Source organism: Cheilinus undulatus, linkage group 19 (genome assembly GCF_018320785.1).
Source record: "Cheilinus undulatus linkage group 19, ASM1832078v1, whole genome shotgun sequence".
Taxonomy (NCBI): Eukaryota; Metazoa; Chordata; class Actinopteri; order Labriformes; family Labridae; genus Cheilinus; species Cheilinus undulatus.
Genome location: NC_054883.1, coordinates 26,413,687 through 26,702,044, shown reverse-complemented (window position 1 = coordinate 26,702,044; position 288,358 = coordinate 26,413,687). Strand labels below are relative to the sequence as shown.

At 39.8% G+C, this 288,358-nt stretch overlaps 12 protein-coding genes across 26 annotated transcripts; 6 read left to right on the top strand and 6 right to left on the bottom strand.

Moving 5' to 3' along the window:
- Nucleotides 1-20,443: 20,443 nt before the first annotated feature.
- Nucleotides 20,444-37,247, top strand: LOC121527697 (cyclic nucleotide-gated cation channel beta-3-like). The gene is made up of 17 exons (XM_041814723.1): nucleotides 20,444-20,557; nucleotides 21,345-21,396; nucleotides 22,551-22,650; nucleotides 24,604-24,761; nucleotides 27,387-27,913; nucleotides 27,990-28,040; nucleotides 29,259-29,345; nucleotides 29,426-29,490; nucleotides 30,126-30,248; nucleotides 32,010-32,151; nucleotides 33,118-33,277; nucleotides 33,365-33,462; nucleotides 34,108-34,191; nucleotides 34,284-34,402; nucleotides 35,025-35,177; nucleotides 36,261-36,411; nucleotides 37,227-37,247. Exons 1-17 carry the CDS (start codon nucleotides 20,444-20,446, stop codon nucleotides 37,245-37,247), a joined length of 2,205 nt encoding a protein of 734 aa, XP_041670657.1.
- Nucleotides 37,248-39,595: 2,348 nt separating this feature from the next.
- cngb3.1 (cyclic nucleotide gated channel subunit beta 3, tandem duplicate 1) lies at nucleotides 39,596-55,796 on the top strand. Its single transcript, XM_041814722.1, has 17 exons — nucleotides 39,596-39,691; nucleotides 40,769-40,880; nucleotides 43,271-43,388; nucleotides 45,102-45,253; nucleotides 45,931-46,230; nucleotides 46,482-46,690; nucleotides 49,191-49,241; nucleotides 49,474-49,560; nucleotides 49,967-50,031; nucleotides 50,699-50,821; nucleotides 51,621-51,762; nucleotides 52,877-53,036; nucleotides 53,124-53,221; nucleotides 53,864-53,947; nucleotides 54,043-54,161; nucleotides 54,693-54,845; nucleotides 55,551-55,796. Exons 1-17 carry the CDS (start codon nucleotides 39,596-39,598, stop codon nucleotides 55,768-55,770), a joined length of 2,289 nt encoding a protein of 762 aa, XP_041670656.1. The 3' UTR covers nucleotides 55,771-55,796.
- Nucleotides 55,797-57,264: 1,468 nt separating this feature from the next.
- On the bottom strand, nucleotides 57,265-79,362 carry nsmaf (neutral sphingomyelinase (N-SMase) activation associated factor). The gene is made up of 31 exons (XM_041814331.1): nucleotides 79,241-79,362; nucleotides 75,605-75,691; nucleotides 73,192-73,270; nucleotides 72,784-72,845; nucleotides 72,251-72,287; nucleotides 71,512-71,562; nucleotides 71,096-71,167; nucleotides 70,882-70,929; nucleotides 70,718-70,770; nucleotides 69,856-69,985; nucleotides 69,696-69,767; nucleotides 68,764-68,872; nucleotides 68,380-68,556; nucleotides 68,018-68,097; nucleotides 67,251-67,341; nucleotides 66,599-66,662; nucleotides 66,459-66,510; nucleotides 66,250-66,370; nucleotides 64,676-64,807; nucleotides 63,631-63,673; nucleotides 62,524-62,690; nucleotides 61,283-61,394; nucleotides 60,736-60,794; nucleotides 60,043-60,110; nucleotides 59,884-59,951; nucleotides 59,678-59,801; nucleotides 59,506-59,589; nucleotides 58,949-59,099; nucleotides 58,427-58,529; nucleotides 58,170-58,279; nucleotides 57,265-57,826 (listed from the first exon to the last, which is right to left on the bottom strand). The coding sequence occupies exons 1-31, from the start codon at nucleotides 79,276-79,278 to the stop codon at nucleotides 57,732-57,734; spliced, it is 2,739 nt and encodes a 912-aa protein (XP_041670265.1). The 5' UTR covers nucleotides 79,279-79,362; the 3' UTR covers nucleotides 57,265-57,731.
- A 2,446-nt stretch (nucleotides 79,363-81,808) lies between these two features.
- On the top strand, nucleotides 81,809-88,571 carry LOC121527413 (transmembrane protein 241-like). The gene is made up of 15 exons (XM_041814375.1): nucleotides 81,809-82,031; nucleotides 82,954-83,000; nucleotides 84,199-84,276; nucleotides 84,366-84,447; nucleotides 84,582-84,659; nucleotides 85,214-85,239; nucleotides 85,561-85,612; nucleotides 85,734-85,782; nucleotides 86,149-86,194; nucleotides 86,273-86,308; nucleotides 86,822-86,856; nucleotides 87,363-87,432; nucleotides 87,657-87,750; nucleotides 88,008-88,072; nucleotides 88,364-88,571. The coding sequence occupies exons 1-15, from the start codon at nucleotides 81,960-81,962 to the stop codon at nucleotides 88,425-88,427; spliced, it is 894 nt and encodes a 297-aa protein (XP_041670309.1). The 5' UTR covers nucleotides 81,809-81,959; the 3' UTR covers nucleotides 88,428-88,571.
- Nucleotides 88,572-91,655: 3,084 nt separating this feature from the next.
- Nucleotides 91,656-94,138, bottom strand: sec61g (SEC61 translocon subunit gamma). The gene is made up of 4 exons (XM_041814347.1): nucleotides 94,030-94,138; nucleotides 92,930-93,031; nucleotides 92,699-92,801; nucleotides 91,656-91,805 (listed from the first exon to the last, which is right to left on the bottom strand). Exons 2-4 carry the CDS (start codon nucleotides 93,021-93,023, stop codon nucleotides 91,796-91,798), a joined length of 207 nt encoding a protein of 68 aa, XP_041670281.1. The 5' UTR covers nucleotides 93,024-93,031; nucleotides 94,030-94,138; the 3' UTR covers nucleotides 91,656-91,795.
- Nucleotides 94,139-96,305: 2,167 nt separating this feature from the next.
- On the bottom strand, nucleotides 96,306-112,108 carry zgc:112332 (uncharacterized protein LOC553712 homolog). The gene is made up of 7 exons (XM_041814247.1): nucleotides 112,026-112,108; nucleotides 109,523-109,638; nucleotides 103,017-103,172; nucleotides 102,804-102,908; nucleotides 100,072-100,281; nucleotides 99,322-99,514; nucleotides 96,306-96,807 (listed from the first exon to the last, which is right to left on the bottom strand). Exons 1-7 carry the CDS (start codon nucleotides 112,034-112,036, stop codon nucleotides 96,705-96,707), a joined length of 894 nt encoding a protein of 297 aa, XP_041670181.1. The 5' UTR covers nucleotides 112,037-112,108; the 3' UTR covers nucleotides 96,306-96,704.
- A 2,339-nt stretch (nucleotides 112,109-114,447) lies between these two features.
- Nucleotides 114,448-119,466, bottom strand: si:dkey-73n8.3 (uncharacterized protein LOC100150965 homolog). Its single transcript, XM_041814452.1, has 7 exons — nucleotides 119,453-119,466; nucleotides 118,292-118,407; nucleotides 117,399-117,554; nucleotides 117,207-117,311; nucleotides 116,635-116,844; nucleotides 115,729-115,921; nucleotides 114,448-114,550 (listed from the first exon to the last, which is right to left on the bottom strand). Exons 1-7 carry the CDS (start codon nucleotides 119,464-119,466, stop codon nucleotides 114,448-114,450), a joined length of 897 nt encoding a protein of 298 aa, XP_041670386.1.
- A 4,990-nt stretch (nucleotides 119,467-124,456) lies between these two features.
- tnfrsf11a (tumor necrosis factor receptor superfamily, member 11a, NFKB activator) lies at nucleotides 124,457-149,287 on the bottom strand. 2 transcript variants are annotated; one of them, XM_041814307.1, is made up of 10 exons: nucleotides 149,027-149,287; nucleotides 139,942-140,020; nucleotides 139,503-139,628; nucleotides 138,800-138,946; nucleotides 138,625-138,715; nucleotides 137,522-137,598; nucleotides 136,414-136,521; nucleotides 135,896-135,945; nucleotides 133,763-134,687; nucleotides 124,457-127,560 (listed from the first exon to the last, which is right to left on the bottom strand). In XM_041814307.1, exons 1-10 carry the CDS (start codon nucleotides 149,099-149,101, stop codon nucleotides 127,277-127,279), a joined length of 1,962 nt encoding a protein of 653 aa, XP_041670241.1. In that variant the 5' UTR covers nucleotides 149,102-149,287; the 3' UTR covers nucleotides 124,457-127,276. The 2 variants fall into 2 exon arrangements, with proteins under 2 accessions (XP_041670241.1, XP_041670242.1); XM_041814308.1 differs by having other exon boundaries at nucleotides 136,414-136,518.
- Nucleotides 149,288-156,062: 6,775 nt separating this feature from the next.
- relch (RAB11 binding and LisH domain, coiled-coil and HEAT repeat containing) lies at nucleotides 156,063-219,535 on the bottom strand. Of its 11 annotated transcripts, none has more exons than XM_041813941.1 (31): nucleotides 218,971-219,535; nucleotides 208,263-208,352; nucleotides 203,494-203,565; nucleotides 203,316-203,371; nucleotides 203,087-203,200; nucleotides 201,956-202,150; nucleotides 201,764-201,858; nucleotides 200,037-200,166; nucleotides 199,693-199,844; nucleotides 195,405-195,480; nucleotides 194,888-194,983; nucleotides 191,443-191,466; nucleotides 184,881-184,993; nucleotides 184,679-184,769; nucleotides 182,748-182,819; nucleotides 181,764-181,904; nucleotides 181,505-181,669; nucleotides 181,210-181,357; nucleotides 180,976-181,132; nucleotides 180,733-180,856; nucleotides 179,268-179,316; nucleotides 178,642-178,721; nucleotides 177,641-177,747; nucleotides 174,579-174,678; nucleotides 170,876-170,958; nucleotides 166,148-166,211; nucleotides 165,838-165,976; nucleotides 165,560-165,676; nucleotides 161,796-161,884; nucleotides 161,307-161,377; nucleotides 156,063-158,307 (listed from the first exon to the last, which is right to left on the bottom strand). In XM_041813941.1, the coding sequence occupies exons 1-31, from the start codon at nucleotides 219,419-219,421 to the stop codon at nucleotides 158,187-158,189; spliced, it is 3,582 nt and encodes a 1,193-aa protein (XP_041669875.1). In that variant the 5' UTR covers nucleotides 219,422-219,535; the 3' UTR covers nucleotides 156,063-158,186. The 11 variants fall into 11 exon arrangements, 10 of the variants coding, with proteins under 10 accessions (XP_041669875.1, XP_041669876.1, XP_041669878.1 ...); XM_041813942.1 differs by lacking the exon at nucleotides 170,876-170,958 and adding an exon at nucleotides 170,229-170,311; XM_041813944.1 differs by having other exon boundaries at nucleotides 181,210-181,354.
- A 2,075-nt stretch (nucleotides 219,536-221,610) lies between these two features.
- On the top strand, nucleotides 221,611-242,388 carry pign (phosphatidylinositol glycan anchor biosynthesis, class N). The gene is made up of 29 exons (XM_041813672.1): nucleotides 221,611-221,872; nucleotides 223,491-223,785; nucleotides 223,890-224,011; nucleotides 224,098-224,196; nucleotides 225,182-225,288; nucleotides 225,530-225,654; nucleotides 225,771-225,901; nucleotides 225,983-226,102; nucleotides 226,533-226,573; nucleotides 227,219-227,278; nucleotides 227,777-227,869; nucleotides 228,878-228,933; nucleotides 229,175-229,253; nucleotides 230,849-231,031; nucleotides 231,137-231,276; nucleotides 231,756-231,855; nucleotides 232,699-232,791; nucleotides 233,906-233,997; nucleotides 235,567-235,672; nucleotides 235,751-235,859; nucleotides 236,076-236,178; nucleotides 236,313-236,415; nucleotides 236,606-236,692; nucleotides 236,883-236,938; nucleotides 238,862-238,937; nucleotides 239,165-239,238; nucleotides 239,746-239,788; nucleotides 240,030-240,082; nucleotides 240,186-242,388. Exons 2-29 carry the CDS (start codon nucleotides 223,559-223,561, stop codon nucleotides 240,304-240,306), a joined length of 2,799 nt encoding a protein of 932 aa, XP_041669606.1. The 5' UTR covers nucleotides 221,611-221,872; nucleotides 223,491-223,558; the 3' UTR covers nucleotides 240,307-242,388.
- Nucleotides 242,389-247,276: 4,888 nt separating this feature from the next.
- Nucleotides 247,277-253,293, top strand: LOC121527452 (probable G-protein coupled receptor 141). Of its 4 annotated transcripts, none has more exons than XM_041814413.1 (3): nucleotides 247,277-247,305; nucleotides 247,419-247,551; nucleotides 251,636-253,293. In XM_041814413.1, the coding sequence occupies exon 3, from the start codon at nucleotides 251,637-251,639 to the stop codon at nucleotides 252,564-252,566; it is 930 nt and encodes a 309-aa protein (XP_041670347.1). In that variant the 5' UTR covers nucleotides 247,277-247,305; nucleotides 247,419-247,551; nucleotide 251,636; the 3' UTR covers nucleotides 252,567-253,293. The 4 variants fall into 4 exon arrangements, with proteins under 4 accessions (XP_041670347.1, XP_041670349.1, XP_041670348.1 ...); XM_041814415.1 differs by lacking the exon at nucleotides 247,277-247,305 and adding an exon at nucleotides 247,657-247,722 and having other exon boundaries at nucleotides 247,374-247,551; XM_041814414.1 differs by lacking the exon at nucleotides 247,277-247,305 and adding an exon at nucleotides 247,657-247,726 and having other exon boundaries at nucleotides 247,374-247,551.
- A 2,427-nt stretch (nucleotides 253,294-255,720) lies between these two features.
- Nucleotides 255,721-279,386, top strand: hnf4g (hepatocyte nuclear factor 4, gamma). The gene is made up of 11 exons (XM_041814288.1): nucleotides 255,721-255,896; nucleotides 267,457-267,622; nucleotides 267,818-267,912; nucleotides 271,442-271,548; nucleotides 271,704-271,853; nucleotides 274,364-274,451; nucleotides 274,767-274,919; nucleotides 275,115-275,164; nucleotides 275,459-275,645; nucleotides 276,800-276,916; nucleotides 278,298-279,386. Exons 1-11 carry the CDS (start codon nucleotides 255,866-255,868, stop codon nucleotides 278,417-278,419), a joined length of 1,266 nt encoding a protein of 421 aa, XP_041670222.1. The 5' UTR covers nucleotides 255,721-255,865; the 3' UTR covers nucleotides 278,420-279,386.
- The last annotated feature ends 8,972 nt before the right edge of the window (nucleotides 279,387-288,358 follow it).

The following is a 288,358-nucleotide window of genomic DNA, read 5'->3' as shown; positions in this document are numbered from 1 at the left end:
TGAAGCATGTCAGAAACATGTAAGATTGTTAAAAACACACAGTCGATAGGAGGCTGGAGTGATGACTCCATCACTAGGTCAGTGGAGACTCTGAGAACAGGTTAACACACTGATTTAAATATCTGACACCTGTACCTGCAGAGATTTAAATATCCAACCACATGATGAACCCAAACAAGGTCACATCCTCCTCTCTGATAGGACAGCTTTACCCAGAAATCCCTCTGTATTAGTCTCACTGAGGAAAATATGGAGCCCGGAGAGGAGGAGATGAGAGGAACAGAGAAGAGGGACGAACGCCAACATCACTGCCTCTCCAGGAGGAAATGAGGTCATTCCCAGAGGGTGTATCATCTGACATCACAGACCGCTGTTAGCTCGGTGGGAACCCAAACACAACAGAACATCTGCTTTAACATCACAGTACGGCCAAAACCCTGAGATTTCCCACTCTATTACAGGACACCCACAGTCCCAGTTATACAGTGGCTTTCAGGGAGCCCCATTTTCCAGTGTGTAGTCACATGCACCGCACATCAGTTAACAGTTATTCTTCAGTGGGGAGTGAACACTATCAGTAACCTGAGACTACACTGAAAAACAACACAGCAAGTTTGATAGAAAAATCAGAGCAAAGAATCCATCACAAAACAGACAATCACAGGAAACATGTTTTTATAGCCACACAATCCTAGAGAAAAAAAAACAAAATAATAACCTACATGTTTACAGCTTTTTAGAGCTCTCCTAAACGTCTCATTTGCGGCTCTCAGGGGAGCCAAGCTCTTTTTAGCTCCCCAAACTATGAGGACATCCAACATGATGAAACACTGGAGACACACTGGGTCTGCTCAGTAGACAGCAGAGAACGTGGCCTGTTGATCAGGATGTTCAACAGGATCAGCATGTCAGTGATCAGGAGGTCAGCGTAGAACATTTCAAAGACTCTAACGAGGTTCCTAAAGGAGACCATCAGAGAACCTTCGAGAACTCAGCATCCAAACACAGACTGTGTTTGGGTGGATGTGAGTTTCCGGGTTTCTGTCTGTATTTTTAGTATCCTGGATTCTGGTGGTTCTTTTAGTATCCCGGTTTCTCTCAGTTCAGTTTTCTCCCTGGGAAGGAAAACTAAGCTACTGTTTTCTTACTAGTCCAGAACAGTTCCTCTGTGATGATGTGATCTACTCAAAGCTGCTCAGAGATCCATACTCACCACCAGAGTTTGAGGTCTCACCTTCAGTCAGAGTTCTGAACATCCAGATCTCAGATATGTATGGAGTCTGTGGAAATTAGAGGTTACAGGTAGATTTATAATAGTAATCATTAAAGTCTGAGATAATGTGCTCCTAAAACGCAATGGAACCTTTTACAAAATGTTCTAAGAGTGACATTTATAGTCAATCCACAGTTTGTAAAATTCTGCCACCAGGGGTCGCTCTTTCAAAATAAGAACATCCAGAGACTATCACTGTCAGCTTCACCTACCTCTGCTGTTTGCTCTTTCTTTAAGATAATTGACTCAGTCAGTTAGAAACATTTCTATATGGAGTAGAGGAAACCATGGTTTTGGTTTCATTGATGAATTTAACCTTAGAATGGAGAATGATCCTATCAGGACTGACAGTTGACCCTGAATGAAGCCGGTTTAGGGACCTAGACCATCTAAGGACACAGTGAGTCTGACAGATGAAATAACCCCACCAGATTGTGGACTGACTCGACCGTCTGGACATCAGACACAGTTTTCTGATAGTGTCTCCAGTCTTTGATATTCCATGGTGTTGTATTTCACAAATGTCTGGAGGCGTGGGAAAGAAATGCTCTGAGTCTGGCCAGGCTGGGCCGAGCCTGGACAGAGGGTCCTCAGGGTCAGTCCTGTGTTTGTGGCTACTGTGAGTGGATCAGATCAGAGTTAAACCTCCATCACAACCAGCTCTGATTCCAGTCTGTCAAAATTAGAATCATTTACAAAGCAACTACAATCCTTCATCTCTGACACTCCTAGAACACAGATGGACACAATCTTCTCTCTAATGTTGGCAACTTTTGGTAAAGTGGGTGCCAGTCACACCCTCTTTCCACTAACACTATGGCCTACTGTTTTATAAACATGGAGGGGAAAAGTCCCCAACATCCCCAGCTTCAAAAGCATTCCATCCTCTGCAGATGAATTCACCCTTTAAAGCTAAAAAAACATTCCTTCCACTGCCTTTGAAGATGTCATCCTTTTAAGTTTATAAAGCGTTTTCTCCTCTGCCTCTGAAGATGGTGTCATCCTTTACAGCTTTTAATATTCTATCCCCTGCCTCTGAAGATGGTTTCATCCTCTAAAGCTTATGAAACATTCCGTCCTCTGCCTTTGAAAATGATGTCATCCTCTAAAACTTATAAAACATTCCATCCTCTTCCTTTAAAAATGATGTCATCCTCTAAAGCTTATAAAACATTCCATCATCTGCCTTTGAAGATGTCATCCTTAAAAGTTTATAAAACATTCTGTCCTCTGCCTCTGAAGATGAAGTCATCCTTTAGAGCTTATAAAACATTCCGTCATCTGCCTCTGATGATGACGCCATCCTTTAAACTGTACAAAACATACTGTGCTCTGCCTTTGATGATGACATCATCCTTTAAAGCTTATAAAACATTCAATCCTCTGCCTGTTATGATGATGACGATATGATCCTTTAAAGCTTATAAAACATTCTGTTCTCTGCCTTTGAAGATGAAGTCATCTTTTAAGCTTATAAAACAGTCCTTCCTCTGCCTTTAAAGATGACATGATTCCTCGTAGGATCCTTTAATGTTTATAAACATTCTTTCCTTCAAACCAAGTGCTAGTTCTGTATTAAGATCTGACTCAACATGGATCCAGACTGGTTTAAGGAGTCAGAGACTCAGGATCATCCTCCCTGATTATTTTTTTAAGCAGTACAAAACTATCTGCCACAGTCTAAGAATTTTCACAGTATACACAAATTGAACTTATCTGACTGAGTCTGTAGGGCTGGAGTGTCAAACAGGGTTTTTTGATTATGGATAAAGATAATAATCCAAACTAACAGACTCTGTAAAGACCTTCACTCCATTATCAACAGGTTTCTCCTGGTGTCATTTTCTTCATTTTTCCTGTGATGATGACAGTAGTCTGGTTAAATCTGTCTGTGACACTGGAGACCTTAATCACAGCTCAGTCATCCCAACAGGAAGTAAACAACATGGCCAATGTCTACAAAATAAAAGAACTGTAATCCAGAATAGAAATATGATGATGTGTGATTATGGTCGTGATGTGGCAGCTTGCTCATACAAACACAGACTAGCTGTTTCTGTGATTTTAGGAACTTTATATTTCTTCAGACCAGAGAACAAAAAGGGAAATCACAAAAACCATCTTTATTTATAACCCTCTCTCCTTCTGTCTTTGTTAAACAGTAATAGTCAGTATTCTAGTCTCCCCTACTGAAAGAGACAGCAGAGAAACTCTAACTGTCTCTCCTCAGCTCCTCTGTCATTACAGTTTATTTTTACTCTATATTCCCTGTTAGTCTGATGGTTCAGTTTCAGCAGAGGACATCCAGCCCGGCCCAGTCTTTTAGGGTTCCAGGGTTAGATCTCAGTGAAAGAGTTTAGAGCATAGAGCAGCAGCCAATCAGAGAGCTCTGAGGAAGACGGCGGTCATCCATTACTGATCTCAGAATGCCATGGTCACCACAGAGAACATGAAGCAGATAAAAAAAAACATCCTCCTCTGTCCTTAAAGGACCGGCCTGTTTCAGTCCAGTTTACTGTGGGTGGGACCAGGACCAGGAGCCAAGACAGAGATCTGGTCCAGAAACCTCCCACACTCAAACAACAGGCTCCAGATCCAACGAGCAGACAACCAGACACAGCCAGGAGGAGCAGAGAGTCATTATTGTCATCATCATCATTATCATCACCATCATCATCATCATCGTCATTATCACCATCATCACCACCATCATCATTACCACCATCATCACCACCATCATCATCACCATCATTATCATCACCAAGGACAATCTTTCCCTCATGTTGGCAACTGTTGGTAAAGTTGGTGGCCGGTCCAACCCTCTTTTCCACAAAAACTATGGCCTAATGTTTTGTAAACACACAGGGAAAAAGCCCCCAACATCCCAGCTTCACGAACATTCCATCCTCTGAAAATGATATTATCATTTAGAGCTTACAAAACATTCCGTTCTCTACCTCTGAAGATGACGTCGTCCTTCAAAGCTTATGAAACATTCCGTGCACTGCCTTTGAAGAGGATGTCATCCCAGAAAGCTTTCTAACATTCCGTCCTCTGCCTTTGAAGATGACATCATCCTTGAAAGCTTTTCAAACATTCTGTCCACTACCTTTGCAGATGATGTCATCCTTCAAAGCTTATTAAACATTCACTGCCTCTGAAGATGACATTTGTCACCTCTTTCTGCTTACTGTCACTCTCAAACAGCACACTAACATCCTCTCTACTCTTTAGAGCCACCTTTTGATCCAAACAGGACTTATTCCAACAATGCGACTAGAACTGTTCTGTTACTAGTCCACCTATGCAACACGTCCACAGACTGTAAAGAGCATGTGCAGAAAGTTTCTGCCAGTCTAAATGCTGACTGTGCTGTTTTCAAACCTTCTCATTTTCTGCTGTGGAGTAAATAAACAGACAAGAATCACAGACAAAGTCGCTGTGGAGCAAACGTGGCCTTTCTTTAAAGTCTGGAATCCTCCAGCTGAGAGAAATAAATCGTCTGGAGGAGAAAAGTCAGACAAAGACGAGAGAAGACAGCTGAGTTTGGACGTCTCTGCGGGGTTTTCCTGATAGCAGCAGCTGTTAGAGAGAGTCAGAGCCATGAGAATGAGGAGAAATCCTCTCTGTGATCAGACTGGGGTATTCCAGCTGAATAAAACTCTGTAGAGACTCAGACGGAGGTTTTTCTCTGATCAGAGACAGATCGGAGTTTCTGTCTTAGTACCGATAACAGAGACTCTATATGAGAGATAAAACCAGCTCTGATTCATTAAAATCTCCACCAGAGGACTGATTAATCTTCTCCTTCAGCTTCAGATAGACATCAATAATCAGATCAATAAATGAAGACCTTGTTAATCAATCACAGAGCTGGTTTGAGCAGGTCCGTCCTCGTTATCAGATTTTTCTGGTCATTCTGTCAAACATACCGTCTCTACAGTCCATCCTTTATTACAATTAATAGGGTCATTTATCACTTAATCCTTCTATGTGGGACTTTTTCTAAGCTCAGATCCATTAAAAAACATAGAACAGCCGGATTTTTTTTTTTCTAGCCCTGAAGAGCGGGCCCCCAGAGGCCAAACTGTGATGAGCTGTTTTTAAATTCAGTGGAAATTAAATGGACTTTAGTTTTTGGCTCCATTAAGTCAGAGGAAAACAAAATGTTCACTTAAGTGATTGTAGAAGGAGTAGAGCTGACCCAACACTGTTATAATGGTCATTTTTATTTGATGAGGTGCACAGTTTCTGTTTTTCTCTCTTGTGCTGATATGGGCGAGGATCAAGGACGGAGAGATATCATCAGGAACCAGGAGAGTCTGACAGGAGGATTTTCTTCCTCATAGAGATTCTTAGCTTGTTTGACAGCACTGAGGTAGAGGAGGCTTCACAGTGACTGTGAATCAGTGGGTTGAATCAGTCATCTCTTAACCAGTAGGTCTAGGTTTTCTCACTCTCCTTCAGTCACCTGTCCTTAAAATAAACTCCAGTCTGCTCCCTCTGCTGTATGACTGGATTAGTTTTTTTTGTTTGTTTGTTTTGTTTTTTTAAGATTTATTTTTGGGCTTTTTCTTGCCCTTATTAGAGAGAGGACAGTGGATAGAGTCGGAAACAGGGAAGAGAGCTGGGAGAGACATGCAGGAAAAAGTGCCATGGGCCGGATTTGACACCAGGTCACCTGCATGCATGGTGTGCGCCCCAACCACTCGACTACCAGCGCGCCCCATGACTGGATTAGTTAATACTGAGGACCTCTCTCTTTAGAGCAGCTTTCATTATCGCTGTATAAAGTAGGACAGCTGTGTTCCTGATGAGCCTTTCACAATAAAAGCAACAGACGAAGTGGGGACTTTTATTGTGGAGAACTTAAATAAAGTATTTATAACTGAATTATCTAAGCTTCATCTCCACCAACCACACCAGGTGACAGAGTTCCAGTGTTTACAGCTACATCTCTGACCACCATCAGAGCTACAGCCCAACTCTTTGAATCATAAGTGACTTTTAAGAAGAAAGTCACAGACTTACACTCAACTTTATTAAATTGTTATAGCGCCATCTAGATGTTAACTGCATAACTGCAGCACTGGGCTCATCTACTGTAGCTCCTAGTTACGACATGAACGATGCTCTGCAAAGCTCTAATCAGAAACTGATGACCTGACTGATAGTGGTTCTGATGTTATTAGAGTTCTCTCAGCCTTTCCAGCAGGTAACACGCTGATGCTATAACATCTGTTATCATCAGAGAGAGCAGCGTGTTAAAATGAAGTAGCTCTCTAACCATGGAGGTGGTGGTGATGACAAGGACCCTGATTAAACAAGCTGGATCAAACTCTGGGAACTAAACCAGCTGTTAGACCAGCCCATCATGGACCGGTCCATGTTGGACCAGTCCATGTTAGACCATTCCATGTTGGACCAGTCCATGTTGGACCATTCCATGTTGGACCAGTCCATGTTTGGCCAGCCCATATTAAACCAGTCCACACTGGACCAGTACACATTGGACCAGTCCATGTTTGACCAATCCATGTAGGTCAGTCCATGTTGGACCAGTCCTGAGACCAGATGCTGAGGAATTTTTGTCTGTAGATATTTTTATATTTTCTTGTGCCCCAGCATCAAAAATGGTACAACGACCATACTGGACTTGTCCCCCATCTGGGGTCTGAGCATCCTCAGATGGCTCTGAGGCTGGAATGTTGGGTAGTCTTTGGCTAAGAAAAAAAGAATTTAGGCTTTTTATGTTGGTACTTTAGCAATAGAAATAGACATGGCTAAACTAAACCCTCTCTTTTTGACAGAGGTGCAGCAGGTTTTTGATCATGTGGGGCCCCTTGGGTTGTAGGTGCCCTAAGATATGAGTGGGTGGGGCTTCAAGGAAATAAAACTGGGAACCACAGCCTGATTGGATGGTCAATAGTGATGGTTAATTTATCATCAGGTGAAATCAAACAGACTTATAGTAGCTGTATTTCTAACAGTAACACTCTCAGGTAGGTCCCACCTGTATGAGATGCATAAAGGCCTCATCTCAGGTAGAGGTCCACACGGGCAGCATGGTTAGTCCCACCATGGAGCCCCTGGACAAACCCAAACATGGGAATCATATTTGTAGTCTGCATGAAGCTCTTAGTACACGCTGGCTGAACAGGGATTTGTTCCAGCTTGATTGTGTTCTGATGTTCTCCAAAGTCATCTCAGTTCAGCAGCAGAACGGTCAGAGGAACGCCGCTGTGCTCTGGATCAGCTCCTCCAAACAGTCCTGGAGAGAGAGCATCCTTAGAGGTGATCTGGTTCTCTGTCAGCTCTGAACTCTGAATGTTTAATCTGTGATCACTTTCATTTCCCTGTATTTACTGATGAATCAGTCCTGTTCCCAGCATGCATCATGATCAGAGCAACCCTGACTGTCTCTGTGGGTGGGATTAAACATCTGCAGGCTGCAGCCAGGATAGAAACCAGAACTCTGAAGAACAAAGACTATAGACCAGGACAGTTAAGGATGAGGATCTAACCGACCGAGATCCCTGATCAGGGATCATTTACTCACTATCAGGATGAGACAGCAGCTCACAGTCACTCGGACTTCTTTAAAATCATCCAACCATAAAACTGATACTAAGAACACACATTAAACATTGAGAGTTTTAGTTCTGGTGTCCTCAGTTTCTCTCTGGTTATAAAGATCTGTTAAGGACATGTAAACTCGTCTGAACCTGCTCTCATGTCTGCTGTCTCCCACGTTTTTAAACCATTTCACATCTGAACCTGGTCTGGTTCAGATCCATCCTGATGTGACCTCACAGACTCAGACAGACTCACATTTACCCTCTATGACTCCCTGTAGCTCTCTCTCGCTTCAGCTACTGTCTGTGTTTTTCCTTCGCCCCGGGCTCTCTCAGCATCTCTCTCTCTCTCTCTCTCTCTCTCTCTCTCTCTCTCTCTCTCATGTGCCCCCTTCTCACCCCATCCCCCATCGAGGTTCCCCTCAGCGGACTGCAGACCGAGGGTTCATCCTCGGTGCTGAACGCTGCTGTCACCTCCGTCGGCCTCGGAGCCGTCCTGGAATGACTTCCTGTCCTGGAAACGGAGCAGAGGCTGGAGTTCCTCTCTCTCTGACTGTAATCTCTGCAGGATTTTATGCACCTGAAAGATTGTACCTCAGCCGACCTGAGAGCGGAGGGGGGAGTCACTGAGCTCTGCAGGATGACTCACCCATCCTCCCCCTCCTGAACCACATCAGAGGGAACTTCCCTTCTTTCTTCTGCTCTGATTCCCGTCTCCTCTTGGCTCTCTGCAGGCCTGACGTCTGCAGACGGGCTGCAGACTGATGTTTATGTCCTCAGTCTTTTCCTGCAGGCTCTCTGTAATTGTAGGGCCGGGAAACCAGCAGCAGATATAAGAGGACAGTTTTTATTCTCAAAAACAATAAGACAATATATGGCATACACTGGAAACTGTCTGGCACCACAGCACCAAACAAAGAAGTTCTTAACACACAATAACGGGCAATTTATCATTCATATAAAGTGGATGGGCCCTTACAATATTTGTCCAGGTACTGAGGCTGACTAAATGTTTAATCCTCTTAAAAACCCTGGAGTTTAAAAATGATCAAACCTACACTGAGATCTCAGACCTGCAGCTCTTTCTTTTATAAAGGATGAATTTTCATTTGGTATTTTATATCAGAGCTGAGCTAAAACCTCCTATCACCATTTCTTTTATAGTTTTTAATTAATCAGTCTTATTGATCACATTTAAATCTGTCTGAGGGTTTTTACCAACAGAAACAATCAGAATGACGCTGACTATCACCGTTTAGACTTCAATTATTTAAACAATACAGAGTTTTTATTTCTCACCCTGAAGTAGTAAATCTGGGGATAGGAGGTAATGGCAGTGATTATTAATGATCCCAGGATCAATACATCAATACATTGATCAGAGATGCAATCAAATCAAAGAAAAGTCAAGCTACTGGTCCCTGCTGTCCTCTTTGAGATAGACCTTTGTTTTGAAATGTACTGCCTGTGAACTTTAAACCATTCCATAACATCAGCTTTAAATTCAGATTCATAGGATATCCATCTAAGATCCAAAGGTTTAATATATCTTTAAACTGACCTCTGTCTAAATATATTCATCTGATCTATTAAAGTATTTCTACAACACTTGACAGAAATCCTCCTGTCTTTCTTATTCTTATAAAAATGAGACTGAGGTCAGGAAGCTCTGTCGCTGTTTAAAAGTCTATAATCATGTTTCTAACAGTTATTCAATCTGAATTACTTATATCCAGATTAATAACAGATCTGTGAAAAAATCTGTGCTTACCGTTTCGTCTCCATGTGGACAGCCAACCACATCTTCTTTGAAACGATTATTTCACACATAGGTTACCCTGCGTTTGCATATTGAACCAAAACATGGCGGATTACTGGGTGTATTGGTGCTGCAGAGGCTATTGAGTGTATTATGGCTTTTACAGCAAAATCTGATGCTCCTTTACCACCACCGGGAACAGCAGACACCAGATGTTCTGAAATCCAGGAGAACAACCAGGAGGGCAAGAAGAAGAAAGTTTGTATCAGTTTCAAAAAGTAGTGTTTATGGCCTCCCAAAACCTTGTGGATGAAACTCCGATACGACAAAAAACTTTTGCGTTTACTCCTGAATTCATCTCTGTGTGGACGGGGCTTTAAACTGATCAGTAAATGACTGTGACTGGAGTAGATCAATAAAAATCTGTCATTCATTCATCATCTGATTTCATCCTGATATATCAGAACAGTTTAATCTCTAAATTTGTGTCGGTAATAAAGAAATAAGATATTATGATCAGATCATTTTCTCAATATTAAAAACGACCCCACCCCACCCCACGCACACACCCAGACATATGGACTCTGATGGGAGTTCATGGGAGATCATGTGACAGCAGGCCGCTGTGATCGATACAGCAGACCCCAGGGCGTCAGACTCATTGAAACCCTGACCTGAGAGACCAGGATGCTGACCTGGTTATGGTTCCAGTCAGGGTGTGTGTGTGTGCGTGTGTGCGTGTGTGTGTGTGTGTGTGTGTGTGTGTGCAAAAACTTCATCAGTCCACCTGGATCAGATCGAACCAGACAGGAAAAAGAATGTGTAAAACATCCAGTTTCCTTCAAAATAAAATTCAAGTCTCCTGATATTAGATCAGCATCAGTCTCATCCTGAGGAATAACCTAGAGGTGAGTCAGAGGGTCACAGAGAAACTACAGCACTGATGGAGATGAGTTCAATCTATTCACTGTTGGTATATTGTGTTTTGCAAATAATGTGTATTACACTATTATACTTGTATAGTGGTTTAATGTCCTCTTACTTTGACTCTCTGCTCTGGGATAAGGTTACCATGACATCCCCATAGGTCAACAGATGTTTACTGGACCAGTCAATAATTAATGTGACACAGTCAGAGAGATAAAATTGGGAAGTGTTTTGTTATATTCCAAGAAATGTTTTGGTAGTTAGTTACCAGGAACCATGTGATGAAAACATCCAGAAGTGTTTAGATGTGCATATGTGTATAAAAGTGTTTGGTTAGAGAGATTCGGGGTCTCACTCGTGCACCATTGTCCTGCTTGAAATAAACGTACATCAAGGCTGCATTCAACTCATTCTGACTCCTGACTCATCCTTTAATGTAGTATTTTTGGCTACAACATCGCCTGTAGGTACTGCCTCTTTGTCCTCTAATGAAGCTGATTGGGTGGTCATTCTCTGACCAGGAACAAGAGGATCAGCATGAAGCTTTCAGACATGGATCTGACATGAATGTTGACTTTCCTGGTCTCTCGGAGGATGATGAACTACATGAAACTATGATTAATACCTTCAGAAGCAGGTCTAATCCACCACTGGAAAACCTCACAGCGGTCTTGTTCCAGTGTTCAGGGTGGGGGTCTAGAGGAGCAGGTTTCTGTCCAAGGGCTGAAACAGCAGGAACAGATCTGGAAGTCCTGGTTTCCTCTGAGAGTTTGGAAAGAGGAAATGGAACTGGAACATGGGGGAGGGGGGTCTGCAGAACCATGACAGATGAAATCACAAAGACAAACAAAGGAAAAAGCAGACGGAGCACTTAGGAAAAAAGATTCTTCAAACGGGAGCACCATTCAGTCCTCCATGTTCACTACAGCAACACTATACAGGAGGGTATCAGGGAAATGTTCATTTTTACCTGTAATTAAATTAAAAAGAAAAAGTTAAACTTCCATTCTAAGTTCATCACACACAGAGTGAAATATTTCACTTTTTAATCCTGATGATTATGGCTACAATCCTTTCACCAACGACTTTCTGTGGCTTACTCTTCATGAATCTGCTTTGATACAGCCTCTTAGATCAGCCTGTCCATTCGGCAATGACCGTCTTTGTCTTACCCTCCAAGAATATGCTTTAAAATATCCTCTGAGAATAGCTTGCTCTTTCAGCAATGACTTTCTGAGGCTTACCATCCTCATGGAGGTGGTCAGCGATGTCCAGTCAGCAGTCTTCCCCATAACTGCACTCGACTGTCATGCTGGGAGGGGTGCTAGAGTGCATGTGCGTCCTGGGACTGCTTCCAGTGTGACGTGGAAGTGCGCTTTTAGTGTATTTCCTCCTCCATATGAGAAATCATCTAATTAAAACCAAACCTTAAGGTGGTCTGTTTTGTAAATATGTTTTATAAGGGGCCATTGTTTGTTGTACAGTCCTCAATTCAAAACTAGAAGCAGTGCTGAGAACGAGGCTGCAGAGCTGGTCTGAACTCTGAAAATGCTGAGTTTGGGATTTTCACTGTATCAGAGGTCAGCTTGGATGATTGGACTACCAACCTGTAGCCTCTATAAAAAAGACATGACCTAAAAATGAGTAATTTCTCTGACTTTAGTCAGAGAGACAGTAGTTGTCTGTTTGTAGATAACTGTGTATGTGACCCAGTGCTATAAAGAAATAAGGCTGAACTATAAAGACTAGACCAGGGTCACTCAGACCTCAGACACCACTATAATATTTAGTATTCACTATGGAGGTCACAGACACAGCCTGTCCCTCTGTTTCCCATGATGCCCTGGGGCTGGACACCTGTCCTCTCCTGTTCCAGAAAGACTTTGAGCTGTGGAGGTCCAGGTGCTCCATCACAGCAGGAGGACCAGAAGGAGACAATGTATGGGGTTATAGTTGGATCAGAGACAGGCGGCGACAGGAACAGGAAGTCAGTACTAATCCTGAAAATGTGTTGAAACAGCAGACTGAGGTAGAAAAACCCTGATGGACCAGGAGGTGATACCAGGTCAGCATTAATGTATATCTCTGACTCATTCACTGAGAACCAGGATTGTATCATTAAAACTGTTAAACTCTGAGGAGAAGAGCTCAGACTGAGAGCAGACTACTGAGGAACAGGGATCCTCTAAACCTCTGTGTAGATCTGATGTCCACTGGCTGGGGTCAGACTCTGGACCAGGTCCAAGTTCTGTTCCAGTCGAGTCACCAGTTTAACAATGAAAGAGCCGACCCTTTACTGAAATGAACCACAGAGGACTGTTTATCAGATTCAGTCTCAATAGTTTCAGAGCTTTAAAGTTAGAATAATAACTTTATCAGAATAAAAACACTAAAGGAGTCCTTAATGTGAGGTCACTTCCTGTCATTAGTCATCAACCCTCTGGCCTAAAGACCATTCTAACTCTGAACAGAGACCACAGACTGAGCTGTCCTCCGCTCTGATATCAGCTTGTTTATTAAACAGGAAGTGGAGGAGGTCACTGGAGGTCATCAGAGACGGGACACACCTTCATTAACCTTCACCTTCCTCCTCGTCTCAGCACGTCTCTACCGGCCAATCACAGCTGTTTATACTAACGATGGTCCCTGACCTGATCTAACACAACACAAGACCAGGGGTGTCAAAACCATGGCCCGTGAACAAACAGTGGCTTATGGTCCCTTTTGAATCGGCCCAAGGCAAAAATAAATAAATAAACAAAAAATACATAAATATGAATAAAAATGTATTTACTATAATAGAGGTCAGTGGGAAAAAAATAGTTTTTCACACAGTCAAAAAACAATAGATGTGAGTGTAACAAAAAAAAAAATCAATGAAAAATAGCTATCTCCTCTAAATATGAAAGTCAGAACCAAAATGATCTCAATAGTAAAACAGGAAAAACATAAAAAAGACAACTCTTACCAGCCCAGTAGGGTTACAGCTGCTGCTGTTACTACTGCCTTTAAAACACTTTTATTTTGTTAAATGGATCTGAGAATGTTCCTGCAGTTTCCTGCTCATTTTCTGTAATATACAACCTCAGTTCCAAAAAAGTTGGGGCACTGTGTATGAAGTAAATGAAAACAGAATGCAATGATTTGCAAATCTCTACTTTTTGAGGTGTGTTGCTGCCATCAAATTCAAAATGAGCTAATATTTTCATGAAAGGGTAAATGTCTCAGTTTCAACGTTTGACATGTTGTTTATATTCTATTGTGAAACAAATGTGGTTTTATGACATTTTATCATCATTGTATTTTGGGGGGGTTTATTAAGATTTTTGGGGGGGGGCATTTTTGTGCCTTTGTTTGATAGATGAGGACAGTGGATAGAGTCGGAAACAGGGACGAGAGCAGGGGAGAGACATGCAGTAAGGGCCTCAGGCCGGATTCAAACCCAGGCCGTCCGCGTACATGGGATTTTTTTTTATTTTTTTTATTTACATTCTACACAGTGTTCCAGCTTTTTCTGAATGTTATCAGCTTGTTGTAGCTCATAAATGCTGCCTGTTTTCTCCTCGTCTCCTTTCAGCTGGTTAGAGTTTGATGATGAAGTGAATGAGGACGTTTTGACCTGTAGGTGATGACATCATTGTCTCCAGGTGACCTCCATCCTCCCACCTGTGGCCAAGTGCTGACAGACTCACAGACTCACCTGGACACTGTGACTGGAGTCATCAGGTGTCACTACGACATAAAATAGGGCAGAAAAAGAAGAAGAAATCAGACTGGTAGTCAGTCAGTCTGCAGACAGAGACCAGACAGACAGTCTGATCATTCACTCTGTCCTTCCTGGTCTCCTCTTTCCTCCCTTCCTTCCTTCCTACTCTTCTCCTCTTTTCTCTCCAGTCTTCTTCTCTGCTCTCTAACAGCTCTCTGCTGTCTGAAGTCAAACATCGATGTTAATATCAGCTCAGATACTCATAGAAGGAGCATCACAGATTAGGATGTTCTGATTCTCATTAATCATATAAACTTGTTTACTGCTGTCCATGATCAATAATGATTCTGTAATTACTGATTAATCTGAGAATAACTGAATATATAAAATATCAGCTGTTAGAGACCCTGGTGAAGCTTGGTCTGGGGATTAGGATCAGGACCTGAGGATTAATAAAGTCTTCTATCAGGACAGCAACAGACAGCACGGTGGTTAGGTTGAATCCAGAATACGAATGTTGAAATCCTAATAATGAACATTTATTATTTGTTTTTGCATCATTATTACTGGATAGATTAGAATAAAACTTCAGTAAAATAGGAAAAATAGAATCTTAGTGTGAAAAACTCTTAGACACAGATGTCTGTCTGCAGTATGAAGACATCTATGTATTTCAACATTTATTTCTTTGTTTTGACCTTTAAAGTGAGTCCTCAGTCTTAAACATATGTCAGTGCTTAATGAGATGTAGCTGTGGATAAATATATATCTGTGAATACAGGTATATTTAGTTAAAGAGGTGATGTCTGTCTGTTGATGTCTGAGCTGAGGAAAAATCAGGTCATCCTTGTGTTTATATTGGAAATCTCCATCACTGGCAAACAGCAGTAACTCTCCCATTGTTTCAGTTTTTCCATCTCGTCTCCACAGAGATCTGTCCCCGTATACTCCTGATTCCTGAGGTTCTACTGTAGATCCACTGATACAGCAGAGGTTTGAAAAACATTTCTCCCAGTGTCTAACTTCAACAGTGGAAGGTTTTTCAAAAAATTTACCCTGAAACTACACCTCCTCGATCCCTGCCTCCTCCGTTATAGACTAAAGCTCACCTCCTCCCCCCTAGCCTCCTCCTTTATAGACTAAAACTTCACCACCTCCACCACAACTGCCTCCTCTATAGACTGCTTCATCTCCTAAACCCCAGCCTCTTCCTTTTTAGACTGCTTCACCTCCTCTCCCCCAGCTTCCCCTTTTAGACTACAGCTTCACCTCCTCCACCCCAGTCTCCTCCTTTATGGACAAAAACTTCTGCACCTCCACCCCAGCCTCCTCCTTTATAGACTACAGCTTTACTTCCTCCACCCAGCCTCCTTCTTTATAGACTAAACCTTCATCTCCTCCATCCTAGCCTCCTCTATAGGTTAAAGCCTCACCTCTGATACCCCAGCCTCCTCCATTATAGACAAAAGCTTTAGGAAACATGGACACTTAACAATCGATAAGAACACTTGCAATAAAAAAAGGGAACAAAGAAACAAGTAAGAAACACTAGGAGAGGAACAAAGAATCACAACAGATCAGGAAATGAATCAAAACACAAAAGAACACTGAATCAGGATCATGTTTAAAGACAGGAGATGGTTGGAGTTGACCGAACATCGCACTAGGACCTCATTATTTAGAACAATTGTGTTTATTTCTCCTGTGAATGGTTCATGAGTCCCCCTTCTCACATGTCTAATGAACCAGACCTCTGAGTACTTGCATCTGGGCTTGGGTCTGTACAGTAAAACCAGTCTTAAACAGGAAACTCGTCCCAAACGTGTGTTTAATTGGTGGTTTAAAAGGAGGCGTTTGGCGCCCCGAGGATCAACAATGACGGTCATTGCCCAGAGAATGTCAGCTCCAGAGGATGTTGGAGGTTTGAACTCTGTGCTGCTGCCTTTCTTTAAAGAGTCTGAATTAAATAAATCAGATAAAATTACATATCTTGGATGAATCTGAATCAGATAAAAAAAAAAAAAAAACTGATTAAAACAGATCTCTGACTTTTGTCATCGTCTTGGCTGAGATGTGTATCTGCAGCAGATGTTTGTGTCTTTAATTCTCCCATAATTCACTCCGTTCTCTGATCTTCCACTCTTTCAGAGCTCTGGTGGATTATTAAAAACACCCTGATGAGGTTTCCCCTCTCTCTCTGAAATAATAATAAAGTAAACTCTGCCCCCGTCAGGCTGCAGAGAGACCTGCAGGGCCCAGCATTGAAGACTGGGACCTTAGATAACTCCAGTTTAACTCACAGATTCTGTTTGAAGCTAACAAGCTGCACCAAAACTCCAACACCTCACAAATGAGAGTCTGTGATCAAACACGCTGAAAACTTTCTACAGATTAGAGAGAAGAAGAGGAGAGGAGGATTTCTGCAGAAACTCTTTGAAAAGCACAATTAAAGAGTTTAATACATCAGGTTATTAAAGGAGAAGTTTTAAGGCTTTGAACCCAGAGGATGCTTCCTTTATGAGGGTTTCATTACGTTCATCTTTAATAAAAATCTGCTGTAAAAAAAACAAATTAGAGTGCAGCAGAGAGCTGCAGTTCAGCATGAAGAACAAAAAGGCTGTGGAAAAAAGCAACACAGCAAAAAAGTCAAACTATAATTTCACTAACACTGCTCCTTTAGGATTGCAAAGACTGGATCTACGGTGGCCAGGAAGAACTATACGAAATGAGAAGGGTTAAACAGCTTTAACAAAATGTAGGAATAAATTTGATTGTGGAAACATTTTTATATTTTAAACACAAAAAAACTAACAAAGTTAGTTCATTTGCCTCTCAGCTGATTCTGTTCCTGTTTTTACTTTTAAGTCTATTTCATTTTTTAACATGTTTTTCATATTATACATTATATTTTTTTATATACATGAAAAAAATCATCAACAGAGTTATTGTTTTATTTATTATTAAACTTGAATGAAAACTAAAACTCTCAACACAACACACGAAACTGACGCAGACCTCTCTGTGAATGATGCTGCTCATGTTCTGACGTCCTGCTGAGTTAATCTCTGACTAATTAAAATGAAGATTCACACTCCTACTCCGTCTGATTAATCCTCTGTCATAATATAATGGAAAAAACTCACTGACTGACGATAGGTGGCCAGTCATAAAGAGACGAGCCTTTATCTGACTGAAAATCAAAAAATTAGCTCAGAATTATTTTTATGTCCTTGCTGGCAAACATCTCCAGCTTCAACAACATTCTCTTGTATGCCTTTGTTGCTGTTGCCCTTTAAAGCTTTAAAAACATTTTTGTCTCTGGCTTTGCTCAATTTATTCAGCTTCAATTTGCTTTACTGGCATGAACAGATCTGTAACTGCCAAAGCAGTGTCCAAAATAAAAATATAATTGCATTAAATATGTAAACATTATATAAATGTACAAATAAAATGACTCAACAATTAATCAAAGTATAATGAAAAAAGATTAATTAGATAAAACAATAAGACGATGCATTCTGTATGTTAATAGTCAATGAAAATAATAGATGTTATTTATTTTATCTGTCCTATATTGAACTATTTTATATCATACTATACCATTTATATTACTACATACTAATTACTATTACATTTATTTGTATACAATTTGTAAATAATATTCTTATGTTTTCCATTAAAGCATTTAAAACATTCCTTTCTCTACCTTTGTTGATGTCATCCTTTGAAGCTTTTAAAACATGCTGCTCTCTGCCTTTGTTGATGTCATCCTTTGAGCTTTTAAAACATTCCTTTCTCTACCTTTGTTGATGTCATCCTTTAAAGCATTTAAAACATTCCTTTCTCTACTTTTGTTGATGTCATCCTTTGAAGCTTTTAAAAAATTCTGCTCTCTGCCTTTGTTGATGTCATCCTTTGAGCTTTTAAAACATTCCTTTCTCTGCCTTTGTTGATGTCAGCCTTTGAAGCTTTTAAAGCATTCTTCTCTCTGCCTTCGTTGATGTCATCCTTTGAGCTTTTGAAACATTCCTTTCTCCGCCTTTGTTGATGTCATCCTTTGAAGCTTTTAAAACATTCCTTTCTCTGCCTTTGTTGATGTCATCCTTTGAAGCATTTAAAACATTCTGCTCTCTGCCTTTGTTGATGTCATCCTTTTGAGCTTTTAAAACATTCTGCTCTCTGCCTTTGTTGATGTCATCCTTTGAGCTTTTAAAACATTCCTTTCTCTGCCTTTGTTGATGTCATCCTTTAAAGCATTTAAAACATTCTGCTCTCTGCCTTTGTTGATGTCATCCTTTGAGCTTTTAAAACATTCCTTTCTCTGCCTTTGTTGATGTCATCCTTTAAAGCATTTAAAACATTCCTTTCTCTGCCTTTGTTGATGTCAACCTTTTGAGCTTTAAAACATTCTGTTCTCTGCCTTTGTTGATGTCATCCTTTGAGCATTTAAAACATTCCTTTCTCTGCCTTTGTTGATGTCAACCTTTTGAGCTTTTAAAACATTCTGCTCTCGGCCTTTGTTGATGTCATCCTTTGAGCTTTTAAAACATTCCTTTCTCTGCCTTTGTTGATGCCATTCTTTAAAGCTTTTAAAACATTCTGTTCTCTGCCTTTGTTGATGCCATCCTTTGAAGCATTTAAAACATTCCTTTCTCTGCCTTTGTTGATGTCATCCTTTAAAAAGAAAACATGTTTTTTCATTGTATGCATCCCCTCTTATTTTAACAACAGTGTTAATGTTTGGGAAGTGAGGAGACCAGTTGATGGAGATTTTGGAGAGGAATGTTGTCCCATTCTGTCTGTATAGGATTCCTGTTGCTCAACAGTCCTGGGACTTCTTTGCTGTATTTTTTCCTTTTACCATCATACATTTACTTATTAACTTTTTACACAGTACCCCAACTTTTTTGGAACCGATAGTTGTAATGCAGAAATGCTTTTGCATACATAATATTTCTTCATGGCATTTACTATTGTTATCAAATGTAATATTTTCATTTCCATATTGAAGTCATCATTTTGATCAAGGCTAATTAGGATGATTTTTTTTAAACCACCAATGCAGCACAGCAGTTAAACTTTATAATAACATTACAAATCCATTATTACTACTAAGCATATTTCATCTCTGGGTGATAAATCAACAGAAAATGAGCTTTGTATTATTGATGGAAAATACTCACCTCTCTGTCATGGATCAACAGAAGTACACCATGATTAAAGGATATTCTTTTTCTGTTTCAATCTACCCTGTTACTGAGGGATCATTCCTCCTTTATATGCTTGGTGAGTAAAAGGAGTCAGTTAAATCTTTATATTTCCTCTGCTCTTTCCTGTCAGGTTAATGAGATAACTGTTTTAGATGAAGACCTCCTCTCCTCTCCAGTTAGAGCACCTCCATCACTCTCTCTGATGAATTACAGGAAGCCCACGGCTGACTCACCCTGACTGCATCAGTGACATTTAGATGCTCATTTCCTGCTGTGATGATGAAGGGACTTTAGACTGAGGACTGGGCAGTGATGGTGGTGTTATTTAACTCCTAAAGACAGAGTCTGAATGCCTCTGAAATAAGACTGGGCCAGGAGAATATAGAGATAGATCATAACAATGGATTAACATGCAGAAACATCTACTAACAGGCTCCGATATGAAAACTGTAGACGATGAAATTAGTGAATTATTATGAGAATGATTCTCCTCCAAACACTGAATCACTGAAAACTTTCAGAACCTGTCAGCATGATGCTCCATCAGGCCTCACCCATCTCTGCTGTTTACATCTGTTTAAATGAAGAGTCTTTAAAAAGAATTATACTAGCTATACTGTACATGAGCAGCTGATACTAACTTTACTGATGGATATCTTTATTTTGAACTTGTGAATGACATCTTAAAACGGTAAATAGCAGTAAAATGGAATAAACAGGAACTTTCATCTGCAAATACTTAAAAATCTCATTTTACAGTTTTGTAGCTCCTGTACTGGCTGTTAGAGGTGGTTAATTATGTCTCTCACATGTATTCTCAGCCGTCTTTCCTGGTCTCCTCTAAGCCTCTTGTCTCTCCTATGGTGGTGATGGGCTTACACGAAGGCTGCTGGGGGGCTTTTAGTATTAGTGCAGCTAAAGCAGGAACATCTTCCCCGCTCCCTTCACTCTCTTCACAGACACGGACGCTGATGCATCTTTAACTCTATCACCATGTTTGGAAAGGTGAAGGGGCTCCTCAGCGGCCCCCAGCTGCCACAGGCTTCAGGGGCCCCCTCAGGGGCGGCCCCTAACCCAGCTCCAACATCAGCTCCGGCTCAAGCTAAGGTACCACTTCTCTACCTGTAGAAAACTATGCTACTTTTAGTTTATAATCGATTTTAATATAGCTAAAGCTCCACAATGACCTCCTGCTGTCTCCACATCCTGATCCTCTGGGGATGTTCCACGGAATCTTTAGAGCTCCCACAGCTGTCAGAGGGGTTAATTTTCTGGCTATTGAAACACTAATCTGGGAACTTTAATGTGATAGAAAACACAGGATGAGCAGGAGGTGAGTATACAATGAATGGTCACATTTCTGTGTTTTTCATCTTCTTGTTGAAAGTGTTCTGCTGTAGAACTCATGTTTGAGAGTGTGGTAGCAAAAGGAGGTTCTGCTGCTGTGGTCAACAGTGACTGGACAAAAAATAGTCAGTTGTTAATTTAGTTCCTAAGAAGTCTCAGGTAGTTTTTAATTCATTCATGATCCCCTTATATCGAGCCAGCAGCAGCAGCCGACAGTTGAAACCCCTCCAGCAGAAATAAAACAGTCCCGTCTCCTGTAGTTCACTGAGTAGAGTTGGACTGGTTCCTGCTGCCATCACAGCATGACTCTCTTATCGGCTCCTCCATCCATCCAGCTTCTCTGTTCTCCAGCCAATAAACAATCAGATAATTTTATTACCCTCAGCCCAGTAAAAGCTCTCGTTTCTCAGCAGGCTCTTTAGAATCTGTTCATCTCAGACTCAGCGTGTCATTAAAAAGTCCAGGGAGCCATTACTCAAATACACATCCACTAAATCTTTTTTAAAAACTAATAACGCTCCATTCTGAATGTTGATTTGTGTTTCAGGAGGAGAAAGCAGCTGAGAAGAATGAGGACAAGAAAAAAGACAAACCACAGGGTGAGTCCACGTTCATTTAGGGAATCAGCATCTCTATAGAGGCCTTCATCATCACTAAGTTGTCCTCTGAGGTAGGAATGGAATGTTTAATTACATTAAAGGACAACATTATCCTCAAAGCAGAGGACGGAATGCTTTATTAGGTAAAGGATAACATTATCCTCAGAGGCGGAGGACAGAATGTTTTATTAGATTAAAAAAAAATATCATTACTCTCAGAGGCAGGAATGGAATGTTTAATTAGATTAAAGAACAACATTGTCCTCAGAGGCAGAGGACGGAATGTTTTATATTATTAAAGGATAACATGATCCTCAGAGGCAGATGATGGAATGTTTTATATGATTAAAAGATAACATTATCCTTAGAGGCAGAGGATGGAATGTTGTATAAGACTGAGGATAACATGATCCTCTGAGGAGGAGGACGGAATGTTTTATATGATTAAAAGATAACATTATCCTTAGAAGCAGAGGATGGAATGTTATATAAGATTGAGGATAACCTCATTCCTCAGAGGCAGAGGACAGAATGTTTTTTATGACTAAAGGATAACATTATCCACAGAGGGAGAGGACGGAATGTTTTATATAAATAACTGATGACATCATCATCAAAGGCAGAGGATGGAATGTTGATGAAGCGGGTGCTAGGAGCATGTTCCAGTCTTTTAGCTCAATAGACCATAGTTGACACCTTTTGGAAAAGTGGGTGAAATTGGTGAGTTGCAAGTTTTCCCTTCCCTTTGCCAACAAAGACAGAGAATGTGAGTGAAAGACTTTTGGTTGATAAAGAGATGAATCAATCATTTCTACTCTTTATGCTGTATTAAGAATACTTAATGTATTTTCGTCAAACTTTGAACAAATTTTCATATTTTCAGTTTCAAACATTTCCTGTTGGGTTCTGTCTCTTTTCAGTCTTGCATTTTGTTTCAAACTCATTTATTTGTGAGATTGTCCTTTTCCGTTTTCCTGCATCACTTCTCACTATTGTGCATGTTTTCTTCATGTCAGTCATTTCAGCTGTTGCCTTTGCTTCTGGCCATCACTGTAGTTTTTGTTCTTCTGTTAAAGAACCATCTTCAGCACCAGCTCCAACATCTACAGCATCCTCTCCTCCATCAGCCCCTGCAGCATCCTCTCCTCCATCAGCCCCAGCTCCTGCAGCACCGGCTCCTGCAACACCGGCTCCTGCCTCAGCTCCTGCTCCAGCAGCTGCTCCAGTCAACCCAGATCAACCTGGACCTGAAGGGTAAAAACACTTTCATCATTACAGTTTTCCTCCTGTTCCGTTGTCAAATATCCATAATAAGTAAGCAGATACAATTGACCCTCTGTTAAACCCTGCTCTCATTGGATACTGTCAACAGTAGGGATGCCCAGCATTATCAGCAAAATATATACTGGCAAATACACTACATGGACAAAAGTATTCAGCCAACCGACATTTCCACCAACAGGGACTGTAATGATATATTCATATCCATGTACTTTAATGTGGAGTATCTAATTAATCATATATATAATTAATCAGATGTAGAATTAATCAGCTATTCAATCAATCAGTCAGATATCTAATTAATCAGATTTCTAATCAATCAGATATCTTATCAATAAGATATCTGATTAATCAGATATCTCATTAAGCTGATATCTCTTAATCAGACATGTTATTAATTAAACTCATCAATCAGTCTCTATTGAGCAGCAAGGTGGTAGAAACAGTCTGAGATGAGTCCAGTGAGTGGACATTGATGCTCTGCTGTACCATGATAGAGGAGCTGAAAGTGGATTAAAAGCTTTGCAGCTCTGCAGCTTAAAGTGGCTCTGTGATTGTGAAGATGACATGCTGATCCCAGCAGGTGTAAACACAGGTTACTTTTAAAAATGAGGAGACGTGATGGGCATTTTTAATGAGACCACAATGATAAGGACAGCAAAGCTCTGCAGGGAGAAAATAGACTTTACTGCTTTAAGCTTTATTTAGAAAGAGGAATAACTGTTCTGTGGACAGAGTGAGGAGCTAATGCTGACAATGCTAGCTCTACAGCATGGTGAGACTGGAGTTGGCTCAATATGAACATGATTTCAATGATCTCATAATAAGATCTTTAAAAATCTTTAAAACCTCTTTAGTTTTCCTAAAATTGCACTGTATAAAGTTTTTCCTGACTGTTTGAATGTGGATTTATGAAGCAGAAACAATTTGGTTAGTAAGAATGTAACCAGACTAGGCTACATGAGAAAGGCAAGGATGAAATGTTTTATAGCTTCACTGTCATCAACTTTAAAGACAAGTGTGGAATGTTCTACAAGCTTAAAAGACATCATCTTTAAAGGCAAGGGTGGAATGTTTTGTATGCTTTAATGACATCACCCTTAAAGACAAGGATGAAATATTTTAAAAGCTTAATGACATCATCTCTAAGACAAGTATGGAATGTTTTATAACCTTTAATGACATCCTTAAATACAAGAATGGAATGTTTAAAAAGCTTTAATGACATTGTCTTAAAATACAAGGATGAAATGTTTTAAAAGCGTTAAAGACATCATCTTGAAAGACAAGTGTGGAATGTTTAAAAAGTTTTAATGGCATCATCATTAAAGACAAGGATGGAATGTTTTAAAAGATTTAATGACATAATCTTTAAAGACAAGTAAGGAATGTTTATAAGGTTTACTGACATCATCCTTAAAGACAAGTACAGAATGTTTTTAAAGCTTTATTGACACCATTCTTAAAGACAAGCATGGAATGTTTTTAAAGCTTTATTGACACCATTTATAAAGACAAGTATGGAACGTTTAGAAGCTTATTTTACTAAAGCTCATTATTCTGCTATTGTTGGTAGCTTTTGGACAAGTAGGTGGAACTGGAGATTCCCTGGCTTCTAGCAAGTTCCACTTTCTATTCCAAAACCTACCAACAAATATAGTGTTTTTAATATTTCACAATATGTAATACACTATATGGACAAACGTATTTGTCCATCCCCGATAAATATTTACAGGTGTCTTAGTCAGGCCCTCAGGTGTCTAGCATCGTCACCTTGCCATGCAGTCTCCAACATCTGTGATCCTACATGGGTTGCTTTGAAGAGATTAGTGACAGCAGCGTGATACTGTCATGGATGCCATCATAAACATATCTCATAGAGTGTTCTAAAGATTTTCTGACATACCGTGATTTCCTCATCTTCAGAGGTGATGCTCCTGCTCCTCCTCCTCCCATCATCATCAACAAATATTCAGATGAACAGCTAAGACTGATCGTGAAGAAGATGAGGGAAAGGCTGGAGCTTTATAAGGAGAAGGTTCAGGATAAATATGCTTCATCTCCAGAGATCAGCCCTCCTGTCAGTAAGTACCAACACCACATCAGCCAGTCAGACATGCAGAAACGAGAAGCCAGGAGCCCAGAAATACTGGAGGTAGATTAATAAAGGAGGACTCCATTAATATCTGATCTACCCTCCGAAGATATCCTAATCTGGGCTCCTGTAGTTCATCTGTGAAGTCTCTCTGATTGGTGCTTTTAACTGAATGAATGACTGAGGTTCATGGTCAGGCCTTGGAAGGAGATAAAACCCCATCCTACCGTCCATCAGCCACTACATCCTACAGATGCTGCTCTGATAGATCTGAATATCTGGAACAGATCTGCTTGAAGGGTCACAGCCCTGGATGTGAACATGCATAAGGCCAGGGTGGGGCTAAGAGGGGGGCTAATTAGGATAGAGTTTAAGAGGGATGTTTAGAAATTTCCTTAACACATCTCATTTATAAGAACCTCTAAGAGTTCAGTCTGACAGTGCAAGACTGAGAGGTGTGTTTGATCCAGAAAGTGAGTTTTCAGGGATTATGAAGGTTCAAGTCGCTCTCCACCAGTGAGAACTTCTCTAACTCAGAGGGCAAGTTCACTCATGGTGCAATTGTATCTAATGCCCATAAGCATTCTGGGAAAATTCAGCAGGTTAAGTTAGCATCCAAGAAACCGTGGAAGGCTTCTGTTGAGCTCTGTTCTACGTTAAAGGAACAATTCTGATAAAAAACATTTCTTCATTTTAATTTAAAGTTGAAATAGTCCACAAAAGTGGACTACTGCCACTACAGCATAGACCTGGACTAGATTAACGTTAACTATGATTTAACTACAACTATCTGGACTAAATTCACATTAACTATGACTTTACTACAACGACCTGGACTAGATTCACGTTAACTATGATTTAACTACAACGACCTGGACTAGATTCATGTAAACTATGACTTTACAACTATCTGCACAAGATTCATTTTAACTATGACTTCACTACAATGACCTGGACTAGATTCATGTTAACTATGACTTAACTACAATGACATGGACTGGATTCATGCTAACTATGACTTTACTACAATGACCTGGACTAGATTCATGTTAACTATGACTTAACTACAATGACCTGGACTAGATTCATGTTAACTATGACTTAACTACAATGACCTGGACTAGATTCATGTTAACTATGACTTAACTACAATGACCTGGACTGGATTCATGTTAACTATGACTTTACAACAATGACCTGGACTAGATTCATGTTAACTATGACTTAACTACAATGACCTGGACTAGATTCATGTTAACTATGACTTAACTACAATGACCTGGACTAGATTCATGCTAACTATGACTTTACTACAATGACCTGGACTAGATTCATGCTAACTATGACTTTACTACAATGACCAGGACTAGATTCATGTTAACTATGACTTTACTACAATGACCTGGACTAGATTCATGTTAACTATGACTTCACTACAATGACCTGGACTAGATTCATGTTAACTATGACTTCACTACAATGACCTGGACTAGATTCATGTTAACATTGACTTTACTACAATGACCTGGACTGGATTCATGTTAACTATGACTTTACTACAATGACCTGGACTGGATTCATGTTAACTATGACTTCACTACAATGACCTGGACTGGATTCATGTTAACTATGACTTTACTACAATGACCTGGACTAGATTCACATCAACTATGACTTTACTACAACAACCTGGACAAGATTCATGTTAACTATGAATTCACAACAATGACCTGGACTAGATTCATGTTAACATTGACTTTACTACAATGACCTGGACTGGATTCATGTTAACTATGACTTTACTACAATGACCTGGACTGGAATCATGTTAACTATGACTTTACTGCAACGACCTGGACTAGATTTATGTTAACTATGACTTCACTACAATGACCTGGACTAGATTCATGTTAACTGTGACTTTACTACAATGACCTGGACTGGATTCATGTTAACTATGACTTTACTACAATGACCTGGACAAGATTCATTTTAACTATGTAATCACCGCAACGACCTGGACTAGAGTCATGTTAACTATGACTTTACTACAATGACCTGGACTAGATTCATGTTAACTATGACTTTACTACAACGACCTGGACTAGATTCATGTTAACTATGACTTTACTACAACGACCTGGACTAGATTCATGTTAACTATGACTTTACTACAACGACCTGGACTAGATTCATGTTAACTATCACTTTACTACAATGACCTGGACTAGATTCATGTTAACTATGACCTAACTACAATGACCTGGACTAGATTCATTTTAACTATGACATCACTGCAATGACCTGGACTAGATTTATGTTAACTATGACTTCACTACAACGACCAGGACTAGATTCATGTTAACTATGACTTTACTACAATGACCTGGACAAGATTCATTTTAACTATGACATCACTGCAACGACCTGGACTAGATTTATGTTAACTATGACTTCACTACAACGACCAGGACCAGATTCATGTTAACTATGACTTTACTGCAACGACTTGGACTAGATTCATGTTAACTATGACTTCACTACAACTTAAAGGACCACATGACTCAAACTTAGATTGTTCTGAGCATGCTCTGTCTCCGTTTCATCCTTCCAGCCCCTCTGCTTGGTAAGGTGCGCTACGCCCAGGTAATAGATGAGAGGAAGAGGCAGGCAGAAGAGGAGCGCATCAAGAAGGAGGAGGCAGAGAAGAAGAAGAAGGAGGAGCAGGAGAAGAAGAAGAAGGAGGACGAGCAGAAGAAGAAGGAGGAGGAGGAGAAGAAGAAGGCTGAGGCCAAAGAGGAGAAAAAAGAGGATAAGAAGGACCTGAAGACCCAGTTCCTAGAGACTGCCTGGTCCACTATCGACATGGTCCTGAAGCCTGTGGAGGACCAGATGGACTCGGTTCTGGGGTCGACCATAGACCCGTTTACAGACCGCCGCTACATCGCCTGGCTCAGCTTGGTCACTCTGGCGTTTAATTACAACACATGGTTTATCACAGCCCGCCTCTGCTTCCCCTACCACACCGAGACCGCCATCCCCATCTGGTTCGCTCTGGATCTGTTAGCAGACCTGATCTATCTGACTGATTCTATTGTGTTCCAGGCTAGGAAGCAGTTTGTCAAAGGAGGAGACATCATCGTAAGTCTGAACCAATCACAATTAGACGTTATGTCTGAGATTTACCCATGTGACCAGGTCTGTGCTGTTGTTTCAGAAAGACCGAGTCCTGACAAAGAAGAACTACCGGGAGTGTGAGAGATTCATGGTTGGTACCTGTTCAACAAAAATCTGGAGATTATATCCTTTGTTAAAATGTGAAATGAGTGAAAGTTGTAAAAATTTGACTAAAACTTGTTTATAGCTCACTTCCAGAAAATTTTAGAGGATGTCTTATACACATGCGTGCCAATTGTCATGGATGTAGCTCATACCCTGTCCACTGATGTTTGGGGCCCCTAGGGGCCATTATTTGACAGACTTATACGGAACACTATCAGATCAAAATTGCCACCTGGGCTGAATTCTATGCCAGGTTTGGTGAGTCATCAGAAAAATACAAATTATACAGTAATTACCTCCGTTTCTATGGGGTCATCGCTGTAAGGGCGATCCTGGGGTCCTAATAATAGAATATTCAAACACATACAAAAGCTCATTCTTATTAAGTCCCTTTCCTAAATAACTGTAGTAAAATTTCACTGGTCCTTAAAGGACCCCATGGTGACACGGGTCAGACTGTCCTTCAAGTAAACTTCCTTTTTAAAGAGATGGGATCAAACCTTGCTGTAAACACACAGTTTTATTTGAATAAACCTTTTATTATTAGACACCACAGTTCTGTAAACATGTATGTGATGAATTCAGAGAGGACACTCAGCATTATTTGACTTTTACTGCAGGAGTTTCACACTAAAACAGCGAGGCAACCAACACATCAGTCCCTGTATTAAACAGCTGCTGTGATCTCAGTCTGCCACCAGATGTCACTGTTTTTTTCCAGAGAATGAAACCCCACAGCCCCGAATCTCTGTCAACACAAATAGACAGAACACTATAAAATCTGCCTCACAGACATTTGACACATTTATGACCCAGTAAAACAGTCCACTTTCAGGTCCCAACCTGCCAGTTGAGAACCACTGGTCTGAATTATAGCTACAGCACTTCCATATGAAGATGTTAATGTGTAAATAAGACAGTATTTAGCAGTTGATATGTGAATCTTGATAATGAAAATAAAAAAACGACCCAGTGTTGGCCTCCTAGGATGGTTTTTGTTGCTGTGGTATTTAACAGGTATCTGCAGCACTCTATTTCAGCAAGAATCACGTCAAAGTTTACATATATAGGGATGTAGGGTAGTGGACATTTGGCATGTATATCAGTATATCCAACTCTTTCATTGATACCAGTATCATATTTATGATGTTGCCCATCATTTAAACCCAGTTTCATGTCATCAATAATGTCTCTGTTCTCACAGACAGACATGTGTTGCCTCATCCCCTTCGACCTTCTCTACTTCCAGTTTGGCTTTAAATCCATTTTCAGAGCCAACCGGCTGCTCAAGGTGAGTTAACTCACATGGAGGTCAATTTCTTTAGACTTCCTGTTGGAGCAGCGGCTGATTTCAACTTCTTATGTATTCAGGCGGACACGTTCTTTGAGTTCAGTGATCGTCTGGAGAGCATCATGGCTAAAGCTTACATCTGGAGGTGAGACTACTGATAGATAAAACATCTCCTTAGTTTCTACGGACCTTATTTCTGCTGTCTTTGACCCCAAACACACCACCACTGACTACATGATGATCATAGTGAAAGCAGACCATAAATATGGTAGAAACATGTTCAAGTAGAGAATAAATCAGCTGATAAATACTAACATTTATGAGCATTTTATAGAGGATCGACTATTCAGGTTAGCTCTGCCTGTTGTTTCTGTGCTGCTCTCATTTGATCTCACTAAGAGTCTCAACTTCTATCCCATACACACTGAGTAAAAGTCTGAGAGCCAAAAATTATCATCAAACTTTAACAGTAATTATAGAAAAACTGGCAAAGACAGCAAAACAGTGAATCTAGCATAAATAGCTGAATAATTTGTCAACCTTCTAAAGCCTAAATGAAGTCTGTAGGAGGAACTGAGGTGGATGTTTAGGACTTGGACTAAAATGATGTGTTCATCCTCTACCTGTTTCCTACTGGTTGGTCATCCTCTCCCTGTTTCCTATTGGTCTGTCCATCCTCTCTCTATTTCCTGTTGGTCAGTCCATCCTAGTCCTGTTTCTGATTGGTTGGTCCATCCTCTAATAATACTAATCATAATAATATTGGTCTGTTTGTCTCAGAGTGATTCGGACCATTGGATATCTTCTCTTCATGCTCCACATCAACGCCTGCTTCTACTACGTGGCGTCAGACTTTCAGGGCATCGGGAAGACCAAGTGGGTTTACTCTGGTCAGGGCAGCGCGTAAGTACTAAAACATTTCAGTCATTATTTAAGTGTAATCATAAGACAGCAGACCCATAGACTAGGGTCTTTAGTTCAAACAGAAGCCAGAGATAGCAGGGGGTTCAAACTTTCATCGAGGGCCACACACAGAAACATACCAGGCTGATGGGGCCCCTCTGACATCCCTCTGCTGTAGTGAATACATCATCTCCACATCCAGACATTGATGAAGGCTACTATGATGATACTGGCTGATTAAAAGTAAATTTGGTCTTTTTAAACCTCAGTCCTGTTTCAGAGATTTTGGTTCTAATTACTAATCCACATACAGTATAAAGGTCTCTCTTTTTAGGTAGAAGCTTCTGTTCTTAAAATGACATAAGTTATCCACATCAAATTAGTGTCAAGAAGGCATTAAGATGTTGGTGCAGCACTGCACAAAAATCTGTACATTTTGGAAAGAGGGCACGGCCGTTACAGGATGGCAAACAATGTGCTTGATAAGAGCTTGCACCCAAACACACTGGCAATTGTATTTTCCAAAAGAAATACAGTGCCACCTTGTGGTAAGAGAAAGTAAATTGCTTCTGGTTAATCAATTCCCATTTCGCTCTGGTCGAGCAAATCTCAGTCACACTCAGGCACATCCTTAGATCTGTACCTTCATTTTTGTAGAGAATCATAAGTGTACGTCTAACGATATTGCCATGACGACATTTTGTTCAGCAGAAAAAAGGAAGTTTTTTTTTTCATGGGCTTATCGTACTTGAAAAGACATGAAGCTTGGTATAAATAATGCCCACATGAATTTTGTTGGTAGCCATGGCTTAATGACTCAGTGGGGGCCCCTCCAGTATTAAATAAAACAGCCTGTGTAGCATACTATGCTGATCCAGTCAACTTCATCTTTGGTGTAACATAAGGTGAGGCCTGGTAGATTAAAAGTTAGCAACATGTTGTACCAAACTCAAAGGACATGGCCATGGCAGCTCATGAAATGTAGATGTCTTTCCATGTCAAAATAGTAGCTGTCCTTCACAAAAACACGTCGCATTTATTACAGGATCCAAATCCCAATGAAATTTGCTCATACAACTCCCAAGAAATTGACCTTACACTTATTTGAAGGTCAAAACACCATGGGGATTTTTTGTTCACCTTAAAATAGGAGGTAGATATTTTTATATGCTTTACATTCTTGTAAAGCTATTAAACTTGCCAGAAAAATTCCCTGTGAACCCTGGAAAGAATGATATGGCTTAAGATGGTTGGCGTTGCATATTGATTAGTGGCGCCCCCTAGAAAATTTTTAAAAATCAGCCCCTGCAACTGGTTTAACTAGCATTTTGAAATTTGGTATGCATATGAATCATGCTTACACAAACAAAAAAGCCTCATGGACTCATATTGTAAAATCTACAGGAAGTCCACCAGTTTGAATTTTTGTACAGATACAGATACAGAAACAAGAAGAGTCCTCCAGGATTAAAAGTTGTCAAAATGTTGTACAAAGCTCAAAGTGGCCACAGCAGCTCGTCAAAATCAAACGTTTCTCCATGTAATTAATAGGAAACCAAATTAAAAAACAATAATGACAAGTTTGGCTAAATCCTGCTGACATTATTCCAGGGATATCCCAAGGTGTTGACCTTACATATATTTGAAGGTCAAAACCTGCCACACCGGTTGTACATGCAGATCCATGAACCAACCATGACCAGGTAGACTTGTCTCTAAAGTCCCATTTAACCCAACTCTTTAATCCCGTCCTCTCTGCAGGTACCTGCGTAGTTACTACTTTGCTGTCCGCAGTCTGATCAACATCGGGGGTTTAAACGAACCTCACACTGTCTTTGAGATCGCTTTTCAGATGACTAACTTCTTCGTGGGTGTCTTTGTGTTCTCCAGTCTGATTGGACAGGTAATGAAGAGCTAATGACCCTCACTGAGTCCCTGCATGAGTAGACACTAGAATCACCAAGCTAGCATGTCCTATACACTAGCCCCCATCTGTTAACATCACTCATTTCCAGTGTTGGGGATAACGCGTTACAAAGTAATCTGTTAGAGTACTCAGATCACTTTTTTGTTGTAATGAGTAACGTTACACGTTAGTTGTACAAGTCAAGTAATCCCATTGTTAGTGACATTTTCATAAAAGTAATCCATTACTAAAAGAAAAATCCCAAATTTCCTCTCTCTTCCGTGGCTTCAAAAAGAGAGAAAGAAAAAAGAAAGCTCCTTGAGGTATCTACTCTGTTTGTCCTTCTTTCTTCCTGTAGTCATGTTGGCACGTAGTGCCGTGACAGCGGAAGGTAAACATGCTCTGTCATTACGCGCGCATTGTTAGCTTGTTGAACCAGTGAGATGACGGAGAGGACAGCAGGCCACTGTAGCATGATCCCCATTGTGTCAGATTTTTGGATAAAAGGGACAACAACTAACCTAACACCAGATGGATGTGTTTCACACATCCATCTGGAAAACCTTTGATGTACAGCTTTTGGGAAAAGGCAGACCTTTGAAAAAATACTTGGAGGGTGATTGGATGAACGTTAAGTCTGTCACATCTTTACGGGCCATTTAGAACAACAAAACATGTGACGTACTGCTACCGAGGTGCGCGTGCACAACTACGTCTCTACGTTAGCTACCATCTATATGGAAGCATCTCTCATCTCTATGTTAGCTCCCATCTATATGGAAGCATGTCTTATCTCTACTTTAGAGTCTGACCGTGGCGTAGTTTCACCATCCACATTGTTCCTTGTTGGTTCCCCTTTACGTCTTGAGTGTTGGAAAACTCATTTTTTGTTATTCACTCAGTATTTGAAAAGAAACTGCATCAACTAATGTGTTAATGTATTTTTCCATGGTCCCCCGTCAGATGAGGGATGTTATCGGAGCTGCCACGGCGGGTCAGACTTACTTCAGGTCATCTATGGATAACACCGTCTCCTACATGGTCAACAACAGAATCCCATCTCTGGTCCAGAACAGAGTCCGCACCTGGTACACCTACACCTGGGATGCGCAGGGCATGCTGGGTAATTAACACTGGATAATTCTTCCTCTTTCACTTTTAGACATCCATCCTGAAATAAAGTCATCTATTTTGTTCTGGTTGTTTCTAGACGAGTCTGAGCTTCTCGATAAGATGCCTCTGGTGATGAGGACGGCCATTGCTGTCGACATCAACCTCACCACATTCCAGAAGATCGATCTGTTCAAGGTATCTTACCCAAAACGACATGGTTACCCTCCAATGACACATACTCTGTCTGCCCAGTGAACATGAAGTACACCGAAGAGCAAATCTCCCTTTCTAGTCCATCGCTGTGGGTCCACAGAATGAGTTCTGGTCTGTCTCCAGCGCTTTTATAAGAGCCATTACACACTGCCTGGCTGAGAAACAGACTGAGACTGTTTTCAGCAGAGCTCGCCGTGAAACACATCAATCCACAAAGAGCAAATAGGAAATAGGAAATAAGAAATATGAAAGAGACAACAGAGTAACCATTCAATTTAGAAATACAGCTCTGTGCACAGACTCCTGATCTAATTTAAATATCATCATTACATCACATCATGTGGTTGACGCCACAGGTCGGTCATCAGCCATTTAATTTACTAATGTACTATAGAAAATAAACCTCAGAGAGGGAAAGGAACCTGCTATCTGCATGCTACTTTATGTGATTTTTGCAAATCCTGTTTGAACGCCTGCTGCACACATTTGGATAAATGAATAATAATGTCTTCAGTCAGACCATGACCCCTGATCTCAGGGGGGCAGATTGGACCTAAAGTGGTCTATGATCGCCAGACTTAAACAGACATCCTGTAGTAAATCAAACCTCCTGTTGTCCTCCTGCAGGGCTGTGACCAGCAGATGCTGGTGGACATGCTCCTGAGGCTCAAATCCATCATCTATCTACCTGGAGACTTTGTGGTCAAGAAGGTCAGTTATTTAATCGAGATCCATGGGGTAGGAGTAGAAGATAGAGATGGGACTGAGCCTGAGTTAGACCTGTTCTCCATGTTTACCTCCAGGGAGACATCGGTAAAGAGATGTACATCATAAAGAGCGGAGCAGTTCAGGTGGTAGGGGGACCTGATAACAGCATCGTGTTCGTCACTCTGAAGGCAGGCTGTGTGTTTGGAGAAATCAGGTGAGAGGTCGAGCTTTAAACTTTAGTTTCCGCAGATATGATCAGTTAATTTTACAGCTTATAAACTCAAAATTAATTCACCTCTTTTAAACACAGATGTTTTTGAGTTTTATCATAAATCAGTCATGTGGCGGTGGTGGATTAGTAGTTGTTAATGCCGTAGTCATTAATGGGATAATACTGATGGACAATTCTCTGTAGCAGCCTCTGCCGTGAGTGTGTAAATGTGTATGAAAAGGTGTGAATGTGTATGAATGTGTATGAACACAAGGTGCGACCTGTGATGCCAAAGCTCTCCAAGTTAGACGTTTATAAAAGAACGATTCTAGTTCAGGTCTATTTACCGTTTTTGTAGACTTCAAGGATTGACTTTACAACTCTACCTACTGCTGAGTACCTGGTACTTAGGCACAGTTGTGTTCGCCTCTCCCTCATTCTGTTCTTAAGTACACATGAATCTGGCTCAAGACGATCTTTGTGGTCGCACTGAAATAGACCTGGACTTTGGGATCAGGTGTACTCAGATGTAGTCCCAGGTTCTCGATGTGAAACCAGCCATAAACATTCCCATATAGAGGATCATCTACTAGAACTCTATCCATGGTCTGTTTCTGTTCCTCAGTCTGCTGCAGTCGTCCAAAGATGGCGGAAACAGGCGTACAGCTAACGTCAAAGCTTACGGCTTCGCTAACCTCTTCGTCCTGGAGAAGAAGGACCTGTTTGACATCCTGGTCCACTACCCTGAGTCTCAGAAAGTCCTGGCCAGGAAGGGACGGTGAGGGCTCTGATGATATGACTATTTCTGATCTGAGAGAATCCTTTTACTGAGGAAATATTTTTTATTTGAACTAAAAAGTGTTGTATAAGTGCAGATTTTCTAAATTCTGTTGAGTTTTACCCTCTATTTTTGTTGATTAACCCTTAAAATCCATCACAATCAGCAGATTCTTGTAGTTCTTAATGGTATTAGTCAGTTTTCTACATGGATTTAGCAGGTTTGTTTTAAATTTTAGGGTCTTTGAGATAAAAATTATGTTTATTTGGCTTAAAGAGACTGCTTTACATTTATAAAAACTATTTTAATAAAATCTCAAGATTTCGAGATAATAATAAGAATAATTGTAATTATTATATTGTCTGTTTATAAAGTTTCCTTTAAACCTCTCAGTGTTCAGGTAACTAATAATAATGATAATGATATCATTGATTAAAAAAAAAAGAATAATGATAATAATATTGTCTGTTTTTAAAACTGCCATGGTTATATCACTGCAGTACTGACATCTAGAGGATGATTATGAAAATATTATTTATACTGATTAAGACATTGATATTAAAATTAAACACATCTCTCTGATTCTGTCTGAAGATTGGTATCAATATTGGTACTGCCATTGATATTTATATTGATTTTTTTTATTGTATTTGAAATTGATACAGGTATTTAAAATTCGTACTAATATTGATATTCATATTTATATTGGTATTGATACAGATTTTGATATTTCTATTGATATTGGTATTGATATCAATTTCATATTTAAACTGACTGATATTGGTGTTGTTATTGGTATTGATTTTGGTATTACTGGTTTTGGTATTGACATTGGTGTTGTTATTGGTATTGATTTTGGTATTACTGGTTTTGGTATTGACATTGGTGTTGTTATTGGTATTGATTTTGGTATTACTGGTTTTGGTATTGATATTGGTGTTGTTATTGGTATTGATTTTGATATTACTGGTTTTGGTATTGATATTGGTGTTGTTATTGGTATTGATTTTGATATTACTGGTTTTGGTATTGATATTGGTGTTGTTATTGGTATTGATCCTCGTGTTCTAATCTTGTCTGTAGTAAACTGATGAAGTCGAAGGGTCCAGCAGCGGCTAAAGCTGAAGAAGATAAGAAGAAAGGCCTGGCTCTGTTTGGACCCAAACCTGCCACGCCTAAACTGCTGAGAGCTTTTGGAGGAAACATGAACAGAGCTGTTATAGAAAGGCTGAAGGTGAGAACGCTAACATTTACACTTATTCATACTTGTGTTTATCAGTTTTTACTCTAAAGGACTCTGTTCAACAAGGATGGCCCAAATTAACAGCATTAAAGTGAAATTACCTTAGAGGTTAATTCTAACAAGATTATTTGTTTTCATCAGGATTAACAGGATTTTAATGATTTATTATGGACATTTAAAAAAAATCCCTGTAGAATGTTTAAGTCTGTTTTTCTGGTCTGAGCATCACGGCTTGGTCTGTTTTATTTCTCTTATCAGGAGCATTTTATCTCTTCAGTCGACTTTTCATTATTTCTATTCATTAAATATTATCATTTAGAATTAAATTCTATATAAACTAAGACCAACTGGCTTCCTGTTTGGATCCAGACCTGCTTTTATTTTGAAAGGTAGATCATAGACCCTAACAGAAACTTGTTCTGGATCTTAAAGGAAATATGGAACAGTAAAAAGGTCTGATGATTCAAAGCTGTCAGAATTGGATTTATCATGATTTAAAATCATAACGTTCCTATTGTTATTCTTATTTATTAATTAAAGTTAGTGCTGACAGCCATGATAGCTGTGATAGTACCATCATAGTAAACTCCATCATCACCCAAAATAACATTGAGCATTCTGATTGGTTGATGTGTGCTCATTAAACTTCAGAAGAACATACCATAGTCCTAGAATGAAAACTGAACTTTGATCGCTGGTGTGAAAGTTTGACTGTCTATAGACTGAAACAAAGATCATAATGTTAAATTATGGATGAAGCCTTTATTGTGGTATCAAACTAAAACAGTTTCATTCTCCTTTTTCAGAGCGCTGCTGCTGGACAGTGAAGACACAAAGAAATTATTATTATTTTAACTCCATTCTGGGAGTGAATTTATTTTATATAAATAAATATTTTGTTATTCAAAGACTAAATCAGGAAGTTAGAGGTAAACTCGTGAAAACATGCTGAATGTCAGTAAATATAAGAGAGAAAGTAAAAGAAAAAGGTTTGATTTAAACCTTTAACCATCTAGGATGAGTCAACTTTTAATAATGGTGAAATAAACTTTAAAAAAATCCTTAAATGTTGTGTTCATTATTGTTTTACACATGCAGACAGACTGGATGGTGCTAAGGTGATCAGTCCGTCATACAGGCTCTAACTGTAGCATGAAAGCATGTAAACAGACTGAGAGGAGATGCTTCTTCATACTGAGTCTTTGTGCTGCCAATTTGTTCAAAGATCATCCATGATGGATGTTGGAGCTGAAAACACCCTGTATATTCTGCATTTATCTATCCTGCATCAATAATGTTTTTCTTGTTTCCTGTGGTTCTAAAGGCTTAGCGGAGATAATCATTAATATAAATAATACTCACATTATCATATTTGATTGATTTCAGCTGTTTGAATGCTTTAAATAAATAATTCCTGATAAAAACTAAAGTTTACTCGTTATCTTTTGTTGATTTGAGTCTTTTTCTGCTAATAGTGGTGCTAACTCTAATCCTGTTAGCCTCATGGAGTCACTGTACATTTGTGGAGTCTGCAGCTTTAAACAACGTCAGCAGGATTATTTACACCCTCAGTTACCTCGGTAACAGGCAGACAGTATCAGTTATACCAGTGTCACTGAAACTGAATCATGCAATGAGCTCTGTGTCAAAGAGAAACATATCTGAGCTACATTTTTGAGTTATTTAGAAATAAAGAAAGGATGTTTAATAAGGCTTTATCAAGTTTTTCATCTCTGACTGCTCTTTGCTCTAAAATGGACTCGTTTCTGATAGCTTTCTGTCATAGGTATTTTTACCAAGAGGCAAAGGTTAGGGGCCTAAAGATATAGGCTCAAACATGAGGTTTACAACTAAAATGACCTTTAATGATTCAAACATGTATTCATATAAAATGGATCAATAAATCCAAATGTCTGATTAGAGTCAGAAAAACTGATATGTCATTGAGAGCATTTATTTTTGTTTCTCTAACTTCACCTGGACAAGAGATCTGCTCAGATATCAGGATGGAAGGAGTGTGACTGAAGATGATCTTCTAGACTGACCTGCAGGAAGCAAGGCAAAGGATGACGCCATTTTCAAAGGCAGAGGACGGAATGTTTTCTAAGCTTTAATGGATGAAGTCATGATCAAAGACAGGGGATGGAATGTTTTATGAGCTGTAAAGGATGACATCATCTTCAGAGACAAAGGATGGAATGTTTTCTAAGCTTTAATGGATGAAGTCATGATCAAAGACAGGGGATGGAATGTTTTATGAGCTGTAAAGGATGACATCATCTTCAGAGACAAAGGATGGAATGTTTTCTAAGCTTTAATGGATGAAGTCATGATCAAAGACAGGGGATGGAATGTTTTATGAGCTGTAAAGGATGACATCATCTTCAGAGAAAAAGGATGGAATGTTTTATAAGCTTTAAAGGATGACGTCATCTTCAGAGAAAAAGGATGGAATGTTTTATAAGCTTTAAAGGATGACGTCATCTTCAGAGAAAAAGGATGGAATGTTTTATAAGCTTTAAAGGATGACATCATCTTCAAAGGCAGATGACGAAATGTTTTATAAGCTTAAAATGCTGACATCATCTTCAAAAACAGAGGAGGAATTTTTTATAAGCTTGAAAGGATGACGTCATCATCAAGGGCAGAGAACGGAATGTTTTACAAGCTTTAAAGGATGACATCATCATCAAAGATAGAGGAAAGAATGTTTTATAAGTCTTTAAGGGTGACATCATCTTCAAACGCAGAGGATGGAATGTTGGTGAAGCTGAATAGTAGACCAAAGTTGTCAACAAAGACAGTCAACATCATGGACAGATTGTTGGTGTATTCGTGTTCTCATAATGAGAGATGACGGAATTTTTTAAAAACTCATCCATATCAGTTCTAAGAAGGATAAAAGTTTTGCTATAATTAAGGTCCTCATACTTGTCTTTACCCAGGTCCTTTACATCACTAAACAGGGCCCCTCCTGTGGCCCTGCTTGGCTGTGATTGGGAGCTGATCTGGTCTTGGCTCCTACACAGAGGGGAGTGTCTGCAGGGCATTAATGAGTCTAAGACATTAATGATCCCAGACCAGAGTTTGAATCAGAGACTTTACTGGCTCTGAAGGGATCCACAGGAGGATTCATGGACGGCTGAACCCCCTCAGAGTCCCCTCTCAGCCCACCATGTTCAGCAGGTTAAAGAAGTTGATCGGGGCTCCTGAGCCTCCCTCTTCCCAGGCAGCCCCTTCTCCTCCTCCCAGCACAGCTGCACCTGCAAAGGTAAGGCTCTCCTCTTTATTAGATATCTGGGACCAAAGACCAGGACCGGGAGGGTTCTTTAAAAACAGATTTATTGTCATTTTAGTCATTTAACAAAACAAAAAAAGTAAAGGTCTGGCCATGGGTTGTTTAAGGTAACAGAGATCAGGTAAAGCCTCTGAAGCTGATTGGTTCTGATCTCTGCAGCCTGCACTCTTTTAAAACAACAGAACAAGAATCCACACATGTTTTATTCATTCTATCCATTTACTTTACAAATATACAGCCCATAAAAATCTGATAAAGTGTATGGTAAAGGCCAGCATTGAACCATACTGAGTAATGATCGTTTATAGTGAATCAGAGATAACTGTAGCTGAGAGGGATTAACTGGGAACTCAACTGGACCAAAGCATGAAGCCTTAGCTAGTTCAGGTTCAAAGATGAGAACAACAGAACAGAAAATGAGGATTTATCCCCTGTTTTTACCAGGAACAATCCAGGTGTTTTGAACCTGAAGATTCATGTTGACCATGGTTATATAGCTAGAATAAATAGGCTGCTACTCCTGAACGCTTCAACACACAAGCATCATCCTGGTCTTTATGGAAAGCCGACAGCCTGTCAGCAGGCCCTCAGTTTTTTTAAAGGTGTTTAAGTAATTGAAGTAATGATAGTAAACTATTTTTGTGATATGTTCAATTTCATTTTACAGTTTTGCACATTAACCTTTTAAATGCCTTTATAAAAAAGGATTAAAGTGCCAAAAAGTTTCAAGAAAGTGGCAAAAAATGTTTGAAAAGAAATGGGTTAAGAGTGGTGAAAGAAGGGACAATTACAGATGGAAAAAAGTGGTAAAAGTGGTTAAAAAGTACATCAGAACACAAAAATAGACACTTCAGATCCAAAATCAGGGAACTGTTAGTCGGGAAGCTAGCACCAATGCTTCTGATCCAACACACATACACTGACATCATAAATAAATCACAAATGGGAAGGGCCCAGAAAATTCTGTCATCTAAATCTAAAATATCTGTTTAATTAATACTAGTTCCTGTCTGTCTGCTAAGGGGTTCATTATGTGATGTTTGATGACAGGAGGAGAAAGCTCCTGAAAAAAAGGATGAGAAAGAACCTCCAAAGAAGGAGGAGGAGAAGAAAGAGGAGGTGAAGAAGGAGGAGGAGCCCAAAAAGGAGGAGCCAAAACCAGGTGAGAAGTCAGAACAATGAATTTAGCTTGGATGGGATCAGAGAAGGCCCTGGCGTTCCCATCAGACCCACCCTATTTTTTTTTTCAAACTAACACATTCACACAAAATTAAAAGTTTAAATATTTTTTAGTCTAGAGAAGCAAATCAATAAAATGTTTTTCTTGGATTAATTTCTTAAATAGAAGAGGGAATGTTTTGGATTTAAAAAATAGATTTAGTCAAAATAATTAGCCTTCATTATGCAGATAGATTTGTGGTTAAAGCCTCTTTGCCCTATACTGTTTAAAATCTGTTAATGGACTTTTATTTTGAAAGGTAACATGCTGTAACTCATTGTAGGCACGTCAGGTCTTACCAATGGTCTTTGTTCATCTCTGTCTTCTACTTTTAATCATTTTTAAGAGGAAATTAAGCAGATTTGTCTGTTTTCAACCTCTTCAAAAAAAAAAAAAAAACATTGTGTATTTAAAGTTTAAACTTTTTATATGAAAATTAAAAAGCTGTTATTCTTTCGTTTTTCAGAGTCTGTTTCAAATTTTTTGGCTGTGTCATTAACATTTGTAATTAAAAGTATGGCTGAGAAAAAGAGAATAATCAGCAGTCATTGGTGATTCTAAATTGCCAGTTAGTGTGAGTGTTTTATAACCTGACATGCCAGAAAGCTTCAATAGGAGACGTTTGAGAAAATGCAGAGGCTTTGAAAAATCCTCAGAGTATGATTGGGCGAACGTTCAGTCTGTCACATCTCTACGGGCCAATCAGAGCAACAAAGCACATGACGTAACCATTAGCAAGCTGCGCGTGCGCAGCTACTGAGGAATAACACAAAACATGGCGACTATAGACATGTAAGTACTCGAAAACAACTCACTGCTGTTCTTTGTTCTTCTTTTAACAAAGAAGTGTTGTCAAGGTCTGATGAAACAGGCGCTTTAGCAGCATCCACACTAATCTCTTCCTCCATAACTGCACCAGCTCTTGCTGCAGCTTGTGTTTGTCCCAACTCTGCCGTGCCTGAAAGTACTGCCCCTCGTCCTTGATTGGTCCTGTCACTTTCTAACCGGGCCCAAACGGTTCAGATGGGAGGTTTGCAAGATAGATTCGCCAGTGAAAAACAACGAAATGGGCGTATCCATCTGCTTTGCAAGGTTAAGTGTTTTATGTGTCAGTGCTGTGATTGACAGGTGCCAAGGCCAGGTGTAGCCCCGCCTCTCAAACAATGACAGCTACAATTGGCTCAATCTAGCACTTAAAAAAATGAACATTAAAAGGCCTGGTACAGTTCGCCATTGTTGTTTTGGCTGGACCCCACACATGCAGCTTAAGTGGGCTATGCTATGTGTGATGTAATCCTTTCAAGAAAGACGTGGTTGGCTGTCCACATGGAGACAAAACGGTAGCCATGCACAGATCTGTTCACTCTGGGACCTGTTTTGTAAAAGTAGCGTTTAAGACCTTCCAAAATGTTGTTATGAAAAAAAAAAAGTTTGCGTATACTCCTGAATTTGTCTCCATGTGGACGGAATCTCATTTGCCTGGGTCTTTTCACACCTGTGATAAGCCCAGAGATCTCTGGCGCTTTCTGGGCTCTCTGGACATCCACAGCATGACCAGGGTCTTGAGGCAACCCTACCTACCTGTCTAAACAGTAGACTGTACCTACTCTCCACATCCACCCCTAACTCCATCCTAAAGGTGTGTTATTTTGTTATTTTATCTTTGTTTGTTATTCTCCCCTGGTAAAATGCAAGGACATCCAGAGCATGTGAACAGCTGATCAGGTCCGGTTAGGATAAGGAGGAATGTTGGAAATGTAACAGACTTGGTCTAACCAGGAACTGAACTGCTGAGTCTCTAGTCTCCAAACCAAGCAACCCCCCTAAATACTGTCCAACTGAAAAGTGAGCTGGATAATGGACCAATAGAAGCTTAAACAATATACATATTTCTAGTAGCATGCCTGCATCACCTGAATATTTCTAAGAGTTTTGAACAAGAGAAATCCCTCAAATTTAGAGTTGTGACAGGTCGAGGTTTAGTTTCTGTGTTTTCACTTTAGTACCAATGCTGGACCTAAACCACGTCTATACTTAAACAGAGAGTAACACATATTTTGTCATGTTGTCCGACCTTTGTTGGCAACTTTTGGAAAAGTTGACGGAACTGGTGAGGAGTATCGGAACCCAGGCCAAGGGATTTCTTTTTAACTGAACATTTTAACCTGTGAGTGAACAGTGACGGGTCAGTCACAGTCCGTGGGGGGTTTCCTTTGACGGTCTGAGTACCTGTTAATTATCAGTAGCCTATTAATCTTAGTGGTGTTAAAGTACTGCTGTTTTTCTTCTAGCCCCAGCCTCAGCCCCAGCTCCGACTCCAGCCCCAGCCCCAGCCCCAGCTCCGGCTCCAGCCCCAGCTCCGACTCAAGCCCCGGCCCCAGCTCCGGCCCCGGCCCCAGCTCCTGCAGCTGCTCCTGGGGCAACTGCTCCTATTCCAGAGGGGGATGAAGGGTGAGAGAGTTTCTATTGATGATTCTATTTAAAGTCTCTGATGGTCCAGACTGCTGCTACAGCACACCTGAGGAAGTTCTCACTGTGACAGGGGTGTGTTTCAGAACCCAGACTGTGTCTGAAATCACACCAACTCACCGTACATAACCAGATATCCCATCATGCATTGCAGGTCAAAGCTTTAACCGGCAGAATGAGGCTGTGACAGTTCTGATACAGGTCATAGATGCAGAAATCTAAAACATAAAAAAATAACAGTATTACTTTCTACTTTAACTTGGATTATCCTCCACAACCAGATATTAATCCTTCAGTCTGGGGATAGTCTGGTTATTTTACTGTTTCTGATGTAGTCACATCAACAAGCACACAGGTACATCTAAAAACAATTAGAATTAGAATATAAAAGTTATTTTTTCCTGTGATTTATTTCAAAAAGTTAAACTTATATATATTCTAGATTCATCTTATACAAACTGAAGTATTTCCAGACATTTTTGTTTTAATCTGGGTGATTACAGTTTACAGCTCCTGAAAAAACAAAATCCACTATCTCTGAATATTAAATATTGTTGAAAAGTCCAGTTAGCAAAGGCTTCCTGAGCTCTCATTCTCTCACTCTGGTGTAGTAAACGCAATCACAACCATGGGGAAGACAGCTGACTGGACTGTTGTCCAGAAGACAATCACTGAGATCCTCTATGAGAGTGAGCTTCAGAAGGTCACTTTTGAAAGGACAGGCTGTTCTCAGAGGCTGTATCAAAGCATATTCAAGATTGAAACCAAAAAAAAATTGAATTATATCACTTTGAATGAGATGGGCATATATCCTCCTACTTATGTTTGGAATGCAGTTTAGTTTCATCCATTTATTTGGGGTAAGTAGGATCTGAATATTTTAAAACCTAAGCATTGTCTTTGAAGAGGAAGTAGATTTCACCAAATTGATGTCTGCATATGAGGACAACAGGCTTTTCTTACTGTGCAGCACAAAAAAATATAGATTTTTATTTTAGAATATTTAAATACATTTTGAGTGTGTGTTAGCCAGTTGTGGGGGCGTTCAGTCAGTCCGTCATTCAGAGACGTACAGTCCTTTTTCTGATGATGTGCCATAAGAACTTTTCCGGGATGAACTTAAGTTCCATTTAAAGTTCTGGAGATCCTGGAAAATTCCCTTTGATAAATAATGAGATTCCCAAAACATATAAATCCCCATAATCCAGAGAAATAACCAAAAACTTCAGTGAAAATTAAAAAATCCCTTTCAAAAAGACCCTCTGTCTATGATGATCAGCTCTGAGCTATGCCAGGCTGCAGCCTCCTAAAGAAGGAAAACGGATTAGGATTAGAGGGATTACAGACTGAGTGAGAGCAGAGATAGGGTTCACATGATCTACAGGGTTATTTTTACTCTGGTTTATATTTAGATTCTTTATAATAGGTACAATAAACAGAAGTGAAATTACCTGGTCTCTGATCAAAACAGCCCTATCAGCAGCCTGTGGAGGATTTTATAGACTTTATTAAGAACAGGAGCCAAACTGAAACCAGGACCATCAGCCTAATCCTGAGTTGGTAACTTTTGGAAAAGTGGGTGGAACTGGTGAGGAGCAAGGGTTGCAAACTACAGTCTACTATTCTGCAAAAATTGAGGAAAAATGCTCCAGCTTCACTGTGATTGGCTATTGAATGTGATGTTCTTCTTCTCAGTGAAGAACCTCCACCCCCACCTGTGGTCTACTTCAGAAATACAGATGACACCCTCAGAGGTCTGATCAATAAATTAAGAGAGAGAACAGAGTTACTAAGAGAGAAAGCCATCGACCCCTACGCCACCTCACCTGAGATCAGCCCACCTGTCAGTAAGTATGTCCACACCCCCTCCCTCCTTCCTACTGTCCCTCATCAGCCGCAACATCATTCAAGGTAGACTCAAGTTTCGCCTCCTCCACCTCAGCCTCCTCCTTTGTAGACTACAGCTTCATCTCCTCCACCCCAGCCTCCTCCTTTATATACCATAGCTTCACCTCCACCCCAGCCTCCTCCTTTGTAGACTACAGCTTCATCTCCTCCACCTCAGCCTCCTCTGTTATAGACAAAAGCTTTACCTCCTCCACCCCAGCCTCCTCCATTATAGACTAAAGCTTCACCTCCTCCACCCCAGCCTCCTCTGTTATAGACTACAGCTTCACCTCCACCCCAGCCTCCTCTGTTATAGACTACAGCTTCACCTCCACCCCAGCCTCCTCCTTTATATACCATAGCTTCACCTCCACCCCAGCCTCCTCCTTTATAGACTAAAGCTAACGAGGATTCACTTCCAAAAAGCTTCCAACTAAGTGATGAAGCTGGAGCCTAGATGATGAACATGTCCTGCTGCTGTCATGGATATTTAAACATTAGAAACATGCTGTCTGAGGTCTGATTGAACTCCTCTGTGATTGGCTCATAGCAGGCATCAGGCCCAGAGGAGCATGGAGCCCTCTGGTCATGGTCATTAAGATAACAGTGATGTCTAACCCACTGTGACTCTGTTCAGCTCCGATCCTGAAGAAGGAGGACTACATAAGGAAAAAGGAGGAGGAAAGGATAGCCAAAGAGGAGGCAGACAAAAAGAAGGCTGAAGAAGCAGCGAAGAAGGCGGAGGAGAAGAAGAAAAAAGATGAGGAGAAGAGGCTGGAGGCTGAGAAGAAGGCAGAGGAGGAGAGACTGGCTGAGGAGGCCAGGAGGAAGGCCAAGATACTCCCAGACATCAGCTGCTCCTGCTTCGACGTCCTCTTCCGTCCCATCGAGGAGAAGATGGACGGCGTGCTGGGAACCACCATCGACCCTTTCACAGGTAGGAGAAACATCACACAGAACGATCAGGACCAATCAAATCTGACCAGTCAGAGGAATGCTTTCATCTAAATGCAATGTTTGTTTTTACTTTTGAACACCTTAAATACTGATAAAGCATAAAAACTGTATTCAAAGCTGTACAATTATGTCAAAACCAGGCAGTGACTGACCTAGCAGAGCTGCTGTACCCCTGGTCAGTTTTATTATGATTGGGTTTTTTTTTGTTTATTTATTTTTTTGTCCCATCAGACCGGCGGTACATCGGCTGGCTGACGGTGGTGGCGTTGGCCTACAACTATAACATGTGGTTCTGTTCAGCTCGGCTCGCCTTCCCATACCACAGCGAATACACTAACCCCTACTGGGTTGTGTGTGACATCATCAGTGACATCGTCAACGTCATTGACATCATCGTTTGGCAGCCGAGGCTCCAGTTCGTCAAAGCGGGAGATATTATAGTAAGACAATTAACACTTTTATTTAGTTGATTAATATTAACACTTATCTTTAATTCAATAATATTAATACTTTATATAATTAAATATTATTAACACTTTTACATAATAATATAATATTAACACTTTTATATTATTAAATAAAAGTAACCCTTTCATTTCATTACATAATAATAACACTTTATATTATTATATAATATAAACACTTTTACATTGTTAGATAAAAGTAACCCTTTTATTTAATAAAATAATAGTAACACTTTTATATAATTATATAATATTTACAATTCTATATAACTAAATCATATAAGCACTTTTGAAACAATTGAAGAATTTTAACACTTTTAAATAACTAAAAAATATTAACACGTTTATCTATTTATGTAATATTAACACTTTTACATCATTAAATAAAAGGACTGATTTTATTTAATTGAGTGATGGTAACATTCAATAAAATAATTAGTGCTGTCAAACAATTAAAATTTTAAATCAGATTAATCACAGGGTTGCTGTGGATTAATTTCGATTAATCATGATTAAATATCATTCCTTTTTAATCTATATTAATCACATTTTATTTTGCATATGTAAACAGACTCAAGAAAGAAGGGAATATTTATGCCAAGGCTATTCAATTACAAATTCAACTGGGCCAAGTTTTTGTTCTGTCTTGTTTTTTTTGTACTCAAATTTCCCATCGAGAGGGCCAAAGTGCAGTTTAGTGTCTCCCATATCGAGTTGGTTGTTCAATGGCCCATTTGCTGTGCGCAGCGGCATGCTCGACCGTAAACTTACTTTGACAAACTGGCCGAAATGCGTTGCCAGAGACGTTTCAGAGATTTTGGGTCATTCTGCACTGTAGATGGGTTAATTGCATTAAATTTTTAAATCAGATTAATCATGATGATGGATTAATCCGCATTAACTCGTTAATTTTGACAGCCCTTAAAATAATATAAACACCTTTTTAAATCTATCTTCATCATCAGCAGGTATGAATGTCAGCCAGGACATTATTGTATCTGTATGCATAATTTTTCTGTCAGAAGAGTTGCTAATTTGGGGGCTTTAACATACTCAAAAACTCATCAAACATTGAGAACATTGTCCCCTAGTGGAAATTTTTCATATTTTGGTGAAATTTTGCAAGTCCATCAAGACACCAAACAAGAGATATGGGACTGGGTAAGAGCTACATGCATGAAAGTCAGTGCACATATGTATCATGACTGGGCAATTCACAAGTTTCTTAGGGCAATCCTCTAAAATGTACAGGGAGTATACCTCCAATACAAACAGCTAAAGCTCAGTTTTTGGCATTTTTGGGCAATTCACAAATTTCAGATTATAAAAAACTAGTCACAGGGATTTCATCTGATTGACTCCAAAATGTTTTTTCTCATACTAGACAACCTGGAGATCCAAAGTTGTGCAAACTGAGAGTTTTCACTGTAAACCAGGGCTGTGACTAGAGCTCAAACTACATTTTTTGTACATTTTTGCTGTGAAATACACCAATAATGCCTTATAACTTTTTAATGCTTATAAAAATCATCCCCAGACTTCACAAGGAAGATCACACATTGATCCTTCCGTTCTTATATCAATATCATTACTTTGTCACAGTGCCCCCTTTTGGCAATGGCAATGATTTCTGGTCTTCATATAGGTCATAATAAGACCTACAATAAAGCCTATTAGACCCATGCCCAGTTCCCAACAGGAAGTACATGAGCTTCATCTTAGTTTCAAAATAAGCCATTTTTGATGGTGCCAAATGACTTTAACCTTTTATAACTTTAGCAAACAAAATGCTGTGATCTTCTGCTCTTTCTTGCATGACAACAGTATCACATTGAACATGCTTACATGCAAACATCTCATCATAGCCCCCATATTGGTAACAGGAAGTGACACAAATGGGTAATGTCTTCATTGGTGAGCAGTTCATTATCACGCCATTTCAGAGGAAGTCTCTGTAACTCTTATATAAAACTTCTGATGTGCATCTAATCTTACATGATCAGGGTCTGCCCCTCTACATATTTAAATGTGTATCACATGTCTTTGCTAATACCTCACTTACTGTAAGAAAGCAGAAGCATTTCTAAAATATAATGTCCTGTTTTAAATAACAGTCCTAAGAAGATCAACATGCTTTCTGTGCTTGGCGGCAACTCACAGCACAGGCTGTTTACACCCGGTTATTCCCACAATCCCATTCTTCTCTCACTTCTGTGGGTCTTCTGTGATTTTAATGGTGATTTTAAAGAGATAATGGTGATTTTAGGAGGATAATGGTGATTTTAGGAGGATAATGGTGTAATGGGGATTTAAGGAGGATAATGGGAATTTTAGGAGGATAACGGTGATTTTAGGAAGATAGTTGTGATTTTATGAGGATAAGTGAATAAGTCCCAGTGTTCTTATTGACTGTTCTCAGCTTAGAGGGAAACTCTTCTGCTTTATGTTTCTTAAAATGTCCTCTTTCTCCCCACAGAAAGACAGAGCTATGGCCAAATCTCACTATCGAAAATCACAAAGATTTAAGGTAAGAAAGAAAACAACAGTAACAAGAGCTCTTAAATAGAGCAATCATGCTTTTGTTTTCTTACTTATGTTTCTGTTCTATAAATCTTGGTTGTGCTTGAAATTCTCCATCAGGTTTTTCATCAGGTTCACTTGTATGCAAATATTAAATATTTATTGAACCAGCTGTATAAAGATTAAGTAATCAGTGCTATAACATTTAATGTTTTTTTCTTATTATTGTTTCCTTATAGATCGATATTTTCAGCATCATCCCGTTTGATCTCCTCTGTCTCTACTTTCAATTCTCTTCCATCTACAGACTCAACCGCTTCATACGGGTATGAACCATAAAGGTCATTTACATGGAGCAAAGGGTTGTAAGTTGATGGAGTCACATTTCACGACTCCAGATGTGGGACAGGGAGTGATTTCTGCAAAGAGAAGAGCTATCAGGTTTAGTGCTCTTTATGGCTCAAACAAAAAATGATAATCAGCTGTTTTTGAGTCTTTGAAGAATGGACACATTCAGGCAAAAAAACAGAAAAAATACTTTCATAGTCTTATGGAGAATTGAGCAGGTACAGAAAAAGCCTCTGTCTGAAGTAGTGGAGTCAAGCAGCACTCACATATGGTCCACTTTCAAAAGTGGTCTCAGTAAACCCTGATCAGTCTGTTTCCACTGCTGATTTCTCTGATGTTGACTTCCACCTTTGTGAAGTATGTGTGGTTCTCTCTGTGTTTTAGATCCACTCTTTCTTTGAGTTCAGCGATCGTCTGGAGAGCATCATGGCCAAGGCCTACATATGGAGGTAAACACAACGGCAACAAAAGAAGGACCAAATTAATACTGGTTCATATCTATGAGGGTAAAAATGTGTCACTAGAGGGTGTTGATTTATTAGATATGGACGTAGTCTCAGTGACAGTGGATCAATTCAGCCATGGAATTGTTTTATCTCGTTGTATATTCTAAGCATGGATCAGTGTATGTGATTCTGTTGTTCATCTTATCTCTTCATGCATTTAATTTAATTTAATTTAATTTAATTTAATTTAATTTAATTTAATTTGATTTTATATTTATTTAATTTTATTCTGTTTTATTTCTTTAAACTAATTTAATTTTATTTCATTTTATCATAGTAATTTGATTGAACTTCATTTGATTTAATTTATTTATTTTCAGCTTATTTTTCACAGTTACCTGCCCTTGATAAGTTTGATTAAATTAAATTAACTTAAATTAAAATTAATTTAATTTATTTTAATTAGATTTTATCTTATTTTATTTTGCAGAGTTGCTCATATCACCGGTTACCTGCTTTTCCTGTGTTAAATGAAAGAAAAAAGAAAAGAAAAGAAAGAAAAGAAAAGAAAATGAAATGAAATGAAATGAAAGAAAAGAAAAGAAAAGAAAAGAAAAGAAAAGAAAATTAAATTAAATTAAATTAAACTTTATTTCGTTCAATTTTGCAGGGTTGCTCGTACCACTGGTTACCTGCTCTATATGCTACACCTGAACGCCTGTGCGTATTTTGTGGCCTCGGTGCATCAAGGTCTGAATACTACCACATGGGTTTATAGCGGAGACGGGACAGCGTACGTATCTTTTTATTTATATCAACATCAACATTTATTTAGTAATTCTGAAGATGGAACATTCTGGATCAGACAATCATAATAACTTTCTTTTAGGTCAGAGAATATGAGCTGATGATGCTGTAAACTAACAGTGCACACCAAAACAGCAGTATAATCATCCATCCATCCATCCATCCATCCATCCATCCATTATCCATATAATCATCCATCCATCCATGCATCCTTTTATCCATCCATCCACCCATCCATCCATCCATCCATCCATCCATCCAACCATTCATCCATCCATCCATCCATCATCCATCCATCCATCCATCCATCCATCCAGCCATCATCCATCCAACCATCATCATCCAACCATCCATCCACCCATCCATCCATCCATCCATCCATCCGTCCAACCATCAATCCATCCATCCATCCATCCAGCCAACCATCCATCCATCCATGCATCCTTTTATCCATCCATCCATCCATCCATCCATCCATCCATCCATCCATCCATTATCCATATAATCATCCATCCATCCATGCATCCTTTTATCCATCCATCCACCCATCCATCCATCCATCCATCCATCCATCCAACCATTCATCCATCCATCCATCCATCATCCATCCATCCATCCATCCATCCATCCATCCATCATCCATCCAACCATCCAGCCATCATCCATCCAACCATCATCATCCAACCATCCATCCACCCATCCACCCACCCATCCATCCAACCATCATCCATCCAACCATCATCTATCCAAACATCCCTTGCTGAACTCTGTTTCTCCTTCCTCAGGTATATTCGTTGTTACTACTTTGCAGTCCGTAGTCTGATCAACATCGGGGGTCTACCTGAGCCTATCACAACCTTTGAGATCACCTTTCAGATGTTAAACTTCTTCATTGGTGTTTTTGTCTTCTCAAGTCTCATTGGCCAGGTCTGTGGGGGGGGGTATTAAGATCCATTATGATTATTACACAGGGATGAAGACTTGATGAAGTTTGTATCAGCTCATTTTCCTCTCCACAGTCTCGGATGTTCATGTCCGTCAGTCTGTCAGATAATTAAACTAAGGAGATCTGGTCTCTAAACTTAAATTATTATTTTTTAATAAAGCCTTGTAATTTTTGATTTCCATTAACTAATGTGATTTTAATGTTTGTGTTTTTGTTATTTTAGTTAGTTTAACTTTAACAACTTGTTCAACTGGATGAATTATTTTCTTTTCTCTCTGATAGTTAATCTCATATTTGGCAACTTTAACATTCCCCAAATCTCTCCAAATTTGTGCACAATTAAAAAATGGTGGAAAATTTCATGTGATCTTGTTTTATTGCACATCTGTAAAAAAAACAGCTCCATAGTGCCCCCTAGGATTTTCCCCTTGGACAGGTTTAATGTCATCCATAAAATTAGTTGGACGAATTTCAAATCCAGACATAAAAAAGTCTCTTCGGGTCATGATGAAAAACGAAGTCTGCTCTTTTCAGTTTTTTAGCTTCATATTTGAAAAAAATGTCCCTTGGGTTTCATCTTAGGTGATCCAGTCAGTTCTCTGATTGTTAAGGACACCTCGAAGATTCAGATCTAGGCTAACAGTTTATGGCGGTTGAACCATGCGGTTGAGTGAACGGTCAAAGTGTGATTTTTTTGTTATGAAAATACCAAAAACAGAAATCATTTTAACTTTAACATTTATCAATAAATCTTCTTCATATTTTACATGTTTGATGACTGTTTCAGTCTGGACTCATCTGTGTAAGTAAGTCTGTAAAATACTCACAAGACTGACATCAGGAAGTTACTACTCCTCAATGATCCCTCATTTATCTCTCACTAAAGGTTACCTGCCTGTATGTTTGTTTTACTGATCACTGAGAAATAAGGGAGTCATTTAAAGTCATGTGTGATCAAAAATGAAGCTGCCGGATTATTTGACAACTTTACAAAATATGAAGAACACCTATAAGTATAAATGTAAACATGAATCTAAAGATAAACATAAATAAATATAAATATTTACCTCCATCCCTGTCTGTCTCTTCTCTCAGATGAGAGACGTCATCGGAGCGGCCACAGCAGGTCAGACTTATTTCCGGGCGTCAATGGACGGCTGTGTGAACTACATGAACACCTACACCATCCCAAAGTATGTCCAGAACAGAGTCCGTACCTGGTACAACTACACCTGGGATGCCCAGGGCATGCTGGGTAAGACTCCTGCAGAGTGATTCAGGATATATATGTTTCAGATTTTTTTAATAAAAAGTTCTGACGGCGTCTCTTTGTGGTCTCTAGATGAATCAGAGCTGCTCGATAAAATGCCTCTCGTGATGAAGACTGCCATCGCTGTGGACATCAACCTCGCCACTTTCCAGAAGATCGCCCTGTTTCAGGTCTGTCTCAGGACTGCTGTGGGGTGACCAGGGATAGAAAGTCTATGATGAGCTTTTATTTTGAAGGAATGTCCTCATCTCTTTGCTCCAGTACAGCTTTTATAACCATCTCAAGCCTAATCTTCCCATTTTTCAATGAAAATATTTGGATATGATTAAATTAAAGGATTTTGTGTCACATTTTGTCACTAAGTTGGTGAGTCCTGACACAGAACCAGTTATTAACCTCTGATTTAAATAAAGAGAGTATGGACATCATGATTATGTTGGTGATCATCAGGGTGACAAAAAAAACAACAAAAAAACAAGTAAACGGAGAGAAACCTGGAAAAGAAGACAGAGCCGATCTCAGATGCAAATCTCTGCACCAGCCACCATGGTTTACAGACTAAATGGGTTTAGAGTTGACCTTACAGCTGAACCTTATAGGCACATCCCTGTGTTCTGTACCAGAGTACCCATGAATCATGCCCAAGACCTCCTCTACTATGGACTTGGTTAAAGTACCCCAGTACTGTAGCTTGTGTTCACTCTAATCACATGAACCAGATTCTGGGGTCTAGTTTAGTTGGACTGGGAAGTGAGTCCCTAATGTGAAACCAGCCTGGGTCACCCATACCTGTCGACCTCTGTCTCCTGCAGGGCTGTGACCAGCAGATGTTGGTGGACATGCTGCTGAGGCTCAAATCCATCATCTATCTACCTGGAGACTTTGTGGTCAAGAAGGTCAGTTATTTAATCGAAATTTGCTGGGTAAGAGAAGATAGAGATGGGACTGAGGCTGAGTTAGACCTGTTCTCCATGTCTACCTGTGGCTTCAGGGAGACATCGGTAAAGAGATGTACATCATAAAAAGTGGAGCGGTTCAGGTGGTAGGAGGACCTGATAACAGCATCGTGTTCGTCACTCTGAAGGCCGGCTGTGTGTTTGGAGAAATCAGGTGAGTCTCCAGACTCAGACACCTCAAATCTAGATTCATTATTTATCATCCTTGGGGATCTCTGTGAACATCCTTTATTCACCCCCAGTCATCAGTACTGACACCAGCTTCACTGCGCACAGCATGCTAGGAAATGTAGTCAACAGGTCAAGACACCAGCTGAGCCTTTTTAACAGCGTTTCTCTCTGAAGCTCTGTTTGACCTGATATCAGAACTCTCTGTCCTTCCTCTGATTCTAACAACAGTCCATCCATCATCTCTGTGGCTCTCTGACTGTGGTTTGGTATATCTACATGCTGATAAGAATGAATGGAAGCCAATTAGCCACCAGTTAAGAGGCTACTGGTGCCTCTTTAACAGCAACTGGGGGTCGAGACTGACCTTCATGCAAAAGGCAAGAATGGAATGTTCATGAAGCAGGGGATGTTGGGAAGCCTCCCTCCTCCAGAGCTGTTAGTTTCGCCTGTATTCTAGATGGCCTGTTTTTCATATAAATATTTTCTGGTTTTTGAAAGTCTGTCTGTCTGTCAGTCTGCTGCAGTCAGCCAAAGATGGAGGAAACAGGCGTACGGCTAACGTGAAAGCACATGGCTTCGCTAACCTCTTCGTCCTGGAGAAGAAGGACCTGTTTGACATCCTGGTCCACTACCCCGAGTCTCAGAAAGTCCTGGCCAGGAAGGGACGGTGAGTCGACTCCACAAGTCTCTGCTGTAGAAAAACACCAACATCAGCTTGGATCAGTTTAACCCTCCTGAACATGACGACATCAGTGCAACTCTATGAGGAATCTAAACCCACAACATTCCCACTCCTGGCTCGAGCTTAAAGAGCCAGGAGTGAGTCCTAATTATGGCCTTAAATTTCAGCAGGTCAGTTTTTAAGGTTTTTTGACTGTGGCTGATGTTAAGCAGGAGTCAAGAGCTTCTACCTTCTGCCTCCCTTCAGTCCTGGCCCTCAAAACATGATAAATACTTAGATCTAAAGTCAGTTTCTTAGTAAAACTTTGATGTCATATAATAATAATAATAATAATAATAATAATAATAATAATAATAATAATAAAAGAAGAAGAAATACTTAGATCTAAAGTCGGTATCTCAGTAAAACTCTACTGTAATATAATAATAATAATAATAATAATAATAAAATAATAAATACTTGGATCTAAAGTCATCATCTCAGTAAAACTCTGCTGTAATATAATAATAATAATAATAATAATAATAATGATAATGATAAAATAATAAATACTTGGATCAAAGTCATCATCTCAGTAAAACTGCTTTAATATAATAATAATAATAATAATAATAATAATAATAATAATAATCAGATCTAAAGTCAGTACCTCAATAAAACTCTGCTGTGTTTTTGTGTTTTGTGTTTTAGGAAGCTGACCAAAGCTAAAGCTCCAGCTGGAGCTAAAGCGGAGGAGAAACCTAAAGGTCTGGCTCTGTTTGGACGAAAACCTCCAACACCGAAACTGCTCAAAGCGTTTGGAAACTTCCGGAAAGGATCAGTCATGGACAGACTGAAGGTAGAGGATCACTTTCTCAGGCAGAGGGGAACATTAAAGGTTTTTATTCTATTTAAACAAGATTATAATTAGTTTTTTTTTCTTCTGTTCACAACAGGCAGCAACTGACACCTGAGGAGACTCTGAGGGACAAGAGCAGGGGATAATGGGAAATATAGTTAAATGATGTTTTAATGTAAACTGAATAATGTTGAACTGTGAAACTATAGACTCAGCTTTGTTTAATCCTTAGACCTGTTTAAATATTTATAAAGTTTGTATTTTATCTACTCTGTCTCGTTTTTTATTTTAACTCAGATATTTTCTAAACATGAGCCATTTACTTATACAGCCATTAAGTACAATTACTAAGTGGAGCTCTTCTGTGGACCAGAGCCAGGCAGCTGTGGTGTGAACATAAGATCAACATAAGGTCAAGGGGCAGACTAATAGCTTGAGTGCTTTCCTCCATCCAGATTGTCGCATTTTTAAATTTGAGAGGATTGTATTTCTCCTGAGTGGGCTTGGCTTTGGCTCATTCAACAGACATGCTCCCATCTTCCTAGAGCAGATTTTATGGCCTCATTTTTCATGATTTTGAATCTTATAAATCTAGAGATGTTTTATTTGACTGAAATTTGACCTGGTGGTTCATAACACAGTGACCTGTCATAAAACCTAAATACAGACTTCTTTTCACTTTATAGGGTCTTTAAGGTGGAGCTGAGAGTTAAGGTGGGGCTGGGATATAAATAAAGGACACCTGTAATTTCTCAGAGTACTGCGAGGTAGAGCAGCAGTCTGACCTGGTGGAGGGTCAAAGCTCCCATCTTTGTGACTAAACCCTTTCCTATGCCACTGGAGACTGAAGTCTGGGAAAGGCTGGTCTAGTTTACTGGTTTTCAACCTGAGGTCTGGGACCTCTCAGGGGGGCCCAGACATCTCAGAGGGAGTGTGAGGGTCTGTCTGCTCTGAGGATGTCGGACTTAGATCAGGATATATTCACTAAAATCAGAATCAAACATGGAAAAAGATCAGAAACAGGTTTTACAGTGAGTGAACCATGTACACGGGTTTGTTTGGGATTTATCAGTGAAATTATTCAAACTGATGCTGAATGTTGACAGTAATGCATCTCTTTTATATCCAGGTGTGGGCCCCTGGGGGCCTCAGCTTTTCTTATAACAATGGAGGGCTCCAAGGAGAAAATGACTGGAACCTCTGGTCTAATGTTTGGATAAAGAGGATTATAATGTTAACGTAAGGACTACAGTACCTATAATGCATGTATGACACACTTCCTGCTGATCTGTCCCCAGGTCCGAGGTCCACCAGGGTTTAAGATCTGCTGGTCTAAGTAAGTTCTAAGGTAAACCTGCTGATTTTATTCTTATGTTTTTGAATTAGAGCCTCTAAGGTACAGCTGCTCTTAGGTTCAGTCATCTTCTTTCCATGCTGCAGCTCAGCCTGATGAACTTTTTCAGACATGTTCAAGTCATGTAAATAAAGATGAGGAGAAGGGTCAGAGTAGTTTAAATGTTATTGATAAGTGATAATATCTGACAGACTCCACAGGATAAAACACTCAAAGATTTAACATGATGGATCATTTTAAACAGAAGTAATCAATAACATATTAATACATGATCAATAACATGTTAATACATGATGAATCCACACAGAGCAGCTGCAGACAGACTGAATGTTTGAACAACAAGCATCTTCATCCCCTCTTCTTGTAACAGCGAACCCCATGACATCTGCCCCGAGCTGCAGACTCTAACGAACACAGACGGCTGATTGATCAGTCCTGAGAGAGCCTGAGGGATACACGGGAAATATGATCCAGTATAAACCCAGTTTAATCCAGTATAACTCAGTATAAACCCAGAATAACCCAGTAAGGTCCATGCTGATCCAGTAGAATCAAGTATGATCCAATATGTTCCGTCAGGTGTAACTGGGACTCCTTCTGTCCCAGTATAAACCCAGTATGACCCAGTACGTTCTGTCAGGTGTAACTGGGACTCTCTCCGTCCCAGTATAAAGTGTCTCTAGCTGCTGATCTTCCAGAACATGATCTGTCTGTCATCTCCTCCAGTGATCACTGAGCTGCAGAGCTCGTTCATCCACATGATCGTTACTGCTCCTGTTTAAACACAACACGAATTATATAATAATACAAATATTATTATCATTATTATTAGTAGTATTAGTACAACTAAAGAATATTTGAATCTAACGACTAAATCTAAAATAGCGGTATAAATTAGCCCTGACCTTTGAACTCCTAAATCTAATGGTCTGTAGTCAGAGAGAACATCAATGCAAAGTTTAAACAAAACCCCTCAAAGCCTTTAGGAGACATCATGTTCTCAGGCTATCACCAGTGTGAGGATACAGGAAAACAGAAACTCAGGAAGTGTGTGGAGTAGACTGACAGCTGTACCATCTACAGACAGCTTATACACTGAACACAGTGTGATGTGTACCTGAGTGGGCCTGTATCCTCTTGGTAACGGTGTTACTGATCAGATCCCATAGCAGCAGATCTCCAGACTGACCTCCAGCCAGGACCAAGCTACCGTCCCAACAAAAACACCTGCAGAGAACCAGGAACATCATCTTTAACCTTCTATCTATGACTTATCAGAGTATCTCTACTCATTACACAGACTGACCTCTGATCCTGCACATGCTCAGAACAGGAAAAACAAGCACTGAGATTGATCATGTGACCTAAACTGACCTCTGCTCCTCGTCAGCCTTTACCGAGGAGATGACCATCCCCGTCTGCACATCCATCACCTTCATGCAGCAGTCTGCTCCCACGCTCAGGACGTGTCTGCTGTCTGAGGAGGAAAGAACGCCATCAGTGATGTCACTTTATTGAAAGGTTTAATCTTCTGTAGTGGGTTTGATTCTTCAGAGCCAAAGACTGCTCCAGGATCAGATTAATCTAGGTTTCCTCTCTGTAGATGGTTTTATTTAATAAACTTGAATCAAATTAATCTCTTTTAAATACACTTTTAGAAACCTGCATTAGTCATTTTGAAGACCTAGTACAGGTGCAGAGGGCAAGTCATCAAAAACAGTTTGCCAGTTCCTTAGTAATGACTGTTTCATTTTCTAAGTTGTCCGACCAACCAGAACCAGGTCAGGTCCAAATCACCGACACTGGGACAGCAGAAATATATGTTAAAGAGGGCTGATAGATGCCCATAAATCCTGAGTAGGATGGTTGTGTTGACACCTCCTGTTAGCGGCTCACCTGGACTAAAGGCGATGTGGTGGATGTTTCCGGTGTGACAGTTGACCTGCTGCAGGGTGGAGTAGCTGCTGGTGTCCCAGATAGAGACGGTCCCATCTTTACCTCCAGAGACGAGTAGAGTCCCTGACGTGTTCAGAGAGATCGTGTTCACCTGGAAAACGGTGAGACATGGGGAGTGTTATAGAAGAGAAGCAGACCAATAAACATCATATTAATTATTTAAAAATCGAAGGGTTATGTTATAAAATAATGTATTTTTGCTGCTATAGCTGCATTCACGCTAATCTCTTCACCGTCTGCTGGTGTTTACAGGACTCTTCAATTAAAACACACCTGTAAGCTCCGCCTTTTTCTCATACACGATACTGTATTGGTCAAATAAGTCAGCTTTAACCGTTAAAAGATGGCTCCTCCTGATGATAGACATAAATCTGGTCTATCCATCAGCTCTGAAGTTGAACTTTAACAGAGCAGAACATCAGTCCTGTAGGTCTGATCTAACATATGTTCGTGATAATCCTAATTCAAAGTACCCTGAGTTATACTTTAAAACTGACCCCAGCGTCGTGCTCAAGTTCAGACAGCAGGTTCAAGTGAGCTCTCTTGTGATTGGCTGAGCTGTTAGCGGGACACTGCCACACCTGGGAACAATCACAAAACAACACAACACCTGTTAACACAAAACGGCCATCTAAACCTTTAAAACCAGTCACAGTGTGTCCTCCTCACCTTCACCGTGGAGTCCCAGGACGCCGTGTAGAGCCGATCATCAAACCAGCACAGCTGACTGACGGCGTCATCGTGACCCATCAGAGTGTCCTGTCTGCGACCGAATGGGACTGAGTAAAAATACCTTAGGATGAGAAAGATAGAGGTCAGAGGGAAAACGGATAGGAAAACTCTTCACCTTCTTTTTTATTTTTTTTAAAACTTACACATTATTATCCCAGGAGGAACAGACAACAGTTTTACCATCAGGAAGCATCAGACACGAGGACAGAGCCTGAAAAAGAGTTCAATATTTAATAAACAGCACAGAATCAGATCTGAATATTAAATATACTTAAAGTTGTGAAATAAAACCAGAGTCAGACCATGTTAGAGAAGGAAACACTCCTCTGGAAATCCTTCAGCTCTCTGGAAAACATCTTCAACGTCGAGTCTGGAAGAAAAAAAACACCAACGGGAGAGGTATTTACCGTATTTTTTTACCAATTTATGCTTTTTGACTTTAATTATTCTGTTTATGTATAAGGAGCAGTGAGCTCAAACTTCTCTACTTTATATGAAATCAGACAGCTGTTGTCAGATAATCTAAATGATAACTTTAAAATGAGTCTGATATTTATGAAGAAGAGATTTCTGCTTATAAAACTCTTACATCTCCAATAATCAGCTAACTGTACCCAGATCAGTCCTGTTATTTTTTATTTTTTTTTCTGTTGTTGACTTCTGTCAGCATCATCAATATTTTTCCAGAATCAAAAATGAGAGAGGGAGGTGAAATCTAATGAATAATATAAACTTAATATTAATACAATGAAAAATTTATATATATAATTATAAAAGCAGCACAGATGTCAAAGAAAGGATTCCTATTTGTTTTAAATCCTTTCTGCATTTACACAATAATCACCAAAGGTTTTAGAGTTACTTTGAACAATTTAAATTTTTTAATACTTAAAGACATAATTTAACATGCTTTAATGAATTAACAGAAAGACAACAAAACATAAAGATATTTATTATTTCAGCTTTTAGATTAAATTTCAAAAACGTTTTCAGACCTTGTGATGTGGAGAAAATGGCAGATCCATCTCGACTAACAGCAACACCTGTCAGAGCTCTGCAAAATAAAAATATATAAGGTAGACATTAAAAACACACTATTCTTCACTATACTCATTCTATGTCACATTCTGCTGACTCATTCTATGTAACATTGTGCTTACTTGTTCTTTGTTACATTGTGATGACTCATTCTGTTTGTTGTGCTGACTCATTTATATTATACATAGAGCCGACTCATTCTTTGTTACATTGTGCCGACTCATTCTTTGTTACACTGTACTGACTCATTCACTGTGTTACACTGTGCTGCCTCACTCTTTACATTCTTTTATGTTGTTCTGATTTATTTATATTATACATCATACTAACTCTTTGTTAAACTTTGCCTACTCATTCTTTGTTACATTGTGTTGACTCATTCTTTGTTACACTGTGCTGACTCATTCTCTGTTACACTGTGCTGACTCATTCTCTGTTACATTGTGCCGATTCATTTCTATTATACGTTGTGCTGCCTCACTCTGTTACATTGGGCTGACTCACTCTTTGTGGATCTTGTGGCTGCTGATCAGGTTCAGGTTTCCCATGTTGGTCCACACCAGTTTCCTGCTCTCCTCGGTCAGATCCTCGAAGGAGGACTCCTCGCTCTGAGACACTGAAACAGAAAAATGAACACTCAGACATGACAGTGAAATATGAAGATGTTCTGATCAGTAACATCAGCTCCCAAACTTTTATTGATCTTCAGTTATATTTTCAGTTTACTCAGTAGAATATTTTCTCTCCAAAACATTTGGATTTCATGTTTTTTTTATTTTATTATTTTACAGTGTTGTGACAAAGTAATTACCCCTAAACCTAATAACTGGTTGTTCAAGCTCATGATAACTGGCATTGTATCTTTCCTATCACTGTGGAGGAATGTTGTCTCACTCTCTGCAGCAGAACTGTTTTAATTCAGCAACATTGGAGGGTTTTCCAGCATGAACGCCTGTGTAAGGTCATGCTACAGCATCTCTATCAGATTTAAGTCCAGACTTTTACTAGAACACTCCAAAACCTTCATTTGATTTTCAGTCCATTCAGAGGTGGAATTGCTAGTGTGTCTGGGATTATTGTCCTGCTCCATAACCTAAGTGTGCTTGAGCTTGAGGTCATGAACTAATGGTCGGACATTCTCCTTCAAGATTTTCTGGTAGAGAGCAGAATTCATGGTTCCATCAATTACAGCAAATGTTCCAGGTCCTGGACCAGACCATCACACTACCACCACCATGTTTGACTGTTGGTCTAATGTTCTTTTGATGAAATGTTGTGTTAGTTTTACTCCAGATGGAACAGGCTGCATATGTTCCGAGGTAATCTTTTGTCTGATCAGTCCACAGAATATTTTCCCAGAAGTCTTGGGGATCCTTGGAAGGTTCACCACTGTTTACAGTTTTCTCCATTTGTGGATAATAGCTCTCAGCATGGTTGGCTGGAGTCTCAAAGCCTTAGAAATGTCTTCTTAACCCTTTCCAGACTGCTTGATGTCAGTGGCTTTGTTTCTCGTCTGTTCTTGAATTTCTTTAGATTGTTCCATGATGTGTTGGAGATCTTTAAGTCTACTTCATTTTGTAAGACAGGTTCTATTTCATGGATTTAAACATTCAACAGGTCTGGCAGTAATCAGGTCCAGGTGTGAATAGTCAAACTGAAACCCTAACCCTAACCTTTTTCATGACAAGATCAACAGGGCTCATTAAAACAGTGAACTCTGACATTATTTAAGAATATGTACGTACCTGGAGACATATCGCTGAGCGGCGAGCTGCTGCTCTGGCTGCGGGTCATGTTGCTGAGGCGGGCCGTGATCCTCTGGGGGTGGGGGGAGCTGAACAGCTGTTTGGGGGTCTGACCAAACTCCAGGATCTGAGTCAGCATGGCGATCCGCTGGTCAGGGTCCTTGATGCTAATCAGAGAGACAGGAAGTGTTGGCGTGTTTTCACTCCTGTAGTGACCAAAACCCTGTTTATTATTTGTATTAATGATATGATGCCGGTAAAAATCAGTTTTGTTTTCTCATATGCCAGCTGATGTCTCTTTAGTTTGTGCATCCAGGATGACCTGATATCAGAACTCTCTGTCCCTCCTCTGATTCCAACAACAGTCCATCCATCATCTCTGTGTCTCTCTGACTGTGGTTTGGTATCTCTACATGCTGATAAGAATGAATGAAAGCCAATTAGCCACCAGCTAAGAGGATAGAGGAGCCTCTTTAACAGCTTTTCTCCCTCATGATGTCATAAACATGCGTTTATAGGACACTGATATACTATTTAGGTACTAAATCTAGTGGGTACTAGTTAAACTGGTATGACAAATGGGGGTCCAGACTAACTAGGATGTAAGAAAAAGATGAGTTTTATAAGCTTTAATGGATGCCATCATTGTCAAAGGCAAGGATGGAATGTTTTCCTCTGACGGTGATGTCATCCTTTGAAAAAACATGAAAGGCTTCTTAGAAAGACATCAGCATCAAAAGCAGTAAATGGAATGTTCATGAAGCTGGAGATGTTGGGGCCTTTTTCCCCACATTTTCACCAAATATTAGAGCATACTTTGCAACTTTTGGAAAAGTGGGTGGGTGACAGTCGACATGAGAGAAAGAATGTTAGAACTGAATTTCAAGAGTGCATGTCACAATGGAGTCCTGATGTGATGTTTATTGATGAGCTGGTTCCAAGGGCTGGCTCCGATTTGAGAGACAGTTTCCTTTTTTCCATTCTTGTTGTTTTAAAGACATAAAAATCCAAGCTGGCACCAACTTTAGAACTGTATGAGAGCCTAAAGACTGGCTCTTCTTACTGAACTGAGCCAAATAAACAATGTTTGTGCTCGGGGTGTTAAACCTGTCACAGTCGATGCCTCCCTCGTAGGTCAACGGGTGAAACACTGAAACACCACAGAAGAAGAACAACATCAGGATCTGTTCCTGTCTATTTGAATCAGTCCATAGTAATGTCTCTGGACCTCAGTCACCAACTAATCTCAGGACAGACTAGGTCCTGAAGCTCTTCATATGCCATTTTCAAGACAATTCTGACAGTCACCAGAGATTTCTATTTTCTGATTAGCTCTAAGAACACTAGAAGGCACTCTGACCTACACCTGAGTGCTGATATGACTGTCTGATTATTAGTCTTTTATTAATTAGCACTCACATGTGCTTAACTAGGTTAAATACTTCACAATAACATCATTTTGAATGATATCTAAAACGCTTTTATACACTAAACTCTTTATAATATTAAATAATATGCACAATGATATGACTCAAATTAAACCCTGTAATGTTTAATCTGAACTGTAAAATATAAAATTATTCATATAAACTAAGCATGAGACTGGGAATATTTCATTAGACACTCATCTAAATCAATAAATACTGACCTTCACAAAGGGATTTAAATGATACTCCATCACTTTACAGCTTCAGATATTACAGCTATTTAACTACTATTGAATCCATCTATAATTCATACTTCTTTATTCTGGTGTGAATCAGTAATATTATCTGATTTATGTGTTTGTAGTTAACATATAACATCCTCTCCTGGTGCCAAGATAAATCAGTATACAGTCCTATTCGAGTTTGATTTGGATCAGCTCTATGTCCACTCTAGAACTATCTCAGTATATCTAATCTTTGGAGTCCAGTCTGTTATTATTTTAATTCTGCCCTGCAGTCTCATGCCCATATTTGGGTCTGAGTGGGTGTGTCTCTATGCTAATTAGGAAAAAAGTGCATGAGCTTCCATCTTACAAGGACCTGGCATTTATCAGTCTAAGATTGTATGATAGATCTGACAGAGACTTCTCTGAGAAACTTGTTGGTGATGTTGGTGAATGAGGCAGAGCGTTTCAGACTTCTGATCGGTTAAAACCATCATTCACCGTTATGAGCGGCCACAGCTTCACTCCCTCGCTGTCTGAAACCAAACACGAGATCAATCCACTCGTGAAGATGCTCAGACACAAACTGACTCTCCAGAGCAGTGCGGTGTTTCTGCAGGAAGTCAGCGCTGTCTGTGAACAAACACCAGAGAAGAAGAACCAGAGGAAGGATTATAAACATTTAAACTGTTTAACTCCTCTAACTGAAGCACCAACACCAGAGAAGAAGAGCCAGAGAAAGAGATTATAAAACGTTTAAAATTTTTATCTCCAATATTGAAGCTCCAACACCAGAGAAGAAGATTGAGAGGAAGGATTATAAACATTTAAATTGTTTAACTCCTCTAATTGAGGTACCAACACCAGAGAAGAGTCAGAGGAATTCAAAAATCTTTGAGCACCAGCACCAGAATTTACTAATTTAAACCCTTAAATAGAAGGTCATTCCTCCTTTAGAAAAGAATCAGACTAGAGAGTGGGAGGAGGGATGAGCCTACGTTTCTGGTTTAGGATTTAACATGTGGATCTGGATTGTACCATCCTCATTTTTAAAGACTGTAAACAGGAAGTTACCAGAGGCAGGTCTTAAGACTGTAAACAGGAAGTTACCAGAGGCAAGTCTAAAGACTGTAAACAGGAAGTTACCTGAGGCAGGTCTTAAGACTGTAAACAGGAAGTTACCAGAGGCAGGTCTAAAGACTGTAAACAGGAAGTTACTTGAGGCAGGTCTTAAGACTGTAAACAGGAAGTTACAAGAGGCAGGTCTTAAGACTGTAAACAGGAAGTTACCTGAGGCAGGTCTTAAGACTGTAAACAGGAAGTTACCAGAGGCAGGTCTTAAGACTGTAAACAGGAAGTTACCTGAGGCAGGTCTTAAGACTGTAAACAGGAAGTTACCAGAGGCTAGTCTAAAAACTGTAGGAAGATACCAGAGGCTGGTCTTTAAACTGTAAACAGGAAGCTACCTGAGGCAGGTCTTAAGACTGTAAACAGGAAGTTACCAGAGGCAGGTCTAAAGACTGTAAACAGGAAGTTACTTGAGGCAGGTCTTAAGACTGTAAACAGGAAGTTACCAGAGGCAGGTCTTAAGACTGTAAACAGGAAGTTACCAGAGGCTAGTCTAAAGACTGTAAACAGGAAGTTACCTGAGGCAGGTCTTAAGACTGTAAACAGGAAGTTACCAGAGGCAGGTCTAAAGACTGTAAACAGGAAGTTACTTGAGGCAGGTCTTAAGACTGTAAACAGGAAGTTACCAGAGGCAGGTCTTAAGACTGTAAACAGGAAGTTACCTGAGGCAGGTCTTAAGACTGTAAACAGGAAGTTACCAGAGGCAGGTCTTAAGACTGTAAACAGGAAGTTACCTGAGGCAGGTCTTAAGACTGTAAACAGGAAGTTACCAGAGGCTAGTCTAAAAACTGTAGGAAGATACCAGAGGCTGGTCTTTAAACTGTAAACAGGAAGTTACCTGTGGCAGGTCTTAAGACTGTAAACAGGATGTAACCTGAGTCTGGTCTAAAGACTGTAAACCCTGAAGTTATTTTAGGTTGGACTTAAGACTGTAAACAGGAAGTTACCAGAGGCCCACGGTGGGAGAACCACGTCATTGACCAAACTCCCGTTTTGTCTCCGACCCAGATCAAGACTCAGTTTGTTCTCCAGAAAGCTGGAGTCGTTGCCGTAGAACTCAGGAATCAGCTGTTAGGAGAAGCATGTATATAATCATAAGAAGAATAAAAAATCACTCCAAAATAATGTCATAAAGTGACATTTTATCATAGTTCACCTCTTTAAAGTCGGTGGCTCCCTCTAGACAGTTTTTCCAGGTCTCACCTACACTGTTAAATAAAAATCATTGTCAGTCAAAAACATGAAAATCCTTCCGAAAGACTAAACAAAATATTAATTACAGTATTGTGGGCGTACCTGTTGAACATGCGATCTGCGTGGTCATAGCGTCCGTTCTGCAGACACAGCATGTGTTCAGGAGCTGCAGACAGGACATAAAGAGTTAAACACCTCAACAGGACAAAATAGAAGACTGGGACTTTAGTCCACATGCTCTCAGCATCTCAGTCAGCGGATCGATGGATTACACCGCCAAGGTAAGGGAACTGATCTACACTATTCACAGACACAGATAAGATGGCAGCATCCAAGGTATCCATAAATACCTGGATCTTTGTTTTGGTCCAGGAGACACTCAGTTCCAACTCTTTAGCCTCCTGACTCAGATTAGATTGATTACCATCACTGAAGCCAAATTCAGACTAGGTCTTCTCTGATTTTATTTATTTAAATAAAGTCCGTGCTGTAGGAGGGTCCAACAGGACAAAAACAGACAGTTTACATGAATTTCTCTGTTCTTCTATGATGACAATGTGTCGTTTTAAAGAGATGGAAAATCAAAAACTCAGTAGTGGCCAATGGCAATCCTTCTATAGTCCTAAACTCTTTTTGCCTTCAAGGCCTCTCAGAGCTGTGAATACCCAGCTGAGGCATTTAACCACCAGGTCCTGGTCCAAATCCCCAACAGTCTTTCATAAACTCTAAATATGACCAGGTATGTGGGACGTACCGACTCTGACCAGGTAGAACAGGACATATCCTGGAGATGAGTAGTGACTGCCGTACATGAAGGCGGGGTCGGGCATGCCTCTGTACCGAGCCTGAGGACACAAACATGCCATGGTCAATAAATATTTAAATATCATTTATTGTGTATTTATTGTGGTGGGTTTCAGAAGACCAGTTCAGACCAAAAATTAGTAACAAGACCAGCTGGAACTCTAAGAGACCATGGCTCTGTCCAGATACAGCCCTGCAGTTCCTACTTAGCCCTATCACTACTCTACATTTACTACACTCCCCTCCAGGTGTGGTGGGTCCTACTTCTTGTAGGGTGAAGGTCTAGGACTATATGGACCTTCAAACTGAGATTTAATAGAGGAACACTCCAAATTGACTCTATTTGTCTTCATGAAAAATTATTACAATCAAATAGTATGTTCATTTAATGTTGTTTTAATGGATTAAGGTCCTTTTATTTTGAAAAAGCATTTTCATTAATCTCATAGAAATGTCTGGTATGGTCGTCTCATCCATTTCCATAAATGTTGTTTAAGAATACTGTTGATGCATCAGGAACTTGACAGGACTGCAGTTCAGTCCTCAGCGGTGGTACATGCCTACCACGTCACGTGTTGCTCTCACAAGCCCATTGGGCTTTTAAAGGTTCTGTCTAAACCCCTGGTCTATTGGTGCTACCCAGATGGTAGTGAAGTATCTACCCTACATAAACGCTCAGGTCTGAGCTAGTCTTTATTGAAATTAGGTTTCTCTAACCAGCAGTCTGTCCAGTCTCTCCTTGTTCAGAGCTCCCACTGGTTTACTCAGATCTCTGAAGGAGGCTGGGTTGGTCAGGTCTGAGAATCAGAGGGAAACATGATGGTTAATAATACAAAGGCAGAATGAACCAATCAGGACTGAGGAACACAATGAACCAATCAGGATGGAGGAACAGGAGTATCTCTGGTGTCTTATAAACCCATGAGGGAAGGGTTCTTTTTGTGCTTGACACATACATAAAGTAGAATCAGTTTAATGTGAACCCTGATTCCACGTTCACCAAGTTTCTGGTTCCTACAGCCTGAACTAGAGTGACCCCGGTATCCCGTCTGTAAATGCCTTCCTGTCCCCTGTCTCACCCAGCTGTTTGCTGCTGTAGTCGCTGAGAACCCAGGGGAAGACCGGGTACTGGGACAGGTCATTACAGCTGCGGTCGGCCAGGTTGTTGAGGTGTAGCAGGTACTCATAGTTACTGAGGTGACCACGCTGCCACTGCAGCATATAGCTCTCTGCTGTGTGCTCCGTCATGTGATTCTCTGAGGATAAAAACAGCAGAGAGGTCAGACAGGTTCTATAATGGGGAATACAAATGATCTGGATCAGAGCTGACAGCTGATCAGGGATGAGGACAGAAACTACAGAACATTCCCTGATCTGGAGGGATTATTACTGGCTTATATTCATTGTGGAGGGAGAGATTATTGATGAGCAATGGTCTCTAATGAGAATACGGTATATCTCACCAAGAAATGTGGCAATGTAGTAGTAGATCTCATCTCTGTCCTCTGTTTTGTAAAACTTCAGGTAGATGTCGGAGCAGAAATCATTCTCAGTGCAGAAAACTTCAAGACCCTGACGGAGAGAGACAGATGGAAATAAACTACAGCATGAGAACAGAAATAGGGGGAGATCATTTAGATTTAGATTAATCAGGAATATTATAAAATTCTCTTAAATAACTCCTTAGTCTCAGCATCAACTTTAGAGAAGCTAAGAGTCTGCTCTTTATTATGAAGGACAGGAACTGACTCCTGTTTGAGAGACAGTCTCCTGTCTTCCATTTTTCTTGTTATTCAATCCATATTTAAAAAGCTAACTGGTACCCCATGAAAGACTGGTTGGGATACAAAAGACTGGATATTATTAAATTGGCAAGGTTGGAATGTTTAATGAGCTTTAAAGTATAACATCATCTTCAATAGAAAAAAACTGAATGCTTTATAGACTTCAAAGAATGACATCATCTTCAAAGGCAGAGGATGGAATGTTGGTGAAGCTGGGGAAGTTGGGGATGCCAAACAGTAGGCCATAACCCTAACCCTAACCCTAGCTCCACCCACGTCTCCAAAAGTTGCCAACAAAGGACAGTCTACATAAGGAAAAGATTGTTGATATATCTGTTCTACTAATCCAAATTTAAAAATCCAAACTGGGACCACATGAAGAGCTGTTTGGGATCCCAAAGACCAGCCTTTATTCCCGAGTTCAGCCCAATGACTGACTGGTTATAAACAGCACACAGCTCTGGTGTTTTGAAAGCTCTTCTCCATCACCTCGTTTTCCCATGTCTGTGTCTGCTAACTCCCTCTGTGCTGTGATTAAAACACAGTGTTTGGGACTAAAACAGAGATCTATACCACATCCCTCAATATTCATCTGTCGGTTTCATTCTCACCAGAGGTCTGAGTCCATGCCGTCGTTTGTAGATCCGTCTCACTCTGTGCAGTCTGATCTGGATCACCTGCTCCTGAAAGAACAAGGACTAAAACCTCAGCTGGACGACAGAACTCTTCAAGTCATGATCAGACATTTAACAGCAGATCTGGGCGTCTCACCGGGTATCCATTGAGCGGTTGGAAGTAAAGGTTTTCATCAGTGATGCAGACGTGACCTGGGTTACACACCAGAGGAGTGACTCTTTCCACTGAACACTCCATGTGAGGGCGCTCTGCTACGCTCTGGAAACTTCAACAGAAAATAATTCATGAAGGAGCTACAACTGATTCCAACAACACGTAACTGACACATGGCCACTCTGGGCTAAAATGGTTACTGTGGTGTCTACATCTATAAAGTCTATACTAGTGACAGTAAGAGACATTCACCTGGTACACGAAACACTAAAGCAGAATCAGATCTGTCCTAAAGCTCAGAATCAGATCTGTCCTAAAGCTCAAACACTCAGATCTGTCCTAAAGCTCAGAATCAGATCTGTCCTAAAGCTCAGACAGAATCAGATCTGTCCAAAAGCTCAAACAAACAGATCTGTCCTAAATCTCAGAATCAGATCTGCCCTAAAGGTCAAACAGAATCAAATCTGTCCTAAAGCTCAAACAGAATCAGATCTGTCCTAAAGGTCAAACAGAATCAGATCTGTCCTAAAGGTCAAACAGAATCAGATCTGTCCTAAAGGTCAGAATCAGATCTGTCCTAAAGGTCAAACAGAATCATATCTGTCCTAAAGCTCAAAAAATCAGATCTGTCCTAAAGCTCAAACAATCAGATCTGTCCTAAAGCTCAAACAGAATCAGATCTGTCCTAAAGCTCAAACAATCAGATCTGTCCTAAAGGTCAAACAGTATCAGATCCACAATCAAATCTGTCCTAATGGTCAAACAGAATCAGATCTGTCCTGAAGGAAAGGTGTCAGAGAGAGAAATCAAACTAAAGTTTATCTATGTGATGTCAATAACATACCAGTTTTTATCAAAGGAGGACCTGGCCAGTCGGGACTGGAGATTAGCTTCAATCTAAAACACCCATAAAGGAAAGATTATAGGTCTGAATATACATGATTATACCTGATAAATCAGCAGGAATTTAACAGAGAGATTATTGTTAATAGACCCTGATGGACTGACCATGGCGGTCTGATCTCCCAGTTTGTCCAGACGAGACGCTCTGTGGAGCTGTGGAGTTATTACCAGAACAACACAGACAGAGCTGTTAATGAACGCAGAAATAACTCATTTTTATAGATTTTACTCAGAAAAATGATGGCACATCTCAGTTAATCCGTCATCTAATTCCCTGTGGGATAATTCAAATCAACCTGCTCTTTTCATGTTTTCATACCTGCAGCAACGTCTGAACCACATCCTCCGTTTTACTGCAAACCTCCAACTGAAAACAGATTTTCTGGTCCCCCTGAAAAAAAAGACAAAGATCTTCATCTAACTCGGATCATTAGATGGTTTTATCCTGAGGTAAAGTTGATTAAAAAAAAGTTTTTGACAGAGTTGGAGCCAAAACCACTACAACTGAGTTCCTGAATGAACTTTGAGACTGGATAACAGGGAAAATTATTATTTAATCTGACCCCAGGGCCTGGGGCCGACCCACAGATCCATGATTCTGAATCTCATCTGGGCTAACAGTAGAACATGGATGAGAATGTTTTATTTATTTATCCATGATTGTGAGGTATAGGATGGTCTCTGAAAATGGCTCCAAAAAGAAAAAAGGAAAAACCCTCTGCTGATCAGACTCACCCGTTCATTCCTGTATGGAGCGATCACATTACTCTCTTTAATGTAAATCAGCTGAAAACACAGAGGACACAAACTATCATTAATATCAGAGGGATATGTCATAGTTAAAGGATTAAAAGTTTAAAGTTACACAGCTAAGTTTAATTAACTGAGATCTAAGTTTAGTGAAATGAGTTGATTCAAGTTAGACAGCTATGTTTATAAATTTTAAAAGTTAATGTTAGTTACACTAAGTTAAACACTTTTAAAGTTAATTTTAGGTTAAGCTAAGCTTCAGTTAAACTGTAAAAATATCAGACAACAGCGGCACACAGACTCAAGAATAAAATCATTTAAATACATGAATTAAAAAGTAGTCCGTGCTGCAGCAGAGCGTTTGAATCTACAACACCAACATTTAACTCGGCAGAAATAAAATCCACCAGACGATTCTAGAAGATAAAAGTGTTAATAACCAGGAGGAGGTCAGAATAATAAAACTAGTATAGGCTTTAGACGGTGGTTCTTGGACTCAGGAGAGGAGGAGGCCCTTGTAACCCCAACAATAACTGCTTTTTTTTTTTCAGCCTGTTTCAAAGCTGATCTAGTTCTGGTCCAGGAGGAGATGATAATCAGGAGGCTAACGATAATGTTAATGATCCAAGCACTGGTATAATCCATGAGGACAGAGGAGGGCCTTTTAACTGGGGCCCGCTGAGGGGCCATGTAAAGTCCATGGGTGGGTCTGGTTTTGACTCACCTGTAGACAGGAGATAGAGATGGCAGAAGGCCGAGGGCTGGGGGAGGAACAGGAAAGGTCAAAGATCATTAAAAATCATTTGGTGGTTACCTAAGATAATTTAAGTTATTTAACATTAATCACAGAGATCTTTCTGACAGCATCAGAGCTACAGTAAAGCAGCCAAAGACATTGAAGGATATTTGACATTAAATAGGGCTAAATGTTAGTGAGGAGAAGGTTCTACTCTCTGACTCTCACAGAAAGAAGGACATGCTGCAGTTCCAGTAAGATGTTGATTGTTCAGCAATGATCCCCATGGAGGAGTAAACCGATCTCTACTCCATCGTCTGGATATATTCTGATCTGGTTTAGTCTGAGTTTAGTCAGGCTAGCATGTTAACAGGGATTATAAACATCCAGTTTTATTCTCACTATCAGCATGAGTTGCCGTTATCTGTGTCCCAGCGTGCTGCCTGTGCTGAATCATTTCTACACCAGTGTGACGTCCCAGAACCAGTTTGGCAGAATAAACATGAACTGCAGAGACTCACTCTGAGAATGGGTTGGTCTCTCCTTCCACAAACTTTATGAGCTGACAGTCTCTGAGAGGAATCTGAACCAACACAAAACACAGACAGGTGAATAGATCCATCACTGATCAGCTGTCTAAAACTCTTTATTCAAGACTGAGACATCTTCATCTGGATTGGACTGGCTCAGGCAGACATTAAAGACTGTCCTGTTAGCTGATGTAATCTGGACTAGTAAACTAGAATCATAGTTTTATTTCTATAGACTCTCAGAAGCAGGTAAACTTAGAGTTAATGTTTTGCCTTTAAATGATAGAGATATGTGCTATATTCATAAGACAGAATAAAATCATTTTTTTAACCAAAAAGCTGTGATCAGTCAGCACAGTTAAAATAAACCAATTTAAATAATAAAGGGTTAAATCAAACCTTGATGATGGGCTCGGCGTGATCATCAGGATCAAATATGATCGATTTAGAGCAAACTTTAAAGGAGCCGCGGACTTTTCTGGAAGGAAAAACACGACTCAGGTTAGAATGTTACAACTGTCTCTTTAAACATAAAAACATCAGGGACATTAAAAATCAGGATTTCTACCATGTTAAACCTTTTATAACCTGAACTAAGAAAATTTACACTTATAAGCATGACAAATGAAAGAAAGATAAGATTTCTCAGAGAATGAAACCAGAGTGGATTTGCACTACTTATAAAAATGCACTGTTTATAGTATTATTCTGTTAATGTTATATTATTCTGTTAATAATATTATTCTGTTAATGTAAAATTATTCTTTCTATAGTATTATTTTGTTAATTTAATATTGTTCTGTTTTAACATTATTCTATTAATGTAATATTATTCTGTTAATATTATTCTGCTCGAAATATTATTCTGTGAGTAATAATCTTCTGTTAATGTGATATTATTCTGTTGATAATATTATTCTGTTTATGTAATATTATTCTGTTTATAATATATTATTCTGTCTATAATAATATTCTATTAATGACACATTATTCTGTTCATAATATTCTGTTAATGTTATATTATTATGTTTATAATAGTATTCTTTTAACGTAACATTATTCTGTTAATAATATTCTGTTAATGTAATATTATTCTGTTTACATTATTATTTTGTTAATGTAATGTTTTCTGTTTATAATATCATTCTGTGAAGTTATGGTGTAGTTTAATGACTGTAGGTCTGCTCCTGGACTAAGACTCTGTATTTTCAATGACTACAGTTAAACTTCATCTAAAGACAGCGTCCCATGCGTTAAACAGGCTGTTTTTTACATGGATATGAACACAAGTTTATGAACTGACTGAGGTCCAGTTATTTATTTGTCCACTAAAATCTAAATATAAAGATTAATTTAGAGCCTCTATTCTATCATGATACCACGTCATCCCTACTGACTCCTGATTCTCTACAAAAATCAGAAACCCCCAAAACAAACCTTAAATATTAATAATTTTTATTCTCCATGTTGGCCCACATCTGTCTCCTTCATGACAGAAAACCATCTCAACGCCGTCCTTCTACATTGACCTTTACTCACCCCAAAGGCCAACAGGATCCAGTATTTGAACAGCTGATCCTTAAAGAACAGACAGACTTTTAAACCTTTCTCCAAACATCACCTGAGAACACCTGAAGGACTACAACTTCCTGTTTCTAGGCATCATAAAGAGAACACGTTAGTAAAATAAAATTGGCTCCTGACAGAGGAGGAACAGGATCACGAATGATGTTCAGGGGCTCTTCTACCCAGACTATGGTTTATGGGGTTCAGAGGCCAGACATTGTCAGCGGGGTCCTATGTGGTCTGGGTTCTTATAGGCTGGATTATTCAAATGCTGGATCAAGGGTAGGCTGGGTCCATTAAAGTCTGGGTTTATAGGCAGAACCAATGGAGGTGGGGTCCTTAGTAGACTGGGCCCCTAGTAGGCTGGGTCCTTAGCACACTGGGCCCTTAGCGGACTGGGTCATTGTAGACTGGGCCCTTAGTACACTGGGTCCTTAGAAGACTGGGTCTTTTTAGACTGGGCCCTAAGTAGGTTCTCTACCATACCTGCTCACTGCTCTTTAGACCTTTGTTATGGTCTCAGAGCTCAAGAAAGGTCTTCCACATGGTGGATCAGGAACTAGTCTAGGTCAGACTGAGGAGGGAGTATTTCAGAGGAGTTAAAGCTCCTAAAGCTCCCTGCCTTAGACCCTCTCCTCTGTCTCCGGTTCACCTCCTGACTCCTTGTTTCCTCCTCACTGCTTGGTTGTTCAGACTCATCAGCCTGATGGACCTTAACGATCACTCCTCAATCTCAGTCTGCCCTCCTATTGGCTGACTCTGAACCTCCACATGGAGCATCACTGATGAGGAGCACAAATCCATCTTAACTCCTTTATTGATCCATAATGATCATCAAAGTTAATTGACTGTGATTTATTGATCCATTATGATCATCAAAGTTAATCTACAGTGATTTATTGATCCATAATGATCATCAAAGTTAAGCTAGTGATTTATTGATCATAATGATCATCAAAGTTAATCTACTGTGATTTATTGATCCATAATTATCATAGAAAGTTTATCTACTGTAATTTATTAATCCATAATTATCATAGAAAGTTTATCTACTGTGATTTATTGATCATTATTCTTATACAGTGTGTCTTCTCTGTCGGATGTGTTTTTTCTCCCTCTATTGAATCTAAAGAAATGAACCTCATGTCAGAGCAGATCTGGGTGATTAGTTTATCGATCATCAATTCTGATCTGATGGTGATGTTAAACCCTGATATTTAAACTCGACAGCTCCAAATGAGATTACCTGTCCTCCTTGGAGGAGGTGGGGACGAGCTTCGCTGTGTGCTGCTCAAAATAATATTCCTCCAGGTCCAACAACAGCAGAGAAAACCTGAACCAGAACCACAGTGAAGGATGTTAGAGGATTTAGAACCACATGTCTGCTGCTTATTCAACATCAAACATTCAACAATAATCATAAAATAAAACTACAGACACGTTATTGAAGAGGCTATGATGTTTACCAGGAGGCTGCAGGAATCACAGACAGACCAGGTAGCATCACCTGCCCTCAATTTACCATTAATCTTAAATAAAGGCCAGGGAATGGTCGACCATGGTAACCCTGACTTTACCATGTCTAAAAATAAACTGTTCTAGTTTATTCACTGAACAACTTCATTAAAGTTAAGATTGTTTTTTATTTATTTATTCTTTTTAACATTTGATCATGTGATTGTTTCATACCATACCCAAGCTACCCCCCACCCTCAGTTGGTCTGTTTGGCACTATGAATGAGGTTTGTTTGAAGGATGGAATTTTTTATAAGCTGTAATGGATGATGTCATTTCAAAGGCAAGGATGGAACGTTTTCCAGGCTGTAAGGGACGACATTATCTTCAAAGGCAAGGATGGAAAGTTTTATAGGCTGTAAGAGATAACATAATCTTCAAAGGCAAGGATGGAACGTTTTCAAGGCTGTGAGGGACGACATTTTCTTCAAGGCTAGGATGGAATGTTTTATAAGCTGTAATGTATGATGTCATTTCAAAGGCAAAGGACAGAATGTTGGTGAAGCTGGGGATGTAGGCAACTTTTTCCTTCCATTTTCGTCAGCTAGCAGACTACAGTGTGTAACGGTTCAACAAGGATCTAGAACAGTGGTTCTCAAATTGTGTACAGTAGAACAAGTGTGCATCATTACTAAACTACAGAACGACTAAACAGACTACAACACGTTTTTAAGAGGCTGCTTTCTTATTTTGCTTGGACATGAACAGATGTGGCTTGAGATTTTGGTTCCATGTCGGATATGCCTTAAGCAAGAAAGTTTGAAAAACACTGATGTAGAGAGCAGTGAAGTAAATGAGAAACTTTCTCTCTTCAGGAAACAACAACAGATGGAATAAAACCATCTTTATCAGAGATACAGTATATCTGTTATCTGACGTGTTAATCCACCTCACAGCTGACACTGAAATATCTCCTCTTCTACTCTGCAGAGTGGACTGATCCTGAAATCTGAAACCACCCTGAGAATCCTCTAAAAGCTTTTAGAGAGGCTGCTGGGAAATTATGAACATTCATGATTCATTACATCCTTATTTAATAAGACTCTACTGTAGTTCACTATGGATGGTAAATATATAGACTCTGATATAACTAGGACAGCCACAATATCAGCATTTAAACTTCACTTTTATCTAATGATAATCCTGTTTGATAATATACTCACTACTCAGATCCTGCTCTGTGTTCTCCGCAGGCAGATTTTAAATATAAATAGAACTGAAGGACTGAAGAGTTTAAAGCTTATGGAGACATCAGAACAATAAACACATGAAACATTAACCCTGTCTGCACATAGAGTATGAGGACATCACTACAACACAGCAGTCATTTCTGATGCCAACATTTAGAGAGAATTATCCAAAACCAGTAAACTTTAGCTTCAATGAAATGTTGGGAGAATGTGCTGTTTGTGGCATTTATGTGTATGTGTTTTATTGGGAATGGGAGGGTAGGAGGGGGTCCTGGGATTTTCTAAATAGTTTTCATGGAAGTTTATGGGAATTTGGATTTGTTTGGACGTTCCTGTCATTTTCTTGGTATTTGGAGGAATAAATTCGCATATTTTGGGGAATTTGTGTAGAATTTTTTGGGGGGGAGGTTTGCTTGAGCATTTTCAGGAATTTATCTGGAATTTTTATAGTTTTTTACATTGGAATGTTTAGGCTTTAAAACATTTCACTGAACATTTGGGGACAACATAAAAAAAATGGTGGTACTTTTTATTGGAAAATTCTATAAAATAAATGTATGAAGTTTTACACAGAATAAAGCACATTTCTTTGAATTTTTAAGATCTTACTAACTTATCCCCAAGGAGGAGCTTAAGATGATATCAGGAACATATACTTAAATAATCAATGACCGTATACTTAAATAATCAATGACTGTATACCTAAATAATCAATAACGGTCAACTTTAATAATCAGTGACTAAATAATTTAATAATCAATGACTGGAAACTTGAACAATCAATGACTGTCGACTTTAATAATCAATGACTGAATAATTTCATAATCAGTGACTGTAAACTTTGATAATCAATGACTGTCAAATTTAATAATTAATGAATGTAAACTTTATTAATCAATTAATGTAAACTTTAATAATCAATGAATGTAAAATTTAATTACTAATGACTGTAAACGTTATTAATCAATGAATGTAAACTTTAATTATCAATAACTGTAAACTTTACTAATCAATGACTGTAATCTTTAATAATCAATGAATGGAAACTTTAATAATCAATGACTGTCAGCTTTAATAATAATGACTGTCAACTTTAATAATCAATGAATGGGAACTTCAATAATCCATGAGTGTCAAATTTAATAACTAATGACTGTAAACTTTATTAATCAATGAATGGAAACTTTAATAATCAATGACTGTCAACTTTAATACAATGAATGGAAACTTTAGTAATCAATGACTGTCAGCTCTAATAATAATGACTGTCAACTTTAATAATCAATGAATGGAAACTTTAATAATCCATGAGTGTCAAATTTAATAACTAATGACTGTAAACTTTATTAATCAATGAATGTAAACTTTAATAATCCATGAGTGTCAAATTTAATAACTAATGACTGTAAACTTTATTAATCAATGAATGGAAACTTTAATAATCCATGAGTGTCAAATTTAATAACTAATGACTGTAAACTTTATTAATCAATGAATGTAAACTTTAATAATCAGTTACTGTCATTGGTTTAATACCACAGCAGACCTAACAACCTTGTATCTGGTTATTGGTATTTTTATGATCAAAACCTACATACAAACTTCTGCACACTCTCTCAGCCTAATAAAACATCAGTAATGACTTAGTATTTAAATTATATACCAACCTCACCGCTGTTATTTACCCTATATCATGTAAATTTTAATAAGAAACAGCCCTAGGACCGAACCCAGGAGAACTCCTGTGATAACACACTGAGGTTAGACTTTTTTTTTTTTCAACTTTATTTTATCTATCTAATCAGCCTGCTAGAGTTTACTTTCAGTCTCTGATGGGTCCATGCCAAGTACTCTTTTTTCATGCGAAATAGATCTAGTTTTGGTACTTTAGGATCGCATCGATCATTAGATAACAGAGGCCTAATCGATTAAACCCGCTGTATTAAACCAGTTTGGTGACTTTAGATACGTTTAAAATAACAGTCCCTAACCGGACCACTACCACCCTGTCCCTCCCTGACTTTAATTAGAGTTGTTGTTGATCTGAGAGGACCATCGGCCCAGCGGACAGTCGCACCAAAACCATCAGCTCTGAGAGCCTCTCTGCTCGGCCTGACTCCTCGTGGTGACCCGTTAGGGTTCATGGTACCATTAGCAGCTCATGCATCGTCTCTTACCTATGTTTGGTTCTCTCTCTGCTCTTTAAAAAAGCCATGACCGATCACCATCCTCCTCATACAGCCAGCACTCACCGATGCATCCCTGTCAACACGGAAACCTGCGGGACACCACGTGACCACGATCCACCAGCTGAAGACCTGACGGAGGTCTCACTCCCACTCGATTTCAGGGAACTAACACGATGAAAGAAAATCCAACCTTTTTTTTAGTTTAGAATGCGTCTGTTTTGTTTTTTTAAGAGGAGTGAAAGATATTAATAATCAGGGGCATGGCTGATATGACTACAAAACAGCATGTATGCAAAGGCAAGGATGGAATGTTTCATAGAGCTAAAAGGATGACATGTTCAAAGGCTGAGGAGAGAATGTTAGTGAAGCCGGGATGTTGGGGGCTTCTACTTGTATTTTAGACTAATATTTGGCAATAGTTAGCAACTTCTTGTAAAAGTGGGTGGGACTGGCGAGGTATGAGAAGGACGGTCAACACAAGGGAAAGATTGTTGGTATATCTGTGTCGTAATTAAATAATTACAATGATAACTCAATAGAGGATGACAAGTTAATACACTGTGTTCCAAATTATTATGCAAATTGGATTTAAGTGTCATAAACATCCAATGTTTTGTTTTTCAATTAAAACTCATGGATGGTGTTGTGTCTCAGGGCTCTTGGGATCACTGAAATCAATCTCAGACACCTGTGATAATTAGTTTGCCAGCTGAGCCCAATTAAAGGAAAAATACTCAAGCGGGGCGTTCCACATTATTAAGCAGGCCACAGGTTTCAAGCAATATGGGAAAGAAAAGGATCTCTCTGCTGCCAAAAGTGTCAAATAGTGTAATGCCTTCGACAAGGCATGAAAACATTAGACTTTTTAGTATTTATTTCTGGCTGAGTCAGAGCACAGACGGGTTTGTGCAGATAAAGGTATAATGAGGAAGATTTCTGCTAGACAAACTTATCGGATTAACTTAGCAGCTGCTAAGTTACCATTACAAAGCAGCAAACAGGTATTTGAAGCTGCTGGTGCCTCTGAAGTCCCACAGACCTCAAGGTGTAGGATCCTCCAGAGGCTTGCAGTCATGCACAAACCTTTTAGGCCACCCTAACCAATGCTCACAAGCAGAAACACATGAGGACTCAGAAATACATGGAGACTCATTTTCAAACAGTCTTGTTTACAAATGTGTGCCGTGCAACCCTTGATGGTCCAGATGGATGGCGTAGTAGATGGTTGGTGGATGGCCACCATGTCCCAACAAGGCTGCGACGTCAGCAAGGAGGTGGCAGAGTCATGATTTGGGCCAGAATCATGGGGAGAGAGCTGGTAGGCCCCTTTAGGGTCCCTGAAGGTGTAAAAATGACCTCGGCAAAGTATATAGAGTTTTTGTTTTTTTCCATGGTACAAAAGGTACAAAAAGAAGAACCATGCTTTTATCTTCATGCATGACAATGCACCATCTCATGCTGCAAGGAACACCTCTGTGTCATTGGCTGCTATGGGAATAAAGGGAGAGAAACTCATGGTGTGGCCCCCATCCTACCCTGACCTCAACCCTGTTGAGAACCTTTGGAGCATCCTCAAGCTAAAGATCTATGAGGGTGGGAGGCAGTTCACATCAAAACAGCAGCTCTGGGAGGATATTCTGACATCCTGCAAAGAAATTCAAGCTAAAACTCCAAAAAAAACTCAAAAGTTCATTGGGTGCAAGAATTGTGAAGGTCATATCAAAGAAGGGCTCTTATGTTAACATGGAACTTGGCCTGTTAAAATGTTTTTGATTTAAATAGCTTTTGATTTCAGACCTCCTAATGCTGTAAATTCAACAAATGACCATTTTCACTTCTTTACAAACTAAAAACGTTTCTGAAACTGCATAATAATTTGGAACAGTGCATTTTGAGTTTTTTTATTTCTGAAAAAAAGTTATCATTGGGAGGTTTGTTTAAGAAAATCTGAATTATGCTAGAACAGTAATTGACTTCAACTGACTGTCATTTGCATTTAGGAAAATCAGTGTCTAAAAGCTGGCTCCTGTTTGAGAGACAGCCTTTTTTCAGTTTGATGAATTGTTTTCTGGGTGAGGTCATTTACATCAGACTGATCAATATTGGTTATTAGATAGGCTATCTCATCTGAACTGCTGAAATATTGTATTAGTACTAAAATACCTGTGCTTTTTTTTTTATTTTTACAAGCACATAGTCTCCCATTTTACCAGTCACACCTGTTAAAATGCGTGTTGTCAATTCTGTGTTTATTTTTTCGTTTTCAGTCTGTTTATTGTAGAAGATGAGTTAAAAGTTTGACTAAACCTTTAGTCTAGCTCCCTTCAGAAAACATGGTGAAATTCAGTTCAGCAACTTTATTAATCCCTCAAGGGGGACTTGGTTATGCTGACTTTCTGCGTCTGTAGTCTTTCATTTGTAACTGATAATAAAAGAAGCGTTTACAGGAGGTAGATTCTGCTGTTAGCAGAGGTAAAAATATCCTATTACAGGGCATGGTTCATAACAGTAGTGTTGACTCTTCGTTTTTGTAGACGATCTTTGTTAGCGAGCGTCTTGACGCGTCATCAGTGAGGGAAGTTTCCGATCTTTAAGGAGAGAGTAGTTTAAACCTTGAAACCCGGAAAAAGCCCGGATAAAACATGGTTTAACGTGGTTTTATTAAACTTTACCACCATGTTGGAGCTGTGGGAGGATTCAGCTCATCATGCAGTGGAGGAGACACTCGACAGGACTGGTTTTCAGCTTCTTCTTCGTCTTCTCCTATTTCACTAATAAGGTCAGTGAGGAGGGTTATAGTGGGCTATAAGTGTTATTGGGGTTAAAGGGGGTCTAAAATGTGTTTTAATCAGTGTTTTTAGGGTTAAAGAGGGTCTCAAATATGTTTAATCAGTGTTATTAGGGTAAAAGAGGGTCTCAAATATGTTTTAATCAGTGTTATAAGGGTTAAAGAGGGTCTCAAATATGTTTTAATCAGTGTTATTAGGATTATAGAGGAGGTTAGTGGATTAAAAAAGCGTATAGCATGGTTTTAATCAGTGTTATTTGGGTGAAAGAGGGTTAGGGGGTTAAAAAGAGTCTAAAACATGTTTTTAATTAGGGTTATAGAGGAGGTTAGTGGATTAAAAAGAGTATAGCATGTTTTTTAATCAGTGTTATTAGGGTTATAGAGGAGGTTAATGGATTAAAAAGAGTATAGCATGTTTTTTAATCAGTGTTATTAGGGTTATAGAGGAGGTTAGTGGATTAAAAAGAGTATAGCATGTTTTTTAATCAGTGTTATTAGGGTTATAGAGGAGGTCAAGGGGTTAAAACATTCTAAAACATGTTTTCAACCCACTTTAATCATCATTAAATACTCCTGTCTGCTGTATTGAGGCTATATTTGACGTGACTGATTCTCTGAAATGAGCAGAAAATCGATTTAACCCTCATCCCCATTCCTTATCATTATGTGAACACGGTTTGAACCGGATCAAATCGATCCGGGTTATTAGACGTGACAGCAGCTCCGATCTGAACTATGGAGTAACACATTTTCAACCTAGAATTTCAAAATGATTAAAACGTGTTTATTTTAATGATCAGTAAAGACTATCTATTAGTGACAGGATATCTTCTGCTTTTCAAAAAACTAGTTTTACATTGATAACTTCAATTTTCTGACTGTATTTATGTCTTTATTTCTCTGTTTTTTTCAGTTTGTCCTCTCTGTGTTAAAGTTTACATATCCAACTTTATTTCAAGGGTGAGTACTCAAACATACAGCCTTTGTGTCTAAATACACTAATGAAAGCTCAGATATTACAGTAAAATCACTGAATTTTAAAGTAAACAGAATAATAGACAGAAGTGTCTGTGGAGAAATGGTGCTAATTTTTTCAGGAGTTTGTCTGCATTTTCTGATCATGAGAAACCATAAAAACCATTCTGTAAAAATTACACCTGTCATTATAAGTGCTATTATCTGTAGGCATGTAGGATATCTGCCAGTCTTAAATGCTGATAAATGCTGATGGAAAACCAACAAACTTAGCTGCTGTTAAATCAGGAGGTTTGATTTAAATAAGAGGATGACTCTAGAACAGGACAGACTTGGGCCTCTTTACAGTTACAATCATGTTTAGATCTTTATCGACTAAAATTAGTTCAGAAATATTTCATGATTCTGATGATGGTGCATCCCTACTCATTGCTGAAATCATGACTCTGTTAGTGTGGTCATATCTCAGCTGAGATGACTCTTTGAAACTTTAAATCAGTGAGTGAAAATCAGATTATATGGGATTCTGTTTGACACCTCAGCATTATATTAGAGTTATTTTATGGTTTTAACTATTGCAGGAAAATTCCTCTCCTACACCCCTGTCTCATGAAGTAGTGGAGTTTTACTTTCTTTCTTTCTTTTCCAGAATTTTCCACACTTTTTCATTCTTAATATTTAGGGTGTTTTTACATGAGGGAGACGTCCAGATCTAAGGACTCTGACCCCAAAGTCCAGTTCTGTTTGGTCAGTGTGAAGCCTAGGTATATCTCAGATATAGAATAATAATCTAACCAGTGATTATAATAATACATCAGCAATATATTCTAACATTTATGGACCACATTTTCAGTCAGATATTTAAGGATATCTGCAGAGAAGAAATGTTTAAATATCTAATAATCATAATAATAGTCCAACAGTAAATGTAAAATTGTAAATCTGTTTTTCATGTAATCTAACTTGGTGGATGTTTCTGTATGGGTGTGAAAAGTTCAGACGGTGTGGAGGAGATTGTCTATAAATATTGAGGATTAAAAACTAGAAATAAGATGATACTAGCGGTCTAGGACTTGAAACTAAACTAGAACTCATTGCTGGATTACTGCTGTTATAACACGTTTGAATTTTCTGTTACCATGACAACGTCATACTCTGTTACAATCATCATCCATGTTTACAGATGGCAGACCTTTATCGGAGCTGTTCTTCTTCTGCTCTCTGGGAAACTGGGCTGGGTGGAGATGAGCCGGATCACCAGGTAAAATACATGATGAATTAAAATCTGTATTATTCAGTAGTTTAAATTAGCACATTCCTTACTATAATCTGGTTTATTAATGTTTTTAGATCAGCTGCTCTGTCCTGGCTCCCCGGTTCTCTCCTGTTTGTAGGAAATATTTATGCTGGCTCACGGGCCCTGTCACACCTGGTACGCCACAGAAACCTCCATCTTCATATTCACCTTTAAAACTGTCAGTGATGGACGGATAACAGAAATGTAACGGCTAAGGCTGGGCGTAGCTGTGTTGTGGTTTAGCTTCTTTCTCTCTTTTCTTCGTACAGGACATTCCTTTCTTCTTCACGCTACAGAACTCTTCCCATGTGGTCAGTTTCATCATTGGGAAGGTCGTCCACAGTGAGGTCTGTCTGTGTTTAAAGTCCACTATGATCCCCCATCATGTCCATCAGAGATTAATGACTGCGAGCTACAGAGAAACTCTGTGCTACAGAGAAACTCTGAGCTACAGAGAGCCTCAGCGCTACAGAGAGCGTCTTAGCTACAGAGAGTCTCTTAGCTACCAAACACCTCTGAGCTACAGAGAGCCTCAGAGCTGCAGAGAGAATTTGAGCTACAGAGAGTCTCTGCCATCTGCTCAAACAGTCATGTTATTTTAACTTATTAAACTATAGAGCTTGAAAGTAAATTTCCTGATTCAAACCCTATGCTGATATTTTATAAAATCCATATTGTAATATTTTTACTTCGTTAAACTAGTCCACCTGTGACCTGATCACTTGTCACTATTAAACATTCAGTGAAGACAGAGAGAGGATTTTAGTTAATCTACAGCAAAGGTTCTAATATCAAACAATCAGATCTACTCTGGAGAAACTGAAGATTTTTTTTAGTCTATGATCAGCTGTGTGATAAATCTCTCTTTACCACACTCTAATGTTCTCTTCCTCTTCAACAGAAAATACAGAGACTGAAACTGATCAGGTCAGTGATTTTATCTTTTTGCATCTATAATAATACTAATTATAATAATAACTTTATTTATATAGCACTCATGAAAATAATGGTTGACAAAGTGTTTGGATGTGATCTGGCAAATAAAAATCAACCACCAGCATCAAAAACAGGATCAATGATAGCCGGACCAAAACCAGAATCCTGACATTATAGGACCTTGTGTGTGTCTGTGAAAGTCAAAGAGTTTGTATTACTGGATTTACTAAAAATTAGCATTTGTAACAAAATAAAAAAACTCTGTTAAATATTTACAACTCCCGAGATCTTTAAACATCGTTCTTCTCTCAGCCTCTGCCTTGTTCTGCTGTCAGCCATCAACCTGCCTCACTACGATCCACAGGTAAAATTTTACCGCTAATATCTCTTTGCATTATCAGGTTACTGACTAAAAATGTTAAAAATAAAGTGTCTGAATGTTCATACCAAATTAAATCATTGTTTTGTTTCTTCCTCTTGTCCAGTTTGACTCCAGTGGTTACTTGTGGGCTGTTGCTCACCTGTCCTGTGTCGGTACGTCCCACTGTATTACGATGATACAGTCTTAACTGTAGTATAATGTATAACCATATAATATAACTATGATATAATGCATAATAATATAATATGATATATATAATAATACTATAAAATATTAGATAATAATAATTATTTATGATGACATAATGTTACTTTAATTTACTATATAATAATATAATATCATAGTGAAAAGATCAGAGGCTCCAGGACTAAACCCTGATGAGCACCACTGATAATTAAAATGAGATTAATATTAAATTTATTCATTCTGTTTGTTTTAACCCTGAGATTTAAATGTTTTTTAATTTTAGAAGTTTACATTTCAAGTCCATAAATCTAAGAGTGTTATTTATCCTCTAGGAGCCTACAGAGTATTTCAGACTCACCACAAACCTACTAATTTAAGGTAAGTCTAAACAAAATGTCACACCAATAATAAAAGATCGATAATCACAGGTAAAATGTATTTCTGTTTTTGTTGCAGTGATCTTGAACAGCAGTGCATCAATTACCTGTTCAGGTAACATCACATCTCTTTATTAATAGAACTCTGATAATTATGAAGCACGTGGGAGGTGAAGTAAAGGGTTATATTTATTTTACCATCAGTTAGAAAAAAAATATTTCCTATCATAAAGACATTAAGAAGGAGGAAAAGGATGAAGGCTCAATGACTGAGCCCTTAGGGACGCCCCTGAGAGTAACCCTCTCTCCCCTTCAGCTCCTTCCTCTTTACTGAGAGTGGTCAACATCTGAGTGAATTTTAGACCGTTCTCTCTGTTCTGGTTAAAAATATCACTTTGATTCTTGTTGGCTCTTCTTTACTTGGGTTTCACCTAATACCAGAACATTTTACGATCATTTTGTACATTTTGTTTTTAAAAATTTTGGTCTTTAAATCAACAAACTGTATAATTATTAAACATGGGATATTTAAAAGTTTTTTTTTTTTTTTTTATCATGACAGCCTTGATTTGTATTTTAGATATTCTGTCAAAGATTATTTTTTATTCTTTTTGCCTTTTAATATCAGCGTGCTGCTGCTCAGCGTGGCTGCTCATCCAACAGGTAAGTCAATGTCCATGTTTTTATTTATGAGTGATAATGAGGGTTAATATAGGCTTAATACATTGTTCATAAAGGGTTAATAAACGTTTAGTAAATGTTAGTAAGGGGTTAATAAATAGTTAATAAATGATTATTAAAGGGTTAATAAATGTTTAACAAATTTAGTAAAGGGTTAATAAAAGTTTATAAAGGGTTGATAAATGGTTAATAAATTGTTAGTAACGATTGAATAAATGTTAATAAATGGTTAATAAATGGTTAATAAATGGTTAAATGAACTAATTTCCAACAGTATTCCATCATCAGACCCTAGTCTGTTATGATAGGGTTCATAAAAGTTAATAAAAGGTTAATTAATGGTTAATAAAGGGCTGATTAAGGATTAATAAAGGGTTATTAAAGGGCTAAGATAATCTGATATCTAACAGTATTACTGTAATGTTAATATGACATAAATATTTAATATTAAATAAGGGTGTGTTTAAAACAGGTGTGTCTCTCTACAGGTGACCTGTCAGCAGCTCTCCAGTTTCCCTCTCTTCAGTCTCATTCCTTCCACTGTGGCTGCTGTGCCAGGTAAAAACCTTCTCTGTTATAGATGGAGGGTTATTATGAGTGTTCATCATTAGAAATAGGCCGTTAGGCTTAGCTAGCTCTGAGGTAGACAGCAGCTGTTTTGGTTGTTTATGACTGTATTTGGGGTTGGCCAGTCAGATTTAGAGTTGTGATCAGTAGAGCTGTTCATAATCAGGTCATAATCATGTAAATTCAGCTGTAAATCTCCTGGTTCCTGTCCACAGCGCTCTGCTGGGGTTTCTGCTACTGATGGCCACCATCAGACTGAAGACAGGATTATCACTGGAACATTTCTGGGTCTGGATTTTTATCTCCAAGGTGATTATTTGAACAGATTTAAATGTCCTTGATTAGAAATGAATAGTTTGTATGGTTAATTGGACCCATTATGAGGCTGTAGAAATATTGGAGGTTTAAACAGTGAGATTATCTGAGATGAAGTATGCTGATTTTTTAGTAACTCCTCTGTTTTTGGAACAAGAAGAATAAGAAAGACATCCACGATGACAGAATTAGTCTGTAAGCAAGTAAACAGCTGATTAACCTTCTTAAATCTGATTGGCCTTCCCTCTCAGGTCTCCACGATGTGCCTCTCTCCGTTCATCTTTGACATGGACCTCAACACTCCGTCTCTGATCTGGTCAGTTAATCCCCACTATGTTTAGATCCATCATAATCCCTGATCAATGATTACCATTGATATAAATAATAATAATCCCTGATCAATGACTATCATTGTTATAGATCCATCATAATCCCTGATCAATGATTACCGTTGATATAGATAATAATAATCCCTGATCAATGACTGTCATTGCTATAGATAATAATAATCCCTGATCAATGATTATCATTGTTTTAGATCATAATAATCACTGAATGAATAAATGAATCCCTCAATGATTGTCTTTTTTTATGTTTCTGTCCTCAGCGTGGTCCTCAGTCATGTTGGAGAAGCTCTGCTGGTTTATTCAGACAGAGAATCTCAGTCATGACCTCTGATCTGCCGCTGAGATTATTGATGAATTTGCACTTCACTCCCAAAGAGATTATTCTATCAAATCTTTATTTTTCCACTTTATTTTGACTGTTTTTCTATTTCCGATAATCTGCTGACCAAATAAATGTTCTCTACATCTCATGATTGTGAAGTTGTCTTTATTCTGCTGCTGTCAGTCAGACTGGCCCTCAGAGTGTGGAGGGTTTCTAGCCTAAGACCATGGAGGGTTTCTGGCCCTCAGACCGTGGTGGGACAGCTGCTGTCTGAGGTAAAAAAACAAATCACCTGCAGTCTTTATGAGAACTGAAAGTTCACAGAAATATTCACCAACAGGAGTTTTTCTATTCTAATCAAACTCAGTGTTCATTTTTAGAAAAGCAGAAGTAAAACTCCAGTGTGCTCTGAGTCGTCAAATACCACCGTTACAACAAAAAACACTGGTGATAAAGAAACCTACTGAAACGTCTTTAACTTCTCCACTTCAGCTCCATGTTTCTGTTTTTATCCTTCAGAAGATTCCTTAGACAACACTGATTATTCTGCTTCAAATGCTCACTGTTTTTAGGTTTATGGGTACTCTAGGTATCATCCTCTATTCCCTCCAAAGCTCTAACTCTTCACATCTTAGACTCTTTCATGTTTATTTAATATTATAAAACTGTTTCCCAAACTTTTCAGTTCCTGACCCCCAGTATGACACAAGAGCCTTTTAATTTTTTTTTTTTTTTTACATCCATACTAGTTTAAATCTATCATAATAACTACGACTGAATATTCATTATATATATGCATTTTACGTAATTGGTCAATTACACCACTTAAATCATTAAAAAAAAAATTCTCTGATTTTGGGAAAACATCCAGCGAGGGTATCCCTTGCTCCTCGTCAGCTCCGCCTACTTTTCCCAAGTTTCCAACAAAGGTCAGTCACCATAAAGGAAAAATTGTGGGTATATCTGTGTTATAATAGTGATAGACAGATGAAGTATACTGAATATTTTTAAATAATTTGTCTCTTAGGTTGTCTGCAGTTTCCTGAGCTTCCTGGTTTGTCCACTAGATGTCAGCATTGTCTTTTCAGCTCTTACGAGGTTGCTTCAATAAAACGTCTTCATCTGCATTTAATGTCGTGTTTCTCAACTGGTGGCTCAGGACCAAAAAGTGGGTCATGCATCTGTCTTCACTGGGTCAGGAGTGAGCATGGAGAAAAAAGTTTGAAAGAGAATAAAGTGTACAAAAGCTTGTCCTAAATCAGATGGTCTTAGTTCCTTGTGGTCTCTAATAGAAAGCCTCTGTGTCCTCTAGGTCTTCTGATTCTGATACTCCTCCATGGTGGCCCCTGACTGGTAGTCCTCCATGGTGGCCCGTGGTGGTTCAAAATCCTCATTGGTAGCCCTCAATATTGGCTCCTGAGGCCCCTGACTAGTAGTCCTCAATGTTGGCTCCTCACTGGTAGTCCTTAATATTGGCCCCTGACTGGTAGTCCTCAATATTCGCTCCTGAGGCCCCTGACTGGTAGTCCTCAATGTTGGCCCCTGACTGGTAGTCCTCCATGGTGGCCCGTGGTGGTTCAAAAGGATTTATCAGGACTCCTTTTAATGGGCTCTGAGTCCGGGTCATAATCCCGTCTGTGTGGTCTAACCCTGCTTGGCCTCAGACCTCTTTGTTAGCTCCACATTTCAGAAGTGAAGTCATGTGATCTCCTGGCTGTGGTCATTCAGGGACACCACATCCTGTCCAACAACAGCAGAAGAAAAGCTTTATTTAAAAGCAGACAGGGGTGGGAATTAGACTGGAGCCTAACTACTATGTTCTTAAGACTCTCAACAGTCTGATGATTGGATGGTTGATCTCACTGCTGCTATGAAACCGGGATTATTCTGCTCTAGCTATAAGATGTTAGGTTTTACATCAGTTCACAGTTTTCTCACATAAACTCAAAGCTCCTCTGGTTTTAGATCTGAACTCAGTCCTTTCATATAGAACTCTGAAACTAACTCAGTTTTATCAGTGTCCTTTACATGAGACTTTTATTTTATTCCAACATTTTCCCCTAAACTCCTGTTTCTGATTAATTATTAGACTTTTCATATTAAACCGAGAATCAAAAAACAGAAAACAACAGAACTTTTATTTCCTGTTTCTTGTTTTCTTAACATGTTTATAAAGATTAAAAATAGTTCATTTCCATCTTATTGTTTTTTGTTCTGATCAAAAAACAGAACAATAGAGTTGTAGCATTCTTTTTATCACAACACCTGCAGCAGGTCACACATGCAGGAAAAAGAATGTTACATCACCACTTTTCTGTTCTTTGATCAGAACAACAAAAACAAAGAAGATAAAACAATCCATTTTTCATTTCTTTGTTCGTTACAGAAAAAAAATAAATATATAAATAAAAACAGAAAATAAAATTTGATAATTTTATTTCCAATGAAATGAAAATAATCATTACTAATACTTAATTTACCTATAAAATAAAGGCAGAAATGAAGACTACAGAGACAGAGCCTTTCTGCAGTATTATTTAACTGCTGTTTAAATAAAGGTTGATAGATAACCATGTAATTAAACTAAAGGGTGAAACTAAGGACTAAGGTCTCAAAACTTTGGCATCTTTATTTTCTTGTAGAATTGATATAAAATATTATGATGCAAAAGAAAGACAGACTGTTAAACTAGGGATGATACTGACGATTAAAATAAGTTAGATGATTTATGTTTATATCACTTCTTTAGGTGTCAGACTCACTGTGCTATTTGCATTTAACCTTGTAAACAAATAAAGGTTTGTCTAACAGAGATTCTTAAGACTAATAACAATCTTCTACTGTGATATATAGGAGTGTTCTTCAGAACATCTACTGATATCTGTCTCTTTATCTGTAGAGGGCTGATCTCTGATGACAGAGATGTTAACGTGATGAATCAGTGAAATTATTCTGTAAGCCCAAAGAGCAGAAATCCTGGAAATTTCTGCCCAGCCCCCCTTTGGCAAATGAAAATATTTTCAGACCCCCCCCCAAAAAAACCCTTAGTATTACACATAAACATACTGTATCTATATACACACAGATACACAGAAAACCCTCTCTAACAGTCATCACTTCAGGGGCCACGGGCCTTCCTTTGGGAATCACTACATTATCTGAAAGTCACACGTTTTAACCAAACCCTTCTGAAGGTAGTACAGCTTAAATGTGAAGAAGAGCCAAGTCAGTGGGTTTCCATTAGTTTTATTTACACAGTCAAATAGAAATGTCGTGTACAGAATGTAAAAATGTCATCCCTTCAGTCCCAAAAAACCCAACACCATCGTCTGTAGGTCACCAACGCTGAGCAGTCTGAGAGCAGAGAGCTTTAACCACCACTGGAAGAAAAAACACACAGAAAGAGTAAGGGGAACATCATGAAAATGTACACAGAAAGACAATTTAACAACTTTGAAATTAGGTTTGATGACCAAACAAAAATTCAATGTAACCCTCCTTTGTATCTGCTGCTTTAGAGACGCTGGGTCTGGTTTCTGTAGATAGGACTATTGGTGTTGATAGATACAGGGTAGTGTAGTTTTAGTCAGGACCAACAGACCTACTTCAGCTCCAGTCTTTGTTCATCCTAAGACTTTAAACTGTTTTTAGTCTGAGGTTTTAGGAGAGAACTACATTTATACATCAGTATCAGCTATAGTGAATGAATAAATATTGGATACCAGCATACATCCAGTATCAAGCATCCTGGCAGCGTTTGTGTATTTAAGCTGCTGTAACACTGAATTATTTAGTATAGTTCTGTATTTTATTCCATCAGAGAGAGAATCCTGCTGCTGTACGGTCTTAGTATGACTGATGCTGTTTTCATAAACTTAGTCATAAATCACAGAGTCTGTCTGACCACAGTTTAAATTATGTACATCATCAGGTTTCTGTAGCATTCATTCATTTAGATCCTACTCCCCAACTATTATAGTGTAGGTGACCCTATGGGGGTTTTCACCTGTATGTTAGTCTAAACTCACATTTTTAAATGTAAAATCATCATTGTACTGAGATCAGGTTCAATGGTAATAATCTCAGTATCAATCAAAAAATAATCCTGATGAGGACTGTTGCCTTAATTCAGCTTTAATTCTGACATCTTTTTGGATGGATTAACAGTTAAATATCTGATCAATAGTCCCTAATTCTGCGTCTCTGCCTGATAAACTGTAGAGATCAATCAGAGACCGTTATCATATAGTTAACAGGTGTAACTTCTACTTACACGATGATGTTGTTGATGGGGATGTGAATGAGTTTGACGAAAAAACCGATGAAACCCATGATGGCAAACCCGATAGCTGTGGCCATGGCAATCTTCTGAAATTCTGACAGGAGACAAAAAAGAAAGAACAGGATTTATATTAAAAATATCAGCCTCTGTGATTTATAGAAGAGAGACAGAGATACTAGATATGATAAAGGTTCGATAATATCATCAGGACATAGAAAATACCTTTTCTGTCAGGTTTGGTACACCTTTTCACCAGTCTGATGGAGTCTTTGACAAACTGCCGACTGGGCTCAACAAACTGCATTACCTGATCCATGGTGACACCTGGAAGAGAAGGACTGGTAAATATATTTTATATGGTTTCATGTCATTACTGGACTATGGTGATGTTTTATGCCAGAGTTGTTATTCTCTAGAGCTCTGAGCTTCATCTCCTCTCTGTCTGCTGTATGAACAGCGGCCTCATAGTCTGGACTATTCTGATTTATAGGAATATTCTCTATTCCTGCTCTCATTAGACATTTTTAATAAAAAATGATAATGACATGGAGGCAGAGACGTCCTTCTGTACATGTTTTCATGACAGATTTTAGTTTATCTTAAGATTTGCCGTTGTAATTTAGAGAATGCGTGTGTTTTAGTTTTTATTAGTATGGCTGCTCATTGTCTGTCTCTTTATAATTGAATTTTTAATCCTGGTTAAATAAATAATAAAATTATGAATTAAAAAGGCCAAGTAATGAGTAAAAAGACTGAAAAGGGATTAATGTGGGTTAAAAGGCAGTAAAATGAATACATATCTATGATGTTGAGACTGTCAGCAGAATAAAGTCAGTATTATCTAGAGTCTTCATAATAAATAGAAACTAACATCGTTAAATCCTGCTCTATTCTAATGTTGACTTTAACGCCTTATTTCAGTATTATCTAAAGTCTTTATAATAATTATAAGCCCATACTGATGGTTTACATCCAAGACTCTGATCGCTGACGTTGGTTAACAGTTTGATCACCGATCAATAACCTGATATAGGTGAATAAACCGTGTTTCTACTGTAAAAACGTTTAATTGTCTATAACAATAAAAGCTGTCTGATGTATTAATCTAGGTTTTATCCTCTGAAACACTCATTTTAATGTCAGTGATTCCTCTGTTAGCTGTGTTTATCATCAGAAAGGTTTTAGTGTCGATGTAACCGGGTCAAATATGGAAAATTCAGAGTCAGTAACTCTAACCCTCGTTAGTTAATCTTCTATAATGATAAAATAAACTTATATTTTGTAGAATAAAGTGATATTTCGTAGAATAAAGTAGTTCTTACCTGTTTCTGGTCGGGTTGGTGATCAGACTGAAATTGAGGGCCACGTAGCTTTCACGGAGAATGTTGAAGAGAAGAGCTGACGTAGACTTACAACGCGCATGCGTATGGCATTCTAGTTCCTTTGAATTTTTGCTTCAAGTATTATCCACAGCGCCCCCTACTGGTGAGGAGGGTCCAAACTGATGCTCTCCATAGCCCTACTAAAACCAAAGTAGCTGAACAGATTCTGATTAAAAGGAAAGGTATATTTAAAACAAAAATCACAAATTAATTGATCTTTTCTTGATTTGAATCTTTGAATATCAAAGTTTGATATTAACACATTTATGCCCAAATTTTTCAGAATGTTTTCATGCACAACATCATAATATTACCTGAGTCCCATACCAACACACTATGCTGATGTTTTCTCTTTGTGGTTTTAGTAAAATGTGAGTTAGAGCCCAAAAATGGCCTCTTATAAACTATGACTGCTTTCACCTGCAGGCCTTAAAGCTCAGTTCTGATCTTTTCTCTGATCTGAAGTCCAAAAGATCAGCTCTGAATCTGATTAAGAACCACATATGAAAGTGATCTGAATCAGCTTTAGAACCACATATGAAAGTGATCTGAATCTGATGTAGAACCACATTTAAAAGTGATCTGAATCTGATTTAGAACCACATTTAAAAGTGATCTGGTTCCAATTTAGAACCGCATGTGAAAATGATCTGAATCAGATTAAGAACCACAAGTGAAAGTTATCTGAATCGGATTTAGAACCACATATGAAAGATATCTGAATCAGATTTAGAACCACATATGATTGTGATCTGAATCTGATATAAAGAGATCTGTGTTGTGCTGTTCACACTGTCAGAATAAAATCCGATCTGAGTCACATATGAGTGAAACTATCAGATTTGGGTTGGTTTTAACTGCAGTATGAATGTAGCCTTTTTTAACTAAAGAGCTGTGTTCATTAACAGTTAGCCTAAATAACACCGTAAATTAAAAGAAAAAGCAGTTTTAGCTTCTCAGACATGGCCTGGAGACTTTTATTTCTAGCTGTACAATTCTTTTACAAAAAAAAGAAAGAAAAATTGAAGAAGATTCATTGTTTTAAAATGATTTAAAATCAGTTTAAAATATGTTAACATTTATACTTAAATAAAATCTCTGAAAATAAAGTAACATAAAGTTTTTAAATGGTAATTATTTATTCAGTGTGAAATTAGGTGCTTTTATATTATCACCAAAAACACTGCTGTTTAAATGAGTGTTACTTTCCCAGATTGTGGTAAAACTGAACTGATTAAGATTAGAGATCATCTGTGTTAAACATGGGAAACACCTGAGCATACAGGTGTGACATACTGGAGTTTAACTGGGGGCTGGACTCAGGGGTGGTGGAGGCAAGAGGCCACAGCTCCCCCTGGTGTCCTTTGATAAAAGTGCCCTTTTTAGTGCTCTGAAATGGTCAAAATCAACAAATTTGACAAAGTGTCCTCACTTTGTTCATTTTGGTGTCCTCAGCATGGACAAAACTTGACAAATGTCCCTCTTTGGTTTCCTGTTTTAATAAAACTTGGATGTTTAAATGAGAATTATTTCACTCTTAAGTCCTTAAGAAAAATACGGTATTTGTCTGGTTCTTATAGAAACAGCTGTGTGGTGAAATATTTAGTTCTGTAATATTGATCTGAATCATAATCCTCATAGCTGGGTTTGTTGTACCTTGGCTCGTTTAGGTACTGATCTTTGCTCAGACCACATTCCTGTAGTCTTAAATTCTCCCTCATGTGATCTAGATTATCAAGAACTTTCTAAACACTTGGCTGTTCTCTGCCGTTGTTTTCAGAGTTAGAGGAGGTACAGGAGGAAAACTGCTGTTTACGACAGGACATGGTATTCTATATTATATTCTTATATTACATTATCACCCTGACATGAGAGGAGACTAAATCAGACAAAGAGACAGGGACTAAGGTTCAACAGAGTTCAGCTGCAGAGCAGCAGGACATAAATATTAACAACAGAGGGATGGGGCCACCTGAGGCCTCCTGGTTATGGCTGTAGGGGCCACTGTCCTATCAGGGTATTTTCAGATGTTTTAAATATGAAGGATTTAGGGGACAAGAGATCATTTCTGACCTAGAGACAGAAACCAAAGAGGGTAGACCTTTATTAAAGTACATTCTGCTTTAAGATCACTTAAAGACCATTTTCAGTAGGATCTCCATCCTCGACCAGAACTACTCACTAAGGGCTTAAGGGGACTTTGAGAGTCTTTATAAACCAGGTTCTTTTATTCAAGGCACAATAACTCCGGCTGATATTTACAAGGGTAACAAATATGTAAAAAAAACTCCAACTGACCAGAGAAAGAATATTCACATGAGAAAGTATAATAAAAATACAGCTGAAGGCTTCTCTGTCACACGTTAAGTCCTACAGTATTAAACAGACATGCTGTATAATTAAACACCGAGAAACAAGGATAGAACATCCTGAAATCCTGTTTGGACCAGATATGTTTACTACATCGTGGATTCACGTTAATATTTCAGAATACAATGAGCTTCTGTTGGTGATGCTCTGACTCTAAGGCTTTATTTGTACCTGTTGGAGTCATGAAAACATATATATAATCACGTAAATGTCCCTAAAATCATGTCCTTTATTTTGTTCCAGGTTTACTGCCATGTGATGCCCAGCAGGCCGCAGCTGATGTCCCAAAGTTTCTGGGCCAAGTCATCATCAGAGGCCATCCTTGAACATGGGGCAGGAGCGCAGTCACTGACAGTGGAGACAGAAGAAGACCACGGTTAGATTTAGTACAGAGACAGACGAAGACCACGGTTAGATTAAGTACAGAGACGGACAAAGACCACGGTTAGATTAAGCACAGAGATGGACAAAGACCACGGTTAGATTTAGTACAGAGACAGACGAAGACCACGGTTAGATTAAGTACAGAGACGGACAAAGACCACGGTTAGATTAAGCACAAAGATGGACAAAGACCATGGTTAGATTTAGTATGGAGATAGACGAAGACCACGGTTAGATTTAGTACAGAGATGGACAAAGACCACGGTTAGATTTAGTACAGAGACGGACGAAGACCACGGTTAGATTTAGTACAGAGACGGACGAAGACCACGGTTAGATTTAGTACAGAGACGGACGAAGACCACGGTTAGATTTAGTACAGAGACAGACGAAGACCACGGTTAGATTAAGCACAGAGACAGACGAAGACAACGGTTAGATTAAGCACAGAGACAGACGAAGACCACGGTTAGATTAAGCACAGAGATGGACAAAGACCACGGTTAGATTTAGTACAGAGACGGACAAAGACCACGGTTAGATTAAGCACAGAGATGGACAAAGACCACGGTTAGATTTAGTACAGAGACAGACGAAGACCACGGTTAGATTAAGTACAGAGACGGACAAAGACCACGGTTAGATTAAGCACAGAGATGAACAAAGACCACGGTTAGATTAAGTACAGAGACGGACAAAGACCACGGTTAGATTAAGCACAGAGATGGACAAAGACCACGGTTAGATTTAGTACAGAGACGGACGAAGACCACGGTTAGATTTAGTACAGAGACGGACGAAGACCACGGTTAGATTTAGTAAAGAGACAGATGAAGACCACGGTTAGATTTAGTACGGAGACAGATGAAGACCAAGGTTAGATTTAGTACGGAGACGGATGAAGACCACGGTTAGATTTAGTACGGAGACAGACGAAGACCACGGTTAAATTTAGTACGGAGACAGACGAAGACCACGGTTAGATTTAGCACAGAGACAGACGAAGACCATGGTTAGATTTAGTATGGAGATAGACGAAGACCACGGTTAGATTTAGTACAGAGACAGACGAAGACCACGGTTAGATTTAGCACAGAGACAGACGAAGACCATGGTTAGATTTAGTACGGAGGCAGACGAAGACCACGGTTAGATTAATTACAGGGACAGACAAAGACCACGGTTAGATTAATTACAGGGACAGACGAAGACCACGGTTAGATTAATTACAGGGACAGACGAAGACCACGGTTAGATTTAGTGTGGAGATGGACGGAATCTATGGTTAGATTTAGTACGGAGGCAGACGAAGACCACAGTTAGAGTTAGTAGATTTAATAGATGACATCATCAAAGACAAAATATTCTATAGGCTTTTAGTGAGTGATATCATCAGAGACAGAGGACGGATTGTTTGATAGGCTTTTAATGAATGACATCATAAGAGACAGATGAGAGAATATTTTATAGACTTTTTAGGGTGATCTCATTAGAGACAGAGGATGGAATGTTTTATAGGCTTGTAATGGATGATTTCATCAAAGGCAGAGGACAGAATCATTCATAGGCTTTAATGGATGACATCACCAGAGACAGAGGATGTTTTATGGGCTTTAAATGTATGATCTCATCATCGACAGAGGACGGAATGTTTTACAGGCTTATAATGGATGAAATCATCAGAGACAGAGGACAGAATGCTTTATAGCCTTTAAATGTATTGACTTATCAGTGACAGAGGGTGGAATGTTTTATAGGCTTTAAATGGATTATCTCATCAGTGGCAGAGGACGAAATGTTGGTAAAGCTGGGGATGCTGGGGCCTCTTTCCTTCACATTTTTGCCGTATAGTAGGCCAAAGTAGGCAGCTCTGAGGAAAGTGGGTGGAGCTGCAAGGAGTGAGGGTTTCCCTCGCTCCTTACCAGGAGCGAATTTGAGGGAGAGATTGTTGGTTTATTTGTGTTCTAATGAACCTAGACCGATACAGAACTTTGAGTTTTTCTTTAACTCATTGCAGTGCCTCTTTAACATCTTTTCTCCCACATGTTGTCATAAACATGCTGTTAAAGAACACACTGATATTTTCGTTAGATAATAAACATGGTGGGGTTAGGCTTAGACTGGAATGACACTTCAGTACAAGACTAAAAGCAAGGAAGGATGGATGAAATATTCCAGTTTCTGCTTACTGGTGGACTATCACAGATCGTGTCAGCTGATGGGGCATTCTTTGTGTGCCAGTATATGTAGCATCAACACAATCAGTCCAGTCCAGATGAAGACATCCCAGACCAGTTTTGTGTCAGTCTGAGCTATCAGAAGTTAAACTAGTATTAGGGGTGTGGTCACACAAAGCATTCAGGATTACCACTCAGAATCTAAACGCCATACAAGGGTGTTAATGAGAGGTGTAAACAGGGTCACAGAGCAGGTGTAAAGACCTTCTGTTTCCTGTTCTAGACTAAAGAGTGTTTCTACCTGAAGTATCCCCCGCTTAGGCTGTCCAGGCCCGGCTCCACGGCGCAGTAGATGGTGGTCTGTGCTCCTTCCACCGTCGTCTTGGTGAAGATCCTGAAGATCTTCACTGCCACCTGGATACACTGGTGCTGGTGCCTCCACAGGTCAGACTGGACCACCCCAGGGTGGAGAGAGAACACGCTCACCCCGGTACCTACGACAGGGATACAGGCACACACCAGATAGATACACATATGTTAATATATAACCAGTGCTGTTCACGTCAACATGTTAATGCCCATGATTAATCTGGAAACATTAACCCGTACAGACTGTACATATTATAACTGTTTCTTCTGTTTTCGGAGCAGAACTTTTGAAAGCTCTGTCCCAGTTTTGGAGACTCCATTTGACCACAGATTATCATATTAAAGTCTTACTTTTACTTCCATTCAAAAAAAAAAAAAAAAAAAAAAAAAAAAAGAAGAACAAGGGACTGATGCCACCACCATGTTTCCAGAGAAAATCTGGTATATAACTGACTGAAGTCTGTTGACAGATAAAAGAGGACAACATAAACACCTCTGCAGAAATCAATTAAAAAACAGTCTGATCTTCTGAGTCGTGTTTAACCACAAAGACTCTCTCTTCCCTCCATAAAACTTTCCTTATAAAAGAATTTCAATAAAAGCTCAAAGCCAAGACCTCAGTGCTTCACTAATATGACGTCTGTCTGTAGGTCTTCATTTAAAACACGCTGTATGAGCTCACCTTGTAACCGTTTGGCCAGTGAGCGTGCAAACAGGACATTAGCCAGCTTGCTCTGTCCATATGCCTTCATGGTGTCATAACTCCTCTCACTGTTGATGTCGTCCAGTCTTAACCCGGTCCACGTGTGGGCCACTGACGCAACCACAATAATACGGGCAGGGGTGGAGTTTTTGATGAGGTCCAGCAAGAGGTACGTCAACAAGAAGTGACCTGAGGAATTAAACAAAGAAAACAAGGTCATTATCTCAAACAAGCATTTAAACTTTCACCAATAGACAGAGGATGGACTAACCAATATGAAACAGGCAGAGGATGGACTAACCAATATGTTGGTTCATGAACAGATTCCAGAGAGATAAGAGAAAATGTTTCGTTTCTGGCGGTTAAATCTGAGCCCAAATTCATTAAGTCATTATCTCAAAACATAAATATGTGCTACTGAGTTTTGCAACAATAATGACTCCATAGAGTAGAGGTTTAAAACTGTTTTTATGCTGCATGATACGAACATGTGAAAACAGCATAATGCTGATTTAAACATGGACGATGTGATGTGACACCGTTATCAGCACCTCCCACTCAGAGCCTGCTCATGGACGTTCATGTATGTGCTAGAATATTTCTATCAGGATCTAATAATGTGAAGAGGAGGAACCTTCTATTAAAATAGGCTTTATCTATAGTTCATCTATAGGTGCTTTAATGATCCAGCTATCTTTAGTTCATCCTGTCCTAACTAAGCGTGCATATTTAAAAGATACTTTACTGTGCCTGAAGGAAATGTACAGTTTTTTATGCTGTGTATTTATCTTCTAAAATCTGACAGATCATGTGATTCAAACAGTTGACCACTATAAACTGTGCCTGTTAAACCTCGACTGTCTGCTAAAATCAGATTGTATAGGCTAAAGATCCTTATGACAGTCGGAGCAGTACTATGAGACACCATCTCAGTGGTGCCAACAGGATGAATCTGCTCTCCTTCCTCTGCTGCTGAGGTTCTCAGGTGTAAAAATAGTTCTGTCACTTCCTTGGTGGGTTTAGAGCTTCTGTTAGGACCGTGTGGGCCTGAATGGAAGGTTGTCATGAAGTTCCCTCTGTGTATGATGATAACTAACGCTGAAATGATGCTGATGTTTTGGCTTTTAGTTGATATAACTAAAGGACTAACAGGACTCAAACAGTTCTCTAAAGTCATCTTTAAGGTGATGAGGGAGATCTCTCAGGGATCTATCTTCTATCATCATTGTAAATGACATAAATAACACAGCAGAGATTTGTAGATTCTTCTTTATGCTGATGATTCAGATCTATATACTTATGTAGAGGGGCAGAAAGCCAAACACCCCAAATCTTTGTCAGTGACTTCAAACTGGCCGTAGTTCAACTTGACTTAAGAGGACGGTCAAAACACATGATGTGAAAATTATTCCATATTACACCCTAAAACAGCTGTTGGAGTTCACTTTATATTAAAGGTGTGACTTTACCTGAACAACCTTAGAGATCCATATTCTCTGGTTGCTCTAACACATTAAAGGAGAATCACATTTCACTGTTTAACCTGCAGGTATCAGAAGTACTGATCAGTAGTTCAGTTGAACTGTGAATAGCATTAGAGTTCAGATAGCAGGATGATAATAATAATATTCTTCATGTAGTTTAAGTTAAATAAACCTGTATGGTCTGTGTTCTTGTCAAATACAGAGGAGCTGCTCCTACATGAACATGTGAACTGTGTGAACTAAACATGTTCTCTCACTATTGTTCTCTTTTTCCTGTTCCTCTGTTGGCCTCACTAAAGGGTAGAACATGTAGCGGATGTTTTTCCATTTGCAGGAATGTAATCTCTGACTGTATGTTCACATGTTGGTGTGTGGTAAGCATGAGGGAGAGCAGCGTGTTTCTTCCTCTGTCAGCCTGCAGTAAAAACATTTCAGAGGAATGGAGATAACGGGGAACCTCATGGAGGTCTGAGAAAACACTAGATCCTTATCCCTCTCTTAGAGGACACAGGTTCTTTACCAGTTCTTACCACTATACCAGAAGTTAGCATCTTTGGCCTAGTATCTGGCAAAAAGCCCCCACCATCCCCAACATTACATCCTCTGCCATTAAAGATGTGGGCCTGTGTCCACAGCTCTTATTTTCAGGTCTAAAGCAGAGTAGTCCAATATTCTGAGAGATCATCACCCTGGGCACAAAAAAAGAAATTACCTTCAGCATCAGCTGTTTATGTCACCACACTTAACTCTCTTGGTTTAAAACGGTTCAACCTTTGGAACAGCGTCAATGTCACTTCTCCCCTGCCAATAAAAATAAAGAAGGGGTGGGACTTCTGACGATGGTGGAAGAGAAGCACATCCTCATCATCTTCTCGAGGTTGGACAAGATCCCTTTACATGTTACAACAACGTGACGGATTCCATCGAGGGAAGCTGCATTCATCTTTGGTAAAATCACAAGAATGAACGATGGAGAAAAGCACACCAAAACTGATGTTATCGGCACTGTCAGCTCTAAAACTACTGTGGACACAGACCTTGAAGCTTAGAAAACATTCCATCCTTGCCTTTAAAGACATCATCCTCCAAGGCTTATGGACTTACACAGGAGGTGTTTGTAGTTTTTATTAACCTTTAGGAATAACCATGGTGATATTTGGAGTTTTAATGCACCTTTAGGACTTACCCAGGTGTTATTTGTAGTTTTTATTCACTTTTGGGACTTACCCAGATGATTAACGCCTAACTGCATCTCAAAGCCATCTGCAGTCTTGGAGTAGGGACACATCATGATTCCAGCATTATTTATCAGGATGTTCACCTGTTTCTCCTCTGAAATATTAACACAGTCAGAGAACGTTTATAGTTATTTGGTATCATCAATAATAAAACATCAGAGAGAAATGTGGCTAATGTCTAACGTCATGGATAATAACCCACCTTTGTTGATGAGGTCGGCGAAGGCTCTGATGGACTTGGTGTCAGACAGATCCAGCTTCCTGATGACCAGATTCTCATTCCCTGTGTCTTCTAAAATGTCCGTCCGAGCCTCCTCTGCCCTCTCCAGGTCTCTACACGCCATGATGATGCGTGCTCCTTAAAAACAAGAGCCAGAGGACAAAGACTGCTATGACAGTCATGTTTTCACTTTCTCATTTAAATGCATTCATTCATTCCTGAGATATCAACACTTACGATTTCCAAAGGCTATAATGTAATTTTAGAAAATAAGAAAGAATGAGAAATGAACCGTGACAACAAGCATTCTACTGGAAATGTTCACTTCTGGTGTTGGTGGAGGATTTATGTTTGCAAAATCCAGGGCTGGTGTTTTAGCCATGAGGAGGAAAAAAATCTGCACAGTTCATCTCTCTATCAGTATTGGAACACAGATTTACCAACAATCTTTCCCTTATGTTGACTGTCCTTTGTTGGCAACTTATGGAAAAGTGGGTGGGACTGTGAGAGGCCCTCACCAGTTCTACCCACTTTTCCAAAAGTTGCCATCTATTGCCAACAATTTGGCAAGAACAGAGTAAGAAAGGCCTTATGTCCCAAGCTTTAACAACATTCGATCCTCTGCCATTCAAGAGGATGTCATCAAAGCTCACGGAACATTCCATCCACTGCCTTAAAAGACAATGTCTCTACAGCTTAGAAAACATTCATCCACTGCCTTTAAAGAAAATGTCTCTAAAGCTTAGAGAACATTCCATCCTCTACCTTTAAAGAAGACGTCAGCAAGTTATATGAAATATTTTATCCTCTGCCTTTAAAGACGATCTCATCAAAGCCTATACCTCATTCAATTCCCTGCCGTTAAAGATAATGTCTCTAAAGCTTATAAATCATTCCATCCTCTGCCTTTAAAGATGATGATTCTAAAGCTTCTTAAAACATCCCATCCTCTGCCTTTAAAGATTTTCATCAAAGCTTCTTAAAACATTCCATCCTCTGCCTTTAAAGTATATGTCATCAAAGCTTCTTAAAACATTCCATCCTCTGCCTTTAAAGATTATGTAATCAAAGCTTCCTAAAACATTCCTTCCTCTACCTTTAAAGACAATGTCTCTAAAGCTTAAAAAACATTCCATCCTCTGCCTTTAAAGATTAAGTCATCAATGCTTCTTAAAAAATTCCATCCTCTGCCTTTAAAGATTAAGTCATCAGTGCTTCTTAAAACATTCCTTCCTCTGCCTTTAAAGACGATGTCTCTAAAGGTTATCAAACATTCCATCCACTGCCCTTACAGAGAATGTCTCTAAAGAATACAAAACATTCCATTAACTGCCTTTTCAGACAATGTCTCTGAAGCTTAGAAAACATTCCACCCTCTGCCTTTAAAGAAGATGTCAGCGAGCTTTATGAAAAATTTTATCCTCTGCCTTTAAAGACAATCTCATCAAAGCCTATAAATCATTTCATCCCCTGCCTTGAAAGACAGTGTCTCTAAAGCTTCTAAAACATTCCATCCACCACCTTTACAGACAATGTCTCTGAAGCTTAGAAAACATATCACCTTCTGCCTTTAAAGATGATGTCAGCAAGCTTCATGAAGTATTTCCTCCTCTGTCTTTAAAGACGATCTTATCAAAGCCTATAACTCATTCCATCCTCTGCCTTTAAAGATTATGTCATTAAGGGTTCTTACAACATTCCATCCTCTGCTTTTAAAGATCGTGTCATCAAAGCTTCTTAAAACATCCCAACCTCTGCCTTTAAAGATTATGTAATCAAAGCTTCTTAAAACATTCCATCCTCTGCCTTTAAAGATGATGTCTCTAAAGCTTAAAAAACATTCCATCCTCTGCCTTTAAAGATTATGTAATCAAAGCTTCTTAAAACATTCCTTCCTCTGCCTTTAAAGATGATGTCTCTAAAGCTTAAAAAACATTCCATCCTCTGCCCTTTGGCATCAAAGCATCTGATTGCACTTAAATAAAACCTAATGCTGGGGCCCCTGCCTCTGCCTACCTTTCCCTGTGAAAGTATTTAGTAGATATTTAGAATCCTGCAGTCTGACAGATAAACTCCTGTAATTATATAAATATCATCTACAGTTTTAAACTTTTAAACATCTGCTCATGTTCAGACAGAGCTCTCAGATCAACCATCACTAATGAAGCAGGGTTCACCCAGATCTGCTCTGATTCTCCTCTGAAATTCTCAAACTCGTTCATTCAGCCAACCGCCGCACTCACATGAACACTAGACCCTCTCAGCTGTGTCATTCTCACTCGCCTCTGACGTAAAAACGCTGCTGCTCTCTCTTTAATGAGCGCGAGAAGGGCGCTTGGGCCGCTCACACACCAACCGAACATAGATGCCCACACAAACAAACACTTTACAGAGAGGCGGCAACCCCCACCACACAGACACTGCTGTCCCAGTAATTATGGAAGAGGAGAGCAATTAATCAGCCACAGCAAAGCGACCATATCCCATCAGTCTTTGTTCCTCTGTCCTGTTCCCATATGGGAAAACAATCGTTCCCACATCTCCCTGTATGTTAAGTTCACCCCTTTAAACAAAGAGTAGGTAAATACTGAGGGGTCATTCTGATTTGAGGAGGGCCAAACACAGAGAGAAGAATGTTTGACCATTCATTCACTGGACCACTAACCTCACAAACAAATATGGCCTACCCCAGAATAAATATCAGTGTATGAATTCTCTGAAAAATAAATCAAATCACTCCAATGAGGGCAACTTTCAGAGAAGTTTCCAAAAAAAACTCTTCCAATAAGTACCAACTATAGCCTGTTATTTGGTAGAATCAGAAATAGGCCCCAACACCCCCAGCTTCACAAACATTCTGCCTTTGATGTCATCCTTTATTGTCTTTGGTATGTTTTAAAAAGACGCTTATAACGTTCCATCTTCCGGCTCTTGTCCCCAAGAACTAGACCTAGAAATACACTTCCCATAATCCTAGTGTCAACTGGGTGTCTGTGATTGGTCGATCTGTTCGCATGGAAATGATTACTGCCCCTGTGAACAGAGACTACATTAACAACTTTACTGAACTCAAGCTTCCATTACTCACGTTTAAAGTAACCCCACTGATCAGGGCTAACAGTGCACCTTTAATATAGTTACCAGAAAGCAGTAGTAAACTGTTTGCTAACCACCATAAAAGCACTAAAGAAGAAGAAAGGTAAAACATTCCATTACACATTTAAGTATAGAGTGCCATATACTAGCATTATCAAGGGAAATAGATCTTTTAAAATCTGTGACAAGCAATGCTAATCTGCTAGCCTGTTAATGGCAATTTCCATTATGTGTTATCATCAAGCTAACAAACTCAACGTGCATTCCAGTCCATCTCTAAGGTCAGGTATCCTCCTGATGGCCATCCTCCATCTCGCCAGGTATCCTCCCAGCTGCCCCTCCATGACACATGCAGTCCCCCCATTGTCTGGACAGCCCAATCCTGGGCACCCAATTTGCTGTATCAGACCCAGGACAGTGTGCCAGGTGCCCAGCGGACCCTTTCCATCCTCGAATGGTTCTAATGTCACCATAATACAGCTGTTTGTTCTGTAGATGGACCTGTGTAATAACAGCTGTAATGACTGTGATAAAGTATGGTCAGAGAATAAACTGTTATTCTAAGTCTAGAGCACTATGAGTTTTAATAAGCGGTGTATCGATGAGCACAGAAAGAAAAACACATTCAACAGTTAGTAAACTGTATGTGAAATCTGACCAATCAGAATGAAGCAGGTAAATCTCTAGAGGAGGACTGTGAAGTTAAAGAAGAGGCTGCAGAGTACACAGTGTTCTGCATGCATAAATAATACCAGTATGCAAATTTTAACGCCAGTCCAGCCTGCAGGTGTTTTTATACTCACTAAAATATTATCATAGCACTCTCTTATTTCCCTGTTCAGACATTAGCCCTAGTGATTTGACACTGATGTTAGCATGCATGCATTTACCTGTAAAATCAGCAGATCCACACTAATCCTGATTATATTTGGTAGAAATGAGCTGATCCTGATAGGAGGAAACATCTACTGTCATTAATCACTGCTAATTTAATCATTCTGTTCAGAGTCCTGTTAGCAGTGATAGAAAAATCTCCCCACATGACAGACTAAACTAATGTTTAAACAGGTTTAATATATTACACTAACACAGACTGGAGCCTTTCAGTTATATTAGAGACTGAGTGATTTATTCCTCTAGTTAACTGTACTAACTGACATATATGCACATCTATACAGCTCCTCAGCAACTACAGTCCAAAATATTATGAAAAAGTTCAGAGAATCTGGAGAAATCTCTGTGAGCAAGGGTCAAGGCTGAAGGGGCCTTCAGGGGCCACTGCATTAAAAAAACAGGCACGATTCTGTACTGGATTTCACTGCAAGGGCTCAGGAACACTTCCAGAACTGAGTTCACTGTGCCATTCACAAATGACAGGTAAAGCTGGATCATGGAAAGAAGAAGCCATATGTGAACAGAATCCAGAAACTTTGCTGTCTTCTCTGGACTGAAGCTCATTTGAAAAGGACTGAGGAAACATGGAAAACTGTTCTGTGGTCAGATGAAACCACAGACACTGTGTCCTGTGGACAAAAGAGGAGAGGGACCACCCAGCTTGTTATCCTGGCTCAGCTCTAAAGCCTGGATCTCTGATGGTATGGGGTTGCATTAGTGCCTACGGCGTGGGCAGCTTACACATCTGGAAAGGAACTATTTAGTAGATAGAGATTTTAGAGCAACATATGCTCCCATCTAGACAATGTCTCTTTCAGGGAAGGCCTTGACTATTTCAACAAGAAAATGCTAAACCACATACCAAATATATTACAACAGCATGGCTTCACAGAAGAAGAGTCCGGGTCCTGAACTGGTCAGCCTTCACCAATAGAACACATTTGGAGCATCAGAAAAGGACAAATCCAGCAAAGAAGACCCAGGACTGTTGAGCAGCTAGAATCCTACATCAGACAAGAATGGGACAACATTCCTCTCCCATCAACCGGTCTCCTCACTCACCAGACGTTTACAGACTGTTGTTAAAAGAAGAGGTATATACAATGGCTATACAATGGTAAACATGGCCTTGTTTCTACTTTTTTGAGACGTGTTGCTGCCATCAAACTAACTCAGATGTTGATCTCTTTAAATTTAAAATATTTGCTGTGACTTCTGGAGGGTGAATATTCATTCAAATGCACATCTCTTACTGAAACATGAGTAAAATTATAATAAAAAAGAAACTAGGAGTTTTTTGGTCCTGATCCAGATCTTCTGAGTCTCTGAGAGTCTACATTCACTAGCTGGATCCTCCAGGTTCTCTTTGCTCCTATGGTCTATGTCTCAGAGATATTCTAGGTCTGGATGTTTTCATACCTCAGCCAAACTCAGCACCTCTCCCTCGTGTTTACAGAGCAACACAGAGAACAGACAGAGAATAAAGAACGGAGGCTGTCTGTGGAAACCAGCGTCCTGTTTAACACTTCACCAATACACAGATGAAGACAGACGAAGAGGGGACAGAGGGGGCATTGTGAGGACCTGCTCCCCACCAGGGCCAGACGGGGAACAAAGAGAGATGGGAGGGTGGACCAGACAAACCCACAGACTCACACACTAAACTACACACTACAGACAGACCCACACAATCACAACTACAACTATGACTACACACTATAACACTAAAACCAGGATATCAGACTGTCATGGTGTTGGTTCTGGTTTGGTGTTTCTGAGTCTTGTTCATCCTGATCCTGTCATTCTCCCTTCTGTGTATTTCTGGTGTTTTCCAACAAATTCAGTCATTTAACTCTAGACTAGCTCTGTTGTATAAGACAAGAAGAGTTCAAAAACTTTTGCGCTATAAATCATAGCCTCTTACTTTTCTGTTAGGGTTAGGGTTGTACTAATAACGCGTTCACGCCACCCTTGTCGTCATACTCACTAAAGAAGATTTTCTAGTGAACCTGGATCTAGCTGACTCTCCAGGGTCTCTGAAGATTAAATCCATACCAGTAATTCTGACACTGAAAGCATTTTTATCCATTTTGATCATTTTTGGGCGATAGCTCCAATGCTAAATGCCTAACTTTTTCCCAGAATGCTTTGTGATGGGCTGTGACAACCAATGGCATGCCATCGTCACATCACGCTGTGTCACGCTGCTCATACACTTAGATCATGCAGGAGACCACTTCTACCCAGAAACAACTAAACCAGGACAAAAGGAGGCGGTCTCTGACTGAAGCCTGCTGTAGGTCACTTAAAGCCCCGCCTCCTAGAACGGTCCTGCTGGTGAGCAGTACATGACTAGAGTAAAGCTGACTGTATGGCGGTGGTGTGAGGGCAGAGAGCACGCTCTGCAGCCTTAAACCACCCACGTCTCAGACCAGATTAGCAGAAGAGAGGAATGTCTGTAAGCGTTGGTGGTAAAACTGAGACCACATCAGCAGTACCTCGCCTGGCCAGGTCCCTGGCGGTCTCTTTCCCAATCCCCGTGTTGGCTCCGGTGATGATGACGGTTTTCCCATCCAGTCTCTCCTCAGATGACCAGCGGTTACAGCAGACACTCCTGGAGAGAATATCGATACAGGAAACAGACATTAAACAGCAGATAAATATTTAAAATATGGTTTTATTCAGAGTCCGAGGGACAGGATTAATCCTGCTATGAGAGTCAGTAATCTGGTTTATGTTCAGGACAGGATATTTTATCCTAATTTACTAAAAAAGAGTAAAAATACAAATCTATAAAATGATGAAAAAATGTGAAAGAAACTATTAAAAACAAAGACAGAGACTCTTCAACAGAGACACTTCAGCATGTTTTGATAATCTTAACACTTCTATATGTTAGTAGGGCTGGGCAATAGAAAACAACTCCAACTTGATAGTTCCTTCCAGATGTGTAAGCTGCCCACGCCGTAAGCACTAATGCAACCCCATACCATCAGAGATCCAGGCTTTAGAGCTGAGTTAGGATAACAAGCTGGGTGGTCCCTCTCCTCTTTTGTCCACAGGATACAGCGTCTGTGGTTTCATCTGACCACAGAACAGTTTTCCATGTAGCCTCAGTCCATTTTAAATGAGCTTCAGTCCAGAGAAGAAAGTTGTGTTTCTGGATCCTGTTCACACATGGCTTCTTCTTTCCATGATCCAGCTTCTCTGCTCATCTTTACTCCTAAGAGACCCTGCCTCTCTAAGATGATCTTTTTTTTACCCAGTCATGTTACTGACCTATTGATAATTAACCTAATTAGTTAAAAATGCTCCTCTTGCTGTTTTTTTATTTGTACCACTTACTTTTCCTGCCTTTTGTTGTCCCGTTCCTACTTTTTTGAGATGTGTTGCTGCCATCAAATTCAGAATGAGCTAATATTTTCATGAATGGTAATGTGTCTGAGCTTCAACATCTGATATGTTGTTTCTGTTCTATTGTGAATCAAATATGAGTTAATGAGATGTGACACGCATTGACTTCTGTTTTTTTTTTAACATTTGGTTCGTATCCCAACTTTTTTGGAATTGGAGTTGTACATGGATATATCTTCAAACAATACAGAGGCTAATACAGTATCATTTGTATCAATATGTTGATTGAAAGTACTGAGTTAAGGTAAATAGTTATGCATATTGATTATGAGATAATTGGTTTTTTATACATCGTCTATTCGAGGAATTATTAGGGGATCAGGATGTTATCTGGGTGATATTATTATCAGGATAAACTTATGAATAGGTTTGGGTTTTTAAAGTAGAATCAACAAACTGAGCTGTTTATAAAGGAACATGAAGCTTGGTTTAAATGTTTTAATTTACATTTGTCTGTAACTGAGAATTTATTTGGTTTAATTGAATGAACATCTGCATTTAAAAATATTATTTTATCATTTCTGAACATAATATTTACTGATTATTTTAGTGGTTTTTTAATTAAATATCCAGTCTTTTATACAAATTCATTTAATAAAGTGTTTTAAATATTTATCAGATAATTATTCCTCTGATTTATTACAAGTTAATTATATCAGCGATTTTATTTTTAATGTTTTATCAAATTTAATCCTGTTTTCTTTAGGTTTGCAACTTTCTGATTTTTGAAACTGACTTTTGGGCCACACTGAGTGAGGAGGGCCCCTTAGGCCCCAGAGGCACCGGCTGCCCTGTTTTAGACCAAAGAGACAAATCTGACTCCGAGATACCAAACATTCTTAGTTTTTAAAAGAATAGAAACATCTGGAACAGTGGTTGGACCTGGTATGAAGAAAGAACTTCTTCAGATGTTAGCAACTTTAAATTTACACAGAAACTCTGACTTCTCAGCAGGACCACGGATCTCCTAAATGTTACAAACGTGTGTGATAAAGAGCAGGCCTTCTATCTGTCTGGGTTAAAATCTAAAGAAAGATCATGAAGGTTTGCCTGTTTTGATCATTAAAATCATGGAGAGCTGATGAATATGAAACCTCAGTTTACAGACATGCTGCTGATATTAAAACCATTTCAACAGTATTTAAGGACGAAGCTGCAATTACTAGTCATTAAAAAGCAAAAGAACACTGGACCTTACTGTTTTTCTGGGACTTGTTGCCTTTGTTTCAAACGGGTATCAGCTCATTTTATCCTTCTGGTTCTGTCACTGTTCTACCAAAGCATCTGGACTTCCATCGGATTTATTATCACTGAGTTAAAGATGTGATTTTCATCCCTCCCTATACTCAGAGTTTATAATCTCGTGATTAGACTGTTAGAGTTCAGTAAATAAACATTTTTAAGCTCAAACTCCCTATGACTGATGAAAAAGGAGCTAAAATTAAAAAAGTGTGAACACTTTACGGCAGAACAGACATAGAAATCCGAACCTGATGCCGTCTCAGAGACCAGGAACCAGGAGCCCCGGGAACCTTTCTGTAATGATCGATAATTATTGATAATCATTAAAGCTGATCTCAGTCTTACCTGCAGTGCATGGTTCCTTAAACCCTCTCTGCTCACAGATATGAACCTCCTTCTCCTGCAGCTCCTCCACTCTGACTCCTCATTCATCAAACATCAGCGTTCCTCAGACCCGCCCCTATGTGACGTCACATCAATAGCGTCAGCTCGACCAATCAGGAGCGAGCTCACACGCTTGATTCACAATTAAAGTTTAGAGTTCTCCTGCTGCCTCCTGCTGTCTGAGAGGAGTCAGAGGAGCTGGGAGTCTGGAATAGTTTTGTTATTTAAAAAGAGATTTATTTAAAGGCATCATATCATTATGTATCAATGTACTTCCTAATGTGTCTTTCCTAATACTCTCCCGGATAGTTCTAAAATAACTGGTAATCCCTAACACTCTCCAGAATAATTCTAAAATATCTATTCTAAAATATTCTAAAATATATCTAAAATCTCTGCCATAGCTGAATAAAACGATAAAGTCTGTAATGTAAGTGATTCATGTTAAGATAAAGAGTTAAGCTGATCATTTTAGATGGCACTGTTATCCCATTTTAAGCCCACGTATGAACTACATGTAATTTCTTATTGTTCCAACAGCTATAAAATACACTGTAGTGATGCTATGTTTTCAATCCTAATGTTAAAACAGAACAAAATAAACTAAGGAACCTTAAAAAAATGACACTGTATTTAAACATTTATCAAGAGCTCTTCCTACCAAAATCCTCAATTTTGAGCAAGACATACAAAAAAACTGCAAATAAAAGAGAAAAACAGAAATATGCAGAGAGATACTGGAGGGTTACATGGCTGCATGAGTATCAACATTTCATTGAGAGTCTCAGATAAAACCCTAGAACATTCTCACCATGATAAGGGATAAAAGAACATGATCACTTAAACAAGGGCCCGGCTAAATCACATCACCTGTACTGTGTTTTACCTTTGCTTTACTTCACTTTTACTTTACTTCACCTGTACTGTACTTCACCTGTACTGTACTTCACCTGTAGTATTTAACCTGTAATGTACTTCACCTGTACTTTACTTCACCTGGAGTGACCTCAGGAGTCAGCACAGGTAAGGATGAAGATTACATGTAGTAATGTACTGCTGCCACTAGAGGGCATCAAAAGTCAATATTGAGAAGTCCACCAGACATTTAGATAAATGTAAAACAACATTAACATCAGAGGAGCTAAAATAAATGCTGCTGCTATTTATCAGAAATAGCAGCAAACATAAATAAAAACAAGAATAATATAACATCAATTTTAAATCATCATCAGACCTGTTCATAAATATCAAACACTGATTAATTTTTGGGACTTTAACCATTTAAATACCAGTTTAAGTGTTTGTGATGTGAAGAACAGAGAGAAAAAAAAAAAAAAACACACACGCACAAAATGATGTATTTTTTTTTATTAACTATATGCAGATTGGGTTTACTTAAAGGGTATTACAGCAACTTTTTATTATTTTATTATTATTTTTAAAATATTTACTTTTTTATTTATTATTTTATTTTAAGGAATATTTTCATTTTATGTTAAGAATTTTATAAATTGTTAGAATATTGCCCCTTAAAATCATATTTCCCTTAGACCTGCTCTTCCAGATCGAACTATTCTAGATCCACTCTTCTAGAGCCACTATTCTAGATCCAATATATCAGATCCACTATTTTAGATCCACTCTTCTAGAGCCAGTCTTCTAGATCCAATATATCAGATCCACTATTTTAGATCCACTATTCTAGATCAATTATACCAGATCCACTATTTTAGACCCACTTTTCTAGATCCACTGTTCTAGATTCATTATACCAGATCTACTATTTTAGATCCACTTTTCTAGAACCATGATTTTAGATCCACTATTCTAGAACCACTATCATGTCTGACCTGAATTATCTGGTTGACAATAAACAACAGGCTGCGATAGTTCTTATTAATCAGTGACTTCTTTATTAACAGATCATTTCATTTTCTGATCCATCCATCGAAATTCTCAGCCTTTAAACTCTTCATAACAATCAAGTTCTATTACTTTCAGTTCTACATTTCTGTCTACATGCACAGTTTCAGTTCATCACCAAAAAAACATTTCCAGTAGGGATGCACCGATACAGACACCAGGGTGAGTTCTAGTCTGACCAACAGAGGACATTCAACATAAGAGAGAAAGTGTATTATTACCATTATTATTATTATTAGTAGTAGTAGTATATCTGTGTTCTAATGACAGAGATGAGAGTAAAGCTGGTCAGAGTCATTTCCCTGTTGTGTCATTTTGCGTGTAAAGCTGATTCTGAGAAAAGCAGTATTGGTACATCCCTATTTTTACCGATCAACAGACATAGTATTGGCTGAATTTTCATCTTGAGGGAGTCGCTACATGTGCCGTATTTGTTCTCTCTAGTATGAAGGTCGGTGGTTTATCTCCAGCGGACGCCGAGGAGGTGGCAGCTGACAGCCCACAGCTTTAAGGCCGAACCGTCGTCCTGACCGGCCCTGCAGCTCTGGACCTGTCCACAGTCTCTGGAAAAACAGAAATACAGCATGGAGATGTTTTTAAAGCTTCATCTATATCTGAGTATTAATTTAGAAAGCTTTAATTTAAACAGGCTAAGGACCTCTGAGGAACAAACCAAAGATCTCTGCGCCCCCCCCCCCCAGCTAAATCTACATCTGAACTCTAATATAATTTCAGTCAGGAACACTCATACATTTAACCATTTTACTGAAAAATGGATCAACAGATTTACTTTGTGGAGAAGGCTCTGCTTTAAAGATTCTCCCTGGGTTTGTCAGCATCATGTTTGGCTTTCCAGGGAGTGGATAGCTAGAAACCCCCAAATGGATGAATACATCTATGACGATTTGTACTGAATACATTAAAATAAGTTCAAAAGCAATGAATCCATAGTAGCAGTAATCTGAATAAAAGGGTGAAACATGCTTTATGCTATAAAGGAGGAGGCTGGGGTGGAGGAGGTCAAGCACTGCCTGCGGCAGCAGCAGCGTGGTGAATCGACATTAATGAAGCAGGGATTAGTGAGAAGTTCTTCATATTCACCGCTGTGTTGTAAGAAAGAGCTGCGATTGGCTGTAGGAGGCGTTAATTAGGATCAGCTAGCTGTCAGCTGATCACAGATGGGCGTATGACTACTGTGTCCTGCACGAACTAGCTCCATAAAGATTCTTGAAGAACAGTTTGATATAGAACAATGTTCCTGGACAGGTGGGGATGATTTGCTCTATCTCTGGTCCAAACTGCATTGTTCTTCTTCATGTAGATTTGAGTGGTTGAAAGTTTTTTTAAATATGGGTCATGATTTATCATCTTTAGGTGTTTCTTGAGGCTGGACCAGCTGAGAGCCACTGAAATAGGAACTCAGGGTCTGCTGTTTTAAAATATGAATCCATTTTTTTTAAATGGAACAAACCCCTTTTTTAAATAATGTCAGCATTCATCAGAGCTGGGTAAGGCTGGGATGTCAGAAAAAAGAGGAGAAAACGTAGGACATAGAACCATATCACGTTAACAGAGTCTAAAAGCTGACTGAAGCCAGACCAAGGAGAAGAATGTTAGCTGCAGGAAGTCACTGGTGCTGCTGATCCAGAGGACATGGGTTCATATCATAGAATTATAAGGGGGGGCCTGGTCCTGACCCCTTCCAGAGTATTCCTGCGGACTAACGAGGGGTCCCACTGACCTGTAGTACCCCCCAGTATGGAGCTGGTTCTCAGGAGTGACGGTGCAGTAGATGGTGGTCATGGCGCCCTCTTCTGGAGTTTTGATCAGATAAGAGAAGTTCTTCACTAAACTCCCAAGGGGGCGCCAGAAGTGTCGGGTTATCTCGGTGTTCACGGCACCGGGGTCCACGGCGTAGGCGGTCACCCCGAGGACTGAGGGTCAGAAAGATGGATACATGTGGGAGCAGAACTTTGATAAAACCGTAAAATTACATTTTTAGCTTCAGAACTTTTACATCTGTCTTTGTTAAAAATAGGCCTTAGTTCATGAAAAAATAAAAACCTACAACTACAATTAAACATCTCAATCAAATAAGATAGAAAGTAACACATGCATACAGCATGTGGTTTACTACGTCATGACACAGGAGGTGGAGGGATGAACGGAGCTGGAATAATTCATAAACTTTAAAGAAAGACTTCATCAAAGTTAGAAGACTGAATGTTGGCAAAGCTGGATGTTGGGGGGGTCCCTTCATTTTTGCAAAATAGTGAGCTATAGTTGGCAACTTTTGGAAAAGTGGGGGAAGCTGGTGAGGAGCGAGGGTTCGGAAATATCAGCAGAGATCCAGTACGAGGCATCTCTAAAACAGAGAGTGAGAAATAAGAAGTTTCATCAGTAGACAGCAGAGTTTCCTTCAGATGTATTCATTCTCATTCTGTTCCGACCCCGGGGCTGCTGTGGTCGAGGCATGAGACTCTCATACTGGGTCAGAGATAGAGACGGACTCTTTATGGATGTTCAGACAGAGAGAGAGGAGCTCAGAGACATGGATGGATTCTTTATGGATGTTCAGTCCTAGAGACGGCCCTGCTCGGAGACGTATGTATAGATAAATATCACGGGTGTAGGATGGTTAGCCTACCTTCGGTCCGTTTGGCTAGCTCTCTGGTGAACAGGATGTTAGCTAGCTTGCTCTGAGCGTAGGCCCTCATTGGGTGGTAACCCTTCTCTCCCTTCAGGTCATCAAACTGGATCTTTCCCAGAGCGTGAGCCCCTGAGGATAGGTTAATGACCCGGGATGGAGCCGAGTGTTTCAGCAGGTCCAGGAGGAGGAAGGTCAGGAAGAAGTGACCTGGGGTTAAAGATGAGGAACAGAGCAACAACACAGAGCACAAATTAGCACTCTCCTGTCTGAGCTCACAATAACCTCAGTTTTTTTCTGTCTGAATAAATCACTGAATCAGTCAAACACAAAGAAGTGTCAGCAGAGAGAGCAGGTTAAGACAGCAGAGGTTCACTGTTAAGTGCTGTTTTTACCTCTCTCCTACATTCTGACTGAATTAAAGCTTTAATTTTCAGGTCAGAGTTGATTCTGAAACTAAGGGCTGGTTGGTTGAAAATGCTGGAGCCTTTATTTGATACCAGTCTGTCACAGCTGAAATGGGACCTAGCTCTCATCCATAATGGTTGTCCTCCATGTTTTCTGTGTCCTACCTAAGTGATTGACTCCAAACTGAATCTCATATCCGTCCGCAGTGAGCCCATAAGGACACATTGCCACGCCGGCGTTGTTGATCAGAAAATGGAGAGCCTTCTCAGCTGGAGAACAATAAACATGATTCCCTCATTACAGTCTGTGATTAACAGGCTTAGATGATTATATCTACATATATCTGTGTCACCCACAGTTGTAGACATTCTCAGCAAAGTGGCAGATCGATTTGGTATCTGCTAGATCCAGCTGTTTGGCGACTACCTTGGCTCCTTTCACCTCCCTCATGATGTCCCGAGCAGCTTGCTCTCCTTTGGCCATGTCTCTGCAGGCCAGAATCACCCGAGCACCTACACAGACATTTATATGGAGTCAGTGTTGTTGCAAAACTCTAGAGTGCATTTAAAACATTTTTAGATCATGACTTAGTGGTTTCAGTCTCAAAATGTTCTTCAGTCTTTCCATCCAAGACTCTTAAATGCCTCATTGTTCTTAGATTTTCTCTGTTTGTGCTCTAAATGTCTGACCGATCTCCAATCAAACCATTCTAATCTCATTCAGGTGGATTCTGATCGTTCATCAAACTGACACAGATACTTCTCTGTGGCTTACAAAACTTTGGGGAAACAACCAATAGGAAACAGGGAGGGGATGGACCAATCACTTTAGCACTGCCTGTTAGTTTCCTATTGGGTTGTCCATCCTCTATCTGTTTCTTATCAGTTGGTTCGAGGAAGAAATCCAAGAGCAGAAATATGTTTAGAGCTCAGAGAAAGTTTTGTACGCCACAGAGAAAAATCAGAGAGTGATTTTATCAATGGGCAGAATCAAGCTAAATGAGAGGAGAATGGACTGAACATGAGCACGGGAAATTTGTGCAAGCAAAGATCTGAGATCAATCAGACATTTTGTCATGCTCTCCAAACGTTAAAATACAGTCAGGAGTTTTGCAATAATTAATAGAGAACAAACAATAGCCTTTAAACTTCCCTTTACTATGACAGAGTCCCACAGTAAAAGAGAATAATCCAGAGCCTTTAAACCTCTGTGTCTATCTGCCTTTCAACATGCTGCTCTGGCCCCTCACCTCTGGCTGCCAGGTCTTTAGCCGTCTCCTTTCCTATTCCAACGTTGGCCCCCGTCACGATGGCGGTCTTTCCATCCAGACGTATGTCTGAGGACCACTTTGGGATAAAAAGAGACCTGGGAAACAAAGGGTAAAGTTTTTTAAAAAACATGATTGTGACAGTCAGAGGTTTTTGTTTATGTGATGTTTGAACTAAATTATAAGGTGGACGAAGTCTGCTACACAAAGAGGACCCTTCAAACCACTGACCTGATTTAAAACTGAACTAAAAGTCACAGCACTTAAACCGACACGGGGACTTCACTTAACATTTAGATCTGACCTTGGGCAAACATCTCCACCCATGATCCTCTCCTACAACTCAGAAATGTATTTTGTATATTTTTAAAAGGGTTCCAGGTTAAATCCTGGTCTGTCAGGGCCTTTCTGTGTGGGGTTAGCATTTGATTAGATTAGATAGATACTTTATTGAGCCCAATAAAGTATGTCTAATTTAGCTAGTAATTAGCATGTTGCCCCTGTACATGCAGGTTCTCTCCAGTTCCCGAAATATGATCGTTAAGTTAACTGGTGGGTGACTCTAAATTGCCTGTAGGTGTGACAGGTTTTCTGTCTCTATATGTCAGCCCTGATTGACTGGAGGCCAATCCAGAAGAAACCCCCCAAATGACAGCTGGGATCAGCTCCAGTCTCCAATGGCCAAAAATTAGAAGAAAGATAAAGAAGATGGATGGATGGATGCATGGATGGATGGATGGCTGGATGGATGGATGGCTGGATGATGGATGGATGCATGAATGATGCATGGATGCATGGATGATGGATGGATGCATGGATGATGGATGGTTGATGGATGGATGGATGGATGATGGGTGGATGCATGGATGATGGATGGATGCATGACTGGATGGATGATGGATGGATGGAGGACAGAGTACATCAAACTCTCAGTGAAAATGTTGATAATGCTGATATCTAAAAGTTGCTAACTCTGGGTGTTTTATTTTGACCTGAGTCATCAGACTTTATTTTTTTGTTTTCCTGAGAACCAACCAACTGACATTTATCCTGTCTCACCACTCAGATAAAACATCTAAAGTTATTTTTTCAGTCTCATCCCATCCTTACTGATGATAATCCAGATGAATTAAAGTCTCTTACCTGATTGCCTGCATTCCTTGCTCCACAGTTTCAGTACCCCTTGTTAATCAGATGCAGTGTTCCACGGACCGGCTCCAGAGCTCTGACTGAGACGGAGAGAATGGAGCTCCTTTAAAATGTAAATGTTAGAGACTGTAATGGGATGTTCTAGTCAAACAGAGATCCTCTTCTGTTTGAAGCATGTCTCTGTGACCGATCGATTAGACTGAATGTCAGAGCATGTTCCTTCATAGAGAGATCACATGCTGAGACCTGGAGGTCACTGATCATCATTAACAGAGGAATATTTGTCTATTTATAAATTCATACTGAATTGTCATGACCATAGAACATCTATGATCTCTGTTACCTCATGTTTCTTATCAAACCCTCTCTCTAAAATACTCATGAATACACCAATACAAAAGTATACATCAGTACATTCATATAAATAATATCAATGCAGTCAGTTTAAAGCTTCTTTAAATCTTTAATCTGCTGATCCTGATCGACCAATCAGAGGCCCCTCTCATTGCTGGATTACTTCTGGTCAAACTAGCCGTCTAGACTGTTTGTAGGCTGTTTTTTATTTCTCCTCACTATGCTGGTTTGGTTCGACTAACTTAGATAAGGTAAAGTGGAGGGCCATGAGAGGGGTCCCTCAGCCTCATAATCTCTGAATGTGGCCCTCAGTGTAAATCTGACTTAGACAAATGTTGGTTCATTCTTTTCAGTGGAGTTCTCCTCAAACCACCTACCGTCTCTGTCTTTATTCTCTCACTGAGGACGGGTTCATCAGAGAATCTGATCAATTAAGGATCAATAAAGGTTCATCAGATCAGAGGAAATGTTTAAATGAGATGGACGCCGAGTACCAGGTATTAGACAGTAACTGAGGAGGGCGAGGCTGGAAGAAGCTGCCGTTTTAGTCGTTCCATTCAGGAATCTTTCTAAATATATTCCATGTAAAATCCCAGTCTCTGTTTAAACCCGTATACATGAAGAGGACCGTCATCTCTGTGATACTGCAGGTGAAATCAAACACCTGGATCCACAGGTGAGCTGACTATGATTTCAGAATTTCTCTCCTGTAGATTTTCTGGTGCTTTCCACAGGAAGGTCTGAGCTCTCAGTTTACTGTGTCAACCTAATTAGACCTGGAGCTGAGACACACCACTGATCTCTGCTTCCTCTGCTCTAGGAGCTTTGGTTTCATACATATAACTGACCACTTCATTAGGTACACCTTTCATCTGCTCATTATGCAAACATCTAATCAGCCAACCACATGGCAGCACCTGATGTCATATTGAAGACCACATGGTCAAGGTCAAACCAAGGATAAGTCTGATCCTAGAACCCTATATCAGACAAGAATGGGACAACTTGTTATACTATGTGTAACTGAATACTGGATTTATTACCCCAGTTCCAAAAAAGTTGGGACACTGTGTAAAATGTCCATAAAGACAAGGTCACTGATTGTCAAATCTTGTAAAACCATATTTGATTCACAGTAGAACAGAAACAACATATCAGATGTTGAAACTGTGACATTTTACCATTTCATGAAAAACATCGGCTCATTTTGAATTTGATGGCAGCTACACATCTTAAAAAAGCTGGGACGGGACAACAAAAGGCCAAAAAAGTGGTACTGATGAAAAACAACTGGAGGAGCATTTTGACACTAATTAGGTTAATTATCAGTAGGTCAGTAACATGACTGGGTATAAGAGGAGCATTTTAGAAAGGCAGAGTCTCTCAGGAGTAAAAATGGGCAGAGGTTCACCAATCTGTGAAAAACTGAGTCAAAAATGGTTGAACAATTTCAGAAAAAATGTTCCTCAATGTAAAGTAGTGAAGACTTTGAATCTCCCACCATCTACAGCCCATACAATCATCAAAAGATTCAGAGAATCTGGAGAAATCTCTGTGAGCAAGGGACAAGGCTTTAGGGGCCCTTGGGGGCCACTGCATTAAAAACAATCATGATTCTTTACTGGAAATCACTGCATGGGCCCAGGAACAATTCCAGAAATCACTGTCAACACAGTTGGCCGTGCCATCCACAAATGACAGGTAAAGCTGGATCATGGAAAGAAGAAGCCATATGCGAACAGAATCCAGAAACACCGCCGACTTCTCTGGACCAAAGCTCATTTGAAATGGACTAAGGAAACATGGAAAACTGTTCTGTGGTCAGATGAAACCACAGACACTGTGTCCTGTGGAAAAAAGGGACCATCCAGCTTTTTATCCTGGCTCAGTTCTCAAACCTGCATCTCTGATGGTATGGGGTTTTATTAGTGTCTATGGCGTGGGCAGCTTACACACCTGGAAAGGAACTATTAATGCTGAAAAGTAGTTTTAGAGCAACATATGCTCTCATCCAGACAACGTCTCTTTCGGGGAAGGCCTTGACTATCACAACAGCATGGCTTCACAGGAGAAGAGTCCGGGTCCTGAACCGGTCTGCCTACAGTCCAGATCTTTCACCTGTAAAAAACATTTGGAACATCAAAAAAGGAAAAATCCAGCAAAGAAAACCCAGGAATGCTGAGCAGCTAGAATTCTACATGAGACTAGAATGGGACAATTTTCCAGTCCCACTGACTGGTCTCCTCACTTCCCAAACGTTTAAGATAGAATAAGATAGGATAAAATATTCCTTTATTCGTCCCACAAGGGGAAATTCCAAATTTACATCAGCAAGAGTGGTGTACAAAAAGCACGCAAGTGAGTAAATAGAGCATTCATTTAGTAGAATAAATAAATACAAAATAGAAAGTATAAAAATTTAATTTACAAACAAAAAATACTAATAGTATTTACAGCTGTTGTATATGTTGGATATATACAGATTGGATAGTGGAGATATTTATATGTACATCTATATACACATATATACATTCACAAATATATTCAAACATGTGTGCAGATTATACATATAAATATGTGCTGCACAGTGATTGTTTTATTGTGGAGTCTAACAGCTGCAGGAAGGAAACACCTGTGATACCTCTCCTTTACACACTGGGTGTATCATCCTGTTACTAATGGAGCTCCTTAGTGCAGTAAGTGTGTGCTGGGGGGGGGGGGGTCTTTGTCCATCATAGAGGACAGTTTGGCTGTCACCCTCATCTCCCCCACCTGCTCCACAAGTTCCAGAGGGCATCCCAGGACAGAGCTGGCCTTCTTTATAAGTTTGTCCTGTGACGCTACTCCCCCAGCAGACTATGCCGTAGAAACAACAACAGAGTCATAGAAGGTCTTCAGGAGTGCACACCTGAAGACCTCAGCCTCCTGAGCAGACAGAGTCTGCTCTGTCCTTTTTTTGTGAAGTGCAGTGTTATCAGTCCAGTCCAGTTTATTGTTCGGATGAACACCCAGGTACTTGAAAGATGTCACCATTTCAATGTCCCTTCCCTGGATGTTCACTGGTGATGGGGGAGAATGACGGAAATCCACAACCAGCTCCTTGGTCTTTCCAGCGTTAATCTGGAGGTGGTTCCACTGGCACCAATCCACAAAGTCCTGTGTGATTCCTGTGTATGACCTGTCATCCCCATCTGTGATGAGGCCAACAATGGCAGAGTCATCAGAGAACTTCTGCAGGTGGGTGACAGGTGGGAAAAATCAGCAGTGTAGGGGTTGAAGAGGAACGGCACCAGAACCATTCCCTGGGGAGCCCCTATACTGCAGAGGACAGTCTCTGACACACAGTCCTGGGTCCTCACAAACTGTGGGCGGTTGGTGAGGTAGTCCACAATCCAGCATGTGAGGTGTTGGTTCGAACGAAAGCTCCAGCTTGTCCCTCAGGATGTCTGGCCTGATGGTTTTGAAAGCACTGCTGAGGTCCAGGAAGAGCTCCCAGGTGACTCCAGGTGAGACAGAGCTCAATGGAGGAGGAAGATGCCAGGCTGGTATGTGAACTGTAGTGTATCCATAAACAAGCTCACCGGGGGGGGGGGGTTGTAGATAGGCAAGGACCAGCCGCTCCAGGGACATCATAAGGTGGGATGTGAGGGCCACCGGCCTGTAGCAGCTAGGGTCCTTGGGATGCGGGATACCATGCAGGACATCCTCCAGAGGTGCGGCACCCTTCCCAGTTTCAGGCTCAGGTTTACATGTTGTTGTTAAGAGAGGAGGGGATGCTACACAATGGTAAACATGGCCCTATCCCTACTTTTTTGGAACTGGGGTTGTATTACACAAAAAAGGTTTTTAAACAATATTAAGATTTATTTAATCTTTGAGGGCTGGAGATCTCAGACTAACCCCTCCACTGACCCTAAACTTCTTCAGTCTTTTGTTTTCTCATCCCAATGATCCAATGATTCACCAGTAGGTGGCGCTCTCTAGCAGCTGTCCTCATATCTCCCCTCTAATAGAGGTTGTTTTCTCCCCAGGAACTCTGAAACAGAGAAGCTCAAATCATTTACATCTCCAGTCTTCAGCTCTGTGCTGGACCATGAGCCCGTCTCATGTAAACCATGTGAGCGCTAGTCATAACTTCCTGTTTTCACAAACAGCCATAAAATAGGCCAAGACCAGGCACACTAACACACAATAACACACACAAACACAATAACATACAATGACATGCACTAATACACACTAAGTCATTCTAACAAAATAACTCACAATAACACACTAACTCTAAAACATGTGTAAACAGAGGGCCGCTGACCCAGACCAGGTCCAGACCAGGTCCAGACCCGCTCTGCCAGCCTCTCTCATGTGGTCTCTGTGTGACGCCGGCTTCTCCTCACAGCTGCTCAACATCCAGGACCCATGAAAGGCTGGCTGTCTGTCAGCGCCGGGACAAAGACAGAGCGTTCCCGCCACATGTGTAATTAGCCAGGGCGCTCTCAGATTACAGATGATGGGAGATAAACGCTGGCCTCACTGTAATTTCTACATCCCAGAATAGAAGAGATGACAGAGAGAAACCACAGCAGAGCAGCCGTCGATGAAAACATATTTAATTAAGATCCAAATATTGGTTCAGTCAGACAACAGCTCTGATTGAAATGTACATGATCAGGAAAAAGGCTCTGTATGTGGTCAGGTGGTCCTTAAACAGCACTCTAACACCTTAAGACTGGCTGCACACCAGACTGTTTTAGAAGGCTCTCTCAGCCTCCATATAGGGAAGAAGGGTGATGGTATGGCTGCCATGTTGGTGAGGTGTTAAAGTACACAGCATCCTGTTAGTGACTCTTCCTGAGGGGTTTGTGTTGGAACCAGGGTTCATTTAGACTACTACGTTAAATAAAGTCTCTAGATGAAAACCCTATTCTAATCCTTGTTTTAGTCATTTTTAATCTTTATTGTTTATATCAGTGAAAACTCGGACACATTTGACTTTAGTTTTTATCAATTAAAGTCTTTACATTTTAGTATTTACTTTTGGTCGAAACAGTTCTTCTCTTTAAATTACTTTAATCAGCCAAACTCACTCTCTCTCTGATTTCTACACTATCCTTTTTTTCCCCTCTTTGAATAATGATAAAAAGTCCAAAACTAAATCTTATAAACAGTCAGGTGTGTTGCCAGCCCTGCCTGATGTTCATGGCAGCACTTCACACATCCAAACCAAACCAGAGGCAGCACAGATAAATCTCATTCATGTTAAAAAATACCAAGCATATATATACACACATGGATCACAGATGCATCTTGAAATTATCCACAAACAATCTGTTCTGTAAAATTAATAATATAAACAGGCTGACATTTGACTTCATAAAGGTTGGACATTAAGACAAAATAAAACAGAACACACCCAAAATAAAATAGCTTATCAAATGCATAGCATTTCTTCTTTAAGACAAACTGCACTTCTGGTGCAATAAAACAAAACAAAAATCTCAAAATAAAGGATAAAAAACAACTGGACGTATCACTTTACTGTGAAACTGTTAAACCCCAAAAACCAGAAAAAAAACAACAATTTTGGGACATTTCACATCAGGGACTCAGCACCAAGTCCACTGGAAGAGGGGGTCCGAGGCATTAGCTGTACATGGCCTGGTCCATTGGAGGACATAACTCTGCCAGGCCAGGTGTTAAGGTCTTTGCACACTGAGTCTATTTTTCAGATCTATGATCAATATCACCACACATAGATAACTTACTCAGAGTCCCCTGCATTTATTTCTGTATTAATTACACATTTTGCCATATGGGACTAAATAGAGTAATGGAGCTATTAAAGTGATTTAGTGGCTCTTTCACTCCTTCAACAACAACGAAAAAAAAGTAAACACTGAGTCCATCCATCTCAAAGGAGCTCTTCATATGTTTTAGCTAGTTTGCACTATTGGTTTTAATACATAAACATCCTCATTTAGTCTCAAACATTCTTTAATGTAAACGGTGATGTTATCAACAGAATAAACCTTGTGCGGTGAAAGACCGAGTGATGATGAGCCTTTCATGAACGAGCCTGTTCTACTAAACGGCTCTTTAATGTGAGCCACTGTAGCTAGCTCTTGTTTGAGTGCCAGTTTCCTTTCTTCCATCCGCTGTCCTTATTTAATCCACATTTAAAAAGCCAAACTGGTACCAAATGAGGAGAAGCCAGCTCTACTGAGCTGGGTCACATGATCTGGATCTCTAAAAAGAGATGGATTTCCCGTCACAATGAGAGAGACTGAACGTACATCAGCTGAGGAAAACACGGGTAAGATCAGAGTTTAATGAGCTAAACCAGGACAGAACTAGACTGAACCAAACTGGTCTGAACCAAACCAGACTGAACTGAACCGGACTGGATGGAACCAGGCTGAGCTGTAGGAATGGAATTTCACTACTTTCAGGACATAATGTAGTTTAAGAATTAAGAATGCTTACCATAGTCATAGACAGCCCTTACATAGCCTTTTGGTAGAGTTTCTCTATGCAGAAATCCCTACTTGCCCCCCAACAGGAGTTCTGTGCTGCTGCATGATTTGATCTGTAAAGAGCCTAGAGCATGTTTGGTTTGTGATCATTGCCTCAATCACATAAAAAAATACTTTAAATTAAAGGAATTTTATGGGTCAAATGCTTAGGTGGATATGAAAAAATGCCTAAAATTGTTAAGAACATTAAATTGTTGAAGGAGAGTTAAAGAGAAGGTGTCCAAACAGGACTGCTTCAACATCAGATCATATTTCTCTTAAACATTCTTCAGTTTAAGACAGAATAAATGGACTCAGTGTGCAGAGGCCTCCAGTGCTGCAGAGAGATTGAATTTTCTACCATAAAATTGTTTCCTTTAATGGCAGAAATTTGTGAGAGCTAACCAAATCACTTCCACATGGTGGATATTTTTGTTATGTTAGAAACTGTAGAAATCATCCAAATGTCAAATTTAGAAGAGCTTAAAACAAAAACTCCTCGAACATCAACCCAGGTTATCTAATGATGATAGATGGGGAATAAAAAATGGACGAACTCTTAGTTTTTTCCCCCAAAGTCATTTCCATAAAACAATAAAAAAAAAACGTGACATTCTTCCAGTCTGAAGTTCCACATCCAGTTCCCATCAAAATTCCCCATGATTGTCTGGTATGGAGGGAGATTCCATCCGAAAAGCCTCAAGCTTTCAGCTGGAAAAAGACAAAAAGGCACTTTAAAGACGCCGAGGAGACCTGAGGACAGATTGGCAGCCGAATGCTCTCTGGTCACATGACCAACCATCCACTTGGGCTGTTTCATTCTCTGTTCTGGTGGTACGCTGGTCACTCAGCTGCTGGATCGGTTTTAAACTCACAAAAATGAAATGACAGAAACCATCAGAGGTCACGTGTGCATCGTCCCCGTTCTGATAAATAAACCGCCACTGCTCTCTCTTCACTTCCCCAGCTGACGCTCCACCATCACTTCCTGCACCGGCAGAGTCTCTTCCTGCAAGGTCCTCTGGGAATATGAGTCTCCTGGTGACCTTAAACCGCTCTGAAATAGTGGGGCTGTCTCGTTGGCCTCTTCCTGGACAGGGCTTCCGAAGGCGTCGTCCTGTTCCGTACCGTCGCTGCCCAGAGATGTCTGGCTGACGTAGACAACGATGACATCCCCACTGAAGTTCATAACCTGGCCGCTGGAGATGAAGGTGGTGTTGTGGTTCCCGGACACCTGACCTGCAGGTAAAAAAATAAATAAATAAATAAATGGAGTGAGGGGAATGTGAGCAGGAGAGACAGGCATATGAGGGGTAGAAACTGTCATCGATGCTGATAAAACCTGCTACACATCAGGCTGCTTTGGGAATTCATCCTCAAAAAGTATTGAAGCAAAATGAATTTTATATCTGCAACATGCTCCAAAAACATTGGAACAGGGGTACGGAAAGGTTGGGAAATGGCAAGGATGGAATGTTTTATATGCTTCATAGAATTAAATCATCTTCAGAAGCAAGGATTGATTGTTTTAATGATTTTAAAGGACATTATTTTTAGAAGCAAGAATGGAATGTTTGACAGGCTTTAAAGGATGACATAATTTTCAAAGGCAAGGATGGAATGTGTGACAGGCTTTAAAGGATGGCGTCGTCTTCAAAGGCAAGGATGGCATGTTTTATAGGATGTAAAGGATGGAATCATTTTCAGAGGCAAGGATGGTATGTTTTACATCCTTCAAAGGCAAGGATGGAATGTTTAAAGGCTTTAAAGTATAACATAATTTTAAAAAGCAAGGATGGAATGTTTTATAACCTTTTAGGATGACATCATCTCCAAAGGCAACGATGGAATATTAGTAATATTCCATTGTTGATATTACCGTAGTTGGTAACTTTGGAAAAAGGGATTCTGGACCCAAATAAATTATTATAGTAATGCTACTTCATTCACTCAGATAAATATCCATGGACTCTACTACTACTACTACTGTCTGCTATTAAACCAGGAATGTTAATGAGACACTGCAGGATTATATGTAGAGCTGTAATAACATTATCATTGTCAGGGTTAGGGTAATGGACGTTATTTCACCGTCTGGTTGATCTGTTCTATGAACAGATTCTATCAGTGGAGGATCTGGTCTGACCCCAGAAAACATCATTGACGTGGAGCTTTTACAGTACTCCACTTTAAGGCTAAAATAAAGCCGTTTACTGTTCTAACCAGACTGATTCCTGTCAGTCTGAACGCTCTAGAAACAGCAGAGACTCACTCTGACTGTGACGTCACATGACTGCCCTCCACTGGTGAAATGTACAAAAAGGTTGTTGAGTATAAACTACATTGAATGAGTCTACATGGGTACAGGTTTTTCTTTAAAGTGGATTTATTAGAGTATAAAATGATAACATCAGTAATCTCATTGCTGTCTGACAATCAGAATAGTTATGAAGAAGTTAAAATCTGATATCATACATACCTAGTATAATCAAACAAACATGGTTGGTTAAGGTTAAAAATGGACCCTATGTTTATATTTATGACTACAGAGGACTGATGCAATTAACTTTGTTTGCATGCTAATGAGTCAACCCTCCCACTCCTTTGGTGTTAAACTGTCCAGAACAAATAAACCCTGATTGTTTTTTAGTCTGTCTGCTGTAGACGGTTTTGTCTTTTACTGTCCCGCCTCCTTGCTGTCAGAGAGGGCGTCCCTTATTTATGATGTCAGCAATGATGGCCTGAATCTTGGCTAACCTCTGATGACAAACAGACGGTGGGTGTGATGACGCTGCAGGATGACCACAGCTACGTTTAACCGCCATTTCCTCTCATTTCTGCCCCGTTTGTTTCAGAGGACAGTGCTGTTTAAGCGTGAGAAAGCTCAGCGTTAAAGACAGGCTGCTCCTCCACGGTTTGGTGTTTCACAGACTATGCTGAATAGCATGTTTCTCTAGAACTTTTTACAGCTTTCTTAACTTTATTTGTAAAACAACAACATGATCAAACTGACGTCTGCAGGCTGTTGGGAGAAGGATCCCAGCCAACCAGGTGGATTAGGAAATAAACAGAGTGTTTTTCATTAAAGATGGCTGTCGTTAATGCATGGGTTCTTAATTTTATCCAGCCTGCTGTCTGAGTCTCAGACCGACCCTGCTGTGACTCAGCTCTGCTCAAAAACAGGGGAAATGTACCAAACATGCCATACCAGACCCCCCCCACCCCCATACACATTAACCACAAACATACAGGGGCCCTATAAAGCTGCAAACAGGCTCAGACACAGTCTTCAGCTATGGGAGTCTGTCTCTGAGTACCCTGATCTGAGAGCGTTTCCAGGAATCCCAGTCTGAGGGGTCGGGTTCTGAAATATGCTGTTAGACCACAAGTTTGAAAACAGAGCTGGAGGAATCTGCTGGCCTTCCTTTGTTTAGCCTTTCTTAATACCAGGCTGATTTTTCTGGACGTGCTGCAGCGTACTGACAGTTTAAACCGAGGACTAAAGATGAACTCCTGCACAAAGAAAACCACAAAGAACACAGTGCTAACACAGATCTTCCTCAGAGCTTCCAGACTAAAGTCTTCAAGCCATTACAACTGATAGAGGATTCCTGGACAAACAACTCATAGGGCCAATGGGCAAACGGCTCAGAGGCCCCTGGATGAACCCCTCCAAGGGCCCCTGGATGAACAACTCAGAGGGCCACTGGAAAAACAGCTCAGAGGCCCCTCGATGAACATCTCCAAGGTCCCCTGGACAATCAGCTCAGAGGGCCACCGGGCAAATGGCTCAGAGGGCCCCTGGACTAATGCTTCAGAGGGCCCCTGGATGGTCAGCTCAGAGGGCCTCCGGACAAAAGATAAAACATCTCTGTGGAGCTTCTGTGTCAGGACTACAGTAGAGTGAACAACCACTTACACCTATAGGTTAGGGAGAAGACTTGAGCAGAGGTCCATGTTATCCTATGGGATTCTCTGATATCTGACATGGGTGCTGAAACTCCTCCAGGAGTGATAATTTCATCTGGACTGTTAAAATATTAATAACTGAACCTTTAGATCACAGAAAGACTGGGACAGTATAAGTTTGGATGATTTATCAGTGGATATGAAGGTCTTTCAGATCATTTCTGAAATCTATCAATCATTGAGATGCACCGATCCACTTTTTGAAACTCTGATCTGATCCTGATTCAAATGTACTAATACTGACTTCGACTCAGATATATTCTTTTAATCGCAAATAACATTATGATTGTTTTTCGTGGTATTATGTGTAAGGTTATCAACATAACAAGTTGTTCTGTGTCTGTGAGAGCCTACTATTGGCCAGAGTCTCTTAAAAACCTTCAAGCAAGTTCCTACAAATTCAAAAGCAAATTTGACCCAAAAGTTTATAAAATTCCCCCCAATTTTTAATAATTAATTTTATCTAAAATCTAAAGAAAATGATTTAAAATTTCCAAATGAATGCCCCAAACAATCATTTGTTTGCCCCAATCATTTACCAGCAGAAGTTCTGAGATTAATCTCAGAAATGTTAATCTTTTTCAGCCTAGGTTATCACATGAACTCATCCCTCCTTTAGTTTTTACAAACAGATATTATTAGAGAGTTTATTTCTAATCAGGCTGTAAATGTGTTTATTTCTAGTGAAAGTTCAGTCATCTTAAATCCACCCTCCTACAGCTGCTCCTTCAAAGACCCTCATTCTTTCATTGATCTATGAATAGCCTTTGCTGGAAGTCCATTTGTTTCTAGTCATGATTGCATGATGGGAAATAGTGTCAAAAGCAGGCGTGTAATTAAAGAAGCCAGTCATCAGTGAGAGTCCAAACCTCCTCTGAAGGCTGCCTGTGTTTTTCTAGAAGGCAGGATCTAAAAGTATTACTCAAACTGAAAACATCTTGCTTCAATTAAAGTTGCGGTCACTTTGCGCAACCCCGTGGAACTCTGGGTAAACAGGAGCTGTGTAGATGGCATACTTCACACTGACACACAAACATGGCGCTGTAGAAGGACTGTGGTTATGGTGGTCTAGGAAACCTTCAAACACTGGGATCTAGTTCCTCCTGCATGTGTGGTCCCACTATCAACACGGCTCTGCTCAATAAAACCAAATTCTTGGAGCGATCTCACAAACGACTGACTGTCTCTCTGACACGAGTCCTCTGGTAGGACTTTAACAGATTCACCCTATAATACCCCAGGCTGAAGCTGACTATAAGTCCATAATACCCAGTATAGAGCCTACCATTGGCTGGTTTAGATCCTACTATTTGCTGGCTTGGAGCATAGTATTGGTCCATAATACCTCTGTTTAGGGCTTACTATTGGGCCATAATACATCTGTTAAGAGCCTACTATTGGTCCATAATACCTTAATATAGAGCCTACCTTTGGTCCATAATACCTCTGTTTAGAGCCTACTATTGGTCCATAATACCTCTGTTTAGAGCCTACTATTGGGCCATAATACATCTGTTAAGAGCCTACTATTGGTCCATAATACCTCTGTTTAGCCTACTTTTGGCTGGTTCAGAGCCTACTACTGGCCATTTTATGGCCTACTTTTGGCAGGTTAAGGGCATACTATAGGCTGGTTTAGAGCTTGCAATATGCAGGGTTATAGATGATAGATATAGGATTATATTTCCAGGGTTGGAGCGTACTACTGGCTGGTTAAGAGCTTACTATTGGACCCTTTAGAGCCTACTTTTGGCTGTATTACAGCCTTCTATTGGCTAGTTTAGGGTCTACTATTAACTGGTTCAGAACCTACTGTTGGCCGGTTCAGAGTCTATTGTTAGAGGGTTTAGAGCCTACTAGTGACAGAGTCAGAGCCTACTATTACTTGGTTAAGAACCTTCTACTGGCTGATTTAGAGCTTACTATTGGCTGGTTTCAGAGCCTGCTGTTGGCTGGTAAGGAGCCTACTATTGCCTGGTTGAGCCTACTGTTGGCTGGTGAAGGGCCTACTATTGACCAGTTAAGAGCCAACTATTGGCTGGTTAAGAGCAAACTATTTGCTCGTTAAGAGCCAACTGTTGGCTGGTTAAGAGCCAACTATTGGCCAGTTAAGAGCCTACTATTGGCTGGTTAAGAGCCAACTGTTGGCCAGTTAAGGGCCAACTATTTGATGGTTAAGAGCCAACTATTGGCTGGTTAAGAGCCTACTATTGCCTGGTTAAGAGCCAACTATTTGCTGGTTGAGCCAACTGATGGCCAGTTAAGAGCCTACTATTTGCTGGTTGAGCCAACTGTTGGCCAGTTAAGAGCCTACTATTTGCTGGTTGAGCCAACTGTTGGCCAGTTAAGAGCCTACTATTGGCTGTTTAAGAGCCTACTATTGGCCAGTTAAGAACCTACTATTGGCGAGTTAAGAGCCTACTATTGGCTGGTTGAGCCAACCGTTGGCTGGTTAAGAGCCAACTATTGGCTTGTTAAGAGCCAACTGTTGGCCAGTTAAGGGCCTACTATTTGCTGGTTAAGAGCCAACCATTGGCTGGTTAAGAGCCAACTATTGGCTGGTTGAGCCAACCGTTGGCTGGTTAAGAGCGAACCGTTGGCTGGTTAAGAGCCAACTGTTGGCTGGTTAAGAGCCTACTATTTGCCTGGTTAAGAGCCAGCTATTGGCCAGTTAAGAGCCTACTATTGGCTGGTTTCAGAGACTGCTTTTTGCAGGGTGAAAGCCTCCTATTGCCTGGTTTAGACCCTATGTAGGGTTAGAGCCTACTCACAGCCCCATCCCTCCATCTTCACTTTGTTCCTCATGCAGACATTCTGCTTGTTCTTTGGCCGTCTGCAGAGTCTCCATGAGAGTAAAACAATCTGAGCCGTGTGAGGGCGAAAACTTTCCATTTAAACCAAAACAAATGTCTCTCTATTATTCTTGGTGACCAGTCCCACCTACTCTGTGGAAAAAGGAGGCTGAAATGAAGTGTATCAGTTCCAGTATGGGTACAAGTCTGTGGAAGAACAGCGGTGATGGCCTACACAAACAAAGAGCTCCGATTCAACCTGGCACACGTGACGGCGACCCTGCAGGCTCTGCAATGAGCCGATATCACCACATCAGAAAACCAGCAGGGGAGCAGCTTTCACCGACACTGACGACTGATCAGAGGAAAGATCAGACAGAAACCACTCTAATTTAACTGAACACTGAGGAACATGGAGTTTTTAATAAAGATGAAATGGAAGGCTTTAGAGGATGACATAATATTTAAAGGCAAAGCTGGAATGTTTCATGCACATTTAAAGATGGCATCATCAAAAGCAGAGGATGGAATGTCTACTGTGCCTTAAAGGATGACATCAATTTCGAAGGCAAGCATGGAATGTTTAGAGGCTTCAAAGGATGACATCAGCTATAAAAAAGCAAGAATGGATTTTTTTATATAAGCTTTTGCTATTTTTGTTGTCTGAGATGTTCACCAACCTGAGGTAAGAGTTGGTTCAGCCAGCTGACTATGGAGGCTCTCTGGTGAACAGTCCAGTCCAGACTCCAATGAAGAGAGCTTGTTCCCTGTGCCATCCTCCCAGGAAAGAGCCGGACTCTGTTCTGGGCTGGAGACCTTGGCCTGTTTGCCCAGGTAGAGATCTCCAACAGATGAGGAGGTCATTAAAGGGCCGGCTGAGGACGTAGTAGAGGTCGTACTGTTATCTGCTGAGTCCGTGCTCTTCAGTACGTAAACGTCCTCCTGTTTGACCCCGGAGCCGACACTCCGCTGAGGTTTAAAGTCTGGTTTCACCGCAGCCTGGGACAACGGCAAGCAGAGTTCAGGTAGAGGACTGGATGGAGGGCTGATCGAGGAGGTGTGGAGGAGAGGAGAAGAGAGAGAAACTAGGGAGACCACACTGGTATCAATCTTAGAAAGATTCGTCTTCTCCTCGCCGTTTTCCGTCATTATAACGCCACCCTTCTCCTCTCTCTGTTTCTCATCTCCATCCAGACCTCCACAGGAGCACGTCCCCACAGTCCCAGAGCTGACGGCCTGGCTACAGTCCTCATTCTCCCCAACCTCCAGCGGCTCTCTGACGGGAATGATGCAAATGCAAGAGCCAGCCAAAAGAGGAGACACGCTCCCAGCCTCCTCCTCCTCCTCTGACACCTCCTCTGGTTCTCCGGATCCTTCGCTCCTGCCCTCCATCATCGTCTTCTTTTTGGTCTCTTCTTCTGTCGGTGGCAGTGAGACTTTGACTTCAGGAACAGAGGTAGGGAAGGTACACAGGGGCTCGTCAGCAGTGCTGTGGGGCGCTTGGCAGATGAGTTTGGTCATCTCACATGGGGTACATTTGGGACCTCCAGGACTGGCTGCGATTCCTCCTCCTGCTCCACTGTGGTAGAGAGGGGCCAAAGTCTCCTAAAACCACAGAAGAAGAGGAAGAATTACTGATAATACTTCATCAATACACCATTTACAACCAGAGACACGCCTACTCCCTCCTTCCTGCTGTCCCTAATCAGCCACAGCATCATTCAGTCTATGCTGCTTTTCAGATTTGATTATTAGCCAGAATGTCAAAACTATTCTAGACTCACCACAAGCTACCTGAGGTAGAAACCAGGAGATATGTGCAGGGAGGAGACAATATTTAGAATGGAATCAGTTTCATTTAAAAAGAATTGAAGGCCGATTCACTATCTCAGCCAACAGTACGACATTACTCACAATACTATAGTGTCACAGCAGCATCCCTGATTGGCTGAACCCAACAACCCTGATTGGCTCAACCCAGCATCCCTGACTGGCTGAACCCAGCATCCCTGACTGGCTCAACCCAGCATCCCTGACTGGCTGAACCCAGCATCCCTGACTGGCTGAACCCACCTTCGACATTGTTCCAGCACTGCTGCTAGAAGTTAACTTAACAGAGGCTTTTCAAATACAGATGGTTTAAATTAGATTATGGAGATGTATTAAAGATAAATGACCATGTCGAGGACACAAGTCTATATATTATACACTTAATTCTAGGAAAATATGGCATATTCCTGAAAGCTGTCAACAGCACTACATTACCCACAATACAGAGTGCCACACAGCATCTCTAAGTGGCTGTTCATGTCATTACGCCCTAAACGTCTGTGTTTGATCAGCTTCTGCTTGAAGAATATTTAATATTTTTCAACTAAAGACAGTTTAAATGGTGAAATACAGACCTCTGATCATGTAGAAGACAAAAACGTCTATAACTGACCTAGCCCTCCTCCACCCCAGCTCCTCCTTAACCCTGATCCTGACCTAACAGTGTCATTCTGTTGTCATCATTTTTTTGCTGCTTCTCTCCCTGCCTTAGGCTTTCCTTGTAGGCACAGGAAAGACAGGAACGTTTGCTGTTCCTGCCGTTCCATGTAGGTTGGTAGAACAGCCACACTGCTGGATATAAATAACAGCAATAAGAGCTAATTAATAACTGCTAATGAAGAAATATCTATAACCACAAGTGGTGTGTTTTTGATAAAGTGGTCAGTGATCCACAGGACTATTAAATGTCATCTGAAAAAGAGGTCTGAGAGTTTTAGTTGCTCTTAATTTAGTTAAATTTTATTTATAATATTCCACCTTACCTGTTGGATCCTCGTCCTCTTCAGATTCTGGACACAGGATCGAAGATTTACTAGACAAAGAGAAACACTTTTAATTAATGTGGGACAAACTGTAGGGGTTAAGTTCTGTAATATAAGTTTCTCATTGAACTCCCTAACATGCATGGATCATATTTAGATGGACGTCACACTCAAGGCCTGAAGCTTAAATACTGTTATCATGTCCTACAGCTGTATTTGACTTAGAAGCATAAAACCATTTAGACAGCAGATACTGAAAACCCAGAGATCAGACCACATTTATCTTCAGAAGTCTTGACCCAGCAACTCTCTACAAGAACACACTGTGTGAATACAGTCTACTGGGAGGATAGACTGATGGTGATCTGCATGGACCAGCTCACAGACGTCTCTACATATCTATTCATAACTGTTGTCTACAACATGTGACTGCTTTAAATCAATCACAACCTCATTATTATTAAAAAATAAAAATAAAATAAAATATTGAGCCAATGATGATTCTGGCTGATTCTTACCAGAGAGTAGCTTGAGTTTGTCCTTGTAGCAGAAGAGGAGGAGGATGAGGAGACAGAGAACAGTGATGACCGACAGCACCGACACGATAACCCAGGAAGGAGCGGCTACTGCAACAGAGAGCTGGTTTTATTCTCCATGCTGGCCTTAAACGTTTGCATAAATTATATACAACAGCATAAATATCATACAGGAAATCTACTTGGACAATTTAATCTTCTTAGAAATACATGTTTTTGGACATTCAAATAACTAAACGGTTTAAAATGTTCCAACATTTACTGTGGATAAGATCATCGTTATCTAAAAAAAACATGCATTCAATCTACAGCCCATAAATTCTACTATCAGTAACCAAAGATCATTAAGTATGGTGGGGAACCATGGCAGAGATTCACTGCTACTCTATTGATGCAACCCTCTGTAACCATGTGGACCCACTAGACATTTCTAAGGCATGTTGTGACAGATGCACCCACTTAGATGAGAACTCTATTTCAGTCAGGAACACTCTGATCATATATTTTATTGCAAAATTGATCTACAGTTTGACTTGGTAGAGAAGGCTCTGCTCTAAAGATGCTCCCTGGATTAGTCAGCAGCATGATTTGAGGGAGTGGATAGCTAGAAACCCCATATGGATAGATACATTTACAACAATGTGTACTGAGTACATTAAAATAAGTTTAAAAGCAATGAATCCATAGTAGCATGAATCTGAATATGAGGGTGAAACAGGCTTTATGCTATAAAGGAGGAGGCTGGGGTGGAGGAGGTCAAGCTTTATGCTATAAAGGAGGAGGTTAAGCCTTGCCAGCATCAAAATAAATACACCACTGTGCTAAGAGAAAGACTGTGATTGGCTATCCTGTCCTGCATGAACTAATGCTGAGCTTCATTCGACAAAATCTGTACCCCATAAAGTGTAAAACAGTAAACCACTGTTTTTGTTTAATGAATGAATTTTATGAAATGAGGGAGGAAAGCTGTTACTGGACTTCCTCCCTGGATTGAGCAATTTATAAAACAATCTAGGACTGTTTCAGCTACAGAGAAGGTTGGTGTTTGAACATATTGCTCCTTTACATACTGATGGCATGAAGGTCTTACCTGAGATGGGCGGTCCACACACAGCGTCAGAGTGAGCAGAGCCTGGCTGGGTTTCACGCCGGCCCTGAGCTTTACAGCTAGAACATAATGAACCACAAGAGTTCAGTTAGATGACAGAAAAGCAGAAAAAAACTAAATTCATCAGTCCATCTTCTGTCCTTCATCATCGTCAGAGGAGCCGGTGTCTGGGTCAGGAGGAAGTAGTGTGAGAGTTAGTCACACCAGCCGGCGTTGATGAGGGAGAGGACGGATAACATGATCTCTAAACGTCCAGAGGTTCTAGGATAGAACTTTGTTTTTACAGTGATGTAAAAATTATTATTATTACTTCCTTGTTTTTGTCAAACTTAAATGTTTCCGGTCATCAAACTACCTTTAAATATGAGACTAAGATAACCTGAGTAAGTACTAGAGTCAGTTTTAAAATTATATTATAATTCATGAATGGTAAATCAATCCAAGCCGACCTGGTTCTCTATGAAAAAGTAATTGCCCCCTAAACCTAACTGGTTGTTCCATCCTTGGCAGCAACAACTGAGGCAAGCATTTGTGATGGAATGTTTCATAAGCTTAGATGACATCATCAAAGGCAGAGGATGGAATGTTGATGAAGCCAGGGATGTTGGAATCTTTTCCCCTCTATTTTAGTCAGCCATAGTTGGCAACTTCTGTAAAGTGGGTGGAACTGATGAGGAGGAGGGTTTCCCTCACTCCTTGCCAGTTCCACACACTTTTACAGAAGTTGTCAACTACGGCTGACTAAAACGGAGAGGAAAAGGCTCCGACATCCCTGGCTTCACCAACATTCCCTCCTCTGCCTTTAAAGGTCTTTAGATGTTGTTCTGGACTCTTCTGGGACTTCCTGGAAGAGTCCTCCATGCACTCTTGGACTCATTTTGGTAAGCACCAAGGTTCACCACTGTTCACAGTTTTCTCTAATTGTGGGTAATGGCTATCAGTATGGTTGGCTTGAATCATTTAATCATTTAAAAACCGATGTTTATATTTCCTCAGGTTATCTTTGTCTTATATTAACATTAGTGTAATGATCTGCATGCATAAAAACAGAACCAGGAGGGGTAAATCCTTTTTCAGACTCTTACCTGGTCCAGGGCTGGCACTGCTCAGCGCTGTTCTCAGCAGAGTAGAAACCTTTCTTACACTCAACACAGATCTTTCTTCCATGAGCAGACTCTGGAACAAAAAAAAGTCATTTATCTTTCAGTGGTTTACATCTGTGATTGATGATAATGAGGAGTGTTAGTGAAGGTGTCTCACCAAGGTCCACCTCGAGTCCATATCCAGCCTTACAGGTAGGGATCCTCTCACAGTACTCACAGTTGATTGGATAACACTGGAAGCCGGGGAGGCAGCGGCACGGCTCCTCTGCTATGGGATTCTCAGGCCCTGGCATAAAACCCTTCCCTGAAGGACAAAGAGCAGGATCTTAGTTTAAAAAAATCCTTGAATGAGAATGTTTACTTGGACTTAGGTATCCTGGTTCTGATCAGCTATTCAAAGGACTTGTCCTTACAGCTTTAAAGTTACACCTTTATCGGAGTCCTTTAGGAACACCTAAAATCCCAGAGATGAACTCTAACTCAGTGGATAACCTCACTCATGGTGCAAATGGGTCTCAGATAAAAAGCAACAATTCCCCTGAAATTAAGAGTACAGCTACTCTGATTAAAACTTGCTAAAATCAAATTTATATTCTGTTTTGACTTTGTCATGACGGGGTACTGAGCATAGATTATTGAGAATAAAACAACATATTTTTGATTGTAGCATCAGACTGAAACAGAATAAAACTGTAAAAGTGAAGGGGGGGGGGGTCTGAAGACTTTCTGAATGACCAGTATAAGGTCTCAAAGTCTGACATTAGCCAAAAGGCACTGACGCTGCTGGTCTAATGTACATCTGACATTATAATCATAAACTGTAAGGGAACATTCACTAAAACCTCTGAGCAGGTCCTGACCTGGATCACAGATCTTCTGGCGAAAACAGAGGGTCTCGTCCGTCCATCCAGGCTGATATTCACGAGAATTACATTTGAGACATTTAGTCTGGTGGGACTCAGAGCAGTCGGAGAAAACGCGGAAACCTGAGAGAAAAGATTTAACAAGCTCAACTATGATGATGGCAACCACTGAAACCTAGAGGATAAGAAAGCAGAAGGAAATTTAACAAAATAAAAGCCCTTACATGAGTACTTCCTGTAGATCAAATGTCACTGTGTGTAAGTGTGAAGAAATATCTCTGAGCCGTTTTTAAACCAAATGTTCCTTTTTTAAACATCCTTCCTCTTTTCATTCAGGATCTTTATGAGTGCAAATCTATTTTTATTCCATTCATGTCTCTAGATCTGCAGACGACTGTCTTCTTCCTTTGTGTTAATGAAAGTTTATTATTATTACCTGGTTCACACTTTTTACAGCACCTGGAGCCTTTCAGGTATTCAGTTTCATCACACTGGACTGATTTGGAGACCACGATCTGAAATATAAAATAAAGAGGACCAGTTAAGACCTCGATGGGACTGTAAACAGGACTGGTGGTCCCTCTAGAGTCTGTGGACATGCATCAAAAACACCATAATAACAAAAGTCTTCAAAAAAGATTACTAAGATCAGCTGTTTTCCTTCAGTTCTCTGACATTTCCCTCAATAATCACCACATTTTTCACTGCAGCCTTCTTAAAGTCCTACTGTCAAATACACACGATATTTTGATAAGTCAGTGAGTAATGACAGGAAGACAGCGATAAAACATTTCCAAGACACGCCGAGGAATATTTTCCACGTTCTCAGAAGCACCTGACCACAGCGCTGCAGCGTCCAAACCAGCAAACCACCCGAATATTTCCCCGTTACATAAGGAGAACCAAGAGGAACACAAGTCCTTCCAGTCCAGCTGGAATAAATAAATGGAATCAATAAATGGACTGCTGATGTTGTTTTAGCAGTGTTGATTAAAGAAGAGTACCAATCCCCTAAATCTTAACCTATCACGCCTTCTTTACCTCCTCCAGTGACGACCAGGGCAGGAACAATTCCATCAGTTAGGCTGACTAAACACCCAAGGATCTTCCGAACTATATTGATTTAAAAACATAGTAGAACACGAATCTAAGAACAGCTTCAGCTGATTTTAACATGATAATCCTTCAAACACTTAAACAAGATTGGTTATCTTTCTATTTCAGCCAGACAGTGGCAACATTCTGCAGGAGTAACAACAGCATGGCTTCACAATCAACAAGGACAGATATCATCTTTCTAAAGGCAAGGATGGAATGTTTGATACACTTTGAAAGATGATATCTTTCTAAAGGCAAGGATGGAATGTTGGATAGCTTTAAAGGATGACATCATCTCTGTAAAGGCAAGGATGGAATGTTTGATAAGCTTCAAAAGATGACATCATCTTTGTAGAGGCAAGGATGGAATTTTTGATAAGCTTCAAAAGATGACATCATCTTTTTAAAGGCAATGATGGAATGTTTGATAGCTTTAGAGAATGACATCGTTATCAAGGCAAGGATGGAATGTTTGATAGCTTTAAATGATGACATCTTTCTCAAGGCAAGGATGGAGATTTTGTTTGATAAGCTTTAAAGGATGACATCATCAAAGGCAGAAGATGGAATGTTCATGAAGATAGGGATGTTGGAGTCATTTTCCCTACTTTTTCTAGATAGATGTCAGGTTTGTAAAGAAAAATATTAATAAATTTACAAAGTGAACTATGGCTCTCTTGGCATCAGTCAAAATGAAACAGTCTGTTTATGATGGCGTGGATGGCTGAGTGAAGTTTTCAGTGAAATTAATCATTTCAGATTGATTGAGCAGACTGGCTTCAGTTCACCACCTCACCCTGTCTCCAGGTCCCTCTACCTCTAAAACGTTTGTATGTCTGAGTCTCAGTTTTGCTCACAGTTGAACACATTTTACCATCTTTTCAGACTTTTCTTGGGGATTGGTGTACGCCAACTTCAGAACTGTTTTGTGCTTCAGCAGTGTTTAAATAGAGACCCTGGTTAACACCGATGTGAAGCTGTAGAAAAGGAGGAGAACTGTTGGCGTTCTGTTTAAGCTAACTACGGTGCTTCTGTTCAACAACAGAATTAGCATTAGCACTGATTGGCTGGGCTGTGGAGGATGAAGGAACATGGTGGTGAGAAGCAGACTAGCAGTTCATCCTTAAACAATGACCAGTATAAAAAGGCTTTAAAATGAACCACAAAGACTCTCTCTCTCTCTCTCTCTTTCTGTCATACATACACATCCACGCCCTGCTGCCGCCCTAAATGAGGGGCTGCTGAACTCCTCGCCACATTGCTGAATTAGACAATCTGGCTGTTATGACTGAGACGCTGCCAAAGCCACATCGTCTAAATTTAAATGAAGAAAAATACAACATATATTCTGCCTGCACTTTGACCCCAGAGAGAGACGTGTTTCTTTTTCTGATTCAGCCCTTCTGTGGAATTACATGGAGTCAGAGCAGCCACTCATTTAGAAGGGAAGGAACTGAGAAGACCAGCTGCATGAAAACGTGACAATTCAACCCTCCTGCTACAGCACTAATTCAGGACAACTACCATCTATCATTACACTAGGCAGCACTACAGTTTTCCCATGATGCATTGGTGCAATCAGAAAACATTACCTCACAATCAGAATTCAGTTAGGAAAACTCTCATCATACTTTTCACCATTTATTAAAGGGATCTAAGGTTAACTGCAGACATGGCTCTGCTCAAAAGATGCTCCCTGGGTGAGTCAGTAGCATGCTTTTACCTTCCAGGGAGTCAATAGCTATAAACCTCCATATGGATAGATATTAGGTTGAAACAAACTTGGTGCAATAAAGGAGGAGACTGGGGTGGAGGAGGTGAAGTTTTAGTCCATAAAGGGGGAGGCTTGGGTCAAGTAGGTGAAACTTGAGTCTAAAAAGGAGGAGGCTTTGGTGAAGGAGGTGAAGCTTTGCTCTATAGGGGAGGAAGATGGGGTGGAGGAGGTGAAGCTTCAGTCAATAAAGGAGGAGGCTGGTGTGGAGGTCCATCAGCACTGATGATGCAAGGATTAGTGAGTAGGATATCACTTAATTGGACCGTTTTAGTGAGAGAAAGAGCTGTGATTGGCTGTGGGAGCTGGAAGGCAATAATTGGAATCAGCTGGCTATCAGCTGATCCTGGTTGGGCGTATGACTACTATATCCTGAATGAACTAATGCTAGGCTTCATGAGTTTTATACCTCAGTCTTTCAAGTATCCTCTGCCATTATTAAATGTCCAGACATTTCTACTTCCAGGTGTTTTTTTAAATGCTTGTTAATAAAAAAACAAGAAAAGATTTAACAGAATGTATTGAAACTACATTAAAGTAGGATACAGGACTATTTTAGTTTAGAGACACCACTGACATTTGACAATGAATAACAGACATCTCCTGCTAAAGCTGAGTCTCCAAAAATAAAGGATGGGGACCCCTGTTTCACACCTTTCCCTCCTTGTTATTATTCCCCTTCTTTTTCACACCCTACATGTCCGAAATCGTCTAATCGTCCGGTCGCCTGTCTGTGCAGCCTCACGCTTTGATGGTGCAACACAAACACTGAGAAGTGTTTAATTAGCTCTACTCAGCCTCACACATCATCCTGTCTTTTTTGTACAGTTTAACCAGAGGATAATGATGCTCTGACCGCAGGAGTAATGAAGAGCATGTGATAGAAGAGACAGAGGAGAGGTTCCCATGATAGATAGACAGATGATAGATAGACAGACAGACAGACAGACAGACAGATAGATAGATAGATAGATAGATAGATAGATAGATAGATAGATAGATAGATAGATAGATAGATAGATAGATACAGTTAAAGTTTGATGATATCTTTTTTATTTTAAGAGAGCCACAACATTCTATCACATACACACACGGTTAAAGTCTTAATAATTATTAAACAGCTGTCAAAGATTGAAAAACAGCGAATCCAGCATAAACAGCTGAACAATTTAACTAGGAGGAACTGAGTCATGCTCAGATGTGCTCTTGAGTTTTGTAAGATTATTGACTCCATAACTTTGGGATCCAGAAGTATTTATCAGAACGTTTCCTGCATTTATCCAAGAAAAATACAAAACAATTGCAAACACAGATCAGCCAATCTGCGGTCACAGAGCAGTCATTCATCCAATCATCTACTGCCTGCTCTTTAATCACCTTTAAATGGTTCAAATGGAGCATCTCTCTGACACAGCTCCTCCTGCGGCTCTTTCTCAGATCCAGGAGCTCAAAGAGACCTGAATCTGCTTCATGGTCATTGTTGGTCACTCCACATATCTGGGCCAGAGTGCACAGGAAGCCAAAAGAATGCTGGGAATTGTATTTTTGTTACCGCCACATCTAAACATTTGGTTTCAGTTATGCGAGGCTGTATGTTTTTCCTGACTAAATATGTACGTAAGGAGAAAAAAAGCTGATCCACCCTATATGATTATAGGTTATCATAACGGCCCGGAGGGAGCATCCGACCTCAGCGCTAACTTTATCAGCCTCCTGATCCAGATGGAGCTCTGAGTCTGTTTGACTCCAGCACTGCTCCTTTCTACCTGTTTGCTTTGTTGATCTTTTAAATCCCTCATCGTGCGTGTGTGATCCTATCATACTGACGCACAGCACATTCCTTTAGCTGTCAGAAAGCCCGAGAATTTGCATAACGGCCACAGCGCCCGAGGCAGCAAGCCAAGGGAAGCCGAGTGTGACTGTGAGGCCTCCAGAGGATTCAGCTTCACGATAAGGAGCTGTAAAAGAGAAATGCACAACAAAGAAGCTTTGTGCAATGTTTGCACCTGTGATTCATGCTTTAGAGGCCATCATAATAAATCCTCTGACATGCCAACCTGCACCAATAAGGATGTTTCAGGAGCTTAATCTCTAAGTTGATAACTTCTCTGAAAAACCTGAGCACCAAACAATGGATTATTACTCAATTGCCATTCTAATTTATGAGTCTCTTTCCTGTTTTCTCTAGACAAGTGGTTGCAATTCTTTGGAAATAAATCCTCCAGAGAACAGAGATGATATTTGAAAGATTAACAGCAGAGAGAGGGAGACAATACACGTGAAAGGCTGGGAAATTTGCAGTAGTGGAAGGAACCAAACACTTCGAGTCTACAGACCTCAGAATTCATCTAAATCTTGACTTTCTGCATGCCACTTTTAAAAACCTTCTTAAAATGTCAGCTAATTATCATCTGAAGAATATTTCTAGGATTAAAGGACTAATGTCCTTCAGCGTTTAGGACTATGAAGTATAAAGTATGATCAAGATTAAGTAATTCTGAGGGTTTAAGGGAAAAAGGTTCATCAATTCATTTTGTCTCTCCAAACAGAGTTTCATTGTTACAGATGTCTGCATGATTCACCAGGACACTTAATCCACCAATGGGATGCCTTTAAATCAAGTTTGGATCTGCAGGCCTGAGGCAGTTTACTGCTATTGCTCAAATTGATGCAGACAAACACTGACGTGATGGATGTTATCAAAGATGAGTAATTAAAAAGCATTTAAGAATATCTGGAGCTTCTGCTGATAAAGGTTGAACAGCAGATGATGGTTGGATGCATCGATGCATGGCTGCAGAATCTGACCAATCAGGAGAAAGAATGCTTCAGCTGCAGGCGAGCAGATTAACCTAGAAATGCTCCATCTATTTAAATGAACTGACTGTTAGCGTTCCACATCTTGAAGTAATCTGGTGTTGCTCAATGTCGCACAGACAGTTGGAAATGAATTTGGAAGGGATTGCATGAAGCGGTTGAAAACCGAGAAAATGAAGGGGAATTCTTCAGGGATACTGTGAGTCAGTGATGGAAGACCACGGTGAGAACCAACCAAAGCCAAAGGTTTGCCCCGTCACCTTAAAGTGTACATGAAAAATACTTCTTCCCTTTGACTCGTCCTCCAGGTGTCTGCATTCTCTCAGCGTTACTATGGGAACAACTATGGCATGAATCTGACAGGCCGTGAAAAACATGAGGATCTCTGGAATTGTGCATATCCTCCCTCCGTTTTCTCATTTCCAACATGGAGGAGAGGAAAAGCTGCAGAGAAAGAGCGTCTGTTCCAGGCAGAGGCTGAAGCAAGCTGGCTTACGGTAACACAGGCAGAGCCAACAGTGATAGATCACTGGTGCCCAGCAGTCCCACCACCACAACCACATCTTATAAACTCCTCCACCTGGTCAGAGTTAGCAGCTCGGCCTAAACAACAACATGGCTGAAGAATGTCACAGACGTTCACTTTTCTCCATCAGCTGAGGAGGATTGTAGTCGTAGAAAGACTCTGAGAGCGTTTAAGAGAGCAGGAGAGGATGTTAAGATGATGATTTAACCTTCAACCGAGCACACAAGGACCAGAGAAGCATCTGTATATCATTTTATTATCATTAATTATTATGTTTTTATTAATGCTGACGGTAAAGATCCCTCCTTTCAACTGGTTTCTACTTGATCTTGTTTACAAGTACGCAAACAGCATACTTTGTCTCTCTATTATAAGAATACAGAGAGCCCAACAGTCTTTGTCTTATGTTGACTGTCCTTAGGTGGTTCTTAAGTGGATGAACCTGTTCCAACTGTTCCAAAAGTCACCAACTATAGGGCTCACTATTTGGCAAAATTGGAGGAAAAAGTGACCCAATAGTCCAAGCTTCATGAACATTCTGTTTTCTGTCTTTCAAGATAATGTCATCCTATAATGCCTTTTAACCATTCTATCCTTGCCTTTGCAGATGACATCATCCTATACTGCATGTTAAACATTCCATCCTTGCCTTTGAAATAGATTATGTCAACCTATAATGCATGTAAAACATTCCATTGAGCCTTTGACAATGATGCCATCCCATAATGCATGTAAAATATTCCACCCTTGCCCTTGAAGATGGCGTCATCCTATTATGCATGTAAAATGTTACGTCCTTGCCTTTGAAGATGAGGTCATCCAAAATGCATATAAAATATTCCATCCTTGCTGTTAAAGACATCAGCCTTTAAAGCCTATAAATTACTCCATCCTAGTTTTTGAGGACCCTCTCAAGCCTTGGATCTCAACTGGTGGGTTGGGTCCCAAAAGAGGGTCACAAATGTAGTTTCTGAAAAATAAGTGTGGCCAAAAACTATGTTGACATAAATGGACTTACATCCATAAATTCAGTTTCACACTGTTTTCTCTGATTGAGAGTAGATTTTATTTTTTCTTGTAATTTCAACATTTTATCTTCAATTCTGGTTTTCCTTACCAAACCTGGTGTTCCTGTGACAACAAGGGAATATGATCCCTGGAATACTGACCAAAATTTAAACTTGGACAACAGATTAAATATAAACTCTATATGCATGCAGGTCCTCTTAGGGATTCTACAATAGATAATCTCCAACCACATAATCTAGGTTTGTTTGTCTGATTTTGACAAATTAGGTTTTGTCTGAATTTAGTCAGACAGACATGAGCTTTAAAGTCCAGATTTTTATTCTACTTATTCTAACAATAATTAATTGTTGCTGCTGTCAGTCTCTGGTATCATTCTAACAGGACGGCATGACTTTAGCCAAAATGATATTCCGGATTTTTTTTTTACTACTATTAAGATCACAATCATTAATCATGATAATTTATTCGTTTTGAGGACATTGTTATCTATTTATTTTTTAAATATGTTTCCTGCTCATGGTCAGGGCTGGACTGGGACAAACAAATCTGACCTGGCATTTCTGGCCCTACATCTGCCCCTAACAATCATCCAAACATGATATGCAATGAACTAGAGTTAAATTGCATTGTGACCATTAGAATCACAATGTGTAATCACATAAAGGCTGTAATTATTCTAATATTCAGTAGTTCTGTAAAGATTTATATAAATGTCTGCAGAAACACTTTTTAGTTTATAACAGAGCCCCCATTGACCTTTAGAGAAAAATCTTTATTTTCAAAACAGGAAAAACTTTTATTTTTGGAAAATAATGTTGTTTTTTAAAGGCAGTACTTTAAAAAAAAGTCACTTTTTTATTTTTAATATGATATATTTGAATGTTTAGAGTTGATAAAAACAAACTTTTAAACTGTCATTATTATTATTATTATTATTGTTCTCATGAGTCTACATTTTCATTGTTAACAGAGCATGTAGACTCATGAGAACATCTATGGATTGTATCATAATTGCAATATTGTTCAGTGTAATCACAATGGCACGTCGTTACCAAACATGCAGCACTACACTGATGCACAATGGAGCCAGAATATGTCAGTGTTCAGTCATTCATCCTTATGTGAATTATTAAATGTTGGCCAGTATTTAACCTTTAGATGGCAGTTTTTAACGAGACCGTTATAATTAAATAAATGTCATTAATCATATTTCTTAGAGTGTGGGAAGGCCAAAATTGGGACCAGGATTAAAATTCCCTGAACTGTGCAGCTCTATCCTGAGACATCGTAAAAATTAAAAAGTTCCAGTATGCATGGAGCTTCCCAGTAAACCATGATTAAATCAGGATATTTTAGAGAATAAAAGCACTCTAAACTTTAGCAGCTCTCCTTCCAAATCTCAATTTTTCAGACTCTGTTCTTCCCGCAGAGCTAATGAGGGTCCTGATGAGGCTCTTGGCCCGGGCCGGACCGCAGAGAGAGCCTGGTTAGGGGGGATAAACGTCTCCAGCTGCCAGCGGCGTGTTTGCGGTCAGAACATTGGAGGTGGATTGGACCCAAACACAACTGTTTCCAGTCAGTGTCCGGGCGTAAAAACGCTCCTTCTCCCTCTCTCTCAGAATCATCTGATGTGCGGACACATTCTCTGGTTACATGTCTGTTCCTCCGTCCACTCAGGAAAAATAAACCGACACGGTTCTTGGTATTTGGATGTATTACTCATCATGAGGAGGCCTGAGAGGCTCCAGGGCCAAACTGACCAGAGATCAGAGCATCGTAGAACCCCAGCAGCATGGAAATACACCAGAGATAGAAATACAATCTGCTCTAAGTCACATCCACATGGGAAAAATACCAAATGCTGCTCTCATTTGCATGAACATCCAGTTGCACAACGAGAACATGAAAATTGCATCAAAATAAACGAAAACAGAAGTAAAAGCTCAACGATGACTCCCCTTTAGACCAAACAGTTCAGATCGATTATTCTGCGATCAATAAGCTTTAAACGGTCTGTGGTTTCACTGTAGTCTGTCTTTACAGAGCATTAAGACTGATCATTACAATCAACATCATAGCAATAGTAGCCCTTCCCTTATATATCTCCTTAAAAATCATCATTAAATCTTAAAAACAGAACTATTCCTCGGGACCAACAAAATCTTAAAGTAGTGCAAAAGAGAAAAACATGCAATAATCTCTTCTTACTTTTATTTACAGCCCTTTATAGTCAACCCGAGTGAATAAACCCCTCTTGTGAAGGCCAGAGTGACTGTTTACCTGTGCGTAAAATCCAAGCAGGACGCACGCCATCCAGCCTCCAACAATCCAACCTGTAGACTTCTTCAACCTCATCTCTGCTGCTTTTGAAAAGAAACCTTTTGAGGCGAACTTCTTCTCTTTGTCCGTGCCAAAGCTGTCTCTTACCACCCAGATCCGTTTCTGATTCACTCTGTTGTCGTGTGCGTAAAAGAAGAGGCGGCTCCTTCACATCGTCTCTCTGGGTATTGTTGCGCCTTCATTCCCGGTCAGGCAGCTGCACTTCCCTCCTCTGATCTTCCTTCTGCTTTCACCCACGCGTTGTGGAGGAAGCTGCATGCAACAGCTTGTAAAAACTGACAGGAGAGGAGGAGAGGAGAGGAGGGAAGGAACTCCTCCACGGTGTCATATGTAAAGAAATAAGCTCATCCCCCTTCCTTCACTGCTGACTCTCTTTCTCTCTTTCCCTCTGGATGAATGAGTGAGGCTGTGTTTGACATTTGGACTGAATGTGATCAGATATAACCCCTCACATTGCAGGCATGTGGTCACTTTCTTAGACTTCCTGCTTTTCCGCCCATCACTGAGTTATTGGGCAGTTTCAGTATTTACAGGCTCCTGATTTCTGCTCCTTATAAAAACAAATAAAACACGTTTTACCAACAGGTAAGGGCAGGTGAGTACCTGGGGCCACATGCTCCAAAGAGCCTCGGGTCATCACAGGTGTACATCAAATACTATAGGCTGAATTAAAAGATTAAGATGTGTGTTTTTGATGTGAATGAACAGCATCAAAGTAGATTTAGATTATTTTTAAAGTCCCTGGTGAGGTCCCCTGGCCCCAGAATGAAGGTCCACACCCCTCAGAGATTCCAAATGTCCTCATATCACTCTAATGATAGGCTAAACCCCTACAGACAGACTGGAACCGTGATGGTGGATTACTCTGTGGTAATGGATCAATAAATCCACATCTGATTAGAGTCTAAAGAACAGATATTATTAAAATGTGGTTTCAAGACATGATCTGTTGATACTGAAGACCAGACTGATTCAGTAAAACTAAGGTCATTAATGTTTCATCAGTTTCCCTGGACAGTGCGCCTTTTAGACAGCATCTCTCTTCAGGTCAGTCTGAATCAGAGGATAATGACACTGAGCTGTCTTTACAACCGTTACATTTGTGAAATAAAGAGAACAGAAGAGAACATTTATGATGAACTGGTGATACACAAAGAAACACTGACTGGATTTGAAGAAGTGTTTTAAGACTGAAAAGTCCTGACCCCCAGAGGGACCACCAGGGGGCGCCGGCTGGATTTTACTCTCAGATTCCGCATGCTCAGCATGTGCTGTGTTCGAGGTGTGCAGAACTTTGCTTAAACCAACAGCATGGGCTATCATCCACTGGAAACACTCCTGGACCGCATTCTCGAGCAGCTGGAGACTCAAAATCACATGATCATGGGAGAACTCAAGTTCATGCAGAAGTGATGGACCAGAGATGGACTTAAGTTGAGATGGGACAGAGATGGATCAGACGTGGACCAGTGATAGACCAGAGGTCGACCAGAAATGGACTTTAGTTCGACCACAGACAGACCAGAGGTGGACCAGTGATTGACCAGAGCTGGACCAGGATGGACTTAAGGTGGACGAGAGATGGACCTAAGGGAGACCAAAGCATCTGCAGAGGAACTGAAAGACAGACTAGAGAGAGCGTGATTTGCTCTGGAACAGTTGTTTGCACAGAGTATGTGGAATTTGATGGTTAGAAACTTTGAGGAAAGAGCACTGGGACATGGAGCAAAAATAAAAACAGTTAATCCTGTTGTCAGAGTCCAGACCAGACTCACATTTGTCTTTTACTGTTTCTACTGACTTTATTTCCTAATGTCTGATCTCTAATCCAATCTTAATTCCAAACAAATATCTTAAATGTTGAATGGTTAATAAAAGAGAAAATCCTCTAAAGATCAGTTTGGTACTGTGGTCAGACTAATGTTGATTATTGTTGGTCAGAAATCATAAAAGACTAAAAATAAATAAAACCACTCTGTAGAACCAGATCTCCTCTATACAGATGATCCTACTGATGATAAATAAATAATAAGGATAATTAATAAGAGGTATGTTGGTTAAGTTTTGATATTTACCATCATCAGATATGGGATGTCTGATGTGTTGGGTCCTCTGGGGGCCAGTGCTGAACAGGGGCCCCTGAGGTTGAACACATGAATGATGTTCTATAATAAGTCTGAGTGGATGTTTTCAGCAGCGTCTTTACAGGGTGGTGGAAAAACCATGAACTCGTTTTTCTGCTCTCTAAAAGTCATTTATTCATAAAAACATGAAGGACTCCAGGAAATAGATGTTTGCTCCTCTCACACTGATGGCTGTGTCCTCTCTGAATTTGCATGGCAGATTTAACTCCGCCCTCTTTGGCAGCTGATCAGAGGGAAGGTTAGAGAGCGTGGAGAGCTTTCTCCTCAAGGTGACAGTTATGCAAATATTAAATTACAGCCTGGGCTCTGCACGGCAGGAGGAGGAGGAGGAGTGATGAAGCAATCCTCACGCTGGGTCAAAGTTATTAAAGACAGACAAACATGTTTGTAAGTTTGCAGCAGTTAAAACTCAGATTTTTGGCTAAATAATCCTGCACATCTGTTTAGAAGTTTTCCAGCTCATCATAAGGGTTGGGTTTAGTCATGTGGAGGCGTTATTAACTATTTAACCATGAAAACAAACATGGATGCAGAAAGGTCTGTTTGAGAGTCTGGTCATTCACAGAGAACTAAGCTGCAAAGCACTGTGGGACATGTAGTCACTCCTGCTGAACAGATGTTTTATAGACATGACAGCTCAGATAGGGGACTGCATGGCGGCGCAGGGGTTAGTGCTGTTGCTCCAAAGCAAGAAGGTCCCTGGTTCACTTCCCGTTCAGGGCCTTTCTGTGCAGAGTTTGCATGTTCTCCCTGTGCATGTTTGGGTTCTTTCCGGCTACCTCCCAAGAAACATGCTCATTAGGTTAATTGGTGTGAGTCTGCCTGCTTGTCTGTCTCTATATGTCAGCCCTGCGATTGAATGCCAAGCAGTCCAGGGTGTACCCCGCCTCTCACCCAATGACAGCTGGGATAGGCTCCCACAACCCCTAATGGGATAAGCGGTATAGAAAATATATGGATAGAGAGCTTAGATAACTCACTGGCTGAGATCCTGGATTAAAATACTGACAACAGTATTTTAAGAAATGTCACTGGAGGATCTGGCTGATGCACCAGAGGCTCCTGCAGCATCCTACTGAACCCTCTAATGGTGAGACTGTTCTCATAGAGCTGGTGATTAGAGTAAGAGGAGGCATACAGAGGGTTAAAGCCCTGCCAGCAGAGGGAACAAGTTACGTCCTCCTCTTCCCGTAAAAACATGCTGAGAGAAGCTGTTTTACAGCAGGGCCTCTCTGCACCCTGCACAGTAGCAATTAAAACCCAGATTGGTCTCTTTTAGCAATCAAAAACCACAAAACGGCTCTGAACGCACCCTCAACATTTAAAACCAGTATCAGCCTGTTTCAGCTAAACTGGTCTGGAAACAAGAGGAGACCCTGAAGACTGGATTAGATCTACATATATAGATCTACAGGGATTGTAGAGACACTAATGAAGCCTGGTTAAGGTCTACATATACGTATATAGATCTACAGAGACTATAGATACCCTAACGAAGCCTGGTTTAGGACTACATATACAGTATAGATCTACTGCAGAGAGACCCCATGCTTGTTTACCAGCTTCAGTCTTAGAGTGGTCTGGGTCTGCTGTTAGCATGCAGGCTGTGTCACTGAGCATCTCTGCAAACAAGTCAAAGTTCATGAGTGTGCTCCTGACAGCTCATATGTCAAAAATGCATGAAGCTCCTGCTGCTGTGTGGTTTCCATTAATGTTGGACTCAGTGGTTCCATAGAAGAAGAAAGTAGCCGCAGCATGGTCTGGTACCACGGTCTTGGAGGAAGCTTCAAGGGTTTGGACTCAGTGGGCCGGGCAGAAAACATGCAGAACTGGGTGGAACAACAACATGAAGGCTGGGCCACCATGTTCCGGTGGTTTCTAGGGCTGGATTTGTGCTCTCTGCTCCGTTAGGACACTGATGTGATGGTGAGTCACTCCGCTGGGACTGCCTGCTGACGCCATTTCTACCAAAACTAAAGCTCTGAGGAATTTCAGCATCACAAACATAGAGGATGAAAACAGAAATTGAGGTAAACAAGAGCTGCTGGATAGAGGAGAGCTGTGTAGGACTGATCAGTGTTTAAATTCAGAATTTTTTCTTTTACTGAAGCAAACTCCAGAGGAAGTATTCAAAAATGTCATAAGTTACTTAAAAACAAAACTACATGACAAACAGAGAGGGTCCAAACTTTACACCAGCTCCATTAAACCGAACTGTTGTCTGTTTTAACCCACATGGTGTTCAGAAGCATCACCAAAACCTCCTGACTAACAACTCAGCCACACCCCTAATTATTCACAAGCCTTCTTCTAACCAAAACAGACGAACAATGAAAATTCAGAATCCTCCCTCTCTCTGTCATTATGGAGCACAGCTTACTCCATCAAGCTTTTACACCAGGATTGGGGAATTTTCTGCCATTCTTCTTTGTCAATCCTCTCCAGCTCAGTCACGTTGGCTGGGGACTGTGGGTGGAGCCATGTTCCAGTCTTACCAGTGATAATGGATAGGCTTCAGGTCAAGTTTCTGGATACCTCTAGGACAGGGGTGTCAAACTCAATCACAGCAGGGGCCGGATTCTGAATTTGGGTCTAACCTGAGGGCCTAACGGGGTCAATATTTAACCGTTGAGTGTCAACCTAAAAGAGATTGAAATTTTAAGGTCAACATTACAAGTTATAAACTCAAAATCTGAGACAAAAAGTCAAACTTATACGTTTTAAAGGTAAAAACACGACATCTAAAGTCAAAATAAAGTTTTGAAAAGGCAAAATATAAGGTAGAATACTGAAACCATGATTTCTAACAGTAAAAAAACTGAGGTAAAAGTAAAAATCATGAGTTTTAAAGTTCAAAATATGAGATAAAGTTTCAAATTCATGAGTTTTAAGGGTTAAAAAAATGAGATAAAAGTCAAAGGTTAGGGGTTGAAATGGTCAGCAAAACTGAGATAAAATTCAAAATCATATTTAACAATCAAAATATGAGATAAAAGTGAAAGTTAGGAGTTGTAGTGTTAGCAAAACAGAGAAAAATTCAAAATCATCGTATTTCACAATCAAAATGTAGGATAGACATCAAAACCGTGACTTTAAAATGTCAAAATATGAGATTAAATTTCAAATTCATGAGTTTTAAATTCAAAATATGAAATAACTTTAAAAATCATGAATTTTAAAGGTAAAAAAACAGATAAAAGCCAAAGTTAGGAGTTGAAAAAGGTCAAAACATGATGAAAAAATGTCAAAATCATGACTTAAAAAGGTCAAAAAAGGATTTAAAATGTAAAATAATGAATCTCAAAGGTAAACATATGAGCGAAAAAGTCAAAGTTATGAGCTGTAAATGTTAAATTACGAAATAAACACTCAAAACTTTAACTTTTAGTCACATTAGATGCAAAATTGAAAATATAGAGAAAACACAAGTTTCTCCTACGTTCCTGGCTTTTTATCAAATTGTTCTGACTGTTTACTTGTTCTAAGTTTTATGACTCAACAAGGATATTATAAATCATCAAGGTTAAGTTCACATTTTTATACTGGAGGAAATCTGCGGACCTCATACAGATGGGCCAGTTCTAATAAAAATATCATAGGATCTGGTGGGCCGGGTATAACTGCACCACGGGCCGAATTTGGCCCCTGGGCCTTGAGTTTGACACCCCTGCTTTAGGACATTCAGGAGTGTCCCTTATCCACTCCTGTGTTGTCGTGGCTATGGTCTTAGGGTCATTGTCATGTTGGAAGGTGAACCTTCAGCCCAGTCTCAGGTCCTGATTACTGTGGAACAGGTTTTCATTAAGAATATTGCTGACCAGTCTACCAGTCCCTGCAGCTGAGAAACACCCCAACAGCATGATGCTGCCACCACCTTGCTTCACTGTTGGGATGGTATTGAGCAGGTGATGAGCAGTGCCTGGTGTTCTCCAGATCCAGAACCGAGACAAAACAGTTCAATCTTGGTCTCATCAGACCAGAGAATCTGGTTTCCCAGTCTAAGAGTCCTTCAGGGTTTTTAAAAACTCCACCAGGCTTTCACGTGTTCACACTGAGAAGAGTGTACCTTTAGATGTCCATCCCTTTGTCATGATGAGATTAATGAGAATGAAAATGAATTTAATCAACTATAGCATCAGGATGAAATAGAACTAAACAGAGAAAGTGAGGGAGGTCTGAGTTATTTCTGAACGCTCTGTATATAAACTGTCCATATCTACAACCACAGTATAGTTATATAGATGACTTCACGTCCCTTCAGGAATGTGTACTGCATGTGCACCCCCCCGACCCCCCAGTTCACCTGTGTCATGGGTCTCTGAGGTATTTGTCCACCTGCTGAGTTATCAGTGATGATGGTTGAAAATTAGCCTGAATATGCAAATGTTCTCCTTTATCAAAGACTGTTAGTCCCCTCATTTAATGTCCAACCACTAACCTCAGCTCTGTTTGATTTTCATCATGAATACACAGACCAGACTGTCCTAAAACTCCCTGTTTCTGCTCCACAGCTGAGGCTCTGAGAGACTGAGGGTTAAATCTAGGATCCTTTAGCGGCATGATTCAGAGATAGCGTATCTTTACAGCAGATCGGAGCTTTCTTCTGTCGTTATTTGGGCTAAAGGGCTAAAGCTGGAGGAATGTCCCTTTAGATGGACTTTGGTTTGTTGTCTTAGGAACAATAGACAATAGAGAACTTCAAAGTGCTGGACCTGAGGAGGGAAATGGCTTCATTTACTGCCCTAACACCTGTCACCACCTTCAGACGGGGTCATAAATAAAAAGGCGGGAGAGTCTCAGAGAGGCCCCCAGAAGCCGCTTTAGTACACAACTGTTCTTCATGTTTTATTACACCATGACACCAAATTCAAATCTACAGGTGAGTACCGTCCTCCAGGTTCAGTGTATGATACAGGCGTTTACTCTCAGAGCAAAAGTAGAACACTTTAGAAATCACAGAATCAGAGACACGGCCACACAGTCAGAGTACTGTTCAATGCCGACAGAAAAACTCAAGAAGAAGTCCTTAGACAGTAGTGATCATTCTACGGCAGCACGATAGGGACATTCTGAAATACGAAAATAGAAAGGAGATGTGAATGAAGCCGGACATCAAACTTCAGCATTCAGCATCATGAAGTCAGAAATAGGCCGGTACTTGGAGGAAAAACTACAGGATGGAGTCGTTTGACGTTTAAGAAATCTGAGACTTGAGTCCAGAATTATCTGGACCTTAAAGAAAACCAGACCAGATCAGCTGTTTCACATCAATATGGGATAAATCAAACATCCATCTGGGAAACAGTAGATGGTGTTTAGGAAGAGCAGACCTTTCAAAATAAAACTCGGAGGATGGATGACTGTTCTGTGCCATTTATAACAGGCCAATCAGAGAAACTAAACACCTGATGTAGATGAGCCCTTCAGGCAGCCTTTCTCATGGTTCACTATCAGTGGAGCCAGGAGGAAAACAAACATCTGAAGAAGAGCAGAACCGACTCTAACAGCAGTGAAATCCTCCAGGGTGGTTCTTTACTCTTCTGATTTAACTTCTGCTTTAGCTGCTTCCATGATTGTCTCTTCACCGGCTGCAAAAGTTTACAGGATTAGAGTCTCTGCATCTAAAACACACATGTAGCTCCGCCTCTTTCTCCTCTAATGATGCTGATTGGTCGGTCATTTTTTGACCAAGGACAAAGCCAATCAGCTTCAAGCTTTTAGAGATGGATCCTCCTGATGACAGACATGGATGTGGACTATCCATCAGCTCTGGGAGGTTTTTCAAAGTCCCTGCTGGAAATTAGAGTGCTAGAGCTAAACAGTCTGGCTCTGGAAGTAGAGTCCTGTTTATCTGCTCCATAGTGGATCTAATTATTATTAATAATTATGGACATGGAGGTGGGATAAAATACTAAAAAGAAACAAGCGTTAGACTTTAAACTCATGTTAGTAGAGGCGATCATACAGTAGTTTGATTCTGCTGATCAGGGCAGGTATGACAGAAGACAGATGGCTGATTCTGGTCTGCTTTTCCCCCAGGTAGCCTCCTTCATAGTCGCAAATATTCTGGGGTTTTCTTGTTAAATTTTAACATTTCACAAACAGAACATTTTACAGGATGTTGTACGATTCTGACTTTTTAAAAGTTAAATATTTGTTGTTTTTTTTTTCTGGTAAATCTCAGTCTCCTTTCTATGTTCTTTAACCGTCAGAATGGCCCTGTGTGCCAGCGTCTGATTCTTATAAGACTCAGAATTAAAACAATCATACATCCTCATAATAATACAGAACAAAACAAGTGAAGTGCAAATTTCTTTGGAAGTTGGAATAAGGTACGTTCTCCTTCATTAAGACATAAATAAGTTATAAAATAGAAGCTATCAAAACAAAAACCAGAGACAGACTTTGAAGAAATAAAGGCAAGACGTTTTTAGAGAGATCTTCAAGTAGGCGATCGTTCCGAGCTGTGCAGACTCTGCATTCATCACGGCCATCAGGACAATTATTCTACAGCCAATCCCAGCTTCCACAGCACGGTTCCCTCCAAAGTGGCGCTTCAAATGTCAACATAAATCCAGCAGGCGGTGCTCGGACGAGTGAAGCTCTTCTGATAGGAACCTAAAGTGTTTGACTCCAGAAAAGTCCAGGAGAGTCTCAGTCCTGTTGGTCTGGTTCCTCTCTCTCCTCCGCTCTGAAATGACAGCATGAAGGCGGATTCATGACGGCGTTTTCATCATAGTGAAGGACGAAGGAGAGGAACGCCAACCTCGGCTTTCACTGCAGAGAAATGCTGCATTCACCGTTAAAGAGTCCGGCCGCCGTGACCGTTTAATTCAACACAAACCTCCGTTAATCTGGAATGAATAATAAAGGAGTTTTTCTGTTCCTGCAGCTCTCCTCTGTCAGTGAAAGCTCCCATAGACAGCAGAGCATCATGGGTAAGTAGCAGCGGTTCATCACTTCTTTCTCTGGAAGACGTTAGCCAGCATGGCGCCAGATGTGGTCAGCTGGCCCATCTTGCTCAGGAACTTGGTCTTCGCATCCTCGCCCACCAAACTGGAGGCGATGGACATGGAGCTGTGGAGAGAAGATGTACAAGTTAAAAGGATTTAATTCTGAAGACAGAAAAACTGGAGAAATCCTCCACATTTGATCGAGCTCTGTTGAAATCGTCCAACAGCCTTTACTCCTTTTTCTAAAGAGGAAATCAGGTTTGCCAATACCCCCCCCTCCCCCCTTCTCATGGTTTTACAAGCTAACGACTCAACAGGTTCCTCTTTCTGAGTGAGCTGGGATTAAGACTGAAACAAAAGAAACACAAACATCAGAACTAACAGGACTCCAGACCAGAGACTAAGACAGTCCAGAGTCTGACCACAGTAACAGCTACACAATAAACACACACACGGTAAAAGTCTGAGTTTTAAAAATCATCATCAAACTTGAATGAAACAGAAATCATTACAAATATGTCAAAGATAGAAAAACAGAGATTCCAGCATAAATATCTGAATAATGTGTCTACTTTTAAAAGCCTAAATGAAGTCTGTAGGAGGAACTGAGGAGGAGTTATAGGGCTGAGATAACCTGTGTGTCTGATATAATGTTGGGACTCTCTTACCAAAGGAGAACAGCAACAACAGACAAGGCTGACATGATTGGTCCATCCTCAACAGTATTTATGTTATAATATACAGTGGAAATAAAGATGTAATAAATCAGTGTTGTAAAAGTGGATGAGATAACCGAGGTAAAGTCAGAAAAATGTCTTCTTTATGATTCAGAGGTTTTAATATTAGTTTTATTTTGGTAGTACACTCATTCAGCAGGATCTCAGAGACTTCCTGTATCCATATTCACACGCTTCTCCTTCTAATGAGCCCCAAACACATGTGAACAAGATGTGAGAAACATCTTTTTAAAGACGCCCACATCATGGCCACCATCCAAACCAAAACAACTCCTCTCATTTTCCAGCTCTCTTTCTTTCGAGTGAAGATACCCACATATAATGAGGCGGTTCAAACACTCTTAAATGTTCTCTTCTACCCTGCTGAGAGCCCACAACATGGAACTGGTCCCAGCACTGGTACATGACCCCCTCTCCTCACAGTTGGGCTGGTTCCTCTGCCTCTATGGTCTTCAGGATCTCTAAGGCTCTGCTTAGAGGCTTCTCATGTGACTGAAAACAGCGTTTTGTAAATCTATGGGTAGAAGCAAAGGTGTGGATTGGATGAGGGCCTGATGAACTAAAATCCACATCCCAGTACTGTGTCCAGACAGCAGCTAGATTATACCCAAACACTATATAAAAGCATGTGCAAACTCTACAACCACCTTCTCCTCTTAAAACAAGCCTCTTATACAAACTCAACTTATGTGAGTATAAGATGCATCATAGTCTCTGCCACTTCATATTTCTGGCTGTAAACTGGTGCTAGTCTGAATATAATAAAAGTTTTTACAGCTGTAACAGAGCCAGCAGTTGGAAACACAGGCCCTAAACCTGCTACTAGAAACAGACCATCTGCTAATATGACTTTTTCAAAATAAAAGCTTTCAAACAACACAACAAATGGGTAATGTTATAAAGACCTGAACATGTGTATCATTAGATCAGCTGAGCTTTAGCAGAGAAACAAACAGAGGCCAGTAGTTCTACAGTATTTACAGAGGCTTCACTGACCATGAGTCACAGCCACATCCCACTTCTGTCAATCATCTGTGACTAAAATGAGCCAGAGGATGAAACGTCTTTACAGTTATTTAAGCTGTAAAAATGGAGATGAAAATCACAGCAGTGCCAGCCTCAGGTTGGTGTTAGAGCTCCATGTTTACAGTTAGAGACGCTCTGCAAAGAGAGTGGCACCACTGCTTAGAAACATACTTCATGACTGCTCCTAGGGCTGGTCGGTCTCAGCAAAATTCCAAATCACAATTATTCTGATTTATACTGACATCAGGATTATTAAACATGATGACACATTGATTCTGCATCTGTTAGGGAATTTCAAATGAAGCGTAAACAACCGTGTTACAGCTGTTTTGCTCTGTTCTAGATTAAACTCCTTAAAACCAACGTCTGCTCTATCTTTTTAAACTCAGAGGACAAGCTGTGGCTTCATCTGCTTCTCACTTAAACTGAGGTGAGAGCTGTTTTGTTGGGAGGGGCTAAGCACACACTAACTTACCACACAAGCAGGGTTGGGTATCGTTTGTTTTTTACAATATCAGTTCTTAATTAATCCAGTGGTGGTGCCTATGCTGTGCCTGAATCTATACTTTTAAGAGAGCCATCTTAGTACAAGTTCTTTGTAGAAGAGAACTCCTTTTTGGGGTCAGTAGTGATTTCTGCATAGAGAAACTACCAAAAGGCCATGTTTGAGCTGTTTATGACTATTGCAAGTGTTCAAAGTATGGAAATAATAACATTCTCAATTCTTAAAACGACTTCTGTGTCCTGAAAGTAGTAAAATATTCAGTAAAAATTAATATACTGATGTTGCATTAGAGGGAAATGATAACATTTTCATCATTATGAGCTAACCCTGTGATTAAAACTGAAACTTCTCAGCCCTATTTGATCTCTGATGAATTTCAGTTTCAATTTCCTGAATTTACCTCAGGAATAATAAACTATCAATCCAATGCTCACAGCTAATTTGCTTTGCTTAAAAGATCTGATGTTTGTTTTTGCACCAATGACAAGATGAAATGACGCTATCCCCCCTTAAACCTCCAAGACTCCATAGCGAGTATATACTAAAGCATTATTTGTTTTTAGGGTCTGAACTGTGCAGAACCAGGTCCAAACAGGACCAGGTTTAGATCTTTAGCACTAGTTTTATATTACTTTTATTTCCCTGCTATTTTGGCGGTGGGCTGACCAATCAGAGGCTTGGATTTAGCCTCATGGGTGCTCTACAACCACATTTGTTTGTTCTGTTGTTGCCGGTGGGCTGACCAATCAGAGGCTTGGATTTAGCCTCATGGGTGCTCTACAACCACATTTGTTTGTTCTGTTGTTGCCGGAGTAATACCAGTAAAGGTACTGATCCCATTTTACTTATTCTCACCCTTGTGCGTCTGCCATTCCTCTGTTTTCCACCTTGATTTCACACTCTTTAATCATGGAGCTCAGAATAACCTGCAGAGAAAAAAACTGATGTTAAACAGCGACTCAGTAAACAGATGGAGGCTCTATTTCTGTCCCAGCTTGATTAAACACACATTTCTGCGTCTATTCTTTGCTCCAGTTTGGAAAGAATTCCTGGTCTCTAGTATGTGGGCTTCAGTCAGAGGATGTGTAGATAGGAAAGAGTCAGCTGATGGTTAGTCAACATGGGAACACGCTCACATGAACCAGATCGCGTGAGCCGTAAAGACACAAATAAATATGGTGGAGGTGTCTGAGTGACTGTGACAAAGAGGAGAAGAGTCAGAGTGTCTGTCTGTATATATGACACCGTCTGGTCTATATCTGTCTGTAAGTGCACAGTCAGGATCTGGTTTATGAATGAACCCCCCTCCCGCCTTAATAAAGGCATACAAGGATGTGCACTGACCTCGTGTTCTGGAGAAAGTTGCTCCATGTCAGTGCGGAGACATCTGAGGCCAGGCAGGAAGTGGTTAACCATCACTTCCTCTGATATGACTGCACAGGGAGTTAAGGACTAGAAAAACACTAGTAAAAGAGCAGATAATACAAACAGCTGGTTAGGGTTAGGAGTGTTTGTTATTGAGATGAGTCTCTCACTAGTCCAGGTCTAAGGCTGATGCAGGGTCAGACTGTTTGTAGACCGTGCTTTATCAGACACAAGAGGAGACAACAGAGGCCTGGGACACACTAGAAGAATCAAATATCAATGTGACAGAGCCCACACACGAGCACAAATAAACATTTAACAGCTCTGGTTTTAGAGTGATGACTAACACACAAAGAAATGTATTCATCAACAATAAGAGTCAGTCAGTGGAGTCAGCAGCCAAGAGACTTTTATGTGAAATAAGAAATATGCAACCTTGCAAAGCAGATGGATTTGCCTGTTTCCTCGTTTCTCACTGGCAAATCCATCTTGCAAAGCTCCTGTCTGAACAGTTTTGGCCCGGTTAGAAAGTGACAGGACCAATCAGAACCGAGGGGCAGTACTTTTAGGCGCGGCGGAGTCGTGACGTAAGCAAGCAGCAACAAGAGGCCAGTGCTGTTATGGTGGAAGACATTAGTGTGGATGCTGCTAAAGCGCCAGTTTTATCAGAGCTTGATGACATTTCTTCATTAAAAGAAGAACAAAGAACAGAACTGAGTTGTTTTCTTTTCAAAAACGACAAAAGTCATGTACTGACATGTCTATAGTCGCCATGGTTTGTATTATGCAGTTCTATATGGAGTTTACTCCTCAGTAGGGGCGCACCTCAGTAACTGCGATGACGTCACGAGTGTGTTACTCTGATTGGCCCGTAAAGATGTGACAGACAGAATGTTCACCCAATCACCCTACGAGTTTTTTTTCAAAGGCTCTGCCCTTTCCCAAACGCAGTATATCGAAGGTTTTCCAGATGGATGTGTAAAACAAATCCATCTGGCGTGTCCGGTTAGGAAATATAGAATCTGGAAACAAAGCTGTTTCCTTATTACTTAGTAATAACAGGAAAAAAAAAACAAAACAGGATCAACCCCACCCTTGGACCTTTAGGCAGTTATTTAAATTAGGGATCAATAACCAGAAAACAAGGCTGTGGATGATGGAAGTCTTTTCCTCTCCATTTTTATCAAGTAATAAGCCACAGTTGGCATTTTTTGGTCAAGTTGGTGGAACTGGTGAAGAAATATTGATTGTAAATCTGAGTTCTTATGATGATTCATGGATGATCTGATTCTTATGAGTTCTTAACATGCAATCAAACCGAAAATCCACACGTGTCGCGGCCGAGACGCGCGTGTCAAGCTCCCAGTCTGAAACGGGCATTAGTCCTGTGTTTTCAATAGGCTATCACCTGGACTGGGCCTTGGTCTTGGTCTATTTTCCCATTAAAACTTCGGCAAACTTCTGATGGTGCAGACCCTCTGCATTAATTTACCCCGACTAGAGTGACTCTGCTCCACTTGTATTGTGTATTTAATAAGAGCTCTTTGAATAAAAACGGAACTCCATAGCTTTTCTCAACTAAACATTATATCCTGATTTCTCTAAACGTATTTAATCTAATGCCCAGCCCAGTTCTCGACTACATGACTGCATGTGTTCTGCCACCTGTCAGAGCCAGAGAAGCTGTACGGGACACACTGACCACATTTATATATTTAGAAATGGGAACGTACAATTTCAGAGCTCGTTGCAGTGATTACAAGAGAAAGATGTTCAGTGGGAGGTAGAGCCGCTGAGGTTAGGGCTATACCTCCAGGACACCACTGCACTGTGAAATCACAGCCCGTCAAAGATCCACAGGAATGAATGTCGGCGCAGCTGTCCTCCAGGGCTGTGAGCAACTGTTGGACCAGATGGGGTGGGACTGATGGAGGAGAGATGGAGCCGGCACAGGAAAAAGAACGTGTGAAAGGAAAAACAGAAAGACGTATGGAGAAGGAGAGCAGAGACAGAGGAGAGGGCAAATAAACCTGAGTCCTGTCCTGGGAAATATTCCTGAAGATTGAATCTGATGCTCCTCTCATGCTCCTACTCCCTCTCTCATCCTTTCCTCTGCTAAACCAACCCTGTAATTACCTCCAGCCCCAAAAATGGAGGCAGCTTATTTTCCCTTTCTGCTCCAAACTCTGCCAACACTCACAGAGGAGCCCATACTCAGGTCCTGGGCCACTCTGATACGTCCCACACTGTTCTACCATCTCACATTGAAGCCGTGCAGCCAGCGTTTGAACGGGTCTTGTAGCAACCTTCCCACTGACTCACTGTAACAACAGCGAGGCCTGAACCCAGGCCAACACTGACACAGACTTCTAGTAAATCCTCTGGAAATACAGACAGTAAAAGAATTAGAGGGCTGAGTAGGAAAAACGTGACTACACCTTTTATATGATTATATAACTGCTACACTTACATTTAAATGGTGATTTTAAAGGTCAGATTAGAGTAGGCATGACCCACCAGACCCAGCCCAGAGCCTGGAGCCAAGCCAGGGTCCCCCATCGCCTAGTCCAACCCTTAATCAAGCAGGATTGCTAGATTATACCCTGTCCCTTTAAAAAGAGATAGAGTTCACAACTGTAGCTGTGATTAGTATTTATGTAAATAAAGGTAACAACATTAGTACACATTATACCAAGAGTGGTTTTTATAAAATGTTTGTTCCAAATCAAAAGAACCATAATATGTTCTGTTAAATTATACTGATTTTGTAATCTTCAGATCCTGCAGATGATTGAAAAATAAAGCCCCGAGGTCCCATCCACGCCCCATGTTTAAATGGAGAAAATGCCAGCCACATTCTACTCGAGTTACAACAGCATGGCTTCACAGTCAAAGAAGAGGGCTGGGCCAAGACTGACCTGCATGCAGAAGGCAAGGATGGAATGTTTTGTAAGTTTCAAAGGATGACATCATCTTGAAAGGCAAGGATGGAATGTTTTATAACCTTTGAAGGATGCCATCATATTCAAAGGCAAGGAGGGAATGTTTCATGAGCTTTAAATGGTGACATCTTTAAAGGCATGGATGAAATGTTTCATAAGCTTTAAAGGATGACATCTTCAAAAGCAAGAATGAAATGTTTTGTAAGTTTCAAAGGATGAGATCATTTCCAAAGGCAAGGATGGAATGTTTTATAAGCTTTAAAGGAGAACTTTAAAGGCTTTAAATGATGGCACCCTCCTCATAGGAAGGGAATGTTGGTGAGTATTGGTGAAGGGATTCTGGGGGCTTTTCCCTTCATATTTGCTGAAAGTAAGTCATCACATCTCTGGTGAAGTTGAGTTTGTGCAGAAGGCCTGCAGTTTTAGAAAATGATGATGAATGGTTAAAATTAGACCAAGGCTCAGTCCCAGAAACAGTCTGTAGAATTATTGGAATCCTTGTGGAACCCAAAAGGTTTGTGGGTAATGTAGTAATATTGACAGAGACTGAATAAACCATGTGTTTTTTTCCTAAAATTCGGTCAATTCCATTCTAAATAGTGCCTCCTCCATGCCCATCTATCCTTGTTTCTCTGTAGCGTTGTAAGTCTACCTTGAGTCTACCTACCTTGAATGGTTCTGACATTATGGCTAATACTCAGATTCAAAAAGCAGCATAGACTGAATGATGTTGGGGCTGATTAGGGACAGTAGGAAGGAGGGAGAGGCTGTGACAGTAAAGACATAGACATAGAAGGATACAGCAGCAGGAGAGGGCGCTGTAGGCCTCAAACAATTGGGTGGCGATGTCAATCCTCTTGCTATCCACCGTCTGGCTGTTGTTACCGAGTGCCAGCTTGTGAAGGTGAGGCAACACAACTAGAAGAATAAAGAAGTACACATTTACAAACAGGGATTTAGAGCATGTTAAAAGCATAGGAGAACAGGTTTGTCAAAGCTCTCTCTACAGTCTGGATATAACGTTTTAGAATGAAACAACATTTAATTCTGCCTTTTTTCATACATTCACATATACATACATTCATCTCTGAAGCGAGGCTCTGCATTTGGTCCAACCCGTCCAAAGGTCCTGATGATCTCCATGTGTAAAGAGTGCTGATCCTGGTACTGAGGGTCCTCCAGGAACGAGGCCAGCTGCATTTTAACACGCTCCAACAGCTAAATTCATGCAGACACAATCCAAACAAAGGCATATGAACACCTTCAGAGATGCCTGGCCTAAACACACTCTAACAGCTAAATACATGCAAACAAAGTCCAAACACAGGTATATGAACACCTTTACTGACACTTGGTCTAAACCATTCATCGGCTTCTTCGGTGTCCTACCTCTTTCTGAGTAACCGTCTCCATGATGGTGCCAAAGGCAGGGATGGTGGATATCCTCACTGAGCTACACGCAGCAGAAAAGGTTTAAAACGTCATAATCATTTCATAACTTTTTTTCCCCAGTAATTCAACAGAGTCACTAACCAGGAACCACGATGAGTCAAATATTTTCTAGAAATTGTATATAAATATTATTAATACAATTCTCTGAAAATCTCTGAGTCACCAGACAGTCAGGACACAGGTTTTAAATGTATTTAATCACTGATTCATTAAAACATTAGTTTATTATGTTTTTGTGGATATTTCATTACGAAGGAAGAATATTGTGTTCAGTAGAGTTTAATAGAGACGTCTCTGAGTCTGTTAAGACTTAATCAGCTGACTTTATGAGTGAGGAGATTTAGGCTGGAGATATACTTCTGCCCACAGCATGTGTTACTGCAGGATTCCACTAGAGGGCTCCAGAGAGCTCAGGATGTCTACTACCATTCCTGTGTGGAATGTAAACTACAAACATGGAAACAGTGATTATGGTGATAATTCTGACCCTAAAAGTTACATATTAAATAAAAATGATCGATAATTATAACTCAGAGCACCCATAAACGTCAGATCAAACTGTTTCAACATCCTTTTCCTCTGTGGATTGACATAACCATCCCAGTGACTGTGTTATCTGGTGACTTTAGACTGACTGTGTCGTTTCAGCAGCTGGACCATAACCTCTCTTATTATGGTTTTTCATTATGAAGTCAAAATATCCTCATCAGTATTTAATGAAACAATGTTACCTGATGATGTACTGTTTCCTAAAAACACAGTGGACTGTGGACATTAATATGTAGTCATAAACCCAGTTCTCTGTCATTATATGGACTTGAAATAATAAACAAATAAAAAATAAATAAACTACTCTTTATTACAATAAGGTATAGTCTTTATCATAACATAAATGATTAACACTGGCCTATTATAATAGGGTACAGTCTTTATGATAATAATGATTAACACTGGTCTATTATATAAGGTTTCGTCTTTATTATAACAAATGATTGACACTGGTCTATTATAATAGAGTACAGTCCTTATTACAATAATGATTAACACTGGTCTATTATAATAGGGTATAGTATTTATTATAGTGTTAATGATTAACAGATTTGATGAAGCGTTAACAAAAATAACCTCAGTATTTAAATAAATAGACATCAGGTTAATTTATTACTTTATTTAATCTGGGAATAACACTGATGGAGTTGAGTGTTTTTAAACAGATTCTATCAGCTGAGTATCTGGACTAACTATCATTAAGATGGAGTTATTAAACAGAAGGACCTTTTCAGCGGAAATAAAGCTGATTACTGCTTTTACTCCATACTGATCTCAGTCTGATCATTCTGACACTCAGGGACTAGAACTACAGAGACTCTGCTGACTGTGACATCACATTATTTACCAACTCAGCTAAAATGTCACCAGTTAACACGGTCACCAGTTGAACTGATACACCGATCTTATTCCTATTATCTCAAGGGTTCAAACACAGACTTAAGGAGACTCTCCCAGTCCCAGCTGGTCTGACTGTCATGTTTGTTTCTGTGCAGCGACACATACACATCATAAAGACGTAGAGAACTGTGGACCTGGTTTATCAGTTTGTCTCTTAAACTCTCAGCTGTTGTTAGCTCTGCTGCTGTGTTTGCATCCCCTTCCCCTCCACAGCGCCCCCTATCACAAACATGCATACTGCACCTCACATCTGCTTTGCATTAATTTTTGAGGACGTGTACAGCTGACATGAAGCAGCCGTCATACATGCTGGTTAAAGTGAGTTTATCTCCAGCCTAAGTGTCACCAACACTTAACAGGATCACTGGATTCTCCCATCAGTCATTAAACATCAGAATAAAAGAAACAACAGAAAACAGGAGTATGTCTCAGTAATCATTGTCAGAGCTGAGCAGGATTAATGGGATGCTGTTAGGATGTTAGATAATCATTCCACAGTCAGGAAGAGAAAGACAAACATGCTAGACTCAGGCATTCAATAGAATCTTTTCCACATTATGATGAAGTTTTAACTCTCTTATCGGCTGACTGTGGACCAATATCTGAAATGTTTTTAAGAAGATTTATGAATGTATTTTAACCTAAACATGTCTAAAACTATGGATCATTATGTCATAATTTAAAACTAAGAACTGTGACATGACTGGGGCTGCATTCCTTCAGTTTCTTTTCTTCATACGGCTCATATAAATATAAACAAATAATAAAACATAAAGGCTGGATGTACACTGGAACACCCACTACTGCCATAAAAATGGGAAACATTAGCTCTTAATTAATATCAAACTATGTCCAAGAAGTCTTTTCTCTTTTATAAAGCACTGAAATAGTTAAACATGACCCACAAGACTGATCTATTAACATTTAAAGACTATCTTTATCTAAATGTCGATCCTGTGACTGGCTTTAATAGTTGAAGCATATGAGGGCTTTTATCAAACTACAGAGTTCATACCAGCCCAGAAAGTTCACATGTTCATACGTCTGTAAAGGCCTGTGTCCTTCATCATCACTCTTTTGCTCCTCTGTTACAAAACGCTTCCTGCAGATATTTAAATAAATCAATTAACCTTAACCCGTAATTTCCACATAATCTGTCTGCACCGTGCACTCTGAACTAATGCTGCACAATGAATCTAACTGCAATTACAATAATATTGTCAGGATGTGCGTTTTAAGAAATAAAGGCTGTAATAATTCTAGTATTCAGTAATATTGTAAAGGTTTAAAAAAATCCTGCAGAAAGGCCTGAAAGATGGCAATAGAGCCACTATTGACCTTCACTTCAGTTCAGCTCAGTTCAGTAGAATGCAGGCAGAGCCAGGCCACGGCATGCATTATTATCAGGAGTTCACTTTAAAACATCTTCACTCACAGACGATGAACAGCTGATAGAAACAGACGCTTACTCATTTATTATTAACATGAGCTCATTACAGCACAAATAAAAGCTATTCTATAATACCTAGGACACCTTACTTCAATATTACCACCCATTCCTGAACCTTTATTTTAGGGCCTAATGCTCCTGGAGGGAGCAGAGACATTGACTGTGTAGGTACCAGATCTGTCCTGGGGCCTGCGCCTGCTAATGATGTGACACATTGTTATTGGCTGTGGTGACGCAGCTGAAAGCTTAACTTCAGTGTCGTAATGTTACTCACACTTTGATGTTCTCTTTACCTCTGAATTACCTGCTTTCAACCCTCTGTATGTTTGGCAGTGATGCTGAGGGTGTGAGAAACATCATTTTGAATAAAATATTTTAATTCTTTGACATTTACTGTGTCTGAAATGGCCATGACTTGCTGTTTGCTTTTGCTGTTTATCAGAAGGACGATCTGTGATTGATGTCTTAAACAATATTTCAACAAGGGAGAGAGACAAATCATTTATTTTTGAAAAGCAATAAATTACACATAATTATTATGTTTTTGCTTTTACTAACCTATATATTTTTCATTACACATGTCTTTCTATTATTAGATAGTTAAATATTAGTTTTACTTACAGAAGAAGGGGAAAAAAACACTATTTACTAAACAAGAATGTCTATCTTAAAATAATGATTAAAATATTAATCCATCAATCAACTCGGCTGCATTGTGGTTAGTCCACATGGAGTTGCTGTAGTCAACAATGTTTGTGACGTTATCAGAAAGTGCAGGATGAAGGTGCAGGCCCCCGGACTGATCTGGTGCCTACACAGGAACCACGGCAGTGTCTGAACTCTTCTGTCAGAGCGCTCTCAGATAAAACCAGTTGAGTCTGATGGCGTTTATATGGATACTGATTTTTCTAATCTGGTTCTGGACTGAACAGACCAGAGTAAAGAAACAGTGGTGAAGGACACAGACCTAAAGGAAGCAGCCCAACAATGACAGATTATCAGATTTTTCTCTCTGCTTCTTTAAATCAGGATTAGAGATCTGATGTTTTCACTGTCTTTGAATGAAATGAACAAACAACAGTGTGGACAGAGAGGATCTTCTCGTGTTGATTGACTCACAATTCAGGCCCACTGCACAGAGTAATAAGGGCCGGAGCCGCGCGGCGGTCTACTAATGCTTCACTCATGCCTCGGAGGACCAACTGTAGACCCACCAGAGGGATGGGGGGCGAGTGGAGGGAGGGAGAGAGAGAGAGGGAGATGATATGGAGGAGAGAGAGAGAGAGAGAGAGAGAGAGAGACAACTGGAGGAGGACCAACCACTAACTGGTTGGTCAGGAGGAGGGGCCCTGCTTTAACAGGGCGAGGAAGGGGGGAGAGGAGGAGGAGGAGCTACAGAGGAGCATGCTGGGATTGGGCACGCACAGATCTGGGTGGCTAGATCAGCAGACGGATGAGATGAGAGGAGCTGGCTGGGTTAGTGGTGCAGTCAGATGCATGCAGGATGTTAGTGAGGACGGTGCTGATGGACCGAGGCCTGGAGCGGCCTGAACCTGCAGGAAGTCAACGGTCGCCACTGAAAACATGGCTTTCAGCCCGGATCAGACCCAAAGAATCTGGATTTGAATGAAGCTACGATTTCAGACTAGTTTAGAGCTGTATTTCCTCCATGCAGGTTCAGGCTCGCTCCATCGCCACGGTCCACAGCAGCGAAGAGAAGGGGGAGAGAGACGCGGCGCGGTTATCGCTGTTGTGGTTCCACTTACATTTCAGGGTCGGAGGACAGCGTGATGAGAGCCGGCACCACTCTCTGAGCTACCAGCGTCTCATTCACCCCCTTCACCAGCAGCTGATCGGATTGGACAAGAGCCAGCCGTGATGTCACATAGGTGGGCGGGGCATTGGGACAAGATCGAGCAACACCGCCAAAAGATAAAAGAGAAAGAAAAGAAGCAAAACAAAAAAAAGGGAGGGAAGAAGAAAGAAAAACACAAAAAGATAGAAGAAAGTGATAAACAATGACAAAAACCAGAGCAGCAAGGCACGACGGTTCATCAACGCACGACCACACAGACACGCACGCTCACATGCACACACACAACAGATGGACACGGCTGCAGTGTTGGGCAACAGACTACTCAAATACACAGGGACGAGGAATGAGGTACTCTAAAAACATCAGGATTAACGGCTCCAGCACTTAGATACAGCGACTACAGTAAACTATATCCATTTACAATTTAATATTTATTTATAATAAACTTTTTTATTCTATTGAGTCAAAGGTAATACTATCGTTTTAGTAGGACTGCTCTGACCTAAAATCATTATCTTTATAGTTATTCTGTTTAATAACAATACAGCAGATCCCAACAATACAACCCCAATTCCAAAAAAACTTGGGTTGCTGTGTAACATGTAAATAAAACAGAAGTCTAGAGGCCTTTTGTTGCCTTGTCCCTACTTTTTTGAAAAGTGCTAGTGCAATCAAATTCAAAATTAATCAGTATTTTCATGAAATGGTAAAATGTCTCAGTTTTAACATCTGATATGTTGCTTATGTTCTATTGTTAATCAAATTTGGGTTCAAGAGATTTGACAATCATTGACTTCTGTTTTTATTTACATTTTGCACAGCGTACCAACATTTTTAGAATTCAAAATCTGCTGAGACTGTCCTTGTATCAGTCCACATATATATATATATGTGTGTGTCAGCTGGTGTTGATTTCTGACTGTGGTAAACGGCTCAGCTTATTTGGATGCTGTCACATGACCCGATCAATAACTCAGCTGAGGCAGTGATCAGTTCATTGATCCTGAGAACAGCGATTCCACAGAGCTACTGAACGTGTAGTATAATGAATAACGCCGCTCTTTGTGGCGTGGTTTTTGCCCAACACTGCGTGGCTAAACTCCACAGACACTTTAACAGTATGGTGACGGTTCTCTCCACAGATCCCAGGTCAGACATTAGTCCATCCTCCTCTGGCTGATAAAAGATCAAACTGATCTGGCCTCTGTGGATGAGGACCGCGGTTAAACCCAAAGACTGGACAATAGTGAACAGCTAACCACTATGAAATGGTGATATCGTGGTGTGTCGGGGAAGGGCAAGTACTCCACAAACAGAGGGACATGAATGTAGCCTAAACTCCTCCTCCCCTGAGTTACATCCACATCAGCCCAGTTTAACCTCTAAACCCAGTTTAACCTCTAAAACCATCCCAGTCTGACCTTTAACTGTGCACGGATCTTAAATAACAGAAGAACAGGATCAGCTCAGACCAGACCAGGCTGGTCCAGATGAGAGAAACCATGTCCCTTTAAATAAATAAATCAACTATTATATTTCCTAGAATAGTGTCAATGTAAAAAGATCTGCTCTCATTTCACTTTAAATTATATGTTCCAACAACACTGAGCAGAAACAGGCCTGCAACTCGTCTCATTACTCCTCCAGGTCGCTGATTCAGCCTTTCTTTGGGACATACAGCAGATATTTTTGTGCACAGTGAAAGGTCGATGTTAACCCTTTGAGGTTTCCCGCCACACAGTTTAAACATGGCGCTGGTGAGCTAGTCTCGGGATGGAGCCACTGCTTATTTAATACATGATAAACAGCAGCAGGAGCAAGCAGCGCCAGCACATCAACAGCAGAAATTACACATGAAAATAAATATATAGGTCAGTTAAAGGTCTATGATACAGAATGCTTTAACTAAATCATAACATTATATTACTATGCATAAAAATACATGCAGATAACCATTATATATACAAATGTCCATATTAGATGGTACTAGGGGTGTAACGGTTCTCAGAGGTCACGGTTCACTTTAACAGGAAGTGGTGTTTGTTTGTTTCTAGGTCTCTCTAATCCTGATTATGTCGAACTGTCAGTAAAGTCAGCTCCATCCTGTGTTCTTTTAAACTTCCTGTGACTGTTGGTACAGTACAAAAAAGAGCAAAACAAAGCAATAAAAATAAAATAAATGAAGAACATCTCCTGATTAGAAATTATAAAATAAGGGTGCTCTATATACGTAGGGCGTCCAGGTTTAAGTCCAGCCTGTGGCTTCTTTCCCTTATGTGTCTCCCCCACTCTCTCATCCTTGTTCCAGACTCTATCCACCGTCCTCCTCTATAAATAAAGAAATAAAACACCAAAAAATACATCTAAAAAATTAAAAATAAAATAAATACAACAGAATAAATCAAAATCAAACAGGTTTATCCTGATCAATGGATCACATGATTGATAAAGTGGTCGTGTAACTGTTAAAGAACAGAGAGTGTTTTTAACACCAAACACATTTTTAACTTCAGATGAAAAATCCAAAATATAGAACTAAACTGTTTCCAGATTACTGGATAAAAAACAGGAAAGAAAACATGGAATAAGGAGAATAATGTTCTTGTATTAATGATGCTCTTGGCCTTTTCAGGTAATTCAGATAAAATTAGGAATCATTTTCTGTTTCTCATCTATGTAGCACAAAAAAGAACAAATAAAAAAAACAGCTCATTTTTACTTTTTCATGTTACTGTTTTTATGTTTTGATAATTAAGAAAGAAAATAGACTAGAACAATGGTGATCTAACATTCTTTTATCACAGCACCTGCATCAGGTCACACATGCAGGAATAAAAGAATGTTATAGCTCCAGTTTTCCTTCTGTGTTTTGTTGTTTCTCTACTATTGTTTATTAGTGTTTAGCAGACAGGAGCATTTCCACCACAGAGAGTAGGGTGTAGATCCATGTGGACGTTTTTTCTCTACATTCATTGTTAACAACAACATCTGAACTGTGATGTCTGAACCTTGATAGTTCAGAAAAAAAACAGACACCGTTACACCCCTAGTTTACAGAAATCATGTCTATTACTAACTTTACATTAGTCACCATTTATGTGTTCTCAAAAATTCAAACTGCATCTACACTGACTAATTTACCGTAAACTCTGGCCTATAAGACTCACTTTTTTAATCTCAAAAACTGGCTGTGCCACTTTTTATCATCTTTCTCCATGATGAGGTGATAATCCTGCATGTAAATCAAACTGAGGTTTACTGCTGACTGAATAAAGCTCATGGAGAGCTAGATTGACTCAGCAGTCTCCTCAGTTAAAGAAAAGTTAGCAGAGGAGGAGGGTGGAGCAGCTGTGGGTCTGTACTTCACAACTATCAGTGTAACAGTAAACTGAGAGCTAAACTAGCCTACTGTAGGCTAACAGCATCACAAACTCCACATGGTTAAAATCAGATGGGACTGAAGAGAGACACTAACAGACTTAATCAGAATCGTCAAACCGGAAGTAGGTTTAGACCAGTTTACCTCAGAGAAACCAGACCATGTCTTATGCACCGGTGTGACTTATAATCCAGACTTTACGGTAAATAGGTCTGTCGTGAAGATATCTGTAAATATCCTAGAACACATGCACTGTTGAGAGAGAGCTCTGTACCTCAAACATCCGTGCTGCTGTACACCTGACCAGAGCAGAGGTGTGGACGACCCCGTACCACAGGACGGTCAGCAGGAGTTCATGGTAGACTGGGTTGGCACTGAGAACGGACAAAAACAAGTTTGTTCACTTAGAAAAGATCAGGACTGAAGACGCTGAGTCAGAGTATGACAACCCCGCTCTGATAACAGGCAGAGGAGCCTCAGTAAACATGTTTATTCTGTTAGAACTGGGCCAGGTTGCTTTCAATGACCCAGGACTCCAGTGTCAGGATTAGTTATTGATCTGGATTGGTTTATTTTCATATTACTTGGTACTTTCCTTTATGTGTTAGCATCAAGCAAACTAAAACAGTCCTTCTGAAACCTGCAAACTTCATTTTTTATTTTTATTTAACCAGGAAAACCCTGATTAATAACTGCCCACAAAGGTAAAAAAAAAACATTGTTACTGTAAACATAATAACTAGGACATTTGCAGGGATTTATTATGTTTGTAAGATTTATTATGTTTGTAGGAAGGTAAAAATCATCATCTGTCAAAATTGTTTTAATGTGATCATGAAAAATAAAAGCTGTGGTTGTTGATTCTTACAATTGCCAGTGGGTTAAAGTCAGCTTAAACTCAAGTCACCTCAAAAAAAAAAAAAAGCATAGTCATGGAAACATTTATGTTCATAAAACAGGAAGTTGCTTTTTTTCCCACAGTCTTTAAACACCCGTACAACTGTGAATATGAGCACAACATCTGTGAATGAGAAAATCAGACGACTGATATCAATTTCTGGAAAATTCAGTTAAATCCGAGGGGTTTTTCTTGAATTAAGCCACCAGAGGGTGTTCATCTGATCCAAATATAAGTAATTTTACAGTTTATAGACCGCTGACAATAAGAAAGAAAAAAAAACGTGCATGTGAACCAAATTGACAGAACAAGGCTGTGCTGTCTCTACCTGTTAATGTAAATTACTGTGTATTAAACATGCAGGGTTCAAACTTCTTGAGACTAAAAACATATTTTAAGTTGACAGGGATTTTAAATTATTTTAATTACAATAAAACTGACTGGGCTAACAGTGTTTCTGTATCTTATTTATTTACATTTTCCTCCAAGCGCTGTTTGACACATTTTAACCCACTCTGCTAAGATCCATGGCTCTACCAGTGATTTAAGACTGAAAAAAAAAAAACTACTCCCTGTTTCATGGCGAACAAAAAGTGTCATGACTATGTTTTTTGATGTGAGCTTAAGCTAACTTCTACCCAGTGATTTTTATGTTCATATTTCATTTGTGAAAAACTATTAGAAGTTTTGAAGGCTGGAGTTTTGCATCTATTTATTGTGTAATAAAATCCTGGAAATGTGATACATGTAATGTTATAATGTTTGAGGGAATTTTGAGACATTTTTGATATTTACTGCAGTACAGCTTCTATTACATTTGTATTAAATCTATTACAATTAAATCCATCATATTTACAATAAATCTCTTACTTTTGTATTGTATCTTTTACATTTGTATTAAAACTATTACATTTATATTAAATCTATGACATTTGTATTAAAACTAATACATTTGTATTAAATCTTTTACATTTGTATTAAAACTAATACATTTGAATTAAATCTATTTCATTTGTGCGATTTTTAAATTTAAATCTGGAGATCTGTATTACCTTCATAGTCAGTTCTTACACTTTTAGGTGTTACCATCCTTCTGTGAGAAACTGTGACCTCTCCTGGACAGGGAGGAGATTGTTCATTTATTGATATTAATGATCGATCAATGGTCTTTATAACCTGGCACGCCAGATGGATTTGTTTTACATATCCATCTGGAAAACCACTCATAGACAGCTACTGAGAAAGGGCAGAGTGTTTGAAAAAAACTTGGAGGGTGATTGGATGAATGTTGTGTCTGTCACATCTTTACGGGTCAATCAGAGCAACAAAACACGTGACATAGCCGCTATCGAGCTGTGCCCCAACTGAGGAGTAAACTCCATAGAGAACTGTATAACATGAACCATGGCAACTGTAGACATGTCAGTACACGTTTGTCATTTTTGAAAAGAAAACAACTCAATGCTGTTCTTTGTTCTCCTTTTAACAAAGAAAAGTGGTGAAGTTCTGATAAAACGGGTGCTTTAGCAGCACCCACGCTAATTGCTTCCGCCATAATTGCACTGGCCTCTGTTCCTGCTTGCCTACTCCACCGCACCCGAAAGTACTGCCACTCGATGCTGACTGGTCCAGTCATTTTCTAACTGGGCCCAAACAGTTCAGACGGCAGCTTTATAAGATGTATTTGCCGGTGAGAAATGGAAATAGGCGTATCCATCTGCTTTGCAAGGTAATAGCCTTTATTGATCCTTATCAATACCACTATCAATTCTCTGTATTGTTTGGTTTGTAAACAAAATGCTAACCCATATTTAACTGCAGAGGTCAGAGCTGAGTAGAGCTGGAGTTAAAAAGTTAGATTAATTTTATATTAATTAAAAACATATTTCTTTTTCTCACCACTGATTTATTCAGGATTATCATCAAAAACTTTTTTTTCCCATCAGTGCTGTGATAAAATGACGCTACTTCACAGAACCCATGAGACTCAATAACAGTACAGGTGAGCTAAAACTTTATTGATTCCAGGGTTTGGAAGAATACAGAATCAGGATTTTAAGTTCCCTGGGTTTTGATCTTCATCCCTACTCCTGGAGAATCTGTACCAGCTGTCACGATTTCTCTTCATGAGAAATGAAATATGAAGGTCTGGGACTAAAGCTTTTAGGACTGATAACTGATCACAGTTTTAAAGTGAAGTAAATAAAGGAGCTGCTAATCTACTTAAGAATACTTGATATTTCTAACATGGTTATACATGTGTTTATTAGATCAACTGTGTAATGTAGAATTTGAATATCATGTTTGAACATCTGCAGACAGTTTCTTGTCTTAAAAGCCTCTGTGCAAAACAAAAAACCTAAATGGCAAAACTCTTCATCTTTTCTTAAAATGCCAAGAAAAATCAGTGTGTAGTGAGGAGCGTGTTTGTTTCTCACCCGAGCTCCACAAAGGAGGCCTTCAGACTGTCGAGGGGAGCGTGAGACAGCGATAGTGTTGTCATAACGTCCTCCAAGAAACCCACCAACAGCTTACGGTCCTCCTCCTGCAGAGAAACCGGGTTTAAATCACATGATCATGTCAGTGAAAAGCAGACCCATCAACCTTCATTTAAACATGGACCAACATTTAAGCTCCACTCTGCTCTGCTGTTCCTCAGGTCACATTTAATTTAATCTAAGGATCTCCTCGTGCTTTACTGCTGTGACTGAACTTTGTTTACATGCTGCGCTGTAAATGTAAATGACAGTAGAGAACATTCTGCCCTGTTCTTCTCTGTTCTGCCTTGTTCTTCTCCGTTCTACAGCGGTGCATCACTTTGTGAACTCTTCATTTCTAAACAGAAACAGGCTGCAGCTCTCTGTGGATTTTCCCTCATGACAAAGAACAATAACCCTGGGTGAGCTGTGGTTAACACTCTACAGACTCTATCACACTAAACAATATGAACTAAAATAACACTGAACATGAGTATCACAGCAGAGCCGCCCCACTCCCACCCTACACAGGAGTGAACTCTTGAGGACGTCAGAGTCATGCTGAAGCATGGGTATACTTCTCTACGTCTGTACGTCTAGTTGTTGTTCGTCCCTCTCCTCTCACATTCTCTGCTTGTTTGTTTTAAGGAGCCCATGGTGACTGAGAGCGATGGATGAGTTGAAGCTGATAACTATTAATCATCACTGAAGTAGATTTCTGCAGACATTTATCTCTAAGTAGAGTCCAGTCTATCTGCAGACATCTCTCAGAACCTGGCAGTCACCCAGTGCTATCCAGCTGGCCAATCACAGGGCTTATAGTGTGCCATAAAGTTTATGATGTGCTTTTACTCTGAAGGATATACTCAGTTTTTTAAAATTTCAGACACTTGGACCAGGATTTGTCATTTAAAGGTGGTGGATGTGTCCAGGTGAACCTCTATGATTCACTGATGACTCACCTGGTTATAACATGTCAACACTCCAGTGGCGTAGATGGGGACGGTGGCTTTGGTGAGGATATCATTTCCTGCTGAGGCATCTGACAAAGAAATAAAACAAACAGAACAGCCGAGAAAAGTTCTAGTCAAACTCAACTCTACATTTATTATGTATGTAGTAATACATGGATATCAGGTTTCTCTGTGTGCATGTAGACACCATATCTCTAATATGACTAAAACCAGGACTGGACTCCTAACCAGGATCCTCACATCCATGTATACGCCCTCTCTGAGGAGAGGTCCAGTCTTTATTCTGTTTGTTACGATGTGTCCACAGCTGACTTTATATTTCTGTGGTTTCATAAAAATCTACTGCAGGGAAACACGCCATGTAGGTCACAATGACCTCAGACTTGGACTGGATTCAGCACACATTTCACAAACGGCCACAATCCCAGCACTAAATCAGCTGACAGAGAGAGCATGTCTTCTGACTGTAGAAACACATCCGGGTTAAGACGAGGGAGGGGAACGCCCATACTGGACTTTAAATAGCTTGTTTACATCAACAGTGTCTAAACGCCATCGGCCAGCGCCGCCCCATGGGACTGAGAAACCCCGAACGCAAACATGTAAAGACTCACCGACGTTCTCCTCAGAGAGGCGGAGGATCTCCTGGAACTGGGGTTTCACCTGAAAAGGTCAGAAGGACAGATGTCACTGAGGTTACAACAGAATTAAAACCTGTTATAAAACACTACAGGGCTCAGTAAATCATCCTGATCTGAGATGAATTCTTTCACGGGGTCAGAGAGGTTCGTGGTTAAAACCGCAGCTGTGAAATGCTGATACAGAATGCTCTATTGTCTGCTGCTGGACGCTACTGTTTAGAGAAAAACCTCTAAATCTACGATATACCAGACCATCAGTACTGTTCACAATAAAACCTCCACATCTACAATATACCAGTTTTACATATACCAGTTTCAATTTATCAGTGAAACAATGGAAAATTTATGTTGATTTTTAATGGCAGTGTGTCACTTTTTCTTCTGTCTTGGGTCCTGGGGGGAAAAAAGGATGGGAAACAATGGTTTAGGGTACTTCTTGGGGGGGGGGTACAGTTGCAAGCCCCTAGTTATGATGGAAAAGGTCTGGAAAAAACCTCCATTCACTGATTCAGTGTTTTGCTATCAGATTTTTAATAATTACTGTTAAAGTTTGATGATGATTTTTGGCTCTCAGACTTTCACCATGTGTGATAGAATGCTGGGACTCTCTTAGTGAGATCAAAGGAGAACAGCACAGCAACAACAGGCAGAGCTAAGGTGATTGGTCCATCATCTATCAATAGGTCAGTCTTTAAATGTTAAAATGTACGCTTGAGTTTTGTAACAACTCTGACTATATAATTCCTCATGTCTACAGGGATGAATAATAAGTTTTCAATCATATGACCCCCGCCTAGATAAGGCTCATAACTGGGAAACTAACATCCATGTAAACACAGTGGCTGTAATTCTATGAATTATAATCACATGCTAAGTAGGGCTGGGCAATTAATTGCAAATTAGATTATTTGCAATATGGCCTGCTGCAATTTTCAAATTGAAGAAGTTGATATATTTCTTTAACTTAAAATTTGTCGAAATAATAAATCATTTTTTTTGCAGTGGCAGAGATTTTATGCACATTATGCAAACAATCAACTGTTAATTTTTTTTATTATGGTTTACAAATATCCTCCTTTTTGTGTTTTATGTATGTTTTCTTAATCAAAATGAGTGACATAAAAATGATAATGCCCTTAAACAAAGCAAATGATGTCACATTTTCAATATGAGCAAAAATAGTTAGCTCATTCTATCTGAAACTGATGAAGCTGATGAAAAAATCTCAATCAAGATTATTTTTGCAAATTGTTCAGCCCTATTGCTAGGGTGTTTTAACAGCTATTATCATCTGAGTCATGGATCAGTTCATTGCATTGTTGTATCATTATATCCCCTTTCATCTGTGTCCATTTACAAATGGACCAAAATGTCTGATATGTGATATAAAAGCAGCTGAAACAAGAATGCCTCCTCCTAAAGAGTCACATGGTTTTACCTTAGTGTTTGTGAAAATCTTTCCAAAGGTGCGACAGAACCTCCAGAAGAAGCGGGAGAACTCGTGGACACAGGTTGACGAAGTCACGTTGATCCGACCAACGATCTCTATGAGCTGAGGGAGGCTGGAGACAGAACAGAAACACGTTTTTATGTCTGTTACTGTCTGCTGCGATGATACCTGGTAAAAGTGGTCATTAAACATAAAACCACGTCCGCTCATGCCGGCGTGTTCTTCTCTTACAGCTGGTTGACCACCCAAAGCAGACTGTCCCAGCCCGTGGTTCCTTCGTGCTCTAGCTGATGGTCGTAGAGAAGCAGCAGAGCGCTCAGCATCTCTCTGCTGCCGATGATAGTCGCCACATCCTGGAGCGGTGACGCTGGTCTGGGGAACCGGGTCACTGTGGGGCCAATGATCCAATCAGGAAAAAGATAAACTCTGATCTTTAAAACTACTGAGTGTTTGGTTCCGTCCTACCCTCTATCGCAGGGATGTCTCCGTGGAGTTTGGCTCTGCTGGTGAACGGGGCGTTCTGTAGAACCACGGCGAACAGAGGAGGGATGAGAGACTGCAGCGCCGACAGAAAGACGTGCAGCTTATGCTCGTCCAGACCGTGTTCCCCCTGCTGGAGAGAGAAACACAACCAAGGTAGAAACAGGAAACAGAGCAGTCAGCTGTTTCTGTGCTGCCCTAGTCTTGACATAATTACCACTAAGATCATTAACATTTGATTATTTTAATCAGGTGTAAAGCCAAGAAAGGATGCTCTCACCAGCAGCAGCTTCTCTATACGTGCCAGCAGAGACGGGATCAGTGCCGTGTACAGAGTACCCAGCTCTGTTGTCCAGGCAGCAAAGGCAGGAATGAAGACCTGGTGGACTGCACTGACCACTCGCTCTGAGGGATCCCCGAGGGACAACAGCATAAGCTCAAACCCCTGGAAGAAGTACAAGGATTAACCTCTGGATCTGTTTCACTGGATCGTGTTATTAAAGACAGACTTAAACCATGAAGTGCTGAATCAGGCTGACCTGGGAGTACTTGTCAGGGTCGTCGATGTAACCCATGATAATGCCCAGACTCTTAACCACAGCCTCTCTGACCATGTCAGCCTTATCCTCAGCAAGCATCTGCTGCAGCATGGACAGCACCAAGGAGCTCCGGATCTCCTTCTGCAGACAGATACCAGTCATTATTATGGCTGTATATCACCTACATGAAGGTCTATTCAGGTCTAGATACAGGTCTTCATTCAGATCTACATCCAGGTCGTTATTCAGATCTACATCCAAGTCTTTATCCAGTTCCACATCCAGATCTTCATTCAGATCTACATCCAGGTCTATTCCGGTCTGAATCAAGATCTTCATTCAGATCTACATCCAGATCTTTATTTAGTACTACATCCAGGTATTCAGATCTTCATGCAGGTTTTTATTCATATCTACATCTAGGTCTTTATTCTGATCCATGTCTAGGTTTTCATTTAGATCTACATCCAGGTCTTCACTGAGATCAACACACTAACGTCTTTACTGAGATCTACCAGGTTTTACCAGGATCTTTCAGGTTTTTATTCAGATCTACTTCCAGGTCTGTATTTAGAACTACATCTAAGGCTTAATTCTGATCCACACTAACGTCTTTACTGAGATCTACATCCAGGTCTTCATTCATATCTACATCCAGGTCTTTATTCTGATCTACATCTAGGTCTTTACTTAGCTCTACATTCAGGACTTTATTCAGACCTTCGTCCAGTTCTGTATTTATATCTACATCTAGGTCTTTATTTAGATCTACATTCAGGTCTTTATTCAGATCTTCATCCAGGTCTTTATTCTGATCTATACTTAGGTCTTGACTGAGATCTACGTCCAGGTCTTTATTCTGATCCATACTCAGGTCTTTATTCAGATCTACATCCCGGTATTTACTCAGGTCTATATCCAGATCTATACTCAGGTCTATTCAGATCTAAACTCAGATCTAAACTCAGTGTTCATGGCTCTTACAGGCAGGTACGGTGCTAAGGCTCCACAGGACTCCGCCACCAACAGTCTCCTCTCAGGATATTTGTGGTTAATCTGTAGAAGACAGGAGTCAGAAGGGAACATGTTAAAATAAATAAAAGCTCAGAATGTTGAAGGAGGTCTGGAGCAGACTGGAGGGCAGCCACGGCTGAAGAGAAACACGTCTCCTATCGTCAACACGCTGACCCTGTGGAAAACCACAATCGGCCTTTGTTGGCAGATTCTCAGCCTCCACACTGCTGCCAGCTGTTGTTGCCATAAACGTGTTGCACGAGGCGACACAGGCGGCGATGCACACAAAACTGTTATCACATGAAGTCCAGGGACTAAAGGAGGCATTGATGGGGTTACGATCAGGATACAGGTTTATGTAACTGAATAACTGCATATGTTCTCTTAACACAGACAAAACAGGCTGTCTGTCAATCTGTTTTATATAAGAGGCTGCTGTTAGAGTAGAGGAGTTTACATTACAGAGTGATTAACTGATTCTACCTGTAATGAATCTGAGTTATTTATAATCATTCTCAGAATTTTAAGAGCTCTGGTTTCTGATTAAGTGTGGGTCCTCTTCTGTGTTTTAGATCTATTCTGGCGTTCATCAGGCACATTTTAACCCAGTGATATTTATTCTAAAGCAGGTGGACAATAAGCAGAATCCCTACAGCTGCAGCTCTATACAGGTAGACTTTATTATGAGTTATTTAACATGACAGAGATACCTCAGCCTGGGTTATAGACTGTCAAAATAAATCAGTTTAAACATAACCCAGACTGGCATTAATTTCTGAGACACACTACATGCAGGTAAGTTGTAACATTGTTTTACTTTTACTGAAATCTGGATTGTTTTTTTTATAAGTTTAAACAGGAAATATCCTTATTAACAAACATGGAGTGGTCCACATCTGCTAACTCTCTCTCTGCTGACCATCGTGTGTCTGATCTCTCTGACTCTCAGATGCTGTATCTGATACCATTTAATAGTTTGCAAACTTGTGCAGACTGTGCAAATAGTTGAGTTTTTTAAACAACAGAAAACCACAAAGCAGTTCAACACTAGAGGTCCCAGAGTTCTTTTGGACTCCAGTTTCACTTTCACTTTTGTTTTTATTATCAGCCATGAATCACCGCTCCATCAGGGAGAAGAAAAGGAGGAATGAGTAAGAAAACATCAGAAATGATTCATCTGACCTTGGTCCGACAAATATTTAGGAGTTGTCTTCTTCACCTTCTGACCACAGACCAAACAAAGCTTTACTTTTCTATGTCCTTAAAGAATAAAAATATCTCCATAGTAGCTTTTTATCTTGGATTAAGTTTTATTATTAGAACACAGATACTCCAACAATCTTTCCCTCATGCTGACTCTCCTTTGTTGGAAGCTCCTCCAAAAGTTGTGAAACTGGTGAGGATCAAGGGAAGGGAAATCCTCGCTCCTCGCCAGTTCCACAACATTTCCGTAAGTTGCCAACTATGGCCTACTATTTGGCAACTTATGGAAGGAGAATGTCCCCAACATCCCCAGATTCACCAACATTCTGACCCCTGCCTTTATCAATGTCATCCAGCCTATATGGCTGAAAAATGTCCACTTACCCTTACTGGAAAAACACCAAATGGATCAGACTTTTATAAATTTTTAGCAGTTGTTCTACTTTTTTTTTTACAGCCATGCAGCAATCCATCTGTCTGCTTTCAGCTGATTGCAATTAAGATCAAATTATGTACTGAAAACAGTGAAATGGAGAGTGAAAGCATATAAAAAGACATCAGGTAATGTCAGCAGTGATAACAGTATGATAAGATCTGAGCAGGTTTAGTGGACTGTTCTTTATTCAAAAGTAGCGAACAAACCAGTCAGCCCCAACAGTCTACTGTATAACTTAAGCCCAGCACCAGTAAAACTCTACCTGTTCCCAGCACTGAGGAAGAAGTTCAGCCTCGACCCGCGTAGGACCAACGTGTCTCGCAAACGCAACGCAGCCCGTCAAGATCATTTGCCTTTAGAAACACAGAGAAACACACATGACAACACACAGCTGGATAAGACTTATCAAAACATCGCAGGATGGTTTCTGATCCAGACATGGCATACTAAACAGTCATCCACACCTCTGCTCGTCGTCCGGTCTCTTGATGAGGTTGAACAGGATGTGGAGGAGCTGGTCTCGTTCTTTAGGCTCTGGGTGAAGGCAGGCGGTGCACAGGATGAGGGGTATCAGCTCCTGGAGGAGGAGAAGAGCAGAGAGGAGAGACGAAGAATCAGCTTCTGTTGTAGAAAATAACATGGAGGTTGAAGGTGGAGCTGCACCGATTAAAGTTCCGTTGGCTGATTCAGCTTTCTGGTTTATTCCTGCTCTGACCTGCTGACTCTGATCGGTCTTTCTGTCTTTCTTTCTTTCAGAATCTTTAAAACAAATTTATTAGAACTACTACTATTAAACTACAAGTGTTGCTGTAGCTTTCCCTGAGAATCCTGATTCCCAAAAGAGAAGCAGTCCTCTGTTCTAAACCAGTTTTGGACCATTTCACTCCTGAATGTAGACAAGGTTTTTTTGTGTCCTAAAATTTTCAAAGAAACTACTACAAAATTTCTGTGAAAATCCCTAACAGAATTTTAAGTATCCCATAAAAATCCCCAACATTTCTTCAAATATTCCCCAAATGTTTCAGTGAAACATACCAATGAAAGTTTTCCCAATAATTCCATCTAAGTTCCTTAAGATTTTCAAGCAAGTTCTCAACATTTCAGAGCAATTTCATCCTACAGTTTCATATCAAACTCAAGAAAATGTAAAACAGATCAAAATCAAACAAAATTTACAAAAATGCTCTAAAAATGTCCCAAATTTCAACTCAAGTACTTAAATAGTACACCCCCCCCCCCGCCAATGTCTCTTTAAATGTCTAGTTTATATGTGCATTTTCATATCAGCTACATAGGGACATGGATTTATCTAAACCAGCAGGTCAGAGGTCAGGGCCATCAGGTCCAGTTCTACCAACAGAGACTTATCGGTGCACCTTTGGCTGAAACACATGGGGAGGGAGGGAGGGAGGAAGAGTCAAGCAGGTCTGGAGGTAGTTACAGGATGGGGCATATGAGAGGGGGGAAAGGGTGTTTATTAAGAGGAGGGGAGGAAATGGAACCTCAAAGGGAGAAAGAAACACAAAAACACCTTTAAAACCAACAGAAATCCATCATCACTCAGAAAAACAGCCTTACCTTTAATACCATGTTGGCGCTAACCTTGACTCATAAAACTTCGAGCCAAGAAGTGGAGAAACTGAGAGCATGCACACGCCCAGCCACAAACATACATGTACCTACTACACTAGTTCCTCTAGTATACCCCAGAGTTCACTAAGAGTTTATGGGCCCTCCAGCCAGAGGACAGAGAGCTCAGCTGCCCTCCATACGGGGCCTCCACGGCCAAACTGTGGTCGGCCCCACATTCCCGCCACATACACCCAAATTAGAGAGTGCACACAGAGTTAAAAATATGTTTTTTTCAAACAAACTTTGCTTTTTTTCCAAGAAGATCTCAAAATTTCCTGCCAAGAGCTGGAAGAAGGAGCTAAACCCCAGAACTGGACGTAGACGTGGACCTGACAGGGACACCAGGGTAAAGATAGGCCGTGATGAGTCACAACGCTGGACCGACCCTCTGAAGTCTGTGCCATGTTGGCCAGCTTTGAAAAAGTTAGAATAAGGCTCTTTAAGTATCCGAGCGGTTACGTGGTGAGTTCAAGACGGGTTAGATCAGTTCAAGCATCAGAAAGCAGCAAATTAAGCAAGCTGAGCCACATTAAAGTGTCATATTCAATAATCTTCAACCACACTGCTATAGCGGAGGCATTTCTGGAGCCTGAGCAGCTCTAACCTGATAAAATAAATAAAGAGTTCATTTAAAGCACACAGCTCCTCCATTTACTGAAGAAGGTTTAACATCTGACCGTCTACATAAACACTGTGGCCAGGTAAACTGGATGCTACGACGCCTGCAGACAGGGAACACGGGAGGAACGAGGATTTTCTTTAAAAAGCAGCAGCAGACACCAGCATGAGGAACATTCAGCACCAGAGCATGCATCCAAAATGATTTAGGAAGACTAAGGACTGGGGCCAGATCTGAGGATGCTCAACCCGTAGTTCAGTTCTATTTGTAAGTCTGAACACAAGCTTACCGTTCATCCCTTCTTCTTCTACTGCTTCTCTTCTACTACGTCATCTCTATCATTACTAGAACATGTGCAGGAGTTTTAGGCATGTAGGGTTTTAAGGATTTATCACAGGGCCCACTGTCCCATAACCTGAGGCTGGAGGTGGGGGCAGAGTCAGTCTAAACACATCTTAACCTTGGCTCTGCAGCCAAGGTCAAGCTCGATGTCATCTATTTCTTCTAGGCCCTTTTCACCCCTGCTGATATGCCGGAGAACACCAGTGGTTTTCAGGCTCTTAGAACATCCACAGCACAACCAAGACTCATGGCCACCCTCCTACCTGCCTGGATTCAACCCTAGACCAAGCTTACACCCGACATCTACTCCTGACTCCGCCCTACAGGTGTGGCCTTTGTTATTATTTTCAACAGATTATTTTCTCATACCCCTGCTGATATACAAGACATTCAGAGCATGACCAGGGTTGTGTCAATCCTTCTTCCCTCCTCATCAGGAGGCTTTACTTCAGCCTCAAACATGTCTGTGTTCTGCACAGTAACGCATTTAATAACATTCTCTCTCTAATGTTGACTGTCCTTTTCTCAAAGTTGGCCAACTGTTTGGCAAAAATGAAAGAAGTGACAGAAATCCTCAGTGGATCAGAGGAATCATGAACCTGTAGACCTTCCCGTTTAGCCGTAGAGCCTGATTCAGACACTACTAAAATTACTATGCACTTATGAGAGGTGTGTGGTTTTTATTTGTAAATGATTGTTAAGGGATCGTACATGAACATAAAAAAATACAAACGTAATTGTCAAAAAAGGGTGAGAGGCCCATCCTGGTGTAATCTGTGTCCTCACAACTGATAGATAGGTAGATTTATTCTTGGCTGATACCTGTTAGCCTTTTCACTGAGGGTTTGGTTGAAATTTCAGGACGACACTCAACTGGATGTGCAGAAGAAATTTCAGAACAAAAGTGTTGGTTAAAGGTGATTAAAGATATTTACTTGATAATTAACATATTATTACAGGGTAAATACTTCTTTTTTAGTATCAAGGTGAGTAGGGTGCCCTACAATAAAGAGTTACTGAGGCTTAAACCAGACCATGCGGTCTGATCAAACACAGATCATACCCAGCCTGCTGTCTTTAACAGTCAGAGTTCAGTCGTTGGTTCGTTAAAGAGAGCAGTTAAAAAAGGAGGAAGTTGATAATTAGACGTTGATTTTCTCTTTAGTCCTCACAGAGCATCAACACACCTTTAGGAAACCTAACACAGAAACTGTAAGAAAACAGTCAAAATGTAATGCTTGTTTTAAAGGTGATAACAATAGGAGCTAATCAGAGAGTATTGATCAGTGTAGATAACACTACGGCATGGTGGAAGGTACAAAAACATGGAGTTTAATAATTGACAGAGTCTGATAGGACCGACAGGTGGTAGACAGAGTTTCACTGCATCATTCCTCCATTTCTACTCAAACACTTTTATTCTCCTAAAGGTGGTGGTGGTGGGGGGTTACCTTCAACATTGTGTGTCTGCAGACTGGAGGGGGCAGAGCTTAAAGCTGCATCTGTTTAATGGCTGATGGACTAACGGCCTTGGGACCAAGTTTACAGCTCTGAAGAAGGACCCCTGGCTGTTTTCATACCCCCCCCCCCAAAAAAAACCAAATAGATAAAGTTCTCCATAACTGCAGTGATGATAACAACACGTAACCATAGCGATATGCAAAGCAGCTTCAGCATTAACTCCTCAGACCGGACTGGCTTCTTTTTAAACACAAGATGTTTTCAGGATGGATCAGGTTTCCCTCTGAGCTGATAATAGCTCAGTTTAAGTAAAAACACAATTTAATAAACTGGTTCAGTCTGGACCATCACAGTCTGAAGGTTTAGACAGGGTCAGTCTGGACCATCACAGTCTGAGGGTTTAGACAGGGTCAGTCTGGACCATCACAGTCTGAGGGCTTCGACTGGGTCAGTCTGGACTGTCACAGTCTAAAGGTTTAGACTGAGTCAGTTTGGACTGTCACAGTCTGAGGGTTTAGACTGGCTCAGTTTGGACTGTCACAGTCTGAAGGTTTAAACTGAGTCAGTTTGGACTGTCACAGTCTGAGGGTTTAGACTAGGTCAGTTTGGACCGTCACAGTCTGAGGGTTTAGACCGAGTCAGTCTGGACCATCACAGTCTGAGGGTTTGGACTGGGTCAGTCTGGACTGTCACAGTCTGAGGCTTAAGGCAGGGTCAGGTTGGACTGTCACAGTCTGAGGGTTTAGACTGGGTCAGTTTGGACTGTCACAGTCTGAGGGTTTAGAATGTCAGGCTGGATTGTCACAGTCTGTGGGTTTAGACTGGGTCTGTATGGACTGTCACAGAGCTCAGAGTGAGCATTAATTAATGACAGGTCTTCAAAACATCATGTTTTATTTAATGTGACCCTGTTATGTTTGGTGTTAAAGATACGTCTGACAATGTGCTCTATAAACTCAGTCTCATAGTTTAGTATCATCATACTGTATCATATCTGATAGATGTAGAATAACAAATAGTTTACTATAGATAAAAATTAATAATTATAACTAAAACTGTATATGAAATGTATTTCATACGGTTGTAGTTTTAAATAAACCAATGTTAAATAAACATAATCTTATTCAAACACAAACCAAATTTAAAAATGAACCGAACTAAAACAGATTTCTAACTCAACCTCTTTTCCAGAGATGATACATGTATATATATAAACACTTTAATGTGGTTAAAACCAGCATAGATCCTCTTCTTACTGGAATATATTACTGTATTAATTCAAGTAAGTTCACAAACATTCAATGAAGCAAATTAAAACAGAATAAAAGAACATTCACAACATGATGCTCCATTGGCTAAAACTGCAAACATGAGGACATGGAGGATCTTTGGCCTAATGTGGATATATGATTTATATAAAAATGTCAGCAAAGCGCTTAGTGTTAGCACTGAGTACAGAATAGTCAGAGCTGAATATCATTTTAAAATAAAATCATTTACAGAAGCCCTGAGAGGACAAACAACCACACATTCCTGCTATTTGTCCTGTGATCATGTTGTTAAAATCTTGACTATGTCATTATCCCAGGATAAACATGCCGGTGTGAGAGAGATCACAAGGTAATTCCTCTAAAAGGCTGAATAATGAATGATGAATTTACATTATTATTAATTAACTAAACCGGTTTTACATACTTACATACAGTCTTCCTCTACAGAATATTATCCACTAGCTTTCAGATCCAGAGAAATCCTTCATTTAGAGTTAAAAAGGTTTAATGCCTGTCATGGTGGGTTAGACCAGACATGATCTATTCATTTTAGCAGTAGAAACTGTGGATTACCCCTAACTCTACCCTACAGACATAAACATCTACAGGAAGCTGCTGTTCTGTTGCTGTACCTGGTTGGTTCTTCGCTCTTAGTTCTGATCAAAATGCTGCTAGAGCTCTGTCGATGATCATCTCTGCACCAGTCGCCATTGTTTACAGTAGGGGTGGGTAAAAATATCGATTAATCGATGCATTGCAATATTTCCTCCCCCAATTCAATATCGATTCAGCAAATCCTCTGAATCGATTCACCTCCTGGCCAGTGGGGGTCGCTGTGCGTCTGATTTGTGTTGTATGGACGGAGGCTGCACTCGACCAAACAACAACCAACCATAACCATGTTATGTGAGGTTTATCACAATTTCCAAGAGGACAGATATAGTATTTAAGTTTACATGCACTTCACTTTTTCAGTGTTTATACAGAACTGTCATGTTTTACTTTTGTACTCCATATGCACAAATAAGTTATTATTGTGCAAATTTTTAGTTTCAGATGTTTAATTGCTCAAAAATGTGAGGTGACTTAACAAATATGTTCACATGGGCATGAAAATAATTATTATAAAATTGTCAACAGGTTATTTGTGTATTTCTACTTCTTACTGAATCGACATTGAAGCATTTAAATCAATATCAAATCGAATCGCAACCTAAAGAATCAAAATCGAATTGAATCGTGAAGTTCTTAACAATACCCAGCCCTAGTTTACAGGCAGTCCAGGTTCTAGTCTGGCCTATGGCTCCTTTCCTGCATGTCTCTCCTCCACTCTCTCCAACTCTATCCACTGTTCTCCTCTCTAAATAAAGGCATGAAAAGCCTAAAAGAAAGGATTTTCCTGATTCTGCAGCTCTAGACTAAACCATAGAACTGGCCTGATCCAAACCAGACTGTTTTAGTTTGCATGGTTATCCTGAGATAATGACAGATTTGGCTGAGAGCCGACTAAAACCAACGAAAATCTATCATTGAGGTATAAAGACCTGGTGATAAATAGTAAAGCTGAGTGTCCTCTCGGGGCTCGGTCCAGTCAGTCTTTGTGACAGCAGTTTTAGCCAACAGGAGCAGCTCATTTATCTGACAAACTCCAGCTGTGACAGGTCATGTGACACCATGCAGATGAGTGCGTGAAAGACTCACCTGGCAAAGATGTGCAACCATTCTCTAGAAGAGAGGCATGCATGAGAGTGAGAGAATGTGTGAGACGAAAAAAAGAGAAGAATAAAAAACTAAAACAAAACAAACAGACAGCTAACTGTGAGAGTGGGACAAATGGGGCAGAATCCACAGCGATGAAAACAATAGCCCTGATAAATAAAGGTCAAATAAAGGTCAACAGACGGACACAAGGCAGCGGGCCACCAGCAGTTCAGAGGGTCTGAGTCTGAGAGAGGTTTGAGATTTAGATGGAGGAATATGTCAGACCTGTGAAGGTACAGGGGCTTACATTCTCCAGTTTAAAGGGGACATATTTTACCCTTTTAAGATAAGTTTATATTGTTGTCAGATGTCCCCAAACCATGCCTATGAAGTTTATTGCTGAAAAAACACTCCAGTATATGCATGTCTAAAAACCCATCTATTCCAGCCTTTCTTAGAACAAGCCATTTCTATGTCTGTGGCTTTAAATGCTAATTAGCTGTCTGACTCCACCCCTGGCCACACCCCTCTTAGGAAATGGATGTGGCACTCCTGATGTTACAATGTTACAGACACTATTATCCAAAGTGAAGGACCTGACTGGGATTCGAAACATCAATCTCCAAGATCAAAGTTAGCAGGGTTACCCACATGTTTTTGTTAGAAGGATATTTTTTCATAATATGTCCCCTTTAAATGAACCCTGAGTGACACGCTGACCTGACTGGAAAAACATACGTCACACAAAAACACGTCATACACCTTTATTTACATTATAAACTCACCTGTTGGCTGCTTCTAAGACCCTGGTCCTCATTCACTGGTTTATTCTCAAAACCAGTTTTCTTCTCTGTGATTGGTTCTTAGCTAAGACTAGAGGGTACTCTGACCAACATTTGAGTGTTGGCTCTATGGGTTATAAGGTAAAAGCAGATCAGATAGAGGTAGAGATACAGGAAAGAGCATTAAGAGCTGTTTCTGACAGATAATTCATGTTTTCTTCATGTTTATAATTTACTGGTGATTGAACTGGACTTGAAGCCTCAGTGAGTGAAGCTGAGGGCTGTATGTGGCCCCAGGGCCGTCAGTTTCCCACCCCTGGTTTCAAACTGCAGCTCCAGATTTAGGGTTACTGGTACCAGTAACAGCCCTTGAAAACCAACAAAGTTTGGACCTCTGTTTAATGATAAGCACAAATATAAGACTGAAATATGGTCAACTTTAATTTAACTATTAATAATATTAGCTCTGAACTAAAACATGTTAAATATACTACAAATATAAACTTACACACATTAGTGGGAACTGTTTTCATTGAACACTTATTTAGCCTTATAAAGCATGCTGAGGTAATTTTGTGGCTTGTCATTTTTTATTTATTACATTTTAAAATATCTATATATTTTTAAAATATAAAAATATGTATAATCTAACTATTTATTTATGTCGTTTCACTGTTTTAATGCTGACGACAGACATTTTTGAGGGTACGTTTTTTTCAATAGAGTTTTTAAACGTTAGAACCTGTAACGGGTCAGTATTAATCTTTGTATACTTTTTGTACTCATTCAGACTTTTGAGGACCAAGAATTTCCCATTAAAGCATTAAAACCATTAAACCCACTAAATATTTTAAAACCAATGAAACCATAAAACCAATTAATCCATAAAACCATTAAACCCATTAAACCATTTAACCCATCAGAACCATTAAAATCATTAAACACATTAAACCATTAAACCATTTAACCCATTAAACCATAAAACCATTAAACAATTAAAACCATTAAAACCATTAAAACAATTAAACCGTTAAAACCATTAAACAATTACAACCATTAAACCATTTAACCCATAAATCATAATTAAAAAAAACAAAAAAACAAAAACATGTATTTATGATACTAGGCTTCTATTCTGGAGTTTTTACTGTTCATCACCAAATGTCAAACATTTACCATATTTGGTATGAGGGGAAGTTGCATGTTTTTTTCCCTTACTTCCTGTGGGGGCGCTATTATAAAAATGATTGAAATCTTACATAATTAAAAAAAGCCTAAAAATCAATGTTGTGTCTCATTATTAACATATTCAATGCTGTGATAATCCCCTTCAAGGATCCTAGTTTACATGTAGTATAAAAAAAATATTTCACTTTTTGTGTTTTTAAATCAAAAACATCAGGGCAGGCATTAAAAGGGTTAAATTTCTAAAAGAATTCATCATTATTTAAATTTTTGATCAGGTCTGATCTTCATAATAAAATAATGCTAAACACTGCAAAATATTCCCATACTGTATATTATCTATAGTTATTTATGAATGGTGCCATTTGCCATGATGAACATCCTTACTGTTAAAACAATAAATAATGACGTTCACATGTGAGGATTTAAATGTGTTAAATGTGTCTACTTTTTTATTCTAGATCACTGAATGTTGTTTCTGATGACAGCCCTGTCTGAACCAGTGATATTATCAGATTTATTTCTTTGTATATTTAATACCCACTCCCGGATCTGAAAATCTAATTAAACAGTCATTTTTGGGTTTATTTGGATCAGCTCTACTATAGAACTATTTAAATAGTTCTGATACCAGTCTGGACTGTTTTCATTTTTTATTTGGTCTGAAGTCTCCTTACTTCTCTCACTCTTGCCTTCTGAGTTTGCACACAGCCCTTCAGTCTCATGCCCTTAAATGGGCATAAAGGGGTGTGTCTTTATGCTATTAAGGATAAATATAAGCAAGCTTCCAGGTAACAGGGCCATGGCATTGTCATATCAGTATGTGACACAGCCATCTTTAAACATTAGGAACAGTTATTAGAAGTGATGATATTATTATTAATATCTTATCCACCATGTTTTCCAGCTAACTGATGATGAATGACTCCCCTGATTCTCACAGCTCTGCAGAGACGCCTGTCAGCCTCCAAACAGAGTGAGACTCCACGGCATCCAGGCTGAATGTTTGGGATATTTTGTGGGCCAAACTGAGGGGAGGCTGGTGGTCTGTCAAAGCAAACAGCACCAAATATTCCTCACAATAGCAGATGTTGAAACTGATGAATCAACAGCAGAAAAATTCCTTTTCAAAATGTTTATATCCTTCAACAAAGCTACAGAGAAGAATTCTGACACAAACTTCGACTCCCACTCCTTTCATGAGGTTTGTGGACAATCTGGAATTTTGGCACTGAGGTGACATGAGAATAAATGATCTCTCCTGATTCACAGATAATGAGGGGACACTAAGCTCTTCAAACCACCAGTTAAAACAACATTTAGATTGGGTTTATTCCCTTTGAAATCAGGACTCAGACACGTTCACCATGCTCTGCCATGCTGCTTTGTGTGCATCCACTGAACGCTAAGAAGAAGCCTGAGATGATTGCGATCATGAGTGGGATACGGGGAGGAGATGAGCAGCAGACGGAGGTTACCTCTCTTTTAGCCAGAAGGACATTAGGGACGATGTGAGGGAGACAGCGGCCAAGCATCAGCATCACGCTCTCCTCGCTGTCAGCGATACGAGACACCTGGAGGGAAAAACCAGACTTTAATTTATGGAATTAATAAAGATGCAAAACTCTATAACACATTTGAACATTTAAAGATCTTGACTTATTGATTTTGGGCTCTGAATTTTTTTTTAGTCTTTCCAACCAAACCTGCTCCTGTAATTTAAATGTCTGCTTGATCTAAGATTTCCTGATCGGAAAATTCTCCTCTCACTCTGGTGACTGTCAGAATGTTAAAATGAGCCTTTGAGTTTTGTAACAATTCTGACTCCATATCATATTATGTTTTCATTAATGAAGTTATTTATAAAGCAGGTGTAAAACAGAGTAAACCTGATGGTCCTCATGTTAAATCAGTATTTCTGAGAATAGCACCAGTTCATCCAGAATAATTCCCTCCCTTAAAGCAGAAGCCTAAATAAAGATAGAGGGGGGTTACCTCTGCTCCGAGGCGGCTGTCGGAGCACATTCTGCAGAAGGACAGCAGCGCTTGCTGGAAGGCCGGGGATAACTTCCTGTGACACCACAAACAACCAGAAACCAAAACCAGTCAGTACGTCTGATCCTGAGCCCTAGAGTGACCCTAAAGACCGCTTTAACCACTGAACCACAGAGTCAGACCAGACCACCAGGTCAGAGTCTGCTCATGGAGCTGAGTCTTCTAATGTCACCTCTCAGGATTTCAGTGAAATAAATATTCATTCACTTAATAAGAACTCTGCTGACTGGACTCTCTTAGACATAATACTCCTGATTTAAGACAGAGTGGGAAAAGGTAAAACTAACTTATATAAAGGACCAAAAGTTAAATATTACACTTCTACTTGGACTTTTAACTGGTTTAAGAAAAAAAAAAAGCAGGAAAGAGAGCAGACAGAGAATGTGGTGACCTCCATGTACACTGAACATGCTGGTGTCTACCTCCATCTAGTGGTTAGGAGGAGTAACTACAGTGAGATGGGCTATGCTATAACAGGAACTGAGTGAGTTTATAAAATCATTTTATTCCCTTTCCCAATTTTTAGAGGCAGTGTGAACTTCGGCAGTTGTTCTACACTGAAAAATACCTTTTTGCTTTAATCTCACTCTAGTCATTTCACACTTTAAGTTTTAGTCCAGTTTTAGTTAAGCATCCTTAAATCTTAGTCTGTACTTAATTGTTCTCTTGAGGGTTTTTCCTGCATATCTAATAACGATATAAAAACAGATATAATATAACTGATATAAATACAAAACACTTGTATTAATGAACCATCTGTCCTTTAATGGATTAGAAAATACTGTTGACCTTATATGGACCCTAACCTGATGAATGTCCAACAGCCCAGCTCCAACATTTTAGCCAGGTTTTAGACTTTCCATCAGTTTCTATTAGCATTGATCTAGTCTTGATCTAGGCTTAGTCTAACCTTAGTCTAATTTTAGTCTAGTATTGGCCTAGTCTTAGTCTAATCTTAGTCTAGTTGTAGTCTAGTATTAGTCTAATCTTAGTCCAGTTTTAGTCTAGTTTAGCCTTGTCTTTGTCTAATCTAAATTTAGTCTTAGCCTAGTTTTAGTCTAATCTTAGTCTAGTCCTAGTCTAATCTTAGTCTAGTCTTAGTCTAGCATTAGCCTAGTCTTAGACTAGTCTTAAGGTGGTCTCACACCGAGCAACTTTTCTTCTGATTTCAAAGTCGCCGACAAAATTCCTAATGCTACCCGTACATCAGAAGACTTTGAAAAGATTTGGAAAAGACTCTTGGAAAACTATCAGCTCACACCTGCTCACATCTAAAGACAAAGGTTTTAGAGTTTTTAGTCACAGCCTAGTCTCAGACTGAGATTTTACAAAGACTGTGAATCTTGCAGGGTCACTGTTTACAAGACTACTACTAGATTTTTTAGCAATTTTTCCCACCATGCAATTTTTTTCAAAGTCATGATATGTTGGCCAGTTCACATCGAACAGGCTGGGCTGATCTGCCAACAGCTCCACCAGCCGCTCCTTTTTCTGAACGGTCCATATAGGTCGGGACCTTTGACATTTCACTGCCGGTGTTTCTTGTTCATCCATGCCACTCTGCCGCTTTTGTGGTTGTTTTGACCTGCAGGTTTCCTGTTTCCGGTTTTGTCAGGGCTCATCTATTGGTTGTTGATAGTGTTACGTCACTGTGAATTGCGATCAAATCAAACACGTTTGACATGATCGCAAGTCCAAGACTAGGAAAAGACTGATATAAAACAGTGCAGATTACCACCTTAAACTTAACGACATAGATGATGGGAGCGCGCCGTGACTCCAGTAAGACTCCTAAAATTTATGAAAGACTTTCAGTTTTTAGTCTGTGACTGTGAAAATCTTTTGGTGTAAGCCCAGCATAAGGCAGTCTTTTTTCAGTCTTGAGGTTACGATAATATCAAACATGTCTGATATTGTCGTAGGTCTTAAGTCTGGTCGTATGCAAATTGCGTTTCTCAGTGACGCGATAATGAAAGTACATTATGTAACCATGGGTTGTCTCACCACAGAAACAAACTGATCAGGCCTTTACTTTGAAAATCACAACAGAGGTTTACCATACTTGTCATGTCAGCATGAAATTAACTGATACACAAGGCACACAAACACACAGGTGCAGATCTGACTGCAGCTCTGAGCAGATTAGTTTTTCAGTCCCTTGAGTTCTGAGCGGACATTCAGCGGCTCTGGATTGATCTACGCTCACATTCATATTTTGAAGAATGAAGTGAATTAATGTGCTTACGCACAACACCGGCTCCCATTGGTCATGGATGACAGTCGTGTCACTGAGAAACACAATTTGCATACAACCAGACTTAAGACTTATGACAATATCAAACATGTTTGATTAGGGGTGACCTGGAATAGTCGGCGATTCGACGATTCGATTCGGAGGAGTCTGATTCAACTATGAACCTCATAGTCGAATCAGACTCCACCCACTGTCCTGCGGTGCTGGGGTTATCACCTCAGTCGGCAAGCACATGGCTAATTATGTATGCACGATGATGTCAAAGCAAGTCTATCTCTCTGCCCAAGCTCAGTATCGCTGGGGACTATGCAGGGAAAGTGGGGACCAGAGCTTTCTCGTAAAGCAGAATTTTAATCTAAGTGAGGTTTTCCTGGTTAATAAAAGACTTAATATCATCAGCGGTATGGAGGGGTTTTGTGCCATCGTTGCCAGTAATGAGGAGGTTGAAACAAAGGGAACTACAGCTGAGCGCCATAAACACTGATGCAGCAAAGAGAGAGGCCTACGCTGGCTAATTAGCAGAAGTAGTCTTGGATAAGCCGTTACTAAGAGGAGGACTGGACCAGACTATCTGCTGTGGAGCTTTTGTCTTCTCAGGACTAGTCCAAATAAACCAGGATGGTTGGATTTCCAGCTTTAGCAGAGGTTACAGTGATATCATCATGGGAACTGATATTAGCAACTGACGGTAAGACTCATTTTTCATTTGAAATGTAGAGTTCTAATGCAGTGTCCAGTTAAGAGAGCACTTTTATTATGTGTTGTTGTGTCGTTGTTGTCGGTGGAGGATAGGGCTTTCACCTTTTATAAAAAACAACTTTGAACGAATTTAGAATATGACAACGTGATGTTCGAATATATCCCCCCCCCCCCCCCCCGCCCACACACACACACACACACACACACACACCGCGACCCAACTCAGGTACACAGTAAAATCCAAAATACTTCCACACAGTGCTTCTAAGATGTTTTGGTGTCGTAATTGTCTGTTCGTTGCTTCACTTGCAAAGGCCTTCCATTGTAAAATAGCACAGCAAACAGAGTCTTAACGGAGGTCAAGAGGGCATAAAACGGACAAGTTTCTCTAAGGGCGCCCTCTGCTGGGTCGAATGGCAAACTACTTTAGACTGCATGATGCACTGATAGAGGGTGTATTTTGACTTTGAACGCCTCATTTCAGTTCGAATATGAACTGTTACCCTCAGGTTCGAATGAATGTTTGAATTTCAAAAAAAAAGTGACAGCCCTAGAGGAGGATGGTATTTGGCTGTTGTAAGCTGCAAAGTTATGATAGTGGCCAATGTGCTAACAGGCTAACAGTGCTAACGTGAAGCTAACTGTTGTTGTTGATGAGTTTAACGTGGGCGTATATTGTGTAACTGACTGTGGGTGTAAGGAAAAGCGCGCAGCTTTCATTTTGATACTTTAAACCACTTACACAAAAAAATAAGAGAGAGATTTATGTGTTTTGCTGCTGTTAATGCAGCAAAATAATGTTAAAGCAAATGTCCGGTAGTTGTTCTCAATGGCTGGAATTCTTGAGAACTGCCAGTCATTTTGACTGGGGACAAAAAAGTCCAGCGAAAACGCTGTTCGACTATTAGTCAACTAAAGGCCAAATCTGACGAATCAGATTAGACTATGAAAAACCTTAGTCATTGACACCCCTACATTTGATATTATCATAATGCCAAGAATTAAGAAAGACTGCATTAAAACTGCACAGCTCTAGTTTTATGACCACCTTACACCTCATGACTGAGACAACAGGAGCGAGCTGCAACTTAAGCAAGACTCCCATGATTTTACTCTGACTTTGGAATGCTGTCGGCGACTTTGAAATTGGAGGAAAAGTCGTTAGGGGTAAGGCTGTCTTTAGTCAAGTCATGGATAAAGGTGTTCCACTAACATCTGGAGTCTGAGTTAAACTGGACGACATTAACACTGGTTTTGCTGTGAATGTTAACCCACCTGTTGGGCTGATCAAACTGGACAGGAGGTCGACTTCTCAGCTTGTTGTGTGGCGGTGGGTGGGGCTGTGATGTGTTCTGGGTAGAGGAAGGGGTGGATTCAGCGTCTGAGACCCCCCGGATGTCTAGATACTGGCCGTTATCTGTCAGAGGCTGAAGACAAAAAATCTATGTAAATTATTCAGAAGGTTCACTTTGGTTAATCATCTCACTGAAGACTCTGTAACCCCTCAGAGTCTTTCATTCAGATCTAAATCCCTGTGTCTGTGGATTTAGTAGACCTGTTGATCAGTTAGGGTACACGGTCCTGGGCGTTATCATAACATATTAAAAGGGACTACTCACTGCTGAGTGATGGGCCGTATAGGGGGCGCTGGTTGATGAGGAGGAGGGTGGGTTCGATGTATTCTGGGAGCTGAGGTCCAGTGAGGCTGGAGGAGGGGCGGAGACAGTCCTCTTCAAAGTCTGAATCTCACTGTGATGGAGAAGGAACAGGAACAATAATTAAAGGTACTTTAACCCTGACTCTATGTGTGTTATTGTGATTGGTCGATAGGGAGGATAAAGGTCCTGATGCTAGATCAGCTGAGAACCACTGGACTGCAGGAAGTAAAGATGGATGTTGATAAGTGCTCACATGCCTAAAGATGGTTTATCTCCTACCAACGTACAATAAAATTACAGTTCACCCTCAGGTCCAAGGCCAGGTTTGGGCCAAGTTTCACAGGAATCCCTCTCAATCCCTCTGCATTCTTGAAACACTGTGTGCGCTAGAGCTGAGGTTACAGTGACCTTTGACCTCTAAAAGCTCATCCCTTTTTCCAGTCAGATATCTTAGATCTATTGTGAATCTCAGAGTCTTTTTCAGTGGGTTGTGGTGTATTTTGGAATAAGATAAATGTCTGACATGTGCTTTTGTTTAAGGGACTAATAGGGAGGTGGGGAGAGCTTATAATGGTCATCATTCAACAAAGGAAGTAGATGTATAAAATTTACTTCTATGCTAGCAATTTAGCAAAGCCTGATCTAAATATAACAGAAAAAATATTAACTAGGGCAGTGAGCAAAACTGAAAGAACCTTACACCCCAGTGAATGTTGGGTTAACCTGTGAAGTAGAGAGAAAAGTACATCCTCCCTGGACTGGCATTTTATTAAAATAATGAGCATTTAGCACTTTGTATATGATGTAGTAACAGTTGTCAACACTAGGTGGCAGTATGACAAAGCATGGTGCTAATACGTAGATGTGATGAAGGAAAGACTGGTGTTTATCATGTACATTTCAAAGAAGCTGAGACATTTTATGTAAGAGGTGTTACTGGCTTCTCCCTGTAGGGGGGCCCTACAGCAAAACCATTAAATAAACATTTCAGGGTGTAGAGGAACAGCCTTTGATTGTACATGTGAAATTTATAGCCAAACAAATGTTTAATATGAGAGTAACACCAACTTCCTGTTAAATGGCGTTATATGGAAATGCTGGCCATCGGCAACGAGGCATCCTTTAATGAAACATGTCAGTGTTGTGGACAATTATTAAGTTTGGGCTGTGATTTGTCTTTATCAAGGTTTGGGTTCTCAGGTCAGACCAGCTGAGAACCTCTGCTTTAGATATCAGGACTAAAGGATGATCTGGACAGATGGACGGCCCAAAAACAAATCCTCTGGTCCTGGCTATCACAGTGCGGATGCTTTACAGAGATCTTTAACCCCACTGATGACTTCAGTAAAATAGCTCATCTATTCTGGAACATGATGAATCTTTGAATCTTGGAAGTATGAAAGCAGAATTTTCCCTGTAGGTTAACGATTAAGAGCTGCTTCTTAGAAAACATCTTACTGGCTGTGTCTCTTCCTGAAGTGGACTCAGTTATGGTCAAACATGGTCTAAAGAGCATAAACATTTATCACGCATGCTTCTCATTCCTAATCTTGCATGGTGGTAAATGTTCTCGTTGTGTTAGCAGACAACTGTAAATACCAGCATGCTAACAGGATCATATGATTAAGAGGATGTGATGCGTTTCTGCAGGCAAAGCCTCACTGATTCACGCGTTATCAGACACCTACCTCTGCAGCTTCTTGATCTGCTCAGCCAGGCTCTGCTTCTCATTGTTGAGGAGGCTGATCTGATACTCCAGCTCTTCTACCACTTCAGTCTGCTGCTACAGAGATACAGACGGATTTATGAGTTTACAGAAGTTACCACGCTCAGTTTTTGGTGATAAACTTTAATAATTAGAGCAGTCGGTGAATAAAAACCTGCTGTGATAGGTCTGGCTTCTTTGGGGGCTCTTGAGACATGCAGTTTCCTGGAAGATCACCAAAATCCACGCCGACAGACACGTCGACTGTGTCCCGAGGTGAGGGGAGGGGGGTGCCACAGTTCCTGTAGAGCTGCAGCAGGTCGGGGGGTTTGGGGATGTTCAGGCCCACATCATCCCACAACTCAAAGTCCTGGTACAGATAAAAAGGATTACTGTAAGAAACAATTATTTAGCAGCATGGTAGTGGTTCCTGAAACCATGGGTATATTCTGTTTACTCTCCTCTACATCAATGCTTGCACTTATCTAAGATCAACAGGAGGATGCTCTCTGCAGTCTCCCACAGTGCTTTACAGTAGCATGTTATTGACGCTACCAGGTGGTTTAAAATATGAATCCAATGTTGATCCACGCTGATATTTTCAGATTAAGCTTAGCTGGTTTGAAGAGCTGACAGATGGTTATATGATGATGTGTTCAAGGTCAGCTCAGTAAAATATAGAAGCTATAGTAAATCTAGTGTCATGGTGTGTTCCGATACAACTTCAGGAAAATAAAAATTTAGTTTAAGATGAGAAACCTGAATAAATTCAGCTGTGGGGAGGAGAAAAGTGTTTGTTTTTTACACAATATAACAGATGGAATCTTGATTTCTAAACTATAGTCCCAATATATGAATATATGAATATCTCTAAAAGTTTAATTAATATAAATAAGAAAAGCCATAGCATGGACGTCCCAATAGAGCTGAATATTCTTATTTTTACTGGTTTGACCCAGGAGTGGAGGAACAGTAATAATATATATAAAGCAGAAAAATAACCTGTATGTTTGCATTCGCAGCAATCAGCTAAAATAACTGTAACAATAAATCTACCACCATGAAGTCCACCAGCACCCAGGTAAATGTGGGAAGCGTGCATGGATAAAGCAGCAGACAGCTGATCCAAGCTGCTGAATGTATTCATGGTCACATTACCCAACCACAGCTCTTAGAGCGCTGCACTCATGCTTACAACTCCCTTACCTCATACTAAGCCTTTCAGCTTTATTATTTGATTTTAAAGCAGTCAGAAATGCATGATAGGAAAGGGTTAAAGACACTAAATAGTCGGTAAACTCTTTACCTGATCGTCGTTTTCATCCGAGAAGGTGATGGAGGAGAGCTTGTACTCATTCTTTAATAAATATTCATTCACCAGGAAGTTTAAGGCTCTTTTCTCCAGAGGGCGGATGGGCTCCTGGGACAGACAGGAGACACATGATTCATTCAGGTAAAGGCGTTTCACCATCAGAGGGGTTAAAGGAGTCTAATCTAGGATTCATTTAAATAATCTTAGCAACTAAAGGTCCCACCTGGATTTCAGGGCTGGACTTGAAGTTCTTCCTCTCCTGAGAGGGCACCTCGCTCTCTGAGAAACATTAGCAGATATCAGAGCAGTTTGACATGAAGCTAAATGTTTTTAATAAGGAAGAACAAAAAGCTTCAACAACACAGGGTTCAGATGGAGAAGAAGTCAAAAGTACGCCACACCTGCTGCCTGAGTCAAGTTGGCGCGCAGAGCCTGAATGGTCTCCTTTGCTTTCCGTAGCTCAAACTCCAGCACTGGACAGGAAGTGACAACACACACACACGCAGGAAGGGCATCCAAACGAAGGCGAGGGAACAAATAAACCAAACAAAGATGGCCATGAAAAACAAAACAAGCACACAAAAAGATCGTAAGAGTCAAAAACAAAAAAAAGGACTCATGCAAATCATGGAGTCTAAGGAACACATGCAGCAGAGGATCATGGGAAAGCTGGTTGATAGCTCTGGTATGGTTGACTAAAACCATGGGAGACCAGGTTGGTTCAGATCTAATCTAGGAGCTGTCTGACAGAGGAGTTTTCAAGGCCAATACCTAATCAATAATCAATAAATGATCTGGTTTCAAGCCACTCGAAGGAAAGACACTGATCTGGTCACATGATGTTTCAGTAGACACAATATGAGCTACAAAACAACAGACATATCATTTAGAACATGGATTACACTAGTGCTGAGGTCAGACGCCACATTATAACCAGCGTTATAGCATTTGGAGGGTTTAGCGACTCACTGACCCTGATACAGACAGGTTTAACCCCAATGACCAAAGTCAACAACGATCAAGGCCACATTATAACCGTTATAGATCGATATGGGAGTAAGAGGGTTTAGAGACCCACTGATCCTGATACAGGTGGGTTTAACCCTGAGTCATCAGAGTCAATGACAATCAAGGCCACGTTATAACCACCGTTATAGGGTTTAGAGAGTTTAGAGACTCACTGACCCTGATATAGACCGTTTTAACCCAGTCATCAGAGCAATCAACAATCAAGACCACATCTGAGACACCTCCTAATTCCTCCACAGAACGTCCAACGTCGTATTTTTCTGTCTGCCTTCTTTGATTTGTTCACAATCACAGATGTAAACAAACCAAATGAAGTGGGAGGAGAATGATGGAGTTAGCCGAGCTCTGACGAGCCGAGCCCTGCCTTTATGAAGTGTCTCAGAGGGATGACCATGACAGACGGAAAGAAGAGGAATGATGGAGAGAAAAAGCAGAGGAACTTCAGCGACCAGCTGCAGTTAGCATTAGTAGGGATGCGCCGATGCACTGGTTTCAACATTGGTGTCCACTGATATTAGCCCTGTTTACAAACATCAACCATATTATGTGGTATAAACTTGAGCAGAACAAATTTGGAAAATTTTGAACTGCAATTATTTTAACCTATACTGTGATTTCAGTCAGATTTGTGGTATCAAACACTGCTAATCATTGTTCTCTTTGTAATTTAGAAACATCAGGAATCAGTAAGGGGGTAAATACTTTTTCACACAAACTAATCACAGACAGAAAAAGTGACCTGCTGGATAAACTCTGAAATAATTTCCTGGTTGAATACTAGGAGTGTTTCACACGGTCCTGAACAGAGAGGTAGGGGGAAGGTGAGGTCCCATGTTGGAGCAACAGCAAGTTTGTTTCCAGTCTTTTCTCCCCGTGGCGTCTAGCCCTATCCCTCTTTTTTCAAACATCGTAAAGACCGACCCGGTCATCATATTCATGGCGTAGTCATCACATTAAAATCATGGTATGAACTCATGGCTCTGTGATGGCCCTATCTTTCACAGCGGCCATCGTAACAGACCAAAGATGGTGGCGTCTGACCCCAGCGTTAGACTTCATCTTCCTCTAGTTCATATCTCCCAGCCTTTTCTGGCTCCTTACATGATCACAGACAGGATAAATCTAGAGAAACTGTGGATGTGAAATGTAGAGTCTAAGCTAACACTGAATAAAGAAAAGAACACACAGGAGTCTAAAACACGGTTAAAGGTTAAAGGTTAAAAACACGAGCAGAAAGGAAGAAGCCATGGAGCAGGAAAACCACGTTGCATGACTGTGCACTGAAAATCTGCCGTCTGATCCCACAGCTGGTTTCTGTTGTTCAACTGGTTTAATAGAAGACTGCCAGACTACGTAGATATGGCTTTAAATATCACAATAAACACACAGTATGTAGAATTTCCCCACCAGGAGGCTCTCAAAAAAGACAACATCAATATGATGAGAACAGACCAGCTCTGCTATGTAATTCTTGTGTTGTCTGTTCAATAAAAATGACTCCTTACACAGCAAATTTACCAAACAGAAAACTGATGTTATGTTTTCGTTCATATATTTATCAGAATGAGGGAGAAATACCCTGAAAAAGGCACTTCCTGGTTTGCTCTGAGAGCATCCCCTAGTGTGCATGTGCACTGGAAGAGACACTAGAGAGCATTCTCAGACTGCTGCTGGCTGTTCTGGGCTGCTCTGTGCTCCAGGAGTGGGTTAGGGTTAGGGCATGTGCCGTCACACAGTTAAAAACCACGGCACAGATAGAATGATGCAGACATGGATCCTGAAGACTTAGATTTACATCCTGGTCCATCCGTTTGATTGTTCATTTTTATCTGTGTAATCGCCACTGAAATGTTCCTAAAAATGTACATCCCTATCAATGTCACTGAGAAATCTCCAGTTGAACAACTTGAAGATTTAATTTCTAGAAACTTCATCAATAAATTTGTTTCTGATCAAATCCACCCACAGTGACTCTACCAACCCAGGGATCCACAGCAGATCAAGAGTGCACAGGATGCAAACGCAACAAAATGGAAAACCAAGAACTGAATAACGGGGAGAAGATTAAAATGATAAACCAAACAAAAAAAAGCTAGTCTGAATGGAGTGACTTGTCCAGTTTGGTTCACTGGGGTTTGATCAACGTCAGGAGAAAGCCAGAAAACCCAGAGTCAGACAGCTGGGGGCGATTTGGGTGGAGGGAACTAGGGTAGGGGATCAGGAGGGGCTAGGTGGGTCAGGGTGGGTGAGAGAAGGGATGGGTGAGGAGGGAAGGGAAGGTGCCAATTTGATCACATGGGGGACAGTTCATTTATGAAAGTCATTGAAAAAGATGTATAACATATTTGGGAGCATGGCGCCATCATCATCTCTGCTGCATGGTTAGAACTCTGACTTTACTACCAGTTAGAATACAGTACCACCGCTAGTCAGAAAATAATGTTAGAATACAGTACCACTGCTAGTCAGAAAATAATGTTAGAATACAGTACCACTGCTAGTCAGAAAATAATGTTAGAATACAGTACCACTGATAGTCATAACTAATGTCAGAATGCAGTATCACTGCTGGTCATAAATTAATGTTAGAATACAGTTTCACTGCTAGTCATAAATTAATGTAAGAATAAAGTTTCACTGCTAATCAGAAAATAATGTTAGAATACAGTATCGCTGCTAGTCATAAATTAATGTTGAAAATAGTATCACTGCTCGTCATAGATTAATGTTATAAGGCAGTATCTCTGTATGTCTAAAATAATGTTAGAATACAGTTTCACTGCTAGTCAGAAAATAATGTTAGAATACAATATCTCTGCTGGTCAGAAAATAATGTTAGAATACAGTATCTCTGCTGGTCAGAAAATAATGTTAGAATACAGTATCTCTGCTGGTCAGAAAATAATGTTAGAATACAGTATCACTGCTGGTTCTCAATGTAAGAACACAGTAGCAGTACTGCTCAGAAATTAATATTAGAATACGGTATCACTGCTGGTAGTAAATTAATGTTAGAAAATAGTTCTACTGCTGGTCAGAAAATTAATGATAAAAGGGAGATGTATGAGCATTTAGGCTATGTTATATTAGTGTCGATCTATTAGTAGTCAAGTTTTTAACACTGGTACATCATATCGACAGACCAGTACATGACAGTTAGGTTATAATCTTCCTTGTAGTACTAGTCAGGCCAAAAATAACTACTTGTCTGTACCATAACTAATTAAAGGCTAACATGTGAATCATGACCTTAAATTAGCCCTGTGTAACTGTAACAGCAGCTGCTGATAACCAGGTCTCGACTTAACATTTAAACTGGGAAATATTCTGATAAACTCTCTCAGTGTGTCAGGATGGAGCCGTGGGGAGAGGAGGGTGTTATTTTAAACAGTGCTGAGACAGGCCTGACACCAAAAATAACACAGCTGATAAGAAGAGGAACCAACACCTCCACTGAGGTAAAGACAGAAATAAAACACAGATTTAAACATGGAGACAAAGAACCCTGGTTTTAGTCCAACTATGACTTTATTCAATTGAAAAGATGATAAAATGAAAGATCAGATCTGTCTTGGCTTTCATTACTATAATCTCTGCAGACCCTGATGCAGCTGTTCCATATTATTCTCTTGGAGCATGTTCACATGTACTTGAGAATGGGATTGGCCATATCTATTTTTAATTCTGTTAAACCTTCCTACAATGTTGCTGTGGTATACAGTATTACAGCCAGGTGTTTAAAAAAACAGTGTACTAAAAAAGCTCAGACCAAGCACTTGTTAGTGTCCAAGTGCAAGCACAGCAAGCAAAGATGGCACCCCTTCAGGTATGTAGTTAATATAGATGCAAAACCCCAGAGCTCATTTTTCCGTTCTGAGATCACGACTTATTGATTTTAGTCTCAGAACTTTCCATTCAAAGCTGCCTGACCAGGTATACAGTAAAGGCCCTAACACACCAAATCCCTGATAAACCAGGATCAGGCTCATAGCTGGGACACTCAAGTCCATGTAAAAGCACTCTTTGTTTTCTGTGTACCCACCTTACCTCCCACTCCATCGCTGCCTGATCCCCTGATTTTATTTGTTTTATTTCTTTGAGGTACGTCGGGTCTCAGCCCTGCATGTACGACTCATCTTACCTGCCACCCGCTCATCTGTCTCTCTGTTGCCGTCATCTGAGTATCGCGCAAAATCCAGAGAGTCCAAGGTGCTGATGCTGCCTGCCCGGTCTGAAAGAGACAGACAGAAAAAGTAAGAAAAGTGTAAAATCATGTGATTGAAGAAGTCATCTTTGCCTTTATCTCCCTTGAAGAGGTCGGCAGAGTAAACTCCACTGTGTGGTCTCTCTTTTTATTTTAAAGGCTCTTATTAAGGCTGGAAGCTTGAGCATACTGGCCTTGAGTTAAGGCAGGGGTGTCAAACTCAAGGCACGGGGGCCAAATCCGGTCCATGGAACACTCTAATCCGGCCCGCAAGATCATATGATATTTCTTTGATAACTGGCCCATCAGTATGCAGATTTCCTCAAGTATAAAAACGTCAACTTATCCTTCATGAGTTGTTCCATCTTGAAACTGAAAGTGCGCAAAAAAGATTGCCTGGATCTGTAAATAAATGTCAATTTAAAAAAAAATAAAAACTGTCAATCAAGATGCAGCATAAGTTGCAAGACTGCAGTCCCGATAGGAGACGGACTGGCGCTGGTGAATATACAGCTGCATCATGTGGAAGAGGAGGAGAGGAGCAGCAGAGGCTGGTGTGTGACAGGGGAGCAGAGGTGTTGCAGGTGAGCCTGAGAGTGAAGCAGTGAATGAGCTCTGTAGAGTATCATCATATAGGCTAACAAGCATAATTAGACAGAGGTTCCCTTTATTTAAAAAGAAAAAGAGGAGTGGAGATTTAATCTGTAGCTTTTCTATGATCTGAAAAATGAAGACATGATGAAGTCCTCTTACAAATCTTTAAAGGCAGCCTACTCCATTTTAAGGTGAAAGTCCAGAATTCAGACTTTATCCCTACATACAAGTAGGCCTGTGCCAATATTTTTACATTAAGTCTGTGTACTCTTATAATAATAACAATAATAATAAATGTATTTATAAAGTGCCTTCAAAGTTCTTTAGATAGATTTAAGAGAATAAAAGTTAAAAAAAAATTAATAGTTAAGTAAAATGTTAACTTTGAGTAGTTTGCTATTATACTGATGTCATAGTGGCATTAACATGTTGTCCTATTCAGCATTTTCCATTTTTTTTTAAACTTCTAGAAGTCTGAAGTTTGACACTGAATTTTGTTATTATTAAGTAATGTTACATTAAGGTCAGTATCTCCAACTGTTATGGCTTGATGGGCAGTTTGTGGAGCATTCATTATCTTTGAGCTTAAACTAGACAACTTTTCATCGACAATCTGTTTTGTGTTTTTGCCATGAACAAATATTTGCATAAATAAAAAAGTTTTCTGCACTCTTGTTGATAAGAGTATTTAAATCTGGAGAAAAAAATCCTGTTTGGCACATTTAGGACAGATAATAAAAATGGTGTGATTAATTTGCGATTAATTGCAAGTTAACTATGGAAGTTGTGAGATTAATTGCTATTAAAAAATTCTATCTTTTGACTGCCCTAATAAAAAGTCAGGAATGTGGGAAAATAAACTGATTTGTGTTTTGATTTCATATTTTCAATTTTGCATCTCACAATAAGGACTCAAAATTTTTATTTCATACTTTGAGCATTTCAACTCATAATTTTGACTTCTTATACATTTTGAGCTTTTAGATTCATAATTTTAAATGTTAACTCATGTTTTGACCTTTCTAATTATTTTGTATTTTATCTCATATTTTCAACTCCTTACTTTGACTTTATAATTCCATAGTTTATCCTTAGACTCACAATTGAAAAATTTGATCATATTTTAACTTTTAATTTCATGATTACAAATATTATTTAACATTCTGACCTTTCAAACTCATGATTTTGACTTTCTTTCTAATATATTTGCCTTTAAAAAACATAATTTTTCAATTTCAAATTCATGTTATGACCTTTTTGGACTAATAAATTTACTTTTCTCAGATTTTGATCCTTCAAACTTCACTTTTTTACTTTTTTAAACCAGTTTCATATTGTATTACTGGTGAAATGAGATTGGCAGTTTATGGTTAAAAAGGTGAGCCTGTAAGGCCCTAAGGTTAGACCTGAATCCAGAACCTGGCCCCTGCTGTGATTGAGTTTGACACCCCTGAGTTAAAGGATGCTGACGAACAACTATCCACTCCTCCATAAAACAGATGGAAACCTGATTAAACTCAAAGTGGAAACCTTTCTAAACAACGGAGGAGGACCACACTTCAGCCAAGAAACACATGAGTCACTGCAATCAGAGAAATCAGTCCAATCATGTTCGCTCTGCTGGGGCCTTGGCTTGATGAAAACAGCCGTTTCCACACTAACACCTCAGACTAACAGCCTCACGTCTGTGTTTGAAGGAGACGGCTGTATTGTTCATCAGAGGACAGACCAACTGATACAGACATGTGCTCCGGTTTCACTGAGGAAGGCTGAACATGCAGAAGACAAAGGTGTTGGCTTTCCTTCACCCTAATACGGCTGCAGAAGTGGCCTGAAGTTCTCTCATATCAGAGTTAGAAAAGACCAGAGTCTGACCAATGAACAGAATAGCATATATGTTAACCACAGCAGGAGTCATACTGTTAACTAGAGGGATAGCATGCATGGAGTTAATACAAAAGTGTAGTCCAACATTCACAGAGCTGTGATTCTGTTCATGTTTTGCAGTTTGACATATAATCTATCTGCTGGAAGGATAGCTAAGCTGAAAGAAGCCGTATTATTGATGAAGACAGACAGATTTCTTCAGTGAATGGATTGACTGATCCACCAGATGCTGCTGTTGATCTCACACATAGACTCAGGAAGGTATTTGATTTTTTTTTTACTGTATGACAGAGGGCGTGTTAAACCAGCTGCTGCATCTCTAACATGCTGTAGGAATCACTGCAAACTCTGACTGTTGTTGGGTCTCTGCTCCCGCTGTGTCACACTGAGGCCATGTTAACGTTAGTCTCCCTGTAGAGACAGAGTCCATCCATCCTTCCTGACTGTGTGTCTATGCTTCCTGTAAGTGGATGAAATATATTCATGAATCAGAGGATTATAAGCCGTTTGTCTGCATTTGTGAGAGAATAAATCCCTTTAATTCAGATTGTGTAAGGTTTGCACACCAGTCTCTAGTGGGTGAGTCTGTGTCTGTGCTGCAGCTCTCTCCGTTTGACCTTTCGGTTGTGCCTGTGGCGAGCATTGTCTGGGCTGTGATGATCTGACACTTAACACTGACACCACTTCACCATGCTCCTGCAGGGCAGGTGCTGCCACACTAACAGATCCACAGACACTCCCTCTGCTCTGCTTCAGTTTTACCGTCAAACCTTCACATCCAATTAAACCTTCAAATGAACCTGGATGATCCAGTTTAGCAGAAACATCCATGCTGCTTCATCAGATATTAGCTAAACTATAATAGCTGTATTCACTCTTTACATTCACTATACCTCTCCAAACTGAAACCAGAACCGACTGACCTCTGGATAACATCCTATTAATCTTCCCCTGCTGTAGCATGTTTGAAAATCCACCAGGAAGAGGAAAGAAGAAGGGACAAGCATTGAAAACACACTCAGGCCAACATTCAAAGGACACATTTTCAGCTTTGGAGGTAGAAAACCAAAGCAGATAAATTAGAGACAGGAGAGGAAACAGGTTTAGTCCAGAAACAGAGAGTTAAATCTAATGAGAGCTGAGAGGATGGAGAGTCAGAGGTAGCCAACACGCTCTCTGTTTGATAGGAGGATGTTTCTGGAAAGACTGCTGGCCACAGAATAGGGACGGGATGAGACAATGAGGCAGACACCATGAGGGAGGTAGCAGACAATTAGACATGCAGTATTACTGAAATCAGAGAGTATCTGCTCCTGGTCAGACAGAATGTCATAACTAAACCAAAACCAGGAGACGGATCATCGTGAACTCTGAGGACTTAACTGGATAAGTCCACAGGTTTGTAGGCCTTCATTTTTTCTTATACTGCACAGCAAAATAGATAAACACAGACATTTACAAATGAAAGCATTTATCACTGTTTAAAAACAAGACTGAAATAAACCTAAAAACAAAGAAGAGACCACAGGAGAAAATCAGAGTTTAAAGAGGTGTAGAAAAGAACAGACGAGTTCCTAAAAACAGCAGAATCAGAGGAAATAAACGTCTGGTGTTAGAAAATATCCCCAGACCCTCCTTCTATGATTGCTGTCTAGTGGACATTTAAACATTTACAGCTTTTTTTACAGGCTACTGTATGAGACAAAGAAAAAATTAAATTAGACTTCACATGTCAATTAAGGATCTGTGCATTTAAAAATACATGAGGAAATGAAGTTGTTTTTTGTTTCCATAAATCCTAAATTAGTATAACCCTAATCATGCATAGATTTTCTACATATCCTCACCCTGACATGTTACTGGGAAAACCACACAAACGTGTTAAATGTGTCAGGTCACTGTCAACCCTGTTCATGGTCATTTAAGATGCTTTAGAACATCCATGGGCTAAAGACCACCTGACCAGCCAATGAGATGTGGAGCCTTGTCTCTGCAATTAGCAGCCTGGTGAAAGATGCCATACAGACCTAGCTGTAGTCAGGACCAGGGTTACTATCCTACATACAGACTCAGCTGTCATCAGGACCAGGGTTACTATCCTACATACAGACCCAGCTGTCATCAGGACCAGGGTTACTATCCTACATACAGACCCAGCTGTCATCAGGACCAGGGTTACTATCCTACATACAGACCCAGCTGTCATCAGGACCAGGGTTACTATTCTACATACAGACTCAGCTGTAGTCAGGACCAGGGTTACTATTCTATATACAGACTCAGCTGTAGTCAGGACCAGGGTTACTATCCTACATACAGACTCAGCTGTAGTCAGGACCAGGGTTACTATTCTACAGACCCAGCTGTAGTCATTGAAGGAGCATTCTAATGACTGTATCAGTCACACCTGTGCTGTCGGCAGGGATGCTCATCTTCACTGCTCTCCTGATTCAGTGACCCTCTTCCTCTCCATGAATCATTCACTTCAATAACGTAACTCATCTTGATGTAGTGCTGGGTGATCAATCCATCTTAAATGACAGTAAAAAATTCTGAGTTCCCATGATGAGGATCAGAGGGGCCACAGCACAGACTCCTGTTAGTCTCAGGAGAGAGAGAGCTGAAGAAGAGGACAGTGATGTTTAAAACATCCTCAGCCAGTCTGGTTTAGAGGATCCTGGCCTAGAATGACGTATAATAGCTCACAGCATGGTCACATGGTGAATGGCGATATATGTCGTCTGATCATCAGCCCGGATGATTATCAGGGCTGATAGGTGGTGTTTGGATCGTTATCCTTATCTCTGTTTTAGGGTTCTTTCACATCACGCAGGGCTGTTCTGTACCGTGCCTAGGATCCAGGCCCCCGGCCCCTAATGTAAAAGCACACTGACTTTACTGGTCAACAGTTTAATCTAAGTGTATTTCTTTGGCTCTACTCGGATGTGTTCCTGTCTTTCTGGCTCCGTTTTACCTCTCCACAGTCACCCAATGCCCCACCCACAACTCTAGTTTGCCTTTTGATCTTCCTCAGCTACCATAAAGGGCAGTGCACTGTTGCTGTATTCGTTAGCCGCAGTACATTGCAAGACAGGTAACTGTTATCTGTAACTGGTATGAATGTATTTATACACAAAATGTTCATAATGCTGGAAAATTACTATTGCTTGATGAAAAGAGCCCAAACTGGAGAAATGAACCTAACACATGCTTTCAAATCTGCATCAGGCGATCATTCAGTCTTTCCTTTCAATCTGTGATGCAAAGGTACAAGCAGGGAGTGTACTGGAGCCAGGGTGGAGAGTGAAGTAGGCTTAATGATTAAGCAGCAGGACAACACCTTTTTATGAATGTATTGTGTAGATATGAAAATTATAAAATGGCCCATCAGTTCAGTTGGACAGGCCAGGTAAAGCAAATGTGTGGGAATCACTGTAGTTTATTTTTTATCAGATGGTTTGCCTCCATTGATAAAAGCATCCATGTGCAGTTAAAATAGCGGATGCATCAGATGAAATGTGATACATTGTGATTATTAAATTAAATCACATAAAATAGTTGTCCTAATGATCGTAAACAAATCCTGAGACCAGAGAGGAGGCACATCTCTACTGCAGACTGAGTCAAAGCATTTGCCTGCAGACGTAGATACCCAGTTTATCAACAACCTGACCAGTGTTTATACAGTGATATATAAATGATTATGAGTTTGGTCATAATTGATCAGCCCTTGGCTTCAGTCAGTCTAACCTATATCCTTCAGCTCCCATGCTAGCGTCTCCCTGATAGTTCAGAAGATAAGCTGGGTGTGTCACTATCCATTCAGGTCACTGATGTTCTGACCTCCTCTCTGCTCCTGGTTCTGAGATAAAATACTGCAGATAGACCCATCCTGTTGCTGCATGGATAATCTAAAACAGAGGATATTCCATAAAAACCTCAGAGGATCAAATTAACAGAAAATGTGACACAACATAGTTTTATAATAACAGTTTAGTCTCTGAGTTGCGTTACACCACGTATGTTTAATTAAGGCATTCTGTAGCTCATTATCTGTGGAGGTACAAACACTCTCATAGAGAATTCAGCTCCATTAACCTTAATTTGAACAGCTAATATTGCTGCTAATCCACCAGTGGGAGCTTCATGGAGCCTTACAGATCTAAATGAGTTTGTTTTGGTCTCCAAAATCAAAGTGGGCTGTTAGGCAAGCTCCAGCATTTTCCTTAGTGCGTATCAGGCTCACATAAACACAGTCAAAGTAATATCAGGCTCATGTAGATTCAGTTAAAGTAATATCAGGCTCATGCAGATTCAGTTAAAGTAATATCAGGCTCATGTAGATTCAGTTAAAGTTATATCAGGCTCATGTAGATTCAGTTAAAGTTACATCAGGCTCACGTAGACTCGGTCAAAGTAATATCAGGCTCATGTAGACTCAGTTAAAGTTATATCAGGCTCATGTAAACTCAGTTACAGCAATATCAGGCTCATGTAGACACAGTTAAAACCATGTCCGGCTCATGTAGACTTAGGTAAAGTAATATCACCCTGCTGCTCTGGAGCTTTATTGAGCTGAGGCTTGGGCTGTCACCATGGTTACCATTTGCATGGCATGTTGGTTTTGATATCAGGACTTTACAGCCCCTGTATTATACTGTTTTCCATAAGATACTATGATGGAGTGAAGAAGAAAATTGACCTTGACCAATAAAAAGAAAACCACTTTACCTCTGTTCATAGTGAGGTAGAAAGACCTGTGCAGTTTAACAAAACTATGAAGGAGAAACCAGCCTATGAAGAATAATAATGCTGGTTCGAACCCTCTGTGAAACTAAGCTGCATTCACACAGTAAGTATTCTTTCCCTAAGGGGTTCTCCTATCATCTAAAAACTTGCATAACTGATATGATCTAGAGCTGGGCAACACGTCAGGTTTTAAATATACCAGTTTGTAGTATTATGTTTTATGTCATTGTGGATTGATGTGAAATAATCTGATGTGGCACGTAATGCTCAGTAAAAAGACAGTACACAGTTAGAACCACTAACAGTAGTATGTCTGTCGATAACAAGATAATACATTTGAAATCTGAATTCTAAATAGGGAATAAGTATTTGAACTATTAGTGGAAATCTAAAGCCTGAGCAGTTTGGAACATTAGGACTGGTACTGATACCGATGTATAAATACATATTCAGTCAATACCAAAATATTTGAATTATTACTTCTTTTTATATAAGACAAAAACTGGACCAACATTTCCTCACTAAGAAGAGAAAACAGGCAAACCACTGGTTTCCTAGATGACAGTTTCATTTGATTGGACACAACAATTACATTTTGCTATAGACATCTGTTCGTGCCACATTATTAACCGACTATCAAGAGGGCTGATATTAGCCAAAACAGATATAAAATCGATGCATCGGTGAGCTAGAAAATCAGATGATAGGAATACCTATGTGACAAGCGTAATAATCTAGACTAACATATGAGCCCTGTGTATTGATCTAGACTAACCTACAGTCATGGATGAAAATATTGGCACCCCTGGAATTTTTCCAGAAAATACACCGTTTCTCCCAAAAATTGTTGCAATTAAAAATGGTTATGGTATACATGTGTTTATTGCGTTCATGTGCATTGGAACAACACAAAAAATCTGTAGAAAAAAGACAAAATTGAAATAATTTTACACATAACTCAAAAAATGGGCTGGACAAAATTATTAGTGCCCTTTTAAAACTGTGGGTAAATCATTTTATTTCAAGCATGTGATGCTCATTTAAACTCACCTGTGGCAGTAACAGGTGCTGACAATCTACAAATCACAACTGAAGCCAGTTAGAATGTATAAAAGTTGACTCAACCTTTGTGTTGTGTGCCTGTGTGTGTCACACCAAGCATGGAGAAGAGAAAGAAGAGCCCAGAGTCGCCTGAGGACTTAAGAAGCAAAATTGTGGAAAAAATGAACAATCTCAAGGTTATAAGACCATCTCCAGAGATCTTGAAATTCCTTTGTCCACTGTGTGTGATATAATCAAGAAGTTTATAACCCATTGAACTGTGGCTAATCTCCCTGGACATGGACAGAAGAGAAAAATTGACAAAAAAAATGCAACACAGGAGAGTTGCAATGGTTGATTAACATCCTCAGTCAACTTCCACACAAATTCAGGCTGACCTACAGACTCAGGGAGCAAAAGTGTCAGCTGGGACCATATGTGGTCATCTGAAAGAGATAAAGCGCTATGGCAGGAGACCAGGGAGAACCCCACTGCTGACAAAGAGACATTAAAAAGTCAGACTGGAGTTTGCAAAAATGTACCAGAGTTAGCCTCAATCTTATGGGAGAACATTTGGTGGACAGATGAGACTAAGGTAGAGCTTTTTGGAAAAGCATGTCATTCTACTGTTTACAGAAAATAGAATGAGGCCTACAAAGAAAAGAACACAGTACCTACAGTCAAACATGGTGGAGGTCAAAGATGTTTTGGGGTTATTTTGCTGCCTCTGGCACTGGGTGCCTTGACTGTGTGCAAGGAATCATGAAATCTGGAGACTATCAAAAAATTTTGGGCCGCAATGTAGAGCCTAGTGTCAGCAAGCTGGGTCTGCATCAGAGGTCATGGGTGTTCCAGCAGGACAACAACCCCAAACATACTTTAAAAAGCACCAAGAAATGTTTGGCAACAAAGCACTGGAGAGTTCTGAAGTGGCCAGCAATGAGTCCGGATCCAATTCCCATTGAACACCTATAGAGAGATCTCAAAACTGCTGTTGCAAGAAGGCAGTCTTCAAATCTGAGATACCTGGAGCTGTTTGCAAAAGAAGAGTGGTCCAAAAATCCAGTTGAGACATGTAAAAGGCTTGTTGATGGTTACAGGAAGCGACTGGTTTCAGTTATGTTTTTCCGAGGTTGTGCAACCACATATTAAGTTGAGGGTGCCAATAACTTTGTCCCGACCATTTTTTGATTTTTGTGTAAAATTATGTCAATTCTGTCTTTTTTTCTGACTTTTTGTGTTGTTCCGATGCACATAAAGGCAATAAACACATGTATACATAAAAAAAAAATGGTTGATTGTAACAATTTCTGGGACAAATGGTGTATTTTCTGGAAAAAATTCCAGAAGTGCCTATATTTTCATTCATGACTGTATAAGAGCCCTGTGTATTAATCTATTCTAGACTAACCTATATGAGCCCTGTGTAATAATTTAGACTAACCTATATGAGCCCTGTTTAATAATCTAGACTAACCTATATGAGCCCTGTGTATTAATCTATTCTAGACTAACCTATATGAGCCCTGTGTAATAATTTAGACTAACCTATATGAGCCCTGTGTAATAATCTAGACTAACCTATATGAGCCCTGTGTATTAATCTATTCTAGACTAACCTATATGAGCCCTGTGTATTAATCTAGACTAACCTATATGAGCCCTGTGTATTAATCTATTCTAGACTAACCTATATGAGCCCTGTGTATTAATCTAGACTAACCTATATGAGTCCTGTATATTAATCTAGACTAACCTATATGAGCCCTGTGTATTAATCTAGACTAACCTATATGAGCCCTGTGTATTAATCTAGACTAACCTATATGAGCCCTGTGTAATAATCTAGACTAACCTTTATGAGCCCTGTGTATTAATCTAGACTAACCTATATGAGCCCTGTGTATTAATCTAGACTAACCTATATGAGCCCTGTGTATTAATCTAGACTAACCTATATGAGTCCTGTATATTAATCTAGACTAACCTATATGAGCCCTGTGTATTAATCTAGACTAACCTATATGAGCCCTGTGTATTAATCTAGACTAACCTATATGAGCCCTGTGTATTAATCTAGACTAACCTATATGAGCCCTGTGTAATAATCTAGGCTAACCCATCTAACCCACACTGCCTCATTCATCTGATCCTGCGATGCTTTGATGGTCTAAGGCTGACCTATAAACCAGCCTGTTGGCCCCGGGCCCTGGACTGAGGACCAGGTTCTGTTAGCTGATATCTGATGATCGATGGCTTTAAATTTCAGAGCTAGCGTTAGCAGGCTAGCACGCTAACTGTATACTGCAGCCTTAGATCTGGGCTAACTTAGCTGACAGCTAACTCCGATCACGGTAACAGTAACGGTACTCACTCAGCGGTCCTCCAGGTCCCAGTCCCGGGTCTTTGGCCGGAGGGGTGCCGCTCTGTCTCTCGAAATTGCCGGGGTTGGAGAAGTAATCCCTGAGCCGGGGCAGCTCCCTGCCAGCCTCCAGCAGCTCGGTGTGGAGCTCCAGGGCCGTGAGGATGTACTGGTCCCGGAGCAGCTGAGCCGCGATCACATCCACAGAGACCCGGGTTTCACTACCACCCATACCGGAGCCTGCTGCGGCAGAGCCCGCGGTGCCCTCCCCACTGGGGCTGGTCCGGTTACTGGACAGCAGGAGGGTCGGAGGTTCGGCGTCCGCAGGAGGGGAGAATGGGTTACCGAGAGGCGGCCCCGGGGCCCCATCACTGGGGCTCCTCTCCGTGTCAACTGTTTCATTAGGACGCCGTTCTGCCTCCTCTTCAGAATCACTCAGATTAAACGGGTTCACCGACGCCATTTTTAGACTATAAAGGTTTTCAGGAACCTGGGCTAGCTAGGCTAATCAGACCCGTTTCTTCCTGAATGGACAGCTAGCTCCTGTTTGGTAGGTGGTTTGACAAGAGGGAAAGAATACGGCCCTCTGATTGGTCAGATAAGACAGAGCCCGCCTCTTTCGTGGTATAATGGGAAATTATTGGATGAGGGAGAGACAGAGAGGAAAACAGGCAGGGCAACCTGACAGCTGAGGATGTAGACACGGACAGGTAGATGCTGCCGGGGCCTATCCCGTTCACTGGAGAGAATGCGTCACGTCAGCGCCATATTGAAAAGGTGCAGTAGCAACTGATTGTGAACGTAAATCAGTAGAAATGCTCCAAACTTACTGAAAAATGAATTAATATTTAAGATGTTCGTTTTGTCAAAAACGTCAGACACTCATTTATAATCCAAGACACGGATCCGCTGAAAAAAACACAGGTTTACAAACTAAATTTCTCTATATAGTGGTAGTAATTCTTTATTCATTCAACTCATAAACGCCTTATGATTTCAATCCCATAAATAGAACAAACAGCAGTTTATAAAGGTTTAGCAAACGTGAGTGTATGGAAAAGACATATACTTAAGACAACACAAAATCATTTTATTTTCTCAGTGTACTTGGAAAAAAATCTCAGAATGACAGAACATTTTTGAATAAGAAAATGCATTAGACACTAATTAAAACTTGATTGTATGATTACCAAACTATCTAAAATAAATCAAACTGGGGGCAAAAATGCCCTTTGCCCTTTGTCTTTGTCACAATTATACTGATGGATATGTACACTCATGCCTGGGCAGTGTTAAATGGCCTGGTTCAATTGTTAGATGCTTCACACAGTAGTAATTTTTGGTGTTGCTTTGTATTCAAACATGCCTTTTGAGTAAATGAAATAAAAAGTGAAGATCAGCCCCTTTGGATGTTTTCTAAATTGTATAATGTAAGCTGTCCTCCATGATGGACAACAGCTCCCATCCCCTCCAACACACACTCACTGCACTAAGGAGCTCCATTAGTGACAGGATGATCCACCCAAAGTGTGTGAAGGAGAGGTATTGCAGGTCTTTCCTTCCTGCAGCTGTTAAACTCCACAACAAAAATCGGCTCAAAATAATCTGTGCAATAAACCATATACATATGTATAATCTATACACATGTTTGTATATATATATATATATATATATATATATATATATATATATATATATATATATATGTATATATATATGTGTGTGTGTGTGTGTGTGTATACATGTGTTTATAGGTGTACATATTAATATCTACACCACACCCAATCTGTAATACACCCAACCTGTACGTAACTGTTTGTAAATACTATTTATAATTTGGAAGTCAATGTTTTTATGTTCCATATTTTTGCATTTATTAGTGCTTTTGCAATACTACTTTTATTTGTACTCTATTTCTATTGTGTTTCTGTCGCCAATGGCCTGCTATGTCTATGATACTTTTTGCTGCTGTAAATTGGAATTTCCCTTTTGGGTGTCACCCTGACAAATATCCCATATTAATGAGAAAACAAACTACAACTATCACAAGGCATTTTCTACAGAATAAAAACTAAACTTTAATAACAAACCAGTGCTTGAAACTAATACAAACTCACTGAAATTCAAATCAAGAAGTAAAACTTAATTAAAATAAAAATGGAACAACCAAATTTATTATAACCCTGTCCTGGATGAAAAATGCATGTCTGACTTGAGTGACAGTTTGAAAATCAATGTATTTTCAGTGAATCAGTTCAGTGAGCATTTTAAATGTCATCACTGACTTACACTCATCGACAGCCACGACTACACCTCTTCAATATGGCGCCCCTCTGACGCATCTAAGAAGCCCAAACGCGGCATCTAAGTACACATTTCTATGTGTGATAGCCTTTTGCTAGCAGGGTAAACAAGATATAAAAATACCACTAGGGATTAAATTAACACTTTGATGACCAACAGTCTTGAAATTAATTAATTAGAATTAGACGGCTAAACTCAAACTTATTTCTCTTTATCGAAATGATGAACCCGTTTTAAAGGAATTCATCTCGGTGAGTGACTACTTCGACTACAGTACCCACAATTCATTTGTGTTGTACTAACACGCCAACGTAAAACGTAAACGTGAAAACACGGAAGTGGCTGCTCATGGTAGTTGAATTTGTAGTAATCTCCTTACAGTGGAGGGACAGTTGGTTTAGTAAACGGACGGACCCAAAGACTTCTTATTTGACATGCTAAGGATTTACTCTGCCTGTCCACCGTCATACCTGTAATAACGGGTCAATGACGAGGATGAGACCAGAGTTAGAGGAAGAGGCTGAGAGAGATGGATCTACATAGTTTTACTCTTCCATTCATTCATCAATAAAGCTGATCTCTGATTTATGGGCTGATTCTCCTCCTAAAGGTAAGACCTGTTCCTGATGTGAAGAGGAAAACTGGTTTTATTAGTCAGTATCCATGTGATCAGACTAGTGTTTACTAATAAACCATTAAAATGTCCCAACTTTTCTGTCATTATTGTCTGATGACATATGGTGACAGCAGGATTACCCCCTACCCTTAAGCAGTCTTTACATGGCAATCTTTGGCTTAACCAGGGTTAAACTGAACCTTTACAACACTTCTCCTCTATTTAAACCAAATCTATAACCCTTCATTCACAGCTGATAGACTGTACAGATCTCTGCTTACCATTACAACTATAATAGTAATAATAGTTTTATTTAGAAAGCACATAAAAAAACAAAAATATTCAGATAAAATACACAGGGTGGAAATCAAAGGTTAAAAATACTGGACTATTATACTCAAATAAAGTACAGTTACTCTGTTTAGTAGAAGTACTGCTCTATAAATCTACTCAAGTCAAAGTGAAAATAATTCATGTAATCTTTAATCAAAGTACACAGTAGTTATTTTTGATCCATGAGGTTGCTGAACAATAACATACAAATCTGAGTATGAGACCATGTATCTTATTTAAAGGTAAATATTTTTATTGAATTGCTGTGCAACTGCACCTTTTAGACGTAATGTGGAAAATTTGGCTCAGTCCCATGCAGGGTGGAAAATAAGCACCCGTCACCAGCCAAACATGGGTACTGCTGAGCAGTGACCAGCCACTGAGGCGGGTAGGTAACAACAGGATAACATAACAGACAAATTTAGTTAAACTGCATAAATCAAATCCTTTCTCTCTGCTTGTTCCTACTAAGTTTATGAGCAAAGCTGAGCAGACCTACATACTCCTCCCCCCCGTCTTAGGATGCCAAATGTTTACAGGCAGGTGTGTGCTGGGATGATTTGACTCAGAGTAATTCTCCACTTCAACTAGTGCATCTGCTACAGGTGTCTTTGAACCGATGTCTTGCTTGTCTTGAACAATGTAGTTAAACAAAGCCTGAATTCTGGCATGAGACTGCTGAATTGTGCATGAAATATACAATTCCAGCAAGTCTGACAGTCTGATGATGCCTATGAATTTACAGCCAAGTACTGAACAAATTGGTCAAAAACCACATCTTAAACTGAGCAACAGTATGGGTCTTTTATGCGCTAACCCTTTCTTATTAGATGTCCTATAACTTGATTAATAAATGTCTAGATTATTGTGTCCTACCTCATTAAATGATGCTGCTCTTTAGAATAGACTGGCTTTTATAAAACATCTGTGACTGGTAGGATTTTGAATTTATTTGTAGCCTTCATCAAGGTCATCTAATAATGCTGTTGAGCTTTTTCTTTGGGGATTCTGATTCCCAAGGAGAAGGAGTCCCTCTACTGAACCAGTTTTGGACCACTTCACTCGTGATTGTAGAGGTGAAGGTTTTCTTTAGTGTGATAGCTCAAAGGTTGGCTTGTTATTCAGAAAGGAAAAGTGAAATAGACACCACTGTACAGAACATGTGGAGGGTAAAATAGAAGAGGACCTAAGAGGGAGCCCTGGAGAACTCCACAGGTGAAGCAGCTCCTTCCTTTGCCCACTGTGCATTAATTTCAGTCTCTTCTTGTTCTCCCTTTAGTTGACGCCCCCCTGATTCTGATTCCTCACTGATTCCTCTGCTGACCCCGATCAGTGTGGACCCTCAGAATGAGGATGATCACCTTCTTCGTGATTGGACTGACAGTCCATGTGGTCTTCTTCATCTCTATCTTTGACATCTACTTCACCTCTCCCCTCGTCCATGGAATGACCCCACGCTCCACACCGCTGCCTCCTCCGGCCTCCAGGCTGGTGCTGCTGGTGGCTGATGGTCTCAGGGCTGATAGTTTCTACACGCTCCTTCCTAATGGCTCATCCAGAGCACCATTCTTAAGGTTAGGGTGTTACATGGCATTGGGGGCTTTGCTGTAGTGTTTGTGTGTTTTTCTTTCTGTTTCGACTCTGCAGTGAGTGTAGTCTGTTTTTAAATCCCTAATAGGAGAGTGATAGAAGAGAGTGGGACCTGGGGCGTGTCACATACTCGTGTACCTACAGAGACTCGTCCCGGACACGTCGCTCTCATCGCTGGTTTCTATGAGGATGTTAGCGCCGTAGCTAAAGGTAGGTGTGTTTCTGTGCAGACAGCTACTGAAGGATGTCAGAGCAGTGCGAGTGTTTGACATGTCATTCTGACCTCGTCTTTTCAGGGTGGAAGGAGAATCCAGTGGAGTTTGACTCAGTCTTTAATGAGAGCAGATACTCGTGGTGCTGGGGCAGCCCTGATATTCTGCCTATTTTCTCCAAAGGTATGGTGGTTAAAGGGGGTTAATAAGTCCAAATCAGACACCCTTAAGTGAGAGTTGGATCCAAACTAAACAGACATATAAAAACATAGCTAACAGTACCAAAGTAAAGTTATTTCATCACAGGTTGTTCAAAGGAGATTTGTTCAAGTCATCAAATAAGTTTACAGAATTTCTTTTCTTCAGCACTTAATCTGACATTCATGCCATTAAAGCCACATGGGGTGCTCCATCCTATCACACTGGCCCTCCACAATAATAAAACACACTCTACCATCCACTGGATGGCGGTAGAGCGGCAGTCACAGTCATGGATTTTTGGATTACAAAAAGAAATTCATTTAAGTTCTGTTCTCACAGGATTATTTTTACCTAGGAACCTCTGGTAATTTGTAATAGTCCCTCACAACATCTGTGTTTTTAATCCTGTCTGAATCGACCATGTCTGTTCTTTACAGAGTAAAAATTCCAGGGTAATTTAACGACTATATTCCAGTACACAGAGATCCAAAGGTAATACTAATCCAGTATCAATCAGCATCTCTGTAATTTAGGCTGGTTATTAATTGTTATAGAATTCACGCATTCCTAATCTAGAATAATTTTATCCTTAGCTGAGAACAATCACAGATTAGAAAACTTTGAATGTTAGGATCTTCTGAGTTTGAAGATCAGATTTCTTCTTAAGAAAAGATGATGATCAGTCTGATCCATCCCTCTTTAATCTTTCTGATAATCTGATATTCCCTCATCTCTCTGTAATCTCTCTGATACTCCGATTTCCCCGTCTCTCTGTAATCTCTCTGGTCTTCTGATATTTCCCCGTCTCTCTGTAATCTCTCTGGTCTTCTGATATTTCCCCGTCTCTCTGTAATCTCTCTGGTCTTCTGATATTTCCCTGTCTCCCTGTAATGTCTCTGAAATTCTGATTTCACCGTCTCTCTGCAATCTCTCAGTAATCTCTCTGATATTCTGATATTCCCCCCAGGAGCCAGCGGAAACAGAATGTACACTCACACTTACCCTGCAGAGGAGGAGGACTTTGCCTCTACAGACGCCTCTAGACTGGACACCTGGGTGTTCACTCAAGTCAAAGTAAGGAGGCGGAGTCACTGACAGTCATATGACTGATAAATGTTTCTTTTAAATACTAAAGAAATCATAGAGCGTGTTTAAAGTTTGACCAAGACAATATTTGATACTCATCTTTCTAACATTTGTAGTTGAATGATGGATTTATAAGCTGTTGCAGCTTAAACTAGCTGCAGCTCTTATAGTAATCATTATTCAGCCTTTATGTCATATTGATAGGAGTTTATGTTCCTGTTTGGACCAGTCTTTCTTCCAGTCAGCCCAGTCTAACTCAAGTCTAAAGGACAGCCTTCTGAAGGATAAGAACATCTTCTTCCTTCATCTGCTTGGCATTGACACAAATGGACACGCTCACAGACCCATGTCACAGTAAGAGAGGTTGTATTAATCCATCTGAGTCTGAGGAGACTGGACTCCACAGTTACCTGAGATAAAGTCATTTTTCTTAAGGAGTTGGCCCTGTCCCTTCTTGTCTCTGTCTTTAGGGAGTACTTGGACAACATCGGGCTGGTGGACACCGGCGTTGCTGAGATGGTGTCTTTAATAGAAGACTTTTTTGGTCATGATGGCAGAACTGCTTACGTGTTCACCTCTGATCACGGCATGACCAACTGGGGTGAGACTCTGGTTGGCAACTGTTCCTCTTTACACCTCAGAAATAAAAACCCATCAAACAGCATCTTATTTCTGTCTCCAGGCTCCCACGGTGCAGGCCATCCCTCTGAGACCCTAACGCCTTTAGTGGCATGGGGGGCGGGAGTCAATAACGCCCAGAGAGTGACAGAACCGCAGCGGTATGATGACGGGTTTCTCCAAGGTGATCAGCTACTCTTTTATTCTCAGAGATGGTTTTAAACATCACAGATATGTGTTTAAGTTTCTGTTTAAGACTCAGACTCATTTAATCATTCCAGTTAGAGTTTAATTTTCTCTCAAAAATTAATCATCAATAAGATCTTTACAACACCAGGCCCAAAAAAGTTCTGTCGCTGTTTAAACTTTGAATAAAAACAGAAGTCAGTGATTGTCAGATCTCATAAACCCATATTTGATTCACAATAGAACATAAACAGCATATCAGATTTTGAAACTGAGACATTATACCATTTCACGCAGCAATACATCTCAAAAAAGTAGGGACAACAATCATTGACTTCTTTTTTTAGTTCAAATTTTACACGGAACCCCAACTTTTAAGGAGCTGTAGGTGGATGGATTTTAAAATATTGTGTTCTATTTTTTATCAGAATGGAACCTGGAGCACATTCGTAGAGTTGATGTTAATCAGGTAAGACCAAGAACCACAGCAACACAAGTTTAAAGAAAATCACATAGAGCTTAAAAAAGATTGCATTGGCAAGAACACGAGGGATACATGGATGGATGCATGGATGGATGGATAGATGGATGGAGGGATGGATGAATGGATGGCTGTGTGGATGGATGAATGAATGGATGCATGGATGGTTGAATGGCTACATGGGTGGTTGAATGGCTACATGGATGCATGGATGGTTGAATGGCTGCATAGATGGTTGAATGAATGCATGGATGTTGAGTGGCTGCATCGATGGTTAAATGGATGGACTGATGGATGGATGCATGGATCGGTGAATAGCTACATGGATGTAGGATGGTTGAATGGATGGATGGATGGATGCATGGATGGATGGATGTAGGATGGATGGATAGTTGTGTGGATGCATGACCACATGGATGGATGGATGGATAGATGAATGGATCAATGAATAGATGAACGAATGAACAAACAGACGGACGGACAACCAAAGTCATGAGATAGATACATAGATACTTTATTGATCCTGAATGAAATTCACTTCAATGTTGCTATAGTCCTGGATGTGCAGAAATCCCAGACATAAATTCAGTGCTCCTACAGAGTAGCATTGTTAAAGATCTCCCGTCTCTACAGGCAGACATCGCTCCTCTCATGGCCTCTCTCATCGGCTTGTCTTTACCTCTGAACTCAGTGGTAAGTCCCTGAACCAACCACAGACAAAGAAAATGCTCCTGTCACTAACAGATAGACAACCTGAGAGTATGATGACACTGACCCTGGTTTTCACTGGTTCAGAGGAATAGAAACAGCCTCAGATGGGTACTCATTACCAGTCTTTGGTGGTTGATGATCCTGCCTTCGTCCTGTGTCTTTTAACATATGATAGAATGTTATATCAGCTATGATTTTACTGCCCACTGCAATACAGGAGATAGCCATGGTCGGATATGCAGCTTACAGATTACTGCGAGAGGGGAATTTTGTAATAGGAGTTTTTATTTAGCACTGATATCCAGTCAGTAACATGTTTGGGTGATGGTGGGACAGACATAGTGATGTTAGTTGGTAAAACTCAATGGGCAGCTGGAAATAAAGGTAGCATGGTTCCCTGCAGTAAAAAATGAGTTTTATAATTCAGATATCCCCAGAAGTGTCACTGCTCTTCATGTTTGTATTTCTGTTTGTGATCAGGGCGTGCTGCCTCTCCTCTACCTAAACAACAGTGATCAGTTTAAAGCAGAGAGCATGTTCACTAATGCTGTTCAGATACTGGAGCAGTTCAAGGTAAGAGAGCACACAGGACAGCAGATATTTACTGATATGATTTAAACATATGTTTTATTCACAATATAACATAAGCAACATATTAGATGTTGAGACTGAAACATAAGCTCATTCTGAATTTGATTGCAGCAACACATCTCAAAAAGTAGGGACAAGGCAAAAAAGGCTGGAAAAGTGCGTGGTACTAATGAAAAACAGCTGGAGGAGCATTTTAACTAATTAAGTTAACCATCTATAGGTCAGTAACATGACTGGGTATTAAAGGAGCTTTTTAGAAAGGCAGAGTCTCTCAGAAGTAAAGATGGGCAGAGGTTCACCAATCTGTGAAAAACTGAGTCTAAAATTTCTGGAAAAATTTCAGAAAAATGGCCCACTATTTAAAATAGTGAATACTTTGAATCTCCCACCACCTATAGTCCATAATATCCTCAACAGATTTAGACAAGGCAATGGACAAAGCTGGAGGGGCCCTCAGGGGCCACTTCATTAAAAACAGGCATGATTCTGTACTGGAAATCACTGCATGGGCTCAGGACAACTTCCAGAAATCACTGTCTTTCAACAAAGTTGGCCGTGCCATCCACAAACACCAGTTAAAGCTGGATCATGGAAAGAAGAAGCCATATGTGAACAGGATCCTGAAACACAGTCCTTCTTCTCTGGGACAAAGATCATTTAAAATGGATTAAGGAAACATGGAAAACTGTTCTGTGGTCAATGGAATCCCAATTTGCCCCAGTGTTTTTGGAATTTAGGTTGTTTTAAGGTCTTCGTTTAAAATGAGATATCTGCAGATCTATGTGTGACAGATTAGAAGAAGGAGGCGGTTTAACCAACATTATAAAAACGTAGTTTCTTTAATTTGTCCCTTAGTCTCCAGAGCCGATCTGTAACATTAAAGTTAGGATTTGTAATGATCCGATGTTTAGGGGTCAGGCTCTGATTCTTTTGTTGTTTCTCCATAAAGATTCACAGACCCACAGTAACAGAGATATCAATGTGTTTTAGGTCAAAATGACCCAGAAACGGGAGACCACTTTGTCCTTCCTCTTCACCCCATACCAGTAAGTACCATTTGAGATACCACATGAAAGTTTAGTATATTATTGTCTTTAGCTGTTTGTTCAGTTAAGATAATATATTTCACATATTTGTCATGTATTTCTTCTGTTTTAAAAATCCTCCCAAAAATATTTCCTAGTAAATGTGAGTTTTTTATGTAAAGGCAAATGCTGTCTCTACATTTTTTTGTATGAAGGTTTACTTTGAAGAAATATGTTCTGTTCTTGTTTTTCTGATTCTCAGAGAGCTGACAGAGTCAAAACAAGCAGAATTTACCCACAAGGCCAGAATCCTGATCCAGCTGGAGAAGTACGAGGATGCTGTGAGTGTTCAAAGATAAAAAGATAAAGTCAGAGATCAGGGCTGTTCAGGTAGTTTAGAATGAGTTACTGAAGGGGACCCATAATAAGAGTCTCAGATATTTCATGACAGTATACATGATATTTTTATGGATTCAGTCAATCAGTTAAACTACTTTGAATTTTCTCATCTGTAGTAACCTCATCATCTGATTCTTGATTCTGAAGTCTTTATCTGTCTGCCTTAAACCCATTCCCTAGAAGTGATGCTGGTGCATCTCTCCTGTTCTGTACCAGCCTAAAACGGCTGCCATGTCTTTGCTCTACTGGAGGTCATCCCCAAAGTCTGTGTCTCAAAAATCAGAGATCAGAGGAGTCAAAGTTAGCAGGAGTTGCCATAAGATTCCTTCTTAATTTATATTTATGCACACCAGTCTGCAGTCATTATAGAGCATAAACATAGGCCTACACAGATGGATAAAAAACTATCAGTGTGTTCACTATTATGTATCTATAGCTATACAACAATAACAGAAACTCACTTCTGAGGCTCTACAATGGAAAACCTCCAGGTATGAGGATGAGAGGCAACGTATGAACAAAGAGAGCTGATACAGACAAAACAGGATAAATAATGATCATACAAACCTAATAAACTGACAGGGTATGGATTGATTGATGGATGGATGGATGAATGAATGCATGGATGAATGCATGGATAGATGGATGGACTGATTCCAGCTAATGTAGTTGATTGTGTGCTCTACAGTTTCCAAAAATCTTGACTCTGGTTTTGTCCAAATTAAACTTTGACTCATTTCTTAAAATTTGACTGAATTCTGAAGTGATCAGATTTAAATGTTGCTGTTTACTCTCATCACAACCAAAAATATTTATCTGCCAATAAAGTAAATGTCGTAAAATTAGACACTTTTCAAAAATCATTGATTTAAAAGCAGTGCTTCTCAAAGTGTGGGCCGGGGCTCCCTGGGGGGCCTCAGAGGTACTGCAGGTGGGCAGTAAGAGGTCATTTACAATAACCAAAAGTCAATAAATAAAAATTAAATCAGGTTTTAAATAAACATTAATAAATAAGTATGTGTTTTTTTATTTTTAGACTGAGAAATAAGAAAACAGTGCTTTCACCTTTTTTATCAGATGGAACCAGTTTCATAGTTTAACTGGTTTTGGATTAGCTGATGACATTCACCCTGATTCTAAGAATTTACATTCATGACAGTAATGCTGCTTGGGAAGAGTTTTCTGAGTCACAGAGCCATTTCAGAGAAAATTCTAAGAAAATAAAACTGAAGTGACTTTGCAGATGCAGAGTGATGTTGTCATATCTGAAAGCATTTCCACTGACATTTCCTGTTTATGAAACTAAAATATCGCTATAAAGGTCAGTATGTTTGAGCTTTATGTTATCGTCGTATGAGGGTTTTTTTGATGGGCATACTCATCCTGGAGTTTGGGAGAAGCTGATAAAGTGGATAGATGGTTTTGGTCCTAACACTGATCACTATAGGGCACCACACACAATATCCAATGTCTCCCATGTGTGTTTATGGTTCCCTAGCATGCTTTACTGACTGATTTTCTCTCTGTTCCATCTCAGATCTCTCTGTGCCACTCGCTGATCTCTCAGGCCCTGCAGGGTCTGGTTTACTACCACACCTACGACAGGTTTTTCCTGGGCTGCAGCGTTGTGCTGGGATTCGTGGGCTGGACCTCCTACGTCGTCCTCGTCATTTTAAAGACTCACGCCACTCTGGACAGAAATCCCAGCCACCTCAGACAGGTTGGGGAACACCCCTTACTCCCTCTCCTTTAACCTTTATTCTCCCCTAACAGGTTCTCTAAACCTGATTTTCAGGCTCGCTCACGTCTCTGGTATTGATTGTAGATTCCTGAGCGTACCCTGGCCAGGCTGAGCGTCTGTGTGGCAGTGATGATTACCGTCTTCCTGCTCATTCAGAGGAGCCCCCTCACCTACTACATCTACTGCCTGCTGCCTGTTCCTGTGTGGTACTCTGTCCTTAAAGAGTGAGTTACACTAACCTCAAAATAGATTATAATGTGACAAACATCTGCATCAATATAGCTATCATAAACCTGTGAATAAATATAATAATCTAATAAAGATCTACATCAGTATAACTTTCATAAACCTCAGCATAAGCATAATAATCTAATATATGCATCATATATGCATGTATTTTTGTGGGAGGCAGGAAATGGACCACAGGTCAGGAGTTCGAGACCCCTGCTGTAAGCTCTAAGCACTGGAGAACCCCCCACACACGCACACCAACCTGTGAATAAAGATGATTTTAAACTGTGTATTCTCCTTCACAGGTGTATTGATACCTGTTCATGGCCACCTCAGTGAAGTGTTAATCAGAGCCTTTGAAGGCCGTCATACCCGTTCAAATGTCTGTGATATAAAAGGATGAATGACGGTCCCTGTAGTCTGTCTCTCTTTTATCTCCAATTAATTAATCTCATTTCATATCCCTTTTCAGGAGTGGTACTCTGACTGATCTGGTCCACTCTGCTCCCTCTCTGCCTCTGTGGAAATGTCTCTGTTATTTTGTATTGGTGGCGTTTGGGATCGAACTGCTGGTAGGTGTCTGTAGGTCCCAGGTACTGTCTGATTCTCTGTGGTGAGGATATACAGAGTATTTCTACTCAACTTAGAGGAGCCTTCTTCTAACAAACACCCAGTATGAAACCTGAAAGTGGTGCTTCACTAACTCAGTGGGTAACTTGACGCATGGTGCAAAAGTGACATGTGTGGTTAAAGCAATTTGCACAAAAAAATATGCAAAAATGTACATTTTAAGGAGGTGTTATACACATTATTTAGATTCAAGCACATACTTATCTTAATAGTTATTGGTTAATCACGAATTGAACACATTTAAGGATATTTTTACGAGAATCCTCACCTCTAGATCCTCTCTGATGACCACTCAGCTGTCTGCTGCATTTCTGTTCTTATCCTAGGATGGGGAAGACATGAGCTGCCATATCCTGGCTCTCATTGGCTGACACTTGATGATTACCTTCATTGGTTGGTGGGGTAAGGTTATAAGGTCAGCCAATCAGAGACAGAGTAGGGAGGGTCATACTTTGCTGTCCTCTGAGATATCTTGTGAAGCAAACAGAGCTGGCAGCTCTACTTTCATAATGAGACTTAGTACTTCAAGTAAAGCAGCAAAAGCTGATGGCCTCTGTGAAATTAGAAAAGGCTGATTTACAGGTGAACTAAATATGGAAAAACAGTCTATAACAGGTATTTACCCCTTTGATGGAGGACATGTGGGACATAAATGAGATTAAACCCTGTCCTGCAGGAACCACTGGTGACACATTTCTACTAGTCTGATGTTTATATTCCAGCTTTTAGCCCTGGTGTGGAGCATCATCATGGTGTAGATTAGAGTTGTCCTCTGCTGCCCCCAGGTGGTGAGTTTCTTCCACCGTGCTGTCCTCACAGTGGGCCTGGCCTGCCTCTCTCTTTGGCCCTTCCTGTCCGGTCTGTTCAACACAGCAAAGGTAAAAGTTTGACCTTCAGAGCACTCACAGTCAGACCAGGATAAAAACCGAGGGAATAATCAGAATATGGATATAACATCACTTTACCTGTCTTTTACTTAAAGGGCTGACAGCACTGGTGCAGACAGGGCTGATAATTTAAATTTAAAACGGTCATTATTACTGTTTTTTAACCAAAGAACCACATAGATAAGCAATTCATTTTCTTAAGATAAGTTTTATTAAATGTAAATGTGAAATATATTATCTTAACTAAACAAACAGCTAAAGGCAACAATGGGGAAAAAGACAAACAAAGCACTTTAACATCTTTGACTTAACGATATCTTTAATCTTTATTAATTTATAATAAATACATCTGTAAATTGTAAGTATAGAAAAAAATTACATATACTGGTATTTTTCTACTTATTTATTCAAAAATAAACAAACAAAAATAAGAATCAATTTTCAGTAACAAAGGCCAACAGCTCTGGCATATTCCAGCAAATAGAAAAATCCAAACTGAACCAAAGCTTTTATTTTGGTGAGCGTCCACGTTTGTGTCTCTCCTGTAAATGATTGTGATAACAACTCACGTGTGACACAGCCTATGGCTCAGATTGTCTATGAGGCTCAACATTAAAATGGTAATAATAATAAAAAGGTCAGTTTTATTTAAAAGGGTTACAGTTCAGTCAGGGATCATTTCATCGGGGAAAAAAGCACAAGGCTCAATTTATAACAATAGGTTTCCTCTGATAAGAGAGATATCTGAGCTAAATGAGGCTAACCTGGTTAATAAAGGTTAATTAGAATAAATAAGACTTTTAAATTGACATTCGAACCAAATTTTTAGATTATTTATTATTTCCTTATGGTAAATACCTAATTTTTCATTTTTGTTATTATTTTTTATCATTAGTATTACTGTAATAAGTCTGTAACCTAATTTGTTTAATTTTCATTATATTATTATTTTTATTGTAATTATTTTGTTATCATTACTATTATTATCATTTTTTTTATTATTAAAGCTTATTTGTTATTATTACTAGAGCATTATTATTATTAATTATTTTATCATAGCAATATTATAAGTCAATAACCCTACTCTGTTTGTGTCTCTGTGTAGCCTCGCTCTCTCAGCTGGTTTCTTGGCTGTCTCTGGCTCTCTGCCTTCCCTCTGATGCCCGTTGTTGGTCGAGAACCAAACATACATCTGGTGTGAGTGTTTCCTCTATTTGCATTCATTTATCAGAAAACCAACCGCAGAGCTCTGCTGTGGTTAAATGTCAAGATTCAGGTCAGAGAACCTTTCAGACAGAGGGGGAGAAGTTTTTGATTTTTTTTATACACATATTTCATATTTACATATTTATATTTTATATACAACTATTTCAGGGTTAGCAGAGGTTCATAAAAGCAGTGACTTTAGTGTTAAAACTGTTGTAAAGCCTGCTGATGTGATTGGTTGATTCACTGTATTAAAGTATGATATTTGAGCTTTTATATCTGGTGTGGTGGGGCGACGTGAAACTGGAATCACACACCTGATGAGAAACACATTCTTGTAACTTAAAATATTTAAATGGCTTATGTTTGATTCAAAAGATAAAGGAACAAGAGGAGATATCCCTGAAATTATAAAACTGAAAAAAAAAGAGTGAATAATGATGGATCTGTGTAATACAGATCTGTATTAGTTAGCAGCCCAGGACTAGATTATGACCCTGATAACCATCGCCAGTTGCAGATCTGGACATTGTTAAGAACCAAGGTCTTTGACTTTGAATTTAAATTTTATGAATACTTTTAAAAGAGGTTTAGGGCCACTGAAAAAAGAGATCCACAAATTTGTTTGTTCTATTGTCGTTTATTTTTAGCACAAATATCGGCAAGACAGAAAAGATCTGTTTCAGTTACCTGATCCACACACACAGATAAATCCAGACCAGTAGACTGATTTACTTGAGAAATAATACCAGATTAAAGAATACAGACATTAAACTGGAGACCAGTGGAGCTCCTACTGTTCTGTGCTCTCTCACACTTCCACAACAACGTAAAGCAATGTGAATGAACAGACAGAGACTCCAAACATCACTGGAACCTAAATGTTTCTCTCATGATGTTAAGATGGAGGAGCTTCGTGAAAGCACTTAAATGTTCTATGAAAACACCCAAAATAACAAAAGACAGCGTTTATACATGGATGAGGGAGTTCAGGTCAGCTGGAGATCTTACTGATGAAGACTGATCAAAAAAGATTTATCAAAATAAGACACGAGAAATCAGAAACAGTTTCACATTGAAATGGGTTAAAAATGTCTGAAATAAAAATGTAAAAGAAATAAAAATATTGAAAATAAAATGTCTAAAACAAAATAAAGTCCAAATTAAAAGTGTGAAAAATAACAGTGTGAAAAATAAAAATATTGAAAATAAAAATGTCTTAATTGTAATGTCTAAGATAAAAAATATCTAAAAATGCATTTGTCTATAAGAATTTTAATAAAAATGTCTAAAATTAAAATGTCTTAATTAAAAATGTGAAAAATAAAAGTATGAAAAATAAAAATGTCTTAAATGAAAATGTCTAAATTAGAAATGTGAAAAATAAATATGTGAAACATAAAAATAATTAAAATAAAAAATGTCTAAAATGAAAATGTCTAAATTATAAATGTGAAAAATAAAAATGTGAAAATAAAATGTCTGAAATAAACATGTCTATAATAAAAATGTCTAAAATTAAAATTCCTATGAAAAACCCCTGTGTGTTTGTTTCCTCAGTACTTGTGCAGGCCTCCTCACTCTCTTCACCTCGGCCTTTTTCCTCTGGTCGTCTCGACAAAGAACGCCACTGCACCTCAGTGACAGGCAGCAGTTTGTCATACAGGTAGCTGCACTCGTCTGGTTTGTGTCTTTATTTTATAAATGCTTCTCCAAAATAAATCCTTACTGGTTAACCCCACAGATGGTTCATGTGTCGGTGTGCACGTACGTTCCCTCTCTCACTCACTCCAGCCTACAGCAGAAACAAGGTTTGCCTCTCCTGAACCAGATCATCAGCTGGACCACGCTAGGTAGGTCTGGGGGAGCTCCGACTTTGGTTTAGTATCTCTACATGCTGATAAGAATGAATGGGGACCATTAGCCTCCAGCTAAGAGGCGAGTGGTGCCTCTTAGCATAGCACTGAATAGAGGAGTCAGTGTCAGTATATCAATAAAATTCTATTATATTCCATACTTTATTTAATGTCTGATCTTTAACATCAGTTTTCCTCTCTCCCTCCTCTCAGCCTCGTCTTTGCTGGTTCCCTTGTTGAGCTCTACACGTATTTTCCATCGTCTCCTCAGCATATTCCTGTCACTAACAGCCACATATCTGCTGCTCAGCACCGGGTAAGACCAGATTCAATCCATGAACACAGATCAGATTAACAAGTCCATCTAACAGGGACTCCTGTAGTAAGTAATCACCACTGTAACACTCCATAGAGAGCCCATTTCTAATCCCAGTGTTCCCTATAACCCAGGTCAGAGGCCTTGTTCCCTCCTGTGTTGTCTTGGCTGATGTTTGTTTGGATCAACATCGAACAGGAAGCCATGATGGCTCAGGGCGTCACTGGAAGACAAGAGGTATGATTCCAGAGTAGGGTTCTTAATCTGTACTTTCCTTCACTCATTAAGGTTGGATTATGCTGCTGCAGATTTGAGTCTGTTTATGTTGAACCAGTTGTTGAATATTTAAATTTTTGCCGCCAGCCCTGGTGTATTTCTATGAGTTTCTGAACATGCATGCTCTCTCTGTGTCCTCTCTCTCTCTCAGCTCTCCACCATTGATTTCTCTGCAAACATCGACATCACCAAAATCAGACAGCTAAAGCTGGACGACATCAGACGATCCTACTTTTTCGTATCCGTTTCTGAATATTTTCAACAGTAACAGCTGATAAAGTCTTAAGAATACCAGTATTATTACTGTCAGGAAGGGTGGAAGGTAATGTATATTGTTTTATTTTTAAAAGTTTGAATAAATTAGTTATTAAATTTAAATCATGACCTGATTAGGTAAACACCTTTCCTTGACAGTTCTTCTTCTTCAGGTATTTTTTATAATAACAGCCTTCTTTGGCACAGGAAACATTGCTTCTATTAACAGGTACGGTCTTCATGTTTTTCTTTATATCCCTCAGTAAGTTAACATGCTCAGTTAGAGGCAGAGTTAAAGATTGATCCGGATATTTAACAGGATGACTGATCTTGATTAACAACCTAGAATCCATTGAATGAAATTCTGTCTGACAGGTGTCAGTATGTTCCCTTTAGAAGAAACCCTGCATATTAAGACATGTTGTCTTTATTAAGGAGAAATCAGATCTAAACTAACTTATTCAGATTTAGACCTGATTGTTTTGATCCATTAAACACAGAGCTTCTGTAGTAGCTAGGATTGACATTTTTAGCTCCGCCTCCCTGACGACCAGTAAATTCACATCAGTCGTGATCTAGCCAAAGGACTGACTTTAGAGTCGCTTTTATTCCTTTATGTTATACAAAGAAACACACTAGATCTCTACATTTAGAGAAGATCTGAAACAAACAGGTTCGAGTCTTTGGAGTGTTGAATGAAGCAGTAGTGGCCTCTGACAGCCTCGTCAGAGGCGAGGATGGAATGTGTTTTAAACTTTAAAGGACGACTTTATATTTAAAGGCAAGAATGGGCCAATTTATTAGCTTTAGCGGACAACATCATCTTCAAAGGCAGAGAGGAATGTTTCATAAACTTTAAATGGTAACATCATCTTCAAAGACAAGAATGAATTGTTCGTGACTGCATACTGAGTCCCTCTAAAAGAAGAATTAGACATCGTCTAACTGCATGTAGATGTACTGAGTCTCTCTAACAGAAGAATTAGACTTGTTCTAACTGCATGTAGACGTAGTGAGTCTCTCTAATAGAAGAATTAGACTTGTTCTAACTGCATGTAGATGTACTGAGTCTCTCTAACAGAAAATTTAGACTTGTTCTAACTGCATGTAGATGTGGTGAGTCTCTCTAACAGAAGAATTAGACTTGTTCTAACTGCATGTAGATGTACTAAGTCTTTCTAACAGAATAATGACTTGTTCTAACTGCATGTAGATGTACTGAGTCTCTCTAACAGGAGAATTAGACTGTTCTAACTGCATGTAGACGTACTAAGTCTTTCTTACAGAATAATGACTTGTTCTAACTGCATGTAGACGTACTGAGTCTCTCTAACAGGAGAATTAGACTGTTCTAACTGCATGTAGATGTACTAAGTCTTTCTAACAGAATAATGACTTGTTCTAATTGCATGTAGCCGTACTGAGTCTCTCTAACAGGAGAATTAGACTGTTCTAACTGCATGTAGATGTACTAAGTCTTTCTAACAGATTAATGACTTGTTCTAACTGCATGTAGATGTACTGAGTCTCTCTAACAGAAGGATTAGACCTGTTCTAACTGCATGTAGATGTACTGAGTCTCTCTAACAGAAGAATAATGACTTGTTCTAACTGCATGTAGATGTACTGAGCCTGTAACACCCTCTGTTTTTGGGTTAGAGACAGGAAGTGGTATTGCAGGGGGGAGGGTTTTGTTTGTTAGTGGGTCAGCCAAGGTGAGTGTGAATCTGATCATTCATGTGTGTGTTAGTGTGTGTCTAAACTATCAGCATGTGTCAATTTAAACAGGAAGGAAATGGAGGATGGAGAAAATAGAGTAGTAGACTCACTCTGTTCGTTTACTTTTTGCATTGTTGAAAACACATTCTTTGTTTCACTCCTGCTGCTGTTCTTATTGAGTTTACTCACTAAGCCATCCATCCACAGGAGGTTGTAACATTGGGAAGGGTCGGAAATCGCTTGGGGCCCCCACATATTCAGTATAGCTGTGCATCAAATATGAGCTTTATGTCTGAGACTGCTAAATGTAGAAGGGACTCTCATTGTTTTTTTCTAGGTGCTTCTACATTACTCAGACAGCCTGTCTGTATCCTCTGGTCAGATTATTGTGCTGATAATCAGATATTTATTTTTTCCTGCTGTCTCTCTGTAGTTTTGACCCAGCGTCTGTCTACTGTTTCCTCACTGTGTTCAACCCCTTCATCATGGGTGGCCTGATGATGTGGAAGGTACTACCATCTCCTTTATTCCTTATTACTCCAACAAAGTTATTGTTATATATGGATGATACGATTGTAAATATGATAAACTGTCTCTCTTTGCTGTATCCCCATGTTTGTTTTTAACCTGCTGTTCTTGACCATCCATAGCTCTGACCTTCACCTTTCTTGCCTTTTCAGAGAACTTTTTTCTCACAATTTCTCCCCTAAATAAATCTCTGAATCTGTTGTTCCAGGTCATTATTCCGTTCATAATCGTGATGTGTACGTTTGAGACCATCCAGGTGGCCACTCAGCTGTCTTCTAGAAGGTAACGCATCAGTGTCAAAATATGAGACTATAGGGAGTAGTTCAGTCTCAGAAGCTGCTTTATCTGGTGGTTATGTTAAAGATGAGCCAACTGAATCATGGGTAATTGATCCTGGGTACCTTCAGGTAGTTTCTATTGGCCTTCTTCCTGTTGGCCATGCTAACAAGTTAGCAAGCAGCTAACTGGTTGTAAATCCTTTAGTGAAAGGTGGACACATTTTTATGGCTTTGTAAATGTTTCATACATATTTTTAGCTCTGCTGTTTGTTGCTAAAACAGTCCATGTTATCCCTCTCTAAATATATTTATGAAGCCCAGCATCACCTCCAGGACCCGTACTAAAAGAAAAGGAGCTCTGTTATCAGTTTGAAGTGAACAGACTCAGAGTTTTCATTGATGACATTCTATCAGAGCAGGGCCACACAGCTGATTATATTCAGTTAGCCTACTGCTAACACGGTACCTCCACTGACAGCTGTACTCATTGTCTCTCGTTCTTCTTCTCCAGTTTGTTCCTCATCGTTCTGGTCATCTCTGACATAATGGCTCTGGTAAGTCATCTCCTCTATGAATTATGGGTAAATAAAGCACAAAGGTTAGCGCTGATGCTAGCAAATTCATGCTGCCCCCAAACATGTTTGACCTTCCCAGGGTGAGCTCCTATCACAGCCCTTGGTCCTGTCAGTGATGGAGGAGGTGGCCTTCGTTTGTTCTCAAATTAAGGCTCAGTAGCCCCGCTCCCCCTATTTCTAATTAAAGCTCTATAAAATAAAAGTCTGACTCTCTCCTCAGCATTTCTTCTTCCTGGTTCAGGACTACGGCAGCTGGTTGGACATCGGCACCAGGTGAGACCGGTCTCTCCGCCCTCCTCCGTTCTCCTTGGACCTTCAGACTCCATCTTTAGATGTAGATGCTGACTTCAACTCTGACCTGTCTCTGTCTCTGCAGCATCAGCCATTATGTGATTGTGATGTCCATGACAATCTTCCTGATGGTACTGAGCGTGCTCACTCACGCCTTCACCTCCAAACGCCTCATCCTGTGGAGGACCAAGATGCACTTCACCTGAACAAACGCCAGGGTGTGACTGTGACAGAAATGTTTTATATTTATTTGGTATTTGTAGAGATTTTTGATAAAGGATTTGCCTTATTAAACTGAGATTATTTATTTATAATGAGAGGTTAGAGCTCAGATTAACTGACTGGGGAATTCATCTTTGATACGTCTGTTAAAGCAGAAGCTGGAGTCAGAGAGTTTACTACACTACTGACTGGGACAATGACAATAAACCCTCCTCAATCAAATTTTACACCCTAATAGGCTGTTCAGAACAAAAATCTCCACTCTGAAAGTATTCATTAAAAACTATTTTCACTAGCTTCAGTCCTGATCAAAACAGAACTAAAAAATTGTAACCTTTTGGGGATTTTTACCCAAAAAATGTCAGTTTGAATACAACAAGTCACTGATGTTTTTTTTTGTTTTGTTTGTTTTTTTTTTTTTAATTTCTAAGAATAATTGTCAGGTGGGGTTTTTTTAAAGCACGGTCCTGTTTATGTCAAAGATTACCCACAAAATTAATTTTGTTGCCTTATCATTTCTATTGTATTGTCAGATTTAAAATTAACTGGACAAAAAATGGTGTCAAAGAATGTGACAAATAAAAACATTGATTAATTCATAAATCAATAAATTATTCATATTATTATCACAATTATAGTTGTGCATCAAAACCAATAATATTGGTTAAGTTTGACACATCTGTGTCTGTAGTGTAGAATATTAATACAGTATTACAGCCCCCCATCATACATGAAATAGGAAATAACTAATATATTAAATATAAAACAGTGACTTTTTGTATTCAGACAAGCATTCAAAGGGTTAAAATCCTTAAAATCAGTGTGATTTAAAATTAAACTGTAGTTATTAAGTGAGATTTGTGCTTAAAAGTTAGTAATGTATAAAACAAACTCCCTAAAATGTCAAATTAGTGAAGAACCCTTTGGGTACTGGTCTCTGATGTCTCTTATTTTGGGGTCACAGGTTGAGAAGTTCTTGATCTCCTTTATTAGGGTGTTAAATTTGTACAGGGGAAATGGTTGGCCTATTATAGATATGATATGTAGAACTTTTGCACTGTATGACGTATTTTAATGTAAAACATCACCATTCCTATGTTCCACATATTTTTGATTGAGGTCTTGCAGTGTCTGAAATATTTTCTGAAGTTTTCTTTGACACAAAAATTATTATCTTTGTTTATTAATGTAACAGGACATGGCTTTTATGGAGGCTGTCATAGGTTAGGAGTTCCATCACCCAGACTCACCTCTGCACATAAAACCCTCCACACTCAGCATTACCAGAGAGCTCAGACCAGCTCTGCTCACCTCTGCTGCAGCTCTGCTCTAAGTACTATTTTTGTTTTGAATTGAGGACACTGTTTAATAAAACTGCCTCCTCGTAATTACTGGTGGCAGAATTTTACACACTACAATGAAAGTTGAATTTCAAAATTTGTTAATAATAAAACCATCCCACAAAAAAATGTAATCCATTTTATTTATATAACACATTTTAAAAACATTCAAGTTTACCAAAGTGCTGCACAGTAAAAACAAAGAAACAGATCACAAAAACTCTAGAAGTTAAAAAATAAAGAGGAAAGAAATTAAAGCAGGCAAGAACACCATAAAAACCTTTAAAACTACATAAAAACATAAAACAAGTAAAAGCCATGAAAAACACAGGAATTAAAAACAAAAAACAAAAAGTAGTGGATCACACATTAAAGTAAAAAAAATCCCCTCTATGGACAAAAATGTCCAGACTGACTCTATAAGAGTTAATTTACTGTAGATAACTTCTGGTTTATATTTTATAATTCATCTTTTTGTATTCTAGTTTGGTTCTTCCCCCTGTCATAATGTGATTTTAGGGAATGAATGATCTGCACTAATCCAGACTGTTAATTCTTTTTAATCATTAATGAACTGATAAAACTTGAATATTAACTGAATTATGTCTCTGCCAAGGCTGCTGATGGATGATCTATTCATTCTCATAGTGTTTCCTGTAACGCTGCCTCAGACGTGTCATATTCAGAAGAAAAAGGGATGTTTGTTTTTTTACGAATGTGTGAAGATTAAACTGGAAACATGAAGTATAGCTGTCTGTTGTTCCTACTATTAAAAAGAGCTGCTGTTCTGTGATTACTGTAATTATTACAGGCTGGCCCAAAGTCAGCATATCTGAGGAGGAAGTCCCCTCATTCAGAAACAGTTATGGTGTAATAAAGAAGGATCTTTGGACTCCAGCAGGGCTCCCTAACAGAGGTACCATACAGGGTTAATACAACCATGTCTCCTTTTATAATGAGGAGTCCTCAACCATGCTGGTAAATACATCAAACATTTAAACTTCATTAATCCTTCAGGGGATATAGGATTATAATTAAGAGACAACCAATATTGATTTTTCAGGAACAATACTGATAATGGTTATTACTAGATCATGAGACTGAGGACAGATATTTGGAGCCAGAGTTCATTTACAGCAGAAAGTGTCGGTAATATCAATATAAGAAAAGAGACCGTTTTACTCCTGTCTCTGCATCGGCTCCCTGTTAAATCTAGAATAGAATTCAAAATTCTTCTTTACACTTACAAAGCCAGCTGCTGAGGAGCATCCCCACAGCATGATGCTGCCACCACCATGCTTAACAGTGGGTATGGTGTATTTGTGGTGATGTGCAGTGTTTGGCATCTATGTCTGCCAAAAAGCTCCATCTTGGTCTCATCAGACCAAATAACTTTCTTCCTCTTGACCATGGAGTCTCCCACATGCCTTATGGTGAACTCTAGTCCAGATTTAATCTGAGTTTTCTTCAACAGTGGCTTTCTCTGTGATAATTATCACTGATTGAAAAGGTAATAAAGACCTCCTGTATCTCCTGAGACTGCATAAACTGGTTAGTGAAGCTGCTCTTCTCTAACCTTGCAAAGCAGATAGATTCGCCCGTTTCCGTGTTTCTCACTGGTGAATTCATCTTGCAAAGCTCCCGTCTGAACCGTCTGGGCCCAGTTAGAAAATGACAGGACCAATCTGTGACAAGGAGCAGTACTTTCAGGGCGCGGCGGTGTTGTGACGTGAGCAAGCAGCAACAAAAGGCCAGTGCAATTATGGCGAAAGATATTAGTGTGGATGAGGCTAAAGCGCCAGTTTAATCAGAACTTGATGACATTTCTTTGTTAAAAGAAGAACAAAGAACAGCAGTGAGTTGCTTTCTTTTCGAAACAAAAGTCATGTACTGACATGTCTACAGTCGCCATGGTTCAGTTCCCTTTTCCCCCCCTGTGCTACGCCCATGTCTCTCAGCTCTGCTGTTGTTCCCCTCAGTCTGTAACCTCTCTCCTGAACTCTAGCTAGTATGACATGGCTTTGTTAACTTACAGAGATGTAAACATGAGATTATTACATCTGCTAGCATCACAGCTAACATTACCACATCTTCTCTTCTTCTCTTTTTGAATTTACCAATACTGATGATAAAGTAACGGACAGCCCTTCATTTATCTGTCATTTATCGTAAAGGAACACTGATGATTCTCAACATGTTTTGCAACTCACCATGAGACAGGGATGATGCAGCTTACAGTTTTCATAATGTGCAGGAGTAGGGGACAGTGGGGGAATTTGTGCCAATGGGGAAGTAGTGCCACCCCTTGTTTATAGAAAACCATAGAAGAAATTGGTCATGTGACCACATATTTTTGAAGAGCCATCCATTTTACTCACCCTGCATAAAAGAGAGACACATGGCATGAGAGGTAAACACATTTTAGCTCAAAAAACTGTTTTTTGCCTTTCAAAGTAAAATTTCTATGATCAAGGTTTCTTGATTGTTGTGTCTGAACAATTATGGACAAGTTTGAAAACATTTCACACATGTTTTAGTGCTTTAGTAGGCTACACAATGAGTCTATACAGTTATCATGATGTTAGCTCTAAACTGCTGGATCATGCTAGCTTTTCAAAATAGTGGGGCTGGGGTGATTTGTGCCAAAGGGCCTGGGTTAAGTTGTGCCAGTGGCACACCCACAAACCCAGACCCACAGACACACCCAAACCCTAAAACCCACACAACCAAACCCAAATACCTACAAATCCAGACCCACATATGCAGACCCACACACCCAGAGACACAGATCCCAGACCAACAGACCTAGACCCTAACCCACACACCCTTTCACCCAGACCCACATGGCGACACACGCACCCTAACAAATCCACACACCGAGACCTACACACCTAGAACCCAGCAAAGAGGGGCCAAGAACAGCTGGAAAAGTGAGGAGATGGAAATGCCTCATCAGTGTTTGATTAACCTGCCATTTGTTTAATTTAGCTAGCACTGATTTTAGTTTAGAGTTCACAATGTTATTAAAGAGCAGTTTTATTCAGTTTTTAAAAGGCCTAAGTCACAATGAGATGTTCAGAAATTGGCCTAAATCACTTTATTCGTATTTGTTGCATAATTGACAGTGTTCTACAGGCATCTGTTGCCAAAGCCTTTTGGCCTGAAATGATTCACAAATGTCATATAATGTGTATTTAGGTTTTTTGTGTTTTCCCAAACACTATAAAATATGACTTATGCCATTAGTTTAACAGGGTGACGATATCTAAATAAAACTTAAAAGAGTAATTTTTTATTGAATTTGTCTTTCTTTCATATAGCGCCACAGTTTATGAGATTAAAATGTTATGTTTTACTTCAGTAATCTTCAATAATCACTGGCACAACTTACCCCAACGGATTCTCCCCAAAGGCACAACTTACCCTTCACCGGGGACAAGTTGTGCCATGAGACCACTTTTTTCTGAAAGCTATATTTCTTAAACAGTTGATTTTAGATCAAAAGTTATTGTTCCCAGGGATGCACCACATCCTGAAATATATGTACATACTTAAGTTGGAGGCATTACTGTCATGGTCTCACTTTAAAGTCGCTTTGAGTAAAAACTGGCACAACTCACCCCACTCTCCCCTACAGACATATTTCAGTTTACACTAATTAATGTGCAAAGATATATATGACCTTTATATGTCCTTTAACCTGCATGTATGACACCATGGAAAGAAGAACCATGTCTCTTTGGCCTATATAACACCAATAAAGGGCTGCATTGGTGTAACCAAGCCTGTTAGTTAAAGATAGTTGTTACTGACGTTTGCATCTCTATAGTTGGTCTGAGCCCTGCTACTTCCTGTCTTAACCCACTGGTAGTGTTTCATTTCCACAGTGGCTGAATGAAAATTGACACTTGCAGAGTGTGAACAACAAAGCTTATAGATTGTCCAGGATCACATGGCTTAAGATAGTCATGTGATCCTGCCAAAGTCAGGTGGAAAGGAAGTGAAAAGCACCAGTTAGAAATGAATGGGAACAGGGGAAAGTTAGAACATTTAAGGTCAACCTGTACCTGCACGCTGCAGTTATAAGAACATTTCTATATCCATCAGCTATGATCCCTACACCTTATTGATTTAAGTGAACTGGTTTACCTGGAGAGAAGGTGATCCAGATCACTAATGACCTAGTCCTGCAGACCTCCTACTACAGGTCTAGACAGATGAAGAGAGACCAGGGTCAAGGGCTAAGACCAGAATCTAGAGGATTCTAGGACTGAGACCAGAGTCTAGAGGAGTCTAAGACCGGAGTGTAGAGGATTCAAGGACTGAGCTAAGAGGCTAGCTGAACCTCTTTAACAGCTTTTCTCCATTGTGTGATCATAAACAGATAGAAACTGTGGGGCTAGACTGGCCTGTATGCAAAAGGCTAGGATGGAATGTTTTATGGGCTTTAAAGGATGGCATTGTCTTCAAACGCAAGGATGGAATGTTTTGTAGGCTTTAATGGATGGAATCATCTTCAAAGAAAAGGATGGAATGTTTTATAGGCTTTAACTGATGGCATCGTTTTCAAAGGCAAGGATGAATGTTTTATAGGCTTTTTTGATGGCATCATCTTCAAATGAAAGGATGGAATGTTTTATAGGCTTTATTTGAAGGCATCATCTTCAAAGCAAGGATGAATGTTTTATATGTTTTTATTGATGGCATCATCTTCAAATGAAAGGATGGAATGTTTATAGGCCTTAATGGATGGCGTCATCTTTAAAGCAAGGATGGAATGTTTTATCGGCCTTAATGGACGACATTATCTTCAAAGGCAAGGATGGAATGTTTTATGAGCCTAAATGGATGTTGTCATCTTCAAAGGCAAGGATGGAATTTTTTACAAGCTTTTTAGGATGATATACTCATCAAAGGCAGAGGATGGAATGTTGTTGAAGTTGGAGATGTTTGGGGCTTTTGGCTCCAATTTTGTGTAATATGATATTAAGAGATGGTTCCATTCATTTTTATAAAAGTTGCTGTGACAGGACGGTCAATAAAAGGTAAAGACTGTTGGTGTATCTTTGTTTGAGACTGAGGAATGGTGTGCTGTTCCTGAACGACTCTGTTCTATGAGCTGACTCTTTAAAGTGAAGGACTGGAGCTGACTTCTGTTTGAGAGACAGTTTCCTTTCTTCCACTGTAGTTAACATTTAATCCACTCTTAAAACTCCAACCTGGTAGTGAATGAAGATCCTTTTGGGAGCCAACAGACCTTTCAGGACTCCAGTTTATCTCTGGACTGTTGTCATGACTTACAGTTAAATCAGTGCTGGCGAAAACTGGAACCAGGTCATCTTTAATGGATGTTTTAGCCTTTTTTTTTTTTTTTTTTTTAATGAAATTCTCTCTGAGACTTTTTCACATCACAGACTCATCTGTTATTTGGTTTCTGTAAACCAGCAGCAGATGAGCCTAATTTCTCCATAAAGTCCTTCTGTGATAAGACAAGAGGCTGTTTTTAATCATTAACACTGAATCAAGGGTTAAACAGAATCTATGTATCACATGTGTTAGTTTGCATGTCAATAAATAGTGCAGATAGAAAAGAACAAAGGGCTGACCAAAAGGAGGAAGCAGCAGCTCTGTGGTTGCTACCATGTAAGTGCAATCACCTCCTGTTTCTGAGTAGGCTCACACATTCATTTTCATAACGTTAGCCTCCTCACGCTACAGATGCTCACATTCACCCATGCAGACGTGTGTTCATGCAGTGCTGCTCCCATCCCACAGTCTGAACTCTGCCTCTCTGATGGAGAAGTTGAGGGATGAAGAGGACCAAGTCAGAGTTTAGAGCTTTCACCTAACTCTCTCCAGCACTCAGAGCCAGACCTCCTCAAAAATAAGGTCAGTAAAAGTCTACCTTTAAAGTTTATTGTGTGCTTTTTCTGCTGCTAATCATTAAACTGTGGACACTATCGTTGCTCTGAACTTCCTGGTTCTTTTATTTAGTTTGTTAGAGGTTCCTCTTGAGCCCATGTTGTCTGAATGTGTGACCATCTGAAGACACCCAGGGCAGTGAGTGAGTCCAACATTTTCATCTTTGCAGTGTCTTTATTCAGGGAGCATGTCAGAGCTGAGAATCACACAGGAGGAGATATCTGAATGGATTTTTCTGTGTAGTATTTTCTCTTTATTCTGATAATTCTGCTTCAGACGGATCAGATATTTTCATACTGGTTTGCAAATCTGTTCACTGACTGAAACCTTCACTATTATAACTGTTTTAATCACACATTAACAAGGATTTACATCAGTTTTAGTCATTCAGATACCAAGCAGTAATCCTTAATGCTTCTTGTGAGCCTCAATGGGAACTGAAACCTGGAGGCCCAGAGCAACAATTCAAACAGATGTAACTCCAAGTAGCTGCAGCACCAACACCTGTATTATATATTTTATATTTATAACAATAATAATAATAAATGATATATGGACAATAAGAGTTGAAACACCTCATTGAGGATATTTTATTGATTATCATCTCTCACCATGATGAGAGACAGAGAGGGGGAGGGCACTATTGACACAAACTAGTTGAGTCAACGACATGATGCGCATATGTTTTCTGTCTGGGTCTATTATTTCCTAGTGAAAAAGAGGTCATGGATTCATGGCATCTATCAGTGTGTTTTCCTGTGTTTGAACATGTTTTAAGTGTATTTAATCATATAATCAATTTCATATTTTGGCATCTCAAACTCTAAAAATGTCAGATGGCGCAACCGTCACTTTAATTGTGAGGAATTCAAAGAGCAGACTTTGTCCTGATTTTATGGTTGGAATCTTTTAAATAAACGTTGTATATTTTATATATCTCATAGAATAGGGTTTATTTATGGTTTTATTTATCTAGTGCGTTAGGTCTTAGCCTTTAAAATGCATGTGTGAAAATTCTTGACTAGTTTCGTAACTTTGTAAAACTTGTACATAATAGGACTTATTTATCGTCCTCTGTAATGATCAGCAGTGTATTTTTAGTACTTTGTCTTGTCAGCTGTGGTCTTGTCAGGTGTCTGCACTTGTTCTTTGGACTCTTTTGTATGTTTTGCGTCAGTTTAATGTGGGACAACAGATGGAAATTAGCGACTGGTGCAACCATGTTTTCATTTACTTTGTATGAATGATCAATGTCATTGCACACTGTGCCTTAATAAATAAATAAACTAAACTATACTAAACAAATTCTATTAAAATGTGTTATTTCAATGTGAGTAAGGTTATCAAAAGACTTACTTCTAGAAAATTTAAGTTCTTTAAAGTCAGGGTGGATCATGGGACTTTTATTTTAAAATGACGTTATAAAAACAGTTCTTCGCATCATTGATCATTTATTTACCTCCAGATGGCACTTATGGTTGAGTGAAATAATCTAAGATAAAATGAAATATTACTTTATTCACCCTATAAGGGGAATTTCCAAATTTATAGCAGCAAGTGTGGTGTAGACAAAGCATGTAAGAGAGTAAAAAGAGCATTCAATTAGTACAATGAATAAATAAAAAATAGGAAATTAAAAAATCATAAAATTTACAGCTGTTATGTACATGTTGGGTATATTACAGACAGAATAATGGAAATATTTATACATACACCTACAGTATATACACATATATACATACAGTTATACACACAAACACACACACACACACAAAAGAAATATATATATATATATTTATATATATATACACATATATACAGACATGTTTACAGATTATACATTTAAATATGATATGTGATATCCTTTTCAAGTAAAGATAGAAAATGTGTTCTCAGGTCCACTTTTTCATGTCATATGGTACAACCAATGAAAACTGCGAAAAAATTGATTTTGTCACAAACACCTAGATTTTATTTCAAAGATATGTTTTTCCACAAGAACAAAAGCAACAACCTGTGTCGAAGAAATTTCCTGTTTATTTGAAATCGCTCGCAAGTAACATGTGGCACAATCAGTAAGGTTGTGAAACTGCAAATGTGTCAAAATATGAAATAAATACTTTTATATAAAGCTCTAAAATTATTTCTACTTCTAATGAGGTGAATCTCAAAGTCTCACATATTCAAATTATTTTGATTTATTACAGTTCGGCTTAGGTGGTCAGGTAAACTTTCCATGGCAGGTGGTACAGCAGATGTAAAGCAGCAAAATTTTATTTTACTAAAAAAAAAATCTTCATTTTATTTTAAACTATACGTGTATCCACTTTCTAGTAAGAATGAAAGTAGCATGTGTCTGAGTATGTGCAGTTTAAACTGAAATTAGTTGCAAATGTCTGGTGGCCACAAATCAATGAAGCTTTTATGTCATTGACCCAACTATCTTTTAATTTATTATTCTGATCGTTTTAGCTGCCTGTTATATATTTATTTAACCCTTTAGTCTGTGTATCTGTCTGGCCTCCATTGCCAGATTATCTCCATCGTAATATTTTGCATTTCACAGTAAATGACTTATGTTTTTGACTTCCGTATCTTGTGGCGGTGTTGCAGCAGGTTTTTTTTTTTTTACTTTTTTGCATTGGTGTTGCAGCTAAGTGTGATTTCAGTCATAGCTGTCTGTGGTTTCTGTTAACGCATTTAATTCATTGTTAACAATGATTTAAAGCTTTCAAACCATATAAATACCTTTGTTGAACTCTTATCTTCATTGTCGTGATTTCTATTTTTACCGGAGACACCACCAATCCAAGACCTTGCTGTGACACTCAAGGATTGTGGGTATTGTAGTATATTTGGCTGAGATCACAAATAAACTATTGTTTTCTTAAATCAGGGGTGATATCGTGCAAACATTTGTCTTCTAAAATAGCATATACCATTGTTTCACACTCAGGTAGCTCATGGTCAGTCTGACTTGAATATTTCCAGTAATATGATTATGAATTAAATTCACTATGGAGAAAAAGAATGGGATTTTCATTTCCAGGACCAAAGTGTTTTATTACCAGCTGTTCTCACATTGACTCGCCTGACTTCCATCTTAGAAATTTACAATAATAAAAATAATAGTAAGTATATTAGTATAGCACTTTACAAAACAGTTACAAAAATCTTTATTGCATTTAAAAAAAAGGAATGAAGCCTAGCATTGGTTTATGCAGGAAGTCAAATGTTCAGCTATGATCAGTTGATGGTTGCCTGATTCCAAGTATTACCTCAAATTTCCTGCAGCCAATCCCAGCACTTTCTCTCAACATAGCAGTCCACTTAAATATGATGTCTTCACTAATCCCTGCCTGTAAGAACACTGATGCACCACACTGCTACTGCTGGCAAACTTTACTTCCTCCACTGTAGCCTCCTCCTTTATGGACTAAAGCTTGACCTCCTCCACCCCAGCTGCCTCCTTTAAAGCCCAACACTTCACCTCCTCCATCGTAGCCTCCTACTTTTTGGACTAAAGCTTGACCTCCTCCACCGTAGCCTCCTCCTTTAAGCCTAAAGCTTGACCTCCTCAACCCCAGCTTCTTCCTTTAAAGCCTAAAGCTTGACCTCCTCCTTTATAGCCTAAAGTTTTACCTCCTCCACCCCAGCTGCCTCCTTTGAAATCCAAAGCTTGACCTCCTCCACCCCAGCCTCCTCCTTTAAAGCCTAAAGCTCTACCTTCTCCACCCCAGCCTCCTCCTTTATAGACTAAAGCTTGACCTCCTCCACCCAAGCCTCCTCCTTTAAAGCTTAAAGCTTGACCTCCTTCACCCCAGTCTCCCCCTTTATAGCCTCAAGCTCTACCTCCTCCACCCCAGCCTCCTCCTTTATATACTAAAGATTCACCTCCCTCACGCCAGCCTCCATGTTTAAAGACTAAAGCCTATCGCACCCTCATTCAGATTCTTGCTGCTACTGTTTGGATTAATTGCTCAATGGGCTTTGGTGTTTTTTGTTTTTTTGTCACTCATGGGTTTGCACTTATTTCTTCTTCTTTTTTTAGGATGTCTTCCCCCGATTCACCGACCATGTTTCAAACAATTTCAACCCCTTCGATGACCACAAACGCCTCAAACATGACCACAAAGGCACCGAACGGTAACGGACACCCATACAACATGGTCCTCCTTCCCATCTACTCGGTGGTTCTGCTCAGTGGCATCATCAGCCTCAGCTTCATGGTCCACGTCATGAAGTCCAGCACCACATCCATCACCTCCATTGCTGTTCTCAACCTCATCTTCGCCCACTTCCTGTTCCTGGTCACCGTGCCTTTCAGGATCTACTACTACGCCAGCAATCACTGGGACCTGGGGCAGAGCTGGTGTAAGGCGGTCAGCAGCATGATCCACATCCACATGTACATGTCCTTCTTCCTCTACGTCATCATCCTCGTCTCACGCTTGCTGGCCTTCTACCACAGGGCGGAGCAGACGGCACCCTTCCGAAGGTTTCAGGCGCTGCTGATCAGTGCTGCTGTGTGGGTTCTGGTCCTCGTAACAGTCCCTGTCACCATTAAATATTCCTACGGCACAAACACGGAAGAGAAGAAGGATCTCTGCTTCCAGTTTGGTAACAGCATCAAATCTGGAGCCAAAGTCATCAACTACATCGTCTGCATGCTGATCATCGTGGTCGCCACCGTGCTGACAGCCCTCCAGGCCAATGTGCTGAGGATCTTATACAGGAAACACAGTGAGGGATCCTCGTCTCAGCAGGAGTTTGGAGCTCAGCTGAAGAGCATGTGCTTCGCTCTCATCATGGTGGTCTGCTTTGTTCCCTACCACATGTTCAGGCTGCATTACTTAGAGAACCTGTACATGGAGGGCCCCAACGAGGTCTTTCTGAGTTTGACCACCTTTAACTGCCTGGACATGCTCACCTTCTTAGGACGTAGGAACTGCTACATGTGCTTCCTGAGAGGGGTAGCGTGAAAAACTATGACAGAACAAACACTCTGGGCAGGAACTTTTAAAAGTGTGGGTCATTTTGAGAAACACCTTTTTTTTTTTTTTTTTTTTAACAGCAGGCAGGTCTCTCATCTGTCCTTTGTCGGCTGATGGAGACAACAGAAAACATGAAAACACTCACTTTAGTCACAGATTACTGAATTTTGATTTCTCACTTTTGCATGTTAAAGTTCATCAGACCAATCCAGCATGGCTCAGTCAGTGAGGTTTACAGACAACAGGGTTTCATCTGAAACGAGAAATCCAAAATCAAGAAAAAAGCTATTTCATAGCTACTGTTTTTAAAAGATATATATTATTAACAAAAAAAGATACGTTTTTACTCTGTTGTTTTTGTTTTCTAATCAAATAAAGAAGAAGAACAGAACACTGGGGCTGTAACATTCTTTTATTCACAAAATCTGCCCCAGATCACAGAGTCTTCGGAAACTCTTAAAATGTCCTTCACTTTTAGTTTTTCTTATGTTTCAGCCTGATGATACTGTTCAAATAATATCCCACAGCCAATCCAAGCTCTTTCTCTCAACACAGGAGTCCCTTTAAATCTGATGCCCCCACTCATCGTATCTGTAATCATGCTGATGCACCACACTGCTGCTGCTGGCAAAGGGTCCCCTCCTCCAACCCAGCCTCCTCCTTTATAGACTAAAGCTTCACCTCCTCCAACCCAGCCTCCTCCTTTAAAGCCAAAAACTTCACCTCCTCCACCCCAGCTGCCCCCTTTATAGACTAAAACTTCCCCTCCTCCACCCCAGCCTCCTCCTTTAAAGCCTAAAGCGTCACCTCCTCCACCCCAGCCTCATCTTTTAAAGCCTAAAGCTTTACCTCCTCCACCCCAGCCTCCTCCTTTATATACTAAAGATTCACCTCCTCCACCCCAGCCTCCTCCTTTATAGACTAAACCTGCCCCAAATCACATACAGAGTCGTCAGACCTTCACTTTTTAGTTTTTCTTACGTTTCAGCCTGATAATGTTAAAATAATATATTTTTATTCTCTTCGATCTACACTCAGGACCCATTCATGACAACGTGCAAACAGAATTTAAGAAAATGTAGCAAGTTTTAAAAATGAAAATGAATATTTATGTAAATGTGATATTTCTTTTTTTATTTTTATTGCATTTGCAAAAAAATCTGAATTTCTGTTTTTCTCTTTTTTTGACTAAAGAATAATGAATGCACTGTAAAAGGAAAAAGAATGTTACATCACTAGTGTTCTGTTCATTAGTCTTTTTTTAACCAAAAAAATGAAAAGAGAACAGTTTTTGTTGATGACTATTTTTGGAAAACATAAATGGTAAATAAAAACATTGATTTTCTTATTCTCTTTTTTTAATCCTATTTTATCATGAACTACCTGAATGAGCTAAGGATAGGAGTTTTTCATGTTTTTCCTGTTCTATTTTTAAACTTTAATTGTTAAACAGCTTGTTTCTTAATTTTGGATTTCTCATTTTAAATCAAAAACCCATTGGTAGTGGACACACTGAATGTAGCTAAAGATATGTTTAGCTGCCTGTTTCACAGCTGACATGGTAAACAGCTTTGTCAGATTTCAGGGAGGCCCTGATTGGCCTGTTCTACGACAGGCTACGTCCCTGGTCAGGATGAGAGCAGCGCTCTGTGCAGCAGAGAGGAGTGACGCTGGCGGCTCATTAAACGTTCAGGCATTAAACCAGAGAGAAGAGGAGGAGGCTGACAGACTTTAACGTTAAAGATAAGGATGATTAGAGAATTAAATCAGAGCTGGAGACAGAGGAGAATGTGAGCGTCATACAGGTTGCCATCATTCTTCATTTATCGTGAATCCAGATTTAGTTATTATTAGGGCTGTCAGTGTGTTTACCTTGGTCCTGTTATGGTTCTGGATCTGCTGTCTAGAGGATTTTCTCTCTTGAGCTGAGACTCTGAGGTTTTTAATAGTCAGATTAAAAAAAGGTAAATTGACCCTGGCACATTGAAGAACGATAACATTCACAAACTAAAGAAATGTTTTTATTTATTTATCTGTTTTATAGTGATAATTTCATGTATTCTTGAACTAACCTGTTAAATGTCTACCTTGTAAGTGAAACTGTTTGATATTATCTTTGGGGAAAAAAACTTAATAAAACTTTTCTGATTAAAAAATAAAGAAAGAACTGATTTTGTCTTTTTGAGAGTTAACTTTTTTCCTGAATTACAAAAAGTCAGAATCTGACTTTCATCTCAAAATTTTTTCACTCAGTATTCTAATAAAATCTCAGAATTTTGACCTCGATGACATTATTCCAACTAGAGTTCTGAATTTATTTTCAGAATTAAATTTTTTTTCCCCATGCATTTAAAAAATGTGCTTTAAAAAATAAATGATAGAATTGAGTGGCCATAATCGTGTTTTATAGAAACTGATAGATCAGCCTCACTTAAGCTGAAGTTTCATATCTGCTGATCCAATAATAAACTGTTCATGCTTTAATGAAGCTTCTGCTGTCCCCTTTATACCCACTCATCTTTAATAAGCCTCTAAATAAATCTGAAAGAGAAAAAAAATGCATGCATCACTCCTGAATCTGAAGCATGTTTGTCTTAAAGTAAACCTTTATTTTTTTCCTTCATTAATGAATTTCTGATCCGGGTCAATCAAACCATAGATGAACAGAGCTTCTGTCCTGATTCTGACTCCAGACCAGTTCTTTCTTTCCTAGCACACTGAGGACTCACCCTGACCTGGGCCTGTCCTCTAAATGGACTCACATTTAAGGATCTACTTCCCCCTGCTGGCCTGCTGGTTGCTTCACAGTAGAGGTCTGTAGAGGTTAGACTGGTGGTGTTTAAAGGTGTTAATAACATTACTGTAAGATGAAACCTGTGCGTTAGTTGGTCTCTGTGAACACCTGGACCCTGTAGATCTGACTGAAGTGCAGAGCTGAGAAGAGAATAAATGTCTGAAAAGGTGATTTAGTCAAACATTACCTGGGCCCTCCTGGTTCCTGGGCCCTTGGAGGTGGTGTCAGAGCAAACACTCACACACCTGCTGATCCTTTTGGTTTTATGGTGCTGGGTTACTGTTTAACATCCCCACCCTGCTCTCCGTTTGTTTAGTAAATCGATCTAATGACGGGGCGATGGTGGCGCCATCCAATGTGTCTCCATGAATTATTTGCCGCTTAGCTCTCCAACCTTTCCTTAAACGTGGGAGGATACTTTGACCATTTTGCTTTCTTAGTTTCACTCGGACTGATGTGGCTCTGACGGCTGAAGGATCCTACGCTGGGATAAATGCACATTCAAGACAAAAAGAGGAACTTAGGTGAGTCCAGGCCTGCTGTGGATCTATTAGACCTAGACTGGGATTATTGCGGAGCTCGGTAGATTCTTTCTGAGGAACTGAAGCTCACGTTTGCCAGTTCCATGAGGAGGTTTGCTTACATGGTCTTCTATATCACGTGGTTTTGTATTTCAGTGGTGATTCCTTCTTCGTCAGCCTCCAGACTGTGTGTCGTTTAACTAGAGCCGGTCCAGAATATTCTGGTGTGTTTGGGGGTCTGAGTGTGTTGATCTGCTCTTAGAGTCAAAGTTTTAAAGAGACAGGATTGTCACCTCTCTGATGCTCTCTGTCCGTAAAGATCATGTGATGATCCATTCACGTCAGAGTTTATCATCATCAGTAGAAGAGTCACAGCAATGAAGAGCTGATGCTGTTTTTGGGTTAGCCTCCTTCAAATCAAAGAATATCAAAAATTAAAGCTTCAACAGGTGGAATTTTACACTGAAAAGTCTACACTCATTCAAAAGTGACCACTCCTTCGTTATTCATTTTTCAGATCTTACATTAGCTAAGATATTTCCAGCAATTTTCCTAACCAGAGAAATTATTAAATTATTGGAATAATAAAAGTATGATTCGTATTATGGCTGTTTTAACAAAGTTGCCGTAACAACACAACTTGTCTTTCATTAAGGTGTACTGTAAGCTTCCGTTCTGTTGCTGTACCTCATATATATTTTTTGTCCTGCATACTGTGATTGACCACGATTATTTTCTGACATCAGCTGTTGATCAGGTTTAGCAAAGATGGAGGGGAAAAGGCCCCAACATCCCCAGCTTCACCAACATTCCATCCTCTACCTTTGATGGCGTCATCCTTTAAAGCTGATAAAGCATTCCATCCTTGCCTTTGAAGATGGTGTCATTCTTTAAAGCACATAAATCGTTCCATCCTTGCCTTTGAAGATGGTGCTATTCTTTAAAGCTATCAATCACTCCATCCTTGCCTATAGAGATGGGGCCATCCTTTAAAGCTATCAAACATTCCATCCTTGCCTTTGAATATGATGTCATCCTTTTCAGTTTTTAAAAAATTCCACCATTGCCTTTGAAGATGGTGTCATCCTTTAAAGCCTATCAATCACTCCATCCTTGCCTACAGAGATGGGGCCATCCTTTCAAGCAATCAAATATCTCTTCCTTGCCTATAAAGATGATGTCATCCTTTTCAGTTTTTAAAAAAATTCCACCATTGCCTTTGAAGATGGTGTCAGCCTTTAAAGCCAATCAATCATTCCATCCTTGCCTAAGGAGATGGTGCCATCCTTTCAAGCCTATCAAACATTTCATTCTGGCCAATGAAGATGGTGCCATCCTTTCACGCTGTTTAAACATTCCATCCTTGCCTTTGAAGATGGTGCCATCTTTCTAAGCCTATCAAGCATTCCATCCTTGCTGGTGGAGGTGGTGTCATTCTTTCAAGCTATCAAACATTCCATCCTTCCCAATGAAGATGGTGCCATCCTTTCAAGCCTATTAAACATTCCATCATTGCCTTTGTAGATGGTGTCATCTGTTAAAGCCTATCAAATATTCCATCATTTCCTTCAAAGATGGTGTCATCCTTTAAAGTTATCAAACTTTCCATCCTTGCCTTTGTAGATGGTGTCGTCCTTTACGGATGTTGTTGCTGCTATTGTTGTGATTACTGCTGTAGCTGCTGTTATTGTTGGATCTGTAAATTTATTCATCTTCTTGCCAGTCCTCTTTAATCAGAGTCCTGATTTTTCTGATCCAAACTCAGACTTAATCTCACTGTGTGGCTTGTATTTTAACAAAATGAGACTGAAGTAAAAGTTAAATCCTGGTGACTGTAGTTCAGCAAAATAAATCCTTCAGTAGACTTTTAACCTGGACTACTGATGTGTGTATTTCTACCACTGCCTCAGTACCAGGAAGTGGGGTTTTACTAGAGTCAGCTGACAGGCTGATCATAGACTATTAAAGTCTGTGATGTAGACACAGGCAATGGCGTTATGACCTGTTCACACTCATATAGAACCTCTTAGCCCAGTTTTATGACTGCTGATGGCTTTTGTTGCTGGGTGGACACCAGGCCTCGCTGTTATACTGCCTGTTTTCTACTGAAGGAGCCACAGTAGAGCCACATAGTATTATATTTCTATGAATGAATTTCATCTTTTATCATATCAAATTTCTGTCAGATAATAATAACAACATGAATAAATCCATACTTTTCAAGTGTTTAACTTTCTGGGATGTAATTCTGAACTAAATCTAAATTACATTTTATTTTGAAGGAGATAAAGTATTATGAAGGACTCTTATTTAAGTTCTTGGACTGGATAATCTGTTATCTGTGGCTCCTTTTCATACTTTAATTCATCCTAAGCAAATTTTCACCAGCTGCCAGTTTGAGCAACAAACTGCTGATATTTTCCTCCGTGCTCCATCTCCACCTTCCCTGGTGCTCAGGATCTGTGTCTGACGGTGTTATGGTTTAATTAGTGACCATGTTAATTGGTGACTGTGTGTTCAAAATCTTGACTGCTAGCATATTTTAGACAGGTTGCAAAAAGTTATTTTTTTTTTACGCATTGTAACTCACTCAACATCTACAGAGCAGCGGTTTACCTAAGGATGAGCCAGAATCTCAAGGCCCACTCCCTATGACAGTATTTTCAGTTGTTCTATAGTTATAGTAATAATGTCTGGAAGAATAAACTTCCACAGCACACCAAAACTGTCATCCTTAAACATTTCTAAAACATTTCATCCTTGCTTTTGGAGATGATGTAATCCTTAAACGTTAATTAAAACATTCCATCATTGCCTTTGGAGGTGATGTAATCCTTCAATGTCACAAAACATTCCACCCTTGCCTTTAGAAATGATGTCATCCTTTCAATCCTTCAAATATCCTGTCCTTACATTTAAAGATGGTGTCATCCATTAAAGCTATAAAACATTCCATCCTCTGGTGTTATATGCATAAAGAATTAACACTCAATCTCATTTGGTTGCAATTCCACCCGCAGTTAAAGATAGAAATGATTGGGAGCGCCGGCGCTACCGCAGGTCTTAAAGGGATACAGGGCAGCAGGAATATTTTATGTTTTATTACATCCCCCTTCAATTCAAGGACATAGTCCTTTATAATTTTTGATGGCATCATCTTTAATGGCAAGGATGGAATGTTTTTTAGGCTTGATAACATCATCTTCAAAGGAAAAAAGACAGAAGGCTGGTGAAGCTGGGGTTGTCTGGCATTTCCCATCCATCCCTACCAAATAGTTGGCCATAGTTGGCACCTTTTGGAAAAGTGGTCGAGCTTCCTGATAAACACCATCAACCCTCTCTTTCTCTCTCTGTCTCTCTGTCTCCCTCCCTCTCCTTATTTCCAGTTATTGATCCCTGATTCCATCCATCCTAGAGAACCAAAGCTCCTCCATGCTGGGTCATGTTCTGGCTCAATCATTACTGATGTAGGCCATCATACTGCCTCTTATCATTTACAGCCCTCTCTAACACAATACTCCACACTGATTAGCTTGAAGCCTCACAGTAAGACTGAGAGTAATAAAAGAACTGGTGTAAAATAGGCGGGCTGTGACACTTTAACTGGTTTATGGTGGTAAATCAAAGTGTTTACAGCATTCCTGTGTAGAACGAGGAGTTCACCCGCTGACAACTGATTAACTCTCATCTTATTTTCTCTTCTCATGTTCCCTCATGATTTAAATATCCCTGCTGCCTTCATAAGCTCAATTTTTCCCTAAATAAAGCAGTGGAAACAGTAGAATGTTTACTGGTATTACCAACAGCTGACAGTAGAATTCATGCAGAAACACTAAACTGCAAAATCCTGGTTCAAAAGATAAACATGGAACTATAGGGTTGTAACTAGGAAGTTGTTTTTAGGATGCCAAAGCCCCCTGGAACCTGATTGGCTAGGCTTTGTGTCACTCATAATATCTTAAACCATGATTGGCTGTTGCCCAGTGATTTATCCAGCTGGTTCCTCTTTACAACATGGTGTAAGAAGACTCTACAGGCCCTCATTTTCTTTAGTGGGATGTCATATTTTTACATCAGACAAACATTGTTTTTGTTCTATTCAATGAAAATCACAGTGGACACTTTATCAGTACAAGTATTTGAATAAGACGTGATCAGTGGAAGCATAAAAGGTTTCTAAATGTTAGTAGGGCATGTGTTGGAGATGAAGTACAGTCAGAGCTCAAGGTGATGTGATTGGTCAGAGAGGGTGGACACAGCTGACATTCTACTGTTTCTATAGGTTTGATTTCTGTTTTCTTAAATGAGGTGCTTTTCCCTTTTTGAGACAAAGTTGTTGTTTTTTTTTCTTTTTAAGACTGAGAGAAAAGTCAGAATTCTGATTTTTTTGTGTTTTAATTCTTACTATGATGTCAAAACTCTGAGTTTTTTTCCCCAGAGTTCAGAATTCAAACCTTAGATCTTTGAAAAAAAAATGTCAACCAGCATGATGATTCACTTTGCTCATTATAAAAGCGACTATGTAGTTTATTTCAGTCTTTTTTTAAAGATCATTAAACACAGATTACATTTTTTATATACTTATGTTGTTTGTTAGTGGTCAGAGAGCTCAGGTTCTTTATAGAAGAGTCAGAGGAAGATATCAGCTTTGTTTTCCACTCTGCTTTGTGTCTTTATAGATTATATCTGCTGAAGCAGCAGGGCGATTATTGGTTTATTGATTAGATTAGGAAGACTGTGAAGAACACACTCTAACACACTCCAACGCTAATGCTAGTGGCTGTAAAAACAGAACCTTAGAAGCTCTATAAATAAATCTCACTGACATGTTAATCATTTCAGCTCATATCATCTTTTATATTGACAGGCTTGTAGAGTCTTTAGTTTCCCTGACACGTTTTGACTGCTGACTTCCTGCAGTCTTCCTCAGAAGAGTCATGTGATGTTGCTGTGATGTGTCTGATCAGCTGATCTTATCCAGTTTTGGTCATCTCATCTTGATTGACAGGCTGACCACGCCCTGTGCTGAGGACAGTTTTTCAGGTGTGGGGTAACCTGTTATCCCCCTGGTCCTGGTTCATAGTCCTGTGGGCCTGTTTCTGAGAGTCTCGATGTCTCCCCTGGTCCTTTGGTGGTTCTTGTTGATCTCTAGATGAAGAACTCTGGTGTTAATCCAGTCCATAATGTGGTTTTTCCCTCTGCGATGGTCTGATAGCACTGATTTAAGTTCTCCTGTTCCAACTTTTCTTTGATAGATCATGTACACCTTCCAGATGTTTTCTTCTCGTGTTCTTTCTGGTGTTCTCTCTTACCTGTCCTATACGGTCTTCCTGTTTATGTTTTCAATGGCATCCCATGTATTGTTTTTGGTTGGTACCAGTAGTATTATTGGTGTGTTTTCATCATTCTTTCTCATTGCTCTCTGGATGCGGTCTGTGACCCCCGTATGTATGTCAGTGTGACCATAGGAGCCTCTCCAGGACTGGGTTTCCTGTCTGTGACTGAGCTGCTTTGCCCACATAATGAGGGACAGGTAAGGCAAGACAGTATATGCGGTTTACCACTTTGGCATGTCAACCTTGGTCCTGTCCTGCTCTGGCATCCTGATGGCCATCCTCCAGGCCTGCTCCAGGACCATGCCCCATCTCTCCTGGTATCCTAACCTAGGCGACAGTGCTAACCACTGCAGCACCATGCAGCTTAAAAGTAAAAAATTAGCAGCAAAACAGATTCTGATGCATTATTACTGTTCAAAGAGTCTTATTGCTTTAGGCTTTTTAATTTTAACCTGAGAACAGTTTGTAAGAGAATGCCAAGGAGGAAGTTGCTGTCCTGCAGAAGAACAGTACAAACATTTCACTTCATTACCCAGATTGCATTGCACAACTAAGCAGCCTACATGCTGATCTCTTTGTATTAACCTGTTGTGTTTCTTTTTTGCACATCCTACATATTAAAAACTGTAATGTTCATCTCATAAGGATCATCATGCAGGTTTCCTTTAAGACGAAGATCACGGTAATAGAACTATCTCCTCAAGCGCTATCTCTCCATCCCTGTGATAAGTGAGAGACGAGGACAGATAAGTCATGTGCAATAAGGTGAGAAGGCTTCACCTGGGCTCCGCCTCCTCCTGGTCCCAGGCCAATCAGGCAGGGTCATAGATCTTTTATGAAGGAATCTACCTTGTCATGTTTGTAAAGTTTCATGAGGGAGAAAGGAAACAGTAAGGAGAGAGAGAGAGAGGAGAGGAGACACAGGAATGAAGTTTCCCTCAGAGTCTCAGAGTAAATCTCTACTGGATATGGAGGTAGCCAACTACTGTGAAGGCCTGGATCCCTCCTACAGCACGCTGGGCTTCGAGAACGCCGATGTGCTCTATGGAGGAGGTAAGAGAGGGAGAATAGGCTTCTACATGGAGGTTAGCTCATTCACTGTAACACTAAAGATCTGTTTAATGCATTTATCTGATCAGTCCGGATGTTTACATGCAGCTATTGAGTCACATGATCATGTTAGTGAGAGTAACCCTGGACTTTAAAAGTCATGGAAACATATCAGACTAAAGCCAGACTAAGGGAGAGTCTCAAAGTGGCTCAACCAAAAATGGTAGAATTAGAGATCATTGACTCATGCATGTATACACTAGTGTAGTGTAGTGCTGGTATGCAGGTGAACAGAGGATACCCTGTCTAAATCCCCTCACATCAGTTACAAGTAGTAGCAGCTGTGTATTTCTTTCCTGGGATGGTGAAGGCATGGCCTGCCTGGGTCTGCCTCTAATTGGTTGCGTTAGGACTATCACAGGTAAGTCCATCACAGGTAGAGTTGGGCGGGGCTGATTTTGGGATAGCAATGTGAACAGCAGCTCTACTTTCTATCAGCTTGTTCCCTTCATTATAACTCCAAAGAGATCCTGACTAACAGACATCATGCATCAGAAGGTTTCGATTATTGTGCAAACCAAAGGCCGTTTATTATTTATCTATTTATTCATTTTAGTGCAAGGAATGGAAAAGTAGCCTGTAAGCTTTGCTTAAATTTTGTTGCTTCAGAGAGGAATTACACCCGCTTCTGCAGGCACCATTTCACCACAGACCTCTATCAGATCCAAACTGAACTAATCTGAGCGTGCTCCATAGCCTCCAGGCTTTAACCAAGAGGCTGATGAGCAGAAGGGCTTAACAGTGTGTTGCAAGAGTAAAGCTGTAGAATGATAGAATACTAAATCAAATGTCTAGAGACATCTAAATCTTCTTCATGCAGCTCAATCAGACCCAAACCTGACTAGCTTTTCTGAGCATGCTCCATAGCCTCTAATAATGTGTAGCATAGCACAGGTGTGGTTGTCATCTACCTTTGGATATCACTGAAAGACAGTTAAATAGAGATCATCTCAGTTGTATCAGAAGTAAAGCATAGATCATGTCTGAGGTGTAGAGAGTTGTAAAGTGTGTTCTTGTTGGATGGTAAAGCCCAAAACACACCAGTGCTGCATCACTGTGTTGCAAGCCTTAAGTGCTGCTCCTACAGCCACTGCTGGGCCAGGCACTGGAAACCAGAGTCTAGAGCCCATTCAGGGCTCGCCTCCCCAACTCGAGTGATAAACATGATACGAGCAGTGGTGTTTCGCTGGCAGCCAAGGTCTCCCACTGATTCTTCACCCAGAACAGAAGATGGCTCTTCTGTTTTCTCAAACAGAGCTGCTACTACAGCAGCCGAGATCAGTGACACAGCTGTTCACTCAGGAAGACACTTTACCTGCTGCAGCCGCCCATGCTGGAACAGAGCAGTGGTGTCAATTTTTGCTTTTTGTTACGTCTAGAAGCATCTGATCGCCCCGGTGTGGGACATAAAAAGTAAGGGGGGATCATTTGAACACATATGATTCTCAAATCTTGCCTGTTTATAGAAACACGGGACACCAAAAGTTCTTGAATAGTATGATCTGATTGGTGATAATACCTGGTTGGTTTCCTTCAGAAGTAGTCTGACCGATAAACACAAATATCAAACATGTTAAAATGTATGATTAGAAATCAGGGAGGCTCTGAGAGAGGTAAGATGATGGTGACAACACTGGAGGATAGTGGGGACTAATAGTCGTTCTTGCCAAACCTTGAACTACACCAAGCTCCAAAGATCACTGGGAGTAAACTGAACTAAAGTCAGGCTAAAATCATCGGGTGTGGTCAGCCTACTGGGACAAGGAAAGAAGTCCTTTATCAACCGGTCACAAACATTATTTCCTGCAGGTGATGACTTTCCTGTCCTGCATTTTACTTGAATGTACACCATTACCACTGTAGTTAACTTTAGTTAACCCTCGTTAACTCATAGTTAACTCTAGTTAACCCTTGTTAATGCTTAGGTAACTCTTTTTTACTCAAAGTTAACTCTAGTTAACTCTTAGTTAACTAGCGTTAACTCTTGTATACGCTAGTTAACTTTTATTTAGCTGAAGTTAACTCTTAGTTTACTCTAGTTAATGCTTGTTAAGTCTTAGCTCTTAGTTAACTGTAGTTAATGCTTAGGTAACTAGTTTGTTCTTAGTTAACCCTAGTTAACTCTACTTAACTGTTAGTTAAGTAGAGTTAACTCTTGATAATGCTAGTTAACTTTTAGTTTGCTGTAGTTAACTCTTAGTTTACTCTAGTTAACACTAGTTAGCTCATAGTTAACTCTAGTTAACTCTTGATAACTCTAGTTAATTCTTCATTATCTTTAGTTAACTCTAGTTAACTCTTAGTTATCTATTTCACCTTTGAGAGGTTGAAGGATAAAACCTGTGAGTGGATTTTTACACCACAGAACCAAGCAGGGATTTTCCAGGCCAGCTTACAGCTGTTTCCTGTACAGATGGAGCAAGCTGTGAGCCTAAAGCCTGGTTTAGGCTTCTGCATTGAATCTATGCTGTAGCGGCGTTGTTGTGACCTGTGTTGTTGAATGCACTACATACTGGTATGTTTTTGTGTCTCTGTAGGTCTACAGAACTCCAATAAAGACACTAGTTAGCTGTGTGATTTCTATTCTAGTTTTACCGCAGGTTTGAGGTCCCACTGCCAGAGATTTCTGCTTGTTTGTGTAGAAATTATGCTAACCGAAAGTACGTGTTTTATAATGTAGCAGATAAATATTGATCATCGGGTAATTATACTGCGGTTATTATATAGAAGAAAAGAGAGACATCAGCAGAGATGAAGAGCACAGTGGCTGAAATAGCTGAGGTAGAGAATGGGGAAGTTTGTGCACTCATGTGTCATCTGAGAGAAGATGTCAGTGAGTAGATATGATCTGTTGAATCTCCATCTGCAGACATTCATGTCACAGCAGAGTTTGTACAATCAGTCTGTAGGCATTTCTCAGAGACTGGTGGTCACCAGTGCTACCCAGTCGACCAATCACGGAGCTTGTAGCCTGAATTGTTTTAGCATTTAGTCATATTTTTAAGCTGGTCTATGTCAGGTTCAGCACATGGACTTCTGCAGATTCAGGACCATTCAAACCTATGACATATGCTGCTGCATGGATCTGACAGAGAAGTTCAAACCAGACCTTAACCCTGAGAGGTCATTCTGGGGTTATACCCTCAGGAGAGTGTTCTAGGGTGAATAATTCAAATGTAATCTGTTTGATCAGGGGAGACCTGCATGTAAAAATGTTTTTGGCACAGCAGATACCTGATATTTTAAGATATAGTTTGTTTTTTCAGGTCTTATAATTTCCTGATGTAATTTCTTTTTACTTGTTGTATATATAGTTTATTTTCGGAGACTTCTTGCTGTCTTTTAATGTTAATGTTCTGTTTTTAACTCAGTAAAGCTGTTTGAGTTGCTCTGAGAATGAATAGTTCTCCTTTAATTAATCATCCTGCTTATTTACATCAGACACTTGGCAGATGTATAATCCCCCACCATGATTCATTTTACTGATACTGAAATGCACTGCTGCTGAGCTCATTCATGTGTTTGAAATTTAAATCAGAGGAAAACCCCGTTGATGTCTCTGAGCTTTAATGTGAAGTAAAGAGGAACTATATGAAGAGGACTGCTGGTTTGTGAGACAGGGATGTGAAACCATCAGGAGGTAAACCGGCATCTATAAACAGAGGAAATCAGTCAGGTTAGTAATTATATTAGAGGCTCCAGTAGTGACAGGCAACCTCAGATATTTACTGTAAGAGTGAGATCAGCTGCCTTTTTACATCAGTGAGGGGAAAATGGATCAGATGTTTCTGCATGAGTGTTGAGTTTTCTCTCTCTCTCGTATATCTGTGGCGGTTTGGAGCAGAAAGGGTAGGGTTGGGTCATAAAATCAACGTGTTAATAAAAGTGTTTAGGCAGGGATCACAGGAATGTGTCATAAAGGTGTTTTATTGACCAGAAGAGATAGCTGGATGTCATCTCAGCATGTGGAGCTGAAATTGGTCCAACATTGACTCCTTTGGTCGTGGATCTGCTGGATGTGAGTGTCAGTGTTAATGCATTCAACAGAATTGTAGAGTTCTTTGGCTAAACATGATTTTAAGGATACACTGATAAACAATTTATATAATATTTATACTATATTATTTATATAAATATTTACATTATATATAAAATATAATAAACTTGTTGGTGCTGGTTAGACTGGATTGATAGCTATGGGCCTAGACTGACCTGCATGCAAAATGATAGGATGGAATCTTTTGTAATCATTAAAGGACGACATAATCTTCAAAGGCAGAAAATTAGATGTTTTATAAACTTCAAAGGATGATGTCATCTTCAAAGGCAGAATAGGTAATGTTTTCTAAACATCAAAGGATGTCATCTTCAAAGGCAGAATAGAAAATGTTTTCTATACTTCAAGGATGACGTCATCTCCAAAGACAGAATATGAAATGTTTTCTAAACATCAAAGGATGATGTCATCTTTAAAGACAGAATATGAAATGTTCTCTATACTTCAAAGGATGAAGTCATCTCCAAAGGCAGAATATGAAATGTTTTCTAAACATCAAAGGATGATGTCTTCTTCGAAGACAGAATATGAAGTGTTTTCTATACTTCAAAGGATGAAGTCATCTCCAAAGGCAGAATATGAAATGTTTTCTAAACATCAAAGGATGATGTCATCTTCAAAGGCAGAATATGAAAGGTTTCATTAACACCATAGGATGATGTCATCTTCAAAGACAGAATATGAAATGTTTTATAAATGTCAAAGGATGACATCATCTCTCAAAAGAACAATTAAGATTTTGAATAGATGACACCATCAAAGGCAGAGGACAGAATGTTTGTGAAGCTGGGGATGTTGGGGCTATCTCCCTCCATTTTTTGCCAAATTGATCATAACCGTCAATTTTCAGACAGTCAACTTGAGGGAGAGATTGTTGGTTTTTAAGTGTTCATGTAAATTAATAATTTAACTACATTTAAGACAACAACTGAAGTGGGAGTCATGATGTCTTATTGACATTATTAATGGACTTAAACTTTTATTTTGAAAACTCACCATAAATAAACAATTAATCCATGCAAATTCAGCAGTATTAACCTCTGTCGCTGATGTGTTCCAGACAGCATGCCGACAGAGCCAAACCTGCCCGGTCCAGACGGCGTGAGCAGTAACTGTGCTATTTGTGGGGACAAAGCCACGGGGAAACACTACGGAGCGTCCAGCTGTGATGGCTGTAAAGGCTTCTTCAGACGCTCCATACGCAAGAACCACGTTTATTCCTGCAGGTAAGACAAGATCATACTGAATCAGTATACTTCTGTCTACTGTAAATGCAGTTATACTGTAAATACAATGTAAGAATTTGTTCTTATCTTCAGCCATCATTCCACAGACTCAAAGAAACTTGTGTCCTGCTACATTTTACCATCAGTTTCCTTTGTAAAGCCCCCTTCATCCTCATATTTGTCTGTTGTGTCCAGGTTCAGCAGACAGTGCGTTGTGGACAAAGATAAGAGGAACCAGTGTCGATTCTGCAGACTCAACAAATGCTTCAGAGCGGGCATGAAGAAGGAAGGTAAAGAAGCATCTAAAACTCCTGATCCTACAGAAGAGAGAAGATCAACCATGCTCACTAAAGTCTGTGGAGTTATTTATGCTACCTAGAGTTTTAGTGTGTATTTTAATGTACCCATAACTTAGAGAGACTGAAACCTGGGCACACTGAAGGAAGAGTTGTTGTTGAATCTCTCCAGGATGGTCGGAATCACCCAGACCATAAAATCAGTGAAATCAGTGATTACTGAGAGAGAGAGAGAGAGAGAGAGAGAGAGAGAGAGAGAGAGAGAGAGAGGTGGTGTATTTATGAGAGCTCTAACCTTGGCTCAGAGCTTTATGACACACAATCATGTGTTATTCAAACATGTTGTTCTGGATTATTACTGGTTAACGTTTGACTCGTCCTGCTGATGGCAGCCTCGCTCTTGGACTTTTTATCATAAATATTAACAGTCATAGAGTCTGCTGTTGTTTCCTTTATGCTGTTTTAAAAAAGCATTAGACAACTGACTCTAATAAATCAGACTGAAGCTTTAATGCTGCTGCTAACTGGACTTATTCCTGTTTGAATTTGTGTCCATTAACCTCTGGGTCAGAGTCCAGCTAAGGAGTATTCTCAGAATGCCTGGTCCACTTTGGTCTGATTGGAGGAAACTTGTAAAGATAACAGCTCTAAGTTTATAGCTGCATCTAAATACACTGACTAACTCTAGCTCTGTGTTTTTAGCTGCATGTAAATACACTGACTATCATCAACTCTGTTTTTAACTGCATGTAAATACACAGACTATCATCAACTCTGTTTTTAACTGCATGTAAATACATAGACTATCATCAACTCTGTTTTTCACTGCATGTAAATACACAGACTATCATCAACTCTGTTTTTAGCTGCATGTAAATACACTGACTATCATCAACTCTGTTTTTAACTGCATGTAAATACACAGACTATCATCAACTCTGTTTTTAGCTGCATGTAAATACACTTGCATGTAAATACACTATCATCAACTCTGTTTTTAGCTGCATGTAAATACACTATCATCAACTCTGTTTTTAACTGCATGTAAATACACAGACTATCATCAACTCTGTTTTTAACTGCATGTAAATACACAGACTATCATCAACTCTGTTTTTAACTGCATGTAAATACACAGACTATCATCAACTCTGTTTTTAGCTGCATGTAAATACACTGACTATCATCAACTCTGTTTTTAACTGCATGTAAATACACTGACTATCATCAACTCTGTTTTTAACTGCATGTAAATACACAGACTATCATCAACTCTGTTTTTAGCTGCATGTAAATACACTATCATCAACTCTGTGTTTTTAGCTGCATATAAATACACTGACTATCATCAACTCTGTTTTTAGCTGCATGTAAATACACTATCATCAACTCTGTGTTTTTAGCTGCATGTAAATACACTGACTATCATCAACTCTGTTTTTAGCTGCATGTAAATACACAGACTATCATCAACTCTGTTTTTAGCTGCATGTAAATACACTGACTATCATCAACTCTGTTTTTAGCTGCATGTAAATACACTGACTATCATCAACTCTGTGTTTTTAGCTGCATGTAAATACACTGACTATCATCAACTCTGTGTTTTTAGCTGCATGTAAACACACTAACTAACTCTAGCTCTGTGTCTGAGCTACATGTAAACACACTGACTAATTTCAGCTCTGTCTGAGCTGCATGTAAACACACTGACTAACTCTAGCTCTGTGTTTTTAGCTGCATGTAAACACACTGACTAACTCTAGCTCTGTGTTTTTAGCTGCATGTAAACACACTGACTAACTCTAGCTCTGTGTTTTCAGCTGCATGTAAACACTCTGACTAACCTCAGCCCTGTGGTTGTAGCTGCATGTAAACACACCTCCTGACTTCAGAGGCCTGTATGACAAAGCTGGATTTTCTCTTATCGAGATAACTTCAGGATTAACCCTGGATTTTCTGTACGACGAAGCTGGCTCACTTCTTACTGGGATAAATCACCGCGGTAACTTAAGTTTAACAGCTAACCTGCTCCGGAGCAGGTTATGTTCTGGATTAGAGATCAGCAAGTATAAAAGCACCACCTTCTGACCAATCAGTTCTCTTGGAAAATGGCCTGCCCATTCTTAGAAGATCCTGGTTGGTGCACGGAAGAGCGCTTAGGAGAGAAAGAATATTTAGGGATAGATGCAATCCTTTCAATTTACCTGATGACATCCTATACGAAAGGTATAGATCAGTGATACTCAACCTGTGGTTCTGGAGCTACATGTGGCTCTATTGTGATGATTTGTGGCTCTCTTATGTGTTGATTTCAAATATTATCCCCCACCCCAACCATAAAAATGAGAAACTTTGACTTCAGAAATGATCCATTGCAAGTTACATTGATCTGTTTGTTTCCCACAATTATACAGTTTGCTTTAATTGTCAACCAATTTTCCCCCTTTTTTGCCACTTGTAATCTATTTCTACTGCTTTAAGCCCACTTTGGACACTTTTTTTTGCCACTTTCATCCTGTTGTTGCCAATTTTTCACCAGTTTTTGCCTATTTCATCCTGCTCTATGCAAATGTTTGCGCTTATTGGCATTTTTTTTCACCCATTTTCCACTCATTAAGCTGCATTTTGCCATTAAATGCCATTTATTCCCCCATTTTTGCCAGTTTTTGCCCATTTCCCCCATCAAATGATGGTCACCAGCCTTGTGGCTAAGTGGCCAGGGTCTGTTAAGGACTCCCGGATCTTCAGGGAGTCTGCACTGTCGCAGAAACATGAGCCGGGTGTGACCACTGTACATTTAATATTTTTATCATGTTCATAACTGTATTTTGTGGTACTAATCACAGTGAGGAATTAATATTACAACACAAATTGGCTGGGAAAGCTCTGCCCCAAACATCTGTGCCGTAATAAAGTGAAATTGAGTGATCAGAGTGATGTCTGTTTATATTGTCCGATGAATAATATTGTTTAATCTGATGAACTTACGCATTAACAGAGTCTGCAATTTTTTGCCAGCATTCCTTCCTGGCTTTTGCTGTGGCAACAGTGTAGCTTCTGGCCTGGATGATTGCTTTAAATTCCTCATATTTTTTAAGAATGATTGTCTGTTCCTCCATTGAGAAATACGCTGCTCTGCAGAGTTTCTCCATTTGTGGTTGGTCAGACGCTACAAACACCACCCTTTTTATGTGAGCGCGCACTGATCCAGATTGGAAAACTCTGGCTGCAATTAGCGAGTTGATAACCAGCTTCGTCGTACAGCTGATCTGGATTGCGAATGCCTTGATAAGTCAATCTAGCTAACAGAGAGATATCCCAGCCTTGTTAATCCAGCTTTGTCACACAGGCCTCAGCTCTGTGTTTGAGCTGCATGTAAACTAATTTCAGCTCTGTGTCTGAGCTGCATGTGAACACATTGACTATCTTTAGCTCTGCGTTTGCAGCTGCATGTAAACACACTGACTAATTTCAGCTCGGTGTCTGAGCTGCATGTAAACATGCTAACTCTGTGTTTCAGCTGTACAGAATGAGAGAGATCGGATCAGCTCAAGGAGAAGTCTCCCAGACTCCCAGGATCTCCCCACCATCTCTATTTTAGCCCAGGCTGAAGCTCTGTCTCAGCAGGTTAGAGTCATCGTTCTTACCTGATATTTGACAGTAAACCTAGTTCAACCACAAACTTAGTTTTAGCTGATTTCAAGTAGTAATCCAGACAATTTTAGTTTAAAAACAGTTGGACAGAGTGACCCTGAAGACTTCTATTTCTCCACTCTCTCTAGATCACCGCTCCTGTGGGGCTGGTCGACATATCGGAGCAGAAATCGGCCAACATTGGAGACGTCTGTGACTCCACCAGACAGCAACTCCTGGTTCTGGTGGAATGGGCCAAATATATCCCCGCCTTTGGAGAGCTGCCACTGGACGACCAGGTAATAAGACCGCCATGCCGCAGATTAACAGATGGAGGGTTCTTTGAAATTTTAAAGTATTTCCATGGAAATATCAGAGAACATTTTAAGGGTGTTTCTTGAATTTTCCTATTTCAGCCATTTTGATGGAATTTTTGAGTGTAACACATTTTTGGAGTAGTTGCTCGAAAATGTTAAAAATTTACATGAAATCTTTGTGTAAATTTTCTTGGAATGTTTAGGCCTGATGACAAAGTTTTACAGACACATTTGATAAATATTTGAAGAACTTATTTGGAACTTTTTATAGGATACTTTAAAAGTATGTTTTTCAATTTAGCAGATTTTTTTTTTTTTTTGGTAATTTCTTTTTGAAATTTAAGGAAATTTGTGTGGATCTTGGAAGAATATTTCCCGTAAATTCAGGATGTTGCACAGGCAGTCTGTTTGTTCTTGATACATGATGCTGGAAAAGAGGAATGTAATGTTATAATCAGCTCTGCTGATAACTGTGGAGTCTGTCAGAGTGGTAACAGTCCTTCAGTAAGAACCCACTGCTCCGCTAACACAGCAACAACACTAGAACTGTCTAAAGGAGGCTGAGAAACATTACCTAATGTTTTAATCTACAGCCGTGGTTCATCTGTAATGAGGCTGATGTTTGACTGATGACTCTCACCTCGTTTTAATCCCATATTTACATGAAGAAACCAGACTTGTTCCTTTGTTAAACAGAATCATAAATGTCTGCTTTTAGGTGTGGCTGGTCAAACAAAGAGACTTTTACAGAGAGATTTCTGTTTGCAGTAGAACAGAATCTCTTTAGTCAAGCAGAGAAGAAAACAAATATTTAGGCAGTGATTTCCTCAGAGACATTACTGTGATTAGAAAGCTATTAGAGCCTCTGCTGTCTAGAGCTGGTTCAGACTTCTGATCAGGATCCTCCTGATTGCCTCCCTGAGACCAAAGTCTAGAGGAGTTTAGGACTGAGACCAGAGTCTAGATGAGCCAAGGACTGAGACCAGAGTCTAGAGGAGCCAAGGACTGAGACCAGAGTCTAGAGAAGTCTGGGACTTATTAGAGTCTAGAGGAGTCTAGGACTGAGACCAGAGTCTTGCTAAGCCTCTTTAACAGCTTTTCTCCTTCATTTGGTCATAGATATATTTTTAATGGAAACTAATAAGAAAATAAACCCAAGGAGTACTGGTTAGACTGGTATGATGACTTGGTTTTAAGACTGGCCTGCAAGCAAATGGCAAGGATGGAATGTTTTTTACACGTGAGTGGATGACATCTTCAAAGACAGAGAATGGAATGTTTGTGAAGCTGGGGATGTTGGATGTTTTTTTCTCTCCATTTTTGCTAAATAATAGTAGACTGTCTCTTAGAGAAGTGGGTGGAGCTGGTGAGGAGCGAGGGTTTCTCTCAGCGGTCTCTGGGTTAGAGGTGTGGTTACACCCTGCTCTGGTCTCCATTCAGTCACAGAACTGACACACAGAGATAACAAGCAGGTAGACTTACACCTGAAGTGAGCAAAGTCGCCTGACCTGAACGCTTTTGAACTGTGGGAGGAGCAAGAGAGATCCCAAGGATGCACAGAGAGAACATGCTTACTCACATAGAGAGGTCCTGTCTGAGTCTGACAGGGATTCAAACCAGGACCCTTCTTACTGTGAGGAGACAGCTGTAGCCACTGCACCACCATGCAGCCCATGATAATATATGCACACTATAAAAGGAAGAAACCAGATATCCAGAAATGAAATGTGAAAATACTATAATTGCCTTTATTATTGTTGTTTAACAGTTTTTACTACTATTTTCATGCGGGAGAGTTTGGTTTCCTCCTTTTTTAGTGTGTAGAATCCTTAAATATGTGGTGTTAGTGTGATCATTTTTACTGCTTCTCCCATCAGAACCTCCCTCATCTAAAATCCCACCAGTGAAACAAAGTTATTATTAACTAGAATGGCCGTCTGAGGCGGCAGACCCACGCCTAAACAGCGCCACCGAGGAACTTACGCTCCCATTGATTACTATGGTGTTCAAAATTTCAAAGTCTGAGAAAAACCGAACGGGTGCGCGGATCATCACCAAAATCTCATCATTCTTCCCTGTCACTATCCCAATATTCCCTGAAAGTTTGGTGAAGATCCAGCCCAACCCTCTCCTCAGCCAACACTTCCCTCAGATCCAGGTCTCCCTGGTTGCAAAACAGAGAGCATGCTGGGACATCCAGCTGATAGCATTAATTATCCTCTATGTAATTTATAAAAATGACCATGCTTGGAGAAATATTGAAAAGCAGCAAGAACACAAGCTCCTTTATGATGTCAGATGATGAGAAGGGTGATGATGGTATATTTCTCCTGAAGTCACATTTAATCCTGAGTTTCTGTGAGATCTTAGTCCATCTCCTGTATATCCACCTCTGAGGCCTCTTAAATCTCATAAACTAACTCTCCTCTACTGTCCTGTGTGATGGCTGTAATGAAGGTAGAATCATTGTCTGGGTGTCTGTTTGTCTCCAGGTGAGCTTACTCCGGGCTCACGCAGGGGAACACCTCTTGCTCGGGGTCGCCAAAAGGTCAATGCCATTTAAGGACTTCCTGCTTTTAGGTAAGAACTGACCAATAGAAAGGCTTTCTCCTTTATAAAAGGTTGAAGTGTTAGGGCTGATCAAATGTTGAGTTAGCTGAGAATGATTAACATAAAGGCTGGGACTTCTAAAGAGTTTCTAGTGATTGTAAAAGTCTATAATCATTACAGAGACATTTACCAATATCATACTGATGCTAGAGCCTTTAAATACACAGAGGAACACGTGCACTGATGTTTACAGAGCTCAGAATGAACACCTTCAGTTTCACACACCTCACAGAACCACATTCCTTTCACTCCCTGTCACTGAGCGCTCTCTCTCCATGTCTGCAGGCAATGGCTGTGTGATCCACAGGAACAGTCCTGAACCAGAACTCTGTCGAGTAGCTAACCGAGTGTTGGACGAGCTGGTTCAGCCTTTCCAGGATATTCAGATAGATGAGAACGAGTATGCAGCACTCAAGGCCATCGTCTTCTTTGATCCAGGTGAGAAGGACATATTCACATTTTACCAACCAGTCCCAGTGAATCAGGCCATCCCTGTCTCCGTCCAACAGCCCCCCCCCCCGCCCACTAGATCCACTTGATTGACCATAACAGTTCCATCAGTTTCTCTCTCTCATACTCGGATACATCCCTGATCTTCCTCCTCCTCTTCTTTCTTAACCTCCTGATCTGCAGATGCAAAGTCTTTACGGGACCCTGCAAAGATCAAGGCCATGCGTCTGCAGGTAGGTTGCTTGTTCTCATTCATTCCTGCAGAGCTACAGTTTTTTTTATCAGTGTAGACTGAGAGGCTTTATTTCATTCCACCTATGCTTTGGTTTTTCCTTTTTACACATGTATCACTCAACCTTTAATATGGAGCTATTATTGTTGCAAAACTATTTGCAACAATAATCTAAAAATGCATGCACAGATCTGTGTACATCTGCGCATCTACTAATGCATTTTACAGCAATAATAGCTCCATACTTAATAAGCTCCTATCTTCCTCTGACAGAGTCTTGTCCTTGTGTTTCTAGGTCCAGATGAGTCTAGAGGATTACATTAATGATCGTCAGTATGACTCCAGGGGTCGTTTTGGAGAGCTGCTACTCCTGCTACCCACCCTGCAGAGCATCACCTGGCAGATGATCGAACAGCTCCAGTTCATTAAGCTCTGTGGCCTCGCCAAGATAGACAACCTGCTGCAGGAGATGCTGCTGGGAGGTGAGACGGCCGCCGTGTTTGTGTTAGTAAATCTGCAGGAAAGTGAATCAGGTGGCCTTCAGAGAAAGCCTCAGCTCCTCAGCGTTGGAGTTACTGGACTGTAGGAGAGAAGCATAAAGAAAAAAGTTAAAGCTGCAAAAATCATTATCATGGTCATTTTGATTTATGTTGAAATCACATTAGAAATACTATTACACATTTATTTCTAATATCTGCATCACACGTGTTTATTAGATTTAAACTTGGGCTGAATGATTCTGAAAAAATATTATTTTGACTTCTCAGCTCTACATCCTCAGATCTGAACCAGATTCACGAACCAGATCTGAGTCTGAACACATTTCTCATTCTCAAACCAGATTTCTGCCCAGCTCTACCTAAAGTTTAGTCATTCAGGAAAGTTTTCCAGGAAAAAGAACATCAAGTAAGAACATAGGAATTTAGCAGGACAAACTTTATCCAAACACCTTTTTTTATTTTATTGTATTTTATTTTGAAATAGACATGTTTGTAGAGAGGCTGCTGCTGCAGCGACACCTGTAAACAAATGTTTAGTGTAGTTAAAGGTAGAAATCTTCAAACGTGCTCTAAAACAGGAAGCAGAAACACAGGACGAGACCTGGAAATAAAACGCAGAGTCATCTCTAAAAGTCTCTTCTTCTTTACAGCAGCTAAAAAAAGCGGAGACCATGACAGCAGACTCAGAAAACACGGAGCACACACAGCTCTCTGGTTTTTATTTCCTCCATCCTGAGGAAGAAAACATAGCAGAGAAAAAGGCTGATATAAGATTATATTTAATAACCTGAATGTGCAGGAGCTGAAGAAGCTGACAGAGAGGAATAAACAGGAAATACACATTAAAGTGTCTTATATTTACTGTATTATTAAATATATTATAGAGTATATTCATTGTTGTCCTTTATTAGTTGAAGGTACAGATAAGATAATTAAAGGTGATAGGCTAATGTAGTAAGGTGAGAGTGTTTGATCAATAAATGCGATCATTATCTGACTTTAGTTAACAGATTATCCATGTTGTCATGGAAACAGCCTAATGTGATTTAGCATGTCCATTTAGACCCCATATGGGGGTCCCAGGTGGGTTTTGATGCTCTAACTGTATATAAATGACACACCTGTTTCCTTTCCAGGCCTGTCGTCAGACCCCGCCCACCTGCATCACCCAGCCCACACCCAGCTCCAGGACCCTCTGACTGGACACACCCTGGTCATCAGCACCATGGCGGTCAGCCACACCCCACTCATCAGTAAGATCGTCATGTACTTACCTTTTTCATCCCCCAGTAGACTTTATATTAGCAGATAAAATAACGGAAATGTTCTTAGACTTTTTATTAACACATTAAGAAAATAAATGTTCTAAGACTTTTTAATAGCAAATTAGATAAACTAAATGTTCTTAGAATTTTTATTAACAGAAAAAAGTTCCCAGACTTTTTTTATTAACAGATTAAATAAAATAAATATCCCTAGTCTTTTTATTTACAGATAAAATAAAATAAATGTTCCTAGACTTTTAATTACCCAATAAATTAAGATAGTTGTTCCTAGACTTTTTATTGACAGATTAAATTAAATAAATGTTCCTAAAAAATTTTAAATCATAAAATAAGATAAATGTTCATAGACATTTTATTAACAAATTAAATGAAATAAATGTTCCTAGACTTTCACTAACAGATTAAATAAAATAAATGTTCTCAGACTTTTTATTAACAGATTAGCTAAAATGAATGTTACTAGACCTTTTATATTAGCAGATTAATTAAAATAAATGTTCCTTGACTCTTTTAGATAAATAAAATAAATGTTACTAGACTTGTTATTTACAGATAAAATAAAATAAATGTTCCTAGACTTGTTTTAACAGATTTAATCAAATAAATGTTCTTATACTTTTTTAAAGATAAAATTAAATGTTGCTAGATTTTTTTAAAGATGAATTAAAATAAGTGTTCCTAGACGTTTTATTAACTGATTAAATAAAATAAATGTTACTAGACTTTTTATTAACAGATAACTTAAAGTAAATGTTCTTAGACTTTTTATCAACAGATAAAATAAAATAAATGCTCCTATACTTTTTTAATAGATAAAATAAAATAAATGTGATTAGACTTTTTCTAAAAGATCAATTAAATAAATGTTACTGGATGTTTTATCAACAGATTAAATAAAATAAATGCTCCTAGACTTTTTTAATAGATAAAATAAAATAAATGTGATTAGACTTTTTCTAACAGATCAATTAAATAAATGTTACTGGATGTTTTATCAACAGATTAAATAAAATAAATGTTCCTAGACTTTTTATTAACAGATTAAATTAAATAAATGTTCTAGACTTTTTATTAACTGATTAAATCAAATAAATGTTCTAGACTTTTTATTAAAAGATAACTTGAAGAAAATGTTCTTAGACTTTTTATCAACAGATAAAATAAAATAAATGTTCCTTGACTATCTCGAACAAATCAATAAAATAAATGTTACTGGATGTTTTATCAACAGATAAAATTAAATAAATTTTCTACACTTTTTTCACCAGATAAAATGAAATAAAGATTTATTTTATTTTATAGTTTCTTTCATTCCTGATAACATAAATGTCCCTGTTTCTCCTTACAGCATCTCCAGACACTCCTATCCCCTCACCCCCCAACGGCACAGCCCCAGAGAAGTTCAAACCCTTCCCCCAGCCCACCTGTCCTCCAGCCAGCCCCTCAGCCTCCTCTCAGACCGATCCCTGAGCCGTCCTGGCTGATCAGTCTGGTGGTCTGTGGTTAGACATTAACCCGGTGGAGCAGTAACTGGGCTGTGATTTAAGCTGCTGAGAGCAGCACTTTAAAACTTCAATATGTGACTTTTTAAATGTTCTACTTTAATGAAACACTACAGAGACATCAGCAGAACCTTCTGGACATTTCTAAGGTCTTTTCAGACTAAAACACTTTATTTTTAGCTCAGTGTCCTGGTTTAATATTTGGAGACAGTAGGGAGCATGCTCAGGGATGTGACGGCAGATTAATGTAAAATTTAAATCTGAATATAAACTTTAGATATAAAATAATCAGATCTAAAACATTTCTACTTTTTCAGTTTATTAAGCTTTTTCTTAAATTAATCTTAAGCCCTTTTCTATGGAAGTCCATTTCTGCCACTAAAGAAAAATATGAAGCTAAGGAAATTATTTTTAAAAATCTTGAAATTATGATGTAAAGCCATACTCATAGGAAATATACTCAGCAGAAAATAACTGAGTTTTGAAATTATATCTCATAAATTTGCTTGTTTGAGCTCAAAATTTTGACTTGTTGTTTAATAATTTTGATTTTCAAACTTATAGATATGAATTACTTTCTCATTAGTCGGGCATTAATTTTTGGAATTAGTTTAATATTTATCTTAATTTCATATTGTTTTCCTTTTCATGTGGCTGAAATGAACTTCCACATCTTGATATAAAATATGAATATAATATTTCTGGTGTTTTTCCCACAGATGCTAAGATCAAGATCAGAAAAATAAAATTGAATGTTGTAATTTAAAAGAACAGTGTACATAGTTCGTGTTGAATGCATAAAGGAGTGTGGATTGATTATTTTTATTTTACTATCATACTGTAAATATTTGAGAAAGATAAAGGAAATATTTAGATTATGCATTTTGTTGTTAATTTTGATAAAGTGTAAATGTCTTAATTTTATGATTTAAATGTACCTGAAATAAAACCTGATTGTCTTGTTTGAAATTCATGTTTTTATTCACTCAGTGACAGACACAGAATGATGCAGCAGCGCCCTCCTGTGGCCAAAGAGGAACAATAGAGAATGTATACAGAGAACATATTCCATATCAAACAGCAGAGATCTACAAGTTACCTAAACTGAAACAAATATTTGGCTTTGATTAACATTAAAGTTAAATTATTTGTATTTTCTTCCAAAATGTAAAACCATAATTTCAAAAAAGTTTTGTGTAACCCAGTAACATGAAACATCCAAACTATTTCCCAGTACCGGATAACATCCAAACTATTTCCCAGTACCAGATAACATCCAAACTATTTCCCAGTACCAGGTAACATCTAAACTATGTCCCAGTAACAGGAAACATCCAAAATATGAGCCTGTACCAGATAACATCCAAACAATGTCCCAGTACCAAATAACATACAAACTATATCCCAGTACCAGATAACATCCAAGCTATGTCCCAGTACCAGATAACATCCAAACTATGTCCCAGTACCAGATAACATCCAAACTATGTCCCAGTACCAGGAAACATCCAAACTATGTCCCAGTACCAGATAACATCCAAACTATGTCCCAGTACCAGATAATATCCAAGCTATGTCCCAGTACCAGATAATATCCAAGCTATGTCCCAGTACCAGGAAACATCCCAGTACCAGTCCTTGTCTTTAGGTCAGGTTACATGATAGAGTGTATGAGAGCAGATAAAGAGATGGAGGTTAAATCAGCGATCTCCTCCTCGTTGCTTGACTCAGAGAAAACACTTGTGTTATTTTTGGCGGTGGAGATGATTCTGTCTAGAATCAACATGGCTCAATCCTCCCATCCTCTCACTAATGGACCGTCTACCTGGCCAGGGTCAAAACGCGTCCACCCACCATGGAGGATGTGAGTATGAATATCTACAGTATGAGAGAGCGGCCTTACCAAACATTTATTTATCCTCTATGAGTGTGTTTTTTCAGAGGTGTGTGTCTTTAGACATATGTTTTTAGAAGTTTGTGTTTATTGAGGTGTGTGTCTATAGAGGTGTGTATTGTGTGTGTACCCAGGCAGCTTTAATCAGTGGCCCCTAGTGTGTAGTCGTGGGGCCCCGCTCTCTCTCTCTCTCTCTCTCTGATAAAACTGCGTGTTAGCATGCCGGTCACATATCTCATCTGAGACGCCCCACTCGGCCCACACAGACAGCACCCTATTACACTGTGGCGTGACGCTGGCTGAACCTCAGGAGGACAGAGAGGGCAAGAAATGGAGGGATGAAGAGAGATGATGGAGCACACCAGGATGGACAGATGTACAGTTTTATACCTTTGGTTATTAAGGTTTAGATTCATTTTTAACATTCAGAGACTAGGGTGGCCAGATGGATCAAAGGTTGACAGTTTGGCTGAGTAGTGACACACCATATCTGTATGAATATTGTTTTCTGTAGCGACATTAAAAGTTCTCTCAGAACCAGAATGAAATTAACTTTTATTGGATTATTATCACAGCAACTTAAAGACGAGCCCTGGACTAACAGCTTTGTGCAGTTCTTAATCAGAATATAGAATTGTACACAAACTCAACACACTTAATATGTAGAAAAACATGGGCAACATATCTGTAAACTGAGGTTGTCAATATTTTTCTCATCTCTCCTCCTAAATATCTGTGTTTTTAAATGATCAAATCTTTATTTTAATGATCAGTATCATCAAAAAAACAAAAACAAAACAAAACAAAACTGAAACTTCAGCATCTTCAGTCAGAGTTTGAACAAAATAGAGAGCAAATTAAATTGCAATAATACAGTGACAACATTTGGAAATTCAAGGTGGAACTGGCAAGAAGCATGGATTTTATGCAGATTGCATAATATGATAGCAACAATTAGAGAAGGCTCTGCTCCTTGCTATTCCACCTACTTTTCCAAATACTGCCAACATTTTTTGTGCAACTTAAAAACATCATTGCTCCCTGTCAGTTGCACTCAGTTTTCTAAATGTTGCAAATATATTTGCGCAACTTGGCAAAACCCTACTTCCCTAGGGTGTTGTCTAAATTGTACAAATTCAGGCCTCACTCTGATTTTTTAAAAAAAGAAAAAGAAAGGACTAAATTGCACAAAAGCATTGGAAACCTTCATAAAGAGGGTGAAACTGGCGGGAAGAGAGGGTTTTGTGTAAATTGCAAAAATATAATATCAACATCTGGAGAAGTCCTTCCTCCTTGCTTTTCCACCTTCTTTTCCAAATGTTGCCAACATTTTTGGGCAATTTAAACAAAACCCTTGCTCCTCACCTGTTCCACTTAATTTTCCAAATGCTCCAAACATATTTGTGCAACTTAGGCAAAATATCTCCTTACCCACTTTTCCACCCACCTTTCAAATTGCACAGATATGTTGACAACATTTGTAAAACACAGACAAACTGGTGAAGACAGTGTTTTGTTTAAATTGCACAAATAAATTTGCGGCATGAGAGTTTCGTTCGCTGATGCCAGTTTCACCATGCTTCCAAATATTGCCAACATATTGTGCAATTTAGATGCTGTGCAGGATTCAGCCTCCTTTCTTGGCCATTAAAAACAATACGTTGCCGATTATTGGGTGTCTAGGACGTCTTTTTGTTGCTGTGGTATCAAACAGGTATCACTATAATCTGATTTTTACAAAATACTTGGATCAGGTCAGGTATGGGAGTGTGGCTATACTCACTGAGTCAGCATAAACTGCATCAACCCTCTGCTGAACTCCTGAAAGCTCTCTGTGAAGACCTGAAGTACCAGGATGTGGTCTATTGCTGGTGTTGGAGCAGCAGATCATAGATCCTGTTCAGCAGTATCACCCAAGGACTGTTACTGGCTCTGAGAGAAGTGTAGTAATTAGACTCTCCACATCACCCTTTCCCTTCCAGACTGGAACAACGACGCCCCTCTTCCAGTCAGCAGGGATGATACCTGTTCTCCACATGGAGAAGGTGAGAGCATGGATCCCCCTTCAGGATCTTAGCCTGGATCCTTCATATTCCTGGTTTTCAGCATGTCGGCTCCTCACCAGTTGGTGGATTCCATCTTACAGGAAGGTCCACACTCACTGAGTCTGCATCCATTTGGAGCTCAGAGCACGGAGGGTCTGCTTGATACATCTCCTCTTACTCCTCTGTCAGGATTGTGCCATCAGGCGTCTTTACTGCAGAGCAACATGGCGAGGATGGGGCTGATCTGAGCCTCTGTATGGCCCTGTAAGCCAGGTGGGCATTACCTGTGCCCAGGTGTTCCTCTAGTGTCTCACACGGACCACGAACGTCCACATCTCTCCTCATCCCCCTGGCAGCCTCACGCCTCAGTCTCCTGCTTAGATTGGTTCTGGGTCAATATGGTCAAATATTTTGGCAAAAACAGGGGGAGAAAGGCCCCCAACATCCTTAGCTTCACCAACACTCCATTCTCTGACTTTGAAGATGATGCCATTAGAGCTCATAAAACATTCCATCCTTGCCTTTTTCATCTAGCCCAGTCTAGAAGAGTATCAATGGTCAGACTCTTTCACCGTAATCTCTGAACATGTCTGCAATCCAGGTGAAGAAGCTCACTCCTGGTGACTTTAACACAGTGTCTTTCTATAGGGATCTGATGTGAAGACATCTGGGGGCCTATAGAGGGGCCTGGACCTTGGTGTTTGGGCCCGGGGTCCTCTGGGATTTTTTGATAATCAGAATCTATGTTGATGCCATTTTATTCCCTCTTTGACCCTTATTACATCCATACTGCACATCTTAATAATCTCATTTTACATAAGCTGCTGTCCTTCATATTTGAAGCTCACCTGTAATAACAACACCTTAGGGCCCTAGAGGATTTCTTACCTGTACCTAATGGTAAAACCATCTATAATTATTGTTGCTGGCCTTCTGGATAACCTAAGTCACCCGTCTCTAGTGTTATAATAGTAGTAGTAGTAATAGTACTATAATAGTAATGATACATGACTGAGATGGTGGTTTCCTTTAAGTTTGCACATTTCCTGTCACAGAGCTTGATTTAAACGTTAAAATATTGAGCCTGATTTTAAGGTAATTATCTCTCCTTTGGGGTCATGTAGGTCTAAAATAACTGGTCCATCTATTTAAGGAGTCACTGATTCATTTATCCACACCACACTCCCTCAGCCTCTGTGCTCTTGTGGCCACTAGATGGCAGTACAAGCCTGCACTTTAACATAAACGGCTCTAAAGGCTGTTACCAGAGCTCTCTGTCCTCCCTCTGCTAATCTACATCCACACAATAAAAACTGAGAAAATTTAATCTAGAAACCCTCAAATATGTGGTTTTTAATGCAATGAGATTTTTAAATCTCTTAGTTGCATCAGATTTGACACACCAATGTGTACTTTTCTTGCAAATCAATGTTATAAATCAATGTGTCTTTCTGTTTCCTATTCTAAATGTTCCCAGAGTTTTTTTTTTTTTACATCAGCAGCCTTTTCACACATTACATAAGGACTAGAAGAAGAAGAAGAAGAAGACAAACTCCTGACCCTCAGTGGAGAGATTCAGAGTTCACTCTGCTACTGAACATGCTGAAACACACATGCATGCTCAGAGCAGTGTGAAATAAACCGACTCAAACTCTGACTAAAATATCAGTCAACTAACCATCAGTGATGAAGACCAGGCTATGATGAGCTGAGAACAGATCTTTGGAGATGAAACCACAAAGTCAGTTTAGTTTTCATGGAGGAGAAGTAAATGTCAGAGCTGGACTGTTGGATTTTCTTAATCCAGGAAATTTCTCCATTTGGGGTATAATCCATAAAAACACCAACAAAGCTGAGGCTGGAGGTAATCTAAGGAACATCAACGTTATCTTTAGAATATTTTACAGAAGTTAAAGAACTGACAGAGCTTTAAGAGGGGTTTATATTTATATTAGTGTTATAATGTGGCTGATAGAATTAAGAAAAAGAAAAAGAGCTGTGACTAAAAGACAGACTAAAATGTTAGGACATTTAGAAACTAAAACTGGACTAAATTGTTTTAGTTTTTATCAACTACAATGAGATTAAAAGATCTCAAATTTCTACTTTAATCTCAGAATTCAAAATTTAATCTCAGAATTATATTTTGATCTCAGATTTTTTACTTTAAGCTCAGAATTAGTAAGAAAGAAGTTTTGATCTCCAAGGAAAATGTGACTGACCCCTTCTGTAATAATGTGACAAAAACTATAAACATTTAAATTCAAAGACTCAGACGATAAAATTAAACTCCACGCATGTTAATGCAGTCATTTTATAAGCATGCACTAATGAAGAGACGTCACCGTGAGGAGCTGATGCACATGAAGGAGAACCATCTGATTGGTCAGGGGTTTGCTGCCTTGCTCAGCTGACCTCAGCAGTCCTCAGAAGCGAACTAGCACCTCTCTGGCCCCCAGACTTGGTCCACTGAAAACAGACGGTCAGTTTCTAAACCCAGTCTTCACAGACCAACCCCCCTCTAACTTGAACTAAATTTAGTTTTAAATAAAGCTTTTACATAACTATTTACAGATTATTGAAATGGATTCATGTCACAGTATGAATCACTGCAGCACTCATACAGTATATGCTCTACAGGAGGAAACTGTTACGGTCTGGAATGAATGGCGTGTGTCAGCGATCCCAGATTAAAGGCGGAGATTGCTCACTATCATTCCTCACCAGTGCATTTACCCATAATTCCCCTCTGTCTCTAACACATCCGCTGATTCCTCCTAGAGGAGGTGAATCTGTGCTTCCAACATTGGGATAAATGAATGAATTTAAACCGTCTCCTGAGTGATTTTCTGTGTCCTGTGACTCTGTACGTGTTCCTGATGCATGCATGTGTGCTTTCTGATTATACCCATGCAATGGGCGAAGGCAGAGAAATACAGTGACAGCTTCATTCCCAAAGCTGAGTTCACATAAATGAGGGATTAAAGCCAGAAAGCAAGAGGGTGAAGGCTCACCTCGGCCCCCACTGACAGCTCTCCTCCTCTAAAACCTCTCTGTTCCTCTCTCAGTCTCCATCTTCATTTTGGTCTCATCCCTTTCTCTTCAGATGACCCTCTTTTTTTTGTTTTTGTTTTTTCTGCTCATTCTTCCTTCTATTATAACACAAACATGGAAACAGAATTTAAAATGTTAACTGTACTTTGAGGTCACAGGGGCTGGATAGCTCAGTGGGTTACACCATTGACTCTGGTATGGCAGATCGATGGTTCCAATCCCAGTCCGTACAAAATCAGTATCCAGTCTGGGATCTCGGGGTCCTTAGCTCATGGAACACCTGTACGTCAGATGTACGTCCCTCTGGATGAAAGCGTCTGCTTAATAACATTGTCTCAGTTTATATTGAATCAGAATCAGCTTTATTGGTCGAGTATGCTTATGAAACAAGGAAGTTGTCAACAGTTAGCTTTAATCTCAGTGTACAGAAATTTAACATTAAATAAAAGTAAAAAAAAAAAAAAAACTCAAAAAGTAAATAAAAAAATGAGATTAAAAAAATTAAAACCTTTAGTTGGGTACTTTTTCTACAAGTCTCTCTGCATTGATAGTATGGTTGCAAGATGTGCAAATGGTGCAAGAATGCTGACTAAACATGATCAGATAAAGAAAACATGAAAGACTTGCACAAGATAAAAAACATACGATACTTTAAGATAGTAGGTTAAAACAAATGTGTTCATGAGGTGAAGCTTTTACCGCAGTGAGATTTAAGCACTGGAGGTACAGTGAGGCAGTAAGAGACAGTGCAGGATAGTTTACATTAAACAGGGTTGAGGTGCCTGTAATATGAAAATTAAAATTTCTGACACTCATCTGCTGTTAAGTGGTCATCAGAATAACTCTGTGACTGTTGAGTGGAGATTGGAGTGACTCTGTGACTGTTGAGTGGTCATCAATGACTCTGTGACTGCTGAGTGGTCATCAGAGGGACTCTGTAACTGTTGAGTGGTCAAAAGAGTGACTCTGTGACTGTTGATTGGTCATCAGAGTGACTCTGTGACTGTTGAGTGGTCATCAGAGTGGCTCTGTGACTGTTGAGTAGTCATCAGAATAACTCTGTGACTGTTGATTGGTCATCAGAGTGACTCTGTGACTGTTGAGTGGTCATCAGAGTGGCTCTGTGACTGTTGAGTAGTCATCAGAATAACTCTGTGACTGTTTAGTGGTCATCAGAATCACTCTGTGACTGTTGAGTTGTCACCGGAGTGACTCTGTGACTGTTTGTTGCTCATAAGAGTGACTCTGTGACTGTTGAGTAGTCATCAAAGTGACTCTGTGACTGTTGAGTGGTCATCAAAGTGACTCTGTGACTGTTGAGTGGTCATCAAAATAACTCTGTGACTGCTGAGTGGTCATGAGAGTGACTCTGTGACTATTGGGTGGTCATAAGAGTGACTCTGTGACTGTTGAGTAGTCATCAGAGTGACTCTGTGACTGTTGAGTGGTCATCAGAGTGACTGTAACTGTTGAGTGGTCATCAAAGTGACTCTGTGACTGTTGAATGGTCATCAGAATAACTCTGTGACTGCTGAGTGGTCATGAGAGTGACTCTGTGATTGTTGGACAGTCATCAGAGTGACTCTGTGACTGTTGAGTGGTCATCAGAGTGAGTCAGTGAGTGTTGAGTTGTCAGGGTGACTCTAAGACATTCATCAAACTGACAGTTTGTAGGAAGAAATTGTTTCTGTGTTGGGTTGTTTGGTCGTGCAGTGCCCTGTTATTCCCACCATGATTGAGGAGTTTCAACCATTTGTGTTTGGGGTGTGTGGTGTCCACAGCGATATTACCTGCCCATTTCCTGACGTTGGACCAGTTTCAGTCATGGGTAGGGGGTAGGTCGGTCCTGATAATTTGCTCTGCAGACCTGATTGTCCGTTGCAGTCTGATCTTGTCCACTTTGGTGGCAGATCCAAACCAGAAGGTGACGGATGTGCAGACAACGGGCTGGATGATGGCAGTGTGGAAAATGATCAGTTACTTCTGTGGCTGGTTCGTGGACTTCAGTGTTCTGTTTTCTGGTCTTAAGTGTGTTGGTATGTGAGCATCCTGAGCTGAAAATGATTGAAAGAAAACAGGACATTGTGGCATGTGCACAGCAACTGTTACTTTCTGACAGCTGCTGACTACCTGTGCAGATGAGGCTTCAGCCAGGTGACCAAGAGTTTAGTCTTTAGGTAATCAAAGACTTATAAAGATCACTTATGCTGAAGTTAACAGGAAACTACTATACTGTTAAGGCTCTCCTCGGCCTCAATCTCCTCTTTTAAAACCTCTCTGTTCCTCTCTTAGCATCTCCATCTTGATTTTTCTCTTCTATCTTCCTCTGTAGCGCATCTGTTTTGTCTTACCGATGCTCATTTTGCAGCAGCGATAACACAAACATGAAAAAAGACTAAAAACACTCACTATACTCCAAATACACATGGTGATTTACACAGTCACAGGGAGCCAACGTGCCCTCTACATAATGATGATGGGGAACAGGTTAGGGCGATGAAAATAGGGGTTAGGGCCAGGGTATGTGTCGATATGGGGGGGTACATTAGGGAAATGAAAAAGGGGGTGGACCCTTGATGGCTCCTGAGACGCAGACTTGTTAGAATAAAGGAATATAAAGAAGACAGGAAACAGAGGAGATGACAGCGGGGGCGATAAGATGAGTGGTGCCGTAATGAAAACGGTCCTCTGAACCCCGAGATTACCGGGAATGAGATTGGAAAGAAAGGGGGAGAGAAGATGGGGGAGAAAGATGGAGGCTAATTTATGATGACGACAATCAGACACGGGAAGGTGTGGAAGGAAAAAGCAGAGAAGAAGAAGAGAGGAGGAGGATGCAGCTCTGAATGATAAGTGTCTCACACGCTGAGGGTTATGGGAAGTTCACACAAACAAATGACTGCCATTTGCCAGA

Coding starts and splice junctions, on each gene's coding strand:
- LOC121527697 (XM_041814723.1), top strand. CDS start 20,444: ATGTTTGGAAAGGTGAAGGGGCTCCTCAGCGGCCCCCAGCTGCCACAG. Junction 29,491..30,125: donor GCTAAAGCTTACATCTGGAG/GTGAGACTACTG, acceptor TGTTTGTCTCAG/AGTGATTCGGACCATTGGAT. Junction 32,152..33,117: donor TCTCCAGTCTGATTGGACAG/GTAATGAAGAGC, acceptor GTCCCCCGTCAG/ATGAGGGATGTTATCGGAGC.
- cngb3.1 (XM_041814722.1), top strand. CDS start 39,596: ATGTTCAGCAGGTTAAAGAAGTTGATCGGGGCTCCTGAGCCTCCCTCT. Junction 53,037..53,123: donor GGATGCCCAGGGCATGCTGG/GTAAGACTCCTG, acceptor TGTGGTCTCTAG/ATGAATCAGAGCTGCTCGAT. Junction 54,162..54,692: donor TGTGTGTTTGGAGAAATCAG/GTGAGTCTCCAG, acceptor TCTGTCTGTCAG/TCTGCTGCAGTCAGCCAAAG.
- nsmaf (XM_041814331.1), bottom strand. CDS start 79,278: ATGGCTTTTTTAAAGAGCAGAGAGAGAACCAAACATAG. Junction 73,271..75,604: donor ACCTCCTCCAAGGAGGACAG/GTAATCTCATTT, acceptor TTTTCCTTCCAG/AAAAGTCCGCGGCTCCTTTA. Junction 58,280..58,426: donor AAGGCTGACGAGGAGCAGAG/GTCAGTTTAGGT, acceptor GGTTCTCTGCAG/GTGTTTTTGTTGGGACGGTA.
- LOC121527413 (XM_041814375.1), top strand. CDS start 81,960: ATGCAGTGGAGGAGACACTCGACAGGACTGGTTTTCAGCTTCTTCTTC. Junction 84,448..84,581: donor CACGGGCCCTGTCACACCTG/GTACGCCACAGA, acceptor TTCTTCGTACAG/GACATTCCTTTCTTCTTCAC. Junction 84,660..85,213: donor GGAAGGTCGTCCACAGTGAG/GTCTGTCTGTGT, acceptor CCTCTTCAACAG/AAAATACAGAGACTGAAACT.
- sec61g (XM_041814347.1), bottom strand. CDS start 93,023: ATGGATCAGGTAATGCAGTTTGTTGAGCCCAGTCGGCAGTTTGTCAAA. Junction 92,802..92,929: donor TACCAAACCTGACAGAAAAG/GTATTTTCTATG, acceptor GTCTCCTGTCAG/AATTTCAGAAGATTGCCATG.
- zgc:112332 (XM_041814247.1), bottom strand. Junction 100,282..102,803: donor GTTAGGCGTTAATCATCTGG/GTAAGTCCCAAA, acceptor TTAATTCCTCAG/GTCACTTCTTGTTGACGTAC. Junction 99,515..100,071: donor ACTGGCCAAACGGTTACAAG/GTGAGCTCATAC, acceptor TCCCTGTCGTAG/GTACCGGGGTGAGCGTGTTC.
- si:dkey-73n8.3 (XM_041814452.1), bottom strand. Junction 117,312..117,398: donor TGCTGAGAATGTCTACAACT/GTGGGTGACACA, acceptor ATTGTTCTCCAG/CTGAGAAGGCTCTCCATTTT. Junction 116,845..117,206: donor GTTTGGAGTCAATCACTTAG/GTAGGACACAGA, acceptor CTTTAACCCCAG/GTCACTTCTTCCTGACCTTC.
- tnfrsf11a (XM_041814307.1), bottom strand. CDS start 149,101: ATGAGGTTGAAGAAGTCTACAGGTTGGATTGTTGGAGGCTGGATGGCG. Junction 138,716..138,799: donor TGGACTCGAGGTGGACCTTG/GTGAGACACCTT, acceptor TTTTTGTTCCAG/AGTCTGCTCATGGAAGAAAG. Junction 134,688..135,895: donor AGAGGACGAGGATCCAACAG/GTAAGGTGGAAT, acceptor CTGTGGTTTTAG/GAGACTTTGGCCCCTCTCTA.
- relch (XM_041813941.1), bottom strand. CDS start 219,421: ATGGCGTCGGTGAACCCGTTTAATCTGAGTGATTCTGAAGAGGAGGCA. Junction 181,133..181,209: donor AGACATCCCTGCGATAGAGG/GTAGGACGGAAC, acceptor TTGGCCCCACAG/TGACCCGGTTCCCCAGACCA. Junction 165,977..166,147: donor AGACGGTTACTCAGAAAGAG/GTAGGACACCGA, acceptor GCATGAATTTAG/CTGTTGGAGCGTGTTAAAAT.
- pign (XM_041813672.1), top strand. CDS start 223,559: ATGAGGATGATCACCTTCTTCGTGATTGGACTGACAGTCCATGTGGTC. Junction 225,289..225,529: donor GGGTGTTCACTCAAGTCAAA/GTAAGGAGGCGG, acceptor TGTTTGGACCAG/TCTTTCTTCCAGTCAGCCCA. Junction 227,870..228,877: donor AGATACTGGAGCAGTTCAAG/GTAAGAGAGCAC, acceptor AATGTGTTTTAG/GTCAAAATGACCCAGAAACG.
- LOC121527452 (XM_041814413.1), top strand. CDS start 251,637: ATGTCTTCCCCCGATTCACCGACCATGTTTCAAACAATTTCAACCCCT.
- hnf4g (XM_041814288.1), top strand. CDS start 255,866: ATGCACATTCAAGACAAAAAGAGGAACTTAG. Junction 255,897..267,456: donor AGACAAAAAGAGGAACTTAG/GTGAGTCCAGGC, acceptor GATGTGTTCCAG/ACAGCATGCCGACAGAGCCA. Junction 274,920..275,114: donor CATCGTCTTCTTTGATCCAG/GTGAGAAGGACA, acceptor CCTGATCTGCAG/ATGCAAAGTCTTTACGGGAC.